We start from the raw sequence: 212,967 nt of genomic DNA, 5'->3' as shown, positions 1-212,967 counted from the left end.
TACTTCCTTTTTGTAGTTGGAAAACAAGATGTAGGATGGCTTGGCCTACTTTGCAGAGGATTGTCATCTAATATAGTGGTTCTCAATCATGACCACTTTATTTATTTATTTATTTATTATTTGGACTTATATGCCGCCCTATCTCCGAAAGGACTCAGGGCGGCTCACAACAATAAAACACACAAAGTTCAATTTTTAAAAAAAATGCCCAATAAAACTATAAAAACCATTAAAATCCCCTCTAAAACCCCTTCAGTCCAAACCGTCCAGGCGGAATAGCCATGTTTTAAGGCTCAGCGGAAAGAACGAAGGTCAGGGGCCACCCGGAGCCCCAGGGGGAACTTTAATCCCTGAGGACTTCAATGCTGGTTGAGGAATTCTGGGAGTTGAAGTCTATACAGTTTAACGTTGCTAAGGTTGAGAAATGCTACTCTGACAGAATGATTATCAGAAGACAGACTCTTCTTTAAAGGTGGTTCTCTGCCTGACAAACTGTCAGTGTAATAAGAAACATAAAAGCCAGTTGGGTGACTTTGGGCAGGACATTCTCTCAGCCCAACCTACCTCACAGGGTGGTTGTTGTGGGGAAAAATAGGTGGAGGAAGATGGGCTGGGTATGCTCACCACTTGAGTTATTTGTAAAAATAATAATGGTGGGATATAGAAAGAAAGAAAGGAAGGAAGAAAGAACAAACGAATAAATGAATGAATAAATAAGCCTTAAGAAAGAGAAAGCAAAACCTGAGATACAGAATAACAACCAATTGGTCCCTAGTGTGTTGTGATGCACAGCATATTTACTAGAATTTCAATTTCTAAATCTGATTCGATGCCCATGAGTAATATATGCTACTTTAATACAAATCTGTATTCTCTTTTGTCTAACTTTTTGTGAATCATTACTTTTTAAAAAAATAAAGGATAAACGTACAATCCCATGAATGATAAATTGCTAGAGATCAGTTGCAAATGCATACTTTAGTAAGAAGACAGGAAACAAGTAAACATCAGAAAAAGCTTCCTTACTAGGGAATAGGAGGGGCTACTGAGATTCTGATTATCTTATAGAAATTGTTTTATGTTCGCATTTTGCTATTTTTCTCTTTTCCATATAAATACCATATTTTTCTCTCTCTCCAATGTACTTTAGGAGCATTTCCTTTTAATACACTGATATATTGTTATATTAAAAAATAAGTTTCAGTTCTTGACCAGGCAATCAGCACAAAGAATCATTATACAACTAATTAAAGGATCAGGGACATCTACATCATCTGCGTGAGTCACAAAACATATTTTATAAGGAAGAACATGTATCATATTAATACTTACTAAATAAGCTAATGCAGGAAAACAAATGACTCATGCAGAGCATTATATACATGAAATGTATAGTCATTTTTTTCTAAAAATAGTTTCTTGTATTAATTTCATATATTATTACTAGATGTGTTTGAGTAAAAACTGTACTATAGGATGATAATGGTTTCAACATCCATAGTAATTTAACTTTGGAGCCTCACTTCCTTTATAACAGAGAAAATATAGTTTCTATACTTAGCTATGGTACACAAGGAGGTTCTCAACCTTGAACACTGATAGGAGTGCAACTATATAGTATTTGCTGGCATATCATTAAGAGATGAAAACTTGTGATTTATATTCCTTCTTGCTCGTTTTATGACTTTATTGGTGGTTTATTTGGGGAGGGGGACGGACAGTTCATTCTTTATCGTTATGTAACTGTGCCATGGAGATGTAAGCCTCCAAGAGTCCTTCAACTGCAGTGAGTGAAAAATAATTCAATAGTAAATAAATGTAACTATACATATTCAGCTGAAATATATAGAAATATAGAGAACAGTACACTCTGAGGACAACTATATATAGTACACCTTTCTATCCCTCCTTTTCTTAGGTCTCACACTTACATGTTAAAGAAAGATAAGCACACACAGTCTAGTTATAAACCATCCATTTTTTTATTTATTTGCTTTATACAAACTTGCAAGGTACAAATGCATTTATTTTTGTTTGTTTTTCTTGCACGTGTTGGTTTTGAGAGGGAGGACCTTTTAAAGTAACTACATCTAGAACAAATGTTGCAGGAAAGAATATTAAGTAAGCCACTGTGGGTTTAATTATGGAAAGATTATCCCTTGGTTTGGTGTGAAGAACCCCCAAGTCACCAACATATTGTTTTCAATCACAGAACAGCTAATTTTTATAATTGTCATAATCTAAGGTCACTTTTATACAAAAAGAAAAAAAGAAGACATTAACATCACATTGCTTCTTTGATAATTTTAACATCTAACACTACTTTTTTTTCTCTCCAAATAATGTGCATAAATAATGCAGTATTTGTTGGTTGCAGGTGCTGCTGGTATATGAAAATTTTATTAGAAAGGAACACACACGCACATGTACACAAAAAATAAAACATTTTAAAAACAGGGTTCTACAATACTGCAAAACTGTGACCCTAAATGTGCTCTGCTGAGAATTTAGAGCAGTTTTTCTCAGCCTTGACAGCTGAAAGACACATGGACTTCAACTTCCAGAATTCTTTAGTCAATTATGGGAAAGCCGGCTCTGTTGGCTGGCAAATTCTGAAAGTTGAAGTTCGCACATCTACAAGTTGCCAAGGTTGAGAAATACTGATTAGAAGTCTCAGAATGCTTAAAGTGACATTGGCAATAATCAGTTACAATCGTACCTTGCTATGAATTGAACAGAGGGCTTGAGAAGGGTGAGATAATGCTTTCTGATGTTATTTATGTCATTTTAATGCTTTCCACAATAGCAAAAAAAAAAAAAAAAAAGTGCCAGTTTTACATGTAGGGAGGGAGAAAAAAATGATTTGAGAAGGGATTTGCACTTCCTTGACAGAAGCTGAGACTCCAAAATGTAACACCATCTTTACATTACCCTCTGTACCCTAAAATATTGGTGGAATGATTTCCTTTCAAGCTGTCTGCCATGTTTATCAAGCACTTGCACAAGTAGGACCACTACCTCCGAGTCTTCAAAAGAGGTAGAAATAAGGAGCCACTCTCTAAATTAAGAGAGGGCCAAATCCTTCACATAGGCTAACTAAGGCCTTTCCTCAGCTCTTACTTCATCTCTCTACTAAGCTACTAGCATTTGGTATGGGTCAAATCACAGCAAGGAAAAACATGTACCGACTGAAAGATGTACCTTTCTCCCACTAGATTGGGCATTGTGGAGGTAAATACGGCAGCTTAGAGAGCAATTGTGATTGAAGAGAGGAAAATAAAACAATCATCTTGCAGGGATTTCTCTCTGCTAACCACACAAAATGAACAAATTTGAACAAAAGGGAGGTAAAAAACAAGTGGCATCAACATTTCAAAGCCACCTCTATTGCAAAGGATCCCAGTGGGATAGCTGTATACCAGCGAGACAATCTTTGCGGTCCCTGATATGCTACAGTTCTATAATTCATCTGACGACATATCTTTCAAGCCAGAACTTCCCCAGGGTTAAGTGAACTCAGCTTTGCTAGTTCCAAGTAAGCTATTGCCAAGTTGCATCAACTGAGGCTTAAGCCCTGGTATAGAAAACATGAGCTTACCTAGTAACAAGGAAATAAATGCACCACTCCCTTACAGACAGCTTTCATTCATTTTAAATAAATTTGCTTTTAATAAAAAGCAGAAAAATATATATTTATTTAAATATGCCTTTTAAAATTTCTTTAATTATTTTGATATACCACCCAGCGTCTGTATTTCAGAAACTCAGTGGCAAAGCAGGCTTCAGCAGCCCTGTACACAGAGAAAGTTAGCCCAAAAGAAATTAGTATAGGGAGAAGAGGAAGAAAACCCATATATTATATATATATATATAAAATATATATAAATGTACACACACACATATATATCACGGTATAATTTTTAAAAACACATATTAAGGCATGTAGAGGATCATGAAGGGATAACATTTTATGAACTAACAGAAGCTACTGCAAGAGCAGAATGAAATACTTTCATCATCATCTTCATCAACGTGGAATGTCAACAGTATTGCTAAAGGAGAAGGGTCTAAAACTCTGATTCTCTGGAGTGATCTACGTATTGCCAACAGGTTCGTTTAAATAATAAAAAGGAGACGTCATCTTTATTGGACAGGGAGATGGAAGGTTTCTCTTGTAAATATGGATGAAGCTGAACTCTTAGACATGCCAAGGCGGTGCTTCTTTTGTGGCAAGCAGCAGGACAGAGGACCTGATAAAACTAGATTCCACAGTGCAAGAGATGGGAAACATTTATCACTTAAGCTCTTAGATCAGAAGGATGATTTTTGGGTGCTGAGATATTAATTCCTTTTAATACACATTGAAATAGATTCTTAGACAAATTCTTAAAAATAACAATATCAGAACTCTTCCAGAGATACCGTGGAGTTAACTTTCAATTTTCTGAACATTCATTTCAACAGAATAATATATGTATGGATGCTTAGAAGCTCCAGTGTGGATGTAAAGCCTTACAATAAGCACATTGAGGATTAAAGCCTAAGAGATGCACACCTTTGTGGGTCTGCTCAGAAATAAGCCATATCTATTTCAGTGGGATTTACTCCCTGAAAAGCATAAGTAAATTTTGAAACTTAAGACTTCTACTATGTGTGGGCCTGAGAAATATTCCTCCTAATGGACTGATATGCTTGGTCTCTCCATGTTTTTTCAGTCTTCAAAAGAGACTCTGCTGAACCAGCCAAATTCCACCAATGCACTATTACTTTAGAACTATATCCTTACCACAAACAGGGGTGACAAAGAATCATTTGGTAACACTGTCGTTAGCTCTTTTCATTTTGTAAACAGGACTCTATTGTCTTGAGATCAAACTAGATTTGATATCCCTAAGTTTAAATTCTGGTGACTATGTGCACCTGCAGCCTTCTTGACAACAGAAGTGGTTTGCCATTGTCTTTTCCTGGGAAGTTGAAGAGGACAGCTCTAACTCTTCAATGTGGGAGTTGCCCAAATCATTTATATGCTGAGAAGAGTGTACAGAGTAAGGTACATATTATAAATACTGAATTCTCTCCATTTTAGTTATCTATTCTTCCTAAATGATTTCTCCCTGGCATAACTTCTCTGTTGCAAAAAGTGGTATCAAGGGAGAAGAATATGCTCTGGAGATGCTTCTTCCTTTTGCTCTTTAAATTACAGTTTTAATTCATTTTGTTGTACAAAAAATCAAGGCAAATTAAATTTCATACCTACTTAAACTTGAATTTGAAAGAGTTATGTGTATTGATACCGCATGTCATTTATTGATTAAACTAGGTATTTGGATATTAAATATATCCCTAAAAAGCCAGGAAAGAATTAGTCTTCTTGATAGCCTGGAAAAATGGTGAGAATTTTCAAGACTATTTTGAAGACGTATGAACATAAGGAACAGTGCGGCTCAAAGCTGACATTTTCTATTTCAGCTGGGATCCAAGCTAGTCTTTCATGTAACACTTGTAAAGAATCCTGATTCAATTAAAATAATCTGAATTATGGAAGAAAATGAGTAGTAGGGGAGTGGAGGGCTTATGTTCCATAACCAAATTTGCATTTAATGCCTGCCTTAAGAGTTGCATATATTAGACACTGAAGCAGTGTTATTTCTTCCAATAATACAGAAATAGGATACCCAGTTTTGATAAATCTTTGGATAAAACTGATCAATATATTTATGGACATGTTTATATGACAAAATATATGATAATTTCAACAGTGCTAAATTGTCAACTAGGACTCAAATCATACTGTAGTCTGAGGTGCCACCTGTTCACTAGTATATTCTCCTTTGAGTACAGGTAATCCTCGACTTACAACAATTCATTTAGTGATAGTTCAAAGTTACAATGTCACTGAAAAAAGTGACTTATGACCATTTTTCACACTTTTGGCCATTGCAGTATCCCCATGGTCATGTGATCCAAATTCAGACACTTGGTAACTGACTCATATTTATGAAGGATGCAGTGTCCCAGAGTCATGTGATCCTCTTTTATAAACGTCTGACAAGCATAGTCAATGGGGAAACCAGATTCACTTAACAACCATATTGCTAACTTTAAGAATTGTAATAACTGTGGCAAGAAAGGTTGTAAAATGGGGCAAAACTTACTTAACAATGTCTCACTTAGCAACACAAATTTTGGGCTCAACCATGGTTGTACATTGACGACTAACTGTACTTGTAAAGAAGCAAAACATTAGGGGTGGGGGAAGAAATGCAGCATTTTTGAAAACATGGCAGTGAATTCACTGAAAATCTACGTCAGGATTATAAAAAAGCTAGCTGTCTTTTTTTTGTATTCTGATCTATAACTAGAACAATTTTATTCGCTTCCATAAAATCGATTCTAGTTGGCTTTATATTGGGTATGGTCAATTTTGGTAGCCTTTGAAATAAATGTATGGGCCACACGATCATCCAATTATATTTTGATCCATCTATTAATAAGACAGATTGTTTTCAAAAACACTACGTTGGGTGAAAAGTCCTGTCTGTGCCCAAGTTCAATGGTATGGAATTCTGATTATGAGGTGTTGCAAGGTTTAATGCAGAGTCTGATTATTTCTGAAGAGGTAAGGTCATCTTAGCTTTAAATGGTATTCAGTTCAGGATTCACCATGTATAAACCTTTTAGCGTACAACTGCGGTGTGGAAAAGGTCCAAGTTAGATCTCTGATCTAGCATAATATAAGTTAGGACATCTTGGTACATTTCTGTACTTGACAAGAGTAAATTTCCCAAGTCCTGTTTTTGTACAATAACTCTCCTCTGTTCTGTCCTTCTGAGTTATTTTCACAATTTGATTAGGGAAAAAAATGAGGACTCATTTGGGGAAGCAGCCACTTTTCAGATGCTGATAGAAGCAAATACAGCAAAGGACTTGCACTTTTGATGTAGGAGCTTAGCTCCTCTGAAAGATCATCAGCCATTGTTATTGTAGCTCTAGCTTGGACAGAGATGGATGAAAAGCACTCTGTGTGAGAAAGTGAGAGAATTCTACTTCAAAGCAAATGTTGCTCTATTATTCTAAAGTTGAGAGAAATGCTACAAATGGCAGAAATTGAAGAAGCCTCGCTTTCTTCTCCCAATGATAAATAGGAGAGAATTGATTTACACATACTATGGAATCAACTCATAGCTTGCTTTAGTCAAGTTCAGACACATTTCCATTTCTCTTGCAGACTTACTATTTCATTAGTTTCTTTATGCTGAGATCTTCACAGCATACAGTTTTCTTTCTGGCTCCAACCTATATCCTGGAGAACCAAGAGTTGAGTGGCACTATTTTGAATTGGTTCTGGTATGAGAATAAATATGTCACCTACCAGTCCCAGTTCTGAGTACAGTAAACTTAAAACACACAAAGTGGTTTATCCGATCAAACTGAACTCTTTTGTAGCCATCCTTCCCCTTTGTATCTTCCATCCACACTTCTATTACATGTCCACGCACATTGCACATACTTCCTATTCCATCTTCCTCGTAAACTTAGGAAAAGTGAGGGGGAGGGGACTCTTCAGCATATCACAGCTATCACAAGACTCCCCAAAATTAGCAGATTCCAAAGCTGTTTCTGTTTTTTTCCCCTCCACACCGACAACCTTCTGTTTTCTTCATCTGCCGTATCCACAAAGTTCAGTGATGCTCCCTCCTTTCTCTTCTTGTGAGCAGGTAGATATAAGTGTAAGCAACATGACCATGCATGGGTTGCTTAGTTCCATAGATTAAAGTTTCTAGAGCCAATCAGATTGGCAGATGGGAACAAAATGTGAGGAAGAAAAATATGTCGTTCAATTCAATAAAGTGGTTATAAAGTCTCTGGCTGCCATGACAATCTATTCCTTATATATTTCTCTTCCCTCAAACTAAGAAAAAAAGTAAAATAAAAATAAGTGATGAAGGTTAGCAATTTAGGAAATGGCTACCTAAGGATAGGAAATTGTACATCCCCCTGCTATCACCAGCTTTCCTTTTTCCGTTCAAATTATTTGATGCTTCTGCTGATCTTTAGCCACCGGTCCTTCGTCTTGAGACCTCCTGCAGGGACGAAGAAGCCATCTTGCAGAATGGAACTTCTCCTGGATGCTGCTTCTTTAATTGCTTTTATAGACCAGGCATCTGAGAGGTTTTGGTACAGGCTTTGGCAGCAGTGGGAGGAGAACCAGAGCAAAGACAAAAGCACACTTGTTCTCTTCAGAGGCAGCTTTCCTTCCTGAATGCTTCTGCAGCTCAACCGCAGGAGATAGTTGGCAAATCACAGGAATGGTTGTATACATTATTAAGCAGTAGAGTTGAGAGGGCAAATTCATGTGTTAAAATGTGGCTCCATGGAACTTCACAGCATTCACAGCAGCCAGGGCTTGTGCTGGGGAGACCAGAGGGGGAAGAGAACAGATAAAAAAAAATTAGTGATAATCACTGAAGATGAAGCTTGCAGGCAGCAGTATAAATATAACTAAGACGCATAGGTAAGGAATTTGCTGACATGTTGAATGTTCATTCAGCTTTGTCAGTCCAGATTTGTAGCTCGAACATGGGGCCACAATGCATCCATAGCATGGCACAGAAGGAATAAGCATTTGATGGAAGTGCTGCCACCACTGCTGGTTATATCTCTTCCACTGCCAATCTCACTCCCAAATCAGCCATCATTAACCAGAAGACAGAAGTCTAGCATTTAAGTGGAGAGGGGAGAATAATACTTTTAATGGCCCAGAGGCCCGAACAAAGCTTGTGACCAGCTCTGTGAATAAAGGCAAACAAGCATTTGTCCTTCCCTTGGAAAAACTGGTGGAGAGAAGAATGGGGACTGCATTATTTTCCAATGAATTCCTTTTGGTGGTTGCTGAGAGTACTCTTACTTTCCTTGAGCCTTTAAAAATAAAAATGGTAGAAAATGTCAGGGCAGAAACCTACCTTCCACAATCTATCTCAGTTTACTCATCTCCATTGGTTATCTCTCTGTTTAAAGTGTATTAAAGCTGTATTAAGAGCAGTATTCTATTCTTACTGTTCTGAGCACAATGGAAATGTTTACTGGCCCTTGGGAAAAGGACTGGAAATTAAATTCCTGTTATCTCTTCAATGGAACTGGAGTTGTATGGGCCAAAGCCTGTTTTGGATGCCACAACATTCCAGCATTGTCTCCCTAATTCAATCCCCAGGGTCTTTAAAAACATAGAAACCCAGTGCTCAAATAATATTTGGACTACCTTCCACATTACCAATTATAGAAGACAGCTGGACTGACAGAGCTATCCTGTGAACTCTTACTTGATATATCCCTTTTATGGCTGCCAGGATAGCTATATGTGCATAAAGTCACAGCTTAAATTATGGACTTGGGGCATAAAAAGGAAATCATTAACTCCGTCTTTCAATTATTTCTTTCAATTATTTAAAAACAGTAATAACTGTCAGGAATAGAGTAGATTAACTAACAAAAACAGTGTTGTTGTTTTTTGTAGCTATATTGTCCAAAATATGGCAGTTTGGCATTTGTGTGCTGATATACACATGCACATCTTGAAAGTAATAGAATAATCATAGCAAGATGGCAAATACCAGTTTTGACTAGCAATAGCAATAGCACTTAGACTTATATACTGCTTCACAGTCCTCTCTAAGCAGTTTACAGAGTCAGCATATTGCCCCAACAATCTGGGTCCTCATTTTACCCACGTCGGAAGGACGGAAAGCTTGAGCCTTGAACCTGGTGAGATTTGAACTTCCAAATTGCAGTCAGCTGGCAGTCAGCAGAAGTAGCCTGCAGTACTGCACTCTAACCACTGCGTCACCATGGCTCAAAGACTAAGAATGCTTTTGATTATCATTTTTCCCAAATGTTGGATCCAGAACCAAATATATAATAAGAGACACCTAGTTAACTTCCTGTTGCTTCTTGCAATCCCACCTTCCTTTTTTTTTTTCCAGGTAAATCTGAATCTCTGACTATTCTGTTTAAATTCATTATCTCCAAACTAACCTTTGGTTTTAAGAAAATCAAAGAAAAATACCAATGGCCTAGAGAGCTTATGACTGAAATGAGATGTAACCAGGGCTTCTTGGCAACAGCTAATATCCTCTAAGTTATAGCACTATGTTCAGTTTAGAAGACTTGCTGTAACGTTGCTCTAAATTGATGTAAGTGAAACAAATGATGAAATTAGGCTACTTTGTCCTCGTAAATCCAGAAAAGGATGTGGCAGCTCAATTCATTGATAAGTTTTTGCAAGCATTCCATAGAAGGAGACTGGGCTTATGTGGCAAAGAAGAAAGGGTTAGCTTAATGGATATTTGGTGGATGGGTGGGTTTGGTGAAAAGATGAAACTCTGTTGAAAAAGAAGCCTACCACTTCTTTTCTTCACAGGTACACATGAAACGAGATGGAAGTATAATACAAAAAGTGCTTACTTTAAGGTTCAGGCACGCATAAAATGACTGTCGGTGCCCTGGGATGAGTCAGACGAGAGGGACTTGGTCGGTGGAGTCAGGGAAGCTGGGGAAGTGGGAGGGCTCGGGGTAGCACATTGAGCTGAAAACAAGAAATGGAAATAGAGCCTGAATAATATACGGTGCTTCAGACAGAGGGGTGAGGGGGTGGGTGAAGGGAGGAGAAAACTAAGACAAAGAAACACAATCCATTGAGCAAACATGGATTAAAAGAAAAAAAAAAGGAAACACAAAATCACACAGCAGTAGAAAATGGCTGTACTACATTACCTACAAATAGATCCCATGAGTATTGCTCAGGTTAAACTATGGAGTCAAGCTGGGCTGTGGGCAGTCCCAAATTCCAGGTGGATAGCCCTTTGACCATAATTGCTAAAATAGAAGGCTCCATTTCTTGTCATTTTGTGGTGAGAAATTTTAGAAAACTAATTTATAAAAATACAAATAATCCCCCAAATCCCACATGAATGATGTGGTCCCATTCACTCTGAGGCTTCAAGTTCTCTCCTAAAATTCTAAGTGAGATTCTAGGGCATCCACATTTCTACCCACAGAATAAACCGAAATCTAACTTACAATAATTGCTCTGTATAAATACAGGCCACAAGGCCAGCCTTTTCTAGCTTGGTTCCCTCCAAATATGTTCTGTGTTGAGACAACAGTGTTCAGAATCCCAACCATTTCCCAGTTGCAGAGGGCTGCTATAAATCATATCCAGCCATATGATGAAGACTAAATTAATTTCTGTCAATGCCAATTTAGTAAACTACATATTAAGTATTAATATTCATGGAAAGTAACAGATTTTTGGAGTCACCCCCAAATGTGTAGCAATTTAGGACAAAGGACAATTTGAATAAGAAGAATTTCATGTTTTGGCACAAGTCTGATTATAAGGCAACTATAGTTATTGTACAATAGCTTCTTCAGCAGCGATGTACAGCAGTAGTGAGAAATATTTCAAGAAGAAATACCTTTCCAATGAACTGTAGAAGGTAATGTTTTAATGCAATAATGCAGAACAAGCATATTTGAGTAGTTAACTGTCCTAAATGCCTTTTGCCAAGATGGATACCACAGTACTGGACATATTTCAAACATACATATATTCAAGACTGATACGGGTAACTGCTATTGACCTTCCTCAACCTTTCAATTTATAATACTTGCACTCAGGTTAAGTTGGATAGCTCTAGCCTCTTCAAATAAATGCTACCTTCAGAGATGGCTGGTCCTTCTGGTATAGGAATAAAATTGAGGCAGAGTACCATAAAAGTTGGTTCTTTGAGGAGTTTGAAAAATGCCTTCTTTGGAAGAAGTGAAGAATTGCCTGTCGCCATATCTTCTTTGCTGTGCTCTCTTCCCCTCTGAGCCATCATGCTGCCCTAAATGCTGCCCTAAATCTTGTTGCCATCACATTGTACCTTGCTACAAACCTGTAATGGCCCTGTGCTGCACTGCTATTCATAGATCTTTAACATACTCGTGCATGTTTTTTGGAAATGGTTAGTGAGTGTCCTCACACCAGGGCAAGAAAACTGTGTGTCTTTGTCCTATATAATGAGCATGGCTTTTTAAAATTTATATTCAATTTTCCCGGAGGATTCAGCATGGCTCCGAATAAAGCAAAATAGACACTTAAACCAACTAGTATAAGAATGCCCATTTAATATTAGTGCCAAATTTTCTGCAGAAGAGTAAGGTCTTTGATGCCTTCATGAAGCATTGCTTATCTCAGGAGGTAAGGTGGTCCAAAGTGTGGAGGCAGTCATTGAGAAGGCATGTTCATAACTCCTACACCCCTCATTTCATGTGGGGTGGGAAGAGTGGTGGGATTCAAATAATTTAACAACTGGTTCTCTGCCCTAATGACCAGCTGGGATGGTCATGTGACTAGGTGGGCGTGGCCAACTTGATTGGTCTCGTGTACGTACATGTAGATGATTTTTATTTATTTTATCATAGAATATTCAGAAAGATCTTTACCCTCTCTTCCCCTAAAAGTAACTCTGAACAGAGCTGCCAGATGTTAATGCAATAAACAATGTTATGCAAATAAATAAATAAATGAATAAATAAATAAATAAAGGTAACATGAGATGGGAGCATGTTTCTCCACTCTTATTACCATGATGTACTACCAAACTGGGCACAATGACTGGTTTCATTTATCCGCCCCACTCTCACCCCATTGCTCTTGGCATCCCGTTTACCACCTTCATTGCCTGCAGCTCCTCAGTAAACGGAAGAATAAAGGAGGAGGAATGACTGGGGAACAAACTCATCCAGCACCCTCATTTCTGCAGTCTAGATACTGACAAGATATGAGATAGAGCAGCCTGAAAAATTGGCAGCAATGTAGTGTATTCAATTCACAAAAAAACCTGTTACTTACAGATACCTTAAGGCAGAGGAGTGTGCGGTCAATAGGCTGCATGTAACTCTCATTTGTACAACTCACTATGCCTCATATTGACAACATTTGGTGGCATTTTTAAAATTTACCTGTGGATGGCTTAACACACAGATTCTACTTTTTGAAAAAAATCCTTACTCCCACTGTAAATAAAATAAAACAACACAATATTCCATATTCAATGCCTTCAGTGATTCTTTTAACCTTTAAAAAGTGCCAGTGGTTGGGGGAAAAAAGGGTGGAGGTTAAGAATAAAATTTGTAATGCTAAGCAAATTAAATACCCAACTACATGATATTTATTAAGCACTAAGAAATGTAATTAATTGAATAAAAATGTAATTAATAGAAAATTAATAAAATTTATATTTTAAAAAAAGTGCCTTAAAATGTTCAGGTCTCTAAGTTGTCTGCTGCTGACCTATAGTAAGAAGGTATAAGAAGTTGGAGTTGCTTTTCTTGGAGTTACAAATTAGAGGAGAAGACATTGCAGTGGTGGGTTGCTCCCGGTTCGGTCTGGTTCTTGCAAACTGATAGTAATGGTGGTGGGAGCCTCCGCCACCCGCCCCTACGTCATCACTGCTGATCTGTTAATGCACAGAAGCTTCTGCGCATGCGCTCCCATTGCAAACCGGTAGTAAAAGTAAGTGGAACCCCTGAGACATTGCCATTCAGTCAAAGGCTTGATACTGTATGTGCCATTTAACAAATCAGATTAATTCATTGGTTTACATTTTCTGGAAATTAGTATCAGTGACAGAAAAATGCCAAATGACTCATTGACTTCAAAAGAAACTTAAAATAGTACAACAGCACAGTTGGCTTCTTATGACAATTTTCTAACCTTTATAAATAATTTTAATGAATTTAAACAAACCATTTAAAGTATTTGATTAATTTCCACCACTTGGGCTGTCAAATTCAATTTATTTTGGAGGCTAGATCTCTAGTTCATTTATTTTGTTATAATGTCCAATATCACTACAATCACTTAAATGCTGAAGCAACACTATCTGGCCAAGTTCATCAGTGGAAGCAAAAGCTTTGCTCTTATTGGGACTGTGATACCCCGTTGCCTGATCTTCTGATAATGCTGCAGAGCATTTCATCTTACCAGACAGCATGCGGCCTCGTCGGGAGGCTTCTGTAGCTAAAGCACAGGAGATCTCAATTCGCTTTTCCTGCTCCTGTAACTGAGTCTCTGGGTCCTGGGCCAAGTCCATCTCTCCCTCGCTGAGGGGGATGACGTTCTGCATGCTGCAAGAGAGAACACACAAGTTATTTCAACGCCCAACACTCAAAGCTACAAGGTCAATAAAATAAGATGGAAACAGATGTAAAACATCCTATTTATTTAATATAATTTTTAATATATTTCTATAAAACACAAATGGCCATTTTTAGTTATGTAAACACAATCACTCTTCCTTTACAAAATTAATATTCTTCTTCATTTTCTAGTGAGTGAATTTGGGGGGCGTAAATATTTAGATAAGTTATTTTTCCTATCTACTATAGATTGGAATTGCTATGAGGCATATCCAGCAAGTCCAGATGTACAGACAAGGCACAGAAGAACACAGAATGAAACCTATATAACATTAGTAACTTCTGAATATTAAGAGGCTACTGGAAAGTGCTGTTAATAAGCAGCAAGGCCAAATGTATAGCCTCCAAATCAAGGATAAAATATTCCAAAATATTTTACACGGGAAAGTCAAAATGTGTGAAATAGCACTGTACCTGGATTTAGCAATCAGTGTCTTTATCCTTTCCACTTTCTTTTGTTTCTCCTTCATCTCCTCAGGGCTCAGTGGAGTATCAGGTTCCAGCTCAATATACCTTTCTGGAATGAGGACTTTATCTGGAGTGGAAAGCTGAATAACAAAAACAGCCAATAAGTGGCAATGATTATGAATGCCTTGTTAAATGTTTCACTTAGTAATATATTCTACCCTACCCTACCCTATCCTACCTACCATCCAGGGGTGAAATTCACTTACCTTCCCTACCGGTTCGCAAATGTGCACTTGCTGTCGTCCATGCATGCATAAAGCCTTCTGCGCATGTACAAAGCCTTCTTTGCATCAAAAAAAGTGATGTCATGATGTCCACGTGGGTGGGCGGAGCCTCCCGCAGCCGCAGCTACCAGTTCGCCCGAGCCGGATAGAATTGGCTGAATTTCAACCCTGCTACAGTCTAGTCTAGTCTACCCTTTTTCTACTATCCAATCCTAATAACTATTTTATACATTCCAGAATATATATTTCAGATCATGCTCAAAGCATCTGTGCTCTGAAACTCTTAGGGCTATATTAAAATCAAACATTCCAAGCTTTTCATAAATACAAAGTTTAGGATTCTTAGTTCCTCTCCCGCACCTGTATGACTTTTCATTGGTCCTATCCTTAACAGACAAGTGAAACTCTCAGCTCATGTTGCTCCAACCACACAGAGTTTTGAGTTTCACAGAAGGCAACTAGATCTCAGTATACATTATTGGGAAAGAGGCAGTTTGCACTTTTGATGTGCTGAGATTCAAATCAATAATGTATTTCACCTCCTTGCTGATGTCCACATCATAATGTTCTGGCTCCAGCTCCATTTTGCGCAGGCGAGCAATCTCATCTCGGGGGCTTTCATACATCTTGCCAGAATCTTCAGAGCGCAATGCTGCCTCCAGATCAGATATATCCACTTCATGGATACTGCGATGCCTGCGAACCTAGAGCAAAATAGACCACTTAAGATATTGTCAATATTGCAGGATCCAATCTGGGTTGATCACTGGAGCCAGAGGTTTAGTCTTCTGAACTTTTGGACTTGTGTTGGAGTCCTTCCTTAGGGAATTTCTCTCTCACCAGAATATATGAGACAAAAGTTCATTGAGGGTGGGCTCCAGCACGAGTCTGAAAGCCCGGAAGACTAAATCTCTAGTCCCAGTGACCAATCCAGATTGGATCCTGCAACATTATCTTGGAACATGTATATTTGCCTTCATTGATTGTCAATATTATTTCTAGCTTGGCAGATCACTTGGTAGTCTTGATCAACTTGGAGCTGCACTGGCTGAATCTCCCATGACTATTCTTCTATACTAGAGAATTAAGAAATGTCTTCACAGAAAGAGCAACAGATGTCAGAAAGTAAATTTTAGGACAGCATAATTTACTGTGCAAAGAAATATTTAATGGGGAAAGGGTGGAATGAAGCAGATTTTCAGTCATGTGGATTTCAAACTCTGATTTGGTCTGCACAACTACTATATAGGTTTATCATTGCAAACTCCACTTGTAGTAATAAGTCTAAATTACTGCCTCCTAATAATTGTTACAGAATTTAAGTGTATTTGACTGTCTATCATTCAGCCCAGTTCTTAACTTCAGTACCTGCAAAACATCTGTATGAAACACTGCTTGATCATTTTTTTCTCAAGAAAATACTACTACTGAAGTATATCTGAGTGGTTTATAAGATGAAGATTAGTTTTCACTAATAAAATAAATTAATTACCACTTTATAAGAGGCAGGTGCTTTTGAGAGAGGGCTATCTGTCTGCTGCTGATTGGCTGGAAGTTGCAAGCTCCGTCTCTTTTCCTTCATAGAACTGCTTTGATGGCGTTTCATGCGATCAATTTGTTCCTCAACACTCATCTTTGCTTTCATCTCATTGGAAAACACAGCACTCTTTGGCCTGTCCTAAGGGAGAACACAGGACCCTGGTGGTTACACAGGCTTTTTGTTTTATCAAAATCTTGGTTTATTTTTTTTCTGAGGGCAGATTCAGGACAGAAAATATCCTGATAACAACATCTTTATGTTGTTAACATTTGTGTTAGAAGATGGGAAATAACTCAGTAGAATAGCAGCCCAGCTTTTGAATCAAAAGATGACTAGCTGTTAATACAACAGTTTATGGAAGGAGGAGTTTGGCAAAGTGTGCTTGAGCATGATAGCAAATGCAGTAAGAAGTTTGCAAAATGTTGAAACTAGAACACTATAGTAATTTTTTTCTGCATGGTATGGTTATATCAAATGATTTTGACATAATAAGATATGATATGATGTACAGAATAAAGATGGGATATAAATCTAATAATACAATACAATATTTATGAGTTAATGACAACTGTGGTTTTTTGGGGAAAAATACAGTACTAATTTAACTTACAATGCAAACATTAGAAGAAAAGACAAATGCTGAGTTTCCCATTTTTGTCAATCCAGGAGGAAATTCCACAAAGTAGATTTGTTGCTAACATCTCACTATCAGGATAGCAATTTCTCATTGGCTGGAACCCCCACCTCATCCCTCCCGGGGTCCTCAGTTCTCCCACCTCCCAGAAATGCCTTGATGCCCTTTCACTGTGCATTTCAAAACTGGGTGTTTCCTGCACTGAGTTTAAGTTATGGTGTCATAACATTTCATCCTGATTTTTAGATGGGCTCATTAATTTTCTATGAAAATAAATGCAGTGATACATTTATAAGAACACAGGGCAGGTGCTGGCTGGAGGATTGGTTTTGCATCTCCTGTTGATCACCTAGAAGGAGTGCTAATTGCTTCATAGGTTGTGAGGACGATTGTGAGAATGTTAGTGGTGAAGACCCTTGCAAGACAGGGCAAAAATACTTCTGAGAGTGTTCAGGTAAAACTGTTGGTATAGGAAACCTTCCTGAGATCTCAATATAATTGTGTTCCACTAAGAAAATCTGTTTTAGACTGGTGGCTAAGGATGAAACTAGTCACACATTTAACTCACTCTTTCTGGCAATCCTGGATTAACCATTCTCATCACATTCCTCCCAACTCACTGAACTGTCAGTAAAATAGGAAGAATATAATCTTTCCCTGTCAAAGTGGAGAAGTTTGAGCCTTATCATATAGACATTATCATCTATAATTTATTTATTTATTTTTCAGATTTCTATACCGCCCTTCTCCTTTCGGACTCAGGGCGGTGAACAGCCAAAATAAAACATTTGTACACAAAAGTTAAAATAGATTTAAAATAATTAAATAAAGTTTGGCCCATAATTTAAAACATTTCAATTTAAATCAATATCAAATTTTAAAAACCAACCATAAAATCAGGATAGCCCGGCTAACTGAAAAAAATAGGTTTTAAGGTCCCGATGAAATTGATGAGGGCACTGACATCAATTAGGATGCTGATACTTCTGCTGATCTCCCTAGCTTGCTTCTCAAGCTTTCAGGGTTTCTTAACCTTAAAGAATTCTGGAAGCTGATTCTGTTCCCCTTTTGATACCAAGCAAAGAACTTTTCATTCCCATAGGAAATAGACTTTTTAATTTTCAGTACAATTTTGCTGCTACATTATTTAAGAGGGTTTTTTAAAAAAATCTGATTATAGCATTTAGTTTGAAGGCTGTTTAATTATTGGACTGATATTTTAAAATTTCATTTGATATTTCTTTTCATTGATCACTCAATTACATTGTTTTCTGATTTGTTGTATAATTGCATTGTTGGCTTTTAATTATTGTATTGTTCAGCACTATTTCCTGCAGAGTAATTAATATTATTAAGAATGGATAGAATATTGAAAAGATGGCAGAATTCACCCTTACCCGAGAATCCCGCCCATTGGCATTCCTCCTCACCACACCTGATGTTGGTGAGGTCTCATCATCCATAGGTGACTTAGTTCTTGGAGGAACAATACCAACTATTCAGGAGATAAAAAAAACCCAAAGGAATTAACAAGAAGGGAGAAGATTCTGACAATGGCAATACATAAATAGAAAGCATTTATTTTAAATGACTTTTATACCCACTCATATTGTAAGCACAACTATGGCTGGCTCACAAAACAGTAAAAACAGATAACCCCAACAATTAGAATAAAATCTTAGGATGCTCTTGGGAAGCATTCTCCCACACACACACACGTCTTGCCTAGGCTCCAGCTTCATTCTACCCTAACACTTGTGTTAGCAAAGCTCTGTTGGTTGGTTTGCCTGTTATCGTTTGCTCATTATCTATTGTAAAATAGGAAGATTTATTTGGACTCTGGAATATTACATTGAATGTTATTATAATTTCTGCTCCATTATTTTTTTTAGGTGGGTGCCCAGCACCAAATAAATGGGACAGATGATAGAGATGGATGGATGGATAGGTGGATGGATGGGTGAGTGGGTAGATGGATGGAAGGATCCATCAGTCCATCCATTCATCTATCTGTCCATCCATCCACCCACCCACCCACCCACCCATCCTTGTGACGGGTACTTACTTAGGATAGGTAATCCAAATAGTTATTTTGGATAAGAAAGGAACAAGAACTACTTTCTTGATAAAATCATTTCAGAAGAGCCTTACTGAATGAGACCAAACTCACTGGGCAGGCCTACAAGCTTGTTAAGACAATAACCCCTGAGCAGGAGTTTTTTCCCCATTGTGAAAGTCTATGGATGGGTTCGCCTGTTGCAATCTGGATTTGTTTCAGCATTGATTGCTTAATAAGCCAAAATGGATGGATTGATAGCTAAGATACAAATCATGGTTTAAGAATGACTAGGCTCATACAGCATGCTAGTGTTGGCATGTGTGTGATCTCTGTCTGTATGTGATGTTGTATACTTGCTTTGTATACTGACAAATTACATTGCTCTGAACAAAGGAATTCAGAGATAAATGGCTTTACTTATTGTAACGTATTCCTATATATTATAGCTTTTAAACCCTATCTTTCCTGAATTTAGAGTTACAAACTTTATACCAGTTATCCCCAATCTATACTCTTTTAAACACCAGACTACAATTCCCATTATCCCAAGACTTTTGGAGCAGGCAAAGAAGATGAAATCAGCAAACAAATGGATTCTCTTAATACATGCAGTTTATCGGTACCTTTGTTGAGTGCCACCTGCTTATCAGCATCTTGGTCCTGCCTTGACTGCAAGAGACCAGCCTCCACTGTTGAATGTGAGGCTGATGCCCGGTGATGGTCCTTCTTGCTCTGCTCAAAGCTGGACTTTGACTGTCGGGAAAATATATTTCCTTTGAAAAGTGTCTGGTCTTGCTGAAGAAAACTGCCTACAGACATCTGCTACTGCCCTGAAGGTTTGTTTGTTTTTGTTTAAGGAATTTGTATGGCCACCCAACTCATAGTTCTGATTATAGATGGTTAACATAGAGTTAAAACAGAGAAGAAGAAAAATAGGCAACAAGAATAAAATATTAACAAGAATGAACATATTGAAAGAAGAATCAGAAGCATCTGTCTAGGTTTTTTTCTTCTCCGTTCCAAAACAATTCAAACAATCAAAAACTAGTCAGCTGAAGAAAAGATGGGGCAAATGCTTACTTCATTAGCATGCATTTTGTTTAAGTGAAGGTAAAATATCCAGGAAAGGCAAGGATTTCTACTCCTATTAGGTTCCCCTAGGAATTAGAAATGTCTAGCTCAACATACATTGGAGAATAAAGCTCATGAGATAAACTGCCACTTGTTCCCTACTTCTATACATGGAAAGTAGAAACCACACCAGAACAGGATAGTTGAAGAAATTATATTGCCCTTAATTAGAAAACAAAAATAGCAACTACTTGGAGAAGAGGAATACTTTGCAGAAAAGATTCACTGTCTTGGATACTTAGAGAAGTCCATTTTCTTCTGCTTCATTTCAATACCATTTCTATGACTTTTACAGGGGCTTAATTGAGGTAACAAAGGATTTAAACTTCTTATAATAATGCCTCAGCCTATTTTTGCTGCAACAACTTAGATTTTTGTGTGATGTTGGTGGGATGGAGGTAGATTGTCCATCCATCCATCCATCCATCCATCCATCCATCCATCCATCCATCCATCCATCCATCTATCTATCTATCATGGCCTGTCTTTATTATTTTTAGAAATAAGGTGGCAGACATATCACACACACTTTCTTCCTATTTTTTTCCACCACAATAACCCTGTGAGGTGAGCTGGTCTGAAAGAGAGTGACTAGCCCAAGATCACCCAGCTGACTTTCATGGCTAGGCAGGACCTTAACCACTAGACCAAACTGCTTTCATAGTGCTTGCTGCTTCTGTTTACGTAAGTTTTCCAGATCTTTGAATTTTTTTTCAAAAACATGCAACCTCTTTTCTCTGCTGCAGATATGGGATGGAGGTGTCCCAATACAGCAAATTCTCTGGTAACATGATTTAATTTCTCCCTCCTCCCCATGTTGTGTTTCTAGCTTATATGTCTGTTTTGAAACCCTACCTATCTTCATCCATGATTACATAATCAAACAATGGTTTGCATTCTCAAAAAGGCCAACTATTTGCTCAATAATTTTCATACCTGGACTTAATCTACCTGTAGAAAAAAGTATTTCAAGTGGAACTACCTTTATCCATTATAAGTTTAAAGACACAACAGATGTCATGAGCCAGAAATATTACTGTTAGACATAGGGTTCCCTCGCCCGCCCTCTCTCTGGCCCTACTGCCTGGTGAAAGTAGCAAAGGATAGACTATGCCTCTAGATCTCAGATACCTGTCCCCTCTTCGCCTCGCTGCTTTCCTGCCAGGAAGGGGAGTTAGGATATTGCCAGAGACGGCTTTCAGAAGGAAGTGGAGGGATAGTCGGAGGAGATTCCAAGGGCACATATGATTTGGGGAGGGGAGGTCGAGGTGGACCAGGCTCCTGGAGTGAAGAGGAAATCAAGAAGCATTAGGAGTAAGAGCAAAGAAACTGTGAGAATGTGAAGGAAAAGAGAATTAGTGAGACACAGATACATATAAGGACAGATGTTAAACCAGGATAGGCACCTGCATCTGAGCATCAAAAACTCAGGAGTCAAAATGAACAGCCTTTTTCCTTGGTGACCAACCCAGTACCAATCCAAAGAATACTGTTAGCCAGGCGTCACTTGATAAATAATGTACATAATATGATGACTTGATTTTCATTTGCTTCAAAAAATATCTGCCATTTCAAAATATGCATCCCTTTTGAGACACATTCTTCAAAATACAAATATTTTATAATGTCAGCACAATCTGCTGCTTCACCAGACAATGCAAAACAGAATCTGAAGACATGGCTGATGTAGACTTAAAAGACCTCTTGTTGATTCATAAACATTGAGGTCAATAGGTTTTGGCAACATAAAAAGTGATGCTCCACACAAATATAGGGATAGCACATGAGTGGAACTAGGGATGATGACTGTTTCAGGACAGGAATTTTGATTTTGATAAGTAGCTCAACGAGATGCTTCCACTGAATCTAGACATTTAACTAAAATCTTTTGGCTTGTTCTGCTGTATCTATCAGTCTAATACAAAGGAAAAGACATGGTCTATCACAGTGTTAATTGACCTCAGCAGCTTTAAGATGTGTGGGCGTCAACTCCTAGAATTCCCCCAGTCAGCATGCTACCAGGGGAATTCTGGGAGTTGAAACCCACACATTTTAAAGCTTGAACACATTTGTCTATCAATTTCTGCATAATTTTTTATTGATGAAGAAGTAAGCTATCTGATTCTCCTCATCTTTTGGCTGAATCCAATGACTTCAGTTTTTATTTATGATGGGCAAGCATGAACTCGTTACTGTCTAAGATGGTACAAAATTAGTATCAGACTCTACTATACTACTAATTTCAACTAAGCCATTCCAGGCTTTTAGAGTACCGAAATACTTATTGCCAAGATATTTAGGTGGCTTTTCTAAAGCAGAATAATAGAATTTGCACCACTTATTTGGCTTGAATTCTTAGCATTTATTGGGTGCTTCTTCTGGTAGGATTATCGGCTTCCCAAACAACCTCTAAATGACACCTTCTATGAACTTGTTCCATAGGACTGTCATTCTCCTGAGAGACTGACAATCCTGTCAAAGAAATAGAAGATGGATATATCTATGTCAAATAACACACCTCCACAAAAGTCTGCCTGAATGTTCAGAATAGCTCATTTAAAATACAAATCAGAGGCAGCCCAAACAGTTCTCAGTTCTATTTATGGCGCCGAGTCTTTCTTTGCTTTCCCTCTCCTGAAGTCAATAACACTCCTGAATTATGTTTGGCCCAAGAAAGAGTCTCTTCTCTCTTCCAATATTTTTTCCCAGAGTGTATGCCCCAGTGGTGGGTTCTAACCAGTTTTACCACCGGTTCGCATTGCGCACGCACTTTGCACGCAATCGCTGCACGCTTGCTCACTTCGCTCACACGCGTGCCGATCTTGCGCTTCGCTCAAGTGCATCGAGTAAAAAAACAGCTGAGGCATGGCAATCCACTCTGCCGCACCTTACAGCTGAGCTAAAAACAAAAGAAATAAAGGTAGGTATAGCGCGAGCGCGGGGGGAGGGCCCAACTGACATTCAGAGTGAACCGGTTCACTCTCCTATCAAGATTTCCACTACCGGCTCTCCCGAACTGGGGAGAACCGGTAGCAACCCACCACTGGTATGCCCATATATGTGCATTTGTGTATCTCGCACAGTCTTTTTTATTCTAATTTATTATTTTCCCAGCACACAAACACATACACATCAAATAGTTTACATTTTGTAATGAAAAAAAAAAAATCCAGCCAAAGCTTGGTCCTGTCATAGACAAAGACAAAATGGGTCAAGAGGTGCCATGGCCACAATTGGAGAGGTAAGGGATTTTTCCACAGCAGATTCACCCAGCCAAGTGGAGCTGCAAAGACGGCTGTCTCTGATTGTATCATAGCTTGTCTTTAAGGTATTTAAGATTTTCAGGGGGGAAAAAAGGAAAGAAAACATTACTTCCAAATTGGAACAGTTAAAGATAGCTCAAGACTGCTTCGGAGCAGACTGATGGTGAGATAAAGGCAAGGTCATGAAGACATGGCCCTCAAAAATTGTTGGGAAAGCACCAAGGTGCTTCATTCAGCAGGTGTAAGGATGAGTCCGTAGACTGTGCTCTGAACAGAGGTGTAATTCAGAAGGACCAATTTTTTAATGTCAGGTGTAACTCAGATGCATCATTAGTTTTTTGCCAACTGCAAAAGCATAAAAAAATAAGAGATGGGGAGACTTGCCTTATAGGAAAACATCTGCTCATTATTTTAATTGATAAAAGGCTTCTTCTTATAAAAGTACAATTGAATAGAACAAAGAAAGAGACTATTTTCTATAATGATCAACCTCTAGCCTACTTACTTTCAGGTGCTAGAAAACGTTAAAAACCAAATTTAAAGCAAATGAATAAATAAAAAATAAACTCAAATACATACAGAGTTTTTATCGGTAAACTGGTACACCGACTGCCAGCTACCAGGAATTTGTTCTTTAGATTAACAAACTGTACAGATTTTCAAGGATTTGGGACCAATTTCCCAACTTTTAACTACCTGGTTCTCTGAAATCATTCAAGAGTTGTAAGCCAATAATGTAATGCTTAAGATTTAAATTGTGGTCATTGGAGGAATTAGTCCAACCTTTTCATGTCAGAAGAAGGTTTCGATCTCCACCTACTGGTGGAATAATAACCTTTAAAACAAAAACATCAGGCACCATCTTCTGGCTGCGTCTATTTTCCAGCACCTTTAGCCATTCTCATTGATGAGAGATTTGCTCACCTCATTGCTGCCTTGCTTGGTAGGGGAACTCTGGGATCCAGACACAAGAGAGAAAGGGCTCAGGGGGCTTGTGAGGCTAGCTGAGCTCAGAGGACTGGCTGGACTGTTGGAGCTGTAAGTTCCTGATGGGCCAAGGGCCACTGCAAGAAAGGGGAACAGATAGAAAAGCAATAATGAACTACAGGAAAGGGACATATGATGATGAGTTGGAGATAACTGGAGTGAATGGAGTGGAATATTTTCTATTAAAAGGAAAAAGAGGACTTTTTAAAAAAGCGATGAGGCTCAATATACTATACACATAGGAAATAAGGAAAGCATATAATATTACTTTCTACTGTGTAATATTCTTACTACGTAAAACAGTGTTTCTTAAGCCCAACTACTTTAAGATGTGTGAACGTCAACTCCCAGAATTCTGACTGGGGAGTTTTGAGAGTTGACATCTACACATCTTAAAACAGCTGAGATTGGGAAACACTGGTTTAAAGTTCCTAAACCTGGTTAAAATACTGTATGCCCTAGTAACCACTGTTTTCTTTTGTTGACCCCTTACATTGTCTTCATTTCAACCTTGACACATATTCCAAAAGGTTTTAAGCCCTCCTGATGGGATGTTTCAGTGTTAAAGATAGTTTTCCCTATTAGGCAGTCAACAAACAGCAGTGGTTTTTACCAAAGACACAATCTGAGGCACTTCACCAATCCATATGACTAGAAGACCTCCAAAGTGCCTTACAACTCTGTTATTCTGTTGTGTTATCAATGATTCCATCAGTATGGCATAAGCGATGGTGGCAGGATCAGGCTGGCACATACTGACCACCTTAGATTGGTACAGCTATATCTCTCTATTCTGGTCTTGGACATTATCCTCTGGGGCCATTCTGCTTGAGCAATGAGAGAGTCCAGTTCTTACAATTATTTCAAACAAAGCTCTTCCTCTGTACATGCCAGATCTCTCAGCCAATAAATCAGCCTGAATAACAGCTGACGTGGATGGATGACGGGGGCTGTAGAGTCAGATGGCTACTTCATGGAACAATTCCCCCCTGGGTTTAGCACTCTACTGGAAGAGTAGTAAATCCTAATTCAAAATCAGCTTGAACAACTGACAGATAGGGTGGAGTGGCAGAGAAAGAACTGCTCATACAATCCCCCTAGAAGCCTATCAGCCAATGTTTGTACTGCTTTTGGACACAGATGGGATTTTTAATGGACAAGTGTTAATCTTGGTGTTCAAGGACAGTCTGACAGTAATAATGGATTGTACCACAAAGCAGCAGCAGCAGCAGAGAGAGAAAAAAAGTCACACAACTTCCAACCTCTCAGCTATTCAAGATCCCTTCACCTACTGCCTCTTACCACCTGGGTAACTGACCTTACATGTGGCAAAATGCCAAGTGAAAAGCCTAACTTTCACAGAAGTTTAGGCCCTAAAATTTAGTCATAAGTAAAAAAAAAAACACTATCCTCTTTCTACAAGTCAGAACAGAGACCCTGAAGTCTCTGGGGGTAGTAAACTCTACGCTGATTTCAGGCTCATGGATAAGAAGAAATTACTTTAACTTTAATATAGAGAGGGTTGTGGGCAGAATGGATAGTTCCAGTGGTGGGATTCAAATTTTTTTACTATCGGTTCTGTGGGTGTGGCTTAGTGGGTGTGGCAGTGGAAGGATACTGTAAAATCTCCATTCCCATCCCACTCCAGGGGAAGGTTACTGCAAAATCCCCATTTCCTCCCGATCAGCTGGGACTCGGGAGGCAGAGAACAGATGGGCAGTGGTGGGTTGCCCCCGCTTCGGACCGGTTCACAAGAACCACGATCCTTTTGCGAACTGGTAGTAAAGGTAAGTAGAATCCACCCCTGGGGGTGGGGCCAGCCAGAGGTATTTACCAGTTCTCCGAACTACTCCAAATTTCTGCTACTGGTTCTGTAGAACTGGTCAGAACGTGCTGAATACCATCTCTAGATAGTTGCCCAGCTCCAGTACCTCTACTTGCATCTTTGAGGCACTTCCCTCCCATACGTAATATCTTTTTTGCTACGTCTCCCTAGCTCTAGAGATAAAGAAAGCTAGAACAGGATTTTTGAAGGCATACGTAGCTTTGAATACATAGATTCTTGGGCTGTAGAACCCTTAACTTGTATTCATTAGTTTAATCCTGGTATCACCACTGTAGTTATTTTAGTTGTTATTGGTACCTTTGGTTGATTAAAGAAAAGGCCACATTTATTGGTTAACTACTTAATTTATTTGTTTATGAGACCTCTATGCTTCTCCACTCCAGAGTAACACAGATAGGGAACTGCTGCCCTGTACTTAAGCAGCATCAGGGCTGAACTTTTCAGCTACAGCTGAAAAAAAACATTTCATGCTGAGCATTAAGGTAAAAGCAGATACTCAAGTTTGGAATAATTATATCAGCATCATCATTTAGTAGACTGTCATTAATTTTGGGAGATGGAAGTCACAGGGGCGGGGATGGGGAAGAGAGATCTAAAACTTGATCATAAAGCAGAAGGGCATATAAAACTCAATCTAAAATGCTTTGCATGCTGACTTCATTTTAAGTAGATAGGGCACATTTGAAAAAGTACAGAAAGGGTTATTCAAATGGATTAGAAACCTTCTCTTTAAAGTTCAACTAATGCATTCAGAACTTCTTAAAAATTTCTTTAAAATTTTTAAAGAGGCAGCTTGAAGTAGTGGAGAACAAAGTTTACACAATGATGCATGGAAATATGAATAGAGAGAAATATGTTTCAAATGCCATTTGAAATGCAGTCAGACTGACAACAAAAAAATAATTCTTTCCCTTGACACAGTTTTAACTGATGGAATTTATTGCCATAAGATGAGATGATAGTGCTGCATGCAACCACTGGTTTAAAATTATAGGCCAATTTATGAAGGATAAGTGGTTTTAAGTGAGCCAGTTAAACAGAAATGGCACAAGAAAAATAAAGGGATTAAAACAGTATCATCAAGAAGAGTTATATTACTGCCAACACAAGAAGCTGTCTAGCAAATAGGATGCATGCAATTTTCACTTTACAGAACTGAACTTTTTATTATATTTTTAAAATGAGCCATAGACTGTTCTGACTGAGCATTATAGAAATTGAATATTGGAGTCCAAAATATTTCAATATTAAAGATTGAAGAATGCTTGTTGAAATGAAATAAAGTAGTCCTTGACTTAAATTCAGAAATTGAGCTCAAAGAAGGAATTTCCGGACAGAACAATTAATCAGTGGAACAGGTTGCCTCCAGAAGTTATGTGCTCCAACACTGGAGGTTTTTAAGAAGTTCAGAATAGTATAGGGTCTCCTACTTGAGCAGGGGGTTGGACTAGGTCCCTTCCAACTCAGTTATTTTGTCAAAATTATGATTGTGAGTCATTCTGGATATTAAGTAGGTCACCACATGACCCTCCTAATTTTATGACATTTTTAGCAATGGTCCCAGGATACAGCAGGAAAGTGCAACAAATGGTAATTCTACACTGATCGGAACAGCAGCCAATAGATTCCAGTGAGCATTTCAGGTAGCAGAAAATGCATGTTCGCTGCAATGGCAGATAATTAACAGAGAGATATTTAACATTCAGATATTAATTGGACATTGTATCAGCAAAGTGCTATTAGCAATAGCACTTAAACTTATATACCACTTCATAGTGCTTTACAGCAGTTTAGAAAGTCAGTATATTGCCTCCAACAATCTGGGTCCTCATTTTACTGATGAGGAAGGATGGAAGGCTGAGTCAACCTTGAGCTGCTCAGAATCGAACTGCTGGCAGAGAACAGTGAGTTAGCCTGCAATACTGCATTCTAACCACTACAACACCACAGCTCATTAAGAAGTAAAAATCAAGATCTCTCTGAATAGAAGTGGCCCTTACCTCGGTGTTTTGCGGTATCTGTGCCCCGAGAGGGATTGTTCTTTTTGAGTCCCTCCATCACATCCTGGATCCGCCAGATCTCTTTCTGGATTTGCCTGTTGAGCATTTCATTCTGAAAAACCAAGGTAGAGAAACAAATCCACATTTAATTAAACTAAGTACTAATGTTAGTAATTAATTTTCTATACTTAATTGTGAGCAAGGGGAAGGGTAATTTTAGGCAAGCATGTTGTCTAATATTAGTTGTAGTATGCATATTTCTTTTCTTTTCTCTGTTATCAGGCTATCAACTACTATAATAGAAAGTAGATAAATTAAAATAACAAACAAACAAACAAACAAAAACCCCAGAAATATGATTAAGGGAAGAAAAATAGCGCATGTGTAAAATATTTCCTTTAAAAACTATTTAAAGTACTGCCTCATCATGATAATAGAATACAAACATTTTGATTCAGCTGTTTTGATATTGAACACATTTATTTAAGAATAAGCAACTTTACTTTACTTTTTTACTTTTATTTGATTTGTATATCGCCCTACTCCCGAAGGACTCAGGGCGGTGAACAGCCAACAATAAAATACATACATAGAAAATTTAAAAAGCAGAAATAAAATCGAATTAAATAGTTTGGCCCAGACAGATTAAAACCCCAATCAATTTAAAACAAATTTAAACTTTGAGGATTAAAAATATTAAAAATATTAAAATTGTTTAAAAAGAGGGAGAAAGTTAGGCCAGGCCCACCTGGTGAAATAAAAAGGTCTTTAGAGCACGGCGGAAGGTGCGCAGATCCGGGATCCTCCGTATCTCTGGGGGGAGCTCGTTCCAGATAGTAGGTGCCCCCACAGAGAAGGCTCTCCCCCTGGGGGTCGCCAGTCGACATTGTTTGGCCGACGGCACCCAGAGGAGCCCCTCTCTATGAGAGCGTACTGGCCGGTGGGAGGCTATTGGTGATAGTAGGCGGTCCTGCAAGTACCCAGGTCCTGAGCCATGGAGCGCTTTAAAGGTGGTAACCAAAACCTTGAAGCGCACCCGGAAGACCACCGGGAGCCAGTGCAGCTCGCGCAGGAGGGGTGTTACATGGGAGCGCCATGTCACTCCCATTACCACCCGCGCGGCCACACTCTGCACCAGCTGGAGCCTCCGGGTGCTCCTCAAGGGGAGCCCCATGTAGAGAGTGTTACAATAGTCCAGGTGGGAGGTGATGAGGGCATGAGTGACCGTGCGTAAGGAGTCCCGATCCAGAAAGGGATGCAACTGGCGAATCAGGCGGACCTGATGAAAAATCCTCCCGGTCACGGCTGTCAAGTGCTCTTCTAAAGACAGCCGTGAATCCAGGAGGACACCCAAGTTGCGCACCCTCTCTGTGGGGGCCAATGATTCGGCTCCAATAGTCAGTGATGGCACCAACTGACTATATCGGGACGTCGGAAATCACAGCCACTCGGTCTTGGATGGGTTGAGCCTGAGCCTATTCCTCCCCATCCAGATCTGTACAGCCTCTGGGCACCGGGACATCACTTCAAGAGCATTGTTGGATGAAGGCATACTTCATCCAAGTATGAAGAAAATGATGGTAACAAAATGTTTCAAATTCAAAATAGTGTGATCTGTTTTGAATTTGAAATAGCTATCCTGACATTATTGGAAATATTCTGATGTTATTCTGATCACTCTGGATATGTCCTTGGCTCCAATCAGCCTGATTTCAAGCTCAGACTTGTTTTAAACTCAAAAGAGCTGCTTCAAGTTCAAAGCAGATTCAGAATAGTTGGAATGCTACAATACAATTGGAAGGATCCTTTCAAACTTGAACAAAACTCTTAAACTGAAAATTTTTGGATCACACCCAATAAAAAACAATATATTATAAAAGGAGAGTCATAGGCGCCATGGTGGCGCAGTGGTTAGAATGCATTATCGCAGGCTAATTTTGCCAGGTGTTTGATTCTGACCGGCTCAAAGTTGACTCAGCCTTCCATCCTTCTGAGGTTGGTAAAATGAGGACCTGGAATAGAGATGTTTGACCCTATGGTTGAATTGCAAATGCATCATCAAAAGTATCTGCTCTTGGTTATGTTTCTCTTTTTTACAGATTTCAGAACTCAGTGGCATCCAAATCACTGGGGATTTCTGGGAATTGAAGTCCACATGTCTTTGAGAAGTCTTTTTCTCCTAGGCTTATTTGCATCTTCTATTAGAATTCTGCAACAGGAAAAAGTATCTTGTAGGAAAGGGAAATTCAGCAGAGAAAGACTAGGCAACAAAGGAGTAAGCAATCTCTTCGTTCAACTTTTCTACAAAAAATAATTCCCCTTCAAAGATGCATTTTAATAAAATATACTGGGAATTTGTTATATTCATGCATTCTGTAGATGAGTCTTCGTAAAAGAATGTAGAGGAATGATTGCAAAGGGAAGAGAAGAATGGAAAGGGAAAAAAATGGAAATCAAAGGAAGGAAAGCTATGTGTTGAGAAGAATGGATGAGAGACTGCGGAATAGACCTGCAGTGAGAGAAAAGAGTACAGAGCAGCAAAGAGGGCTGAGGAAAAGTTGTTTTCTTCCTTTATAAAAAGATGAAACAATTATGTTACAAATGTTACCACAAAAATACTTTTCCACAATTAACGTGGTGATATCTCTCTGCTGAATTAATTAAAAATAAATAAAAGTAATTATTTAAATTGTTTCAGTTGCTCATCCTTGCTCAATCTCTGTGCAATCTTTTTTATAGACTAAGCTCATCTTCTCCTGAGGACACTTGGCTTCATCAGCTCTTGGCAATTCAGCCTCTAGAACAGTTTCTAAACAGGCTATGTAATCCCCAAGTAAAGAAAGGTATAGTGTCTCACATGAGATTGTTCATGCAGAAAACTGTGGGTGTGTGAACATGATTTTATCAAGCCTCCAGATTGTAGATAAATGTTATCTCTAAATTGGAGAATGCTTCAAGAGGTAGCTTCCTATTGGCACGAATGTGTGGAGTACAATAAATATAATGCAGAAAATATTCTGCATTCTGGTTTTTACAATTGTGGCTACAGTCTTTAAAACAATTACAATTCTGGCAGTGTGGGTCTGTATAATTTTGATTCATTGCCTGATATCTTATTACAGTTCTTCAATTGATGTTGTGACCAGACTCACTGGGATGGAGAAAAGAAACAGCTGATATCCCTACATCAGTGTATAGAACTTAAGAAATAAGCTTGGTTTCTGAAAACTATTCAATTGCTTTTATATCACATTGTCCCATAAATATGGTTAGTGTATGAATTATGTTACCCTTGTGACTCTGCAATAACATATATGGCTAAAATGTGCTATGAGCAAGATATGTAAATGTATTCATTTAAAAAAAAATCCATACCCATTAGGCAATTTACAAATATTTATTTATAATAAAAACAAAACCAACTCTTAGCTAAATTTAAAAAACTTAGAAAAGCAAAAAAAAAAATGCTTGGATAAAAATTAATATTCTAAGTCCCATTCTACATTCTAACAAGGAAAGAGTCACCTCAACTCTACCAAGATGTTGTTACATAGGCCATACCACAGTAAAGCAGAAGTAGTTGCTGGTATTAAATGCATCTCCAGGGTGGAATATGTTAATTTTCTTCATTAGTAGCACTTAGCAATAGCACTTAGACTTATATACTGCTTCACAGTGCTTTACAGCCCTCTCTAAGCAGTTTACAGAGTCAGTATATTGCCCCCAACAATCTGAGTCCTCATTTTACTGACCTCGGAAGGACGGAAGGCTGAAACAACCTTGAGCCACTCAGAATCAAAGTCCTGAAGTGAGCAGTGAGTTAGCTTGCAGTACTGCATTCTAACCACTGTGCCACCATGGCTCTTAAATTACTATAATAATATAGTTATATTACTATAAGATGGTATAGTAAATATGGTATTGGCATTAAGGGTGTCTATAGGGATATATGTGCAAATTTGCAAAATGCCAAGTGCAATCTTGCAATAGAAGGCCTACTCCTGTTGAATTAAAATGGACTGAACTTTGATTATGGCACTATAGACACCTTCTTACAGATTTTGACCTTCGGCAGGGATGCTCTTAATTGATATCTATATTTAAAAACCATATCTATGTTGTGAAGAGATAACAGGAGCCTTTGCTCCTCATTTCTTGTCACAACTCTTTTTTTTTTTATTACATTTTCTCCTTCACCTACCGGTATCACTTCTCCTGCTATATGACTATTTATGCCCCCGTTTCCCCAATTAAAGTAATAATCACAACCATGCAAAATCCAGCATGCAACATTGCAAAAATATTCAAACATTTCCTTTGATTTGTGAGACTCATTTCAAATGCAGAATATTTAAATTGTAATGAGTAAATATAGTTAGGCAATGTGTCATAATTCAATTTTAATATCTGCAGGAAAGAGCTACTCTGGTCACTCAGCTGAGAGATCACTTGGGAAATATCCTTTACTAGATCCTTCCCATCTAGCTACCAGTGATACATATTTTGTTATTGTAGTTCAATTCAGTCATGGAGACACAACTGCATATCAAGGTGAGTGAAATTATGTTGGAAATATGCAGACAAATATAAACAAGCATTAATTTGTTATAATTTAAACACCGAGATGGGATAAGCAGATCATCCATCCAATTAGAACTAAAAATGTTGCCTGCACTTTCTATTGCTGCAAGCAATTGTTTCCACCAGGGGGCAGAACAGCTCCTGTCCTCCAATGGGGCTATAGGACGCTAAATATCAGCAAAGCAAGCTTGGATTAAACATCTATCTGGCATATATGACACAATATTTCTACAAACAGAAGTTTGTGTCTCAATAAGTACTAATTCTAAGCCACTCAATAAGTACTAATTCTAAGCCACTTACACTTTCTCTCAACTTGGGCTCTCCAAGTATCTTATATTATAACTTTTGCTGGGCACAGTTAACCTTCTGAAAATTTCCCTAACCTAGTAGACTGAGAAATTGGGTGAATAATTTCCCTAAATTTGGCTAAAATTTGCACTCATTTCCAACATATTCTCAACATGCTGATCATTTGCCTTCAATCCATCTGATGCAGAGAGTTCATTCTCTCACCTGGATATCCAAGTTCAGCTGTTCCCATAAATCATCATGCAAGGCTGACACCTCAGCTTCCAGATTCTCATATTCCATAGTGCTGTTGGCCAGTGCCTGTGGGGATTTGCAAACAGTGTCGTCAAGATACAAATGCCTGTCTAGATCCCTGTAGTGCAGAAAAACTAATTGGCATATGAACACTAACTGTTCAACCATCTGTTTGGATCACAGCCTTCATAACTTCACAGAAGAGACAAAGATTTCCATTCCTAAAAACACTTGATTTTTAAAGACTCTTTACAAGACTTCAGGGGTAGGGAAGCAAGGCTAGTATCTTGCATGTTTCTTTAGTTGTTGTTGTTGTCGTTGTTTGTATTCTTGAAAACAGAGATCAGTTTTTATTCAGGAAACCCTGAATGTAGTTTTGGGGAGACCAAATTGATGGCATACACTTTGGATGTTTTGATCCCCCTCTCCAATGTGATTTTGCAACTTACCCTTGTGTTGGGCTTTATGTCTTCATTTCTTCCCTCCCTCCCCCCTTTTTATATGAAATGAAAAGGCAGTAAAAGAATAAAAGACTGTAGAGATGTATTGCACAATGCTAAACTATCAAAACATTATTCTTTTCAATTCTAGCATTTCCTGGTAGCACCAGCATTGTCAAAACAAGAAGAACAGACTCCCCATTCAAGCTCAGCTGGAAGCACCTGGTTTTCACAACAGCTAATGCTGCTGGAGAAGCAGTGAAGGCTGCAAAACTGAGAAGGCCAAAGCTTCTACTAATCTCCATGCCGGCTAGAGATGACCAGAGGCTCAACAATTCTATCTGTATGCTTCTATTGGTATAGCTGTGAATGATATTGAATGATGGGATAAATCAAAGCTAATGATTAACAGACACATAACCCTTTCCCTTAGATCAGTGTTTCTCAACCTTGGCATTTTAACATGTGGGGAATTCCGGAAGTTGAAGTCCATCCATTTTAACACTGGGAAACACTGCCTTAGATAGTGCTAAGTCCAGATGTGGGTTTCAGCAGGTTCTGACCAGTTCTGGAGAAGGGCAGTAGAAATTTTGAGTAGTTCGGAGAACCGGTAAATACCACCTCTGAGTGGCCCTGCTCCCATCTATTCTCTGCCTCCCAAGTCCCAGCTGATTGGGAGGAAATGGGGATTTTGCAGTAACCTTCACCTGGAGTGGGGAGGGAATGGAGATTTTATTTATTTATTTATTTATTTATTTATTTATTTATTTATTTATTCATTCATTCATTCATTCATTCATTCATTCATTCATTCATTCATTCATTCATTCATTCAATTTATATGCCGCCTTTCTCTGGAGACTCAGGAGACTTATAATGCATTTAAAAAAAAACATTATAAAAACATTTAAAAATTAAAACACTTTACAGTAACCTTCCCCTGGAGTGGGGAGGGAATGGAGATTTTACAGTATCCTTCTCCTGCCATGCCCACCAAGCCATGCCATGCCATGCCCACCAAGCCACACCCACAGAACTGGCAGTAAAAAGTTTTGAAACCCACAACTGGCTAAGTCCCTGAAGGTTTCTAGGTGTTTGGGATCTCTTTGTGACTATAGAAAATGGAATGCTTTCAATGCAGAAGACTTGTTAGATTACCGTGCTGGCTTGGGACAGTTCCACTCGGATATTGATCAACTGATTCTGAAGAGATTCCTTCTTGTGCAGAAGCTTTTCAGGGTAGGCTGGCTGACTCCCAAACATTTCTAATTCCTGGTGTGTCCCCATCAGTGCACTCTCCAGACTCTCCTAGTGATGAAATGAGCACAAGGAAGTACATGCTTGTTAATAAAGGCAGGTGATTCAGAAGTAAATTCAAGACTTGAAATTGGTTGTGTTTTCTAGCTAAAAGGCTCTTTCTGGATTAGAGTACAGGTAGTCAGCAACTTACACATGTTTAGTGACTGTTCAAAGTTACAATGACATTGAAAATTGGATTTATTCCTATTTCTATTCTTTTGAAAATCATTAAATTTAATTAAACTTTTCTCATGCTCCAGGGTGGAAAGCTAGTAAATTTATGAGAAAAATAGAGTTGAACTATATAAATTTCTTGGATGAGATAAGGACTTTTTTAAGCATTTACAAACAGAAACATGCCTGTACATCTTGCTCTTAAGGAGAATACAGTAGTTTATAAAGCCCTGGGAATTTAGGGGTCTACAATAAGTATTTCTGCAATAAAATTTATATTAGGGCCAAGTCAATGTAATCCCAAACCTTCTCCCAATTCCATGTCCCAAAGTCACATGATCTGATAACTGAAGCTTGCTTCAACCCTGGCAGTGAGGCAGCAGATTAACTGAGGGGCAGAAATAAGGTAATATAGAAAAATAGTTCTGATATTTTTCAGCATCTGTCAACTGAGGCAGTTACCTCAGTCTACCTATAGTAATCCATGTTGTATGGTGTCCTGCTCTGATATAGTGGGAGCAGCAAGATGCTCATTCATTTGTACATCTGGGTATTTTATTATAAACACCCATCCTAAAAGAATTTGCTGTGAAAAATTTGTAAATTGAAATTGCTCATTTATAGTATGGCTTGGATTCCATGGTTAGAACAGTTATATTAATTGAGATGTCCAGAGTATTGTCTCATTCAGTTGTAACAAATCTAAGCAGTTGTGCCCAAAGAACGTGGATGTATTTTAACAGATCCCTTTGAAAGAGGTGATAATCAGCCCTTGTTAAAGAAACTTAACTCAGAAGTGTGCCAGACAGTTCCATTTCTAGAGGAAAGTGTTTGAATCACTGCTTAACAAAAAATCGAGGCATAAAGTTGATGTTCTACATTCACCTGGGCTTTGGGACAAAGACTGCCTTGGTCACTTTGGGAGTGACCTCTGCGGAGAAAAAACAGAGGGAACACCAATCCTGTTGCTTTCCTTGGACTTCACAGTTTTTAGCATCAATCAAAATAAGCTATCTGACTAAGACTGGTTCAGCCTATTCCAGAAGGTAGTGCTGAGAGTAGTTACTGTTTTGTCATATTGCAATTATTTCATATTTCTATTTTGCATTTACATGAAATTGCTGTGGAAAATTATTTGTGATATTAGCTGAACTATTATCAATACACAGATGACATTTTTCATTTAACACAGCTGACATGGTAAATGTTCTGAAACACAGCGTAATTGCCTGGATGACAATCAAGAAACAAAGCTCAGTCCAGATTGAGATCAGAAATATTATTTGGGATGGTTGCGATTATTTGTTCCAGTGTAGGTTACAGCCCTTTTGAGAGTTTGGGAAAGCAGTTTGGAGTGTTCTTGAAACTCAGTGGTAGTTTAATCACCTCATAAAACCACTCTCCTTTGAAATAGATAGCCAATGCTCAATTGTACATGCTCTGATAAACTTCTGATTAAATTATTGTAATGTGTTTTGCATGGCTCCTTTGAAGATTGAAGCTTTGGTTATTCCAACACTGACTTGCCAGGAAATTAATTGGGACTCTTCAATTCAGATATAAGAAATCAGTGCTTCAACTACTGATGCTGATACTACTCTTTAAAGATTTGAATGGCTTGGGGACAGATACTTATAGGAACACCTCTCTCCCCATAGATACTACTATAAGCATTCTGGTTACTTTAAGAGTCTCTCTTTCAGGTATCCCTGCCAAAATGAGAGCCAGGCAAGTAGCTTTGAGAGATGGGATAGAGCAACTCAGTTATGGGCTCCTTATTATAGAATGACTTTCCTGGGAATCACACCTGGTGCTCATATTTGATGGCTCAATTTAGGTTTTTATTGCCTGCACTGTATGAAAATCATGGTTTATATCTACTTATTTAAAGAACATTTGTCTTTTAACATTTGCTATTTTAGTTTATTATTGTTTACTTTATTATTTATTATTGTTATTTGGTTTACAGTTTTGTAATCAACTCAAATCTTCCTGACTTGGCACATTTAAAATATTTATAACACTTTGCAAAATTACATTTTAATATTTCAGTCTCCTAGCTTCAGGGTACTGGAAATACTTCTGTTAAATGTAACCAGTGCCTAGAAGATGAAATCTTTTTGGTCATGCTATGAAAATTTCTGAGAAATGAGGTTCATTCATAGGGGTTGAAAGCAGCTTGTCCATAGTACTACCCCCCTTTTTTTTGGTGATTCATGTCTTTTACCTTTTCTGCTCGAAGCTGCTGTACCAGTCTTTCCTGTTCTCTTATCACCTTGTTTTGTTCACAGAGTTTTCCTAGAAGCTTCTGCCGTGTGAAAAAGAGAGAAATAAAACATGAAGTCTGTAGAAGACATCAAGAATAAGAAATATAAACTTTCAGCTGCTTTGATGGAGATCAATTAGACCCCACCAGAGGCCTGGTCTCAGTTCCTGAATTCCAAATCCATGCAAGAGAAAATACAAACAATTAAACCAGCATGAAGACATGTGCATTGAGTAGACAGGAGAGATACAAAAGGAAAAGAGACCGCACAAGATTTTTGATGGAGGATGATCAAGAGCCTTTATAGCCTTGCAGTTTTGTATTAGCAGAAAAGATGGATTATCTAAAGATATGAAATGGAAAGAAAGAACCCCCACGAACCTCAGGGAATGCAGGGTAGACAGTGGTAACAGGATGGGGGATGGATTGAGTAGGCAGATGACAGTGAGGAAGAGGTGTTCTTACATCTGTGTGTTGCTCATTTATCTTGTAGGTGTGCAGCGTCTCTCTATATGCTTCAGGGAAATGAGACACCTGAAAAAATAAAAACAAGTCATTGCTGCTCTGTCTACCTTGATGTTGTCATAATAATCCCCTGAGGAAATCCAAGACTACTACTACTTAGTGGATCTCTCCACCCTTTACATATACATACAATATACACATATACATTATCAGATTGTACAACTCTATTAGACTTTCCATGAAGCCTTTCTCAAAAGCAACACATAACTAACCAAAGATTATTTGCTGTCTTTGAAAACAGTTCTTCTACTTTGTCAAGGAAAGAAAATGGCTACTCTGCTTTCAACACAGGAAGGAACAGTCAGGGTTCTAACAAAATGTTCCTTTTTTATATAATGACTGTTCAGATTTATGAAGAAATTAGCACTTTTATATAACAGGAGTACTAGGTGTGCAACTATCAGGCACATTATGTGATAAAGCCATAGTTTACCTTCATGCATCTATATTTGTAAAGAGAATTAAAGATATGGCCCATTCTCCCTGCCCCTCTAGAATTTAGGATGATTATGGGGAAAAAAGTTCCTTAAAATTATCATAACTACTATGGTGCAAAAGAGTTATTCTACACAGACACTAATACATCTCATAGTTAATATACAAAGCAAGAATGCAGCACAAAAAGCCAAGAAGATTGTTTGATGGGGTTTGTAGGCCTAATAGAAATTGTTATGGATATACACTGCATTGCATAAGGCTTCCTGGGTGTATGACTTTATATGCTAGGCAGAAGCCAATATGATGAAAATGGCTGATAAATAGATTGTTAAATTCCTGACTTATTAGAAACAGATTGCTCAGGATAATATGACATTTATTTATTTATTTATTTATTTATTGATTGATTGATTGATTGATTGATTGATTGATTGATTGATTGGACTTATATACCACCCTATCTCCGAAAGGACTCAGGGCGGCTCACAATAATAAAGATTAGATTAGATTTAGATTTTATTGAACTTCTATACTGCCCTAAACACACAAAGTTCATTTAAAAAAAAAATACCCAATAAAACTATAAAAACCATTAAAATCCCCTCTAAAACCCCTTCAGTCCAAGCCGGCCAGGCAAAATAGCCATGTTTTAAGCCCATGGCGGAAAGAGCAAAGGTCAGGGGCTGACTTTAGGGGCTAATTTTAGCTAGATTTAGTTGGATTAACAAGCGTGTTCAATGAGAGCAGAGAAAGACTAGTATTAGTTTAATTTGAGAACCTGTACTTAATCACAATAATGGAATCTTTATAGATGGATTGTATCCTTAATTTACTTGTTGGTTTCAAAACTGCAAAAATCTGGACAATATTTTTCACGATGGAGATGCTTTATATAATAGCCAGATCTAAATTTATAAGCAAACCAATACAATGCAATACAAACAGATTAAGGAGGTGGTTTTTTGAACACTGCCTTTTTGGTCTAAGTTTTCATAATCAAACCCAAATTTTGTGGGTTTTCTCCTCTCTGGAAAAATGAAGTTGCCAATTGCACTTATCCCCAGTTGTATGAACAAGTATGAGAGTAGAATACAGATTATGGCAGGATCTGCAGGGAGAGTCAAAATCCTCAAGATGATGGATGTGGTGTTGCAATTGAATCTGGCCTCTTTTCTCTGGACATCTCCATGCATGTACAAAGCACTGAGGCTTTGATCACAACCCTCCACCTGCCATCTTGTAGATTCTCTCTCTGTGGAGACCCATGACCAACAAGTAGCAATTCAGGAAACCCTCACATACACCACTACATCAGAATCCAGGTTTGTTGTTATGAAGCTCTGCACCATTATGGCCTTACTACACAAAGTTTCCCCTGTCCAGTCAAGTCCGACTCTAGGGCACAGTGCTCATCTCCATTTTTTAGTCCAGGAAGCCAGCGTCGTCCAAAGACAATTTCCATGGTCATGTGGCCTGCATAACTGTACACTGAGGCACTTGAAACACTGTTTCAAGTGCCTCACTGAAGGCACTGAGGTATTCACTGAGTACCACTGAAGTGGTACCTATTTATTTATTTGCATTTGCATGCTAGGTGGGCAGGAGCTGGAGCAACTAACAGGAGCTCACCCCGTCGGGTGGCACTCAAGTCTCAAACATGGACTGTCAGCTTTTCAGCTAACAAGCTCAGCATCTTTAGCTACTGAGCCATCACACTCCTTGACCTTACCACATATTTTGCAGGAACTGATTAGAATGTACTTCCTTAACGGAAAAGGAGCTGCTGGGAAGAAAAACCCCATCCACAACATAACGCATCATGCTTTTATTTAACTATTACAACATCTTAAAACATATTTCTTTACTAATTGTAATACCATTTAATATCATTACAAAAGAATTTCACATGCACTGAAATCTAAAAAAGTCACTGCTTGTCTACATAAATAAAATGCCTTGGTCTGTAGTATCTTCCCATATTTTTGTGAAGGGTATGTAACATAATAATATCTATTTTTGGAAAATGGTTGAAAACCATCTTCAGGTTCTCCAATGCAAGTAGGCCAGAGAACAGCAACATAACAGCCCTCAAGGATTCATGACCTACTTACAAAACCTTCAGCCAGAGACCAATTTAGACTTCTAAGAAGAGCTATCTGCCTCTTTACAAAGCCTCGTATCTTGGAAGAGGATACAAAAAGCCCCGCCCTCATAGGGGTATAAGAAAGATCAAATGTGCCCATCTCCTCTTCCCTATAGTTTTGCTTCAGTTCCACCCACCATGTATGTGGTTCTTACTTTGAAGGAATGCAGCTGTTAACAGAAATAAGGTATCCTGCCCTGGGCTTATAATAATGTATCATCAAATATACAACAATTCACTTTCTCATATAATAAACAGAATTCAGACTGCTCCAAAATATATTCCATCTAACCAGCAATTATAATTAATGTTCAACTGCTGTTTTCCTTATATAGTGGTGCAAACCCATAAAAATATATTTTAGTGCTAAAAGTGACAAAACAAGTATTGAAGCCAAAGACAGAGATTGATGGTAGATGGCTGGCTGTAATTGGGAGGAATGCAGCTCTAATTATTCTGTTGTTGACTGCGTTGCTCAATACAAAATGAACAATGGCAAGCCTACAAAAACAGAATCTCTACAAAACTCTAAGACAACTCTACCATTAGAAGGGTAAATTACTGTGGAAAAACTTACTCTTTCTTCATGTAAATATAATTATAGATGTTACTATGCTTAACCACTTTCCAGAGGTACCATAATTTATGTAAATATAATATCAAAGATTTTTTTTCCATTTAAAAAACTAATCAACTGGTAGGTTTTCTCCTCTAGCAGAAAACAGCCTGACAAGGATTTTTTAAAATGGTGGTTATCGGCTATAATCCAGATTTTTTACATACATATATTGAGAATTTCATTAGAGAAAAGGAGCTGGCACAAGATGTATATTACCAGAGTTGCTTTCATCAATCTCAAAAGAAATATATGGATTTAAACCATTTTAAGAGAGCCTCCTCTATTGGAGTCACTAGCACAAGGGGGCACGGATGCCATGATGAATTTATAAACAAATGCTACGGTAGGATGAAAAGTTGAATGGCCACCTCACAGATGGTTGTGGAGGTGAGGCATGAAACAATGATACTGGGATGGTTCTGCTGTATGCAAAAGCAGCTGGAATGTCATGGTTGATGGCAGAGCTGCTGTGATGTCTTACTTGCAAGTACAGTTGAGCCCTAGGAGAGGAGCTCTCCACCATTCTGTTCACCATACTGATCAAAGTCTCGCTCTCGCTCATCTGTGGCAGATAAGGAAAAACAGTCATGATGCTAATGGAGACAGAGTCATTTCCATTCAAGCTTAAACTTGTGTCATCCCTAAGATAAATGTGGAAATATCTGGATCCGTAGCTCAGATCTTATAGTAGAGAGAGGTACCAAAATGAAGCTCACTTTACGATAATTGTTAGGGCCATGCAGGTCTTTAAAAGGGTGGTGAACTTTCTTGAGACTTCAACTGAAGAGTCTTTTCAATGAAAAGCTGTTAAGTAAAATGGCCCTGAATTTTTCTTTGTCAGGGAGAAATGACTACTTCAGTTCCCTTGATAATAAGTGGCTTCTGAATGGAATAGCCAATTGGGGCAGAGTGGTCCCATCTTAATTCTTTGTGGAGGTGAAATGATGTGCCTCCAGAAAGCAGCTCGTCATCTCAAGGCAGAATGGCAATCCTCTATGAGAGAAAGGACCTCATCAAGGTAGATTGTGGACAGTCTCCTTTCAATTCTTTGCTGCAATTTACATGCACATGTTTATTGAGTTATATAAATAGCAGTCACGGAGAAACGGAGCCTGGTTGGAGAGAAGGACTCAATCCTGCCTCCTTCCAGCTGACAAGAATCCTTACTGTACAAGCACTAGATTTCACTGACAGGATAACCTTTCTTGGTCTTTCCCAGAACCTCTCCATCTCCATTCAAAGTCAGTTGCACACGCAACTGGGCCAGGACACCATCCTATGGTTTTAAATAAAGGACATTATATTGGAGGAATCATATTGGGCTATCTTTCTGGGTTGGGGGGGAGGAAACTATGTATGTGTACATATATGTATGTTGTCCTACCCCACCCACTTCATCTCCATTATTTTATTTGGAGTACCAATACAGCTGATCCATGTTTGGATCTGCTGCATTTTTTTTTCTTTTGGCCCCTCCAAAATAGTCATTTACCACTTAGAAAAGGAAGAAAGGAAGAAAGTTACAAACGGTTCTTTCTCCTATGGAATTGCTTTGGTCACAGGTCCTTTGGAAACTCTAGAGCAATCCATTTCCTCTGTGGATCTAATAGGGCTTGGTGGGCAAAGATTATGTTACAGAAATAGTACAAAAAAGGAAGATTTCAACAGGACAGGTGGTTGTTGAAATGCTATGTATTCTACCCTTCAGTATTTTACTTTGGGAGCAGCATTTTACTTCTTTAACAAGCAAAGCAAATAGATGTTGCTATAGCAAATAATTTGCTTCTATTCTGGAAAAAAAGCCAAGGAAAGCTGCTGCTAATTATGACTAGCTCTCTCTCTCTTTCTTTTAATCTTATGCACCACATCGTACCTTCAGTTATCTTTGCCTATTCCATTTTCCATTGGGAAAAACCTAGAGTGCTATAAAATAGAGAGTAGCCCACATACTTCCTCAACATTTAAATTGATGGATAGACTTTTATTCAGGTATATGGCCAGACTAGTTACAATATTGCCTCTCAGAAATAAATGTTACAATTCAACAGAACAAATTATTTAAATCTGGAGTATTGAGATGTAGAAAGTCTCCTACTGATGATGTTACTTAGCAAACAGCCAAGCTCAGAGAATACCAAGAAATCCACAGTTGAAACCTGAGCTACAGATTTTTCTTCATTTAGAAAGCATTATTTGTGTACATCCTACTGTATATGGTACTATAGGTTATTTAGACCGATCCTGGAGGAAGGGGAGGCACTTATGTAGGGCTGTATCTCTCTCGTTTTTTGAATTCCTTCTAAATATAGGTTTTATAGAACAAACCATATATAATAAAATAATCCTTTCTTAAACAAAACCTCAAGGATAGGTAAGAAGAATATCTTTGAATAAATTTTCATTCTTCAACAAAAGTCGACAGGATTACATCTATATTCATACAGCTCACAAGGAACATAAACAAACATTCCAAATCAGTAGCACTTAAAAACACAAATCATCAGGGCATAACAAAAAAAATCGGGAGCAGAATGCGGTAGGTGACTATGGTAGAATCTTTCTCCTATGGTCCAAAGTGGAAGAAGATGGAAAGCTGCAAAGGGGTTTGCAAAGTTGCAAGGTTTAGAAAATTTAAAATGAAAACAGAGGGGCAGAATCCCACTACTATGAGTAGTAACCCAGCAGGTTGGTTTCAGTCCAACCTAGGCACTCACACCTTACATATTATTGTATAGTGGTGGATTTTGATGCTGAGGCCACATGAGATCGGTTTTGGAACTAGCACTTATTCATGCAGGCATTTTTCAGGCTAGTATCAGCCATCCATCATGTTTTTTAATTTCCAGTCGAAATTCTCTGCCAGCATTTTCTCAAAAAGCTTTGATTTTGTTTGGTGTTTTTCAGAGGTCAGCAACTGTACCTTAATACCACATAATATGCTGAGAATACTACTGAATCTCAAATTTAAGTTGTAAGGAAGGTTGTTTGGGTTATCTGCTTGATGTGTTAGTTACCAAAGTTAAATGTGTTTTTTTTCTAGTGGGCAGACAGCCTTCCATACAGTTGCTATGATAAAAACTGGATTTTATGTGGTGAGCAAATCTGAATTCACCTGTTCCTTCACATACACACACACACACACACACACACACACACACACACACACACACACACATAAAGGTTTTGCCTGCCAGTCATGCCTGACTCTAGAGGGCAATGCTCATCTCCACTTAACAGCTGAAGAGTCAGAAGTGTCTGAAGATGCTTCCATAGTTGTGTGGCCAGCATGACTATATGCTGAAGGCACACAGAATACTATTACCTTCCCTATTTATCGACTTGCATTTACATGCTTTGGAACTGCTAGGTTGGCAGGAGTTGGGGCAAGTAATGGAAGCTCATTCTGTCACGTGGGACTTAGGTCTTGAAAATGTCAATCTTTTGTTCAACAAACCCAGTGTCCTAGTCACTTGGCCACCACACCCCTTTCTCATACATATACCAGATATTCTGGTAGCATACACATGGGTACAGGAATGTAATCTTAAATATTTTATTCTATTTGCCTCCATTATTCTGCATACCATATTTGAACAATTCATGCTGCTTACATTTAAACTGCAGATAATCTTGAGGGACCAAAAGATTAATAAAGGTGATTGATATTCCAATCCACTCTACAAAAGCATGTTTCCTAATAAATCTGTTAGTATTAAAGGTTTTGCAAAGGTGAAGAATCCAGAAACTCAGTGCTATAGGACAGAGGTCTCCAACCTTTCCGACGGAAATGGTGGTGGGGAAAAGAGGGGATGGTTCAAACTGGACAAATCAATTTGCTTAGTTCCTGCTGAGTCAAACAAATATAGCAGCTAATTCTGATGGGGATATTTGTGGCATTGCATAATGATTTTGATACAGCCTGGAGTTCATTCAATCTGCTTGGAGCTTGCTTCAAGTAATTCTGATTGAGGAAGATGAAATACAATGATGCAGGATCGATGTTTCTTGCCAATAGCTAAAGTTATTGGCAATGAAGAAATTGTTATGCATGAAGTTGTAGGAACAGGTAGAAAATCCAATGTCTGATAAATGACAACAAGGAGACAGAAAAATGAAGGAATAAAAATAATTTAGATTCATCGGTGTCCTTAAAGAACTAGGATGGGTGACTTTGTAAAGTTCAACTTCACTTAGTCTACAATATTCATTTACATTCTTAACTTTATTACTGTATGTCCTGTTCCTGGATTTAAACTGCAATTTTAAAAAAGAAAATCACAGGAATGTATGTATTCTATATATTCTTAATATATAGATATCTATCAGGATTTTCACCTGCTGGATTGTGGTTTTCTGCACATTTTTCTCCATTATACAGTATGCATTTCTACAAGCCTTTTTAACAATCAATATTTTCTTAATGTGCAAATGATTTACAATTATATAATGTGATTTCAGTCTTGCTTTACCTTAATACCTGCAGCCTACCTCAAAAATTTCACAAAGTTGTGTATATTAGCATATCATTGTGCTTCATAGATACATAACTTTTGATAGCACATGTTAGTGAATTTGCATTTAGATGTTAAATGCAAATTCACTTTTTGGAAGAACATTAGAGATTCAAGATTAGATTTCCAATAATTTTTCTTTCTTTTTTAAAACAAATACCAGTATTTACTGAGACAATTTAGGGAATGGGTAAACTGAAATTTATCCTTCCTGACATTTGTGTGTGTGAGTGTGTGTTGCAGTGTTAATCTAGAAAATGGGATTTAGAAACCTTTGGACTTCTATCCTTTTGGCACATTTGTCAAATTAGTACACATCCCTCACAGTTACTTTGAAGTGAAGGACAATAAATATATCTTATTTTCAGGGTTGGGTGGAGGTGAACCCAGGTTTTCCTTTTATTATAAGTTTATGGTAATAATAACAACCTTGTGAGGTAGATTAGGCTGAAAAAAAGCAATTGAGAATTTGAATCTCTTCAGGTTTAATCCGATGCTCTAACCCGGAGGTCTTCAAACTTGGCAGCTTTAAGACTTGTGGACTTCAACTCCCAGAATTCTCCAGCCAGCATAGCCAGAATTCTGGGAGTTGAAGTCCACAAGTCTTAAAGCTGCCAAGTTTGAAGACCTCTGCTCTAACCCCAGCTGAATATCCCAGAGTATATCCCTCTTATTTTTACACTGATCCTCAAACATTAAGAGATATCCAAAATTGCTCCTCAGCTGCTGCTTCCTAATTTGATAAAATGTGTTGCTAGAATTCTGGACTGTAGTATCTCAGCTTCTGGGTGAAAAGTCTTTTTTTTCCTATTACCTATAGATCCATTTGTTAAACCAGCACATTAAAAAGCGAACAGCAGGATTTTGACAGTTCATACTGCAAAAACAAATACACAAACAAACAAAACCCTCCCTCCCTTCTTTTGTGTAGTGCTAAGACATAATATTAGTCTTAAGAGTATGCAAACACCTCAAGATGGTGCAGGATTTCCTAAATAAATATTCTTTCAGACTTCAGGTCAACTTCCTTACTTCTTGCAGTACAATCAGTGGTAGGATTCAGCCAGTTCGCACACTTTGGGAGAACCAGTTGTTAACTTTCTGAACAGTTTGGTGAACTGGTTGTTGGAAGAAATCATTAGGGCAGAGAACCGGTTGTTAAATTATTTGAATCCCACCACTGAGTACAATCCAAGGAAAGCTTTACCAACTGGATCTGGCAAACATATAAACTGCTTCAAGAAACAGGCATGCAGGAAATACTTGTTGAGCTGCACGAGTGGGGACTCTAGCTAGCTTCTGTTGCTATTCTCATCAGAGAGAAACCATTTAAAGTACAGCCAGTGCTAGATTTCATTCAACCACTAGCAAGCGCAGTAGAGACTGTACCAACAGAAGAGAATATTTGTAGCTCAGAGTTGAACTGTGAGGTCCTTGGTACTCTCTGAGTTTTGTGGGTTTTTTGCAAAGATTTCATTATCAAACCAGATAATATCATCACTGCACTGATGATGTTACCTAGTTTGGTAATGAAATGTCTGCAAGAAAACCAAACTCAGAGAGCAGCAAGGACCCCCTAGTAGTGACTGGTTAGGTATTCATCTACCATTTTTTTCTTCCACAGCTCCTAAACTGGAAGCTCTAGGACACTTGGGGCAATGGTAAGAGCTTAACCCTGCCATTAAATACACCTCCTGCTAGGTAAGTTTGCAGGTAAGCCAAACAAACATCTGCCTTTGGTCTTGGTGGGAGGTATGTCCCCAGGACAGTAATGAATTTTTTAAAAGCCAATCTTCTGAGGGGAAGGAGAATGTATCCATGTGTAGGTCAAATGAAAAATAGAAGTAGAAAGTAGTAAGAAATTTTCCTACATTTTTTTTATCAGTTCAACTGAAAAAGAATTTCAACATTTCATTCAAAGGAGAAAAACATTTCAAAGAAATGTCTGTGGCATTTTTTTGAAATTCTTCACCAGATTTATGAGCAGAGAAACTGAGGGGATGATTTTAAAAAATTCTCTAGGGAAAAAAGGAATTCCCCAACAACATCTTGAGGACAAGATGCCCTCTTAGTAATATTTTAAAAAATATTCAGTGAGAGGCACTCCTCATAATGTCTTCCCTTGGAGAGATGATTATGCAAGGGAAGGCACAACACTCACGTACACCCTTTGGCTACTTCCCAACTAAATATTTGCCAAGAATACCACATTCCTCCACCCATGTGAATATTTCGGCAGAATTCTGCTAGAAAATCTAGTCAGAATATTATGTAAACATTCTGTAGTCAGGAATGCATTAAAGAAACATGTATTCTAGCATATGAAATCTACAGATCTCTAGACAAGCAATGTACTTCTTTTTTTTTTAGCCTCCTAAAATGAAACATTTATTTATTTTTATATATTTATTTATTGGATTTTTGTGCTGCCCATCTCTGGGCATTGCTCTCACACAAGAAAGGGTAACACAAACTCAGAATCAATAGTGCTAGCACAGGGTCAATATATTTTAGGGAAAGGGAAGGAGGTGCAGAAAAGGGAGGATGACACAGGTCCAACAACAGGACTGGAGGGAGATGGGTTTGGCAGAGCCAAGGCTGAATGGAGTGGGGAGAGGGAGAACACAGCCAGCTTAGCCTACCTGTTGGTCCAAATACTCTAGGTTTCTTTGCAATTGAAGGTCTAAAAGTTCATCCTATCAGGAGCCATTAGGCATGCGGCAAAATGGAAACACAAACATACAAAAACAACGAACACAAAGAAGAAGCAAAAGCAGTTAGGTGCAGCTTAACTAGAGACAGGCAAAGAGCTTTCCCCATACAGCAAAGGGAACATTCACAGACTCCCAAGCACTTTTAAAGAGAGAAGATAAGTGAAGAATAGTGGTTCAGCAATCTTTTCAGATCAGGAAGTATATAACATTTATTTCAGGGACTCTCAGAGATCCCGATAGCCCAGAACTATCATCAATGCTCTGTCCCCAAGCCTTGCTTGCATCTTATTGTATGGCTGAGCATTAACAGAGTGACCACATTAATCTAATCCAGGTCATTCTATCTTGTTTAATACGGCCTGAGTTTGGCAGGCTATCAAGTTATATCATTTGATCAAGTTATATCACAATACAAGTCTTTACTCCTTCCCCTTCAAAAGACAGTTTTCTGAGTCCACATGTGTTGTTAATTGAATTCAGGACCTCAAGAGCGATTCCTCTACTCTTGCTGTTGAGGCTACATTTGCTGCCAAGATCAACATCTTTGCAGATACCATTCAACGCTTTCCCCTGTAAGACAGGAGAAGTAACCTTGAAAGCAAAGGGCTATGTTGAAATGTCTCTTTCCTCTGTTTTTTGCTCAGCAGGTACAATGGTGTTTACATATGATGAACTCTGAACTGACCCATCATGCCCAGATCAACTGGACAACAGGAAAAAAAAGTGTGTGGCTCCATCACAACATGCTTCTGTACAATCCACTGCGGTCATGCAGCTTCAGAGATAGTACAAGAATATGGGCCTTGTCAGAGGAGAGGAAAAAAAAAAAAGGCTGAGGTTGGAAACAGAGCATTTGTTATCAGAAAGAATGTTCCTGACCCGCTTAATGATACCAAACTCATCTCACTGCATTTTTAGTTCAGCCGCATGCATCTGCTTTTGTGCATAGCTGGTGAAAAAGCAGGGGTAGTGAGGGAAGAAGCTACGTGCAACAAGCGTGCAACTAGAGTCTGTTCCACAGGGCACCTTAAATCCAGTCCAGGATTTACTGGTTGCTTTCAGGTGTCAGGTAGGGTCAAAAAACGTGGCATGGAGCAATGAAGTTGGCACTTTCATTTGGCAGAGTCCCATTCACAGTGTTTGTTGCCCCCACCACATGGATCCTCCCCCGCAGTGGAATAACCAAACAGAGAGAGAATTAGAATGACCAAGGAAAAACAGCATATAAAAATAGCCAATAAGGGGAAACAGAGGTTTTACCGTGTATTTTTCCACTTCAGTTTTTGACTCTCTAATTATTTTTGTGATACAGAGAATGACAATAAAGAATTAAAGAGGATTAGTACTCCTCGGTTTTTGCATTCTCAATTCTTTGGGATACCATCTTAATTTCGGAATGATATCCCATATACAATACCAGAAGTATTTATGGGTGTTCAGCCTTTGGGAAGATGCTACTTGTCACAGGGAATAAAGCAGTATTTTTCCATCTAGAGATCACCCATAGAAGTGGACCAACCCTGAAGACAAGGCAAATACTTGGTTGAAATGAGCAACAAGAATAAACAGCTCATATAATGAAAGCCATTGGTGGAGCCATTATCTTCAACATGCAAACAGCTTTGCTATGCGATCTGTGACTTAATTGCAAATTTTCCTTCACTTTGAGGTAGAAGCAAGAAATGATACATCTCAATAACCAAGTTGTTAAACAGGTGGTCTATTCCTCCCTAAAGTATGGAAGATAATCTTGATGGAGATATGCAAGATATACTGAACTTCCTCCTCTCTCTTAGAGTCGGTGAATTAGGGAGGTGTCTGTGCCATTTCCAAATGTTATATGGATGTTCTGGATTTTGACAATGTTTTGCCCCTCGTCATTTTGGGAACAGAGCTTGGGTATCCCCATCAAAGTCATCTTCGCTCTCTCTATACATATTGGACTTCACATTCTATATCTCCTTGCAACTCTTCCTGGGTGGTAATGTTAATGAAACACTGGTTTCAACTGAATGAATAAATAACGACTGAGTAGATGCATGGTTTTTTTTTTTCTTTCTCTAAAAATCACACGCTCAATTCCTTCTTTGCTCTTCGAAAACACATACAAACTATGATCAACCAATCATCAGCAGTCAGGCTAATGATTAAAATTTTCCACCTGTTCACGTAGTCATGATGCCTCCAGGCTGGTCTCATAACCAACCCTAATGAACTTTGCTGCTAAAGCAATTATTCCACTTCTGAATTAAATGATAGCTTTAGGAAAGAAAAACACCTTCGCTAGAGAAAGAATGGGATAGCATTGTCGCTTACCATTTTATCATGGACTGTAGGGGATGCTGGATAGTTGAAGGGAAACATTCCTGCAGGAACAGGCTTTCTATCACCAAGGTAATCATACTGGGCAAACAAAAGGAATGTGTGTGAGATATATTTTCCTTATGTTAATAATCTAGTAATAACAATGACCTTCCTGTTGGAAGAAAAAAAATATCAAAGGCCATTAACTAAAGTGGTGATGAATTAATCACTTATAGAAACTCCTTGAAACTGAAGTCTGGACAAAAAGACAAAAGGCTGGTTTTATAAGAGGAGCTACTTTGAAATCTGTATTACAATATTACTTCATTCCTGGGATGATTTGCTCTCCACTTCCATTGACACTCTCTAATTTGTTTTGAAAATCATATTCATCAAGCCATAGGGTGTAGCCACAAAGATGAACACTTCAAGTCTTAGATCAAAAACTTGTCTAATCTACTGCCCTCCCAATTCAACTAACATGACACTTTCCCTCAGCCTTAACTTGCCACTTTGGCACCACATTTCGGCTGCTAGAGTGTTATACCTTATATTTTACTTGAACTAGGGCTCAGCACAGATCCCTTATATTTATTTCTGAGTTAAGTAGAATTAAGAACAGATGGTGCTAGAGGATTTGCAGGCTGAAATGCTCCTGCTTCTGAATGTCTAGAACAGGGGTGGGGAACTATGGTCCTTTTATGACCTGTGGACTTCAACTCCCAGAATTCCTGAGCCAGCTACAAGTCATAAAAGGGCCGTAGTTCCCCACCTCTGGTTTAAAACAGTCTTAATATATCTGAGATTGAGGAATAATCAGTTTATAATAGGGAATGTAATTTAAGATCAGCTTCTGTAAGTATTGCTTAGAAATGACACTGCTCATTCCTGCCGTTACTCCAATTCTTAATCAGTTGTCTCTTGACATGACTGATCAATAAATCTCCTTCATGTTCAGCAACATCTTCCCTCCTCAATAGTCTCTGCTATGTGGCACAAACAATAAATAAAATATTGAGATAAGATTATTATTAAAATCACTTATACCCCCTCCCACCCTCACTTGGCTGGGTATCTACTGAAATCTATTTGGAGGAGGGGAGCTTCAAAGGAACTTTACCTTTGGGGAACTGACAGATCGTCTCATCATGTAAGTCGATGGCTCGGCATATATCTCCTCACTTCGAGAAGGCATTCGTTCAAAATGGGCGCTGGGTGACCTTACTGGAGAATAGACTCTGGCCCTATTGTAGGATCCTTGACTTGGTGAGCGGGGGACTGATCGCGAACGAGGCTGAAGGGACATCCTGCGGAGGGAACCTGAGGCAGCGTCCATTTCGTCATAGTACACTGGCTGCCGTGTGGGGCCTGGGATCCAGATGGGCATATCTTGTCTGCTATAGCCGGGCTGTTCTTTCCACTCCCGCAGCTGGAATGAGCTGCTGTTGCGGAAGGGGTGGCGCTTGTCCTCCACAGCCCACTGAGGGCTCACACGTTCATAGGCAGGCATAGAGCAGATACTGTCAGGACGCACACCAGGTGGATAGTACTGGTAATCCTCCGAGTACTGGGATGAATAGGGAGGGTAATAATCAGGTACTCTCCGAGACATTGGGAAGAATCTGTTGGGGCTACAAGTCCCAAAAGAAACAAGAAAGGTAAACATTTGGTATGGGGTTTTAGGATTTTCTATAACTATGTTAATCTCAGCCTACCATCTGCTGAACAGTACTGATATATTTTTCACAGATTTCTATGTGTAAAACTGGGAGAAGCTGCAAAATTTGCAGTTTTGTCTTAAGCCTTAATGGTGTCTTTTTGTCTCCAATTGTTTCACTACATTGTTTGCTTGTGTTTCTTAATTTTTTATTCTTCATAATTAAGGTTGTTAAACCCTCCTAGTTTCCTCTCCTGCACGTGATCTACCTCCTTGAGTAGCACAGTATACATACATATGTCAGTTTTTGATAAATAACATGTGAAAGCTGAACTTTATAAGGTTCAATTAGGATAAAAGCTGCTTTGGTACTTGGGCTAAAACTGTGACTTGTAGATTTGGATCACTGAACTGCCCCAAATCAGTAAAGTTCATTGTCCATATGTCAAAAAGTAAACTTAACAGTGGAAAGATATTCATCTCTTTGTGCTTTTTTGCTAGTATTTATTTTCTCTCACTCGATATTTATATTGTTGGACTATGTTTATTCCTACAGAGTACTCTGAAAACTTTCTAAAAGGAGCAGCTGACAAACAATTTTAAAAAAAAAAAAATACAATAATAATAATAATAATTACTTCATTCCATGATCAGGAACACTTGGTAAATAAGCTAAATATTTGCTTACCAAATACTTTTTCTGCTCTTCTGGATGCAAGAACACTAAATATAAACCAATTGTGAATTTTTAAAATAACATATTCCAAGGCACCCAGAGAAGATGATGGGGTTTTTTTTTTCAGAAAAGAAACTGAAATTGTTACAGCCTCGTGTATTAAGGTCATGGACAATTATTTGGGGAAGAGGGAGTGGTACCAAGTATAAAATGCCAACATATTTCAGGACCTTAGGTACCAATTTAAATCTGCAACATAGACTTTTTTCTCAGTATTTAATGAGGTGTTTCTAAAAAAAACAAAAATTTTTTTTAAAAAAGTTATCTGTGTTATTTTTTGTATCTCATGTGTTCAAACAACTCACCTATGGAGATCTTCAGGTGGGGGAACTCCACGTCGCAAATTGACCCACTGTTGCAACTGGGTCATGGAGCTTTTCCTCTGAGCAATCTTTTCTGGATTAGTGCGAGGTGCGAAGCTCCGACGAGAGATAACAGTATCCCCATCATGCTGGGGAAAGGCCATGCTGCCAGGACGAGTTGGAGATGAATACTGCCAACCATTTGGCTGTGGGGTTCTCTCCACTCCAGCTGGCACACGAGCTGCTTCTGGATAAGGGCTTCCGGGCTCAGAGGGTGTATCTTGACTGGCAATGCCATTGGTTTTCACCAGTGCCTCTTTCTTATTTGCAACACGCTCTGGTTTTCTTTCAATCTTCTCGGAACCACGTCCATCACCTTCTCCTCTGGTCTTTGCTTCCAACTCAGCTTTGGCAAGCTCCCTGGTAAGGATACTGCGCTGGTGATGATGATGATGATTTTTGCTAGGAGGAAGGTTCTCACAGTCAGTCTTTTCATGCCTGAGAAGAATGCATAAGTGCATTCATTACTATATTTTAGGATTGGCATATCCTAAACAAGGGATTCTAGTTTACTGTGGGTTCTGACCATCCTCTTGCAGATCTGATATAATAGTTTAAGTTATTATGGATTGAACTTTCTCATGAACCTACCATTTTCACATTGTCTTAAAGCAATTATTTTAATTCCACTGAAGAAAGAACCTTACAGCTATAGAATGATGCCATATGAGACAATGCATTTGTTAGTATTTTACTAGCCATGCCACTAGCATCTTCCAAGTTCATCTAAAATAAAATAGAACTTAGCAATAGATGCAACACCCTTATATAGTGTATTCAGCAGAGTGAAATGTCCACAACCAGTTCTAAAATCCTGCCACCCATCTTTTGATCAACTGACCTTTGAGTAGGTGGGATTTGAACCCGGGCAGCCTCGCCCATGGCTTGAATCCAGGATTCTTGTTCCTCATTGTTCTCAGCACTGAAGAAATAGGTCCGGATGCCAGCATGTTCAGCCTGAGGAGAGAATGACTTCTTGTGATTTCGTGGCATCTCTTCCATCCAACATACAGTTACCTGCAGAAATGAAGAATAGAAAGAGAGAAAGGGAGATAAAAAGATCCCAGTAAGTGTCTAGAGAGTTTACTCACCAGCAATCAATTTTGTTTTCTTTCCCTTAGGAACATTATAATTTCACTAAATTTTCATTTCATGATTGTCAGCTCTTATCTTTAAACAATTTTTGGATTTGTTCAAATAGACACTGCTTTCAAACAGAAAAGTAATCCTGACCATCCTTTAAAAGGAAGATTATCCTCTTCAAAATTTAGCACAAACCAATTCCACTAATTCTAATACAAAGATACCACCTCTGGCTCTCCAGCACCATGGATGAAAGCTCTCCCCTTGCACGACATGCATAAGCCAAAAAGTGTAAGTGGAAAAGCATGCAAAATACTGGTTCTACTCAGATTGTCTTTGCTAAACTCCTTGATAATCATTTTTATGGTAGGGAGAACAAAACCTACTGTGAAATGGCTTGTTGTAACTTATTGATCCAAATTAAAATAATGAAAGAGTTAACATAAACCTGCCAACATTAAACTTCAGATAATACAAATTTACTGCTTTGGGAATAGTTCCAAGACATTCAATATCTCTTCCTAACACAAACAAGGAAGAAAGATCTCTCAAACTTCCTAATTTTTGTAAACATCTTCATTCACAGCATTCCAGATAGTGTGATCTTCCACCTGTTACACTTCAATGTTATCCCATCATTTCTGCCATCTTTTTTCTTATCAGAAGGAAAAATTAAGGAGGGATAGATTAAGTAGTGGTAGAGTGATTTTTGAATGTCAATGCTAAGAATTCTCCACAGAGAAGTATTCACATTCCATTTCCTTGCAGATTTTTAATAAGATTACAATTTCACAACAGACATAGTTCTTGGCTTAGAGAAATCACTAAAGGGAGTACTAAATCTTCCCTAACAATGCTATCTCAGCATTTGGGACATAGACAAAATTTGACTGCTCTCAGCTGTGCAGTGCATGATATTCTGTTTACTTTCCCCAGCATGAACCATTTCTTCATCAGGTTAAAATGTAACAGAGTCTAGGAAATCACACACAGAGACTTTTACTGTATGTACTTCATTCCTGAGTTTCAATATGTTAAAAGCTGAAGATTTTCAGATAAAAAAAACCCACAAAGGAAAGATTATTTTTGAAACTGCCAAGTTTTAGATTATATTTGTAATTTGCTGTATGGATGTTTTGAGCCTAAATAAAGCTTGCTCATGAACTACCCTGTTACCCTAAAATAAGACATCCCCTGATAATAAGCCCAGTCGGGCTTTTGAGCGCATGCACTAAAATAAGCCTCCCCCCCGAAAATAAGCCCTCCCAAAAAATATTTAAACGTAGAGCTAGAAATCAGGTAAGACAGCAAGAGGAGCCCCATCTTGCTCCACATGCCCCAAAATAATAAGACCTCCCCGAAAATAAGGCCAAGCGCTTATTTCGGGGTTCAAAAAATATAAGACAGGGTCTTATTTTGGGGGAAACACGGTAATACCACAGTTTTTCTGAAGACTAGGATAAAAAGACTAGTCATGCATATAAAAAATACCAATAGAGGCAACCACATTCTGTTTAAAACAATCCTATGGGGCTACAAATCCAGATCAAAGTATTTCTAGAATTAGCTAAATTCAAATTCTTTGTCTGAATATAACCAGCTCATTTGTAGTGTGCCTGTTTCAATGATCCTGGAAAAAAAAAATCCAGATCTTTTAATGAAATTTACTGATCAATATAACACACACAATTGGGCTCATATATTACATATTTTATTATGTACATTAAATATTCACAGTAGAGAATGAATAGCATAATTTAGTTTTTGTTTATATTTACCCATCAGTTTTGTCTCACAATTAATTGCCACTCATTAACTACTATATGCCTTCTTGACTTTCATTTTGTTGAGCTAGATATTATTTTCCACAAATCAGTGAGTGAAACCCATAATATGAACATTTATGTATGTGCAAGTCATATAACAGTAATGATTTCAAGATCTACATCCTCAGTGGGGTTTGTTTATATAGCTCTGGGTTTCCAGTATTCTCCATGGTTTTAAAAAAATACTTCTAGGTATTTCATTAGACAAAGGGATTCAAAATTTCCCCCACCACAATTTCCTTTGGGAATGATTGCAGGTGAATAAAGCATGCAGGATCATTTTTATCATTGGTACTTCATTTTTCCTTTCTGGCATGCATGCATGCATTTGGAAACAGAAGGAAAACACTACCTATTTGGTGGCTGGGTGATGTATTGCAGACCAGTAATCAGAAGAGATCTCCTGTCCAGGGGATCCTCACACAGAAAAACAGGGAAGACAGAGAACAGATCAGCCACACCCAATAAGCAATTCAATGGGGAGGAATATCAGCAGGCAAAGCACACCAAGAGCAAAGGTGGTCACTGTGAATGGGTTGCTAAAGCAGAACTGGGCTCATACTTAGTGCTTTCTGAGCTTTAAACTGAATGGTCAACTTGGCTTTCATTGAACTTGGGAAAACTAGTCCTTGCATCTTAGCTCATGGACAGCCCTCAGAGAGTTGTCTCAAAATGCTAGGGGAAAATGTAGGTTCAAATATTACAGCAATAGGACATGATGTAAAATAATATTTCTATAAACTGTAGGATGAAGTCAAAAATTATATTTCTAGATCTACCCATCCCATCCATGTCGATTATCTATGTGAATAGTCTATTATACCATTACAATTTTTTTCAGAACATGAATTGAGAGCACAATAATTATTAATAAATAAATTTTGGCTATCTTGTCATCAATACTGAAGTTCGGAGAAGATCAATATTGTACTTTCATGGTTTTTGTTTTCTTACAAATATTGAAAATCTAGGCACGTTACTTCAGAATAATTCCTACTGAACTCCTACTGATTTGGAAATATGATACTCTTCTCTAAGATGTTATATATACACACATATATATGTGTAGGTCTTTGATTATTCGGGTTTTCTCACACATAAAATTGGAGGTGTCTTGGCGACGTTTTGACGAAGTCTCATTCATCATCTTCAGGCTGGTGTTTTCGGCTTCATGCTTCTAGGAGCAATGTGTGATTGCAGCTGTTTCTTCCTTTTAACTGCCAGTAGGGGTGTGAACTGATTGGTTGGGAGCTTGGCTGTGTTCTGATTGGGTGGAGGTGTGTTCTGATTGGTTGGGGGTGTGTTCTGTTTAGGTGGGGGCTTGGTTGTGCTCGGGTTAGTCTGAGTTGCAGGGGGATTTGAGCTGGTGAGCTGCATTGCTGTTGTTTGGCTTCGCACTTGTGGTCGTGCCACATCTTCATGGTGGGTGTCAGTTTGCTTCATGTATGGATTGGAGGGGTTTAAAGTGGCTAATGATGCAGCTGTGGTCTGGCTTCTGGTTTGTGGTCGTGCCTCATCGGTGTGGGTTTGCTTTTTGCGTGGATGTGTGGTAGTGACATCCTGTGTGGTTTTTGTGAGTGTGGGTCTGGTGTCATTCTTTGTGTTAAGGACTCATTTGTCAATGAGGGCAGGTTTCCAAATGGCTGGTAGGCGGGAGGTATCATCTCATTTATTCATGCTGTGTGGGTGTTTTTTTATCTCAATGGCTTCTCTGATTATTCTGTTGTTAAAGTGTTCAGTTTTGGTGATAGTTCTAGTCTTTTTAAAGTCAATATCATGTCCTGTAACACAAAGAATGACACCAGACCCACAGAAAACCACACAGGATGTCACCACCACACATCCACGCAAAAAGCAAACCCACACCGATGAGGCATGACCACAAACCAGAAGCCAGACCACAGCTGCATCATTAGCCACTTTAAACCCCTCCAATCCATACATGAAGCAAACTGACACCCACCATGAAGATGTGGCATGACCACGAATGTGAAGCCAAACAACAGCAACACAGCTCACCAGCTCAAATCCCCCTGCAACTCAGACTAACCCAAGCACAACCAAGCCCCCACCTAAACAGAACACACCCCCATCCAATCAGAGCACAGCCAACCCCCCATCCAATCAGAGCACAGCCAAACCCCCAACCAATCAGAACACACCTCCACCCAATCAGAACACAGCCAAGCTCCCACCCAATCAGTTCACACCCCCACTGGCAGTTAAAAGGAAGAAACAGCTGCAATCACACATTGCTCCTAGAAGCACGAAGCCAAAAACACCAGCCTGAAGATGTCGAATGAGACTTCGTCGAAACGTTGCCAAGACACCTCCAATTTTACGTGTGAGAAAACCCGAATAACCAAAGACCTACATACAAACACCCGCGAAAACCTCAGAAAACAATATATATATATATATACACTCTGAGATCCTGTCTAATGCAATGGTATCAGCCAAGTTGTCCTGAAAAACATGTTTACCTTCGGAGTCCCTGTGCCATTTTTAAGTACAACTTTTTTATATATATACCACATGTAGTACACGTATGTGCACATGTAGGACATGTAGGAAGATTTACAAAGTAAACTCATGTATTAGTGGTTTCCAATCAAAACCAATTCATCATCATTAAAAAGGGAACAAATATTACACAGGACAGTTTTGAAACATCTGAAGAGCAAGCGGTTTCAATGAGTAGAAAGGAGTTAGGGAACAATACAATGGGCAAGATGGCAATAAGAAAAGTACGTGATATATGTAACATGTAGATGTGCACGTACTTACATCTAGTAATTAATTTTCACTGAGTGTACTGGAAATTTGTTAAAATTTATTTTTATTAAGAATTTTTTTGCAGCATAAAAGCAATACCTACTGAGAAAAAAGTAAGAAAAAGATGGTGGATAGACAAAAAGAAAAATAAGGAGAAGAGATAGAAAAGAAAGCGTATACTGCATTTTTTTGCATATGAAACAATCTTCAAACATCTCTAAATGAACACATATTTTGTAATCTGTCCCACAAGATCTTTCAATTCTCTAGATTTATTCAATAAACATTATATGATCTATTTGACCAAATCTAGACTCACAGGAATTAATATCCATCAAGTGAAAGGAGGATAGAATGAATTTGGAGCTAAATCTCGTAGGATTTAGGATCTCATAGAATATACATGTTCAGTACATTGACATCATACATGCAGGTACAAATGTATACTCTAGGAATCCAACTAGATTTTAAGGGTGTGATACAATGCTGTTTCCCCTCTAAATAAAGTTTCTACTTGGTCCAGTTCAGATAGTGCTGTTAGCCTACGAAACATTTCTACTAGCAGAACAAAGTCTATTTACACATTCATGAACACTATACAAGGACCACTTCTTCTCTTTACTGACCTTAAAGGTATATTTCCTGCTGATGTTATCCGATGGCTGGACAGCTGCCACTCGAAAACTGAGAAGTGGGATGCTGCCCAAGATGCTTTCCTCCTTCTCATCTGCATGATAGAAAAAGGGAGGGACAAAGAATTAGACAACACTCCTTTATCTTAGTTAACAATTGTTAAAATGGACATCCATCTACTTCATCACCGTTGCAACTAAGAAACAATCCAGGGGCATAGGGTAATTTCTAGGCAGGCAGGCAGGCAGGAAGAAAGACCTGAAAATAATCACTATTTATCTATTAAATAAACTATTTATCTACCTATGAAAGGTGCCCCCCTTGCCCTGATGCATTCATGCTTGCTCTTCTCTCCAGTTCAGACTAGCAAGCGCTCACATATCCCTGTATGCATCTCAGTTACAGTTATACCTCACAATACTGTCTAGTTAATTATTCAGGATCATCATCTTTTCCATCTGCTACCAGAGAAAAGGCCCAGGCAGCAGGACTGTGAGAACCAAAGGTTACAGGACAGCTATTCATACTGATATTGTTGGGCTCACAATTTGGCAGGCAGAATATGGAAAAATAAAAGAGTTGCATTGGTTGTGGGTGACATGGAGTCAGAGTAGACAGCTGTGTATAAATTAAATAAATATATATGCACTGCAATGTCATGCATGCATCTTCATTGTCAGATCTTAATTGTTCCAGTAAGTCCAAAGGAAAACAGGATATTACACAGAATGATAAATTTCTATTTGAGGACACATAATCAATCAATCAATCAATCAATCAATCAAAGTTTGTGAAAGGGCAACAACAAGAATACCCAAATCATCTGTTTTAGAGAACTAATTACATTGCTAGACTACTAGAAATATCATGCCACATATAAAAATTACCTATTATTACTGAGGAAATTCTCTCTACTTTTAGACTTTATCCTATTTTTCAGACTATGAAGATATTGTCTGTATTTATAACTTCCTTGAGCTTGGTAGTAAATTGAGACTCTGCAAGAGAAACTCCTATTTGCATCAGACTAGAATCCTTTTGTAGCTGGCTCCAAGCATCACAATCTTTTTATATTTTTCTTTTTAATCAGGTGGCATTTATCTCCTCCAAAACTGAATGCTTGTATTTTGAATACGGTATTTAAAGTTTAAAAGGTATTTTATTTTATTTTGCTTATCTTCTTTGAGATTAATTTATCTCCCATGGGGAGAAGAAAAGGCTGAAACTACTTGCCACATCCCTCTGTACAACATAGCAAGAAATGACACTATTAAAATTGTTTCATTTTAAAATATTTTTAGCATTTAATTGCCACAAAAGGCAGCACAGATTCTAATTATCAAGCTCCCTCAAAGTGGAGGTGAGGGTAGAGTGAGAAGATTCAGGAGATTTCTGGAAGAGCAGGTCTAGGACCTTGAGCCTTTGACCTTATAGATTCAGCCATTCAACTGCAGTATTGCAAAATGGAAAATTAATTGCTAGATAAAATAGCTAAGGACTTGCTGGGGAAGGAAGGAAGGAAGGAAGGAAGGAAGGAAGGAAGGAAGGAAGGAAGGAAGGAAGGGAGGGAGGGAGGGAGGGAGGGAGGGAGGGTAGGGAAGGGAAGGTAATCACTCATCTGAGAAATTATTCCTATGTATTGCTGGAAAATTATATTGTTTGGCCAGAAAGAGTTAAAGTACATTATTGCAAAATAATATTACAAAAACATAAGAATCCTGCTACAGCAGATCAAAGGACCATCTTATCCAGCATTCTACCTTCATAGTGGCCAGCTAGGTAACAGGCAGCCAGCTGAGACATAAATTCAGTAACACATCTACACTTTTCACTTGTACTTCAACTCTCCTGTCTGTCTAATTGTAATCCACAATTGGCAGGAAGCATGCATCAGAGAGCAACTATTTTTGAATCAAGGTACCTCCAATGGGTTAATTTAAAGAATGCATCCAAAGGCATCAGGCCCATTGTGGGGACTGAAATTTCAAGGATCTTCATACCACTTGCACTGGCAAAGTTGTGTCCACTGCAGTGTCACCATACTGCCCTGCAGTTGTCGAATCGCTGAGGTCATGTTATCATAACTTCCGATGCTCCTGGCTACCTTCCCACAAGCAAAGTCAATGGGGAAGCTGGCAGGAAGTTGGAACTTGCTCCTGCTCCCACTGCTTTTTTTTGTCCACCCATGGTCATAGTGGTTTGTCTGTCTAAGTAAGCAAATTTCTCTGAAACAATGACTCAATGGGTCATGGGTTATCCAGTAGTATTTTACCATAGAACTGTAGGCTGCCCTCTGTAATTACCATCAAAGGAGTGGGGTTGTCTCCTTTACAACCATCCAGTTGGCAACAATTATTACACATCATGGTGTAGAATGGCATTTCTCAAGTACATACTGAAGAAATTGTTGTGGTCTGCCAGCAGACTGTGGAGCTGGCAGCGGAGTTGGACAATGAGGAGGCTGGGAGGACAATTGGCCAGTCCTGGAGTCAGGGGAAAGCCCGGACAAGGGCTCTGCATTGGAGGCAGAGATGAGGCCAGGGCCATCTGGGAGTGATGCATGGACTCTGGAGCCTCCAGAGGCGGATAGCAGAGAGGCAGAGGAACAGGAGGAGCCTGTTCCTAGTGCACACATGCGAAGAGCTGCCAGAAGGCAAGAGCAGCTAAAGCAAAAAGAACGACTTGGGAGTAAGGCCAGGAGATGATTGGCCCCTCTCAGAAGGCTTAAAAGAGCAGCAACGGCTCTTGGGATCTTTGTAGGAAAACAACGTTGCTACAATTATCTCTTGTCTTGCTACATTTGTTTCGTGTCAGAATCTCTTGCTTCTTGCCAAGAAAAGCTTTTGACAGGGTGCCAAAGAAGTCACCGTTGGTGATAAGGCCGAAGAACTGTTTATTAAGAATTTGTTTTGGACTTAATTTGGACTTAATTTGGACTAAGCTGAGAATGAAGTAATTCTCAGCTGTTCTAATAAAATATGTTTTTAGGACTGATTGTGTCTGGTAATGTTCTGCCCCAGCTCTGGATTCCCAAGGATTGTGACACACACCAACGGTCCTTATCAAAGTTATAACGTACCAAAAATAAACAAAGTCTGGCAAAGGTTGGCAACCAGCCCAGAAAACAAGATACGATAAGACACTCACTCTCCAAAATGCTCTGTTGTTTCCAGCAAGAAATTACTAACTGCGTGCGACTTAAATAGGCTAAGGGAGTGGCCAATTATCCCCAAACCTTACTCTCAAGGAGACCTCCTCCTCCTGAGTAGCCACTCCTGCCTTTTGGCAGCCCTGCGTGCTCACGCATTGAGGAGAGGCTCCTCCACTTCGCTCTCTCCACTTGAAGGAGCCTCTGGAGGTTCTGAAGGCCCTGGCACCACATCCTCTTCAGCCTCCTCGCTGTCCGATGTGAGCACCGGCTGCGCAGGCTGCTGGCATGACCCCACACCAGCCTCCTCGTTGGGATCAGCCACGATCCGCGCAGGCCGCTGGCGGGCCACAACAGGTAATAACTCCTTGGGCCTACGTCACAACAGAAATATTGCCTTTCCTATCTCTCCTAAACCATGAAAATATTGCATCCCTTATAGATAAAAAAATAAACCAGTCTCTCCTATAATAGCAGTACTGTTCCTCAATAGAGGGCGTGAAGGTGAAAATCTAGTTTGATAAGATATACAGAAAATGAATGCATACATTCCTGCCATTGCTTTCAAACTATGTTTGGCATCTGGGAGTTTCCTTATATCTTTATATTTTAATATATAATTAAATATAATTTTAATATTTAATTTTAAACTTGAATCTCCTCATACCTTTGTAGTAAAAAAGGCAGCGATCCACCAATACAAACCAGCGCTTGTTCCACTGCTTGACTCCAGAGCTGGCCTGTAAAGAGTTGTTGAAAACAAATAAATGTCGTAATTTGGATACTACATACAGCATAGATTGAAAACGTATCCTGTGAAAAAAAAAATGGCATGACAGGCTGAGGTCAGACAAAGTAATAGAATTGCTAGGTAGGATAGGACAAGAACTATGGAATCTAGAATAGAATATCTCCCACCCATTTGCTGTGGAAGCGGTATCTAGATTAGTTCTGAAGTTACTTCCTGTGAGAGGGAACACTTTGGTCCCCAGTCTCAGAATGACAAGTCAGAAGGCAATCTCAGCAAACACACACTTGAGAAAGAAGAAATAAGGCGTCTGTGATGTGCAATTTTCTGTAAACATTCCCTCCTTCCCGTAATAGGTAGGTGGACTGAATGGCCTCTCTCCACTATAGAAATTGGATCTTCTCCAATTTCAATGTATCATTTTCTTACAGTGAAGCCAAAGCACCCTATGGTGTAACACATCAGAGCTGTCCCTCACATATTGGGGGGAGGGGAGTGTTGCTGGAAAGGATGCTTTGGCCAAACGTAAGAGTTCAGCTTTAATGGAAGAGGACATGGAGAACCATGAGCCCACTCTATAGATGTCTCCTAGGAGCTTATTATCTGCCCATTTGTCCTGTGGGACACCCTTATTCTATGTCTCATAGGGTAGTCCAAAGCATGATTTGATCCATTTGGAAAGAGATAAGTTCCCTGAGGATGGGCTCCAGCATGAGTACGAAAACTCGGAAGACTAAATCTCTGGTCCGGGTGACTGACCCAGACTGGATCCTGCAGACTAAAACTACTTTTACTGACTAATAACTGAATCTTGCAAATCTGATTGTGCCGTACTTCCTCCTTTTTACACGCCAATGAATTTAGGAAACGTATGCTTAAGCCACTTCTGAAAATGATCTCTTTGTTTTGGATTTATACAATATTTTAATCCACTTTTAAATGTTAGGGAATGTTAGCAGTAAATAAAAATTGAATTAAAAAAAAAACCATTAAAAAGGAGAATTGTAGATTTAAGGGAGTCCTTGGCAGAACTGATAGACTCACATGCTCTTTGGAAAAAGACAGAACCAAAACTGGGGATGAAGCTATCCCCTTCCATAGGAAGCAGCAACAGATCTACTCTAAGGTCTGCCTCCAGTGTGACTGGGAGGGAAATACCTATGACAGTGATGGCTAACCTTTTTGCCATCGTATGCCAAAAGTGGGGGGAGTGCAGGGGGGGTCATGCGCATGCCCACACCCATAATTATGAGTGGACCCTCCCCCCACATGCAGATGGGACCCCCCCCACTCCTCCCGCTTTTGGCACGCGATGGCACATTGGGCCTGATAGGCCCATTTATGTCCTCTCCAGGTTCCAGAGGCTTTCTTGGAGCCTGGGGAGGGTGAAAATGGCCTTCCCCACCCCCCAGAGGCCTTCCAGAGGCCGAAAATGGCCTGTTTCCCGACTTCCGGTGGGACCGGAAGTCCCGAAAATCAGCTGGCCGGCGCATGCATGCACGCTGGAGCTGAGCTAGGGCAACGCTTGTGTGCCCACAGATATGGTTCCACATGCCACCTGTGGCATGCGTGTCATAGGTTTGCCATCACGGACCTATGAGAAGGAGCCTTAGCTCCAAAAAAACCAATCCTTTGAAGTCAGGCAGAGATCTTGATCAGTTGCATAGCAATCCCAATATTTTTAATCCAAGAATGATATAGTGCATAGCAATCCAAATGGACTGATTCTATCTATCTATCTATCTATCTATCTATCTATCTATCTATCTATCTATCTATCTATCTATCTATCTATCTACCTACCTACCTACCTACCTACCTACCTACCTACCTACCTATCTCTGCCTTTATTACTTCATAGGTAACTCAAGGTGGTGAACACACATAATTATCTTTCCTCCTCCTATTTTCCCCACAACAATAATCTTGTGAGGCGGTGGTGCTGAGAAGAGTGACTAGCTCAAAGTCACCCAGCTGACTTTCATGCCTAAGGCAGCACTAGAACTCACCGGTGGAATGATCAAATAAGCCAATGACTTTCAAATCATTTTCTTGCTCAATAAGAACTTACGAGAAAAACCAAGTAGTGAGTTAAAAAGCATTTCCTTGACTGTCCTAAAGCATGAAGACTGGACTGTGATGAGAGAAAAATAGGAGAAGCTTGTGCAAAGATGGGCAACCTTTAGCACACCAAATAGCATTTGCTCTAATTTTAGTGGATGAAAGTCATGTTTGGTAGGGCTAAAGATACTTTAGTGATCATGGCTGTGTTGTCAAATTGGACAGTCCAGAAAAGAACCCAGAAGCCCTCAAATAACTACTTAATTATGTACGTGGGTATGGAACATTTTGTAAAAGAATTTCGGCATTAAACTGTGGATCTAATTTACCAACAGAATCAGGAATTGGTTTGGGGACCTTCAAAATGTACTTGCAGCTTAGGGGCTATGAATATCTTCTGAAGTACAGATGGTTTACCTGCTTGAAGAGCCAACCATTCTTGGTCACTGCAGCATTGGGATTCCTCTTCATGGAATTAGAACGTTTTCCAAAAGCAATTCCTTTCCTGGAAGTACGTGATGATGCCTTTGGGAAATAAAACAGAAAGGTTTGGGGCAGGCAAAACAAGCAGTGGGTAATACAATGAAATCCTGCTTAATTATATTAAGTCTGATGGTTGTTGAGTTTTTGTATCATTTATTCTTGTTATATTCTTGTTATATCCTTTATATTAGTTCTAGTTTTGACTTTTTAATTGATTTATATTTTATGAACCACTTAGACTCCTTTGGAACTCTGAGGGTATAAATTTGATAAATAAATATTAGAATATTAGGCACACTGAAAGCAATAAGACATGATTAACTTATCTCTAACTGAGTACCAATGGATCAATTTTTAAGCATGACTAAATATGGATTAAACTCATAATCTTGGGTACATGCTGGCTTTGACATTTGGCCTTAAAAAGATGTCTAATTTTTGTGAAGTAGAATTTTTACATGTGTGCCATTTATGCTAAGATATTTCAATATCAACTAGTTCTCCTTGGACAGTATCAGTGGTGGGTTCCTTCTGGTTCGGCCTGGTTCCCCCGAGCTGGTAGCAGTGACAATATGACATCACCGAACCGGTTCTGCCGCCCCCGCCCGCCCCAGCCCCTCTGGTTATTCTTACCTTTTATTTGCCCCCACCCCCAATCTATTGCTGCCTCATGAGTCCCAGCTGATCAAAACCTGCTTAAACTCTTGCCGCAGGGCTTCAAAGGGCTGCCCTACAGCTGATCAGTGTTAAAAGGCAGTGTGGTGGTAGACGGTGCCTCCAAAAAGAAATGAGTAGACTGGTGCCTGAAAAAACAAATGAGTAGACCGGTGCCTGAAAAAACAAATGAGTAGACCGGTGCCTCCAAAAACAAATGGGTAGACCGGTACAGCTCTGCAAGCAGTTAAAAGTCTGGTAGACCACTACCTCTGCTAAATCCTAAAGAATTGTCACATGACGATCAAGCCACGCCCACAAAATAAGCCATGCCCACAAAACCGGTAGTAAAAAAAATTAGAACCTACCCCTGGACAGCATGAAGTGAAATAACTGCAAACATGATTTTAAACTTTGAACAACAATGTGGTAGGTTGTTCTATAGTGCTGTGAATTTCACAGTAGCAGATCAATTACACCTTATTTTTCAGATGGGAAAACTTGACAGCCAGAAGGTTTGGACAACCCTATCAGAACAGAGCCACAAAAAGAAAAATATGCAAGACCACAATGCACAATATAGCAAACATACCCTGCCATTTGGTCGTTCCTGAGGTACCTCTGAAACCATTGTGTGATTAGAGGATTCACTGGTGACTGCTGCCGGCCGCTTGCTACTTGCTTTGCTTGACATGTCAAAGACAGATCTGGGATTGCAGGTGAAGGAGAGGAAAAATACATCATTAACAATCCCAAGAAACTGACTTTGCTTCTTATACTTCCATACCACAAATACATGTCCATGTATTGATCTTAACATTAACTTAAACCAGGAATTCATCAAATCAGACAGAATACAAATCTCCTTTGGGCAAATCCCTGCCCTTTTTTCTCGAGCTAAACTTCTAGACAACTAAGAGACTATTTTCTTTCATTTGATATTTTTCATCCTTAAATTTTATGCTCTATGTTCTTTCATGAACTTCCATTTTATGTCCAATATTGCAAGGCACTAAAAACCACCAACCTTTGCAATCCAAAATGGTTGTTCTCTCCTGGGGTCTGGCCAATCACTGGATGAAGGAAAGTGTTCCGTCTTTCATTATGGCTAAGAAAAAAAAAAAAAAACCAGAGAAATAGACAAGGAATTAATGATGTGGATTATATGGAAATGTAATTTGCCTTTGGCTAATAATTAATTAACAGAGAATATGTATTTTTCAAGGTACATCTCTTTTGCAGCTTCTGTAGTAAGTTGACTATGAGTATATCTTGGAGATGGAAATCAATCTGCCTTGATCCGTTTAGAGGTACCAATCCAGTATACAGACAAGTACTAGCCATTACTCCTATCTGAAATACATTCTCCAGCCTACTCTTCATCCATCAAAAACAATTGTACCTATAGAACATTTCCAGGAAACTGCTGAATTTTGAAAAGATAAGCAGTAATAATCATCATCTTCTAGAGTTTTCAGTCTCAGTGGAAATTTTGCTATAATGATCTGACAAAAGCAACATCTAAGCTGATGGCTGCAATGAAACAGAAAACTCTACTCATAATACATCAATGTCGACACAAATCATGACTTTGCCATCCAGTATTTTTTTTTGTGCCTTACCTAGCTAAAAGTTGTTTACAGGCCCCAGGCTGCTGCACACAAATATCTATCACCACTAACAATAAAGCATTTTTTAAAATAGCTGCTGTGATTTAATTAGAAGCATAATCATTTCATATGATGAGTCCATAGTATATTAAAGTTGTAGGAGAATAATAACACAGTCATGTGTTACTGTTTCAAGCAAGCTCATTAATGAGACATTAGAAATCATGCAGCCTGTTTTTGATAGCTCCTTAAGGATTATCATGGCCACCATTTCTTGGCAGAGATCTAAAAACAATACTTTGAAATTTTCAAATAGCCTTCTGCCAGAAAAATGTTTTGAGAATTGGACTGATCTAAGAGCCTTTTATATATGTCATTTCTCCGTCTTCTCTGGAACTGTATGTAGCTGACTATTTTAGAATAGAAAGTCAATGCTCTACGGATTCCAGGCTGAGAGATATCAGGCCATTTCTATAGAGTCAACAATTTAAAATGATTACCATTGCATGCAAATGTACAGGAGAAACTTGGGGTTATACCACCTCAAACTCTTCTTCAACTGTAATGGTATGTGAGAATGACCTTGAGGAAAAGCCACAGAGTAGGCAACAATCAAATAAGAGGTGGCCGAGTCTATAGAAGGAATGGAGTTGCTTTCAAAAGGGATCCTTCCTAATTTCTTGGACTGTAAGGGCCAGGTGTGAGAGGAAGATGTACAGTATTTTCAGACATGCAACATTCTGTTAATGGAACAGAATAATATAGAGTTAATACTTGTGGGTGTGCTTCTTGTCTGGACTCCCTCACAGGGCTGATATTACATGAAGTAAATAATAGTATGTGCACTGAGTTAATCCACTAAAGAGGCAGCCATAGAATACCTCTCTTCCTGATACATACAGAAGGAAGGGTTCTTAGGGAACATTTAAATAATGAATTCAGAGGCCATAATGGCACAATTGAGAATTTTTCCCATTTCAGTATAATGCCTAAATCCATATAATGTGCAGAAAGGCATCAGTTGAGATCTCTACAATGCAATACCTACTCCATGTAAGATTGTGCTTTTACAATTGAGGCGCACTGACTAAAACAAAACTATTAAATTACAGCAGCCAAAACAAATCAAGCCAGCCGTGCTCTGTGATGTGCTTTTCCGGATGCAGATTTTAATTAGAATACATTATGTTATCTTGGCCTGCTGAGCTTTATTAGTTTTATGTTTACAAAAAGCAGGCTGTCATTTCCTACACACATACACACACAAATCCATATCAAAGAAAAGATAAACAAGTTTTTAATGACTTGTGACAGACCAAATTACAGTTTTAACCCCATTTCATGGATTAAATGAACATACAGCATGATCAATCTGGCATGTGAATGGCACTAGTGCAAATGTCTAGCTTTCTTGTCCCGGTGTGCAAAATTTCATATAATTTTATGCAACTTCTTTATTTTATATAGTCTATTCTCTCTGAAGGCCTGGTATGGATGTTTGAATGGAAACAGCATTGAAGATCTCCAAAACAGGCAGTCCTGCAAAGCTGTTCTGCCCCAGCTATGGATCCCAAAGAATGTAGCACACACAAACTCCGAACAAAACTCAGTTTACTTCAAAACACAGTCTTTTGCAAATACAGGCTGTTAATAAAAACGTTCTTAACAACCTGCCAGAAATTCCACAGATAAGATAGTGTTTTACTAGAGTTGGCAGAAAGCCCAGAAGCCAGGTTTGCAGAGAAAATTCAAACTCAATGATCAGCGAACGAACGAACACACGTTGTTTCCTGCAGCTTTTTACAAGCTGTGTACAAACTTAAATAGGCTAAGGGAGTGGCCAATTAGCCCCAAGCCTTACTCTCAAGGAGACCTCCTCCTGAGTAATCACTCCTGCCTTTTGGCAGCTTGGCATACTCGTGCATTGAGAAGAGGCTCCTCCACTTCATCTTCTTCACTTAAAGGAGCCTCTGAAGATTCTGAAGGCCCTGGCTGGATCCCTGCCTCTGACATCACATCTTCTTCAGCCTCCTTGCTGTCCGACTCGAGCGCCAGCTGCACAGGCTGCTGGCGCAACACCACACCAGCCTCCTCATCGTTGGGATCAGCAACAATCCGCGCAGGCAGCTGGTGGGCCACAACAAAAGCAGATAGATAAACTACTCCAGAAATTGCACTTGGCCAAGTACAGTGACCATACTGGGCAAAAATGATGTGCACTGTATTGAATGATGAGTTGATCAAGACTGGTTTAAACAGTTTGGTCTGGGCTTCCTTCCCAATAAATATTAAAAACTTGTGAGCAAAACCAAAACTGTAAGAGATGAGGTTGTAGTGTGTTCATAAGAACAGAATGACAGAATTTGGATGCAGAAAAAAAATATGGCCAATTTATTCAAACTGTGCTAATTTATATTCTCTAGCTAAGCAGCTTGGGAAGAACCTGGCCAGGTAAGAATGGCTTTTGCTTTTGTTGTAGAGAGTTTCTCTAACTCAGGTTGAAGAATTTATCAAAATCCCCATATTTAAATCAAAGTTTCCATACTTGGTCTTTACCCATTCTTATTAAACATGGTTTTGCATTCAGGGAAACCTGAACGTTTACTATAAAACAGCCTTTGTATATTGAATTAAACTTGGTGTAAAAAAAAATCAACTACAACACTTTCCTCATTTCCCCCCCAAATTAGCAAATTACCCAAATGCAAAGTCAGCAGAAATTTGAGAGGTTATATAATTGTATAATATATAATTGTAGGAAAAGCATGCTGTCATACTTGAAAGATCAGGTCCACAGGTGTGGGTCTAATTAAACTGATTTATTGTTAATCATGCCTATGCACAAGAATCTTCTCAACTAATAATTAACACCTACTTTGGGTTAGATAAGGGTCAACAGAATTCAAGGGAGGTTGGACCTAGTTCGTTTGTGGCTCGGTAGGGATTCTAGACTGATCCCTCTTTTAACTCTGCTCCCAGGTTATACCACTCCTTCTCCTACCTATGCTTTGTTTTATCAGGATTTTTCATATGGCTTACTTTTCTGCATTAGAAGAGTTTTGAAAATGGATGGCATTTCTTCAACATATATACAACTGTGCATTGGAATGTGCACTGAGATAGATCAAGTAAGTCTTTAAATGTTTTCTTACCCCCATCTCCAAGGAAACAACAGCTCTTTTGCACAAGGCTACCAATTCTGAATTGTAAAAACACAGATGACTATGAGATGGTAACGAAGAGGCACAAAAGTTCTGATCCACTGCTGTCATCTAGTATTCACCTGAATTTTATACCCAAATCTTTAGCCCTATTTTAAATATATCCCAACTTCTTTTCCCAAGCCAGTTCAATACCAAAGACTATATTTTATCATGACAAGGATGCCAATGTTGGTTCATTCTTGGGATAAGCTTGGGAATCTTGGATTCACAGAACTATTGTAAAGAAATATTAATTTATTGTGAATAAATTTACATGTGCATGGCCAGACAAATTTTTCCAATGGTAATGAAATAACTTACTGATGGCTTCACCAAGAATCATGTGTTGTCTTTGAGAAATCTTGGACAATTAATGAAAAGCTAGATAACTGGAGAAGGTGTAACATTGTTCATGTTTGGGCCAAAAAGCTGGGCACCAATGCCTCAGAAATTCTAGAGCAAATAATAAAATAATAATAAAGTCATCTATACTATATAAACTTCTTGAAAACAGTTCAGGAATTATCAGAAATCACCAAGAATTGATCACAAATAAATCTTACAGACTATACCCCAACTTTAAATCAAATTATTTCCTTAGTAGATTGTGGGAAATTTATTGAATGAAATATACATTGAATTCAGCAAGGATTTCATAAGGTAACCCATAATGTTTTAATTAGTATGCTATTTAAATGTGGATTGGATGATATAACAGGAAGATATACAAGACCTGAAAACTGTTCTCAATTATCATCAGAATGCTCATTTAACTGGAGAGAAGTATCTGTTCTTTGTATTAAAACATTTCACATAGAAATGGACCAAATCTTTATCAAATTTGAAGGTAACATCTGAGAAGACAGAAATAAGATTTATCTTTATAACTTAGATAAATGGGCTGAAAATAGCAGAGTAATCATATTAGCTATAATTGATTCTAATTAAATGTACATGATATGATGGGAAAACAAAGATTTTATGTTAGACCTCCTCATTAATGTTTGGAGTGCAGTCTCCAGTATGCCACACAGAGACTAAATGTAGCTCTCAACCTAGAAAAAGTTGTATTCTAATCATGACTACAGACTTTTAAAAAAAATCTCACTGGCTGATTACTTTCATTCACATCCCACACACTTAGAAAATCCCCACATCCACTGATGACTGGTGACATGAGCTGCCATCCTTCTTTGTGATCCAATTTGGGATTATTTCTCAGATGACATCTTTGAATACCCCCCTCTCCAAAAGGAAACTTGCCATTATTCCAGAGACGTTAGCCAGTATGTATATCCGGGAGACTTGCCACAATGGCTGGAATATGTCACTGTCCCTTTAACTAGCTGCTTTGCTGTAAAGAAGCAATGCCAAGATCACACATCACTTCTGCAGCATTATGTCAACCTTCAGTTGGCATCTGACCAGTGCTACCTGCTTGCTGGCTTCAGTTTTGCTGCCAGCATTTCTGGGTTCTGTCCAGGGTCCTGATGCTTTTCTTACCATACTGACATCATAGTGAGCTCCCTCTTGCAATCAGCCTGCTGAACCCATAACTAACTTTCTTACTACTACTTCTGACTATAGCCTGATTTTACTGCTATGCACATGAATAAAAAATAAAAAAGGCATGTTTCAGGATTGGGTGTGTATTTGGAATGCCTACTTATTCCATAGACAATGTGTTTATGACATTCTGACAGAAAATTTGGAGTAATGCTCAGCAAAACCACACTGCCATGCAGAATTCAGAAATAGGTGCAATGCTTTCTAACTTTCTTAAGATAATCAGCAAATTGACTGTTGGCAAAATCCAATATTGTGCTCATCTTCTATATTTTAAATTTAGTTCTGGGTTATCTTGATATTTATTTGTAGTGGTGTTTGAAAAATAATGAAGGCTCAAGAGAGAGAATTTATTTATAATGTTAACTTTTTCCACTGCATACGATCTTGCAATTGTGTGGTAAATTGACTTCATAAACTGTACGTTATTAATGGAAGCAACCATCAGAAAACATATCCCAAATATAACAGACATCAAACATTTCTCCCAATGAGGGTACTTTTTTGTGAAAAAAAAATATTATGATCAATTTCTTATCTGAGAAAAACAATAAACAAATATGGCTGCAATCTTTGGGTCATTAAAGTGTCTGTCCTTGTTTTTAGCTATGTTAGTATGAAGGAGGATGGGCCATTATATGAGAAAAGCTCTAGATAGAGTCAAGATTTCAGAAAAACTGAATTGTGGAAACCTAGAATATTGTGGATAGAAGGATGTTCCATTTGAAATTTGAAGTAGGTGGTTATATGTTTGCATAAACTGGCAATGAAGAGGAACTCATTCCTCAACATGATTTAATGGTGCCAGTTGTAACAAATGTGTCACTAAAAGAGAGAAACTTCAGATATATCATATATCATTTTCTAATTTTCTGAGAATGGAGTTGGAGTAGAGGGAGGATGCACACTAGGGCAGGCACATCAACGCTAGCAAAAATTGCATTCCAGATAAGAAAATGATAATGCTGAAAAACATTTCAGTAAAAAGGAAACTATTATCTTCTGGAGGGTTTCAGGATCTTAAATATGATCTATCTATTTTGGCATCTTCATAGGAATATACAGTTTACTTATTATTAAAAGATATTTGCAATGTAGGCCAGAATGCCCACATCAGAATTAAGATCTGCAAATAAGAACCAAGGCCAAGTTTTATGGAGATAGTATTCTCCATTTTATTCTCAAGAACTGAAGATGAAGAAACAACAAGCAGCTTCGCTAAGGAAAACAAATAATCTGGTTTTAGACGTCTACTACTTTTCAAACCAATTTCACAACACTTGCATATTATCTGTCTCTCCATGCATAATTTGCTGAATAAGTTAATCAGTATAACTTTTAGGTTTGTGTGGCAACTGCAAATAGGTCCAAGCACTGTAAATGACATTAACACTAGAGAACGTGTTGTTACTATATTGGGTCAATACTATGTTAAAGTTTTAAGTTAAGCCTAAATCACCAAACTATGTGAAATTTCACCTGAATGTATGAAATAGCCTCAACAGAATTTTCTTTAGAAAATACACAGCATTCTAGGATTTTATTGCTTATTTCTTCATATCAACTCAGTAGCATTAAAAAATGAACAACAATATTTCTAAGGATGACAATATAATTTGAAATAGAAGTAAATGCCTTTCTTGAGACATGTCAAGCTAAGAGAATGCTTCCCACAGAAAGACAGATATAAACTTTTTTATTATTATAACAATATCAGTGTTGCGTGTTTACCCAATACAAGAATCTGAGCAAAAAACAGGATTTGTATCTATAAACAGGATCTTCCACACCCAGCCAAATGTCAAGTCAGAAGCTCCTATTTAATCCAACTCACTCCAATGCATCACAGTGCTCTACATGGTATCTAACATTGCATTTATTCATATTCATCCTTTATCCTACTTTCCATGACCTTCCTGATTCTCTCTCTCCCTGCACTTTTTCCAGTGTTAAAACTTAAATGAGAAGAAAGTCCTTGGAGCAAAAATCAGAGTCATCATGGTATTAGATTACTGCCTCTTTGCACCAGGGCTTTCACATGTAATGAAACCATTCTTAGCAACACTGGAGAATGTCTTCAATGTGCATTTGCCTGCCCTTTTTATTTTAACATAACAATTGAAGCTGTACCCTCCTTCTTAAGGCGTTTAAGGTGGGAAAAGTCTCAATCTGAGTATAAGTTGCCCAGTTTCTGAGGAAATTAACTTTCTTGGAGTTATCCTGTTATTTATGGACAGATATTGCCTCTGGGGCTCTACAGTACTTAGTTACTGATCTGCTTTCATGTCAGTCTTTATACAGAAGAGTTCTTTAATCAATTCAGCCAGAAGCAGGTCTGCCTTTATTGTGAAACTCTGCTCCTCTTTCCTTCAGCATCCTTTGTAGTTGTGTGTGGTTTCTGCAGCTCTTGCTGGCATTCCTCCAATCTCTCCTTCCCCCCCACCCCCATTTCAGCTTTCAGGGTTCAGCACTAGCACAAGAAAGACAACTTCCCCTGAATCTCTTAAATGTTTCCTTAGAAGCAGTTGCCTTGCCTGGTCCTGTTCCACAAACTCCTGAGTTAAACCATCTGCTATCCTGAGCACTGCAATGCAGCAGCCACTGACAAAAATGAAGTTCCCCAAAAGCCACAAGATGAAATATATAACTCCCTGCCCCCCCCCCCAAAAAGCAGAAAGAGCAAGGCCATGAACTGCCACCCTTCCCCCAACACTTTAGAGCATCACTTGGCAAGTCCTACCTGACGCGACGATCTGCTCGAAACTTAAGCATGGTGGTAAATCTCAGCTGCAATTCTCACTTAAAACCATGTCCCTCGAAGGTGGGTGAAAGGAAAGGAGAGGGAAGTCCTCCCAGAGCATAACTAGTTCCTCTAGGGCATTGGGAAATAAGCCCTAGTGGAAACTCTGGCACTGGCAAAGGTATGTAGTGCTTCTACAGCTCTGCCTCCTCCTTCAACTTCTCTGTTTCTCTGGAATTCAGGAAAGAAAGCAGCTCATCGCTGCTTTTCTGATCTGATTTCTGGGCAGGCGAGAGACAGTGTGTGTGTGAGTGAGTGAGAGAGAGAGAGAGAAAGAGAGAGAGAGAGATGGAAAGAAGGAGAGGCAGCTGCTCTCTCCCTCTCTTGAGGCACCAGGGTCTATCTAGCCTAGTCCAGCCTCATCATTCAAACAATGCTTTCAGCCTTGCATGCAGCAATCACAGCAGCCGGCAGGCATGGCAAAGGCAGGAAGGTGGGGGAGATATTGCAAACTCAATTCTCCCAAGGAGAGAAAGTTGAAGGGTATATGGACACTGGCATACATCCAAATGCTAACACACAAATATATACACATATTCACCCACGTCCACAAATACACACTCACGCCAGGTGCAGCAGGAGATTAATTGTGTTTTAACCTGGCTACAGTCTTTCAGGAACAAGGGCTTTTTATAAGATTGAAGGTGAAACAAATGAGATATTGGCATTTGCTGGAGTGACAAAGACTTTTAGGATACCCAAAAGGTTCCATGGGCTTCCATAAGTACTGTAAGAAAATAAAGGCTGAAAGATTCCATACAAATTTCACCTTTACAAATATATAACAGATTTTTCTTTCAATTTTTTATACAGAGACAATTTTCTCTGTCCTCTTTCTCTACTCCATTTCATTTCTTCAAGTTGTCCTATTTCACTGGGTTTTTTTTCCTTTTCCTTTTTTTGGTCAAGTTGTTATTTTTTCCCCCTTAAACCATTTTCCATGTCAATTTGAACATACTTAAATTAGAATTGCACACATGTAAAGTCACTGGGAGTCAGGTGGCATACAAATTTAATAAATTATGGCTGGTCACATAGTCAGCCATTGTCATGAAACAGGGTTTGGCATTTTTATCCACCTATCAAGTCCTTCCCAAGGACCTGGAATAGGCAGATGTTGTTTGATGATGTAAACTATTTCAAGTAATGCTGCCTTTTATAATTGATTGATGATTTTGTCAATTCTGATGATATACTAGTGGCCTTCCAGATGTTTTGGGATTAGCATCCCAGGTCCCATATGACCCAGTTGTTGTTTTTTCCAGGGCTCTAAGTCTGGAGAGAGAAAACGAATAAAGTATTCTTGTTACAGCTTTCAAGACTGGTTCTTTCCAATATCAAGAAAACTGGGCTGCGCTCACTGCCACTCATGCCTTCATGGCCTCCTATCTGGACTGCTGTAATATACTTTAATATGGGGTTGCCCTTGAAGAGCATTTGGAAGCTTTAATGATGCAGAATGGGTAATAATGCAAACCATTACTCCGAGAAGTGCATTAGTTTTTTGTATGCAATTGAAAGGGCTGGTTGCCAAAGCCTTTCATAGCATGGGACCAAGTTAGAACAGGACCATCTCTCCCTTGTTGTTCCTAACTATCTGATACAGTCCATCAGGATGGGCTGTAGCCATCAGATCCCATCAACTAAGGAATACCTGCTGTTAAAGCCCAAAGTTGAATGTTTTCTCCATCATGTCCAACCTTGGGAATACCGCCCCCCCCCCAAGATTAGATTGATTTTGCTGGCCTTGATTTTGTGTCTGGGCCTGGAACCCTGAGTGTTTAAAGGATGTTGATGATTAATGTTTATTTCTCTTAGCTGCTGTGTGGTTTGATTTTTGTAATAGCTTTTTTTGTTAAAATTGCTTGCCACACAGACTGACTTGTGGAAATGGGTAACTATATAAATTTAGAGAAAGAAAGAAAGAAAGAAAGAAAGAAAGAAAGAAAGAAAGAAAGAAAGAAAGAAAGAAAGAAAGAAAGAAAGAAAGAAAGAAAGAACCTAACTGTAATACTTCAAAGATCTTCTAATGGAGGACTAAAATGCAGGGTATTCAGAAACTTCCCCTCCATCACACTTCAGAGTTTGACTTAACTGCTAATCTTTCCTTCTTATTACATGCAGTTGAGAAGAAATATGGGGAGAATTAGAAAGATTTATACATTTTATTTTCATTGTTAATGTGTGTCCTAAAGAGACAGAATTTAAACTCCTATCTCATGAGGCTTTAATCCCAGTTCTTCAGAAATATACACATTGATGATGGTTTACCAATATATGCAAACTCATATGTATGCAATATTAACAACCATGCATCAATTGCAAGAGCAGTGTTTCTATTTGTTAGATGAAAAACAAATCTATTATATTCATATGATAGGTGTGGCTAATAGATAGCTATTATCAACAATACTCATGTTCATATATTACATTAAACTGTAAACCACAGTTTACAAATCACTTAACTAAACCTAGCATTCTATCTTAATGCTTGCCAAACCAAGCAACCACTTCAGGCCCTAAGTGGTATACTTGCTTTAGATGAGCATGTTGTGGGAACATGGTCATTGTGATTTGTAAATCATTGTTTATGTTCATTTTTGGTGTGTGAACATAACTGTAATGGTAGTCTTTAGTTTATTGTGATGTTAATTAGCTTCAGGCTTGTACACTGCCCAATCCTCTCAATTTTTCTAGAGTATATTTACAACACTTTTAATATAATCATAACAATTTTAAATGGGAAAAAATAAGATAATGCTTAGAACAAACTAAACAACAAAAAATTGACCCTGCTCCTTGAAAGTCTACTTTTTTAAAGCCTTTATTCAGAAACCAACAAATGTTTATTCAAAACTCAACATACAGCACCTAGCAACCCATTGTTTCAAATTACATACAGATTCATCCTTGTATATGTTCTACTCTTCTATGAAAAGTTTTAGCTTAAAATTTCACAGTTCTTGATATCTTATTATATGTAGTGCATAGTACATATGGACTACCTATGCATCTTCAACACACAAGTTGATCTGGTCACATTAATAATTCTATTGATATCAACTCCAAATATTATAATATTAGGATAAGACCAAACCATGCAAGTTGATGTTCAACATCCTAAATTGCATCTCCAACAGCAAGCTTGACTGTAAAACTGATGTAACTTATTTTTAGGGATCCAAACTTAATGCCTTGCTTCTTGCCCCATGCTCAGCCATATGCCGCTTAAATATGATTTATTGAATTAACTACAACTGACTATCCACCCAATCCAAAACCACATTAAGGCTCTGTGAACCTTGTTAGTTATAAACTATAAGATGTGAAAAACGTAAATGCGTCCCTTGAGTAGGTTCTGACTTGCTTTTAAGTACCATTAACAGCCCTTTAAATTCTTTCAGCTGAGTCTCTTCTAATCTTTCACTACTGACCTATCTTATTTCTTAGTCTCTCTCTTCTCTGACTCTTCTTGGTGCAACATTATTTTGAACATTTTCAGCCAGGACTTTGGAAGGGATGAGATTGAGAGTTCTGCTACTTCTGTGCTGGTGGCATAGAAGTCACTCATTTAAATGCGATAGGAAGGTCAATCAAGGCTGAGGAAGTTTAAAGGAAGGAAGTCCCTTTCCTTCTTATATTCACCTTCCACAGTATGGTGATAACAGTTATGCTGTTGATAACAATTGTAGCTTTCAAAAGATGCTCTATAATCTACATCAGGCATGTTCAACCCACGACCTATGAGCTGCATGCGGCCCTGGACACTAGTGATACAGCCCCACAAGATCTTAAACGTTTAACATTATGTGATTTTATATTATAAAAACATATTATGTATTTTATATGCAACCAAAAGACAATTCCTCTTCACTCAGTGCAGTCCAGGCGAGCCAAAAGGTTTCACTGACACTCATGATCTATATCATTAAGCTTTATTATTGCTTCAGTTATCTACCAGATCTGGGTTCTAAAACTGTTGAAAACCACTACCCAGCAGGAAATGCAGGAAATACTAGCTCTAGGCTGTTATCTAGTGGTAGTCTGGAGTTTTGCATCCTGCATTTTATAACATTCTATCTTTAGCTGCCTTTTTTATATTTCTGAAGCACTCAGTTCCAGAGAGTAGCTTCCTACATTTCCCAGTAACCCACTGGTTCATTCAGAAATTCCAATCCATCAAATGAATGCACAGACCCATTTCACAGGACAACTAGGAACAGACTTTATTGAAATAGATAATAATAATCTTGCAAGTCTGCCTCTCTTTCCCTCTTCTTCTCAGGGAGTTCTGGGTGAGGAAGGAGAGATAGTTCGAATCTGTTTGCAATGTCCTCCTACTTCAAATGTTTCTCCACCTATTTCCCAATAGATTCTTTCTCCAAAATCATTTCCTTGTTTCCTTCAGGTTCACAGAAAAATTTCATCAAGGGAAACATCAGTCTTACTGCATTTCCAGCTGCCATTTTGGCTATGCTGGTCAGGAATTACAGCACATGTCAAGGGTATCAAATTGGGGGAATCTGATTTTTTTTCTATGACATTTGGAAAGAAGAACATTGCTTCTCATGCTTTCCCCTAGGAAGTAACTACAATAGGGAGGCAACTACAAAACCAAGAGGGTACTACTAAGAGAGAATGTTGGTATAAACTGCAGTTGGTGTGCCATAGGAGCATCCATGCTCAGAGAAAGCTCTCAACCTGAGAAGGGTCATAAAAATCATTGAGTCTAATGCCTGCTTGGTGCAGAAATCCAAATTGAAGCATCCTGATAGATGGTTGTCCAGCTCTGATATTTAATTTGATTGGCATGTATTGGGAAGCATACTATTTGTGAAAAGAGTAGGTGGCTCTATTGCTCCTGTTTGAGTTGAAAATAAATTTCAGCCTAAGTAAATAGGACTGACGAGTAAAAGAAGGTCACCTTCACAGAGAATTTATTACCTTCTCAGCTGCTTTCTTTTGCAGAGAGCATAGGTGTGTGGTGAGAGAGAAATTATGTCTGTGTGTGTGAGAGAGAAGGGGGGGTGGGAAATATGAGAGGGACAGTTCCTCACTCCAATCTCATCTTCATGAGCTAGGCTGACTGATGTACAGATCTTCTTGCAGTGTGACCTTTTCTCGCAACCAAATGAAGACACTATAACACAGATGGGCTTTGTTTCCTCTTTTTGCAAGAAAGAAATCTCCCTATAAAACATTTCCAAACAACATTTAATAAGTTCCAGAAAGCATAAGGTCAAATCTTTGTAAAATGCATGTTTTGGGTATTGGACTATTGTTCCTTTCTGCTCCATTCTGTTTCCAACATTCCAGTGTGCTGTCCAAAAGCTGTGATGCCCAACAGTTATCAATCCCATTTCTGTCTATCCCATTGTATCAAGAAAATTGACTAATGAATGACCAAAGCAAGCTTGAAGCAGTATTCCTGAATCTACCGAAATCTATTGTTGGTATTCCATCCCCAGCCCTTTAATAATGTTACCATTATCTCTAAGTTTTGTATATTTCATTATTTTATTAATCAAATTTATATAGCTTACCCAAAAGCAACTCTGAGTGGCACACAATAATTGAATAAAACCACAAATATAAAAACAACAGATATAAAAATATAGAAATCTAAAGTAAGAAATGAATGGTATAAAAAACAAATATACAAACAGGACATAGCTTTGCAAAGGCTATGATAATCGCAGCTGCAGCCTGCTCATTGAACAGGAATAATGAGTCTAGGACAGGGGTGTCAAACTGGTGTCGTCACAGCAGCATCACGTGATGTATCAGTACTTTTTCCCCCTTCACTAAACCGGGCATGGGCATGGCCAGCGCATGATGCATCTGGCCCACGGCCCACGAGTTCAACAACTGTGGTCTAGGAGGATTCCCAGGGTCCCACACTGGGTTTATCTGGGGCAGTGCAATTCCATCCAACACCAAAGAAGTCCTGGGACCAATCTAGAGCAACCTCTTGCCAAGGTTCAGCTGAAGCTTCTTGTTCCCCAGTCAGATCCTTACAACCTCCAGACATGGGATTCACCTATACGGCTTTGGATGTCATTAGGAGAGAAACTTTCACACCTTCGATCCATGGATCTTGTGGAAGGATGAACTTTAATTTTTTTGTAAAAAATGTGACATGAGATTACTGTGTTAAGGTTGCAGGTTTTTCTCTGCAGTCAGCTGCCTAGCTGAGGTATATAAACACTTGCAGAGAAAAGAAAAAAGCAGGGGTGAAATTCAGCAGGTTCTAACAGGTTCTGGAGAATCGGTAGCGGAAATTTTGAGTAGTTTGGAGAACCAGCAAATACCACCTCTGGCTGGCCCCAGAGTGGGGTGGGAATGGAGATTTTGCAATATCCTTCCCCCAGGAGTGGGGAGGGAATGGAGATTTTGCAGTATCCTTCCCCTGCCACGCCCACCAAGCCACGCCCACAGAACCAGCAAGGAAAAATTTTGAATTTCACGCCTGGAAAAAAGTATAAAACTCCTCAGAAACCCTTCCACCTGGCTCCTAAAATGCAAAAGAAGGAAAAATAAAAGAAGCCAAAGCAGGTAAACAGAAGGGGTGGGGGTTTCTTCAAGGTTTTGTGGGAGAGGTGATTATTCAGGGGGTAGAGCAAAGGAGGTAGTAGCTGGCACAACAAGAGCATCCACACCTAGAGAAGATCGAGGAAGGTGCCTGAGACAGCTGAAACCAAAGAGGACCCTGTAGAAAAGAACTCTCAGGAAAAAAAAATACAGGCTTGGACTCTAGATGGTGGCAGAGCAAACTCCACATGGTTCAGGCACTGGATAACTGGGCAAGAGAGGATTAAAAGGAGAAGCTGTTAGCATCCCTAAGCTTGTAGATAATATAGTATGGGAGGAGGAAGAAAAAGGCAGCCAAGCAGTTTGTATTATAAGCAAAGCAAAGTTAAGTAGTAATATGTATTATTTTTTATATTCTGCTAGGTCACTACAGATAGAAATGCCTACACCTATGAACATAAAGTCTTATGAATACACGTGGCACTATCTTTGTAAAGTAACAAATTGCAGTACCTTCACTCATTAGCTCTGTGCTTTTCTCTCTGTGTGTGAGACTTCTTTTCTACCCTCCAACAGACTTTTGAATTAAATTTCTAAGAGTCCTAGCAGCTTATAAAATGATAGCTGCAGAAAGCAAGTTGTGCCGGCTTTCCTGTGATAGCAGTATATTGTAGCTGCTAATCCCATCAAAGAAACTGGAGCAAAATAAGAAGAGTTAAGTGCAGAACCATTAGAAAAAACATTTGATGCACGTATTAGTGATAGAATGACAGAGACACATCACAAAGGCAAAAACTCTGTCATGAGTAAACAGCTAACCCCAGGTAGCAAGACAGCAGAGTCCTGCCACCAGAATAGGACCCAGATAACTCCTGGCAGTGCAGATTTTTATCTCCCCTTTGTTCAATATTAATTGACTCAGCAACTGATGCATTAACACGTGCCATATTTCTATTCCAGTGATTTCCCTTTCTCATGAAATTCCTGGCCACCTCTTTATGCTGTGTCTTCCCACCAACCATACTTTGCAGAAAAGGACAGTCAGCTCGGTGGAAGAGTTCTCGGTACAGGTTTGCTTTCTGCTTTGTTCAGCTACAAGAACATCTTGGACAAAGGGTTAGCCGAGAGGGAGATCAGCCTGCAATTGGACTGACTCCCAGCTAGGCCACCTGCCTGTGGTCTGACACTTACCCTGACTCATAGGCACTAAGCTGTAAACCTATTCACATACCTCAAAGCAACACCTGCCCCTGCTAATTACTTCTGCTGTTGGCAGCTGTTAGATAATTGGGACTCATCCTTTCTTTACTTGCAAAGTTCAAGAAGCAATGTGTGCCAGGAACTGAGAATGCCGTTTGATATGTTTTAGTTTCTGATACCTTACTAAGAATCTGATCATTACATACATCTCTCTCAAGGCACATCAAATAATGCAGCCCAAGGCAATTACTGTACCTCCAATATACAAGGATAGTTTAAAACAGAAGTAAGGAACAAGTGACTCTCCAGATGTGTGTGTCTCTTATCTCTAAAATGTAGACACCTCTGGGATGAGCTTCGGCTGCTGTTTTTCAAGCACCTTACTATGATATTGTAGGTAAAGTTTCGTTTAATGTTTGTAATTTGAATGTATGAAAAGGAAATGCTACCACTTTCTCCTGTATGATCACCTTACTTTGGAAAGGAAACCCAACATCTAGTTCTATAATGCCAAAAGCAAACCTAGCTATACTTTGATGGTTTTGGAGACAAATTACCGTATTGACGTCTTTTACTTAGCAACAGAAAAGAACTGGCTGCTTTAAGGAACTGCAGGCAGGTGCTATGTTTATAACATAGCACTTTGGAGTGCTTGGGCACTCCAAAGCATCTCTTTGGAATCACATCAGAAATTCTGGGCAATCTTAGTATGAAGGTGGTTTGGGAAGCAGGCAGCAGATACCTAGATCCTATGAAAACCCATTTCTTTCTTTTGATAGGCTGCTGCTTCATTATATGGCTAGAAGGAGGGGCTTTGTTTCTCTTTCTCTGGCTCTATCTCCCTCCCTTCCTCCAACATGGCTCTTTCTTGAGATTTCTGGCCTGTTTTCTAAAAATCTCAGTCAGTCACTCCATTTTGTTGTTAGCACATTGGCAACCACCATAAAATCAGTTGAGTATTAGCAAAGCATTCACTGGTAAAATTTGGATTATGGTAGTTTGGTATTTTCTGGAAATACCCTAAAAGAGCTGATGATGGGTAAACTCTAGTTAAAAGTAATTGAGGATATTTAGGTCAGCAGCAAGTGTTTTTCCTTGGTTACATAATTGTCTTCTATGGGGCTGCAAGCAAAATATTTCTGTTCATGGGAGAAAAGTGCAGTGGCCTAGGGCTAATTTCATTCTTAGTCAACAAGGGCCACAACAATGAGACACAAAGTCTTTTGGATTAAAATAAAATCTAGTTTATTTTGACAATTTAAGGACAAGAAGGAGAGTATGAGGCACAGACGTTGAAAAAAGCCATGGAGAGTAGAGATAACAACTCTCTTAAGAAAGAGATGGCATGTAATGTTCCTTTTTAAGCAAAGGGTATCAGACCTGGACATGACCACCGGAAAGCTGAGGCATGACAGGCAGCAGGGCATAAATAATATACTCAGAGAACATCTCAAGGCCTTAAGAAAGAGAGAGAGAACGAGACGCACATCTCTTCTGCATAATAGAAGAAGCATGGAGTATTAAGCAGGTAAGGACTAGCACAGGTTTTCAGGCAAGCTCTAAAATAGATTTCTGCCAGTCTTTGTGATAATCCCATTAGGCGGAGGGGACAATTCCTGTTCTTCTGGCTCTTTTCCCTACATAGACCCAATGCATATATTAGGCAATTAGGAATAACATCAAGGATTAGTTGAATCTGATAACATTTTTTTTTTTAAAAAAAATGTTAGATGTTGCAATGTAGACAGCCAGGGCATCATTCCCATTCTGGATGATTAATTTAGTTTAGTTTTGAATATATTCACCCAGACTGTTTGTGGTATTGTGTGGATTAAAGCTAATGAGGTGAAACTGACTGGAAAACAAATTATTATGAAAGCAATACTTGGTAAACATTTAAGCTATGATGTGTGAGCATGTCAGAAATACAAGAGAAGACGAATGCTTCTAACTATCATTTGCCCTAGTATAGCTATTTGCTTTCATTTACCCTTGAAATGATTGTGTTGATTTATAATGATAGCAGCATCTCCAGGGATACAAGAAAGTTAATCTTGAAAGGAACACCTATAACAAAACTCTTGTACGGTAGGAAGAACAATTCTGAATGTGTACCTAAGCAGAGAAATGCATGTTTAGGGAAATATTGTTGAATATTAAAATATTGTTATTTCTGCTTTCAATTTCAGTTTGTAAAAATGTTTTTACAAACATTTTTGAAGGACAGTAACAAGGATAGTTTTTCAATGAAATTATGACACCCTGCAAATTAGAGAATCTTATATCAATATTAAGAGAATATTGTACTATTCTATTAGACATAACTGCATTTTCAAAAATCTATACAAAAAGCACCTTTTGTTTTTCTGTCCTGATACAATGGCATGAGTCTCAAGTCTTTTATATGTCCACCCATAAAGTGACCTACATTTGGCCCTTAAACAGAAAGTACTTACTGCATAGCTAACAGTCTTAAATGCTAAGGCAATTTTAAGATTGTAATTTTAAATATTAAATTTTTCCTTTGAAATAAAAGTTGGTGGACTAAAATATTTGCCACAGATACACTTGATTGTATTCTTGCTGCCAAAATATTTGACCCTCAGAGTCTCATTAAATTGAGGTCTGAATATGAAACACTTTAATCATATTATATGTTTTGCTGGGTTTTTATAATATATTCCTGTGGCCCACAGAGGGCAGAGAGGAGTAAGTACATGTTTTGCTGACAGCTAAGAATGAGGCAGTTAACTGACCCCGGTCAACACCCCTATGCTTAATGTATATATACAACACTAATGGAAACCATCCCTTAACACAGTCAGGGTTGCTGGAAAGTCTGAGATTTTTGCATACCCTAGATAAGTCTGTCTGGAAGAAGAGAAAGATCTGCAAAACTAGGTTCCCTCCTCCCCACAAATGAACAGTTTTTTTCAGTAGTGGAACCTGGCGTGTGTTAAGTAAAAACTGTGGTGGTGGGGGTAGGAAACCTGGTGTGCAAGCTCTTCTTCATTCTTGCTTTGCTCTTGACTGGGCTTGCTGGTGAAATTGCTGCCAGATCCATATTATGGAGTTTTCTGACATTCCCAAAACACAGACATTCTTTCCCTTTATTTCTGGAGGGGAGCCCAAGCCAAGATAAAATTCCAGCAGTAGACTTAAGAATATATTAAAATAACAGCATGGGATATTTCCTTCCAGCCTCAACCCAGTATTCACCAGCGCTCACCTGTCAGAAAGTTTTGTCTGATGAAAAAAAAACCCATTCTCCCAAGATTGATGAAGCTGAACATAGTGAACTCTCAACTGCAAAGCATTGGAGAGATCCAGTGTCAGCAGGTAGCATCCTTGGATGGTTGCTTGGCTTCCCTGTCACATAACCAATTTGCAAGCCGTTTCCCAGTGCAGTGTAAACCAAACAGGATTTTCTTTTGCTTTTCCCTCATTTGCAAATACTTTCAGAGCTCACTACCACTGGCTGAATGAATCTGAAATGTGACAAATGACATAGCACTGGTCAGTGTCTCCGTTGGGGAGAACAAAGAACAGAAGGAACAGACTGGAATGTGCATCCTATCAGATGCAGAGGATTGAAGGTAAAGCTGAGTCTAGACTAGAGGTTGGTAAACTTTTGGTAGCTAAGGACGTGCTTAAACTTTGGGCTGAAGACTGCAAACTAGAAATGGGCAAATGGATGGGATGGGAGGGAATGTTGAGGAGACCCTTGGAATTTTCTTTAGTTTTTGATTGCAATATAGATGTCAGCATTCTGATGCTGCCATAAAAAGACGAGGCTTGACTTTTCACCTACTTATTTTCTCTGTAGATAATATCCCCTAGGAGATGGGACGGGAGGAGGGAACATTCCTGTGGGGTGAGGTCAGAAGCTGGGGAGACTGACTTGGAAGATGGCCAATGAGAAGATGAGAATTGGGGAACGGAAAGGGAAGGGTTTGGGGGTCAGAGGGTTAGTATCGGCTACGACAAAGTCGGGGCCAGATCTGTCGTACTCAATAAATGGAATATTTCAGCAAAGATTCATTGTTTGGGAGTGCAATTTATTTGAGATGACATCGAAACCTGACAATACCTATTTTAAAGCATGTGCTGTCTGTTTTGGGGGAAAAAAGTTCAGTAAACTGTGTGTCAGCTTTCATAGTCAGTGAAAAGACTAAGGCTCCAAAAAAAGAATTGGGGCTAAAATTGACCATCTTGCTCTACGTAGTAATTGCAAATCATTTTCATTTCCTACAATGTTACATATGAGAAAGACTACTATAGCTACCTATTTTTGTATATGTAGTGTACAAAAGTGGCCAGAAGCCATTATGTAGAAATTAACTAGCAATCATTATTCTATCATTTAAGATTAAAGGTTCACCTAAAAGTCAACCCAAATCTCTATTAAGGAGGGAGAAATAATTGTTTCCAAGATGATTGGAAGCAAACCATCAACATTTTTGATGCAAACAATGAATGGTCATTATCAAATCTGTATTTATTAGATGAGTAATTATGATAAGCAGAACACATAGCTTTGGGTCATGTACTTTTAATATTGTTAACTTATAAAAACCTACCAATGAATCAGATTCTGTTGCAAACCCCTGGCCTTATGCAGTTTCCATTGCACAGTAATTTGGGATCCTCCCATGCATATCAATGGCTAAATATCAAAGCAACATTTTCTTTTCATTTAAGCATGACTATAATCTTGGAATTACTGGGAAAGTTCTCTTGCAGCACAATGCATTCTAACTCTTTGTTAGAAAAGCAGAAGACAGAGATTCCTGCTTGAACAGGGGGTTGGACTAGAAGACTTCCAAAGTCTGTTATTCTATTATTCTGTTGTGAGGCAGCAAGAAAGTCACTCAGGGCACATCTATGCAATTAGAGCAGTTTTTGTCCATTTCCCTGGCATAATGCAGCATGCAAAAAGATCCAGATTTGATCCCAGCACTTCCAGATTAGGCTAGAAAAGGTATTTGAAACTTTGAAAAACTGCTGCCAGTTAATATAAAGATTTGCGTAGACAAGCCAATGGCCAGTGTCATCCACAGCAGAAATTAAAATAGCAGAAGGCACTTACTGATGTTCTGCTGTTGGCAGACAGGCTTTCTGACATACAGAAAATTCCAATGGAAAACGCTTTGCTAAGAAATCCCTCGGTCCTGGAGCCAATTATTATTTTTGTAAACACAAGGATTTTGATTTGATCACAGTAGAAATCTTCCAATTACAAAGCACTGAAGGACCAAATGGAATGATTTTATGCAAGGGAAAACTATCCAGAAGGTTAGCCTATATTTTTGAACCATGGATTTGGACTGCTGTAAACCTAAGAGGCCAGGGTGGCTGGAATTTAAACCAATTTTAATGACTTGGCTTTCTCTTTTGTTTTCATACCCTTTTCTTTACCTCTTTCGCCTGCCTTCTTTTAGACTCCATAGAACTCCTCTGAATAAGCCACAACTAGCTTTTAATAACTGCATTGCTCTCACTGACCGCGATGCATTTGGGGCTGGAAAGTTGATGGCATTCATTTGACTGGTGACTCAGGGGTTAAATCTTTCCTGTCTCTTATTAAAACTTGACCTGTATCTTGGAAACCTTCCAAGCACCTGGTGCCTTGCATGGCTTTTAAAAAGTGCTTTAAAATCTTCATGTTTCTTGCTCTATTTAATTTTCTTTGATTTAAATATAAGAAGATAGCCACCCATTAAGATTTCTGTGTCAAAAGATTGGAATCTAGACAGACATAATGGTTCTATAACAATATGGTCAACAGATTGAGTCTATGAGACAAGAATCTATCACTTTAAAATAATGGATCTTTATAACTTCAGTCAGAGTGAAGCTGCCCCAAGCAAAGAGGAAACACATAATTGTAACCTCAAATGTTCATTAGTTTGAAGAAGAGTATGGATGGAATTCTTAGCACACTACTGAAAGAAGTACAATATGAAAATCATTCACCCTTGGATATTACAAGATCATGGATTCTTGACAGTGAATAATTTCTATAACTTTCTTTTATTGACAGAATGCTTGACTGTCCTGGAATAAACTGGTGAAATTATTGATTGAGATTACACTTTACATGTTTATATATTTATTTAGCCAAAATATCAGTTAGGCCCTTTGTTCAGCCTTAAAAATCCCAACTGCAACTGAATGTATTACAAAAAGTTTCTTTAGAAGTTAAACTAACAATTCAATTTAATAAACATTTTAAATGAAATATACAAAATACACAAGAAATCTGGAATAGAGAATTGGAGTTTACTGCATAATATTGTGAAATCAATAGACTCAAGTTTTTAAAAATGTTAAATATGTTTCTCACAGTCTTAAGAGAAAGTTAATTCATGGGAAAATATTATTTGGGTTTATAGGACTCTTCAGTTGATTTTTTATAAAGATTTGTTATCAAACTTCTTACGTTGGAGATGTAATAAATCTTAAGGTTGTTTTATTTGATTTTTATAATGCTTCAATCTTGTAATTCTCAGTAGTTACAATCTTGCAATGAAAGCAAGAAATAAACAATATAAAATCCACATCCCTCAAATAAAACCAAAGTAGAAGAGAAAAATAAGAACAACAAAAGACACAAGTAATTTTAATGAAAACTTACTCTTCAAAAAGCATACTGTTTAATGATTTCCTAAAACCCACCACGGAGGGGACTAGTCTCATCTCAATGGTGAGCCCATTGTATTAACACTGCTATGGAGAAGCAACACTTTTTAGCTTCAGCTCTCCTGTCATTTGCACACATAGGACAAAAAAGAATTCGTCCCTGCATAATCTAAAAGGCTAAGAAAAGTCTGCTTGGAGAACATGATCCTGTAGGTTTCCAGGTGACAAACACGGAAGGGCTTTACAGTTGTACAGCAGTAACTTAAAAGGCCCTCATAACCCTGGCTTCCACCAGTTCAAGCAGATGGGTATCTTAAATTATTGGTATTAATTCAGCCAAATTTATTTAATTCATTTTATTCGATTTTAAATTTTGTATATCTATGTGTTTTATCTCATGGCTGTGCACCGCCCTGAGTCCTTCGGGAGTAGGGCGGTATAGAAATTCAATAAAATAAATAAAATAAATAAATAAATAAACCGGGAGTATAGAAAGAACCCAAAATCACAAATTGCCAGATGATTTCCCTTATCAGTTTCATGTATATGTTTAAAAGTGTGTCTGTCTGTGTGTATGAGGACCAACCCCTTTGACCTCTGTAAGTGAAGGTTGAACCTCTGTAAGTGAAGGTGAGTTTCTTCCCACTATAAGAGACTATTACTACATTCATGTCAGGAGCATTGAAGCACTTCAATGCTCCTGACACGAGCATTGAAAAGATTGAACAGTGGCATCACCCTTGCTTGGGGGATGCCCTGTTGGGAACTTCTTTCATGTCCCCATTAAGTTGCCCACCAAAGTGGTACCCATCTATCTTCTTGGTTTCCTGCTTTCAAACTGCTGAGTTAGCAAGAGCTGGACCTGGCTGATGGGAGTTTACTGCATCATGTGGTAGCAACTGGGTCTTGAATACGAGCCTGCCCAGTGTCCTAACCACATGAGCTACCACACTACCTAACTGACTGCAACCATCAGAGAGGAAGGATCAAAACCACTGCAAAACAGCGTCCAAATCCTGAACCTCTGCAGTATCAAAAGCCATTCACACTTTCAGGGTGACTGACAATCTTATGGATCCACGTGGTCACTCCTCTACTTGTTTCTTGTAATAGTCAGGTTGGGTAAGAGGCTAACCTACACATCACAAAACATAGATCAGATAGTATCCTATCCACTTCCTCAGGACTCACAGACCATAAAAGAGCCCCAGATTGCCAGACAGGACAAGATAATGCAAAACGTTCATTCCTGCAGATTTACCCATGTGAATCTCAATGTTTTTGTTAACAAAATGCTGTGCAAATTGGTCACAGTGGCTACATGATAAATTTCTCTGATCCAGGCATAATTTCTGAGGCTTCCTTTGCCAGAGGGTCTCGTTAAATCAAGGCATCAGTCAGGAACAGTACCCCGAAAGTGGCCACTTAGGGACAATAGAGTCCTTACTCAATTCACCTCCTCATGCCAGTGGCCCATCAGGCACTGAACCAAAGAGAATGCAGGAAAGCTGGGAAACTTCCCAAGTGCCCTCTGGAAACTAACAGGCTATCAAAAAACATTTGGTCACAAACTTTGTTAATTCTTTATTAGTTGAATATTTTTACTATGATAAACTGAACTCTTAGAAGAAAGCCAAGGTTTAACCATTTTAATGTGTTGCTAAAATTTACTTGAAAAAATTGTAATGTGTGCATTCACAAAGAACATTGTTTAATGTTGGCGAAAAGGTCATCGTATGTTGTGTATCAGATGTCAAAGCTTGACTTGATGTATTGTATTAGCTCTCAGCCTTTGAACTTTCTCTCTATCAACATAAAGGAAAGACTGGATAATATGATTCTGTGTGATTGATATTCAATTCATGCTTTACAAACAGATCTTTTATGTAGCTATAATTAGAATTATATAGCTTGTACTAATTGATGCAGTTTTGTTCCAATTTTTCTTTATCTGTTTTGTTCACAATGGTTTGCTCTTTTCATATGAATGCATTTTGGTTTTCTCCTTGTAATTTTCTACTAAAATGTTTTAGTAAATATAAATATTAATTATATATTAAAATTAAATTAAGTTAAATTGTGACTATATCCTCACCCGCTCTTTTATTCCTTTTGCACTGGTTGTAATCCTTGGCTGAAGTGTACACTATTGCTGTTAGTTTTACCCTTGTCCGGTATATTTATACCAATCCTTATGAGTTAGCAAATATCACTTTACCTTGCTGTATGTATCACTATGTGTTAATGATGATTATACCAATTAATTTTAAGAAGCTTCTTTTGGAAAGAAACATTAGAAAGAAGTATGAAAATTTCTATCCTGCCATATTATTCCCATTGCTTAAGGCAGGTAATAATTAAAATATAAGCCATTCAGTGAGAATAAAGCAATATATAGTCAGGATCTTTTATACACTGATCCTTTGTTACCAAACTACTTTCCAACTAAAATAATTTAAAAGGCATAATTTTATATTTAGAGATATGCATGAATTATTGGATAGCCTCTTTATATGCTTTTGCTCCTTGCTATCAGTTTCCCTCAAAGTAATTAATCAATCTGATGCAGTGGTGGGTTTCAAAAATTTTTACTACCATTCTGTGGGTGTGGCTTGGTGGGCATGGCATGGCAGGCATGGCTTGGTGGGCGTGGCAAGGGAAGATTACTCTAAAATCTCCATTCCCTCCCCATTCCAAGGGAAGGTTACTGCAAAATCCCCATTTCTTTCCGATCAGCTGGGACTTGGGAGGCAGAGAAAAGATGGGGGCAGGGCCAGTCAGAATTTTTACTACCAGTTCTCTGAATTACTCAAAATTTCTGTTACTGGTTCTCCAGAACTGGTCAGAACCTGCTGAAACCCACCTCTGATCTGATGGCACATTGCCAGGAAAGAGGTCTCTCGAAAGAATAGGCACTAGACTCTATAAATAAAGCTTTATAGAAATACAGCATTGGAGCTAATATTCTCATGACTTGTTTTGGGGTGTCTGTAACAATTAACTTAACCCACTGCCATTATTTCACCAGATGAAATCTCTAGGGGAGAAAATCCTCCACCTCTATAGAGAGGTTTGTGAAGCTATAATATCCCCTCTCCACCTGGTCCTGATCTAAACACATCTGCCCAGCTGCTGCTTCCTTGAACAAGGGGAATATAGATTTGGGCAGCAGATTGAAAGAATAAACCTACTAAGAAAAAAGCCCCCTTTCTCAGGATTGCCTCTGTAGCTTGATGAACTGGTTGACAGCACAAAAGGCAGGCTTTGTCTACGGTAGACAGAAGAAGCAATCCGCAGAACACAAGGAGGGAGATGAAGGATTTATTATATTCCTCGAACATTCAATAATAAAGAAGCATCTGATTGCCTGCTGTTTCATTCTTCTTCAGGCATGTAGTACTCTCTGCCTGAGTATCTTTTGGTAACATTGGTGCATTTTCTGTGTATAACATTCAAGCTACTTCTTGCTCATAGCATGTTTCATGTCTCCTTGTTTTTTTCCTCCCTTCATTTTCACCAGACAGACAGGGAAAAGAGCATGCAGCAGCATGATTTCTCATTCCAAATCAGGATTTCATAACCCCAGGGGGATGCTGTTGAAGGATCAGGACCCTGTTGCCACAGTCTGCCTCCTCCAGGGAAGGCCCTTGTATTCTTTTTACATAACAGCCCATATCTCAGAGCCAAATCTCTCACTAGCCCTGCAGTTGAGTTCCACAAACGACCTGGCATGCTGGTTGATCCAACAAATCAGGGGCTGATGAATTGCAGTGCTGGAGCCACAATTCTGTGTCAAAGGATTCTCTACAGCACTTATCAGTTGCAAGACGTTTGTCTCAATTGAGCTGGGAATGGCAGCGTTAGGATTCATGTACATTTTAACTGGCCCATAAATCCTGAGAAGGAGGAGGCTTTTTTCAGTATGTTCCAGTGGTAGGATTCAAATTTTTTGACTACCGGTTCTATGGGCGTGGCTTGGTGGGGGTGGCAGGGGAAGGATACTGTAAAATCTCCATTCTCTTCCCACTCCAAGGGAAGGATATTGCAAAATCCCCATTTCCTCCTGATCAGCTGGGACTCGGGCAGCAGAGAATGCAGGGCAATATGGGGGCAGGGCAAGTCAGAGGTGGTATTTACCGGTTCTCCGATCTACTCAAAATTTCTTCTACCGGTTCTCCAGAACTGGTCAGAACCTGCTGAAATTCACTTCTGGTGTGTTCCATTTCCATTTCCAAGGGCTTTTGACAATCAAGGCTGGAAACAGTCAGAGAGGAGGCTGCTATAGGACTAGGTGGTTTGAAAAGCTGATTTCTTGATTTTCCTGCTCTAGTGAGAATGGGACAAACACAGAATCACACAGACACACATACACACACATACACACACACACATACTATATCTATCTATCTATCTATCTATCTATCTATCTATCTATCTATCTATCTATCTATCCATCTATCCTTTCTCTTTTAATTCCTTAGATACTTATTAGATATTTGTGCTGATTTCAATTAGAAGAAATTTAATAGACTTGATGGATCCAACCAATAACATCTACAAGCTAAAGATGTGTATTTATTCCAAGAGTTCAAATACTCTTTTTGTTAAAAAAAACCTTATCATTGTGGGGAAGGAGGGAGGCAGGAATTCTTGAATCTAAATAAGTAACCGGGTTTTACTGGAGGTTTTACATTAGCTTTCTGTGTTACTTTTAGATTTGAGAAAGTTCTAGATTTAGCTGTTCAGAGATATAGACATAGAGACCGAGATAGATTTAAGGTTGCTGCATGCATCCCAGAGTTCTGCTTCACATTGGGGCAGGTTATATACAGCCCAAATTAAATAAATAAAACAACTAAGACATAAACTGTCACAAATAATTAGTCCTTAAGGAATGCATTCGTAATATAAAGAAGTTTTGTTTTACATTTACTTAATTTTATTCGTCTTTGCCAATGAGAAACAATATATTTATTTATTATCCAATGACTTTTCCTACAGAATATATTAACATGTCAGAAATGATACTTTATCAGTTCATTTAAACTTCAGTTTTACTACATTGCAACATGGTAAATGTCAACGCTCCCACCCATTTGAGAGTTAATAGTAAACTTTATATTTTATATTTATATGTTTAAAAACAAAAGGATGACCTAAAATGGCAGGGATTATTTGCTGATCTTGCTAAAATATAAATAGCTTTCAGAGAATTATACTGTAGCTTTCCTGGGAAAATGCAACTTGCCAAAAATTGACTGAAGTATCATCCAAAGCTGGTTCTGAAAGAGCATCTCACGGCTTATAGTCCTACAAGGAAGGAGTCTGGCTTAGATACTGAACACTTCAACAGAATTTCAACCATCCATCTGCTGGAATAACTAAGTATTAGAATGGAAACAACTGCCAAATTCCACGATAACTATAGTTAAGTAGAACATCTTCTCTTTCATCCTTTGCCATTTTTGCACAATGTTATTGCCTATTTCATCTGCCTGCCTGCCTGCCTGCCTGCCTGCCTGCCTGCCTGCCTGCCTGCCTGCCTGCCTGCCTGCCTATCTATCTATCTATCTATCTATCTATCTATCTATCTATCTATCTATCTATCTATCTATCTATCTATCTATCTATCTATCTATCTATCCTTCTATCTATCTATCTATATCATCTGCTTCTGGATATAAGGATCTCAAAATCGCTCCATTCTATGGTTTTACAGTCTCATTTTAGTTGGTTTTAATGGAATGACACCTCCTGGAAACTGAATGCAGGGGAATTTGACACAATAACAATTATATCACAACAAAAGCCTTGGTGGTGCAGCAGACTAAAGTGCTGTTAAGTAACACCAGCTGCCTGCAATTACTGCAAGTTCAAATCTCACCAGGCTCAAGGTTGACTCAGCCTTCCATCCTTCCGAGGTAGGTAAAACGAGGACCTGGATTGTGGGGGCAATAAGCTAACTTTGTATAAAAAAGAACACTACTTGGGGGGGGGGCAAAAGCCCTACTAAGCAGGTATATACAAAAGTATGAAGGCTATTGCTTAATGCATTGTAAGCCGCCCTGAGTCTCTGGAGAAGGGCGGCATATATAAATCGAACTAATAAATAAATAAATAAATAAATAAATAAATAAATAAATAAATAAATAAATAAATAAATAAATAAATATAGTAACAAAGTAGTTTTAATACACTATGCAGCATGTTCACCATTTCCTTTTGATATGAAAGAAGAAGGGAAGAACATGATACATAATTCTAATCTGCTTCTTCCTGGGAATGTTGCTACAGTTCTTAAAAGAAAAAGAAAAAGAAAAAGAAAAAGAAAAGCTCTCTAGGCAAACCAAAGACCTTCCCACAAATTTCCTTCTTACTTGTGAAAGAAAGATACAGGAAAGTACCTTAGCATATTACTGTTTTTATTATGTGGGCAGCTTTGGCTCACATCTACTATTTGAAAAATCAGGGAATGGAACAAGAAGAAGCAAGAGAGTAATTATTTTAATCCGTTACCAGGTTGCTTAGTCTGGCGTATTTCTGAAGGGTTGCCATCTGCCTGTTTGTTTTAGTTGAGTCTGACCTTTTAAAAAAAATGTTGTAGTTTGTGCTCTTTGTACCAAGCTTAGCTTCAGCCTCAGTATTGGCCAATTGTATTAATTTAATTATTATCTTCAAGTAAACTAGATATTGCAAATAAGGAGGGTCTAAGCAATGTCTGCATTTTCTAGGAATGAACATCCATTTGACAAAAATGTAAAATCTACATTTGAATAAAACAATTGTTCCTTTAAACATATTATTTTATGTTTCCTCTTCTAAGTTTATCTCTTATGACTTCTAAGCTTTCTTTCTTTCTTCTCTTCAATTGCATATGATAATTAATGTCTGCCTGGACAAGTCCCAACAAATTTTCTTGGCAAGGTTTTTTTGGAAGCGGTTCCTAGGGCTCAGAGAGAATAACTAACCCAAGGTCACCCAACTGGCTTTGTGCCTAAGGCAGGACTAGAACTCACCGTCTCACAGTTTCTAATCTGATGTCTTAACCTCTACCACAAACTTGTTCTCCTTCTAAGATTAAGCCTATCATAATTTTAAGTATTTGTTTTAAAATAGATATTTAAAATAGATAAAATGTCACGGAAAGTTTTAGGTCAGGGATTCAGCACAAGCTTTGCAGATAAGAGGGTTCTGGGTTTATTTTTTTAGCATTCTTGATATTATTAGATTTAGAAGGAATGATAGGTTATTTCAATCTAATAGGGATTATTCAGCATTGCCTTTACAATCCGCATTGCAAACAAACGAGACTATTTTAAATTCATAGTTTTTCTGTTCTATGGCTATATTTAGAGTGCTACAACCCTAGATATGTGTATGCTTTGAGTTTGTAGAAATTATGTAGAATTATGTAATTTCAAACTGACCAATAGACAGGTGAATGTTCTTTCTCCTAAATTTCTACCTAAATTAATGCCTTTTCCTTGAAAACAGTTCAACTTGTCTATATGTGTATCCAGGTATTTGCCTGGGTAGTAATAAATCCTCTGGAAACCCTTATGGGGTATGATGTTGAGAAAAATTGTAAAACATGTAAATAGATGTATACAAAATCCTCAGAAAGCCTATCCAAATAGCTCTAAGGATGTAAGATTGAACAAGTCCCAATAGCCAGAGTTGTAAAACTGGCACACTTGTATTAAAGCTGTTACTCCCCCCCCCCTTTTTTTTTTCATGGCCGTGACCAGGGAGACCGATTATTAAAGTACCAAGTTGGAAGGAAGATCAGTTCTAATCTAGCTGTGCACAAATACCAAGGTGTTTTCAGAGTACAGAGCCTGAATCTGCCCTACTTTCAGTGAAAAGGGAGAGGGTCTTGATAAAAATTCTCTCCAGGGGAAAAAATGAGTGGCTCATTGGGTGACTGTGCTTCTTGAGATGATTACAATTCTGGTAACAGAGTGAATTTTTAAACTAAAAACGTTTTTGTCATTTTGGAAATGATGGAGGAGAGAGGCATATAAGTTGTATGAAGGCTTTTGCCAGTAGCTATGGCATTGTACTTTATATCTATAAAGCTTCAGACGATACATCAAGGTGATTTTTATGGAGATTCTCAGTCATCCAGGTCATGCTTGTCCCAAAGGTGCTTTTTCAAGAGGCAACTGGACTTTCTTGTTATTCTTTGAACAAGAACTGAAGAAGCTTCTTGGATGAGAAGTGAAATGTCTTCAAAGAATAACAAGAAAGTCAAGTTGCCTCTTGAAAAAGCACCTTTGGAACAACAAGCTGATTTGTTACAAGGTAGGCGTAGACATGACAGTGTTGTTTTGAATTTAAATTTAGCATCAAGAAACCACTGGCAAAAGATTGTGGACATTGTAGTCCAATGTACTGTATCTGGGAGGTAGCTAGTTCTCTATCTTAGAGAATATGGCAATTTCATGCAAAGTTATGTGATTTACTTCCCCATTCATCTAAATTCTAGAAAGGTGTTTCTTTTATGAACTGAATCCAAAATATCTGTTGACTTAAAATATTTATTTTCTGGATAAAATAAAAAGAAATCTATTAATATGGAATGTTAATAGATCCTACCGATGCAACATGATGGAGATCAGAGTTCCATAATAGTATTGGACACTGGTTTGATCAGGGATTCTTTGTTATACTGTCTTTTTCTTCATAGATCAATTGTTCCCAAATTTATGTTGGAAAATTGCTTCAATATTCATTTGTAAAGTTGAAGTACAACAACTTTTCACTGATACCATAACCATTCTGGAAAAGTTGTACAAAGGGTTGTGCAAAGATCATCATTGGGAATGTGGCTTTAGAGAAGCTAATGTGACTATTACTGCTACATTTAAGAAGCACTAGTCCTATAATGAATTTTCATTATAGACTGCAATAAAATGGAAAGGAAAAATGCCCCATTCTGCCTCAGTACATGAACTTTGGGTGACTGAAAAGGTAAAATAGCATCAACTCTGGTAGTACTTGGATGGGAAAAGAATTGCAAATCCTAAAAATATAGCAAAACTTTTTCCTAAGGAAGAAAAGAAAAAAGAGATGGAAAAGGCAAAGGCAAAAACCACTTCTATAATGGTTTATAAATTCACCAGGAATTGAGTCTGACTCAAAGTAGAGTTTATCTTCAATTCTGTTCCATGTTGTTCCTCCTCTTTGAAGGAGTCAATAAAGAGCTTGTCCAGACAATTGTTTGCATGCACAAAGTTGATACAGCTGTTATTTGGCAGTTTCCTTGGATTCAGCTTGTACTAATTAGTACCAATTTTGCCATAGACTATAAAATCTTAGATTTGTTTTTCTCTCATTATCCAAAAAGGATGCCTTGCCTAATTGGAAAATGTGGCTGATACTGGCAGCTCACCTCATAGGGAAAATTACATTAGTTACTCCATTCATAACAGTGGTGAATCATCCTATTTGACAGGGTCAAAATATACTGGCAGTCAGGAGAGGATTCTTATTTTGTTTTGATTTGCTTCTCACTGTCTCCATATTAGGCTGCTGTTTGGGTTGTGAAATTTTCACTATGTGGTGTCCGAAACCAACATGAACTTGTATCTGAAAGACAGGCTGAGAAGGTTGAAGTTGGTTGGCCACCCACTCAGCCTCCTTTGGAAGTCTCTAGCCTTCTAGGTGGTCTCCAAAATTTCCCAATTACAGAGGACATTTTATTTTTTTCATAAGCAAAACCAAAATCATTTAAGTATTGTACCACAAATTCTCTCTTTTCAGTTCTCCCATACAAATAATACAAAATGTTAGTTGTTTACGCAGCAGAGAAAACCTGTCCTGCATTGCTGCCATGAACAGAAAAGAAGAAGGTTCAAGTCATACAGTGAAACTGTTTTTCCTTTTCTAAATTTTCAGCTCATGCATTCCACAGCCTACTTACTAAGATTAAGTCAGTTGCAAGATCATGAGAACATCAGTGAGATAGTTAAGAACAATGTGCGTTAAATCAGACTCTGAAATATCAGCTACATTCCTGCACTGCTTATGGATTACAAAATCATCAGAAAAGGGAGGTAAAAAATCACTGCACAGTTTACTCACCCACTACAGTGGCCTCTTCCTGAACTCCCTGATTAGATACATTCCTTCATGCAGCTTTCATTTTTATACCCAGGACAGATGTGTGTAGGGGCAGGAAGATGGGAGAAAGAATTAGGAAAGAGTAGACTTTTCTTTTAAACCTGAATTTAACAAATGGATAACCATGTTTCCCTGAAAATAAGACCCTATCTTATATTTTTTTGAACCCCGAAATAAGTGCTTGGCCTTATTTTCAGGGAGGTCTTATTAATTTGGGGCATGTGGAGCAAGATGGGGCTCCTCTTACCGTCTTACCTGATTTCCAGCTCTGCGTTTAAATATTTTCGGGGAGGGCTTATTTTTGGGGGGAGGCTTATTTTAGTGCATGCACTCAAAAGCCCGATTGGGCTTATTATCAGGGGATGTCTTATTTTCCAGGAAACAGGGTACTTCTACTGCCTATATGTCTTAAGAATTTCTGAGTCTCCAATCCAATAAATTATATTTAATTGGAATTCCTGATATCTGTATTTTTTCAATGAGTGGTGCAGTGTCAGTGGGCTTTAATTTTCCACATTGTCCTGGTTTTGTCATTGATGCTACATCCCTCGTTTTGAGGTTCTTTTGGAAATGGAAAAAAAGATCTAAACAAGGAAAGAAGATCAGGAAATTTAAGAGCCATGGGTGTAGTGGTTAGAATGTAGTATTGCAGGCTAATTCTGCAGTGAGTTTGAGTCTCACCGGCTCAAGATTGACTTCCGAGGTCATTAAAACGGGAATCCAGATTGTTGGGGCAATATGCTAACTCTGTAAACTGCTTAGAGAGGCCTGTAAAACATTGTGAAGCAGTATATAAGTCTAAATGCTATTGCTATTGGTACCACCTAACTGTCTGTGGAAACGTAATCTAGATTTGAGTTGGGAGAGCTACAAAAGAAACCTTCTTTAAGAGGTGATGATGGAGTTGACTGTCTGAAGGGAACATAGTGCAGAATTGTGGCAGATTTAGCCAGGATATCTTTGGAAGAACCAGTGAATTCTGGAGAAGCTTTCCTTTAATGGGTAGAGGATACTTTTTGTTCATAAGGGACTTTAAACCTGCACTGTTATTAGTGACACATTAATAATTCTCTTACAGAAAACTGCTGTTCTCCAGCATATAAATTTGAGAACTTTGCTCTGAAGCATTTTCTTGCATTTTGTGAGCGGAAGTTTGCTGTTTATAAGTTGTTTCAGAAAGATATTGATATTCTCCTCCTACTCTTAGAACAGTATAACTTGACCTGAAACATGGACAATTAACAGAGAAAAGCAATATCCAGAAGAGATTTGGGAAAATGAATAAAAAATGGGGGGCATGAAATTTTAATCAGAAAGTCTACCATAATTTAATAGACACATTTCTTCATGGAAGTCTGGGTAAATAAACAATCTTACTTCCAACCTAATACATAATGGCTGCTTTCACACAACTCCTCCTCCCCAAAAAAAAATCATTGCCTAAGAAGAGATCAAAAGATAATACTGATTTGTGTAACATTTGATTTTACCAGCTGACATATGTAACTTCATGCTTATAAATAGTTATGATAATTTAAATATGACACATATTACTATTGAAGAAAATATTGCAGCCCAGTGATCTAGCTATCTGTCCACACAACCCTCCAACTATTAATTTGTGCTGATTGGCTTTAAAAACCAGGCCCTTGTCTTTAATTCAAACATCAGCTGAGCAGCTTATGGAAACAACCTGTGATGCCCTAGAAGTAAGGAACATTGTCAGGACAAAGGATCCTTTACTAAGGACATGTTGGGTAATCAACTGCTCACTTTATATGAATTCAAAATAAGATAAAAACATTAAAATGTAGCTGAAAAAAAATCAATGATTAAAACAATAATAGTTAAAACAGCAGTTAAAACAGCAACAGATATCTGTATATAATAGCTCTGGTTAATAGCTTTAGTGATGGACTAAATATGCCATCACTAATTTCATAAAAGCAACAAGGGTCCAGTTGAATTTCCCAAGAGACATTTCCAAACCCTTGATGATATAACATTCATCATTATCAACCTCAGTTAAGTATAATATGGATTTTTATTTTTTTATTAAATCCAGTATCTGATTAAATTTTGTGGATTAAATTATGTAAATTAAATATAGGGACTTGGAACAAAAAATAGATATCCTCTTTTCCTCATCTTCAGCAAATCTTACTCTTACACTTGCCAGGTAACTTCCAAGGACTAAAACATTTGGGGAAAAAATTAGGGTACTGGAAATTTCAAGATCTTTTTACCATTGAATTTGCAGGAGAAAAATGGGATTACAACATGTGCAGTAGTAAACATGCATCTCTTGCCATATACTCTCTTCAGTTCCATTCAGAGTCATTTGCTAAAATAGATGATTGATGATAGGTAAGTAGGTACAGATAGGTAGGTAGGTAGATAAAAGATAGATAGATAGATAGATAGATAGATAGATAGATAGATAGATAGATAGATAGATAGATAGATAGATAGATAGATCTAGGTAGCTAGGTAGACAGACAGACAGCTAGACAGACAGACAATATCAATATTCACTTCTGTTCTCCATATGGTTTTTGGAAAAAAGAAACAATTTCTATGGTATAAACTTGAACAAACCACTTATTTTATCTCATTTTAATTATTTAACTGATCTGTCATATTTAGAATATCTGGGGACCATAATGTCTCCCAAGCAAATTTGTCCAAAATGTGAGAATTTAGTTGGTGTTAAATAATTTCATACCCAGAGCTTTCTGCCGGCCAAAGTATTAGTGAACAATGTAAATACCATGTGGCACAAATGTAAAACACCATATGGGACTAGCAAGACAAGCCAAGAGTAAATTCATACTAGTAGCTTGTTCCATAAAGACTTTAAGTGGTGTACAATTTTTAAAAAAACAAGAAACAATATTAAAAGAAAAAATGATCCATGTCTAGAAGAGATTAAAAACATTTATCAACATTATATGGATGTAAAATCATATAAAATGCAAACAACCAACCCTAATCTAAAACCCAGGGATCAATCCAGTTTTTCAAAGACTGTTTAAACATGCTCAGGTTGGGAGCCATGTAAATCTCCCAGAGGATGTTCCTCTGTTCTGAATGGTAGACACCTGCAACAATGAAGACCTCCTTCCTGAGTCCCATCAGATGACATTTTAATGGATGAGAACCAGAGCATGCTGATTCTGTTCAATCATAGAGGATAGAGCCATGGTGGCACAGTGGTTAGAATGCAGTATTGCAGGCAAACTCTGCTGATTGCCAGCAGTTCAATCCTGACTGGCTCAAGATTGACTCAGCCTTCCATCCTTCCGAGGTCAGTAAAATAAGGACCTAGATTGTTGGGGGCAATATGCTGATTGTATAAACGGCTTATAAAGTACTATGAAGCAGTATATAAATCTAAGTGCTATTGCTATGTGCAGAAACTATCAGAGATAGATGATCCCTAAAGTACTCAGGCCCTATGTCATAAAGGGCTCTATTGATAGCAACCAGCACCTTGAATTGAATCTGAAAGTCAACTGGCAACACAGCAGCTTTTGGAGCCGTGGTATTAGATGGATAAACTGAGGCATGCTCCCTTAAGTGCCTATGCTGTTATATTCTGGACTAACTACATCCCCTGAGTGATCTTCAAAGGCAGCCCCATGGAACATGTTGCAACACCCACATGTGACTAGGGTAGGAATGACTGCCTGAAGGGCTTCCTGGTTCAGGAATACATCAGATGGAATTGATGTAAAAGCCTTCGTGACCACAGCTGTACAGCTCTTCAAATAGGAAGTGCAAGTCCAAGAAAACCCTCAGGTGGGATTCTAGTCTCAAATGAGAAAGTGAAAGATTTCAAGTGCAAGACCCGTTTCAAGATTAAAGATGAAAAATTCTAGGATTGAGGAATAGGCCTTGGGGCCAATTTGCCTTGACCATTAGTAGTTCAGATTCTTGTGTATAGGTAGCATGAAATAAACTTGTAGTACTTTTGAATTCTTTCCTGGGTCCTGACATCTTGTACCTGACATTCACAATCTCAGACTCTGGGACAAGACTTGGTAAGCCCAAGGTTGAGATGTAGAATTGGGAATCATCTGCATACTTAAGATACTTTAGCCCAGACTAATTGATAACCTCATTCATCAGCATTATATGCATTTTAAACAAGAGAGAAAGAGCATCTAGCCCTGGGCATCCCTCCTGGCTCATTCATGAAAAAGATAAGCTTCATCAAATCTGACCATTTTTATAAAGGTCTTCAATAGTAAACCCATCTCAAAAAAATGAGACCAACTGAATATAAATGGCATCCGATTCTTTTTCAACTCCTTTGCTGAAATATGGGCTGTATGTGACTTTTTAAGTATCCTGGAGAGACCAGTTATTACACAGCAAAGAGTGCAATGAGTTATACTGAGAGGTGAAGGAGATCCTTCACCGCAACTGATATTGGAGCAGAAAGTGAAGCTTCATGATCCTTAACACAACAGCATTTTTAAAGCCATGGCTGGTTCATAAGCATCTTATCTTTTCAGATTTATAAATCAGCCCACAAAAGAATTTGGAGCTCTTTCCTCTTACAAGTGTGCCAGACAGACAATGAAAGGCAGCTGTGCATGGGTGGTCACTGATCCTCGTACATAGCTAAAATAAGCCAGGGGAAGGATCTCACAGAGATGTTTCTGTGTTTAAACATGGTTCAAACTCTAGGGCTCTTAAAGATGTTTCTTGTCCATAGGAACTACCTAGATCAGGAGTGTCAAACTCGCAGCCCGTGGGCCGGATGCATCACACTCTGGCCACGCCCACGCCCAGTTTAGCGAAGGGGAAAAAAGTCCCAATACATCACATGACGCTGCTGTACCAATGTGAGTTTGACGCCCCTGACCTAGATCTTCCAATCTACATTCAGGCAGGCCAGCATCAAATGCAATGCTGTTATCATAAATATGACAGCTAGCATTCCACACTTCCTTCTGCCTTGATAACAAACATTGCCATTCACTACTCAACTTGGTGCCTTCCAGATGTGTTGGCCATCAATCCCAATTCCTCCAGCCACCTCTGTCTTCGGAATTGCCTTCGGAAAGGGCAGCAAGTTGGGAATCAGTTGTGAGTAATATTGCTGACAATTGCCATATACCCACACATTTGCTCACCTTCTTCTCTGAATTTCCACTCCTGAATCAGCTAGCTAAACATGGCTGGTTCTTATGTAGCTGTACAATATCTGTTGCTGGAATAAGCTTTTCTTCAAAACTCACCCAGGGATCTTTGCTATCAATCATTAACTATCATCTATGCCGCCAAAGCATGTTAATTCCTTGTGTTCAATGCTGTTTGGTAAGGAAAAGCAGATTTGCAAAAAAAAAAAAAAATTGTCATGCACACTGCACTGCAAGCACTCTCTGTTCTTTTTAAATTAAAGGTTCACTCCAATATAGCAATTTATGAGTTTGTGCTGCAAACCAGCTACTTAAAACTCTTGTGAAAAAAACCTGTTCTCTGGATCATACGAAGTTTGATCATGCTCTTCCATTTTTCCAGACAACAAACACCCGTTTCCTTCAAGAAACTAAAACCCGTACTGTACTCTTTCAAGAACCATGCAGAGCAGGCTGTTCCACAGTGTCTCTTTGAAAAGTGGGTTAGAAGAATGAGCAGGTGAAGAGTAGGATGAAATGGAAAAAAAAAACAGCCCACAGTTAATTGTATCTTAATTGCATCTAAAAACAGGCATTAGATAGATTCACATTTGATATGCTAATTCTCACAATGAAAACATTTCTTGTCTAAATATCCTTTTTCCATCTTGTAGCTAGGAAATTATCTGTAAGCATTCTGTGGTCTTCCAGGCACAACTAATTACATTTTTTGTTGTTTTTTGACATTTTGAGATTAATAACATTCATTATGGCAAAAAGATCCATGTCATTAAATGTCTGCAAAATTTACCCATACTATCACAGCAGGGGGCAGCACCTACTGGTTTAGTGATTGGGGCGGAGGGACGGGGACCCTTACATTCATGGATGGGAGACTACCAGAAAACTTCAGGATTACAGGCTACTTGGGGAAATCAAAAGAAAATCCTAAAAGAAAAAAGCTAATAGTAGCAAACTATTCATACTCTTGCCAAGAAAATTGCACAATGATCTTGCAGTCACCAAGAGTCATACTTGATTCAAGGAAGACTTTAACTTTATTCCCATAATACTAATGACTTTACACTCCATATGACTAAATGCAAAGACTTACAAACAGATATCTATCTGAATGCTGCTTTTCATTAATCACATGGAACTATCTCTGAAATCTTTAGCTACACTGTTTACAACTTCTGGTGAGTTGCCAGATGCCTGCTACCTATCTGTGGGTCTCTCTATGCACTGCGGAACGTGCTTAGTATGGAGAATTTCAGGTAGAGAAAACACATTTGCTGCTCATGAGTGTGCACTAAATTAACTATGAATAAGTGAAAAGAAAGAAGATAGAAAAACAATGAAGAAGATCATTGGCACATCACATATTATTTACATTAAAATATGTCCCCTTTTGTTAGGAAGCCTATGATGAAATACTAACATTTTATAAGTGCTTTGAAAAAAAATAGGATTAATAGGTCTTGGAAAAGCTTCTAACATGATCCTTACATTTCAATGGAATGTGGGATTTGGCTAGAGTGGCTATTTCTGTCTCTTCTGTTGGGGGAGAGGAAGTTTGCATGTACTGTATTAATCTACATGCACAGATGCAAATTTCTACACTGTAGAAAATCTATGTTACCAAAAAAAACAAAAAAACCAACCCCAATGACTGAAAGATCTGTGTAGCAGTCCGGCTACTGTTGATGAGAAGCACTTTTCTTCCCTTTATATATTTGTTTATCTTTAAACTGGACTTACACTGGACAATTCTTTAGACAGAGGATACCTTAAAATAGAAATTGTTCTTTGGCTGCCTTTTAAATAGAACCTTTTCTTCTGTAAAGGAGGACATGTGTCCTCCTGTGCAGTGAAGGTCTCAAACATGCAATTTTCTTCATGTGATGGTGAAAAAAGTAATTGGTTGAGATTTCTTAATGACATAAATATAAGCAGACTACTTCAGCCTTTTTTCTTGTGGTAATATGATTCTCATTCTTACTCCTCAGTTTGGGTAGGTTTATGTTAAAGTGCCTGATGCACAATAGCAGGTCAGCTGTTCTAAATCCTGGACAAAAGTAAGAGTCAAACAGATAACTTCTACCTGCTTTTGGCTCTGACCACTCCCATTGTTGGAATGTAGACCAAAACAGGTTTTGAGTTCAATTGAGAGAATACAAGCCTAAACTATGACTGTGGTAAGAATACAATTATATCTTTTAGGGCTGTTATGTTTCTGACAATAACTCACACAACTCACACATACAAATCACTCAACTTTGTTTGTATTCAACGATAAGGAAGTTGAATGTAACTTAATATTTGCAGCTTAAAAAAAGAAGGTTACCAGGACAGATTCAAACTGATTCAAGACTGAATATCTTCCTAGAAACAATGGATTAAAACTAATCAAAGAGAGAAGCAACCTAGAACTAAGGAGAAATTTCCTAACAGAACAATTAACCAATGGAACGGCTTGCCTTCAGAAGTTGTGGGTGCTCTATCACTGGCGGCTTTTAAGAAGAGACCGCATAACCAATTGTGAAATGGCATAGGGTCTCCTGCTTGTGAGGGGGTTGGACTACAAGACCTCCAAGGTCCCTTCCAACTGTGTTATTCTGTTTTATATTTTGCTTTTAAGTAACCTGGGTATTTATTCTGCCAGAGAGTAAGGGAAAGTAAAAAGGGGAATCAAGGAAGTTAAAGCTTTGAATGAATTGTTCTAAAACTTATATTTTCAATTCTGGCAAGTTTTTGATGCTGCTATCACTGGTTTGTTAAGGAATGTTGTTTAAAACAGACATTGCTGCTTTATATACTGCTCAAAAAAATAAAGGGAACACAAGCAGAAGACATCCGAGATCTGAATGAATGAAATAGCCTTATTCAATACTTTGTTCGTTACATACAGTAGTTTTGTGTTCCCTTTAGTTGTTTGAGCAGTGTATAAACTACTATATGTAGAACAAAGTATTTAATAAGGCTATTTCATTCATTCAGATCTCGGATGTCTTCTGCTTGTGTTCCCTTTATTTTTTTGAGCATTATTTTCAAATAAGAAGTTTTAGAAAGAACACTCTGTAGCCAAATGTAATTCTTAAATGTATAAATGAAAAGCTTCATTTATTAAGTCAGCTTGCGTGGCAATCACACTGAAATGAGCATTAGTCTGTTTGCATGATTACCCCATAGATCTCTGGGTAGAGAGAGCAAAACATACAACAAAACTACCAGTGCTCATTTGTCTGTTCTCATTATTGCAAATGCATGCATAGCCAAAATATGTCAGTTGACTGGCTTCCAGTACTTGATTACCAAATGTGCAAGCTTGCTGTTGAATATCACCTGTCGACAACCAATCAAACTGTTAGGTAATTATCTAAGTACAGAAAGTGGACATCCAAGAAATATGTCTGTCACTTGAACAGATTGTGTCAACATTTCCTGGAATCCTGCCTGTTCCGGTAGCATTAGCACGTCCATGCCACTGGGTAAAAGTGTTTATTTTCAATTCAGAACAAATTTTACCAAGCCTTAATGATTTGTTCCAGAGAAAATAAAACAAAATGGGGATGGGAGTGAGAGTGGAATGAGAGTAGAAAAACCAAATGCAGAAACACTAAGATCGACACGCAGAAAATAAAGGGATTGTACATCTACTTATGCCGCTTCTGAAACAGATGCATAACCCTTTAATGATTCATTACAGCTGCTTTAATTATTCAAAAATGCTTTGTCCTAGGGTAATCCACAGGGAATCATTTAAAAAAGTCAAGATGGTGATCACAATTGTGTGATCATACTCCCATCTATTTTTTATGTGCATTGCACACATGACTCAGAAAACAATCCTGATTTTGAATACAATATATCATGGTGAAACACTTTTTGGTCACACTCATATTATGAAGCTCTTAAAGAAAGCTAACACGTAGAATTGCTACAGAAGTGCTAATACATATAGATATTAAGATCAACAGGTTAGATCAGGGGTGTCAAGTTTGTGGCCCGTGGGCCAGATGTGTCACATGCTGGCCACGCCCATGCCCAGTTTAGCGAAGGGGGAAAAAGTCATATGTCACCATGACAACACGAGTTTAACACCCTTGGGTTAGATCCATAGCCCTTTCATAAAAACAGCTTCACAATACATGCATTAACTGTAGGCCTCTGAGATGACTAATGCCAGCTCTCAAATCATTTCCTCTAAACAATAAAATATCTGCTAAAATATCTATTCTTACCATGTCCCTGTAAGACAAGGGACCTTTTACAGAGGCATCATTTTCTACGTGTATTGTGATGTTATATGCCCATATGAAAGGAGTAGATCACAACAGCTCAATACCCTCTTTGTTATTTTGAAGAATGGCCTTGATTCTGCAGACACCTCAGCTTGGGAAAAACACAATTAAGAGTTCTGCATTTCCTGAAGACATCTGGAGGTGAATATGGTGAATGCTCTATTTTCTTAAAAGAGGGGAGGAAACTTATAACTTTTATGCTGTAAAGCAGCCTTCTTCAACCTGCCATCCTGAAGCTATGTTAGGCCTGCAACTTTTGGATGGGATTTCTAAGAGGAACAGTCCCACTGCATCTGGAGGGGCTTAGGTTAAGGAAGGCTGCTGAAGAGAAGACAAATCACTTCCCTTTAGAACAGTGTTTTTCAAACCTGGCAATATTAAGATATGTAGACTTCAATTCCCAGAAATCCCTAGCCAGCATAGTCCCCGCTGTTCTAGATCATGCCTCTACTTCACCAGCAAACTTGGAGCTTGGATGAAAAGTACGTTGCTTTGCAATTCCTCCCTTCAAACCCTGTTGTCATTATTTAACTCAGACTCTAAGAGATATTGCCAGAATCATAGATTTGGAGGCAAGTGTGTTCAAATGGGAGATCTATAGACAGGCAGTAGTTTAGGTTCTACCTTAACCTTTAATCTTTAAGGTAAATGTCCCAGTGTTAAATTGTTCCTATCATCCAGAACTAAAATTTATCCTTTTGCTTAAACATCTATTATTTACGGGACCACCTGCTACCACCAATAGCCTCCCACCGGCCAGTACGCTCCCATAGAGAGGGGCTCCTCCAGGTGCCGTCGGCCAATGTCGGCTGTCGGCCCCTAGGGGGAGAGCCTTCTCTGTGGGGGCACCTACGATCTGGAACGAGCTCCCCCCGGAGATACGGAGGATCCCGGATCTGCGCACTTTCCGCCGCGCGCTTAAGACTCTTCTATTTCATCAAGCTGGCCAAGCCTAAATCTTCCCCCTTTTAATGTGGAAATTTTAAATTTGTTTTAATTATAGGGTTATGGGTAAGGTGTTTTAAATTGGGGAGCCATTTTGGATTTAATTTTGTTTTAAATGTATTTTAATGTTTATATTGTATGTTTTTGAATCTTGGCTGTTCACCGCCCCGAGTCCTTCAGGAGAGGGGGGCGGTATAAAAATTTAATAAATATATAATATAATATATATTCCAGTGATGGCTAACCTTTTTGCCGTCACGTGTCAAAAGCAGGGGGATTGCAGGGGGGGTCGCACATGCATGTGTCCACACCCATAATTCAATGCATCCTGCGTGCATGCATGTGCGAGCTGCCCCCCCAGGCTCCAGATGTTTTCTAGGAGCCTGGGGAAGGCAAAAACGGCCTTCCTCCCCCCCAGAGGCCCTCTGGAGGCCAGAAACGGCCCATTTCCCAACTTCCAGTAGGACCGGAAGGGCCATTTTTTGCCCTCCCCAGGCTCCAGAGGCTTTCTAGGAGCCTGTGGAGGGCAAAAATGGCCTTCCCCACCCCCTCGAAGGCCGTTCAGAGGCTGGAAACAGTCAGTTTCCCGACTTCCGGTGGGCCCAGAAGGCTCGAAAATTAGCTGGCTGGTGTGCACATGTGCGCTGGAGCTGAGCTATGGCAATGCTTGCGTGCCCACAGATATGGCTCCACATGCCACCTGTGGCATATGTGCCATAGGTTTGCTATCATGGATCTATTCCCTGGGATCGGTTTCTACCCTTTCTTATATAACTTCCCTTTAGGTATATTTGATATATATCTGTTATACAGTATATCTGTCATATCTTCTCTTTTAGGCTATACCCTAAAATGATTTCTTTTAGAAATTATTATATTTTATTGTCTTTGTTCAACCCATTTCAGTTTGTCTAAAATGCAGCACTCAGAAGTAAATCCAAGATATCAAATAAGAATTAACAAAGAACAAAAGCAGAATGATAAATACTCAGAATTTAGACATTTCCATCTGCTACAGGAGCCTAAATCATCTTAGTACTTTTTGCAACAACATTAGTAGAATCATTGCCTCTTATTACTCTTTTTCATAGTGTCATTATCTTCAAAAGCATCCACCCCTGCTTTAAGACTTTATATTTTTAGCATTTATAAAACATAATTATATCAAAATCCCATTTTCCCCTTGCCTACCTCCTATGGCAGGGATGTCAAACTCACATTGTCATGGCAGCATCACATGATGTATCGGGACTTTCCCCCCCTTTGCTAAACCGGGTTGTGGCGGGGTCAGCATGTGACACATCTGGGCCGCAGGCCGCGAGTTTGACACCCCTGTCCTATGGGAAGCAGTATAAAGCCATGAATTCACAGGGCTTGCCACTTTACTGCTTAGTTTGGTGAATAGTATGGCATCATAAACCTGACTGTAATATTTAAATACTAATATTCAATACTAATATTTCAATAAGATGGAGATGGAGTTGCCCTTAAGCTCTTAATGGCATGCTCTTGAAGAGAAAGACTAATCAACAGAACTTGGGATGAGAAGGAGAGCTTCAGGAAAGTGCCAACATAGAGGTTGTATCACTGATCAGGGAGAACTGTGAAAACTCACATTAACTTAAGAAGCCAAAGCACGGCACAGGATTGGACTTAATTTGCTTCATTAAGGACTACTGAAATAGGAAATTTTATGTGCGTGTATATTTCTGGGCATGAATACATACATACATTGAGAGTGCATATATAGGCTTTGGAAGGGACAAAAAAGATAGGAGGGGCTTAACTGAGAACCACCTTCTAGATGAAAATTCAATTGTCAACAATCAAGCTTACAAGCCAAGGCTCAGGTGGAGTAGTAAGCATAAGGGACGATCCCAGGGTTGACATTAACAGGGCACACTGCCGCAACAGATTCAATGTGTATGACCAGAAATGTGTGGGAGGGTGTTGCAAGCAATTTCATTCAGCCTATCAGACTTCAGTTGAACAAGGAAAAATGCAAAAACTTAAAAGCATCAGAGGAGATTCTGGCAAGGGAAACAGCAGCAGTTGGATGTTGTCATCCTCTGCCTGCCACAAAATTCAAATGTTGTTGCTCTCATTTACAATCTCACATGTGTCTTTTGCTGGAATCAAAACATTATCCCATAAATCCCAGTTTTATGTGTCAGAAAAGCCCCTGGCCCACTGCCCAGCCACAAACTGGTAGGAAAGCCAGGGGACAAAGTGTGGCTGAGTGTAAACAGTGTGGAGAGGGCAGGGAAAGTTACTCAAATTTCTGGATTAAAAAAAGGGCTGGAGCAAATGCAGGGTTGTGCAGCATACAAGAAAAACAGGCAACATTAGACTGTTCGTGTTCCTGGGACAGTGATAATAGTGTAGAACGAGGCTTCATGTTACCTAGTACACTTGAGAGCAGACTCTCTCATCAGAATTACTTCAGTGATTTTCAACACCAATGTTTCAACTTTAAGATATCTGGACCTCAACTCCCAGAATTCCCTAACCAGCGTGCTTAAAGTTACCAAGGTTGAGAGACGCTGCATAACACTTTCCCTGAAAGGTAAATAAATGTTCTTGTATGGCAGCTTAGGCTAAAAACCAGTGGTGAAATCCAATTTTTTTTACTACAAGTTCTGTGGGCGTGGGTCATGGTATGGCTTTGTGGGTGTGGCTTGGTAGGCGTGGCAGGGAGAGGATACTGCAAAATCTCCATTACCACCCTACTCCAGGGGAAGGATACTGCAAAATCCCCATTCCCTCCCCACTCCTGGGGGAAGAATATTGCAAAATCTCCATTCCCACCCCACTGTGGGGCCAGCCAGAGGTGGTATTTGCCAGTTCTCTGAACTACTCAAAATTTCCACTACCGGTTCTCCAGAACCTGCTGGATTTCACTCCTGCTAAAAATATAATATTTTCTGAAAGTATTATTTCTGATTTCAATATCATGCTGAGATAAACACTTTTCTGATCATATATTGCAAAAATGCTGTTACAATGTCTGTATGCTGTATCAGGTAATCAGAAGTCATATACATTGGTGCATTCTCTCTCTCTTTTACACACACACACACACACACACACACACACACACCACATGGACAAACTGGTTGCAAAGAAATTGTTCAGTCCGCACTTGGCAATCCTCATCAAAGATTAGGCTGTGACAGCAGTTTGGCTCTTTGCAAAGCAGGGCCTGTGAAAAGAGTCAACCTCATTGGTGTAGGAAGCTGTGATCTGATATCCTGAAACAGTTGAAGCATGTAGCAGTGCCAACAGCAGAAATACGTGATTTCCTAGGCAATACTCCCTGCATTTTGGGGCTGTATACAAAAATGCAAAACTTGGATGGTGCGAAGTTTCATGTGGAGGTCCACACCCTCTCTCATGGAGCCAGATTGTATTGGATTTTGGGAAAGAGGAGGGAATTCAGCCTAGACTATCCAATCCCCAAAACAAAGATTATCAGCCTAGTCACAAAATAAAAACAATTATCTTTCTGCTCAGTAGACATTTGGCTCCACTGGTCAGTTTGCTGGGCACAGAAAGTTTTCAAGCATGGTGATGTTCTTGCAGTGTGGCGTGGCCTTCTTTTCTTTGCGAATACAGATCATTGAATCAATACGCTGGATAGAAGCCAGATAATCTAGATCACGGGGTCTCCAACCTTGGCAACTTTAAGACTTGTGGATTTCAACTCCCAGAATTCCTCAGCCAGCAAAGCTTCTGGGAGTTGAAGTCCACAAGTCTTAAAGTTGCCAAGGTTAGAGACCCCTGATCTAGGGGGGAATTACGAATTAAGAAAAAATTTCTGAAATGAAGCTTCAGACTCTGTCCTGTCCTCTCTTCAGGATAGGCAGAAAAACCAAGATCCTCTGCACACTGACCCTCATATAGACTTTGCCCTCAAGGAAAGCTAATTACGTTCAACATTACAAATTCAAGCATTCTTTCAGCTGCAAAAGTTTTACAGTAACACAGGTTTCCTATCCTTAATGTTTATCCTATTGCTTAATGGATGTAACATTTTGCCTTGTTTGAAATCCAGATACTGGTTTTGGAATTGAATGAAAATGAAAATGAAATCAGAATGAAATTAGTTTTACTTATATTTATTTAAGCATGCTGCTTCCTGACCCATGGTACTCAAAAAAAATTTATTCAAAATTCCTATGTGCAATAGGGTATCTCTCTTTTGTATACCAGTATTTAATTTTGGTTTTGAAGAAAGAGCATGCACAATCAATGATTCTCAAGGCTCCCCTTCGGCTTCCATGGTCAAAAATATATTGGTGACAGGATAGAACAGCAGCAAAATTGAAACTGTCTTTCTGAATTTGCCAACCTCCTTCATGAAATAAAGGCTTCCCATCTAGAACCATAGCTGATTTCATTTATTGGAGCAGAGGTGGCACAGTGGTTAGAGTGCAGTACTTCAGGCTACTTCAGCTGACTGCTAGCTGCAGTTCGGTAGTTCAAATCTCACCGGCTCAAGATTGACTCAGCCTTCCATCCTTCCGAGGTGGGTAAAATGAGTACCCAGATTGTTGGGGACAATAGGCTGACTCTGTAAACTGCTTAGAGAGAACTGTAAAAGCACTATGAAGTGGTATATAAGTCTATGTCAGCACTAGGATAAATGCATCTTTTTATAAAAGACTTTGTTTGCGATGCAATTTATTTGAAGACAGCCTGAAAACCTGACAGTCTAAGTGCTATTGCTATTGTTGCAGCTGCTGGATTGCTTTGCTTTTCAGGATCAGGAATCCATGTTCCACTACACCCTTCTCAGTGCAGGGTCCAGTTCTTTATACTCTACCACCTGACCATGTCAGCAGCAGCAGCAAGTGCTATGCATAATGCTGAAACATCCGGGTGTCTATTGTTCCCTTCATCCGCCTTTGCTCTCTAAAATCCAGACGCCCTGCTGCCAAAACATTTGCTTTGCTTGCTTCAGAAAAATACTAAAGTATTTTTCACAAATGCTATTGCATCCTGCAATCCAAATGAAAGGCCATCAAGACAAGTGTCTTTCTGTTTCTCAAGCATTCCTAACTTTCCTTAAGGTGACGGTATCATAGAGAAAAACCCTACAAAATTAAGGAACACTAGGAAAGGCTTCAGAAAATGTCATCTGGGATAAATTTGAAACCAACCTTATTATAACATAAACTGATGAAGTATCAATTTAGGATGTGTGCAAACCATTTTTGGTGTATTTGTGATATATGTACAGATGTACGCATTATAAAAAAGGGCACTCAGTCAAGAAGTCACCCATATGTTTCTTAATCTGGGCAAAGGGAAGCTTGTGCCACTGGTATGTGAAGCAGCCTTCAGCATTAAGTCATTACTGCCGGATTTCTAGAAGTGATTTCACTTGAAATATATAAAACATTTCTCAGAACAGAATGTGTGAGCTATTAATGAAGAGGAGAAAATGCAACAGCAAATGCCACACAGAATGGCCATTCTAACCCATACTCATGCCTTGCGTATGAATGACAGATGTTGAAAATGCAAATGTCGATTTCAAATCCTCTGTGTTAAAATGGTAAAAGCATCACGTGGTAATACTGTAACAGCTGGAGCCACAGACCATTGAGACAGAAGGAATTCATTAACTCAATCTTACAGATGAGATTATAGAGGAAGCAACTACTGTACAAGAGACTGAATTTGTTAGAATCACTTGGTACATTCCAATAAATATAAGTTGTTTGGAAGGTGTGAGATGGATTGCAAATTGCCTCATGGAAACATATCCTGCAGCTAAATGCCCCAGTATTATTCATTCATCAGCTCTCTGACTGAATTTTATTTGCATCTCCAGGCTTCCTGGAGGCTGTTGCTGTGCTAGTGACTTGTCTAGTGTTCATTTTATGGCAAGACCAAGGTGTGCCTTCAGATTTGAAAGTGCTCGTGTCTGTTCTTAGACGGCTCCAATGAAACAGTCTGAGTATCGCTGCGATTTCACCCTATTGCAAAATTCATTTCTGCTACTCTCCTTTCAGGTTTATTGCTTTAATCACCCTGCTTCGTACCATCTGCTACCTTTCCTTGGCTCTGATGAACAGCTTCCTGTTCCTAAAGCAACCGACCCTCAACCTGGTTACCACCCAGAAACATTCTTCATTAATGTCATCATCTCCTGTGTCTGTGCCAGCTGAAACGTAGAGGCTGCCACCCTTTCATGGACAATGCCAAACCCAATTTACTAAGAGTTTATTCTCCTCCTCCAAGATTTAGAAATACTCCTCTGCCTTTTGTAATTTCAGCCACGTCCTTCGATCTCCACCTTCTCTCCCCAGCTTGTCACAAGTTCTTTTGTCCTGCCCAGCAAATTCCTGTTTGACAGTCTTCCCCAACCTGATCCTTCCAGTTGAAATATGTTGGGCTGTTACTCTAAGCTCATTAAACAACAGCAGACATTAAAGGGTTCCTGCCGTACTGTATACAGTAGTAGAAAAAAAAATGAAATTTGCATAAGAGAAAGGAAACATGCATCTCCCTAGGAAAGTCTCTGCACTGAGCTGAATGTTGTTACAGCTCTGTATTTTTAGGGTTCTGCAATTTTTAGAATTTAGTCTCTACTCTGATGAAGTAAAGCAGTCTCTCAAATGCTTTAGGAAAACAACATGCCTTCCTCTTCTTCTAACAGAGATGGCATCATGTACTTATTTCATTGCTTCTTACAAAGCCCACCTCCTGAGCATTGTCTGGCACTTGGAAAATCTGAATGAGATTTCTGCATGTGCACTGCAACCTTTTCCAGTTTATCCCACTGGAGATAATTTCCACAATGGCCCTGCGAAGTAGCACAGGCTTCTGTGTAGGCAGAGCACTTAGTAGGCAGCAGCCTTGTTCAGTGAACAAGGGCTTCAAAACACCGTGAAGTCAAGGCAGATTTCTCCTACCTCTTTGCTTCAAAGAGAATCAGTTTGCCTCTGCTATGCAAAATTCTTCATTGACGCAAATTTAAATACCTTAAAACAAGCCTGGGAATTTTAAAAAGGCAAATTTAAGATATGTCCCCCTCTGTCCTTTCTTCACCACCTTTTTCCTGGTCGCTCTCTTTAGCAGAGAGCAGTATTTATCTTTTTATTTCTTTCCTTGAAGTTTTAGAAACAATTGGATTTGCTACAGAGCACAGCTGCAGTCACAGCTGGCACTCCCTTGCTCTTCCAATGGGTTTGTAGATGATAGAAGAAGAAAGCAGACAGTGGTGCCACTGCAGAATCAAGCTGTTAGAGGTGCAAGCAACTAGAAAGTCAGAGGCTTAATTTAAGGTAGTGATTATCATCTTTGTAGCTCAAAATCAAATGGCCCAGCATTTCCAAGGGCCTGTCTATATTCATATTCCATTATTCTGCCTAAGATAACTCAGAAATCTTACCTGAATTTGTGTGATGGTGCAAGTATTACATTGAGCTTGCAGAGAACATTGCAGAGAACACTAAATCTAGAGCTGTGGTGGCCCAGTGGTTAGTGTAGTACTGCAGGCTACTTCTGCTGCCTGCCGGCTGCCTGCAATTTGGCAGTTCAAATCTCACCAGGCTCAAGGTTGATGGAGCCTTCCATCCTTCCAAGGTTGGTAAAATGAGGACCCAGATTGTTGGAAGGCAATATGCTGACTCTCTAAACCGTTTAGAGAGGGCTGTAAAGCACTATATAGGGCTATATAAGTCTAAGTGCTATTGCTATTGCTACATTGCTGTCACAGGCTGTCAAAATGATTTTTCCCCCCATGATTTGTAGCCGAGACCTTTTTTCATGCAAAGCATCCAATCTGTCACTGACTACTCTTCCTTCTATTTTTTTTTTTTTTTAATTTAAGATACTCAAACAAAACTCTTAGGATCAAAGCTTCTGTGGCAGGTTTCCTGTATTCATCTGAAACAAAGGAATCCAATAGTATACAGAGTTATAAATATTGATGTATGCTTGCAAGCACAATCTCAATTGGAGTAGATTATTTTTACTCCTTTAATTTTCCCGAATATCTTTGTAATTCAAAGCCTGATCTTCATGGAGCTTGGTTGGTGCAAATTCCTTGTTAAATGGTTCTGCACTGCCAAAGTGTCATGAACATGTATCCATCAGATTTTGTTTATCAGGTACCAGTAACATAGAAGCACAAGACATTGTGAGATGCAAGGTTATTGAGGAAAATCCATGAAAATTACATAGCGTGGCAAGAAATAAAGCTTCCCCACCCCCACTCCCCTGTATTAGGGAGAAAGTGAAGTGTCTACCCTGGTGATTTCAAATGAGTTAACACAGCAGATTTTAAATTTCCCAGGAGAGCTATTTCTTATAACAACTGGCAGAATGTTACTGTTCTTTGTCAGCTGTTTTATTAGCATCTTGCTGGTTTTCTAAATGCCCCAGAGCTTGAAGTGATCTATGTGCATGCATACATCCCAGAGAACAGGCTATTCTAGCTTCAGGCAATAAAATGGGAACATTTTAGAGAACAGGAGGGAAGGAAGCTTTGTGGTCTCATAGGGATACTTTGCAAGGCATCATATTCTAACCAGCTGTTAGACATTTCACTGTCCTTGCTTTGGGTTAATTTGGCAAAGCTGAATCCATCAAGAAGATGATAAAATAATTCCTCAGAAATCTAGTGTCAGAAGTAGAGAACCAACATCATTCACTGCTGTGCAATTGTGATTATTATAACAAAATTCTCTAGATTTTATACCAAGTATTGTATCCTCTCTGCCTGGAAGAGTCAGGATTCCTGGAGGCTTGGGAGCTACAAGTTCTAAACCATTTCATTTGGCTTCTGTAATCTGCACAGAGGATTTTAGGGGTTGTGAAATGAAATGCACAAAGTGAGATGCAGAGAACACTAAATCTAGTTGATCTTCAGAGGTATCCACCTGGGGGGGATGAAAGGAGAGGGCAAATGATGAAAACAGCATCAGTGACATAATGCAAGCTCCACCCCTTTGGTACATATGCCCCATGATGTCATATGCATCTAGAAAGGGGGCAGAGGTTCCAATACAATGACATGGTTTTTTTCATTATTTTGATGGAAGTGGTGTATTCTGCGGATGCCTCTGCCCATCTTGAATCAAGACCAGAGAGTATAATTTTATTCTTTAATTTCTCCCGCACTGAACTGACATTTATGTCAGTTTTAAACAATTACTTAATGGAACATGTGTGAAGGCAGCTTTTTTTGCCCTGAAAGATGATCTAAAAATATGAAATGAAATAAAAATTAATAACAGATGTGCTTATGTCCATTTATATACTACCTTTTACACAGAATACACGGTACCTAGCAACAACTGTAACAAAAATGGAACAATGTTATAATTTCTTTAAATAAATAAAACCAGCCATAAAATACCAAACAATAGCCACAGCTTGACATGATAAAATCTATTAGAATATTTTTTAAAAAAAAATGAAAAGGGACATGAAACAAAAACTTTGGTTGAGGAAAGTTTTCCAAAGTTTGGGCTCCCCAGTGAGCCTAGGACTGGCACCAGACTTCAGCCTTTCAGTCCTTTTTTTCTAACCAACTTCTTCCTTTTCGCCTTTCATCTCCCCACTTGTCACCATGGTTACTCCTCTTTTAGTGCCCCTAATACTGCATTGCCTCACTGAAAAAGTTCTGTGGGGAGCTGGAGCTTTTGACCTAGGACACTTCACCAGTCCATGATGACAAGTGTCATAGCTGGAAGTTAATCAGGCATGAACTTCTGAAGTAAGCCTAAACCATGGCAAAGTCATCTCGAGCCTCCCAGTCATGCCAGCCTTTGATAGTGAGTTACATTGGGAAGACTGTTTTTCATATCGCAACCAAATGTTCTTTAGATACTGGATGGATTAAGAAAAGAATCTCTTTCAGGGATTTGAACTACTTAACAACCTGTAGGGTCTCCTAAATTAGTAGGATTTATTGCCTTTTTTTCTCAAACTTGCAGGATAATGACCTAGGACTATAACACAATTGGTTGCATTCCAATGAAAGTGGTAAGAAAAAATGAACAGAATAACTTTATTGTCACTTTGAATATAAACTAATTCGCATATATTAAAAATGAAATTTCATTGCATACAGCTCTTAAAGGGTCACCACAGCCAATTTTATACTACATAAACATGACAAGATAAATAAATACAAAATTATGTAGATACCCACTGCACCTATAAAATACTGGGGCGTTAATAGATCCCAGTATTTCAAATTTTAATTTGTTAACATCTTAAATAGTCCCATGCTGATGCTGCAGTAAAGACATAAATATATTAAAATATTCAATTATTCCATTGGTTTTAAACTGAATAGCACAGCATAGCATAGCATAGCATAGCATAGCATAGCATAGAATTTTTTATTGGCCAAGTGTGATTGGACACACAAGGAATTTGTCTTCGTGCATATGCTCTCAGTGTATATAAAAGAAAAGATACATTCATCAAGAACCATAAGGTACAACAACTGAAATGAAATAATATGAATAAGGTATCTATTGTCTGCAAGATCCCATAGGAAATAACGTTGAAAGCTAGGTGGTGGGGCAAAGCATCATTATAGATTTCTCAGTGATCTTCAATTGTGGTATTTTTTGCACTGGCTCAGGGAGTTGGGAATGAGAGGCATGATGCTACAGTGGTATTGTTCTTTCTCAAGTGCTGATTCCAGTCAATGCTGATAGGGAGGAAGAGAGCAGGTCCCTGCTTTGTGAGTTACAGTCTATCCACTCCTATTTAACATGTATATGAAGCTGCTGGGTGTGGGTTAGCACATGGTGAGGTATCATCAGAATACTGATGAAAGCCAATTATATATCTTTGCCCCAGGCCAACTAAGTAATGCTGTAAGGGCATGAATGGGAAAGAAAAGGCTTCAATGTGTTTGTTTATTTATTTCTGAACCACCCATCTCCTTCAAAGAGGTTTAAAGAGTTTAATCTCTGCAAAACCAGTAACTGTGGATCTTGACTCTCCCTCCCAATTCAATTGTAATGTCTTTAAACTTTTGGTTTTGAAAGACAAAGGGGAGTTCTACTATGAAGGCAACAATCAGATAAATGAGGCTTGGGCTCATACTAGGAAAGACGTTTATGAAAATGCCTCAGCTTGTTCCCCACCAATCCCTCCGATTTACAAGAGAGAGAGAAAGCACATTCAGATTTGCAAGATTCTGTACTAGAAGTGCTACCGTTTCTCTAGGAATTGGAAGACCTATTCACAGTAGTATAGTAGTAGTAGTACCTATTCACAGTAATTCATGCCTTAGTCATCTGTTGGTTGGATTACTGAAACATGCTGAACATAGTGTTGCTCTTAAAGAATTCCTGGAAACTGCAACTAGTTCAGAATATAGCAACATGGGCAGCTGACAGCATACAACAATATGTCCATGTTCCACAGCCTGCTCTGAATTCCAGTTCACTTACAGATGCAATTTAATTTACTGGTTTAGCTATCTTTGTTAGAGCTGGAAGGGACCTTGAATGTCTTCTAGTCCAACACCTGCTCAAGCAGGAGACCCTATACCATTATCACCTATAAAGTTGTACATGGCACAGGGCCACGTTACTCATGGAGCTACCTGCCTCCAATTATCTCTATGTAGCCCACAAGAAATGTCAGGGTTGGCATATTCCAGATTCCATCTATTAGGTAGTGATCTAATAATTAGGGACTTAGGTGCTGTGCTTTCTTTGGTTGCTGGACCAGCATACCCCGAAAGATTCAGATAGCTTGCTTGCTTGCTTGCTTGCTTGCTTGCTTGCTTGCTTGCTTGCTTGCTTGCTTGCTTGCTTGCTTGCTTGCTTGCTTGCTTGCTTGCTTGCTTGCTTGCTTGCTTCCTTCCTTCCTTTCCTTCCTTCCCAATTAACAAATTTTATTTACTTTACCTGTGCTTGTATAATGGTGATGATGACATCTTATTTTATTTAAAGCATAGGTATATTTTCAAAAAAAGATATTATCTGTCAATGAGCAGATAATTACTGAAGTTGTGCAATTATTATTCAATGTGGCATTAGCGCCAAGCAGAGTATATTACATTATTTTTATGATATAAAGAAGTATAAATATTTGAGTTTAATGCCAATGTTTCTATATTACATTGTGCCAAGTTTATTTATGGTATCTTTATTATGTGTTCCGGAATGATATCTAATTTATAACAGTAGCTTCATTTCAAATTTGTTCCCTAAAGTCTCTGAATAGTGCTTTATGCATCTTTCCAATAATTTGGGGGTATTTTTACATGCTCATCACACATGCTAGAATGTTCCTTCTGTTTTGTGAAATTTCCAACATTTGTTGCTCTATAATTTCTCCATTATATTGATGGAGTTGTATATTTGTATTTGTAAAATATTTTATACCAATTCTTCTTCAAACCATAACTGGGAGTGAATTTTATACATTTGTTCCACATTCTTCTGACTGCTTCTTTCAAGTTTTGCATCCAATTTAACATATATGTTCCATCTCTGTGTTGTATCTAAGCAGACATTTATAGATATATACTGATTCTGTATAAACATTTTCAAATTCTGTCATTTTTCTTAATGTCACAAACTCATTTTTGAGGTCAGATTTTATTCCTCTAGCAATTTGAAAATAAATCAGCCATGGTATATTCCAGCCTTTGCTGATTCTTATTGTGTATGCTATCTATTCATAAGGTCTGGGTGGACCATGTTTACATATGTAATTATGTTTTTCTTACCATAATTGTCTCCAACATGAAAACCATTTAGGGGAGAGCCTAATGGTGAAATGGTTGGGCTTATTATTTTCCACATGGAGTCCCATACTTGTGTTAAGCTTTGTCTTATACTGTGTCCTGTTATGTTTTTATACTCTTTTGGGTCCCTGTGGCATAAGTATGTTTGAAGACCATTAGCTAGGTCAACTCCTTTCAATACTGTATTTATGTTTTGCTCTTTGGGGATTTTACCTAGTCTGTGGAACACGACAAAGAGCTTGTCTTTAATACAGTTTGAAAACTGGAAAAACAAAGCCACCTCTTTCTTTGGAGTGGTGTTAAATTTTAAATTTGTCTCTAGGTTTTTTCCCCACTTCATATATATTTGCTGATATAATGAAATAGCAATAGCAATAGCACTTAGACATATATACCACTTTACAGTGCTTTACAGCCCTCTCTAAGCAGTTTACAGAGTCAGCATATTGCCCCCAACAATCTGGGTCCTCATTTTACTGACCTCAGAAGGATGGAAGGCAGAGTCAACTTGAGCCATTGAGAATCGAACTGCTGAACTGCTGGCAGCCAGCAATCAGCAGAAGTAGCCTGCAGTACTGAATTCTAACCACTGCGCCACCATGGCTCATAAATAAATAGATAACTTATCTTGGGTAACACAATCATTTTGATAATTGCAACTGATCCCTGGGAGCCAAATTCTTTCTGCAAGAAATCTTATTTTCTTTATGTTAAACATTTAGTTATGTTTGCTTGAGTATTAATTTTGTATTCAGAGAACTTTCTGAAGCTATGGATTGTTTTCCTTGTTAGCCATCCTCAGGGAGTTAAAGATCTGGATGTTCCTGTAGGCATTTGGGCTGGAAGGCATATTTAGTTACTATATTATTAACTAGAAGTATAATTTTGACACTGCTTATTGCTTCTGATAAATTATATTATTGACTTTATTGGTTTTTAACCCTCTGCATGATACAGTCGCTTTAGTAAGAAGAATGGCTATATAATTTTTTCTTAATCAGCCTAGGAAGCAGCATTTTTCATTTTGCCTAGCATGGGGATAATTTGAGCTATTTATTGAAAAGCCTAAATTAAAAAGATAAAAACAAATGCACACGACCTTGCTAAATGTAAAATGAATATAGTGCAAAATTTAAATCCATTTGCAAAATTAGGAATCAACAGTATTGCATACAAAACATTCTCCACAAACCAAAAAGGCAGCAGTTTCCATATACGTATGTAAACCTCCAATATGCATAAAAAGAAGCCCAGCTTTGCAACAACAGCTAAAGCTATATGCTGACATTGGCATCAAAGGTGAAGATGGTAGCCCCTGACAGGCCATAGCCAGAATGTCTCCATCCTAAACCCAGGTTTAATTGTGCCAGTTCCCTTTAATTTCTGTAAGTAGGAGAAAAACAGGTGTAGTAAGAACATGCAGAACTATCATCATGTCACAACCCTTAGAACAGCCTGAGATAATGAGCCACGTGTTTTTCCAACTTGTCTTTAAACATCTTTTTATGCCTCCAAGGACTTTTGAAGTGCTCAGATTCAAGCCTATTATTTAGATCAGTGTTTCTCAACCTCAGCAACTCTATGATGTGTAAACTTCAACTCCCAGAATTCCCCAGCCAGATTTAGATATAACTGAAGCCAATTACTTAGATGTAGCTCAGCAATTTTTTCTCATCTTGGTAAAGAGAAGACATCTCAAGATTATTAAGGCTATTTGTTTTATAGCTTTGCTTTATTATTATCATTAATAGATGCTTTTTACCAATACAGGAGAAGAAGGCCACAGACAATGCATATTACAGCAACAAGACAAAATGGGTTTGAGTTCAATGTGGTTTATTTCCAACCAAATACGCATTAGTTTTATAAGATAAAACACATAAGATTTTATGCATATTTGGTTGGAAATGTCCTATTGCAGTCAACTGAGCCTGTTTTCTTGCAAGTTCAGGAAATTTATCAATCTCAATGATAATTTTTATATTTAGCCAAATGGCAAACCTTGAATATCTGAAATTTTAATCTCTACTTTATGCTGATTGTATAGAAGATAAAACTGTTTCTAAATGGAGTATATATGAGCTGAATTCTTCTCCTTCTTTGATTGCATAAAATCCATTTTGACCTACTCCACATTGTTCAGTGTTAGGTAATTAAGACACAAAATAACATATTGGGCACCAGATGGCACAAAAATCATTAATTCACTACATAGTAAACAAAATTTATACAGATTGCAGTTCTGTATTAGAAATTCTCGCTATTTATTGATTGTATAAACTATTACTTCTCAGCCACTTTTCAGCATAAAGTGGTTTATATAAATATTAGAAGTAGACTAGAGTCATCCACAACTATCACAATGACCAATGTACCAGTTTCATATTATTTGCACAGGACATGGAAGATCAGGGGGAGAGCACTGATTTTTAGCACTTCAGCATTCACTTTAATTATGCAGCAAAAATGGCACTTTCCACCCAAAAAGAGTGTTCTGTAGTATTGAGAGAAAGTGCAAACAAAAAGAGGAAAACTCTACAACAGTAAAGCTAGTGACCCCAAGACACCCAACCCATCTTTGTTGGCCATAGTTATTGATCACACAATATTGAGTGACTGTTGTAAGGGAGGATATGAGAACCAAGGATTGCATTGGCATATTTGTGAAACACCATGGTCGACTGGCTGACACTGCAACATTCTGTATGGGAACATTTTGTTGAAAAATCAATCTGTATTTTCTCCAGTCAATAGCTACTCCTAGAATGAATTTTTAGTTAATGAAGACTTGCTTTCAGCACTCAAAGAGATTAATATATATCAGATTTGCATTGTTTAATAAAAACCCTGTTATGTGAAGTTGGGCAACGTTTCACCCCAGGGGTGGGTTCTAAAAATTTTTACTACCGGTTCTGTGGGCATGGCTTATTTTGTGGGCGTGGTTTGATGGTCATGTGACAATTCTTCTTCATATCATCATCGCTACCGGCTCGGCAGAACCGGGCGGAACCGGGAGAAACCCACCACTGTTTCATCCTGAGGAGCAGCAAAGTACAGATGAGAGCTACCACACACATGAACACACACATACTATAGATATGCACCCACATACTGACATGTTTGTACATATATTTATCACGGTGTTACTGAGAACTGGGGAGAAAGGTCTGTTTCCTCTCAGTGATCCTGATACAGCTCACAGCTTTCTGTGCTCATGGTAGAACCATGATTGGGGAGGTAGGGGAAGTCTTGTCTCACTTTCTTTTCCCAGAGAGCCCTTTAAAAATTGTCTCTTTAAAGGGGGGTCACTGTAAGAAGTAAATCACCTTTACTTCTTACTTCAATGATCCTGTCCAGAATCCTACCTTTGTCGTACTAATTCAGAATATAGTGACTGGGAAGACTGGAAAAAAGTCTTCACCTTCTAGATCTGGTTGCTTTAATCTATGACAAAACATAGTCACATTTCTAGGTCAAAGTGATGAAAAATGTGACATTATGCTGCAAACTCTGCCCTTTTAGACATCATGATGCATATTTCATTGTCTGATTATATCTTTGGCTTGTTGAAGATGCTCTTCTTGGAAATTGGAAACCAGTGTGATGGATTCAAGATCAGTCACATATGGTTCCTAAACAGTACACCAAATACACTTCATGTTATTTGAAGATCCTAGACAATTTTCAGGAAAAACTCCAATTTACAACATATTGATTTGGATAAAGTAGGGCTATTAGATCTAGACTGCAAAAATCCAAACAACTATTATAAAGTAGCAAAGAGTTAGATTTCTCTTTATATTTTTATTGCCATTTAGATATTATTCAGGTATTGGCAGGGCAGATTTCATAGCCCTAGTTTATGACTGTTAATCAAATTATTATTTCCAGGAAGACACACACTGAAATTTGGTCAAATATATTTTTGACTTTCTGATGTCTGGAAAAAAAACATTAGGATAAAGAGTAGTCCTAAACTGCAAATATTAGGGCTTTAAAACAGATCACAGTGTTTATTCTGAATCTGAATTCTCTACTGAGAAAAAAGGCTTTATTTTGTGTGGACTGAATTTCATTTTTGTTTGCTCAATCTCTCACGGCAACCACACAACATTCAGGATATAGCTTCCTGATCCATTGACCAGAATCAGGTTTGTATTTAAAAAATTCCCCTGCCTAGCAATATGTGAAGATGAGAAAAATGATTTATTCATCACAAGGCCCCCAATTTATGTCACCACCTGGCAAGCATTCTGACTCAGGCCCACCAGATATTTATATATACAAAAAGAATTTTTAAAAAACACAACTAGAGGAAACTTTCCAAAAACCAAACTAAGAAATATTTTCAAATAATGAGAGCTACAAGCTTTTTAAAACAATCATTCACCTAACTGGATGTTTACACATACAGACATATATACATGCCACACTCTGCAGAGCATGAGGAAATAAATATAGTCTCTCTATGCTTTTGCCCAGATTTCTGTTTAGTCATAAAACAGCATTAAGATTCAGAAAATTAAAACTGTATTCTATATTAGAAAAGTCTTAGTCTGGATAAAAAGATGTACAGTATTAGAAAATAAAAATTGTTCTGTCTCCAAATAATCTTGGTCTGGAACGATGAGCTGTGTTTAGAAAGCAAATCTCTCTTTTTTTTATTCCTCTTCAGCCATCCACAACACATAAAATATGAATGATCCTCTACTTTTGCTGCTTTTATGCCCAACAGTATATATTAGATTCTGGCCACTCCCTTACTCTTTCCCTGCCCCTTCACAGCACAGCTCAGCATATCCACTCAGCCGGGGAGTTGCAACTCTGAAAATAAGTGGCAAACCTTCTCATTGGTATCCAGTAGTACTTTCTCTATTAGCAATGGCTTCTCCAGTGCAAACTAGGCAGTGATGAAATCCAAATTTTTTTACTACTGATTCTGTGGGCGTGGCTTGGTGGGTGTGGTAGGGGAAGGATACTGCAAAATCTCCATTCCCACCCCACTCCAGGGGACACATACTGCAAAATCCCCATTCCGTCCCCACTCCTGGGGGAAGGATATTGCAAAATCTCCATTCCCACCCCACTTTGGGGCCAGCCAGAGGTGGTATTTGCCATTCTCTGAACTGCTCAAAATTTCCACTACGGGTTCTCCAGAACCTGTCAGAACCTGCTGGATTTCACCCCTGATAGTAGGTAATGTAATCTTCTGAACCAGAACTATATTATCACAGAATTTTAATAATAGTATGCCAGAAGTCTGCTACATAATTCAGGCAGCATATTTTATATCTAGAGGCATGGATCTTAAAAAAAGGATTACCAGGGAAGTGTTTGCACTTGATGGGGCAATTATGCCAAAACTAGGCTTCCTGAATTCTTTATTTATCAGATTACAACCCACATAATTCACAGTCCTGCCAACTGCAGATAATGGAGTTGTAGTAGAAGCAATCTGAAGGGCATCAGGTTGAAGAAGACAGCCTAAGCCACGAAGCCATAGGTAAGTTAATATGCAGCAGTGAGCCTGGTAGTCTAGGGTGCAAAGTCCAAGATGCAAAGCTCCACTGAGCCATGAACTTCATCAGATAAACATAAACCAATAACTTTGTTCAGACTGACCTACCCTATAAGGTTGCTGTAGGGATATCATGGTGTGGAGCTACAGATGTTGTCTAGCTTATAATAAACATAAAAGGAGTAACATGCCTACCGAGCAGTAATTTTCACAACAATCTCTCACCTAGCAATGGGATAGTTGATGGTAAAGGTTCATTCTCTGAGCTTGTGGGTGGGTTTCCAAATGTTTTGTTACCAGGTTAGATAACATCTTCAGCGGACTTTCAAATTCCACTGAAGTCCTAGCCTGATAATGAAATGTTCAGAAACCAACCCACAAACTCAGGAGAACAAATTTTTACCGTCATTCTACACCTGAGCTAGAGATATTTACCACTATTGCAATGTGATAGTCACTAGATATGGATAAATGTTTTAACACTAAGACCTGCTTAACCTAAAATGTAGAAGTGACTAATTAGTGGCGGTCATGAATTAATTAATTCGACCGGTGGACCTCAAAAAGTAATTGGGATAAAGAGAAATAAGTAACTTTCTTGTGTGCAAATAAAAACAGGTGCTTCTGACATTTCCTGGCAGTTATTGTGTCATCTCCTTTGGAGACTCTTGTCACCGTTAGGATGAATAACTGCAATCGTCAGTTTTCATTAGTGGCCCTTTGGATATATCCCTAGAGCACCATTTTCCTCAAACACATCCTCATGGTCAGATGTGGCCAAAGCAAGCAAAGGAACCACATTCCGCTCCCTGTCTGGCACTTCATTTCCTAGCTGATTATCATCATCAGAAGCTACACGAAGGAGAGGATGGGTGGGTGGATGGGCCGTGTCAAGTGGCTGGAACCAGGAAGAGGGCATTTAGCAAGCAGCCCACCTGGGCTACCTAAGGACAGTCTAGCAGGGTTGATAAATTTGCTTTTTAGTGACTAGGCATTCAATGACAACAGAGCAGGAGGAAGGAAGGAAGCTGGAGGAGGCACCAGCAACAACTCTCCTGTAATTTTTTTTTTTAAATTCAAAACTGTATGTTTGCTGTTGCTTTAATGGATGTTGTGATGATTCAAAACTGAGCCAGTCAAGTCACATAGCTTGCTGCCAAAGGGTGGGCTCAAAACACCCACATGCAGCTGGGCGAGGCAAGTGACTGTTACTCTGCTTCCTTATCTTGAGAGCAACTTGAGATAAATGCCTGGTGCACTGTTTGCTCTGGCTCAGTATGGAGGCCACCTTCCCAAAGGGAGTTTTACTGCTTTTGCAGGCGCCAGACAGCACTGATTGCGGTTCTCTCCTCATCGCTCTGGGAACTAAGTACGTTGTCTACAGGGAGGATTTTTAACTCTTGTTCACAATGGAAAACTCCTGAGAATTGCTGTTGCACTGATTTGAGTTACAATGACACCTGAAGCTCAACATTATTTAAGCTGGCCTTAACATTAGACAAAGCAGAAAACAAAATCTCTCCTCTCCTATTTTTCTGTTTCAGGCACCAAAATGCGGAAAGCTGCATTAAATAGAAACAGAAGAGACTTAGATTAACTGAAGAGTTTTGCTTGTTTATCCCACTTTTTAAATTTTTTATTATTTTTTTTGGCAAGAAAGGTGAACACATAGCATGGACTTACTCACTGCCTGGAAGTTGCAATGGTCTGGATGAAGTGGAACCAATTCAGGTCACGCTCAAAGTAAAACCAAGCCAATTGGTCCTACACATACACACACACACACACACACACACACACACACACACACACACACACCATATGCAACCACTTACTTACTATCTTTGGCTCTTCCACATTGAACTGATGTGCAAATTGGAGGGTGCTCCTAAATTCTCAAGAAACAGGTGGCAGTCATGGGTAGAAGAGCCTTTCAACATCTTCATCTTATCTGCCAATAATGCCATTCCTAGACCAGAAGGTCTATTATTCATTGCCTTGATCATCTATGGAATTGTATATTTAAGATTCAGATGACCAAACTTTACCAAAACTCCATTAGTCTCCTCTCCCAAGCATTGGGCTTGGGTACTGGATGAGCCTTAAAGTTTGCTTATTTAGATTTTGCTTCATGAGGTTTTTTTTAAATGGTAATTATGGTTATTTTATTGTTATCTCCCATGTCAATTAGACATCTGTATAACTATCTATAATAAATCCTAAGAAGTTGCAAACATGCTTAGGGTAGCCTTCTCAGATTTGGCAACCTACTGATTTGAGAATTTGAGCTTCTAGATTTGTCAGCAATGGCCATGCTTCCTCGGGAAGTCTGGGAATTGAAATCCACTCATTTGGAAAATGCAGGTTAGAAAAGGCTGGCCTAAAGAGTTCTGGGGCATAGTGTCATTTTGTGGTTGGAATCAATCATATCATAAGTTGCACTGAAGTCTGCAAAGGAACAACAGTTCCACTTCCAACATCTTGAAATGTACCTTCCCAATTAGTCGCTTCTATAGAAGGAAAAAGCCAAGCAACTCTATCAGGTAAAAGTAATTGGGTAAAAGTCATGGGCATCTTTCCTCCAGTAAATGCCAGCAACTTAGTCCAAGTAATAAAATATTAAAAAACTAGATTATCATAATAAATGACTTCTACTGACTACCACCACTATGATCAAAGTTGAAGATTACAAATAGCCATAAAGGCTTAGTCAGATTCTACAGAACAAGAGTATCGCATCCGGCCACACATCTACTCTCAGTCAATAAAAAAAAGTTTAGAGAGGTGCCAAGCCCTACAGTTTATATTATAGACACACCCTACAAAAATGCAATTTTTGAAGCCAGTATTGTAGGAATTGTTTTCAGCTACTAGGATTTTGATACTTTTTAATGGCAAATTGATTATTCAGTCCGGACAGAAAAGCAGTGAAGCATTAACAGGTTCTGTTGAAATACTTTTATTCTTCAATATTCAGTGAATGTAAGAGTAAGGCACTGCTGGAGCTTAATGAAACTTACAAAATCGGTAATCATATCACGGTAAGAAACGTTTTCCAGAAAGGAAATTAGATGTAATTGCAAGCTCAATTAAAGCAAAGGAAGTGATTGCAATTGAACCAGATTTATTTAAAATAAGATGAGAGGGATTGCTTGGCTTGGATAAATTAATGTCAATCAAAGTCCTACAGAAGAGACATAGCTTTTCAGTTTTTCAAATGCCAAGGTATCTAAGTTTTTTTTCTAAGTGATTCTAAGTTTTTTTTAAAAAAAAAATTGTTGTTTTGAAAAAAGAATAGGCACATGTTGATTTGTGAGATAACGTCTATTTTCCATTTAATTTCTTCATCTTCTAAAAAAGGGAAATGCATGCAAAAACTTCCTATCTTGGAAAACTATATTTATCGGTTCCTGCTGCTGAGGAACTAAGAGTTATTCCATTTTCTTTTAACACGATTAACAAAGTTTTAGCTTTTATTTAGAATGGGAAAACAGGATTCCTGGAGTGTTGACATACTCTGTTCAAATTATAAAAAGCAGTCTGGAAACCTTGGCTGCAAAGATATAGTTGATTTCATGTAAGTTTACTTCTAAACTGGAAAATAGCAATAGGAAAATACTCCCAAGGAAGTAGCATCAGCAAAGAACATGCTTTTATAACATTTTCATTTTTTTTCATTATTTCATTGCTATCATCAATAGAGAGATTTTAAAAAATACAATTTAGATTACTTGAAGTATTAAGCCCACAGAATCAGAAGTACGTTCCGGATCTGCTTCAAGCTGCTGGTACTCACCTATAAAGCCCTTCATGACATGGGCCCGGGGTATTTGCAGGATCACCTCCTACCGGCCTCCCACCGCCCAGTGCACATAGGGCTGCCCTTCTCTAGGTCCCCTCAGCCAGACAGTGTCGGCTGGCGGTCCCCAGGATGAGGGTGTTCTCTGTGGTCGTACCGACCCTCTGGAATGGGTTGCCCACCAGGCTCCAGACGGCCCCCAACCTCCGCACCTTCCGCACCGACCTAAAGACATGGCTCTTTCAGCAGCTTCCCTGATCTGCCGTGGATTTTAACTTGGGGATTTGGGGATTTTAAATTGGTTTTTAATATTATTTAATTTTTATCTATTGTCAGGTTGTTTTATTGTTATGAGCCACCCTGAGTCCTACGGGAGAAGGGCGGCATATAAATCTGACAAATAAATAAATAAATAAAATAAATAAATGTACTTTCGTCTCACTGCAGCTGTATCTTCTAAGTGACTCTCAGCAACTGTCAATTCACATAGTGTTCTCATTATAAAGTAATTCTGCATTAGTATGAGAACAACAGATGCAATGGGGTACAATTAAGTGGTATGGAAAGGTACGATGTGGTTATAATGGCAAAGCACGTACCGTTTCTCAGGATCATTTTTATCTTTGGATTAGTTCAAATGTTGAAGAAAACAAAAGATTGTTCAGTGCTGTGGGATCTTGTATTGGATTGTCTTCAATATATTATCCATCAGAAGTTTTAAGATCTTTTTCTCATGGATCAAAATTGTTATCTTTATAGATAACCGGTCTTCTTATTAAAATGTATTCCAAATTATATTTACATAAATTGGATACTGCACACAAAACTGAACCCCTTGCCAACCTCTATTGGGGAACTGATTAAAATATATACATTAATTTATACAAAATTATATAGAAATTTCTGATCAGATTTGGCATGCACATATTCGACCATCTTATGTAAACTGAAACTTGAGAGAGCAAACTTGTACTGAATTTAAGTATGAAAGTCAAAGATACAACCATTCTTATGCAAAGTTTTCTGAACTTTGATGTAGATCTGATTGTGAATCACTGATATCGGAAATACTGTCTTAAACATGACCACATTCAGGGACCAAATGTGATTATCTGAAAATCACCACTATTGGTTATAGAATATATCGCAACAAGCTGATTAGGTTGTATAAATCTTCTACACTAATACTTTCTAAATGGCAATGTTTGAAGACTTTCCTTATAGAAAAATAATTCATTTTTATAGAATTTTAGAATTTGTATATAATTGTAAAAAAAATAAGGGACGTACCCTCCCAAAAAATAATACTATGACGTACTGAACTCACACGCTACACTGAGCCAAGTTTTATTTAAGTGCGCTGATTACTAGCTCAATATGCTAAGCTATAAACTAGAGTTTACAAGCCACAATGCCTGGGTTTGCACAATTCACCAAGTCAAAAGCAAACAAACCACATTTGGCCTAGAATGATGCAATAATGCAATTAAATTCCATAGCTGAGTCCCAGTTTGGATTTGAGACCAATATTCTGTTACACCACTGCTGACCATATATAGAATTAGTATTTTTTTTAATGTAATAAGCAACCATAATAGATAACCAAGTTATTAAATAGGAGGACCTCAAGGATGCCACAAAAATAAAGCTTCGACTTGGTAATATATTATCAAGTAAGCCAATCATTAAAATTTTTCATAAAGCTGACAAACATTATATTCAGATTAAAGTGTAAATTTGTATATGTACATGGCCACAATGTATGACCATAAAACAAATTGTCTCCCAAACACCAAAAGTTACCTATAGAACATAGCAACGAGCTTTGAGATCTATTTCCTGATCAGCCTGGCACTATTGCAAGTAGACTCTGGTATTCTATCAAGTTCTATATGCTGATAATTTGGACAGATTGTGGAGAGGGAGGAAGGGAAGGATGGAGGGAGGGATGGAGGGACGGAGAGACAGAGAGAGAGGGAGAAAGAGGGAGAGAGAATATGAGATATCATGATAACTGTAATCAGGCTACCATAGGCATTTAATCTAAACCCACTGCAATCTAATCCTACCAGTAGCAATCTGACCTTTAAGAGTAAATTCTGGAGTGGCTTCATTTTCCCCCTAGAAAGTTTCTTCCAAAATTCATTCTGAGTCTCTCTAGCCAGTGATTAAGAATTTGTGTCCCACACCTCAAAATGCCATGCAACTTCCATCACCTCTGACTTGGGAGTTGATTGAAATTAAAATTCTCTAACTTCCGGAGGGCAGCAGGGTCCTTAGACAAATACACACATACATAACTAGTAGCTCTCAACAACTGTTCAAAATTACAATGGCACTGAACAAGGAGAACTTATAACCTTGGAGTTCTAGCTATCACAACATCCTCATAATCACATGATTACAATGTCCAATATTCCTTGCTGGCTTCCCTCAAGCAAAGTCAGCAGGAAGTTGGAAGTTGTTTCAGTTTTCCCTGTGTTTTTGCCCACCTGCCCCCCAGCAATGCCTTCCTGTGCTTAGGAGCACAGTTCACAGAATCCCCCTAGCCCCCTGCAACTCTTGCATATCTGCCCACATTTTGGAGCACCTGCTTGCAGCACCTCACGCACCTGCCTGCATTCTGCCTGCCTGCAATATCCCTTCTCCCGATGCCTGCAGCTCTCACTGATGGCTGTCACTGGCTGGCTGCTTGCTTGGGATTCCCATGTCTTCTCACTTAAAAACCTACATGGTCCTGGGGATATGACTGCTAGGATTGCTGTCGCTAAGTGATCACATGACATTGCACTACATAGCCAAATTGCTTGGCAACAGAAATTCTGGTCCCAATTGCTGTGGTAACCTGAGGACCACCTGTAATCACTAGCACATACATTCCTTAAAAATAGCCACATCATTTTATGCCCTTCCTTCCTTCCTTCCTTCCTTCCTTCCTTCCTTCCTTCCTTCCTTCCTTCCTTCCTTCCTTCCTTCCTTTTCGATGTCTGATGTTTTAGCTCTATCAAGGGGCACTCCCTCTCAAACTAAGGGTTGGGTAGGGATTGTCTACACCTACACAGAACAACACACACATTTCAAGCTACTGTACAAACAACACATGGAATCAGTTCCAGGTGTTGCAAAACCAAGATATATAATCTTATAATTTGCACCAAACTGGCATTTATATCATGCAAGGTACATAGTATTTATACAGTGAATAAAACAGAATTGTAGCTTTGAAATCAGATACTAACTTCTAACTTGAGCATAAATTCCATTTTGGAACAATATTATCTCTAGATAATATTGAAGATTCTAGACGAAATGGGTATGTGTGTGTATTAAGATTCAAGTCTTAGCACATGCATCATAAATTTAACACATCTGTAATTTAATTTCTCATAATCTTACACAAAAGTATTTGGAGTCAGCTTCCTCCATTCCCATGCTCTCTACAATTTCTAGACTTTATATCAACCTGGATAAGTCTGTTTTAAATATTAATTGGAAACACACTAAAACTGCCAGTCCTATATCTCAATCCAGAGAAATGATTATCACAACATTTGTAAAGCTAGAAAGCAGGTTAGAATAAGTGCTCAACTGGAACATCTAGTTTTACCTTCAAGTAAAGTGAGCAGCATCCCTCCGTACTTTGGGTACAAGATCTTGTGTTGTCGTTGTTAAATCCCTGTTATCACGACTGACGACTCAAAGGTGAAGACTGGAAAAAGACCGTTGGGAACTTTCACCAAAGAACTTAAAAGAAAGAAGGTGGAGGAGGAGGCAAAGAGAAAAAGAAGCTGTAACAGCTCCTTTCTTCACCCTAGCAGATCCGTCAGCAAAAAGGCAGAGGAATATCCAAAGGCTGGAAGGAACTGGCAGGGTGATAAGCTAGATCTGAAATCTGAAACTGCAGGTTGGGTCAGTTATATATAAATACAAACACACCCATTTACTCGCCTCTCTCTCACCACCCCTTCGTGTTTCCTTAGTATTATAATAGGAGGCAGCCCTCTAGCTGTGCTACTGCAAACTAAGAATGCTCCGTAATATTCACAAAGAGTAAATAGTGAGCTCTGTCAAATACAAACCTGGAATTTTATCTTATTGATAGAAACCATATGATTAAAGCTGATTAAATGCTCAAGCAGAGGACAGAAATCTAACATTAAGTAATACATTTAAACATCTTTGAAGAATTTCAACAAAATATGTCAGAGTGTTATTCTAGAGAATGTATAAACTAAATGCAGAAGAGGAAGCACAAAGAAGATTTTCATACACCGATTTTAAGGCAATAGATTGAGGAAGTGAGGAACAAGCAAGTGAGAGATATCTTATGTATGAATAAGATTAAGTTCTTTAGCACATTTTTAGTTTTAAGTTTTTAGCTTGAATAAGTTTTTTGTAATTTCAAAAACAGTTGTCAACTTTGAGGATATGCAAAATACTCTCAATCTAATTCAGTGATATACTTTAAAAACTGTGAGTGATTTTTTTTTTTTTTTTAAGGAAAAGGTTGATCATGTCATGGCTGCCATCCTACACATGCCTTGTAAGAAATAAGTTTTCTTATTTGTTGAACAATTTCCCAACTTTTCTATTTCAGCAAGCTGGCCTGGCCTAACTCCCCTCTTTTAAATTCTTAAATTTTAAATTTTTTAATTCGTGATTTTATAAATTGGGTGTTTTAATCTGTGTTTCAGCCGAAATATTTAATAATTTTAAGGGATTTTTAATATTTGTATTGTCTGTATTTTATCTTGGCTGTTCACCGCCCTGAGTCCTTCGGGAGTAGGGCGGTATAGAAATTTGATTAATAAATAAATAAATAATAAATAAACTGTACTTTTCTGCTGTGTGTAGAGGATTGTAGCTTTATTGTGCAACTCTTTTCATGATAATAATGTCTGAAGCAAGTCTTACTGTATTTAATAAGCCTCACTCCCAAATAAGTGCAGCAGCTGTAATTACATATTTGATAAACAGTAATTGGATTACTTTACTATGAGCTTAAACAATCAACAGTGTCAAACAGATGCCTTTTTACACAACTAATAACATGCAGTAGAATGATTAATACGTTGTTCTACTGGATTGTTTTAACAGCAGCACCCAAGGAAGTCTATCATCCTATTTTGTAACAAACTGTAGGTGAAAGTGTGGGAAGGAACAATCCCTCTGATCAGAAGTATTGTAGAAGACTTTGAACATAAACTTCCACCCTTCGTCCATTCAAATCCTATCACATTCTCTTTTCTGACCTTTCCCATCAGGTGGACCCAGAGATTTGGGGGAGAGGATTCAAGAACGCCTCCGTGTTTGCCAGCCTCAGAGAGGGAAATCAGATGCATGGTTGGTTTTTTTTCCTGTTCATGGATGTTATCCTAGGACCATTGAATTGCTTCCTTAATTATTAAGAAAACAGCATGTACTAAACTGAGTGAGACAAGGCTGCATATTCTCCCGTTATTTATTCAACTTGTATGTTGAACATATATTAAGAGAAGCTGGCTCGAAAGATGAGCATAGTTTTAAAACTGGAGGAAGAAATATTAATAGACCAAGCTACGCTGATAGCCAAACATGCAAAGCTGTGATCTGTAAGCTGTGATAAGAAAAGTCAAAGAGCACCCTGAAACAGTGGAACTAAAATTAAATAGAAAGAAGACCATGCTAATGACAACAGCTAAGCAATCAGCTTTAAAATTGACAGTGAGGATATTGAAGCAGCTGATAACTTCTGCCTTTTAGGACCAACCATTAATTGTAAAGGAACAAGCAGTCACAAAATACACCACAGATAAGCACTTGGTAGAACAGCTATGAAGGCCTTATAAAGGATATTTAGATACCACGTGTGTGCATACCTATAAAGTTCAGAATTGTGCAAGCAATGATATTCCGCCTTAACACTTTGGACTATGAAGAGGCAGTATAGGAAGAGGATGGATGGACTAAGTTAAAATGGTGATGAGTACACAATTGGAAGATGTGAAAGACCAGGTTAGGGAGAGAGAATCATGTAGAAAATCTATCTGTGAGGCTGCTAAGAGTTGACATTTATTTGATGCCACATAATTAATGTACTAAATTAAACCAGAATATATTGTTACTCAAGCAGCCCTGATTTTATGTCTTTGTGGAGGATAGAACTGCCTGAGATCCACAGAAAGGAACTGGATGACACTAATGTCTTTTTGTCCTTAATGTTCTATTAATGTTCTATTAACCCCACATTTTCTGCAAAAGGATCTAACAGAACTTTTAAAGCAAAAGATGTTGCAACATGATGTCCTGAAGCCAGGCATTCTTCAACTTATGGTCATAATTGGGACTGGAATTTAATTTGCAGGTTATAGTTCTAAATCAAGTTGGATCCAATTTTATGATCCAATTTTTACAGAGGTTGTTAAGAAAATTACAGAGTAATCAAGTGAATCATGAGGTCATTAAATGAATCCATCTTGTCCAATGAGTGGGTTTTTTTGCCAGATATTGGCAAAAATGGTCACAAATTATATAATGTGATTGCAGGATGCTACAACTGCTCATAAATACAAGCCGGTTGCAAAGCACCTGAATTGCAATTATGTGTGAATGCAGGAATGGTGCAATGGTCATTAGTACATATAATAAATCATTTTTTTCCCAAGGAAACTATAACTTTGAACTATCAGTAATGAAAGTTAATGTAAACTGATGGCTACCTGTAACATACATCTGCATTAAAGATGCAATGCACATATGATATAAACATATCATTATCATCATCATCTAAACTTTTCTGCTTTCTGGAAACAATAAGTTCCTGATATATCATACCAGCAAGAAAGTTCTGCATAGGGAGTGATAGACACCGATTTGCCAGACTTTCCATCTAACTGAAAGTCAAAAAACAAAAGATGTCTGGTAGCACCTTTTTAAATACATTTTACTAAAAGGCATAAGACTCATCTGATGATATCAGGTTTGGCTCACAAAAGCTTATGCCTTTTAATAAAATGTGTTAGATGGAAAAGGCGCGACTGAACTCCTCCTCTTATTTGACTAACACCTCTCTGCACCTACAAAAGCTTTTTTTGATTCAAGCTAGTGGTAGTGCAAGGTCTAAACTCTGGCAACACAGAACAATTCTGAATTGATTCCATATTCCTGTTCTCAGAATGCTGCATTGGTAAAAACGTACTCTGCTGTTCCTACTACATCCACTTCTAAGTATGTCTAACAGCACCAGCAAATCTGGAGGGTTTATTTTGAAATTTATTAATCTCTGCATCTACTTTCATGTACAGAATTTATATATTATATGGCAGTGTATATGTTCTATGGACATTTTGACCAGCTCTATTTTATACTATGCTTCGGTTAGCAAATAAATCTAGAGTTTGCAGTGCTGTTCAAAATGCTCAATTTCACAAGTTGCTGATAAAACATAAACTTTCAAAAGCAAGGTAGAATTTCCTCAACTCCGCTTGTAATAAAGGTCTTCATATCAATATTTTCAGTTTTGAAAATATTTATCCTAGCTATGAATCATTTATGCCAATCCAAAAGTGCAATATTTCATCACTGGGTATTGGAAGAAAGTATATTACCTAAAAGAAGCAATAATAGTCAAATTTATATGAAGTGTTGAACAATTTGCATCCTCTGTGCTGATCGCACTGTGTGGGCCAGGCCTTTACACATGTTTCTCTTGGGACCTAGAAGAAAATCCTATGCAAACATAAACTTGGCGGTGAGTCATCAGAGTCAGTGCAATTCACAATAGCAAGTTCTTTGTGATATATGTAGAAATACATCTCTTTCCCTATATATATTCAATGTAATGCTATGTACAAGTGTCTGTATTGCATTTTGGGTGCCAAGATTACAGCAGAGAGATTTAGCCCTTGAGTTTTTGCTTGCTTCAGAAAAAAAAAATTACCAGTATTTGTATTCCATGACAACAATTTCTCTTTGGGAGAAAATTCACATCATCTAGTATGATAACTGATCTAATAGCATCAGATATAGATATCTCTTTGGCAAATGAATGCCACATTCTTCCAGTAAATCCAAGTAGCTATAATAATGAGAATATGAAATGTGTATTTCGTATTAATCTCTTTCCTAACTCATCATTCAGTTGAAAATGTCGGATGTTTATTTTATGGCAGCCACAGTTTCGTGGCATGTTTAAATTATTTTAATTCCAGTGATCAAATTGCTCCCATAATCTGTAGGATTATGCATACCAACCCTTCCATATAATTGCCAACCCATTTAGGTTGAGTGATGAATTCTGAAGGAGGCATTTTCCTGTTTATCCACTGACATCAAAAATTCTGTTTGTGTACATAGGATTTCCCTTCCTATAGAAATGCATTTCCCTCTAATGTAATTTATTAAAACATGGTATTGAAGGTAAGTATACATTTCTAGGTACACTAAAGATAAAGGTAAAGACTTCCCCTGTCCAGTCATTTCTGACTCCAGGGAGCAATGCTCATTTCTTAGCTGATGGAGCCAGCATTGTCTGAAGATTTTGTCTGTGGTCATGAAGCCAGCATGACTATATGCCAAGGTGCACGGAACACTGTTATCTTCCCACCAAACTAGTACCTATTTATTTACCTGCATTTACATGCTTTCAAATTATTAAGTAGACAGGAACTGGGACAAGTAATGGAACTTACCCAGTTGCATGAGGCTCAGGTCTCAAAGGTAGGCTGTCAGCTTTCAAGCTGACAAAGTTAGCATCTTTAACCGGTGAGGCATTGTGTCCCCCGCCAGATACATTAATCACAAATCTGCAATTCTCAGGTTTCCTAGTTATTACCCAATACAGAAGTGGTACAATATATTACCTCTCCCTGTTTTTTTCTTCTACTTTTGTTCAATCATGCCCAGTTCTTGGAGACCCCGTCGGTTTTTTAGTAAGGTTTTTCAGAAGTGGTTTGCCATTGTCTCCTTCCTAGGGCTGAGGGAAGGTGACTGGCCCAAGGTCACTCAGTTAATTTTGTGCCAAAGGCAGGACTAGAACTCACAGTTTCTGGTTTTTAAGTTGATGCCTTAGCAACTGCATCAAACTGGCTCTTGACTGTATATTCTCTCTCCTTATTCTGTCAAAAGTCAAATGATGATTTGCAAGTCAAAAATCACCCATCCTACACACAGCATGTGAAACAAAGCCTGGTAATAATCCGTCCTTGCTGCCCCTGTTATTCTGGATGGTTGTTTATAAGCTATTCAGCTCAAGAAACCCTGGTATCAATTGAAATAGGGCTGGTTTTTAAAGAACACATTGCTAAAATTATTTTGACATTTATTTTCAGCCAAACAGCAAACTTGTTTCCTCCATGGGTCTGAAGTCACAGACACAATCCAACCATTGTAAAAGGCAAATTAATTCATCTGAAAACTTTTTGGAAGAGTTCTTGCTGCAGGCTGCAAGTCTTCCATGGTGAAATCTCCAGAGTTTAATTTTATGGAGTTAAAATCTTGATATATTTTCTGTTAGAAGCAGTGGGGCATTTTTTTAAAAATCAGAGACCATTTGATTCAGAGCCATAGGCTAGCAAAGCTTTTGTTTTTGTTGTTAGCTGTGTAGAAAATCTAGCAGATATAGGTTGTTTTAAGTGCTAAATTACTGTTTTAATCATTACTTGCAATGGCTAACGAACTACAGTAAAGCTTATCACAAGGCAATAACCTGACAAAATCTAAACTTGTTATAGTTTAAAAAAATTTGGTAGAAGAGAATATTGTAGCTCAGGGTTGGGCTCCTTGGTGCTCTTTGAGCTTGGGTTTTTTTTTTTTCCGGATGTCTCATTACCAAACAAGGTAACATCATCAGTGCTAGTAGGAAGGGAAGTTTACTCCATTTTATACATTAGTGGCTTCAGTGCTGATGGGAGTAGTCTTGGTGGTTCCTTGATTGGACTGTTGTTTAGCATTAGCTTGTTTGTCTGAGTTGGTAGGTCTTTGATTGGCATATTATTTGCTTCATGATTGTTGGTCTAATGTTAATCTTGGGGTTAATCTCTGCTCATCTGGGTGTTGATTTCTGGTGAGGTGATGTTTTGGCATTTTTGTTTTCTTTTTGGTTTTTTGATTGTCTCTTTTGAATGATATTCATCAAGTTTTGATTGCTAATTGGTATTCATAACAAACTCCTTAATTTCATGAACAGACTTAATCATAGTTTCAACTAGGAAACTGTAAGTATCCTAGGCCAAGCCAAGTCCAAATATCCTAAGGAATTCCTGGAAGCTGGGCACCCAGACAAATCAACCTTCAACTGGCATATAAAGATAAACAAGAATGAAGTTAATCCCAATTTATTTGTAGCAAACACCCCTTGTACCTCTTTTTAATCTCAGTCCTGGCTAAATTACAAAGTCCATATGCTAACCCTGCCACAAATCAATTAAGCCTACAGTACAAACACAATGCATGGGTATTTGAACTAGCATCCTAAGGAAATTGAGAAAAGATCTACTGAATTTGAGGAGAATTAATTCCTAACAACCTGATTACATTCCTAGGCCTGCTTTTTATAAGACACTAAAACAAAGCACTTTTGATTTAGGGTGAAGTATGACCTACTAACTAGCTATGTAATCAGGCTAGACTGACACTGGGCTCATGGATCATGTTATTCCATAATGTGGTCTGAGGGTTAGTGAGCTCTGTGAACCAGCCACTGTTGTCTACTGATTGAGCCATTGTTAAAGAAATTATCCCACGTTGCAATACATGCAACACAGATTGAATTTTACAATCAAACCAAAATGAGGGTAGTGGGATTAAATTAATGTTTTCACACCATGAGGCCTGGGCTATAAATTACTGGCTCCCTGAAGAATTTCTGCTATCTTACACTGAATTTGTATCTTACTGTAATAATTGCAGCATGATCACCACACCTGTTTGGCCACTGTTGACAGAATGAGACTAGATCTGGGTTAAGTATACAAAAATATTTCCAGATTGGAATGTGGACTCAGGAGGTGGCCAAGGACACCTCCAACATTTCCTCCTGTCAGTTTTAGGAGGATTCTCTCTTTCTTCCTCTAAGAGAAAACCACTTCAGCTAAACCAAAATGCTCCCAATTGGCGGGAAGACTTGATATCTTATACGGTACAGAGTTTGGCTCAACCTCCCAAGTATTTGGCATGGTACAAAAGCTAAACACATTTGGCAGAATCTTTCCTTTTTTAAAAAAAATGTGTAGCTTATCTACTCCCCAAATCTGGAATGACAACAAACTGCAATGCGGACAAATTTACATCAGCTAATGCCAGGTTTCAAAGGTCTGAGAACAGATATAAACAATAGCGCCAAGCAACAAATTGACTTGGCACCACAGTTGCTTGTAGAGTCCATTTTATATCTGTTTAAAATAGGCAAGGCAATATGAGTGGACTACTCAAGGCAATATAGGAACTACATTCAGGCAGAGGTCATACTTACGGTCTACTCTTAAACAGTACATGGCCATTGATTCCTTACAGATTTGTGTGAATGTACAAAATGCAAAAAGTAGCAGTGTCATTCCAAGCAATCTGCCCCACATTAACTCTCACTATTTGCTTTTCGCTTATTTTGAGATTTGGATACCTATATTCCTTTTTGAACTAGTTACGAAAGATTTATAAAAGCCTTTGCTTTGCTATTTTGACACTCAGAAAGAAGTGTGATGAATCTTAGAATCCCAGATGAAAGAAGATAGTAATTATTAAATTGCTTTTCTGTAGGCAAGTAAAGTGCTTTATTGCATATCTTGTCTGTGAAACAGGTTATTATAATAATCATTTTCACATAGAGAAAAATGTGGTTCACATTAATTGGAAAATGTACTTAATTCTTCTTCAGAGGTGGAGGCCACCCCTGGATTGGAATGAAAAATAAATTGGCTGGCCTGACCAGCATGTGTAGAATCCAGGATACCTTTTGATGACTTGCTTCTAAAGGTCCACTACTTTATTATTACATCTGCCAGTTTCAATCAGTCAAAAAACAACCAGAAATAAAACAGGTATCTTAAGTTAGGCACACACAAGGCTACTATATTGCTGAAGTATTACGAGGCCATAGCTATTAATCAATTGTTAAATATTCATAGCCCACTCATTACCCTAAGGATCTCAGGATAGATGGCAGTTTATCAGGCACATAAAAAATACAAGAACAATAAAAGTAAATCATAGTTTGAATGAATAAAATAAGTGATAATACTAGAAAGGACACATTTTCATAAGCAACAATAGATCACAGCTAGCCTGTGGCTGTTAAGATCCAAATGCTAAATAAAAGGTCTGATTTTCATTAGGTACTGAAAAAGCAAAGCTCTGGGGAGAGGCATTTCAAAGTCAGGATGCCACAAGTCAGAGAAGACTCTGGCTCATGTGTAGAATGTGTCATACTGGTTGGATCTCAGTGCGCTGCATAGAGGTAGCTGATGCACTTATATGATCTCTTATGGATATGCCAGTCAGTCTTGCTATTCTGTACCAGCTGCATGAGATACATTGCAACAATCTCACTAGGAATATAATTATTGGGGCCATGAAATCTATGTCTAGGAGGTATTGTAGTAGTGGATCAATTATAACTATACTTCAGCTTCATTTGATACCTGTTCTTACAGGGAGTACAGAATAAAGAGGAGTCTACAGAGATAGTCTTGCCCAATTCCAGAATCCATGAACTGCTTCCATCTTATTGAGGTCATAATGCTTCTACCTTATTGAGGGTCAACCTCTATTTATGACTCTCTTCCAGTCCATTATCACAACTACACATCTGTTCAATATGTCACAGCTCACCTTAATGCCAGGGACAGATACAGCAAATTTCATCTACATATTGGTAATCCAATTCCCTTTAAAACACACTCAGGCTCTGTATCCAGCAAACGATGACTTACTCCGTAAACCATAATTTAGTACAAAATGCAAAGCCAGCCATTCTTTTTTGTCCATGATGGATTTTCTGTGGCAGGAAAAAAAAAACCAAGGGGAGAGGGATACAAATGGAAGATATTCCATGTTGACTTGACACAAAATACACACACACACACACACACACACACACACACACACAGAGAGAGAGAGGGGGGGGTACCTTTGGTAACAGTTGAGTACCAAAACAGTGGTACTCAACAGTTTTGAAACTTATTGATTCACTAAATTATTCCTTATGGGGAAAATTTGTTTGGTATGCATTGTTTTTTATATTCATTGTGCCACCTGGAACCTATTAACAATTAATACCAAGTACCACTATGTATGTATGTATGTATGTATGTATGTATGTATGTATGTGTACACACATACTCTGTGTTAGGGATATGTAGCACTTCAGATCAGAAGACAAAATAATCCTCATCTTAGACATACTACACATATTGGTGTCTTTTGGGGAAAAAAGTTTCTGTTCCTGGATTTGCATGAGAGATGCATGATTCCAAGAAATACCCATTTGAGTTTAAGGAAACTCAGACCAGATGTGCCAAGATGCTTCAGAGGAGGCACCTACACTCTGAGAGCACCTCCTTAGACCAAATGGGCATCTTCCTGAGTCTGTGTGGTTACCATGCAAGCTCAGGGAAAGGTGCAGCTTCTTTCAGGAGATGATGTCAGGTGTGCCGTGCATGCCCACTCCAAAATATTTTTATCTTTCAATCTGAAGCCTTAGATATCTCAGGTCTAGCTGGAGGAATATGGGCCGTTTCCAAGCTTACCTCTGTCTTACTTTTTTACACATGAATTATTGATTATTTATTTGATTCATGTGCTATCTTTTCTCCAGGGGCTCATAGTGGCATATAAAGCAGTCCCTCCTGATTTTTCTTTTGTTGTTTCTTTACATAAACAATAATGTGAGAAATTGGGAATGTGAGATTGGCCTAAAGTCAGCCAATGAGCTTCCATGGTTCAGAATGGACTTGAACCTGAGTTCCCAATCTTCATCTAACACATTAATCACTATACTAGACTCTGATATTTAAGAAATCTTTTTACCCTTCCCTCCAATTAATGCTTTATCTCAGCAATGGTGCAATGATGTTCCAGTGATAGGTTTCTCCCAAGAGATGTTTGGTTGGCTCTCACACTGTTTATTTTTAGAAGCCCAGACAGCTCCTTCAGGTACAGATTGCCTTTGGCTCTCCCTCATTCATTCTCTCTATGTGTCTGTTTCTGTGTGTGCATGTGTGTGTGAAAGAGAAAGAGAGAGAGAGGGAGGGAGAAAGGGAGGGAGAGTGAGTGTTTAAATTGTGATTTTGATATTTAGCCATCCACAAGAATCTGTGAGGAGCAGCCATAAAAACTGAAATAATTTAAATAATTTCATGTTTGTTTTAAAAATCTGTTTATTTAAGACTGTTTTTAAAACTACTGTTCCCCCAAAAATATGACCTACCCCAAAAGTAAGTCCTAGATTAATTTTACATGTGCACCCAATACAAGCCCTACCCCCAAATTAAGCCCTAATTAAGATCCCGCCCACCCCAAGATGCAGGGGGTGGGGTGAGGTACACAAGTAAAAATTACATTAGGGTGGGGATAGGGGAGGTGGACCTGCTCTACTTATCAGGCCTCGTATAACCCAACACCTGCCTCGCCTTGCAGGCCTACTTCTTCTGTGGCCACTTGCCACTGCTTGTGCGGGTCACTTCCGTTTCACCATCAGGGGTCTGCCAGAAAGCCCTCTACAGCCAAGAAACAAGGTCCAGATTGACACACGTGTCTCCCCTGGCCTCTGTTTCACTGTCAGAGTCTTCCAGAAAGCCCTCTGTAGCTGATAACGGAGCTCTGTTATTGGCTGCAGAGGGCTTCCCAGAAAGCTCTGACAGTGAAATGGAGGCTGGAGTGGGGGGTGCCATGTGTGGCAATCTGGAGCCCATTTCTCAGATGCAGAGGACTTTCTGGAAGGCTCTGAAGGTGAAATGGAGGCCGGGGGCGATGCATGTGAGTGGCACAAGTGGCCGCAGAAGTGGGCTTGTAGCGGGATCCTGCTGGGCGGGGCTCTCAGTGCCACCGCCATGAGGTGAGTCAGTAATTAGACAGCCCCCCCAAAAAGAAGCACCAGCTGTTTTTTGGGGGGTCAAAAGAAAATAAGACTGGCTCTTATTTTGGGGGAAACACGGTACTTTCTTATAAACCAATCAGGGCTAAGAAGGAAGGAAAGAAGGGAGGGAGGGAGGGAGGGAGGGAGGAAGGAATCTTTTATTGCTGAAGAAAAAATAGAATATAAATACACCCATTTTATATAACAAGTCATTTTCATAATGCATAAGTTATAATAGATTTAATCCTGGCTTGGTAAATGCAAACTTGGCTTATAAAAAATCAAAATAAAATTTATCAATCTTTTCCTAATGCCTTTGCTGGAAGCCTGAGGAACCCAGTAACATATCCCTGACAAAATAAACCATGTTTTATTGTAGTGTTTAAACCCTACTAAACACACCTCCATATATTATTAGAGTACTACGTTAGCATGGTAATTTAAATATGCCAAATAAATAATAGATTCATATTTGCTGTATAAAAACATAGCTTTGCTTTGGAACAATATGTGATGTGAGAGCACAAGCTTGACAGCTATTTATCCTCAGCACAGAGTGTAACTTCATTAAGACATTCTTAGAAAACAAATAAAACATATTGGCCTGAAAGTGAACTCAAGGCTGTCTGTCTCCACCAGCCTCTTGCAAACATGGCCAATATTTTAGCTGGAATGCATAGACCTGCAGCTCTTATCTCTCAGCCAGAAAGGATTTTAGAAAGCTGTCTGCAAACCCTCAGCCAAAGTTACAGATTGGCATGCACGGTCTCACCTTCCTGACCTTTGATTTCAAATCTAAGAAAGAGACTGCTTAACTTATTTTTGTTCTCTTCACTTATTTTTGTTCACATATGGAAGTGACTGTCTGAGAGAGAAGAATTTATTGGTCTGAAGAGCATTTGCCTGCAAATTCTTTCAGGAAAAACAGCTTCTGAACATGGAAAAATTCCTACCTTCAAACATCTCCTGTTAACCTTTGAATAATTTGAAGGTGCTCTTAGCAAATACTGCATAGCTATAGAATAATGAGCTGGTAAAATATGCCAGTAGGATAGCAATTTCTGTGAGGAGGAGGTAATTTCAACTGAACAGTTTTTCTCCTAACAGTCTAGTCAAGCTTTATTTTACCTAAACATTTATCTGGCACATTCAATTTGTAATCATTCATTGGTGCTCATGATCTTCAGAAAATAGGATAGCCACATAAATCCTGAGAGGTTTTGCAGTACACACTATTTTTAAGATCAAAAAAGTGCTCTTTTGAATAATAACACGTCTGTACTCTGAATCTTCCACTGGAAACACATAGTCAGCCTGCTAAATGGGAACAATCAGCAAGAATGTGTTGAATGTTTCTATATCTATCCATTAATACACTGTGAATTAGTCCTGAGTTAGAGAGAGACATGAAATTTCACAATGACTGTCTCTTCTGAGAAGTTGAAGAAAGTTGCACATTTCCATTCCTGTGTGTCTTCGTTGCATATTTTTATCACTAGAACATTCTTTAATTCTACAGAGTTCGTAAAGGACAGGCCAATTTAGACTGATGAAAAGGTGGAATCTGTGCTATCTGAAATTCACTGGCATGATTTAGCAAGAAAGGGGACCCTGCAGCTAGACAAAAATGGAACAAGAGTTCTGAACGACTTCAACTCAACCATCTTGTTTCTGGCACAGTTCTTGCTGCTTCCTGCCCATGAGCTCTACCTAATTCATTATGCTCCCAACCCAATCATTCCAAAGAAGAAAGCACCAAAGTAAAAAATTTGTCTCATAAGGAACTGGCAGAAGTTTCCCAGTGAACACAAAATAAATGGAAGACTGGGGAAATGAAGCTGAGGAGGATGGCTGAGTTAGGTTGAAAGAGCAGTTATTCATTGCAGCTTAACTAAACTGCAACACAATGTGCTACACATAAGCCAAATACAAGGAAACTGAACTATTGCATGCTCAGTCTTTTTCTTCTTCAGTTTACATATTTGTAGCTATTCTCAATTTTCTACATCCTGTATTATAAAACAGAAATGGACTGCCTAAGCTCCCAGGTACCCCACTTGTGCCCTAAAGATGCTGAGTCTGTGCTAATGAAATTCATTGGTACAATTTTCAGGAAAAAGATAATAAGAGGATGAATGTACTGACAAATCACCTGGAGCAATAAAATGCTTTGATTCCCCATCCTTTCACCTCAGCAGAAAACCCCCAAATCACAAATAAATGATCTCCCCACCCCCACCCAGCCTATCAATAATTTGAGACCATCACTATGGTCTCAAATGTGGAAAATATTACTATCTTTGCTACAAGAGATTTTATATTTCTTATAATTAGTTTATGAAGCTAATGTTTAGTCCCAGATTTGCTCATTGGTCAACTACAGTCTTTCTAACCTATTAAATGGAATTTAAATGGAACTTGCAACTCTTTATTCTAACATATCTCAAGGATACCTAATTGGGCAAGGCTGATTTTACTGAAATAAATACAGTACTGCTTACATGTGTTTACAAGACATTTGTGAAAATAAAATATTGGTATGGTCCTTTTCTAAAACTCTAGTCCTAGTCTAAGTGTACACCAGACCTCTAACTTATATGTTCACTAAAATTACCCAATTGTTCCTATTACAAGAATAGTTCTTGTTGCTAATGTACTGTGTTGTTGACATTCAAGAAAAAATATGGAACAGAAATCTTAAATTGACTAGAGCGGTGACATATAGGGAAAACCATTACAAAATGTTTCATAGATGGTACCTAGCCCCGGCCAGACTAGCGAAGATATATCCCAATATACATCCCAATTGTTGGAAATGTGGCCATGGTCAAGGCACCTTCTTTCACATGTGGTGGACATGCCTGGAAGCAAAAGGATACTGGAATAAAATTAGGAGATGGTTATATGAAATAACTGATGAAGATATTGAATTAACACTAGAGATTTTCCTCCTGGGAATAATAAAGAAGCCATATAGAAAGGAAATGACACATTTAATGATCCATATAATTACAGCCGCTAGATTGGCATACGCACAGTATTGGAAAGAGAAAATTCAACCACCAGAAGAGCTTACAATTAAGAAAATACTCGAGTGCGCAGAGATGACTAAATTAACCTATGAATTAAATGATGAAAAGTCAGTTTACTATATGGTGTGGGAAAGGTGGTACAAGTGGTTGCATGATAGAATTAAAGAAAGATCTAAAGGTGTGTTAAATAACGGTTAAAAGTGAGTTAAAATGTCACCAAGTATTATCTATGTAAATAGTTAAAACACTGCACATCCGATACAAATTGAAAATCTATATTATGTTTATGTTGTTCTATGTTATTGTTTGAATGTTTGTTTGTTTTTTCTTCTTATTTCTCTTTTGTTTTTGTTTTTTTAAAAAATCTTAATAAAGTTTAATAAAAAAAAAAAAAGAAAAAATATTTTGATTGATGAACCTTTTTTATAATCTGGGACCAACCTCTAATGATCAAAATGGACAGTTTCTGCAAGTTCAGCATGCAGAATTCCCAATCTGAATGGCCACTGCTGAAACATCAGGGAGTTGGTCCATACTTCTGCTGGGCACCAAGACTAGAAATGTCTGAATTGGAAAACTCCATGCAATTTACATAAAATTTATTGGGGGAAGTAAAGGAAGAATGCCGGAGGTGGGTTTCAGCAAGTTCTGACCAGTTCTGGAGAACCGGTAGCGGAAATTTTGAGTAGTTCGGAGAACCGGTAGTAAAAATTCTGACTGGCCCCACCCCCATCTATTCTCTGCCTCCCAAGTCCCAGCTGATCGGGAGGAAATGGGGATTTTGCAGTATCCTTCCCCTGCCACGCCCACCAAGCCATGCCATGTCCACCAAGCCATGCCCACAGAACCGGTAGTAAAAAAAATTGAAACCCATCACTGAAGAATGCCAATATGATTGATACATAGCAAGGAGTTTGCCTATGAGAGTTAATGGCTTATGTGTTTTTAGGATATATTCCATATTGGAAATATTTCCAGAGATCCTTTAAGGTGACTGCTGTTGGAAAAATGAACAATAGTTTCAAAAGATTCAGAAAGTAATGGGTGTCTCAGGATCTTTTTCAAAACCATTAACCAATTAGACTCAGATACAAGAGAGAGGCAACTGCATTGGATCCTGGACCAAGTGGTTTGTTTATTTCTCACTATAAGTAGAGAGACTTTTAATTTTGTAAAACAAAGAGTTTTTCTTTTCTAAATTGTGAGATGTAATGCATAAAAATATGTTTGCAAGTGCTTCCTATTACCTATATTCTGCACTGTATTTCTAATACTATTACTTCACTTCTATATCCTTATAGAACAATTACCTCTATACTATATTTTATTGCTATTACTTCTATACTATTGCTATCACTATTACAATTACCTCTATACTATCTCTTCTATACTATACTCTGTACTATTACAAAGCCTGTTCTGTCTTAATTAGTCTTTCTGGGATTTCTTTCTCTTTTTTCTTCTCTTATTGTTGCTTTTTCGTGACCAGTCATCAAATTAGATGACTGCAATTGTTGTGATGAATTCTCATTATTCCTTTGCTAGGAGGAAGAGGGGGAGGAGGAAGAAGATGATGGTGATGCTGAAGATGTTTTGCATCATTTTGAGGCTACATAATTATTAGCGCTAAGCAGATGCAATTTTACCTGCAGATCTGGCCTTCTCTCCTCCTGTTTTCCTGGATTCATTATGTAGAGCAGGGTCAATTATAAACATTTAATTTCCCTTTATCTGATGTTCAACTTCCTTGCAGTCATTAACATTCCATAAACATAATTAACGGATACCTAGCAGAAGAAAAAGATACAAATCCATATTTTGCAATTATGTTTACAGAGACTTTCTAATCTAGTGCAATTAATGCTCAATATTTAGTTGTTCTTTTTTTATGCAAAGATGTTTTCATCTAAAAGGAGCAAAGCTGGTCTAGCAATGTCATATTTCTACAGCACACAGATGGCATCATGTCCATGGGTGGCAAAACGATGCTATTTAGGGAGGAAATCCCGCCTGGCAATTCTCCTTCATTTCTGAGCACGTGCAATTATTACTCAAGGACAGTATATTTATTTCACTATTAAAAACATTTACCTGCTGATTCTCCAGATTAAAATCAAGTCTTTAAACATTAATAAATACTTTTAAAATAATCAATAGCATTTGCATTAAAATGGATGGTAAAAGAAAATATGAAATAAAATCTGTCTTTACCATTTAGCAGGGTTCTTATGTGTAAAAATATGACCTTTGGCAAATGCCTTAATAGGAACAAGCACCATTCAAATATTAGGAGGACATAAAAAGCAAAACAAAAAAGAAATAAATCATCTATTGAAAAGTAGCTTTCAAAAACAATATTGTTTCCTTCTTTTTCAGACAAACATCTTATTAGATGTAACTTGCAAACATACAGAATTATCTGCACAAGATAATGGAAATTGGGCCAAATTCCAGCAAATTCAACAACTAGCTTAACATTCCATGGCATTTAAAGAGCTTGGATTCCACCATAGAATTCGTATGTTGGGCACAGCATCTCTTGAATGGCCTACAGTGACATTTTGAATATTCAGAAATAAATTTCCTTCACAGCGATCCCCCCAAGAGCACCCAATCCCTGACCGGACATGGCTTTGGGTATTGAGACTTGGATAGCTCCTAAACACAGGATATGTTCTTGGCAGGAAGTAAAAGATGTGAGAATAGGAAACTTAACGGGACCCAAAAAAGTCACTGCCAGCAGGGAGTGAAAGAAAGTATTGACAGAAAAGACTGGAACCTTGCCCAGCTTAAACCAGTGTTTACAGCTAGTATTAAATGGACAAATGAAATAATTCAGCATTTCTAGTACTTAAACCACTTCATATAGACTCCCTTTGTCTCTTTGTCATTGATCATTTTTTATCAATATCACACAAAACATTTTATCAGATTGTAAGAGATTGGTTAGCTAGCTTGATTTATATCAGCTTGTCATATTCAATCAACAGTGGTTATTGGAAGAGATATATTACTTGCATATGTGCAGAAGAGAAAGAGACAAAGAATTCAGAAGTACAAGTTTGCCTTACCTTCTGCACATAATGACAAATCCTGGTTTGTCAGTACATTTAAATCTGCACATTCCTTGGACAGCAAAGGTGACAAGCAAGTAGTGGAGCATATAAAACCAGACATTTCACTGGAAGGCAAAAATCACAAAATTCCACCTTACTTATTTCGGCCATGACAGGCAATCAAACTCACTGGAAAAGGCACTTATACTCGGAATGGTCAACAGTAAAAGGAAATAAGGGTACCAAAATATGGACACATCAAAGCTGACATCAGCCAAGCTTGAAACAACTGAAAGAAACCATACATGGTCAGAAAATGTGAGAGCGCTTGTCCAAAGAATTGTTGACAATTGGCCATGACTGAACAGGTAGCATCATCATCATCATAGACTTGGTTCAGATGCAAACCCAACTATAATTGACCCTAAGGCAAGAGTATGAGTAATCTTCAGGCATCTGTGCTCCTCCTCTTCCTACAGTGACATTTGATCCTGGCTTGCATGAAACAAAATGAATAATATAAATAGATTATGAATTTCCAATCTGCTTCTTGTGGTTGACTCAGGGGAAGAGGATATGTATATGCATTCAAGGATTGCTGTCACTTGTGCAGGTTCTGTGTGTTTGAATAGCATCAGTGCTTTTTTTAATTTAGTACAGACAATTTAGGAACTAGTATTCAGAGTTACAGTTACAGTTCATACGGCTCTATTTTAGCATTCCAAAGTACTCATAATAACATAGCATACAACACATATGATGTCTGCTAACTTGGGTAGCTTTAAAGGGGTTACTAATAGAAGATAGGTTGATCAATGGCTACTGGTCTCAACATTACTTCTAGTTTAAGACTAGTGGGACTCCAAATACTAGTTACAGGGGATCAGTGCTGAGCAAAGAATATGACTCTACCCAGTGGTGGGATTCAACCAGTGTAACAACCGGTTTGCTGAGTGCGCGCACGGTCCATTACAAAATCATTAAAAGCACTGTTAAAAGCACTAAAAACAGCTGAGGCGTGGCAATCTGCTCTGCCGCGCCTATCAGCTGGGCTTCAAACGAATGAAATAAAGGTAGGTATAGCGCAGGGCGGGCGGGCAGGCCCAGCTGATGGTTGGAGTGAACTGGTTCACTCTCAGCTGATCATCGGAGCAATCGGCTTGCCCGAACCGGACCAAATAGGCTGAATCCCACTCCTGACTCTACCTCCTGCTTGTGGGTATTCCACCGTGAGAAACGAAGTGCTAAATTAAAGTGGACCTTATGTTGTTATATGTTCTTATGAAATTTCTAGAGGATCTTAGCTCCTTATTGAATATCACCTTGTTCAGATGCACACTTAAAGGATCCCGAAATAGGTATAAACCTAAGAGAATTTACAAATCAATCCTTGCAGAGGACTGTTCTTTTATGTTAATTATTCTCTCTTAATCCTGTTTATAGACTATCTCCATGATGCTTTATAAAAGCAGGTTTTTTTTGCAAAACAAAGAAATAATGGAACTCTTGATTAATGTTCAATCAGGTGCATGTAGCATCAAGTATTGAATAAATTAACAACTTCTAGCTTGATACAATCTCAGTATTTCTAATTAAAGACCTAAATTAAATTTGAAGAAGAGGCCATTCCTCTGTGGAGCATGTATGATACCAACTTGAAAAGACACTGTTTCATCACTACTGAAAAGAGTAAGAAGCAATCTCAACAAGAAGTAATCTCAAATGGCAGCTATCTTCATGGCTTGGCAAGGGAATGGTGAAAAAGCAGCAATTGCTGTAGACCAAATGCTGTCTTAACAACACCAACTAAAAAAGCAGCTATGTAATACTGATATTTTCATAGTACTGAGGAAGCATCAACTTAATGCAGCAAGAAACGAATTAATACATTTAATTTTAAGAAATGAAAAATTAATTAATGCAACTGTTGAAAGAGAAAGTATGTCAAGCATTTGGCTTAACATTACAGAGAGTGTCTTCCCAATTACAGCCTCGTTCACTAATTGCTATCCTCATGGCAAACACAACCAAGGTTGTCCATGAACAGTAGCAATTTAATTTTTAAAAACTTGCCAAAAGTCCATGTATTTTGGTGTTTACTTACATGCAGTTTTTCATCTATCCTTAATTTTCCAAATACAAGCAGGGTTTATATATTATGTTAAACTAGGTCTTTTTTTTCTTAACCAAACCCTGGTGGCCTAGTTCATGAATTATTTATTTGTTAACATTTTTATACCACCCCAAAGCCAATCATCTCTGAATAGTTTACAATCAAGCATAAGGCTAAAGCTGCCCAGAATCACTATGGGTTGGCATTAAACATATATATCATATTAAATTAATACACAGTAAATAAATTTACTGTATTAAATAAATTAATTACAGTAAATAAATTTACTGTAAATGTTACATAGAGTGTAGGAGGCAATAAGGAGTGTAGCTCTGAAACTGAATATATCAAAACCCAAGCTATTATGTATGACAGGAAAAACTGAGTAAATGTAGGCAAGTTATAAATAAACAGCAAAAAATAGAGGAAGTAAATTAATCTGTACTACATAGGTGGAATGTTTACTAAAAATGTATGGAGAAGTTTTAAAACATGCAACTACTGGCAAAAAGGTATTGGGCATTAAGTCATTCGTTGCAAAGAGTGACTTTTAACTTAATGAAAATGACTATATATAAAGCATGTTTTTGCCCCATTTGATATATGGAATTGAGACCTAGGCATGTTAGAAGTATAAACCTGAGTGGGAATGAAAGTGTGTGTGGTAAAATGTGTGGTATGCATGCTGAATGAACAGGAACTGAATTTCAGAGTGAGTAATCAATACAAAACAAATACATTGAAATTGTTTAACCATATAGAAAAGGAATAGCATTTGAATTGCAAAACAAATAATGAAAGAAGACTGAGGGGATCAAGAGGAAGTTATGGTTGGAGGGAGGTGATGAAGTCCTTAAAAAGAGAATAAATAAGAAGTTTAAAGAACAAAAGGCAGTTAATGAAATAGTGCACTTAGGCAAGCAAGATACAAAGGCATGAGGAGATGTAATGATTGTTATTGTGTAAATTAAAATTACCTATACATTGTTTTTTTCTTTTTACATTCTACTTTTTTTTGCTTACTATTTCTTACTCGTATATTCCATTTGAATTAAGAGTGCTTGCCCCAAAAGAGAATCGTATGATGGGTATGTCAATATGTCAATATGCACTACATTCCCCAAAGTGATCTCCTATGAGTAACCACCACTTTTATACAAAGTATAAATTGCCATGATTGCCAATGCAACTCTAGGTGATGTACAATAAATTAATGAACACCTTATAAAAACAAGAGAAAATGAATAATAATGAGCACACTATTAAACATCACTTCAGGGAAAACAACACCATCTCTATAATTAAAAAATCCAATCTCCTGCTGGCATTCCTCAGTTCTTAATGCGTGTAGCAGAACCATACTTGATAATCTCAAATGACGAATCTGATATGTAACAGTGAAGGTAATCTAATATTTATCTGAAAATTTTATTCACTGTAGTTTCATTAGGATGGTGAACACAGTTGACTGAATTAAAAATTCAGAAGGCAAAATAGCATTTAAATGTAATCAAATCACTTAAATCTAAATTGTCAATTAAATGTGCATGTATAAATATAGAATTTAAAATATTCAAAGAATATCATACCATATCTATTCTGGTAGCTTTGAGTTAGTTTTGACTTTTGGAAAATCTTGGCTGCATTTTCGGAAGTAGTTTGCTATTGCTTTCTTCCTAAAGCTGAGGGAGATTGACTGCCTCAAAGTCACCCAGTTGGCTTCATGCCTAAAAACTCATAATCTCTCAGTTTCTAGCTTGGTATCTTCAACCATTACACAAAACTGCCTCTCATAACTTTGGTCTATGTAAATAAGATTTTTTTAAAGCTAGTGTTGGAAACAGTTCTAAAATTAAATTATCTTCTTGCTAATCTTAATGCCGTGAGTTTTTCTGAGGTCTCAAATATCATACTAACATATCTTGCTAGCGCTAATAAACATATCCCAACATGTGTGCAGCATGCAGTATGACAGAGTTTCAAAGCCAATTTCATGTATCTGACTTAGCATATGTGAGGAGCTAAAAAAAACATCTGTTTTAGGAAATCCCTATAGAAATGTCCCCCCCCCCCTCCTTGACCCAGCCATCCTACCATGGGATTAAAAAAAACCAATTGCATCCAAAGTAAAGCAATGACACCACTGTCTTTCCAATATCTTGTACAGAAACATTTTACCACAAATACAGGTCGGCCTAGACATTGGTACATAACCACAAATCGATCAATCTAATCCAGTTTTCTCAACTTTTCCAACTCTTAAGACATGAAGACTTCAACTCCCATAATTCCCAAGTCAGCATAGCTGGCTAGAAAATTCTGGAAGTTGAATCCACACATTTTAAAGTGGCTAAGGTTGAGAAACACTTGATCTAATCTCTACCACTTCATAAGCTACTGATCCAGTGGTGGGTTGCCCCCAGTTCGCACTGGTTCTATAGAACCAGTAATAAAACCAGCAGGAGGCTCCGCCCACTGACCCTGATGTCATGAAAACGCTTCTGCACATGCGCAGAAGCTTCTGCGCTTGTGCAGAAGAGCGTGCATGGCTCTGTTGCGAACCAGTAGTAAAGGTAAGTAGACCCCACCCCTGTACTGATCCTAGTCTCCAGAGTTATAAATAGTTCTTAGCCTCTGAATTCTGGTCAGTGAGAGATTTAAAAATGGAATTGCCATGACATTGCTACAGGCGGACCACATGAACTGTTGCTTTGCTGCGTAAACTAACTACTGGGCCCTAGATAATAATAGGGACTGAAGGATTATAACCCAGTTAGTTGCTATCTCATTCCTTGAATGGGAGCCACCCAGACTTTGGTATAAGATGGGTGGCTATGTAAATGTTTTAAATAAATACATAAATTTCCAATACCTACCCAGTATACCATATTTTCTCGAGACTGAATGGAAAAAAAACTGGTGAGCAACCATGGACAACTCAAAGTCTGCTGCAAATTATTGATTACCAAATAGAACATATATTGCTTGCTTAATAGACTATCAAGTGTCAAGATTTGAGGAGAAACTGAGTCTTGTCAACTTTTGTAGTATAGGTAATTTGAACAGCAAATGTTTGCCACACATTCTTTGGAGGAAACAGTCCTACAATCATGCTGAACTCAGCAGGCATGCATACATTCAAAAGCAATTCTCAAATAGGTGTGTAAAGGAAGTGAGAAAACCAATGCTATGTAAATATACCAGTTCCTCATCGTACAGGCACACCTGACTCATCTTCTATCCATTCCTGGATTAGCCAAACTGTTAAATCTAGACTACCTTTATTTAGAGTAATTTTTATTACATTAGTATCTAAAAAAAATAGCATTAATATTAATGTTAGCGTCAAATGCTAAGCCAATGGTCTCTAGAACGTAAGATATTTTGGCCATTACGAAGTAAAGCAGATTCCAATCTGCGCTTGTTTCCCTATTACAGTACTATAATTTTATTTCAAGATGCATTGTATTAAGGCACAAAGCCAGGAACTTTGCCTTTAAACCACCAGAATGGCCAGATGAAACCAAAAGGCACACAACATTGTGCAGAATTCTGCAAGACCTTCAGCAATAGTTTACCTGCCTGTAGTTTTTAATAATACAAAAACTTTGCATTGAGTAGTCCTTAGCTGGCTAATACTACACTTGTCTTCCACCAATGAAAAAATAAACAAAAATTCACAAAAGAAGCATAAGAAAATAAGGGATGCAACTGAAACAAAAACAATAGAAAAGCATTTTGAGGAAGTGTCATTAAACACATTAGAACCAACAATATAAATCCATAATGAATGATGTCAGAAAGAGGAAACTAACAAGGGAAACAATTGTAATGTTGGATGACAGGGTAGTTAAAAAGACTACTAATGAGATTGCAGTAGGCGTAGGGTAGATACTATGACATCGTTGATGTCGGCAACAAGAGTGTATGAGGCACACAGCAACTCCAGTTATCATACACGAGATGCACAAAGATTCAGCAAGGTGCTTTGTTTTGAAAGCCCCTTGAAATGCAGTGAAGAGAAGAAACTCTTTGCTATTAAAACAGCAGAACAGTCACAACATTCTACTTGAAAAAAGTGTTTTTTACACAAAGGTGTTCAAATGACATTGATTAAACTGATAGAAGCATTAAAATAGAATCTGTTTCCACAAGACACTTCAACAAATCTCTTGTTGAGACCGATGTGTCACATTTTTTCATATATGTTTTTTAATACAAAGGTTGGCACAATTTTATTCTTTAGCTGCTTCTTTGGAAGGGCTGATTAATGTGTATCTTGACAACTTCAAGTGATGACACATACATTTCAATGACTCACCACAGATCTATTTTAATATTTCTTCGAATCGACCCAAAAGGATTTTTTAATATCAAGCAAAAAACTACAAAAAGTTTGATCTGCAAACATGAATCAGATCTAACTCCAACTTCTCCTATTCACAGAGCTAGTCTGTTTACAGGACAAAAAGAAAAGTAGGCAACTTTTTAGAAAAGGAGTGGAATAGGGACTTCAGGTGGAGATATGTTCAACTGAAGACAGCTCTGTGAAAATGAAGCCAATGACCTTTGGAATGAGAAATCAAATCCTTCAATGATATCTAATTGAATTAAGACAATTAAAAGTAAAAGGAAAGAATATAAAGTTGGTTTATTTCATCAAGTTGTTTTTTTTTTGTTTTTTGTTTTTTTGCAATGTTGTAGCAACCGTCTATGGCTTTTCTGCTGACACTAGAATTTGCTTATAGATAAGAGATGGGATATTGGATGAAAAGATATTTGTTTGTAACCTTATGGGGGTGAAGAGTTACTCTACTTGTAATGAAGGTTTGAAGTCACTTTTTCATAAATTTCTTTTCCTTATTGTATAAATGCTAAAGTTCACAAACGACAATTGTTAAATTTTGGAATTTCACTTATTCTTTCTTTCCTTCCATTCTCTTCTCTTTTTCCAGGTTTGGTTAGTATTAGTTTTTTACTATTGTAATTAACATTCTTAATATTTGTTATATTAAAAAAAGAAAAGAAATGGAATGGGTTTAGATGTGCTGGTGGGAAACATACATTGGTATCACCCCACCTTTTGCTATGCTTTCCAAAAGCAGAATATCCTATGTTTTCCAAAAGCAGAATATCATTGATGCTTTTATCTCCAGGCTCTCATTACTATTCAATCTTTCTGGATATCTTTTGGATAATTTTCTAATGGTGCCCAGCTGTCTCTTTTTATTTCCAAAGATCATTGCCAAATTTGATTGAGCCCTGCCTATTTCATTTTACCTGTGATTCAAAGAAAGTCCAGGAAGGACTTGATTAAGGAATACTGATACACTTGTGAAACAATATACTCTCTCATCTATTTTTTATCATAAGGGTGCCTTTAAACAGCCTTTCTCAATCTGGTGTTACCAGAGCTCAGCTACAAAAATCTGGAAGGAAGATGTCTATAAGGTAGCAAATAAAAACTGCAAGCTCTAATCCTGCTGCCGTCCTGTGGTCAAGCCAAGTCGTGCCGATATGGTAGGTCTACAATAGTTATAGTCCGATACAACATATGGTGTAAGAACTATAACCGCCACTATAGTATGTAGGCAGAAGACTAGCAGAGTGCATGTAGCAACAAGTAGTCACAAGTTACAATGAAAGCTCTTTTATCTCATAACACATGGGCAAACTCAACCATAGTCAACTGATAAACTATAAGCATACTAAACCAAATTAAATTCAAAAATGCTACGGAATTTCTAGAAACTTGACAAATAAATCATCAATAGGCACACAGAAAAAATACCCATATTTATACACCATTCAAAAGAGACAATTAAAAAGCCAAGAAAGAAGAATGCGGACCAGAGTATTTCCTCTCCAAAAGCCAACACCCAGATAAGCAGGGTTTAACACCGGGCAAACAAAACAAGCAAGCAGAAAACAATACCTTTATCAAGTAATACCATGTAGAAAACCACATCCTCACCAACGCTTGGGACTGTATATAAACAGAGATTAAACCCCTCCTTACGTGCACTGATTATGTTAACTAGTTGGGTAATGAAACATCTAGAAGCAAACAACTGAGCTCAGAACATTAACGACTTCACAGCACAACCCTGAGCTACCTATCTTCTCTTCTATTGGAACGTCTACACCATTGGGCATTATGAAATTGAAGTCTAACACTTTTGGACAGCAGTACAGTAGGCTGAGGAACACTGCCTTTAAATGTTTGATAGATAAAATTTCTGTATACAAAATAGGTACAAATGTTCACCATGGACACCAGGAGTTTTGTGCGTCATCACATTGTTTAAAGTATCTTTGCTAAAATAACAATGGAATGCATAATGAAACAACAACAAATAGATGAAAAGAATTTCCTAAAGACTAACCAAAGAGAGAAATATAAGAGAAATCCTTCTTTATTTTCTTGCTGTGGGATTTTTTCATTTGTTTCTTGCTTTGGCCTTGACATATATTTTTCTCTGTTTCTTCTATCCTTTTCAGTAAAGGAGTCAGTCATCTCTCTCTCGCTCCCATATATTTACGCACACACATATAAAATACTGGAGAAGTAAATGTCAAAGTTCAGTAATTTAATGTAGTTTAATAATTAAATGTCTAATAAATACAGGGATTTTGACTACCTAGATATATTTTATAATTGTGAATAAAGTAATGTAACCAACATATGCTTCTATCACATGGTGGAATGCCCTGCTACACCTGAGTTCATCCCATATTTTTCTGATAGAGGAGCTAAGAAATAGTTTAGTGTGAAAAACAGTAACCAGCTTAGGTTACTAGTTTAGTAATTTGATAGGGAGTTGAGCCCAGGTGAAGTCTCTGATATCTGTTTCATGGCATTCACATATGGCTTCTCTAAGCATATTTCTGCTTAGACCACTGGTATCCCTTGAAGGATCCATTGCACAACTAATGCTAAGGATTTTTTCCCTATATTGTTAAGTGTGATGATTGGCTATTTGTTCTCAGGTTCTGTATTGTCCAAAAAGTATTTCACCTCCTATATTTTGATCGTTTTAATCTCCTAAATAATGCATCTAATCATCAATGCATGATCTTAGAACCATTTCCTAATACTGTAATATGCCCAAATTCTTACCACTTCATTTATAAATTTATAAATTTCTTTCAGAAATTTGCTAGCACTCATTTGTTTACATATCAATATGCACTGCATTTAAAAAAAGCAAATAACTAATCCAAATATCTTAGGGGGCTAAACACCTCCTGATCCATGGTTGTCATCAAAGAAGACAGAGTGTTGATAAAAGCAAGGCTATATAGATATGCCAGAATATGGCTTAAAGATACTTCTTCCTTCAACTAAGTAAGATTCTCTCTTAAGGCCAAGACACTATAACTCATAGAAGAACTTGGAGGCATCCCAACCTCATCCACCTTATAAAAGCATAGTTTTGACATATTAGCATTTTTCTGAGCTATCTCCTCTGCCTCACAGATAAACAGGGCCCAGACCAATAAAGTCAATTCAGAGCTATGAATTGAACTCTGGCCAAGAACATTGTTTCTTTTTACTTCAAATGTAAAATTAGCACTTTAGTGTTTATTAGTAAATGTACCATTTTTTATTTTCTTAAAAATTGATGCTCTTCTTAACTTTGCACCTTAGATGACCACCTAATATCCCCAGGAGTGCTGCTTAATAAGCATTCCAACAGCAATGTTCTCTTCTTACTGACAATATGCTAAAATATCTCTGAACCAGTAAAAGATTATCAGTCTGTGCTTTGACAGGATTGTTGCTAAATTTCATGCCAAAAATCAGAGTCAAATGAAACCTCTTGTTGCAGGAAGGTGTCTCCCCAATAGTTAAAGCATTGGCTTTCACTTTCAAGGAGCAGCAGGCCAAATGATAGATCAAACAGGACAGGCTGTCAGCAGGAATAATGGCCAGGAGCCCTTAGTCCATCACAGATGATTCTTGCAGTTTCCACTTCCATTGAACTAATTGGTGGGTTGAGACACAGCCCCTGCCCCTCTGCTAGCCTGATGTTGAGGTCTCTGGGGATGGGAAATGCCTGCTTCAATCATTATCAAGGACATTTCAAAGTGAACCCAATCCATCCACCAGTGCATCAAAATGTCAAACCCACACAATCAGTTTTGGATAGGAAAAGAAAATAAAGATGAAGGGAGAGGTAGGCATACAGTTCTAAACAAAGATGACCCTGCTAGAAAAAGTCAGTTCCTTCTGGGTTACAATCCTCTACTATCTTTTCAATATTATTCTTTGAGAAGGGCATCTGTATCTGTGTGTACAGTAGTTATTCACTACCAAATGGGTGTTCTCTAGTTCTAGGTTTTAAATCTAGTTCACTTATTTGTATTTTCATTTAAGGAAAGTTTTTTTAAAATAGCAATTATATTATTTAGACCATTAATGGTCTAAATTGTTGTATTATTTAGACCAATAAGGATCATTGAATATGTTCATGAGTACAAATAAAGTTCTCAATAAAGAAAGAAGAGGAAGAGTGTACCACATCTGATGAAAACTGCACAAGGATGCTAAGTTAGATCTTCAGGGTTGCCTTCTGATTGTTCATCAAAACTAAGGAGATCTGTCTGATCATCAAGTGTGTAGTATTGCTACATATTTTAATAATGTAGGCTACAATATAGCCTACATTACACATACTATAACACTTGCTATAAATTCAATCTGAGCCATACAGATTAGTGAAGAACAAGCTACCCAATAAAATCAATAGTTTTAGAAACAAGATTTTGTACTCAGCATTTCAGCACATTCCTAAACAACTTTTGTTCAAGCTTAAGCTGTTCCATGAAACTTTAATCCACATCCTCATTCAAACTTTCATTCACTGGAATGAAACGATGCATAAAAAGGATATGTAAAAATTTTCCCCTTTAAAAAAAAATGTATATATAGCAATGGTGGGTTTCAACCGGTGTAACAATCAGTTCACTTCGTGCACGTGCTTTGCTCCACGCAAGCTCATTGCATTTCAGAACATCTGAGCCACGGCAATCCGCTCTGCCACACCTATCAGTTGGGCTAAAAACAAACGAATATAGCACAGGGGTGGGCAGGAGGGCCCAGCTGATGGTCAGAGCGAACCAGTTCGCTCTCAGCTCACCATTGGTGTTACCGGCTTGCGCAAACCGGGTTGAACCGGTAGAAACCCACCACTGATATATAGTCTGCCTTTTCTCTACTTAGGCTACATAATTCTTTAACCTTTCCCTGTGTTGTCTTTTGAACCTCCTCAGGTAGACTGAGAGATGATGAGTGAGCCAATGTTATACGGCAAACTTCACAATCAAGATAGGATTGGAAAATTTCATGAGCAAATCTTTTTGGGGGATGTTTTCAGTCAAATGTTGGATTCTGTGCTATGCATTGCTAAGGATCACCAAGTAAATCCCCATTGTCACTAAATCATGCCAATAACATGGCGGGTAATCAGAAGTTTTGTGCTGCTTTACTAGATTACAAAATGTATAATCAATATAATTAAGAGTTGAAAACTTGCCCAAGATTAATAGCATTAGCAGCCTTTAACAAAACTATCTTCTTAGAGCTGTCTGATATCAGAGCTCAGTTACAACAAGGAGGCAAGAGACTGAAATCCATACCAAAATAAAATTCCTTTTCTGTAAGCAAGGGGACCCATAGGTCTTTTAATGTGCAAGCTGTTCTAGCAATCGCCACTGAGATAGAAACAAGTACAGAATATGTATTTTATAACTTATTACATACAATAAAAGATCATGAAATTATTTTGAAGAATAAACAATGCCCATAAATTGCAGCCTAGTAAATGTTGAGTTAACAAATTTTAATAATGCTGCTCTCCCAGGGTTAGTAATTAAGAGCTATATTAAATGATAGAAAAGAATGATATATAGTAGGTATCCAGTCAGAAAGATTGGAGTTCAAAAAGTTAAGAATTTCACAAACTTATTTGTCATTCAATTGTAACAATAAACAGTGGGTTATCTTTATAGGACATAAGTTTTACTTCCTTCTCCTTTCCTAACCTGCTTATGGCATGGCTGTTAGGACAAAATATTGACTTCTTTTCCATTTCCATTTCCATTTTCAATTAACTACAAACCCAAACTAGTTATTTTTAACTACAATTTATAGAAATAAGGTTTAAAATTTACTAGCATTATAGTAAATCATAGTTCAAGCCAAAATTAGTTTATCCAAGTGCAGATAAGGTAAAAACAGATACAGTATATTTCTATTTTCTTCCTTGACACTGAATTCAGGAAATTAGCAGGAAGAGGAAACAGATAAAATTATGCTAGATCTTAGTTAATCCAAAGGTGTCAGTTTTACCATTCAAAAAGAAAAGCCAATAGCCTTAATGAAAGGCAGATCCAGCGTCATGAGATAAACATATTTAAACATTCGGCATTTTGGAATCGTCTTGACTGAAGAACTGAATCCAACATCTATGATTTGTCATGATAGAGTTTATCCCAAATATAAAGAAGATCCAAGGGGGGAAAAATTCTGAAGTCTTCTAGTTTCTCTCTTTCAGTGTTGATCTTTCATAATTCAAAATAACAATGATTTGCAGCTTATGCCTTTCCACAATGAGCTCCAGCCCCTTTTATTAAAATGGATGAATCATTAGGCCATCTCTATCTTTATTTTATTTTAAAAATTTGCTGTTAAAACACTAAACATCAATGAAAGACAGACCAAAGAGACAAAACATTGATACATTTATCCACAAAAAGATTAGGTGCAGACTTTTTTTCACCTTAACAGAGTTTTTGGTTGTGGTTGCTGCTGCTGTTACTTTTTAATAGCAAAAGGGAACAAATGAAGGAAATCGCAGGAAATTTACAAATGGAATACATTACTATCATCTTTCCCCCCTCCACCTGCGCATTCTTTTTGTATTCATATATCATATGAATGAAGCTAATAATTACTTCTTACCTGATTCTGAAATCATCTGTGGATCCATCAGAGTTATCTGTCTGGTGTTTTTTTCCCCGCCTCAAAATAAGATGTCATCACAGACATAGTCAATTTGTGGCTCTTGGGCTATTTCGTAAAACCCTTGACTTAATTTCAGAAGACCTCTGCAAGATCAGATCACTAATAAGAGCTACAAGTTCCTTCCCTTTTATTTTTTGCTTGGGAAAAAAGAAAAAGATTGTATAAGAAGTGTTGCAGATAAAAAGCGGGGGAGGGGATGCCCTTTGTGGTTTACTCTGTGTGAGTTTAACACATTGGCTTAAGTAAACCCTGAAAGAAATTTGCTCTAAGAACTGCCCTTTACTATAACAGCAAAAGCTAAAATGATTGTGTTGGCATATAAATGCAAATGTGCTTAGCATTTGAGTGTCACACATGATTTGACTAAAATATGAGGATTCAAAAAAAAAAAGAAGAAGAAAGATTTAGCCCCTATAGGCATCGGAGAAATCTTACTGTTTTTCAAGATAAGACCAGAATTCCACCCACACCAAAAATGCTAAGAATTCATAATTCAAGGAGAAGTATATAGCACGGAGGAGGTTAGATGGCTCTCTGGCTTGCTGAAAAATCACAGAGGGAACTGAAATGTAATGACAGGCTATTCAGGAAAACTAGGAGCTACTGTAGGCCAGATCCCCAGACAGCTGGATAAATTGCTGAGATGCCAGAGGCACCAGAACCAATTTATGTTGTGCATAAATGTGAATAGTTCAACAACAGGGAGCTTGCATACTTTAGAAAATCATACCCCAGAAGAATGACAGGTAAACTTGCTCCATAATCTTCCTATTACTTCCCAGATGTTTACCATAACCAGGTATAGTCCTTGGCTTCCACGTCACATTGTCAAAAGATAAATTTTAATAATATCCCAGCATTTGCACCCCAAATTCCAGAGCCACTTCCCACTGACTTTGGATATTTATATTACATAGATGTTAATTCTAATTGTCTTTCAGAAGAGCCTCTCCAAGGAAGTTTCGGATGCTAGAACAAAATTAAGTAGTATGAGCTGTATGTTGCATGAGGGGGAACCAGATCCTCAAGAGGCATCACTGCCGTCATGAAATACTTTTTAAAATCTTTGAAATTTCATGAGATATCACATAGGAATGCCAACATTTGAAAAGATATCACTGAATTTATATGAGGTTTTACTTATTACAAAGCACTGTGCAAAAGATTGCTGAGGGGGAGGGTTGTTTCTAGAAAAATCCCGTGTGCAGGATAGGCAGCCTGTAGCTGTGGGACTGTAGGAAGATGCAGCCTCATTTCATGCAGCCCCTGGACTAATTTTGAAAGCTTTCTTTAACTAATCAATTCATACTGCTAGAAAGTGCAATGTATTATGCTGTGTGATTATGGAAATAGACTCTCCGTGAGAACCTCCATAAGTAGTACTTATGCTAATCTGGATTGATTTTGCAGTACTGCGTTCCTCCCATGATGCCACTGGGCTTGGGTAACTGATTGGTTGTGGTTGACCTGATTAACTTCTGGCTTTAAGTTAGAGTGATGAACCAGATGGTTCATCACACCAGATGGTTTCCCATTGGCAAAACCTCTTGCCTCATTCCACTTCTCAGCTCCTCAGATCTCTTCTTCCCTGCTGAAATCAAAGCACTATCACGCTTCGCTGTATTTTCACCATACTTCTTTAAATTGAAAAATCATAGTTTCTTTTTTTCCTCATTGTAACAAACAAGAGACAAACCAGGGGTGAAATTCAGCAGGTTCTGGAGAACCGGTAGCAGAAATTTTGAGTAGTTCGTAGAATCGGCAAATACCACCTCTGGCTGGCCCCAGAGTGGGGTGGGAATGGAGATTTTGCAATATCCTTCCCCCAGGAGTGGGGAAGAAATGGGGATTTTGCAGTATCCTTCTCCTGGAGTGGGGTGGGAATGGAGATTTTGCAGTATCCTTCCCCTGCCACGCTCACCAAGCCACACCACGCCCACCAAGCCATGCCCATAGAACCAGTAGTAAAAAAATTTGAATTTCACCACTGAAACAAACCTGTTGCGCAGCAACATTTGCCCTCCCCCATGATCAGCTGGAGATCAGGTTGTGGGCAATCCATGGCACAACAAGCAAAACAGTGGTGAAAATAATTGTAAGGCAGCATTCAAAATTGCTTCTGAAAAGTTTGGGGATGATGCTATTAGCTGTAATGAAATTAGCAGAAAAAGGATTGCCAGAAAAGAAAAGAGAGATGAAAAAAAAAGCAAATGGGTGGCTCTGCTATGTTTCACTCTAACTTTTTTAACTTCTGCAAGCAAGCTTTGACTGATTAGTCCAAAAGCAGTCCAATTTTCAAGAGAAACAGATCGGTCATTCTGGCTATCCTACTAAAAGATTGCACTGCTAGCCTCTCGCTTTGATTTTTCTTTACTGCAGCTAATATAACAAGAACTGCTGGGCAAAAGGACTCTTCACTCTATTACAGGGAAAATTAGGAGCTCTCAACACATTGCCCTCAGGCAGCCTTTATTAGCTAAGACAAATTACAGGTTGTTTGAAGTTACAATGGCACTGAAAAAATTGACTTATGAACATTTTTCACACTTACGACCATTGCAGCATCCTTGTGATCATGTGATCAAAATTCAGACGCTTGACAACTGGTTCATATTTATGGCGGTTGCAGTGTCCCAGGGTCATTTGATTAACCTTTTGATACCTTCTGATAGGCAAAGTCAAGGGAGAAGACAGATTCACTTACTGTAACAACTGTGTTACTAATTTAGCAACTTCAGTGATTCACTCAACAACTGTGGCAACAAAGGTTGTAAAATGGGGCAAAACTCCCTTAAAAACTGTCTCACTTTGCAACGGAAAAGTTAGTCTCAATTGTGTTGTAAGTGGAGGACTACCTATACTCAAGAGGCAGAAGTCAGAAGGAGCACGGATATACCTCAAATTTTATTTTATGTTTACAAAGAACACATAACTAATTAGATCATTTCTCTTTTGAGATACAGAAAAGCCAAAGCATCCCTTTTTCCAAATGGGTCAGTGATATTCAACGAGAGGGGAAACAAACAGTTATTGTTATAAGATGCTGGCTGCATTTGGCAAAGCATGTTCTTTTAATTGGGAAAACCTCGGGCACCAAAAGTATCAGACTTATTACTTTCTCCAGTTCTTTTAAATATTGCTTAGATACCATTTGTGGTGCATGTAGGTATCACTTAGGCTGCTTCCATCCACGTCCATAGCAAGCCACAGGGATACTGAAATAATGACACAGAGTGACATCATTACCATCATTCCATACTTTCACCCACTAGTCTGATACAAGTATATAAGTTGTGGCATTTGTGAGATGATGTCGCACTTATTTCGTTATATATAAATAGAATAAATAGAACAACAGAGTTGGAAGGGACCTTGGAGGTCTTCTAGTCCAACCCCCTGCTTAGGCAGGAAACCCTACACCACTACATACATGTGTCCCCCACAGATACCCATAGCTGCTTCCACCTTTCTAGAAATATTAGTTTAATGTGCCGATGCAGAAAACAAAAGGGCATATTGTCAGTTCAGAGCAAAATGCCTCCTATCAAGCTATGCCAAAGCTTCATCCAGTCCTGCCAAGCAATGCTGTGTGTTTTGTTGTGCTGCAGCCTTTTTCTTCCTGCCCCCACTCTGGACAGTGCTGATGCTACTTAGTGAATGTCTGAGCAAGGTTGAGTTTCTTGACCCAGAGAAAGATACCCATATAAGAGAGCAAAGCAAGCGAGGAAGGTGGGGCTGAACAAAAGGTTTGGTTCTCAAGAGAGTGTGGTTAAAAGCCCTTGCAAAGAGGCAGATTCCTGAAAATGGCTTTTAGATGGCTTTTTGAAAAAAAAAACAGACACATTCAGGGGAGACTGGATCGACAGCTATTAGCCATTATAGGTTAAATGGAACTGCCACTTCACAATCAGGATGCCAGGGACAAATAATAGGGAAGCAGCAGCAGGCCTCTTAGAAAATACTCTAGACTAAATGGATCTCACTTCAATCCAACAAGATTCTCTCATCCCTTTTAATTATGTAAGAAGGATAGTGCACTGACTTCATTGCTACGGGCATTGTTAGGAAGTAAGAAATGGTGATGCTGAGCAAGAATCATCTCCTCACATTGCAGGGATACTGAGAAGAAGCTTCCTGATTTCAAACTTATGTCAATAACATTCATTCACAGAGTTCATAATCAAAATCTTTAGGTAAACTGAGCATGTTAACTAAAATGCTTCTGATATTCCTGCTAAAAGTAAAGAACAACAAATCAATGCTCAGCCATGTGATATACGCTGATTTCAATATTCCTTAATTAGGTGGTAATATTAGGACACGGGTCCTTTTAGATGACTTGTTCATACTTTTCATACATTGTTTTAAGCTGCAGGTGAGTACAGGTAGTCCTCGAGTTGTGGCCACAATCGAGCCCAGAATTTATGTTGCTAATTAAAATATTTGCTAAGTGAGTTTTGCCCCATTTTGCAAATTTTCTTGCATCAGTTGTTAAGCGAATCATTGCATTTGTTAAATTAGTAATATGGTTGTTAAGTGAATCTGGATTCCTCATTGACTTTGCTTGTCAGAAGGTCAGAAAAGCTGATCACGTGACCTCAGAACACGGCAACCGTCATAAATATGAACATGTTGCCAAGCAGCTGAATTTTGATCACGTGACCATGGGGATGTCGTAACTCTGAAAAATGGTCATGTCACTTTTTTCAGTTCCATTGTAACTTTGAACGGTTACCAAATGAATGTCAAGGACTACCTGTATTGCATATTTATGTATTGCCCAACAAATAAAGAAAACTTATTTCAGATAGAAAATGATGAAGAAAAGAGTAAGTTAAAATGCCCTTTCTCTAAGAAAAAGAATGCCCTTACATTTACAACTCCCATCTGCATCTGGAAGTTCTTCACCAAGAAATTAATATGGGAAGAGAGACTTTCTGGTGCCTTTTTTGGGTAAATGTATCCTATTTATCTGGAAAGAACAACCAATTTGTTCTGTGTTTGTATCAGGTTAATTTTACCTTTCATTAATTTGATCTAATCATCCTAATACTTAAGTAATGTGGGTGGTTGGATTGCAGCTCAGACATATTTTTTACCTTACATGTTTAATGGTCCTAAGTTGTAAGAGAAATGTATTTTGTCTAGGACTGTTCTACAGTATCACTAAATACGTACACAACCCTTTGAAATTCATCCCTGAATCTGACTGCTGCATTCATCCCAATGAGCACTGTTTATGACCTTTTATCTAGAACTATTTGCAACAATGGGAATTGAATATCATCTGCATGGAATATACTGTATGATATTCTATGTTTTTATATATTGTTATAAAAGTAAGTTTTTATACATTGTTAATCACTGCAGTCTGATTAAAGTGATCTGTATTGTTTATGTTTTATGATGCTTTGTAATATGCATCAATATTCAGCAAAGATTAATACTCCTGTCTCTACATACTCATAGCTATTTCCTGAAACTGTGGTTTCTGGCCAAAACAACATCTGATCAGAAATTTGTAGGAAAATTGCTTTTGGGATTTATTTCCTAAAGTAAACTTTGAGGAAAAAAAGTGGGGGGGAGGCCACTTCACATTTTATTCCCTTTAAAACAAACATATTTAATGGAATGATAGTTGTCAACATCATCAGATACAAGCCACTATTTTCTTGATTTTTTTTAATGTCCAGGTCATTTCTAGCTGTCTTAAATTCCATTGTTCACAAACCAGATATTGCCTCTAAAACCTAGCGTTTTAACATAACTTTCCAGTAACATAAACTCTTTAATAACTTATTGGTTCTACATTTGTTGTATGAATTGGTATCTTAACTGTAGATCTTGTTTTTTAAAAAGGATTTCCATTCACTTATCTCCCAAACCCACCTCCACCTATTCCTAGCCAGTATTTTATTCATTTTTTTGGCTTATTTGTTTAAACCACATATTTCTCATTTCTACATTCCCGTTAAAGTGCATATTATAAGAAACAGATGTTACTAGTGAAAATATTCAACATTACTTATAGAAAGTATGAGTATTGTCCTTAAGGCTGTTTTCTTTTTAGAGACATGATGAACTGCTCTTGGTAGCATAATAGAGCCTGTAATAGGATATTGCAACATTTTCAGGTTAAATCACTTCAAGACAATGTTATTTTTTAAAAATTAAATACTGAGACTGTTAAGAATAAATCCTGGTATATAAGCATAAAGTTAAAAATGCCTACTTTCTACTGATATTGGTTCACCAGGATAGATAGAGGCTTTGATATTTTAATATGGTATATTTGTGCTTTAAAACATTAGTTATCTCCAGGATTGGTAATCAAGATCCTAATGAAGAAAACTGCCTGATCACAGGGAGATTTTTACTTGCATTCAAGCTATGCAAGAGCATCTCTGTTTCAGACAACAGCTAGTCCTTAATTTACAACCATTTGTTTTAGTGACTGTTCAAAGTTACGGAACTGAAACAAGTGACTTATGACCGCTTTTCACGCTTATGCATCATCCCCATGGTCACATGATAATTCAGACACTTGGCAACTGGCATGCATTTATGGTTGCGGTGTCTTGGGGCCATGACATCATCTTTTGCAAATTTCTGACAAGCAAAGTCAATGGGGAAGCCAGATTCACTTAACAATCTATTAATTTAACAATTGGGGCAAGAAAGGTTGTAAGATGGGGCAAAACTCATTTAATATGTGTCTTATTTAGCAATTTGGGGCTCAATTGTGGTTATAATCAAGAGCTACCTCGACCTGGAAGTCTGAGAGAAAAAGCAGGGAGGTAAATATGTGTGCCCCCTTCTTTACTCAATTTGAAGCTCTCATATGTTAAATGGCTGAAGGATCATTTGGCACTGTTGTGAAAAAACAGGAGGGCTATAAGCACTCTCTCAGATTACCTCCTTCACAGACCCTCATTCTGCATCACAGGCTGCTTTTCAGTAGGCAAAGATTTCATTTAATGAAAAGAAGGACTACAGGTGACATGATAGCAGTGTTCCAATATCTCAGGGGCTGCCACAAAGAAGAGGGAGTCAAGCTATTCTCCAAAGCACCTGAGGGCAGGACAAGAAGCAATGGATGGAAATTAATCAAGGAGAAAAGTAACCTAGAACTAAGGAGAAATTTCCTGTCAAAACAATTATTCAGTGGAATAACTTGCCTCCAGAAAACACTGGAAGTTTTTAAGAAGAGATTGGACAACCATTGGTCTGAAATGGTATAGGTTTTCCTGCCTGAGTAGGAGGGTTGGACTAGAAGACCTCCAAGGTCCCTTCCAACTCTATTATTCTGTTCTGTTAGTGAATTACTGATCTTGAATAGAAACCAGTAAGCACTACCAAATAAGTTATCCTGTTACTGTGATAGCAAAGTGTGATTCTCGGGTTCCCTATAAATTGCTGATTGAACTGAAGAAAGTTAGCACCCATCCCCCTCCTAGAAGAATGAAATATTTTAGGAAATATTAAAAAGGCACAATATTTCCCCTAAAAGAGAAATAGAAATCTTAAGGGACACAGAAACTCAGCCCCAGCTCCCTGTCTCCCTTCAGCTCCAGGGTGATAGGATTAAGACATGGCCCTCAGGACATAGGATTAGCCCTCTACCCATCTAACAGCAGGGAATTGCAAATCACTGCATTGTGAAATCACCTGGGGACATTACATCAGCCCACAGTTCAACCAGACAAACTCCCAGGATTTGCACATGACCCCTACAGCAACCAATGGGATACCTGCCCTTGCACAGGAACAGGAAACTGGAGGGCAGGGCCCAAGAGAGGGTATAAATATATATCTCTGTTTCCACTCCATGTGGTCAACTACCCAGAATCACACATGCTTGGTGGTTCTGCTTCACCATTAAACCATCCTTCCAAGCAACCTCTATGTTTCCAGTGTCTTTTTCCCCACTTGGAACTGCTGCTCACATAAATGCTACTCACAGATATGAGCAGGCATGCAGGGACTTCATGGTTGACGTTTCCAAGTTCATAGAAGTGTACAAAATGAGAGTCCGCTAGGGAAATTAGAACCTTAAAGGAAGTAAAATGGCAATACAGTCCCATAAAAGTACTTGGTGGTTATGAAATGTAAATAACTCTTTGTATAAATATAAAACCAGACAGTATAGAGAATAGGCTGGAGTATTCTACATCCTGGTTGATTCCCTGGAATTAGGAACATTCACAATGTAATCTTTTATTTGCAAGTCCTATTTATATAGTGTATTGTTTTCCCACCTGCTCTGCATATTTTATATTTTTGTGTTTATTCTTATAAGCAGTTATGGATGTCAGAGTAGGAGGTACATTTCTTGATAAAAGTAAATGTAAACTGTTAGTAGAAGAGCAAATACATACTCCATTCTCATACTAAGAAACCAGAAATAGAAGAGAAAAAAAAACCCTCACCAGCCTATGTTCAAAAAGATATACGACTTATAAACACATCAGATCACTTTTAATAATATCTCTCTTTTTAGAAGTCAGACACTGTGAATTTAAGCACAGGGATTTTAGGGCAAAGGCAAAAGCCTGTAAACGTGTGGGAAGGCATGTGATAAGTGAAGAAACGTTCTGCTGAAGGGAAGGTGGCTGGGTTTATATTTGCTGTCCTGCTTGCCCCTATTCACCAAGTGGAAGCTGAACTTGGATCAGCCTTTCATGTATTTCTGCAGAGTACAAGCTTACCCAATCATTTCCATTCACACATTGCATGTACACAAACTTTTATTTGATGACACTTTACTTTATTTTACTTCTATACCTTCTATACCACCCTTCTCCCGAAGGACTCAGGGCGGTGTACAGCCATATTAAAACACATAAAATTTACAAAATTTTAAAACCCTTAAAATCACCCCATGTTCACACACAAGGATCAACTTCATCTTTGGTGTGTCAGCTTTTCTATTATGGTAGTTTGTTGCATTGCACATGCAAAGGATTTAAGGCACTTAAAAATACCTTCTTCTGGTGAAGCAGCTTGAGTCTGTTAAATCTTATATCCTAATTTATTAGTATTTCAAATAACCCAAGATTTTTGCCTTAAAAAAAACCAAGGCTGCTACTAATCTGAAGTTATTTTCTAAATTGATATATCAAGCTAAAGGTTTTAGGATAAGAATGTCGTTTTATTTATTTATTGTATTTTTATAGCTGCCCATCTCACCCAAGGCGACTGAGTGGTGTACAATTTAGAATTAAATTTAGTAATTTAGAAAGGTGGAACACACTATACATCTGGTAGAAAGAGAGATAAAGAAATATTAGAAGCCATGATAAATGCAAACTATTGGCGACAATTGATTAAAAGTTACTTTGTCCTCTTTCCTGAACTTATTTTAGTGCCATTAATAGAACTTTTGCAGTGGGAGTCAAATACTGTGCTAAGACATGCCTTATTTTAACTATGTTGTCTTGAACAAAAGTACAAAGTGATCGATTCACATATAACACTTAAGCCATAAACCATGAACCACAAAGTGGCAAGCCATGCTAAGGTAATACAAGTTAAGTCATATCTTTAGATAATGTGGAAATCCAGTTTTTTAAAATTCTTTCATTTATTGACATTGGCATTTTCTCAAACTACTTTCCCAAGTGTGCTGTGGGTTGAAAAAAATAAGCAATAAGGTGGGTTGAAAAAAAATAAGCAATAAGAAGTCAGTCAGAAGACAAGCATATGCCATCAGCTTCAGGGAGTATGGTCATATCCTAAAACTGTACAAAAAATATCACACCCTTAGAAATTCTTCCTTTAACTCTTCTAATAGCAAAACTAGTTGATGAGCATTAGCAAGCTTCCAGGGTGTTTTCGGCTGATTGCATCAGCTCCATTTTAGGCCAGCAAGCTAAGCCGGTAAAGAGGACTAACTGGGTGTTCAGCACCCAAACAGCGTGTTTGCTAACATGGGCATAGGACGCCCAGACTCACACAAAGGCTTCCTCATTATCTCTTAATTATTGCTTTCCCAGCACCTACAATTAACGCCTGTCTAAGTAGCTGTTGGTGGGGCTGTAGACTCATTAGAGTCCATCAAGGAACTGAAAGGAGGGGAGGGGGATGGTTGAGTGAGTGGAGATGGGATGAAGACAGGCCAGAGGTCAAGGCACAAAGCTTTCCTAGAGCTTGAAGGGATGAAACAAAAGCAGCTGCCTGAAATCCATCCACACGATTAAATTAATGCAAATTCTGGCGCACTTTCATTTGGCACGTTGGAGATACCAATGAAAAGATTGTCAATATGTGAATTTCCCCCCTTGCCTTCCTCTTTCATGGACCAGTGACAGTTATCTTTGATTTTAACCTATATTGACATTTGCAAAGGCTTGCAAATTAGAACCTTCTAATACGAAAAAAGCTTCAATTTATCATGAACCTGTGAAAAGCTTTCTTTCTTTCTTTTTTTCCACATCTGGTCACAAACTAGTATATACAATTCTCCCCTGCTTTTTCCTCTCCAGTGCCTAGTGTTGCTTATATTTTCATTGAATGTTTCATACCTACTTGTTTGATTATTTAAAATTCCAAAGTTTTCTGAAAAAGAGCTCAGAGTGGAGTTTAGATTTTCCCCATTTTATCCTCACACCAATCTTATGAAGAAAGTCAGGCTGAGGGGTTCTGCCAGCTCTCCAATCACAAAGCCAGTTTTAAGCTTGAGCAGGGGCTGGGCTATATTCACATCCCGGTAGATAAAAAAGGTAAAAATCAAATACCCAGACATTTACCCTAACAAAACAGAGTCCCATCCAAAATTCCAACCACATTAATTCAAATTCATTTCTTTAACCAATAAAATCATTTATCTTAGTATTCCCTTAAGGATGAGGGGCTCTGCTGAATTGTTAAAGTCCTTAAATTTATTAAATCCTACACTGAAATTACTTCTTTTATACATGTCTCTGTGTGGTCATTGACCCCAATCCAAATATTCCTATTCCTTTCTTCATGAAGAAAACACAATGTTATTATGTTATTTCTAAATTTATGTCCGAAAAATCCCAACCTGCCAATTTTAAGATTGCATTTTTGTAGTCCTACAGCTTTAGGCCAAATCAGGGATTCAAGTTCCCTTCATTTTACTTTTAAATACCTATCAGAGTCAGTTACTAATAATCTCTTGTGGGGGAGGGTCAGTGGGAATCCCATATGCTCAAGACAAGCTTTACTTTGATTTAGCAATTGATTTTTTTCCTCAAAGCTTACCTTACTTATGTTTAGTTATTCAGAGCAGAGATAATACATTAACAGTGTGATAAGAAAAATCTGACAACAAATTTGACTAAGCAAAACAATGCACTTACTGCTAATCCCAATGACACAAAAGACAACTATTGTTATCACAACATTCTGTGCCCAAAAAGCACACCATATTGTGCCTTAACACAGGTCCTGATTCACACAACAGGCTAAGATAATGGCTAGGTTTTCTATAATACACTGAACCACAAACAATTCAATTCCATTTTAGTTTAGTTTAGTTTGCTGTAAGAATTCAATATGTATGACCTGAATAATTTAATACAGCATTACTTTTAGATAGTCCTGACATTTCAGGTCTTCAACATTTTATCATAGACCTTATCACAATGGAACATCAACTTTAATTACTTCAAGTTAAATGTCTTTCACCTGTGTTTTCCCAACATGCTGGACTTTTGGAAATGCTGTCAAATAATAAGAATACTGCTATTTAAACATTTAAACTATTTTGCATATGACATATATATCTTTTCTTTCAGAGCTATACTCTTGTTTTTTATTCAAAGATCAGTTCTTTTTGATATTCTAATCTGGAGGCAATCTAAATCTCAACCACTAGATCTCTAGTAAGATGGGAACATTTTAAAAAGCAAATACTTGCACAGAGTCATTTCACGCAAGTTTCATCTGGCTCCTTCTTGGTGCATTATCCTGAATAATACATCCAATTTTCTCCCAAAACATTGAGGTCACCCTTCTGCAGAAATCTGTTTCCAAAAGCTCCTGCTTCATGCATGGTGATGAACTGCATTCAATACATGCAAACCCAATCAGACTCTCTCACTAAAATGCATGGACCTGGGCTGCATACCAAACAATTGTAAGCCAAGCTGTTTTAGAAGAAACCACAGTAGATTGAGGAGGGGGGGTATTTAGAGGATACAGAGCTATGTTTCTTTTGTTAAAACCTCAGGGAACAGAGGCGGCCAGCAAGCATAAACCCATATTCTTTTTTAAAGATTCAGTCCCAGCATATATTCCCACATTGATATTTTCATAATTTGGATGAAATAGAAAACATGTTTCTGTGGAAGTTCAGCTCCCATCTATGCATTAGATGATCCTGCCAGATATCCTTTAGCAAAGTTCATAATAAACAAACAAACAAACAAAAACAGTTTAAGGAATTAAATATTGGGAAGGGGAGAAAGAAACAGGGCATACCTGCTTTAAAGTTCTGTGTATGCCCACTAAAAAGTCCATTTACCAACAGGGCCAAGTAGAGTTTCTATTACTGTACTGACAAAGTCCTCTGGCTGTAATATTTCTTGTCACTTGCTCCCAAATCCTTTATTTCATATTTTAGCAGCATTAGCTTAGAGCAATCACTATTTTAAGAGTGGGTTCATAAATATTATGTCAAAGTTTATTGTAGAAGCCATAATTGTCTGGATTCATGTACAACTCTAAGCCCTGGCATAGTTTACAAATCAAAATCACTGAATTTCGGGATGCTGCTCAATGAAAACAAAACCAACTACATTATCCTTTAGAGAGATGCAGGAACATAGTAGAAGTCTCTACAGACAACAGTTCAAACAGAGCTAATATAAATAGCTGACTCTGAAAGCATGATATAAAGGCCATGGACAAATGTGAGAAATCTCAATATTGAAATTGTGCACTTGAAAGAAAACCTAATGGCAATGAACTTCCAAAGAAAAATGAGGAAATTCTTCTTTTTAGCTGCATTCAGGGAAGATTTTTTTCTTTTTGTTGCTTTGTTACCAATTCATTATGACTTTTGTTTCTTTGAAGAAGTTATCAGAATGTTATATAGGTCCAGCATACACGTACATTGTCTATTTACACCATATACCGGAGCATATGCTTTTCTAAAATATAACAACCACAGAGTCTATCTATTGTATGGTATAGAGTATGGGAAGCAATCTAATTTATCTCTGATCCTAATGTGGGGGAAAATAATCACCTGCAGTGAAAGATCAACTGTCTGAACCACCTCATCTAAAAAGTGAAACACGGTCCATTTTGACAGCCAAATATGCATATGTGCCTGTATAAAAGAAAGTGTGTTTGAACCTGCACATATATGTGTTTTTAGTAACATTCAAGGATTACAACCATCACCCACTCACAAGGGAAGATTAATTCGTAAGGTACAATATTTGGCAAGTGTTTGCCAATATTACTTGTTGCTTGATATCAGGTCTGAGCTGAAAAATGAGCTTTATCTGGAGATAAAGCTGCTTCTGCTCTCTTGTTTTTAATATTTTAAAACTACACAATTTCTTGGTGAATCTAAGTGATGTACAAATTGAAAATCAAAGAAATAGAACAACAGAAAACCAAAAAGGAAGATGGTTGTCCTGGTGGAAAAGATATAAAGACACTTCACCAAGGTTGCTCATAACCTACCCTGACCCAAAGCCTAGGGAAAGAATCGGGCTCAAGCAAAGAAAAGCAGAATTGGGGCCATTGAGGAGATGCTGTTCTAGAGGGCAGGCACTATAATAGAAATATCATGATTCCTTAATCCCACCAGACGACATTAGTTTATGAATGGGAACCATAATAAGATGATTACATCTGATATTATAGGATAATAAGATGACTATGTCTGATATTATAGGATGGGCAGAAACAATTGAAAGATGGTCCCTCAAATAACTACCGGTAGGTCCTATGCCATGTAGGACATTGTAGGTGAAAACACCTTAATTTTTATTTAGAAGCCTACTAATAACCAGAGCACTTCACAAAGCAGAACTGTTTACCTGACATACTCATAATTGCACAAGATGCTGCATTCTAGACCAGGTAAAGCTTTCAATTGGTCTTCAAAGGCAGTTCCACATAGATCACATTGCATTAAACCAAATATAAGGTAACCAACACATAATAAACTAGCACAGTGTCTCCCAGTTCAGGGACAGGTGCAATTGGTATACAAAACAAAACAACAAAATTGTGTTTTGTAATTATTAAAAAATGTGTACATCAATGTTCAGCATTTCAAGATAAGGGGAAGTACAGAACTCTGTCACTGATATCCAACAGATTCTGTTCTGAATTCACAAACAGGATCCTCTTCAAAGATTTTTAAAAAGTTTATTGTAGGTTCTTGTTTTCTTAATCAAAAGCAATTATTTCACTAACTATATATTATCCTCAAACATTTACAAGATGCATCTTTTATTAAGTAAAACACATCTATGTGTGAATAACACAAGGCAACTGTTCCTTTGGCTCTCAAATATGTAATTCAGGAATCAGGAACATATCTATACAAAATTGAGGAATAGAAGATGCCATTTTGGTAAAGTATATCAGACTCAAAGTGATAGTATACCTTGTGCTTCTGTATTCCCTTATCATTCTACATAGAAGACACTTGATTACATGATATGAAGTAATAATTTATTCTCAGGGTTGCTGGGAATAAAAGGAGCTGTGATGTTCTTAGAAATAAAAATGATGTTGGAGGCTTGTGCTTTGCCAGCAGGTCAGGTTGACCTGAGAACCTAAGAAGAATAAGAGAAGTGTCCACAAATGCACTGAATGCCTGGAACAATGTCATTTGCATCTGCTGTAGTTCCGGAAAGCAACTGCAGGCATGTCCTGTATTAACATTTGGTTTCTTTCTTTCTTTCTTTCTTTCTTTCTTTCTTTCTTTCTTTCTTTCTTTCTTTCTTTCTTTCTTTCTTTCCTTCCTTCCTTCCTTCCTTCCTTCCTTTCTTTCTCTCTCTTTCTTTTTGTCTTTTTCTAGCCTGTTTCTGAATCTTCATTTTGACTCTAAGCAGTTCTACCTGACTTAAATGAGACACAGAAATACTGTTCAGGTCATGTCACTTTAATATCTTGATTAACCTCTCCAGCTCCCCAGCAGCTTCAGATAAATATTAAAAAGGAGGGAGGATATTATAGTCTTGTACAGTGGTGAAATCCAATTTTTTTTATTACCGGTTCTGTGGGTGTGGCTTGGTGGGTGTAGTGTGGCTTGGTGGGCATTGCTTGGTGGGTGTGGCAGGGGAAGGATACTGCAAAAATTCCATTCCCTCCCCACTCCTGGGGGAAGGATATTGCAAAAGCTCCATTCCCACCCCATTCTGGGGCCAGCCAGAGGTGGTATTTCCCAATTCTCCGAACTGCTCAAAATTTCCACTACTGGTTCTCCAGGACCTGTCAGAACCTGCTGGATTTCACCTGGTTTTGTAGAATTGCATTGTGCAGATCCACAAACTGAGGGGGAAAAAGTCACTAAAAATAAGTATATATGTGAGAAGAAAGCTACCCATCATAATCCTCTCAACATATGACTTCTTAAGTCTTCTGAGAAGAATAGGTTTGATCTATAGCCCAATCAAGATACTATTTTGGAATGAGAATAGCAATAGCAATAGCACTTAGACATATACCGCTTTACAGTGCTTTATAGCCCTCTCTAAGTGGTTTACAGAGTTAGCATATTGCCCCCAACAATTTGGGTCCTCATTTTACCCACCTCAGAAGGATGGAAGGCTGAGTCAATCTTGAGCCTGGTGAGATTTGAACTGCCAAACTGCAGGCAGCTGACAGTCAGCAGAAGTAGCCTGTAGTACTGCACTCTACCCACTGGGCCACTGCAGCTCATACATTGGGACAATTCTTGAATTGAAACATAAAGCCTAAACTTGTGCACCTGTCATCTAGAAAAATGCTGCTATTTCCCCAAATACCTTATTTGCTGAACTGTATTATTACAGTACTGGGCTTAAATAATTTGGTAGGCATCAATTGCTTAAAAGCCAATTGTCACATGGCTTTCTCTGTCCTTATTTCATTTTCTCAGGTAGAAGAGTGGATTTCTAGAAGTTACAGAATAACTCCTAGTTTCAATATATTTAATATATTTTGTAGCTGTTTAGTATTTTTATTTAACATTTTTCTATTATTTTCTTCTGTTTATGCTTTCTTCTATTTTGTTTAGGACTTTTCCTGGCTAGGAGACCCGAAAAGGATTTTAGGATTTTTAAAAAGTTCATTAATGTATTTAATGTTTCTTTATTCAATCCACTGTTTACCTTTGTTGCATTCTATTCCTTTTTTTTTTTTTTTTTGTAATCTTGGATATACTAAAAAAAATAAAAAAAAACCAGCATGGCAGAGTACTCAGAGGGAGGGAGAAGGCAATATTCATGTACCATAGTCCTTGGTGGCAACTTGTCTACCGTAAAGCAATATTCTTCCCTGTCAACGATGCCTTGCATTGAAAACTCCAGCTGGAAAAATTAATTTTGACAGATCTAAAGCTTGTGGGGATACAGGATGTAAATATTTGTGTGTGTGTGTGTGTGTGTGTGTGCGCGTGTGTAAATGTGAAAGTGTTGTGCAAATGTGCATCAGGATAAAAAAACAGTTCACCTTTCCAAGGGGACTCATTTCAAATATTAGAATAGAAAGGGATTGGGGGAAGCAGGTCATTGTTAGCAAGCAGCAAAACAACATGTGCCCTTACAAATTGAGTATGGAAATCTTTCCTTTGATTTTTTTTTTTAATACACAAATTTTCCACAGGGATGCTTGTTCAAAGCCAGGGAGGGCATTTTCAAACAATTTTTTTTTGTTAATAAGACATCTTTGATCTTATATCACCAGATTCTCTTTGGCATCGCTTCAGAAAAAAAATAAAACCATTAAGATCGGTATGCAATGAACAGTATTACTATCAACTTTACAAAAACTCATGCCTGTGTGTACAATCTTATTTATATGGTTCTTTTGAAGAATCTCAACCAAAACACACTTCTGCTTATTTTCATGAACTTCGAGATACATTACTATCCTATCATCAGTGGTGGGATTCAAGTAATTTAATGATTTCTTCCAAAAACCAGTTTGTCAAACTGCTCAGAAAGTTAATAACCGGTTCTCCCAAAGTGGTGTGAACTGGCTGAATCCCACCACTGCCTATCATCCAACAGAGGGTATGTGTCAACCCTAGCAGAAATCTAAGAGATAAGTTACAAGCTTAAAGTTTTCTGAGTCAAGGGGAAGGTATCCTTCCAGATGATTGTGTTTACCCATTGTCATATATTGTAGGAAGTTATGGCTCTCTGATCACTGGCAAGACTTTCAGCTAGCGTATAGTCCTGGGAACTGTCAGTCCTAATAGATTAGACAGCCAGAGTTTGGAAAGGCTATACTATGCCAAAGTGGCTTCAAAACATGTTCCAGAAATACAAAATTTCTTGGAAGTTTATCAGACTCTTCAATAGATCAGTGTTGGTGGGCGGACTTCGCTTATATAACAGCATCAGTGTCTGCAGTAGCACACAGCCAATCCAACAGTAGCAGGAATTACATAGACTTCTACCTCAGCTTACTACAAACAGCCCAGGCCAATGCCCAAAACAGATATAGAATTTATTTGCAACTCATCCACAGATAAGAAGTTAGCTAATGAAGAAATTTAGAGGATTAAAAATAATGTTTTTCATATCTGAAAAAGCAAGAAGTACAATTTAACGAAAGAATGCCTTAATTACACAGAGTGATAGTCAAGTTGTGTTATTCTGCAAAAAAATATGTATCTGGAAGAAAACTCATAGTTAAATTGTCTGCACTTAGGTACTTCAAATAAAGATTTTTTAAGTTTTACAAAAAATCCAGAACAGATTCCTTCCATACATAGTAGTAAAAATTTTATGAGTCTCCAGACATTGTGTCCTGCTGTTTGTGGCTAAACTGTTTGGCCATTTAAATATAAAGCCTGAGACTTAATATTAGAGATGTGCATTATTTTGTGGGATGGGGATGGGGATAGAAGGCCCATTCAGTAAAAATTCCCAGATTCTTTTCTGGTTTTTTTTCCCAGACTTTCAGTGGCCCTTGTCTGTAGCTTTCTGTTTTCCCTCAGAATGTGAATGTGCTTGGTGACATTTCCTCTCTACCCTACTACTTTTATTTTGAAGAAAATTTCTGGGCCCGCAGAAGCCCAACCATCATTCTTTAACAATATAAATAATGGATAGGTGAAGCCGAGTATTACTTACTTTAGAGATGTGTCACCTGGCCAGGAAAAAGGGACAGGTAAACTGGGTATTACTGCAGGTGAAGAGATAGTAGGTAATAGTTCACCAGACTGACCTCTGTGGAAATGAGTGTTACCATAGTAGACATTTTATGATAGCACCCACCACATGCTTTCTAAAATGTCAGATGTCCCCACTGCCCTTCCTTTGACTGAAAAATATTAGGGACAATGTATTCTCAAGGATGGCACCATAATTGTGAAATTTGTTTCCTTAAGAAATCCCAGAATTTTTCCTTTCTTCCTATTTAAAAGGTATTTGAGCACATTTTTACCCAGGAAGTATTTTATTTTATGAAATATTGGTATGCACTTTCAGTATATGTGAGTTTTGCATGAACTTTTATCCTTTAAGGTTTTCTTTTTTACATTCTAAACTTTTTTTTGAAATAAAAATGAAAAAGAAGAATAATTCTGGCAAAGTGAAAAATATCCTTAATAATGGACAGGAATAGGAAAATTAACTCCTACAGAACCAAAATAACTCAAGTATGAAATCGGAAGTATACTTAAAACGTATATAATCTTAACCCAACGTCACCAATGTTCAGGCTGAGTCAGAAAACATAACTCCCCCAAAGATCCAAACACTGACTTATGGGGATACAGCAAAACAGTCACAACAACTTGTCTGAAGGGGGGCGGGAAGGAGGAAAAATAATGCTGCAGTTCAGCAGCCATAAAAGGGCTCAGATATAACAGGGACTATGGTCAGAATCCTTCACTTCTGAAATTTTACACAATGGACAAGAAAGGGTTTTTTTCAATGTAGTAGATGAATGGTTACAAATAAGTCTGCAAATGTAACAAATTTATATATAAAAAAATAAGACTGCATATCCAAATGGGTTGTATTAGGTTACCCTGGAGAAGTATTCTTTTTTTTTTTTACTTAGCAAAGGTTTCCTGCTTGGTTACCCGGGAGCTGATTTTATTTATCACAGACAACCACACAGATCCTGGCCTACATTATAATTCATGCATAGGTAATGTGTAATATACCTAGCAAAGACGTACAAATGTTTGCAAACCTGAAGCTATCAAACCAACAGCATTAAAATTTTCCCAAATTTTGTAAAAAAAAAAAAAAAAAGTCAACCACAAGATATAATACACGTGATTATGTTTCTAGATAAACCCCATGAATCACAGCACATTTTTTTGTGGTTTAAATGCATAAATAATTTAATGTGGGTTCAAAATAAAGGATCGGGGATTTGACTTCTCCAGCCAGTGTACTAAATTATTATAGTTGAAATTTCCAGTCTATCAGAAGTGTGATTCACCAAGCAGATGTTCACATATCTTTACAAAACTCATTACATAAATATATACATACAAGATTCAATGGAGTTAACATTATTTCTGGATAATGGTTTTAGGATTGGGGTGTTAAAAATATATAAGACCTAAATTATCTTATCAGTCTCCTTGTTTAATGGGCTTGTTGATTAGGTTTTGTAACCTTGCTTCCCAGCCCCTCCCCCACCCCTTTCTTTAGTTGTATCCAATTCATGGAGACTGGCTGGATAAGTCCCTGCAATTTTCTGGCAAGGTGTCAGAAGTGGTTTGCCATTGCTTCCTTCCTAGAACTGAGATAAAAGTGACTGGCCCAAGGTCACCCAGCTAGCTTGGTGCCTAAGGCAGGACTAGAACTCACACTCTCTCAGTTTCTAGCCTGATGCCTTAACTACTACATCAAACCAGCTTTCATTTTGCACAGGATTTCTAATAACACATAAATTGAATCTGTTTTCTGCTCCTTCCAGGAAAGGGGAATCTGGTTGTTATTTTTTTTTCCTGGTAATGGCAAGAAAAAGAAGGAGAGGCAGCTACAGGAAAGGATTTCAGCTTCAACCTCAAACTAGACCCACTCACTGTACTATGTTTAAGCTGCAGCTCTTGAAGCCTTAACAGCAGCTCTAAGCAAATGAAATGATTTATTCAATCTGCACTGGAGAGGTCAGAAGAAACCCATGTTTTCTGTAGAAAAATGCAAAGCTGGTTACTAAGATCTCATGACAGGGAGCCCAGAGCTAGGATCCTGCATCACAAACAGACTGCTGCCAATTGGAGCTAAGGAGTCTCCTGTTTTCAAGGCAGTTTAATTTAATGGGAGACAACTGTTCCTGATGAGTCTTGCAGCACCGATAGTTAATAGAGCAGACTGCTTAAGAAAAATGATCAGGTCAAAAGTAATACTTTCCTGAAAGAGAAACTTCTCATCAAGCACCCAAATTAAATCAGTATGCAATCATTTCTAGGTCCTGTTCACTGCTTTGAGTGATAATTATATGCTATGTCCCCTTATGACCAGGCATAGATGTGCAATGAACAAACCTCCTGGAATGGCACTGATAGCATACAAATATGTCCTGGCATTTTGTCCACCATATCTTACTCTGAAACACTAGTGAGAGCATTATAAAAACCAGACACATTCCACTGAGACACATTGCTATGATGGCCTGTGGTAGCATGGACAATTGCTCTGCCACACAACACAATGAAGTCTATAACCAGGGTAGATTCATGCTGATGCACATGCATACCTAATGGTGTAGATACATGCACAACCACATGCACACCCACATTTTGTGCGGTACTCAATAACCCCCTAAATTAAAATTGACCATTGGATTAATTTTTGAGAATATATTTCATGGCTGTGCAGACCTGAATACCACCCAGGTTCCTGTTATCACAAGACATAAGTGAAAACTTTCCTGTACCTCTGTCATCTAACAGCAATATCAGACAATCCTTCCAATGCAGGCATACATATCACTGCATACATGCACACAACAGATACTCAGAGCAATAGAAAACTTTAGAGTTTCGTAAATCAAGCTTTATAACACAATCCAAAAAGTCACGAGTAAAATCCATGCTATTCAGTGGGGCTTGTTCACAGAACAGCATGCGGAGCGCATTGCAATTATAACCTTTACCCAATGCGGCTTGACTTCCTCTATCTGCTACATATATCTTGTGAACGATTGTTTCGTCTCTCCCACTTCTACTCCCACTTCTACTCTTTCCCTGCCTTTCTCAGACAGTACTGGAAATATATCTGTGTCTAGATATATATATTTCCAGTACTGTCTGCGAAAGGCAATCCAAATGGACTGCTTCTGTGAGCAAACTCTTTAAAGACATGCACCCAAGAAACCTTTTGGTAACTGCTGAGATCCCCGCCTTGCTTAACCAAATCAAATCTACATCCCTAATTACCTGCCAAAACCTCATTAGAGAGGGAGACAAGTTTACGAAAGAATTCCAATATCAGGAATAGAATACTACATCCGAGCATTTTCTCTCTTTCACAAATACATGCATATGTACATCCCTGGGCTGTGAAGGCTGCTAAGCTACCTGTATGTTCAGAGCAGCACATGCTTTCTGGCACGTTTACCCAGTGACAGTGCCACTCAAGCTCAGCATCATTCACAGCCCAGCACAGTAAGACCCCTATGCAAGCAAAGAGGATGGGGTATACAATGCAAGCAGATTCCCCCCCCCACACACACACACATTTAGAGGCTTCCTCTTCTCATTTGCAGGAAGAAGTAGCCTTCAGTTTGAAGATTCTTTGTCATTGCCCTGGCTCTCGCCAACATCCTCCATAAAGCTCAAGCAATGCACCTGTCAATGGCTGGCTAGCTGCCTCTACAAATATAAGCATCCAGCTATTCGATGCCTTGGAGATACAGAGACACTCACTGTGCAGTGGCTTTGTGTGGCTCATCTCCAGGTGGGCAGATTCCAAGCCATGGCGATGACCTCCCCTGCTTCTCTGCTCACTCCACCAAGAGCCTTTTTTCTTTTTCTTTTTCTTTTTTTTTTGCTGCTGCTGCGGCTGCTGCCACTGCCGCCACCTCTTCCTCTGGTAGAATGGCAGCCGTCCCTCTTCCCCCTCCCTTTCTTTCTCACTCGTCCGCTCCTCTCCTTCAATGCTAGTCAATCATTGCCGTGTTCTCCCCCTCCCCAATTGATCGTCAGAGCTCAGTAGGACAAGGAGAAGATGCTATGCTGCTACTGAATCTGGTATCCTGCATCAAGAGCCAGAGCTGGGCATGCTCCATGCGCTCTCAGGAGATTTAAAAATCACGTGGTGCCCGTTCTGTCATTTAGCGCAAGGAGTAAATAGTACCAGGGTGGGATTAACTCTTCCTGACCCAAATTTGAAAAGATGCTTTGTCAGCATCGCCCACCCTGCCTCTAGGAGCTTCCTTGGGTAAGGATGCTTGGTGTGCTACACTTGTTAGATATGGGTCAAAGATCTCTTCCCTTTATGTACTCAAACATCTTATAAATGCTATTTTGAGCTTTGGGGCTTCCAATATCAGGCTAATCAAGGATTTATTTTTCTCCCCCCTTTTTGGAGGGGGAGGCTAAGCTGTTTTCTCCCATATTCATTCACATGCACAATCACACGATTAAAAAGTCACATTTTAATTGCACACTACCAACAAAGATGGTTGCAGCAATGCAGCTGCATTCATGGGCACCTACAAAACAAGTTTTCTGCATAGATCAGCCTTTGTTAACACAGTAAGGAAGTTCAGATATACTGGATTATTAATCCTATTATTCCCACCCCCAAAAGAGAAGTACATTGAAAGGAAATCATTAGGAAAGGAGTGTGTGTTTTTGTGTTTATTAGAGTGTGGCCAAGGGCTGCATGTGAATATCTAATCATTCCCTGGATAATATTCTCTACTATGAATTATCTACTATACTTTGCAGCTTTATTGCATATAGTAGAAAATATTCTACTATAGTCTGCAGTTTACCCAGTGATTCCAAATAACTGAAAGACTGGTAGCACCTTTTAAGACTAATTGTTTTTTTAAAAAGAGGTAAGCTTGCCACTCATAAAAGAGTGTATCCCAAATCTTTCTGATTTTTTGCCTACCCTATACAAACATGATTCTTTTCTTACAATGCTGCCAATTCTAGAAAATTCAAAAGAAAGACATGATCAGAGAACTCCTTCCAGGGTTAAGTACCGTTTTTTAAATGGAGATGTTATTTTTCTGAAGATACCATTAGTTGAGTTTCATGACCCAAATTTGGGAAGAGTTTTAAAAAGCCATTAATGTCCAGAATGAATTAGAAAACTCAAAGCTATTTTCTTTGGTACCTGACACCCCAATTTCCTTTTTGTAACACTCTTGAAAATTGATAGCGTACTTTTTTGCCATATTAAAGTGAGAAACTCATGAAAATTGCAATATAAGTCTCAGGCAAGGATTCATTTTTTTAAATGTGAAACACAGTTCCCTAATCCTAACCTTGTGTGATGATGTCACTTACTTTGTATCATAGCCCCATCCAGTGTGACCCACAGACCAGCTCCCCATATTATTAACATGCAATCCTTGCATGATTATTCAGAAGTAATTCCTACATATTCTCAATATACAATAAAGAAATATGGAACTCAAAGTTAGTTCAGAAAGCAGAATTCCTTTTATGAAATAAAGCAAGAGCAGTGATACCAGCATACAAAGGGTGACTGTTAAATTTTCAGGAATTTTGTGATCCAGTTGAGAATGGAATGACAATACCTAGCATACTGAACAGCTGTTTGGCAGTTAGCAGCATGATGTAGTGGTAGTAACTGAGATGGCACAGCTAGATATGAAGCATTTTCTGTTACACCACTGAGCAAGGGGGTTGTTGAACTTTATCATCCACCATCTTTCTCTATAGAGTAGACCATATTAGGTAGGCAAAATGAAAGCTAGCACTGAACAACATCTGGTGGCTGTAGGGAGGCATAGATCTCAAATTATATAGGCGAGCATAACCATGACTTACCATGATTCATCAGGTGCTTCTAAGCACCAACAAAATCACCTCTGACCAGCTATTCCATGACTGAACCTACCGGTACAGGAAAATGTAGGGGTATTGGACACAGTGATAACAGCAAATTCCTTTCTCAGATAGAAATCTAGGACTCTTGCGGCTTAACAGCAACAAAAAAAACCTATACATTTTCAAACAACCAACACAAAACCCATTTCCATTTAAGTGGTAGCTCTTATTGCTTCCACTTAAGTCCAAAATCACCTAGCTGCACTACCAATCATATTGTGGTGCTCTTTCAGTGCCTCTGAGCCTCAGAAACTCCCTTTGTAGAAATAAATGACCGAGAATACAGCTGCTCCCTTAGAAACAGCCATAGCCAATAAAAGATCTTATGCCCAGCCCAGAATGGAAAGGGTTCTCATTAGCTACTTTCAGATGAATGTGCAACCAACATGCATGAAGAATCTGATGTTACCTCAGAGAGCGTGGAACTTTCCCTAGTAGGTCTTAACATCCTCGCTAGGGTGAACAAAGAATCAGAGAACAGAATGTGAAGGAGCTTATCAGAAGGACTGAAGAAGGCCTCATAAGTAGAGCATAGCAACATAGCCAGATTCTTTCTAGGGGCCTTTGAAACCATATTTATCCATAATACTCAATTGTGGGTATACATCATATTCCTGTAAAATAGCAGAGGCTTTGTTCAGTGCTCTTTCTGGCGGGTCTGTGGATTCTGTGCTCTTTTTAATCCTTGAAATTAGAGTCACTTTGGTCTCTAGTCTTGGAAGGAAATAGTAAGATATGATTTGACATTCTTTTTACTGGTTGCATTACTGCATTCATGAGGATTTGGGGAAATGGTTTAAGTGGAGTCATTATAGCCAGTCTTCTGCAACCCTTTATTCAGATTTGCTGGACTATTAATTCTCAGAATTCTCACTAGCATAGCTTTGTTAATACTTGCGTAACTCTGTGGAGCTGAAATGCAACATATCAGGAGACCGTAGTTTGCAAAAGGCTAATGTATAGACTAGGATTCATATAGAACAAATTAGGACATGGTTTACTTAACCATGGCTAATTGAATAAATAACTGTTATATTCAAAGCGTAAATAAGGCACGGTGTCTGGGTTTGTTCACTACCTTAGACTGAAGTCCAACTATACTAGCAAACCACAGGAATCCACAAGTTCAAACAGGTCAAGTGCTTCATGAAAGTTTCCAATATCTTGCTGGGAGTCACGCTTCCAGAGGTTGATGGGGGACACTCTTAGGAGGGAGATTCAGATTTTAGATATAAAGTATGTGCCCTAACCATTTTCTAAGTTGAATTAAGGCATCCATCCTCCCTTTCCCTCTCCAAAATTCCCAAAAAGTGTTTGTTTTTTATTCCTTTCACTTATGTACTCTTGGTTCAACTGTAGGGGTAATTTCAACCACAGTTTCTTTTGTGGCCTGGAACCTCCCAAAACAGCGTCCCAAAACGCTAATTAACGGAAGCTGTAAAATGTGGGACTGCTGCAGTTCCATTTACAGAAAACTCTGGACTCCGTCTACCTGCCCTCAGACTGCTCCTTCTGAATGGGAACTGCTGATGCTACAGATGGCTTGGGGCTGGGAGGGGTCTCTAGAAAGCAGAACGGCCTGTAATCCTCTTATAGTTTTGCTCCTGATGCTTTCACTGGTGTCCCACATTGTCAATCCCCTCCCAGGCAACAGATAAGCTGAGGATGAGAATTAACTTTTCTGAAGTCAAGCTGGCCATTAAATAAAGCTAAAGTGAATTAAGCCCATTCCCATCTGATATATAGACAGTTGCATAGGGCTTCCCCTCCAGGATTGCTAAACACTATGCCCTGATTATGAGGAAAGTATGACCGTGCCTTTGCTATACTGACTTGTTTAAAAGAACAATTGTCTTGCCAAATGACTTCAGAGAAAATAATAATTAGTCCCACTAAATTATTTTGCAATTGTTGTGAACTTTGGCACCACCTTGTGGTAAATAATATTATATGTGAAATATATTGTAAAAAACAGAGAGGGAGGGAGGGAGGGAGGGACATGGTAATAGGATCCAAATGTGATATTTATAACCTGCCTTGTTGAATTTATGAATTCATAGACATGGCCTTAAATCTGGGAGAGAAAGCCACAACCAAAAAAAAGCTATAAAAGGGCTTACTTGAATAAATGATTGTATTTATCATATGCAGTTCAGCAGATAGTATTCAAGGAATCGTATATCAATAGAAAAATAATTTACAGATACCCAAAAGTAAAAAGATATATATATTTTTAAAAAATAGCAATTACAGTACTAAATAATGGTTATGCTTAATATGAACAACATATTTTGTGGAAAAAAAATATGTTCACGACAAGCAAAAGGGTCTTTGTTAATATACATGAGAGAGAGGGGGGGATGTTGTCAGGCCTGGAAGCCATCTTTTGCATTGGACCTTCAGGTCTGCCACATTTACTGCTGTGGGAAACTGGGAGGGGGGATTGTATGGAGCATGGGTGATATGTAGTCGTAATAACATTCCTTTCTCATCTTGCCCTGCACCTGGAGGGGTGTGACTGGGAGGCATCTCCAGCTGGCAAGGTGCTTTGATTGGACCATGTGATAGACATGTGAGTACTGGGCAGGGGCTTGGATTTTCTTTTGGGTGAGAAAAACCTGGAAGCTTTCAGATTTGGGTTTTCCCAGATTGCCAATATGATATCTCTAATAAAATGGAACTTTGAGGAACTTCAAGCCTCAGAGTCTTCTTTCGTTGGGAATGTTACTTGGAACCTTGACAGACATATTGTGTGTGTAATGCAAGGACATCTAAGATGTGTCTTAGCAGATCTCAATACTGTAGAACAGGGGTGTCAAACTCGTGGCCCACAGGCCAGATGTGTTATGTGCTGGCCACGTCCACCACAGTTTAGCAAAGGGGAAAAAGTAGTGATATGTCACATGATGACAACATGATGCTGTGAGTTTGACACCCCTGCTGTAGAATGTTTTTCTAAAACATGGACACAGCAACTGAAAAAGGGCTGTCTCAAGTCATCACCAAATAAATTTCAAGGATTGAAGTAATTCAGAGAAAGTTCCCTGGAAGAATGCAAGATTCAGACAAATTTACTTTTAACATGGTCCACAGCCCTTAATCATACTGTTCCTCCTCAGAGTTTTTAAGCAGCACACTTTTCCAGATTTTGACGTGATTGCTTAATAGAGGTACCTACTAGATTAGACATTGACCTGTAGTTTCCAGCAATTTAAAATGTGCAGACTCGAAATGTTTTTTTTTAAACCCTCCCCAAATGCCCACAATGTTCTCAGCTTGCTTATGAACACCAGTAACCCTACTTTTGTGTTTGTGTATGTTGCAACTACTTCCAAAATCCACAATCAAGGATCAGGGTTTCAAATGTTAGTTACTGTATAAACATATGACATTATTCCCTGCCTCTGCATTTGCATTTGCTCTCCATGGGACATTTTTGATCTTTGGCCAGCCTTAAGTAGTAGATGGTGAAAGGCCAATTGTTTCCTAAGTTGCTGCAATCTAATACACATTCACCAATGCTGAGAGAAACAAAGTAGAAGGAAGTTTAGCTATTAAGCATCTCTTTCAATTGTGAAGGTCAAGCTTAAATATCATGATATTACTTTGAACAGATTTGCTAGAAAGAGTCTCAACTGCTCTTGGAACCAGTTCAAATAAACATACCAACCCGCTTCCAAAAACACTTCAGAGAAAACTAATTTACATTCAGGCATCACTTCCTTTTATGTTTGATTTCGTTTTCAATATTGGTACTGTTTGAAAGTTGCTAATAATTTGATATAAATGTTTTAGATGATTGATATTTATAAAATGCATTCAACCTCCATTCAGCACTGCTTGTAGGCAGTTTATAAAAACAATATAAATACTGCATACAAACCACAAGCCAGCACACATACTTTAGGTCTGTTATAGACGCTCTTTAACCAAAATATTAGGATTATCTTGTTATTCAAATTTGAAATACTGTAGTTGCTATTGGAGATTTATGGAAACTAGAATTTGGAAGCCACAACAATACATGGTTAAAAGAAGTGCTAGTAGCAATATTGTCATATTATTACTTTTTCACTTGGTATGCATTAAAATATAACAGTTGTACTGAAACAAAATAGAGTTTGATTCTTAGTGTGTTACACAAACCTAATCATTATTGCTTTAAACCATACTTTGTAAGGTAGTGGGTAAACCTAAGCATTGTGGCTTATTCAAGAAATGATGGCTTATTGTGATACAGTTAGCATTTGAGTAATTCAAGGAAAGGGAAGCCAACCTTTTATTTACCAATCTTATAGTATTAATCATATGGTTAAGTATATGGAGAAGACAGATAAGACAGGTAATAAATAAGACATAGTAAGTAATAATGTATCAAATAGTGGCAGGCTTCAATTAAAAGTATGAAAAGCTTAAAAAAACGCTTTAACTTTACATTAAACTGTAACCAACAGGTTTTTGAAAATATATAGAAAAGCCAACAAAACTGATGTTGACTCTTTACATTAAAATCAATGCACACACACAGACTTTGGTTACCACAAAATATAGATATTAGGGTAACAATTATAAAAATATTGAGGTTTCAGATTTTCAAGATAATTTAATTAGACAAGAAGTCACAGAGTCTGATGAGTCGTAAGGTTGAAAACAAGATGTATGTTTGCATGTTCAGAATTTAAACAGATTATGGGAAGAGGCACAAGCATTCAATTTAGGTTGCAACTGCTTCTAAAATCTTCCTTACACCAACCTGTTTTTATAATCAGAGTCTGACTGTGATTGCAGACATGAATATAATTTCCAATTAATCTAGACAAAGAGACAGAGACACACACAGTATGCTCCCAAATCATGCTATTGCATGATTAATTCCAGTTCAGTTTGAGGATGGGGGAAGAGAAAAACCAATATCCAAGTTCATATTATTTTGATTGCATTATTTTTGATCTGCACTGCTACATAACTGGTAATAATTAATGTTCTAATAAGAAAAGATATAGAATAGAAGAGATTCTTCTCTTCCTCCCAGGCTGTCTACACATAATAATACAGCTGTATATGTGGATTCTTATTTCTCATTCTGATGTTTATAGACTTTAAAAATCCTGAGCATAGATGTGTAATGGGTGGAGGGGGAAAGGAGAGGAGGAAGAGAGAAAGAACAAATCAAACCATACAGGACTTTAAACATAAGCATTAGTAATTTGATCTGTGCTCCAGAACAGAATGGTGACTAATGGTTAATAGTCTACTTGAACTACATGAGCATGACTGCATATCAGTAATGGCTGATGGCTTTGATTCAGAGATACAACTCCATCCAAGACAATTGTGTTAGGAATCCAATGCAATTACAACTATTTTGTTCATTGCATCCACCATTTATTTAATGCAAAATGTCACCTGATCTGGTTAAAGCGATGGCTTTGAGGTTACAGGCTGATCTCAGTTTATAACAACAGACTTGTTACAGTAGCACGCAGTAGATACTTTTCCACTGCATAATATTCATTTTTTTATATACCACCCATTCACAGCAGAATAATCAAGCATCAGAAGACATTATAGAAGATATCATATGGATTACAAGCTTAAAGTCTTTTTTAAGAGGATTTTATTTACATAAGGGAATATTTTTTAGTGGTGTGGGTAGAAGAATAAAGATATTACGAATTATTAAGTATGGTAGTCTTGTAGGAAAGTGGGTGGAGACAGGTTAGTTTATTGATTGTTTAGTTTAAGAAAAGGGATATTATGTTTAGATATGAATATATGTAAAAGATTGGAGTTAAGAGATATATCGATGGGGGTGAAGGAAATGGGTAGACTATCAATTGAATAAATGTTAAATTAGGATTTATTATATAGTTTTATAGCGGAAGGTTGCTTTGAAATGTTATACTAATATACATAAAAGATTTGATTTAAGAGATATATGTATGGGGGGGTAGAAAAAGGGTAGATTATGAGCAGAAATCGCTAAACTGGGAGATATAATAACATTATTATGTTAAATTAGGACTTATTATATAATGTTATAGTAGAATGTCATTTTGAAATGTATAGTATAAGGGGGATATAATAATAATATTAGAAAGAAAGGGTCAGTATATGGGGATGGAGTAAGGGGATGGTAAAGTGTTATATAATCTGTTATGAATCTGGGTTTTATTATGAAGAAGCCACAGGGGGAGGGGAGGGGGAGGGGGGGTTAGGGACGAGGGGGGAAAAAGGGGGGGGAAATTGTATTCGAAAAACTTTTTCAATAAAAAAAAAATGTTAGGTGTTCCTCTGTAGATGTATCTTAAGTATCAGAAGATCAGAAGCTCTTAAGTATCAGAAGATTAGATCAGGGATCTATATAGTCTAGCAGCCTATCTTTCACAATGAACAGCCTGTCAATTACAGAAAATCATTCATAGCTATACTGTTGAGAAATCCTGTTTTGCTTAACTCAAAGATTTTATTATAGCTATGAAAATTAACTATGCTAATTTTAGTATACAGTAAAAATACTTATACAGTGCCACTTATACAATACCACTGCTCATAAAATTAAAAACAAAAAGCAAAATTCAGTGCAATACTGCAAACTGTTTTGACTATTGGTGGCAACAGTAAATAAAAATCAAATACAGTTTCAACAACTGTACACAGCTCAATACACAACTGCTTCAAGAAGCAAATGCTAGCTAATATTTTATCTTAAAAATGTCCACAGACCCACAGTTTTATAAAGGGTCCTCTTACATTTTATATTTAACTCTTTTGTGTGTTTTGGAGATAAAGCTTCATTATAGCATGAAATTACATTGATGCTAACGTATATGTAATCCATAAACATCATTGAAAACTCCAGGTGGGATAGAAGAAAACATTACTTTCTAAATGTGGATATGTCTTGTAATTTATTTTCAGAAACTTTATCATATATTTTAAGAGCACTTGTTTTAATTTCTTGCTTAATAGAGATCACCTTCCCGACAGGTGCCCCCAGCTAGTTTTGCTGTTACAGACATCTGGACTTTTGATACTATTAAAAAAAAACAGATTATACTGGAGAAGAGTACATTCTGTAATTTTACAGAATGCCAGTTTTCCAGTTTTTAATTCAAAGACTTTTTAAAAGCAGTGTTTCTCTACCATGCTGGCTGCAACTTAAAGTCCACACATCTTCCATTGCCAAGGTTGAGAAACACTGGTTTAGAACCATAAAAAGTTTGATCTGCAAGGAATGTAGCAGACAAAAAAAAGGTATCCTTGAGGAGACAGATACCTGAGGATGTTGGCCTTAGACAGTATTTACTATGCAATGTATTATTTTGCAAACTACAATATATTTAAAACATTCACTAACATGCCCATGACTCAGTAATAGATGTACATATCAATAGCAAGCCCCTGTAGCTTTCAACTACAATTTGGGATTATTGGTTCCTTTTGGTCAGGGGTGTCAAATATGCAGCCCGCAGGCCGGATGCGTCACATGTTGGCCATGCCCACCCTGTTTTAATGAAGGGGAAAAAAGTCACGATATGTCACTGGATGACATGACGACGTGAGTTTGATACCTCTGCTTTAGGTTGAGTGCAATCCCTTCCCAAGCAGCCACTTGCCCTAATTCCCACTCCCAGGAACAACTCACCCATAATATTTCTAATTGATAATAACCAATTATCATTTTGGTTTATTCTAAATATTAGCAACTTACTTGATGAAAAAAGTAGTTCCCATTGACGTGGTGTCCATTTCCCAGCCTTTGGGCATATCTGAAGAAACAATGATAACGTTAACCTATTAGCACTAGAAATTTTTCTGTTCCAAGCTGTTACAAATGAAATTTGAGAAACAAACATTTTTAGAAATAATTTTTTTCTATGGGTTTCATAGAAAATTGTTTATTATGTTTTACTATGTCTTTCTATTCATGTTAGCAGTCAAACTAGACAACAAAATTTAAGGAACAGAATCCCCAAACCATAAATTGCATATTAAAATGAGTGCTAAATGTATTATTATACAACAGTTACATAGTAAGAGCTAAACTGAAAATTGGGCAGGAAGTGATGAAAAAGAAAAGTTAATCAGGGTCACACCTGGCTCATATATGGATGTACAGCCACCAGGAAATCCTAAGGGTATATGCGTGTGTCTGTGTGTTAAATCAGAATCAGACATTGTTTATAGGAATCCACTTAATCAGCTTGAGGATAACTTTATCTAAATACATCACAAACAATTCTAGGCAATATACACAGCATATAGAACATTAACAAAAGATGTATTATTCAGGCAAAAGAATTAGATGTTAATATATATTGATCTTCGTCATAAGGCCAAGAGCTAACAACGCAAGTATTTTTGGCAGACAGTAATAATGCAGTTGCAATTCTAGTTTAATCTTAGTTGCTACCTGCAGATGTCTATGGATTTGATTCCTTTTTCCCAATACACTAGTGTAGGTTTTCTTAAAATAAGAAATCAAGCTTTTTCTGTCCACCAATCCTTTAAGAGAAAATATTAGCTTTCAAGGATCTCCCAGCCCTTGGGACTTTGAAAGCTGCCTGGTCAAGTTCAATATCCCATCTTATTAGAGATACCAGTCTAATCAAATTCACAATCATTTATCATTTTGACAATGCCAATAAAATACATCCCCTAGCCTGATTTGTCCTCTGTATATTATTGCTTGCCCCCTTTCCTTACCTGTTGCCAAGAAGCATTTTATTTATCACCAATTGTAACATACAAAGAAAGAGGAGAGAAAAGATTGCTCAGCGTGCATCATCTTAACTGCCCTGTCCAATCACAGAGGAAGGGACCTCAGCTGCACTGGGAGGACTCTGATTATTAGGGGTTTTTTTCTAAAAAGAACATCTTTCGATTTTGAAATAAGAAAGACGCAAAACCCATACAAGGACAATAGCTTATTCAAACCAAACGAAATGGACAACGGACTGTGCAAGCTTCAAAAGGTTTCATCAGGATGAAAGAAAAATGAGGAAAGAAATCACATTTTCAAAAATTAGATCAAAATATTGTAGCTGTGATATCTGCAATATGGAATTTATTGTGAAAATAAATAAGCAACCTTCTGGTTTTTCATATATTAAAATTTAACTTGCATCCTAGACACAAAGACATTCTGGAAAAAAAAATCTATTTCTGAAAATATGAAGGGTAATATGTTTGCTGGTTTGAGAAGTTTACAAATGTAACTTGATAGATGAAACAATAATTTTTTTTTTAAAGTAGTAAGGGTAACTATCATCTCTGCACTTTAAATGTAATCTGCAGGCAAAATTTGGATTTTGCAGTATTTGAATTCACTCCACTTCCTGATTTTCACACAAATTGCCAACTGAAATCCAAAATGGTAAATGTAGCTTGCCTGAATTAGGTTAACTTATCTCACCTGCAAAAATTTGGGCTACAATCAAGAGCAAACCTGGAGATCCATGAGTAAATCCTGGTAGGAGAGTGAGATCCTTGATGAAAGAGGCCTTCCTAACAACTCTCTGACTTCCTAATTATAAACCTGAATTTCTGCTATGTGGAATGTTGCCTCTCAGGAAATTGCACCTGAAGTGAATTCATCTTCATATTTTCCCCTCCCAACACATATACAGCTTGACTTTCAGAATTACACAGCAAAATCCCTATTTTTTTCTTACTCTATTTTGCATTTTTGGATAGCAAACTGGTTCTATATCAACTCTTCAAAACAAGGAGCACCAAGCATGAGTACTAAGACTACTTTATTGGAAGGTTACAGTAACAGTATTTTGCAATTATGCAATTACTCTTCCCTCCCTTTTATTCTACTGAAAAATAGGGAGGGTCCTTTCTAAGATGCTTTCTATATCTGACATCCCTCCTTCAGACACTGTCTAAGCTGCAGGTCTTCCTTGTGTCTCCCAAAGTCATTCCCACTACCATTATGGTCCACTGCAAATTCCAGAATGCTCAAGATATTTCCAGTTATCTGGAAGATGCCAATGCAAGAAGCACAGTTAACCAATAGAAACATTCAATTAACATCTTGATTAAAATACGAACAGATGTTCATGCCACTCCAGAGTATAGATAGCTGACTCTGAAGAGTATAGATAAAAGCTTCAGCGAGGCTTGATCCTATACTCTTTCTTATCATGCATACTGTACACTTATGGGAATAGTTGAAGCTGAACTCATTGGCATACTTGCTTCTGGGGAGGAGGATGTTCTGAAATACGTTGGTCTTAATTACGTTTTGGAGGTTTTTCTTCAATTTTTCCTCTTAACTTTGTGTCTTTACAAGCTGCCACATGAATAAACAGGACTGCTCTGGGAATAAACTTCAAATACTCAATATTTAGCTTTCTGTCTACATTCCTGAGCACAGCAGATATTTAAAATGAATGTGTATAGCATGTTACTGTAACTTATGGTTTTTCATATGAGATTGTAGCCATCAGGAATTTGGGAATTAGAGTGAATGTCTTCAAATTCCCACTCAGATTTACTGGATGATCTAGAACCAAATATTCTAAATCATTGAATCTAATGCCATTCTTATGAAAACAAGAAAGAAGAAAAACCCATGGGTATTGTTGGAGTTCATTAAATGACAGTAGTTACACAGGGAGAAAGAGGGCCAGATAGTAACAATGAGAGCACTTTGTGTTTCCCAATTTATATTTACAGAATCTATCTTTCCTTCAGCAGGGTGGTAAAACTGAATGCAGAATTCATCTTCACAGTCATACTTGCAAGTTGTGCACTCAGAATCGTCACAGAGACTAGAAATATTTATTTGCATCAGCTTTGTCTTATATCTATCTGCTCTTATAACTTGAACTCAATATACTCAGTTCCAGACAGTTCCAGAGGATGATTTTAAAAGGTTTGTCATTGCAAGGTATTTCAAAGGTCATGGAAACATTTGTTTTCATTTGTGAATGGAATGTGTATTTTAAACATGCTATCTAGGTTTCCTTAGTACATTCAATGCTAAAAAACCCAAAGCTGATATTGCCTAATACATTTCTGCAAAAAAATTGAACAATCTTGTAAACAAACTTTTAGTATAGACTTCTACCCTAAAATCCCAAACATATTTTTCTTGGACCATGCTGCTATTAAATCAAGGAGCTATAGATGGATGGTACAAGTGCACTCCTATCTTTTCAAAGCATTATTTTTGCCTTCAAATCTGAAATGCTGAGCATTATTGTGTAGCCTGCTATAACCCCATTCTTATATAGTGTAAAGTGTCTGGCAAAGTTCAAAGTGTGAGATACTGTTCAACATTGATGATTCGAACTTTAAAAAATGTGATATTCTGGAATAGTAAATTGCAATATCCTGCTGCTCAGACTAAAAACTGTGCTTAATCAAACTTTTCTATAAAAGGGATAACAAGGCAATGATTTTGGTTACTTGTCTTCATACTATGATTCTTATAGTCTCTTTAGTCTGTGTTCACTCTTTTTTTAGTCACAATGTTCTGGTGTTATATTGTTAAATATTTAACTAGCTTAGTATTCATCTGAGATGTGGCAATTGCAATCCCCCAGTTCAACTCCTTGACTGGGATGCAGATTGCAGGAGCTAGTTAACTGGGACAAAATGAACAAATGGCCAATCATCAAGATGACTGACTTCTCTGCAAAATATAACTTAATAATTTAAATATGGCTTCAAATACTACCATGAAAGAAATTCTACTTGGTTCTATAAACTTCATACAGGTAGTCCTTCACTTACAACAGTTCATTTAGTGACCATTTGAAGTTACAATGGAACTGAAAAAGTGACTAATGACCGTTTTTCAAACTTACAACGGTTGCAACATCCCCATGGTCACATCAAAATTCAGATGCTTGGCAACTGACCCGTATTTATGATGGTTGCAGTGTCCTGGGGTCCTATGATCTCCTCCTTGTGATCTTTTAACAAGCAAAGTCAATGGAGAAGCCAGATTCAATTAACAACCATGTTACTAACTTAACAACTGCAGCGATTCACTTTAACATCTGTAGAAAGAAATGTTGTAAAATGAGGCAAAATTCACTCAGCTGTCTCATTTAGCAACATAAAATCTGGGCTCAAGTGTGGTCCTAAGTCGAGGAGTACCTGTACATATTCTTCAGTTTATAGTTAATAGTATGCACATTGGAGCACTAGGGTTACTTTTGTCCTAGTCCAATTTCAAAAGTTTTGTTCTAGTGATCACTTCAAACTTTTGAACAAAAGAAATCTGTTTCCTTGGTGGCTTGTGATGAGGAAGCAAGGAAAAGGAATGAGAAAAATATGGAGTGAAAAGGAAAAAAAGGAGGATATAAGAAACAGACAGAATAGATGATCTTGCCCATCACTTGGTGTTCTTCACTATTCACTGGTAACTGATGAGGCCTGCCAGAGATAATATTTGCAGGAGGTGACCATCAACAGAGGGAAAAAATATATAGATCCTTGTTACATAGAATTACAACCTAGCATCCACCAAAATAATATTGGTCAATCCAGCCTGACATTCACAAATGTGTTTTGGAAATTGTTTTGAATACTGTTCACATCCAGAGCATTAGCCAACAGCAGCTTTTCTGAAACTGGAGCTTCTCCTTAGTCCTCCAGTCACCCATAGCTGGGGAAAAGGAATCTGAGAAGCAATGCATCTGTATGACACCAGAGTGAAACAAGTCAAGAGATGTTTTATTATGAACAGCAAATGAGGAAAACTGTGCAGTAGCAAATGTCAGCTATTATTATAATGAATGCATGGTAATAAAAGGCTAAGTTTTTTCTTACCTGGCCAGGAAAAGTGCCCACTCTGGATAGAATAGCCACTGCCTGGATGAGTCCAGCAAGTAGATTTTGTTTCATCACTATAAGCAAGTCCAAACAAATTATTTAAAATGTATGGAACATCACCATTTTCAATTTCAAAGATCAAGAACAATTGCCCTCCATCTTAGCACAGTAGGCTTATCGCTAAGTATGATACCAGAACAAAGGTTATACCAACTATATATCATAATCCCCTTTTAAATCTTGCTACTTTTCCCAAAAACCTACATCACAGCCCTGTAGTTTTATCGACAGGGGAAGAGATATATACACGCAGAGAGAACTCATTCTCCAAATTCTCCATACATCTTTATGTAGCAAAAACAGGACCATCTATACCCAAGGATGCTCAAAGTTTGAAGAGCTGCCAACAGTATATTTAAGGGGGAGAAAAACACCCAACCAATGATTGTTGAGCAAACTCTTAGGGAACAGAAAATTGGAAGAGAGTGCCAAATAGAATATTTGGGGGAAGGGGGGAAGGAAGACATAACTGACAAAATTAGAAACTAGAATACTTTATCCTACCACCCTCTATTGTAAGACTTTGTAATTCTGTCATTATACAATGCTTTTAAATGCTCATGATATTTTCCATATTCTTAGTGATGTAAGAAAGTTAACATGGTTATAACACTTGAAAATTTAGCAGGGTTGGAGCCCTCTAAGTCTGATGTGGGGAATAGAAGCTGAAGGGGGAGAAATGATAAAGCCATTTCATGACTCAGAAGCAAAATTTGAAATGGCAATTTCCTGATTCACAACTGAGCTTCTTAGGTTACATTCCTATAGCCAATCAGGGACAAAGCCCCATGGAATTCAGTGGAATTTACTTCTACTCAACCATGTGTAGGATAGCATTGTTTATGGCTATTTGACACTAGCTTGGTAGATAACACAGCAGGTTCAGCAAACCAAATAAGAACTTTTCAGAACTAATCTAATACTATTTTTTTTTAAAGGGAGGGTTTCCTTAGAAATGCTAACAAGGCAGGATAGAAAAACAGAGAACCATTATCAGATTAAATTTTTATTTCAGATTATATAAACAAAAACAAAATCTACACATACAAACAGGTTCATCAAATTTAGTTCTAAGTAAGTCATATATAAAGATTCCCTAGATGCTTCATGCCTCACATTAGATTTAAATCTAGTTCTTCTGTTTTGGAAAGAGATCCTGGTTTTTCAGAAAATATTTCTACATATAGTATCCTATTACCAGCAACCTAAAAGCAGAGGGACTGAAAGAAATGTATGAGAGTTTGTTGAGTTACATCCAGCTCAGACAATCATCCTTATAGCCTGAAGTACTACAGAAAACAGCAACAACAAAGCACAAACCAAACTTACTTGATAAAGAAGATTCTCCCGTCCCTGCAAACTCCATAGGTCCACTTGCCAGGCAGATCAAGCCATTCAATGTCCTCCCCAGTGGCCATCAGTCCCTTCCACTGCAAATGCCACCAAAAAAGTGGGAGGGAGAGACTGTCTCTCTCCTCAGCTGATCTTCACCCACCGCTCGCCCCTTCTTCCTGCTTAAGCAGAAAGGGAGCACAGAGGTAAAACTTAACTCACTTGAGCCAGTCCTACCAGAATGCAGGTAGGTCAGCCTTTCCTCAGAAACTGTTTCACTGCAAATAGCCCAGGAGGAAGGGAAAAAAAAAACCCACAGCACCTGGTTAACCCTTTTGAGGTCTGGTGGCCGATCTTTCATTTAAAAGCTGGCAGACAGAGAAATCCCTTCCGGCTGCTAAAGAAAAAAAAAAAAATTCTGCAGGAGTCTCCAGAATGCAATTTACTTCCTCTGCTGCCTACCATTCAGTCTAATTGCCACAACTTAACTGGGGGAGAAGAAAGGCAGTTTTGTCTGGTCTTCTTTCTCCTTATTAACTACATCCCGGTGTCTACATTTCTCACCTTGAGGAAAGGAGGTATTTTACTTTCATGCTCACTCTAGTCCTTAATTAGAGCTTATTCACTAGGAAAGGTGGGGTTTAAGGCTTATTCCTCTATGCTGAGGGTCATAAAGGCTTGTTCATCAATTATATCTTTCCATGATTCTTGGTAAAGGGAAAAAGGGCAAAAGACAACTTGTCATATTTAATTCAGGAAAAGCAGTCTGTGCCCCGCAAAGCAAAGATGACCAAGCCAGATTTCAGTTCCCTTTAATTAAGAATTCCCCCAAATCCTCAGATATTCTATTTTAATTGAGCAAACTACTGGCTATTGAAATTATGTCCAGTAAGATACCAGTACATGAGATGAAGAATGAGCTTTGATTGGGGTTTTAATTTGAACCTAATGACAGGATCATAGCTGAGATGTTATCAACTGCTCCAGACATTGTTGTGGAAATAACAATTTCATTACTAGCCGAATTCATTATTTAAGCAGGAAATGAAGTACAATAAATAGAACATTAAACAAAGGATGCCTCCATATGACTTTTCTACACTACCTATTTTTTTCTTTTCTGCTATAAACCTTATCAAGTTACTTTTCATGCTTCAGAACAGGTTCACACATCATTTTGTTTCATATGATTTATTTGGTTGTTGGCTTTGGTTGTTGCTGGTTCTAATTTTTAGATCTTTCCCCTTTCTTTCTCCCCTTTCCTCCTCTTTTTTACTTTCTTGCCCAGTCCTTCCATTCCTTTCTTTCCTCCCTTTTTTCCTCTTCCTTCCTTCTTCCCCATTTCTTCCTTCCTCCAACTCATGGTATTTCTCATGCATAAGTGATTGGGGATACTATACTACATTGAAAGGTGCACAAGTAAATGAATCCCTGTGTATAAATTCTGAGGGAGCACTGTTCAAGTGGATTACTGTAGGCTAAGTTCTAGCTTTAGATCTTCATCTCAGTCCCTATTGAGTCCTACTGCAGCTGATTGTAAATAAGTATCAGTTTATCATGCAAAATCTGAATAGCATGTTTTTACTAAAACATACAATAATGGACTAATAATGTTAATTTTCTGTTTCCTAGTAGAAACATGTTAGTTGTTCTGACCCAACCTTAGCAGAACCAAGAAACAGACTCCTTGTCCTGAAAAAACCCTCTTTATTTAACTACTGTGAATTCATGGCATTCACACACAGAAAAGTCCAGGCAATAATCCTTCCAAGGATTAATTGCAATAACAGACCTAATCAATCTTTGGATAATTGCCGGGCTGAGAGCTTCCAGTCACAAAGCTGTAAATTAATTCCTGGCAAGAAGACTCTGAGGTATGAACCACGATAAGTAAACCTTCCGAAAGAAATACGAACTGTTGTCTCCTGCAACCACCACTCCCCTTTTCCTTCTATTTATTCCCCAGCCAGGGAGGGGCCATTCAGCGTCCACGTGTGCCTTTCTTCCCAAGTCGGCCCCTGTTCCTCAGTTGTTTTCCTCTCCTGACAGTTCTGTGCATACACACATCTGGAACAGGCCCCAGCTGTTCTTCTTCCCAACTTATCTCTGACTCTGAAGGCAGCTGGGAAATGTCGGACGGCCCTGGCTCTATCTCTGCTTCCGACACAGAGCATCCATCAGGGCCTTTGCCAGACTCCAGGACTGGCCCAAGTTCCTCCCCAAGTTCCTCGTCATCTGAATCTGCTGCCAGTTCTGCTGGCAGTTAGCAGGCCATAACATTAGTACTGAAAAATAACAGATGTAAAGATACCAGCCTGAAACAATTACAATGAAAATTGTAGTAGCAATATTGTATGAAACATTGATGTACCACATTTCCAGCTCCAAAATTGCTGGATTATTTTTGGAAGATTAGGAATGGAGTCTTGTTTCTTCAGGAAGCATATGATGATCCAGAGATAGAAATGCTGAAAGCAGAGGCCAGAAATTGAGCCTTAGCTCAATAAGGCTGGGCGTAGCTGGGCATTGAAACCGGGATCACACAGTATACACTGTTTAGCTTCATAGTGGGAACTTTCAGCTATTAAGGAGTTAATTTTTTTTCCTTGGCAAGTGATGGGAGATTAAGTACTGAGGGTAAAGCATCTGAAGGCAGGGTGGCCTGAAGACAAAACAAACTGAAGCCCAAACAGCTCTGTGCTAGAAGCATTTTCTCAGCTGAGAGACAAACCTGTAAAGATTATTTTAAACTAAAGTCTGTACTTTTCTTTGTTCATTGTCTTTTGCCTGAAAAGAAATTGCTGAATTGAGTTTCTGGTACCTCTTTTGAATATCATGGGTATGTTGAATTTCATTATTTCATTTTCTGTAGCAAACTGCTCATTGCGAACTTGTCATTTATTTGCCTCAGCTGGTTCAAAACTCTTGCAGGAAGAGATTTTTGTTTAGTAAATAACAATAAAGATAATGTGAATTTCAATAGAAAACAACTGGGGACAATATACCAACATAGAAGGAAAAAGCTGCATCAGAAGACACCTCTTGAAACTGTTGGGTTGCATCCTAGCATTAAGTTTGCTGGAAAGCTTAGAAGAGTGGAGCATAAGAAGGAAGGACCAATATTCAACGAGGCATTTATTTATTTATGTTTTATTAAATTAATTTTGCATAGCAATCTATATCATAAACCATTATTTACAAACCATAATGCTGGCTTCATAATTCACTAAGAAAAAACAAAGACATTATGAATGCATAATGCACTAAGAAGAAAAAAAACAAATTCATTACTGTGTGGCTCTAGCCCCTGTTTCATAGATATTTCAAACTGTGATTCAATTTTTCCTTAACATGTATATCCTAAAGTTCAGATTACAAAAGAAAGGCTGAATGACCTGTCCTGAAACCACAGATGTTGTAGTTTACAAATCACAACTGTAAATTTCACAGATTAGGCAAAATCAAACCTCCTTGTGGCATAACAACTTGGGTGAACCTGTCTGGGTATTCTGTTCATAAAGACTGATTTGTATTATTGGAAGAGGTGGAATTCTGCCATCTATTTCTTTAATGGTCAGTTGCCACTCAACAAGTTACTGAAAAAGTATGTAGAACACTCATAATGTTATTTATCATTTCACTGTTTTTTCTTTCATTTTTTGCAGCCACATAGGTGGATTTCAAATAAAAGCAACTGTTTTAAAACAAAATATACAGCCTTCCCATTTTCTAACAAAACTCATCAAATTGTGCTATTGTCATATTGTGGAAAGGAAGATGTTGTTTTAGAATATTCACGACAGTCAATCTCTCAAATGTTTTCTGTGCAAAAACAAGTACTGCTAATAAAATGTAAAACTGCAATGGTACAGAGTGTTGAGCTTTATTTTAAAATGCCAAGTAATTGATTGCTAAATAAAATTGCTACACCTTCAGGTAATCTAGCTTGCATAGCAAAAGATAACTTTAATAGTGGAAGAAGTATTTGGCACGCAGAAGATACAGCAAAAAGAAAATTAAGTGAGAAATATCTTGAAGCTGGTCCCACCCTTGTTAGATTGATCTACAACTTCCCTTGTAGTTGGTCCCACCCAGGTTAGATTGATCTACAACCTCCCTTGAATGTCTGCGATACAGCCATTTGGGAGTGTGGCCTTTATTTCTCACAATAAGATGAGAACGGAGAATGTCCTTCCATTCTCCACCATTCTCTCAGAACTGAAGAAGCTTCTTAGATGAGAAGCGAAATGTCTTCAAGAAAAAACAAAAAAAGTCCACTTGCCTTTGGAAAAGCACCTTTGGGATATTCCCTGATGAAACAGATAAACCCCCCGTTAAGGACACCTTAAACTATAACACTGTCAAATTTTAGCTTCCGGGAGAGCTTGGAAATTTTAAGCATTTGGAGGCATGTTTTTGGACTCAGGTTAGTAAAGGGTAAGAACATATTTTGAGTACCTTAATGACATAGCCTGTATTTACATGATATATGGATACCATACATAGTTTATTACTTATGAAGTTTGACAGCCAGAAACCAAATTCTAGGCAGCATATCAAATTTACACAATAAAAATAGTGTAAAGCCAGAATGCAATTAATGTCTAGAAGAGCCATGTTTTCACCCTCTTCTGGAAGCCCATAAGGGTGGAACTACTCCACTGCAATGAGCAATCAACCAAGAAAATGACTGTCATTGGCCCTTTCACACCGCATCCTTGGTAGTTGGGAACCCTTAGCAAGCACTCCATAGTTGTCTAAGTAAACCAGGCAGATAGTATTGAGAAAACTCAGTCCCCTACAAACTCAGGTCGAAAACCATAGAGAACAGGACTTGGAATTACTCTCAAAAACATATTAGTAATCAGCACAGCTCATTTAGCAGTACCTATCAGGGTTCCAAGTAATACACCCATAGCAAACAAAACTCCAAGGCAGGTAGATTCCTCAAAGAAGTTTTATTGGATATATCATATTGGCAGAGTTCTGGTGAAAACCGACTCTGAAGGTTCCCGCGGTTTTCACCTAATTAAACGTTTTTCTCCTTCCCCAATCAGTCACATGGTCCAATCAAGGTGCTGTCTGATTGCCTGGTAATGTTACTCCTCCTCTCTCTCTCTCTCTCTCTCTGACCAGGTGTGAGAATGTCCTTGGTTCCCAGGAGAAAGTATTTTGTTTTGGCTACAAAACCCAAGCTATCTCTATACCCCACTCCCTATCCCTCAGCTCCTGTGTGGCAACACTAAAGTTTCAAAATGGCTTTAGTCAGGTCAGGTTCAGGGTTGACAGTACCACTCTGGAATGCAGGATTAATTTCTTAGATTTTTTTAAAGAAATCAATGCAGGTTTATGGTGTTTCTATGGAATGATAAATCAAAGACAGAAACTGCTATTAAGATTCTAACACATTCCTGCCCATTATCAAAAGATATCAGTTTTCAGTGTCATTCTTTTATGAAGAATCGTGTCAATTTTTGTAGGAAAATGGGACAGAATGGATTTGCTTGCTCTTTTAGTCAGCTTGTCTGGAATATTGGGGCTCAGGGAGGATCCCAACCACTACCCCTTCACTGCAAAGTATTAGAGTTGCTATAGCTGTTGATACACTAATTTCAAAATATGACAGTACTGCTGAACTGGCTTTTCAGCTGTTGTTGGGCTTGGGAGGCCAACAACCTCCAGTCCTCTCCTGGAAGGCAACAACCTTTCAGAAAAAAATACTGTAGGGTTGTGATGGCAAACCTATGGCATTCGTGCCAGAGGTGGCACGCAGTGCCCTCTCTGATGGCTTGCGAGCTGTCGCCCCAGTTCAACTCCACTGTGCATGTGTGCACACCTCCCGCCAGCCTTCGGGTCTCTGCTACACATGTGTAGAGGTGGGGCGCATGTGGGGGGCATGCACATGCACGTGGCACATGTGGGGGCCGCACACACAAGCACAGGGGGTGGGGGAGCACACACATTCGCAGGCTGTGCCGCATGTGCGTTGCATTTGGGGGGGTTGGGCACACGCATGTGAATTTGCGCACACACACTTTGGTCACTCAGTCCGGAAAAGGTTAGCCATCACTTCTGTAGGGTTATACTAATCTTTTTCTCTCATGAACAAATGCACAAATACCAATCTTAAACATTATTCTTGGAATCTAAAACTGAAGTGTTGTCAAAATCATTTTTTTAAAAATAAGGCAAACCTTATTGGGTGTGCATAATTTCTGCAATTTTTCTACCATTTTGATTTTATAATCTGTGTCAATTGAACTAAAAAAAATATGGTTTCATTCAGAAATGTCAGAAATGTCAGAAATAAAGTAATGCATCGATTTAGAAGGGAATGCAAACTGAATTGGCAGATGAACACCCAACATTCAGTTATCTATTTTCCCATATTACTGTTAATGTTATTAACCTTCTTACATAACCACTTTATTGTACATTTAAACAAAGCTTTAATTAAACCTTCCCTAAATCACACTAATTCAGAATTTGCATTCCTGTTGGGATGTGGCTTACCCCTTCCCTCCCACTTGTTTCTTCTATATTCCTCCCTTATCTTCCACAGAAAAAGCAAGGTTTAATTTTACCCTAAGGATTGAACTTTTAGCAATTGGTGAAAGAAAGCCAACTGTACACTAACAAATGTAAAACAGCCCATGTGAAAAATAGGGATTTTCAAGCCTCTGGAAGTAATTCAACTGTATTAAAATGAAACATCTGAATATGTTTTGCTATGTTGTTTTATTGGTGGGGGGGATGATAAAACAGTGGTGGTGGGGGACCTTGGTGCTCTCTAAGCTTGTTTTCTTGCAGAGGTTTCATTACCCAAACTAGGTAACATCATCAGTGCTGAAAGAGCATCAAGGATCCCTCATTTCAACCCCGATATGAAGATAGGATAACACAAGCATAGTGTTTGACCAGGTATTAGAAACATGTGTATTTTGCATTTGCACAACAGCATCAAGTAAGAAATTTGTTGCTGAATGCAGAACATATCTTAAAACAACTGCAGTTTTACACCCAGGTTTTTACCCTATAATTATGGCTGATATAGAAGGGATAA

The 212,967-nt window shown here is 38.1% G+C and overlaps 1 protein-coding gene across 17 annotated transcripts; it reads right to left on the bottom strand.

Annotated features, from left to right (window-relative positions):
• Window positions 1-6,573: 6,573 nt before the first annotated feature.
• Window positions 6,574-206,122, bottom strand: PLEKHA6 (pleckstrin homology domain containing A6). Of its 17 annotated transcripts, XM_060689782.2 has the most exons (29): window positions 205,902-206,122; window positions 204,510-204,586; window positions 199,429-199,486; window positions 68,150-68,230; window positions 67,715-67,829; window positions 66,403-66,510; window positions 63,844-63,916; window positions 60,022-60,122; window positions 54,553-54,728; window positions 53,655-54,149; window positions 52,077-52,587; window positions 50,969-51,055; window positions 48,581-48,634; window positions 41,909-41,989; window positions 38,084-38,236; window positions 37,664-37,744; window positions 35,122-35,271; window positions 33,494-33,589; window positions 28,397-28,508; window positions 24,488-24,627; window positions 21,432-21,581; window positions 19,793-19,922; window positions 18,508-18,605; window positions 16,429-16,614; window positions 15,476-15,640; window positions 14,659-14,792; window positions 14,030-14,172; window positions 10,462-10,582; window positions 6,574-8,412 (listed from the first exon to the last, which is right to left on the bottom strand). In XM_060689782.2, the coding sequence occupies exons 1-28, from the start codon at window positions 205,988-205,990 to the stop codon at window positions 10,470-10,472; spliced, it is 3,957 nt and encodes a 1,318-aa protein (XP_060545765.1). In that variant the 5' UTR covers window positions 205,991-206,122; the 3' UTR covers window positions 6,574-8,412; window positions 10,462-10,469. The 17 variants fall into 17 exon arrangements, with proteins under 17 accessions (XP_060545765.1, XP_087745607.1, XP_087745609.1 ...); XM_087889469.1 differs by lacking the exons at window positions 6,574-8,412; window positions 10,462-10,582; window positions 199,429-199,486; window positions 204,510-204,586; window positions 205,902-206,122 and adding an exon at window positions 189,552-189,653 and having other exon boundaries at window positions 13,823-14,172; XM_087889468.1 differs by lacking the exons at window positions 6,574-8,412; window positions 10,462-10,582; window positions 199,429-199,486; window positions 204,510-204,586; window positions 205,902-206,122 and adding an exon at window positions 136,841-137,256 and having other exon boundaries at window positions 13,823-14,172.
• Between the last annotated feature and the right edge of the window lie 6,845 nt (window positions 206,123-212,967).

The sequence above is a fragment of the Pantherophis guttatus genome, chromosome 3 (genome assembly GCF_059756535.1).
Source record: "Pantherophis guttatus breed Tessera chromosome 3, ASM5975653v1, whole genome shotgun sequence".
NCBI classification, from domain to species: domain Eukaryota; kingdom Metazoa; phylum Chordata; class Lepidosauria; order Squamata; family Colubridae; genus Pantherophis; species Pantherophis guttatus.
The sequence above is the reverse complement of the archived record's forward strand: the minus strand, read 5'-3'. Positions and strand labels throughout refer to the sequence as shown.

What these genes read in the sequence shown, in the direction of transcription:
- PLEKHA6 (XM_060689782.2), bottom strand. Translation starts at nt 205,990, where the DNA reads ATGGCCACTGGGGAGGACATTGAATGGCTTGATCTGCCTGGCAAGTGG. An exon ending in GCAGGAAATATACCTTTAAG is followed by an intron (nt 54,729 to 60,021) that starts GTCAGTAAAGAG and finishes TCATTTCTGCAG; the next exon opens with GTAACTGTATGTTGGATGGA. An exon ending in CCACCTGAAGATCTCCATAG is followed by an intron (nt 52,588 to 53,654) that starts GTGAGTTGTTTG and finishes TGGGACTTGTAG; the next exon opens with CCCCAACAGATTCTTCCCAA.